The 210,295-nt window shown below is 30.7% G+C and overlaps 22 protein-coding genes, 2 long non-coding RNA genes and 1 pseudogene across 26 annotated transcripts; 14 read left to right on the top strand and 11 right to left on the bottom strand.

Annotated features, from left to right (window-relative positions):
* The first annotated feature begins 5,145 nt into the window (after positions 1 to 5,145).
* On the top strand, positions 5,146 to 7,425 carry LOC113399368 (uncharacterized). 2 transcript variants are annotated; one of them, XM_026638488.2, is made up of 2 exons: positions 5,146 to 5,452; positions 5,760 to 7,423. In XM_026638488.2, the coding sequence occupies exon 2, from the start codon at positions 5,772 to 5,774 to the stop codon at positions 7,221 to 7,223; it is 1,452 nt and encodes a 483-aa protein (XP_026494273.2). In that variant the 5' UTR covers positions 5,146 to 5,452; positions 5,760 to 5,771; the 3' UTR covers positions 7,224 to 7,423. The 2 variants fall into 2 exon arrangements, with proteins under 2 accessions (XP_026494273.2, XP_064073711.1); XM_064217641.1 differs by lacking the exon at positions 5,146 to 5,452 and adding an exon at positions 5,577 to 5,688 and having other exon boundaries at positions 5,760 to 7,425.
* Positions 7,426 to 29,679: 22,254 nt separating this feature from the next.
* LOC113399344 (glutamyl-tRNA(Gln) amidotransferase subunit B, mitochondrial) lies at positions 29,680 to 34,464 on the top strand. Its single transcript, XM_026638450.2, has 5 exons — positions 29,680 to 30,100; positions 30,731 to 30,907; positions 31,462 to 31,614; positions 33,410 to 33,582; positions 33,800 to 34,464. The coding sequence occupies exons 1-5, from the start codon at positions 29,696 to 29,698 to the stop codon at positions 34,452 to 34,454; spliced, it is 1,563 nt and encodes a 520-aa protein (XP_026494235.2). The 5' UTR covers positions 29,680 to 29,695; the 3' UTR covers positions 34,455 to 34,464.
* A 3,073-nt stretch (positions 34,465 to 37,537) lies between these two features.
* LOC113399854 (uncharacterized) lies at positions 37,538 to 38,755 on the top strand. Its single transcript, XM_026639113.2, has 3 exons — positions 37,538 to 37,946; positions 38,244 to 38,370; positions 38,568 to 38,755. Exons 1-3 carry the CDS (start codon positions 37,652 to 37,654, stop codon positions 38,728 to 38,730), a joined length of 585 nt encoding a protein of 194 aa, XP_026494898.2. The 5' UTR covers positions 37,538 to 37,651; the 3' UTR covers positions 38,731 to 38,755.
* A 76-nt stretch (positions 38,756 to 38,831) lies between these two features.
* On the bottom strand, positions 38,832 to 41,158 carry LOC113399624 (ejaculatory bulb-specific protein 3-like). The gene is made up of 4 exons (XM_026638805.2): positions 41,058 to 41,158; positions 40,275 to 40,476; positions 39,640 to 39,766; positions 38,832 to 39,107 (listed from the first exon to the last, which is right to left on the bottom strand). The coding sequence occupies exons 2-4, from the start codon at positions 40,465 to 40,467 to the stop codon at positions 38,942 to 38,944; spliced, it is 486 nt and encodes a 161-aa protein (XP_026494590.2). The 5' UTR covers positions 40,468 to 40,476; positions 41,058 to 41,158; the 3' UTR covers positions 38,832 to 38,941.
* Positions 41,159 to 52,870: 11,712 nt separating this feature from the next.
* Positions 52,871 to 55,276, top strand: LOC113399698 (allergen Tha p 1-like). The gene is made up of 3 exons (XM_026638899.2): positions 52,871 to 52,956; positions 53,316 to 53,506; positions 54,604 to 55,276. Exons 2-3 carry the CDS (start codon positions 53,317 to 53,319, stop codon positions 54,792 to 54,794), a joined length of 381 nt encoding a protein of 126 aa, XP_026494684.1. The 5' UTR covers positions 52,871 to 52,956; position 53,316; the 3' UTR covers positions 54,795 to 55,276.
* An 8,888-nt stretch (positions 55,277 to 64,164) lies between these two features.
* LOC113399709 (allergen Tha p 1-like) lies at positions 64,165 to 65,772 on the top strand. The gene is made up of 3 exons (XM_026638907.2): positions 64,165 to 64,373; positions 64,740 to 64,935; positions 65,492 to 65,772. Exons 2-3 carry the CDS (start codon positions 64,749 to 64,751, stop codon positions 65,680 to 65,682), a joined length of 378 nt encoding a protein of 125 aa, XP_026494692.1. The 5' UTR covers positions 64,165 to 64,373; positions 64,740 to 64,748; the 3' UTR covers positions 65,683 to 65,772.
* A 1,643-nt stretch (positions 65,773 to 67,415) lies between these two features.
* Positions 67,416 to 74,575, top strand: LOC113399721 (allergen Tha p 1-like). Of its 2 annotated transcripts, XM_026638920.2 has the most exons (3): positions 71,182 to 71,352; positions 72,336 to 72,531; positions 74,297 to 74,575. In XM_026638920.2, the coding sequence occupies exons 2-3, from the start codon at positions 72,345 to 72,347 to the stop codon at positions 74,485 to 74,487; spliced, it is 378 nt and encodes a 125-aa protein (XP_026494705.2). In that variant the 5' UTR covers positions 71,182 to 71,352; positions 72,336 to 72,344; the 3' UTR covers positions 74,488 to 74,575. The 2 variants fall into 2 exon arrangements, 1 of the variants encoding a protein (XP_026494705.2); XR_010309417.1 differs by lacking the exons at positions 71,182 to 71,352; positions 72,336 to 72,531 and adding an exon at positions 67,416 to 67,807.
* Positions 74,576 to 76,628: 2,053 nt separating this feature from the next.
* On the top strand, positions 76,629 to 78,847 carry LOC113399686 (allergen Tha p 1-like). The gene is made up of 3 exons (XM_026638879.2): positions 76,629 to 76,710; positions 78,087 to 78,280; positions 78,608 to 78,847. Exons 2-3 carry the CDS (start codon positions 78,088 to 78,090, stop codon positions 78,796 to 78,798), a joined length of 384 nt encoding a protein of 127 aa, XP_026494664.1. The 5' UTR covers positions 76,629 to 76,710; position 78,087; the 3' UTR covers positions 78,799 to 78,847.
* Positions 78,848 to 78,940: 93 nt separating this feature from the next.
* Positions 78,941 to 80,241, bottom strand: LOC113399738 (allergen Tha p 1-like). Its single transcript, XM_026638954.2, has 2 exons — positions 79,983 to 80,241; positions 78,941 to 79,147 (listed from the first exon to the last, which is right to left on the bottom strand). The coding sequence occupies exons 1-2, from the start codon at positions 80,164 to 80,166 to the stop codon at positions 78,960 to 78,962; spliced, it is 372 nt and encodes a 123-aa protein (XP_026494739.2). The 5' UTR covers positions 80,167 to 80,241; the 3' UTR covers positions 78,941 to 78,959.
* Positions 80,242 to 82,872: 2,631 nt separating this feature from the next.
* LOC113399645 (allergen Tha p 1-like) lies at positions 82,873 to 85,582 on the bottom strand. Its single transcript, XM_026638826.2, has 2 exons — positions 85,294 to 85,582; positions 82,873 to 83,146 (listed from the first exon to the last, which is right to left on the bottom strand). Exons 1-2 carry the CDS (start codon positions 85,508 to 85,510, stop codon positions 82,944 to 82,946), a joined length of 420 nt encoding a protein of 139 aa, XP_026494611.1. The 5' UTR covers positions 85,511 to 85,582; the 3' UTR covers positions 82,873 to 82,943.
* A 13,771-nt stretch (positions 85,583 to 99,353) lies between these two features.
* LOC113399671 (allergen Tha p 1-like) lies at positions 99,354 to 100,754 on the top strand. Its single transcript, XM_026638858.2, has 2 exons — positions 99,354 to 99,565; positions 100,195 to 100,754. The coding sequence occupies exon 2, from the start codon at positions 100,202 to 100,204 to the stop codon at positions 100,586 to 100,588; it is 387 nt and encodes a 128-aa protein (XP_026494643.1). The 5' UTR covers positions 99,354 to 99,565; positions 100,195 to 100,201; the 3' UTR covers positions 100,589 to 100,754.
* An 82-nt stretch (positions 100,755 to 100,836) lies between these two features.
* Positions 100,837 to 102,053, bottom strand: LOC113399746 (allergen Tha p 1-like). Its single transcript, XM_026638965.2, has 3 exons — positions 101,903 to 102,053; positions 101,423 to 101,609; positions 100,837 to 101,058 (listed from the first exon to the last, which is right to left on the bottom strand). Exons 2-3 carry the CDS (start codon positions 101,601 to 101,603, stop codon positions 100,871 to 100,873), a joined length of 369 nt encoding a protein of 122 aa, XP_026494750.1. The 5' UTR covers positions 101,604 to 101,609; positions 101,903 to 102,053; the 3' UTR covers positions 100,837 to 100,870.
* A 329-nt stretch (positions 102,054 to 102,382) lies between these two features.
* Positions 102,383 to 104,118, top strand: LOC113399299 (EF-hand domain-containing family member B-like). The gene has a single exon (XM_026638394.2). It carries the CDS (start codon positions 102,444 to 102,446, stop codon positions 104,034 to 104,036), a length of 1,593 nt encoding a protein of 530 aa, XP_026494179.2. The 5' UTR covers positions 102,383 to 102,443; the 3' UTR covers positions 104,037 to 104,118.
* LOC113398758 (uncharacterized) lies at positions 104,033 to 111,709 on the bottom strand. The gene is made up of 5 exons (XM_064217797.1): positions 111,528 to 111,709; positions 110,718 to 110,919; positions 109,010 to 109,192; positions 108,333 to 108,545; positions 104,033 to 104,337 (listed from the first exon to the last, which is right to left on the bottom strand). Exons 2-5 carry the CDS (start codon positions 110,911 to 110,913, stop codon positions 104,156 to 104,158), a joined length of 774 nt encoding a protein of 257 aa, XP_064073867.1. The 5' UTR covers positions 110,914 to 110,919; positions 111,528 to 111,709; the 3' UTR covers positions 104,033 to 104,155.
* Positions 111,710 to 116,757: 5,048 nt separating this feature from the next.
* On the bottom strand, positions 116,758 to 117,675 carry LOC113399787 (allergen Tha p 1-like). The gene is made up of 2 exons (XM_026639027.2): positions 117,501 to 117,675; positions 116,758 to 116,923 (listed from the first exon to the last, which is right to left on the bottom strand). The coding sequence occupies exons 1-2, from the start codon at positions 117,670 to 117,672 to the stop codon at positions 116,775 to 116,777; spliced, it is 321 nt and encodes a 106-aa protein (XP_026494812.2). The 5' UTR covers positions 117,673 to 117,675; the 3' UTR covers positions 116,758 to 116,774.
* Positions 117,676 to 122,877: 5,202 nt separating this feature from the next.
* On the top strand, positions 122,878 to 124,581 carry LOC113399765 (ejaculatory bulb-specific protein 3-like). Its single transcript, XM_064217796.1, has 3 exons — positions 122,878 to 122,883; positions 123,112 to 123,292; positions 124,400 to 124,581. Exons 1-3 carry the CDS (start codon positions 122,878 to 122,880, stop codon positions 124,579 to 124,581), a joined length of 369 nt encoding a protein of 122 aa, XP_064073866.1.
* Positions 124,582 to 125,775: 1,194 nt separating this feature from the next.
* On the bottom strand, positions 125,776 to 128,107 carry LOC113399634 (ejaculatory bulb-specific protein 3-like). The gene is made up of 3 exons (XM_026638815.2): positions 127,984 to 128,107; positions 127,333 to 127,523; positions 125,776 to 126,241 (listed from the first exon to the last, which is right to left on the bottom strand). The coding sequence occupies exons 1-3, from the start codon at positions 128,052 to 128,054 to the stop codon at positions 126,057 to 126,059; spliced, it is 447 nt and encodes a 148-aa protein (XP_026494600.2). The 5' UTR covers positions 128,055 to 128,107; the 3' UTR covers positions 125,776 to 126,056.
* A 6,069-nt stretch (positions 128,108 to 134,176) lies between these two features.
* On the bottom strand, positions 134,177 to 137,336 carry LOC113399755 (allergen Tha p 1-like). Its single transcript, XM_064217645.1, has 3 exons — positions 137,222 to 137,336; positions 136,157 to 136,338; positions 134,177 to 134,425 (listed from the first exon to the last, which is right to left on the bottom strand). The coding sequence occupies exons 2-3, from the start codon at positions 136,332 to 136,334 to the stop codon at positions 134,241 to 134,243; spliced, it is 363 nt and encodes a 120-aa protein (XP_064073715.1). The 5' UTR covers positions 136,335 to 136,338; positions 137,222 to 137,336; the 3' UTR covers positions 134,177 to 134,240.
* Positions 137,337 to 139,455: 2,119 nt separating this feature from the next.
* Positions 139,456 to 140,914, bottom strand: LOC135193801 (uncharacterized; annotated as a pseudogene).
* A 7,564-nt stretch (positions 140,915 to 148,478) lies between these two features.
* On the bottom strand, positions 148,479 to 151,775 carry LOC113399724 (allergen Tha p 1-like). Its single transcript, XM_026638935.2, has 3 exons — positions 151,645 to 151,775; positions 149,376 to 149,563; positions 148,479 to 148,866 (listed from the first exon to the last, which is right to left on the bottom strand). The coding sequence occupies exons 2-3, from the start codon at positions 149,560 to 149,562 to the stop codon at positions 148,676 to 148,678; spliced, it is 378 nt and encodes a 125-aa protein (XP_026494720.2). The 5' UTR covers position 149,563; positions 151,645 to 151,775; the 3' UTR covers positions 148,479 to 148,675.
* A 5,803-nt stretch (positions 151,776 to 157,578) lies between these two features.
* Positions 157,579 to 160,399, top strand: LOC113399867 (uncharacterized). The gene is made up of 7 exons (XR_003369018.2): positions 157,579 to 157,687; positions 158,230 to 158,284; positions 158,482 to 158,508; positions 158,896 to 158,922; positions 159,257 to 159,283; positions 159,727 to 159,750; positions 160,084 to 160,399. It is a non-coding gene; the product is annotated as an uncharacterized LOC113399867 (long non-coding RNA).
* A 6,208-nt stretch (positions 160,400 to 166,607) lies between these two features.
* On the top strand, positions 166,608 to 167,476 carry LOC113399661 (uncharacterized). Its single transcript, XM_026638847.2, has 2 exons — positions 166,608 to 166,911; positions 166,990 to 167,476. The coding sequence occupies exons 1-2, from the start codon at positions 166,870 to 166,872 to the stop codon at positions 167,350 to 167,352; spliced, it is 405 nt and encodes a 134-aa protein (XP_026494632.1). The 5' UTR covers positions 166,608 to 166,869; the 3' UTR covers positions 167,353 to 167,476.
* A 37,501-nt stretch (positions 167,477 to 204,977) lies between these two features.
* LOC113399594 (keratin, type I cytoskeletal 9-like) lies at positions 204,978 to 206,321 on the top strand. The gene is made up of 2 exons (XM_026638757.2): positions 204,978 to 205,116; positions 205,616 to 206,321. Exons 1-2 carry the CDS (start codon positions 205,102 to 205,104, stop codon positions 206,222 to 206,224), a joined length of 624 nt encoding a protein of 207 aa, XP_026494542.1. The 5' UTR covers positions 204,978 to 205,101; the 3' UTR covers positions 206,225 to 206,321.
* Positions 206,322 to 207,294: 973 nt separating this feature from the next.
* On the top strand, positions 207,295 to 208,307 carry LOC113398748 (probable H/ACA ribonucleoprotein complex subunit 1). The gene is made up of 2 exons (XM_026637637.2): positions 207,295 to 207,386; positions 207,860 to 208,307. Exons 1-2 carry the CDS (start codon positions 207,375 to 207,377, stop codon positions 208,217 to 208,219), a joined length of 372 nt encoding a protein of 123 aa, XP_026493422.2. The 5' UTR covers positions 207,295 to 207,374; the 3' UTR covers positions 208,220 to 208,307.
* A 594-nt stretch (positions 208,308 to 208,901) lies between these two features.
* Positions 208,902 to 209,548, bottom strand: LOC113399512 (uncharacterized). Its single transcript, XR_010309418.1, has 2 exons — positions 209,338 to 209,548; positions 208,902 to 209,261 (listed from the first exon to the last, which is right to left on the bottom strand). It is a non-coding gene; the product is annotated as an uncharacterized LOC113399512 (long non-coding RNA).
* Positions 209,549 to 210,295: the final 747 nt, after the last annotated feature.

Below are 210,295 nucleotides of genomic sequence, written 5' to 3'. Positions count from 1 at the left end.
CAACCACGGATTTTAAGATTTTATACCTTCGTGCTGATTAAATTCACTGGCTCACTCAACATTCAATAACACAGCAATGTAGAGAAGAGCTGTTTGTCGGTTGAATTAACTGATATAATAAGTTATGTCAATATTTTTATGATCAATATTTAATCTGTGTGATTTAAAGATTATTTTTTTATAAAAGTTTTCGGTGTCAGGTACATACATATATAATATACAAAAAAATCTAAATTAGGTACATAGCTATACAGTTAGGTAAGTAATTCATTTCAACTGATTCTTTTGTACTTTTATTTTGAAATACACAAAATAAAATAGTTAAACTACATAGGTACGTTCTTAAAATAATTAAATTTCAAGCTTTGGTTTAACACTTACGATTTCGCACAACTAAATTATATGATAATAATTAACCGACCCAAGTGGGTAGAGTTTTAATTCTACCGTCCAATCCTGCGAGTGATTTTTCGTTATTAGCGTCTTCAAAATTTGCCAACAGATCGTCACTGGGATTGTCGCCTTCAACAGCCGATCTTTTTTTAACGTTATGCGCGGGCTGACTTTCTCCTGTTGCTGAAAAATCTTCTAACGGCAACACTATTGGAACAAACCCAACTAATCCTTGCCTTATAAGACTTTCTATATCCGTCTTGTTTTCTTGATCAGACGACACTGGTTTTGCAATGACAGCCGCAACAGCCAAAAGTAAAATAAATATTTTGACGTACATAATGTAAACAAAATTATTTCTCCGTAATTGATATAAGTATATAAGTATAACTACGTATCAACTTGTTCAATATGTTTTGTTGTCCAATGAATGTCTCTGAATAAACAATTGGTCACAGGCAAATGTTTTATACGTTTATTCAGTCTTGAAAAATAATTGTGCTAACAGAACTGCTTAAAAGGATGCATGAGCATTGCGTATCGGTAGGTCACATGTTAATATGACAAATACATATTTTCAATGATATAATTGACCGTGAAAAGTATACCTACCGAGTTGTTGATATCTCTGAAAAATGCGCAGAGTTTTTAAATGATTTATCTTTTATCATATCTTAGTATACAATTTCTGACAATAAGATAGTGTACCCAATTAATTTTAATGAAAAATTGTGCTACACATTTCAAATTGAATTATTTACGTGCATTATATAGATATTTAATTATTCTTCTCATTTGAAACTTATTCTAATGGGTCCGATTTCTATATATTAATGTATGTGTTGAGGCAGATGTTTATGAACGTGACTATTACTATCAACTTTCTATATCTAAAGTAACTGATGAGTTACTATTTTAATTTGTTACTTTATAATCGTAACAAATCGCAATTGATTAATATTTCGTGTTATAAACCGTTTTAAACCTCAAATAAAAAAAATGTCCAAATCCTTTAGTTTTTGACAGATAATGTTGACGAGATGACTTTGTTCACAAACGATCCAATATATTATAATATCCTTTACAAAGTAATATACGTTCTATTTATCATTGACTAGCTGTTCATCCGTAGTACGGGTAGAAAAAAGATTTTTCGCGTTCGCGTTCTATTTATTACCTAACTGTCACCTGTGTTAATGCCTCGTATAATACGGCCCGCGAGTTTATCACTCGTTTATTTAAATATCTCGTAATATTTCTAGTATTACTTGTCGCAAATTGTAAATAGCAATATTTATTTACATAGCACGTTTAGCATTAATGTGTTATTTATTTTATTACGGATAATTACTTTGTTGTACTAAACTGCTTTTTCCCCTTTTTAGAACGTAATAATGGTTACTTGTTGGTAGGGTTCTGTGCAAGCACGTATCGTTGGGTATCATCTACGCCGTATTTATAAAGATAGATATTCTATTGCTGACTTCCCTGAAGAAGTTATGGAGATCTACAAATCTCACATACAAAGATTTTGTATATCTGTTATATTATTGGCAGCGTTTGCTTCTAAATAGTATGTAATACTATGTTTCATTTCAATTAGATGAGTTTTTTTTGCGTGAAACCGGAAAAACAAATAAACAAAACTTACCTCTTTATAAAGTTAGAATGACACGATTTAATATTAAAATAAATTTGATCTATTATAAGAACTCATAAATCTCATAATCGCTGTATGTGCTGTGTTTACCTTTAAATTAGCCAGTGGGTACCTTATAATTATGAATAAATATGTAGGTACTTATCTATGGAATAAAACAGTTAATTTCGAAAGCGAATCGAAATTGTTAAAAACGTCATAATGTTAAAACTAAGTCATGTATCCATCTGTCATTTTAATTCTAGACCAACATAATCAATTGATATTTATATTATTGCTATCTATTTAATAATAATAAACAAAAGACACGAAAATCAAATTGATAACAAAGTAGCAATGATTCCACATGTTCCACATGTTTAAAATAAGGCAAAAGATAATAAATATACCTAATTGGTTATTCGGAAAATATTTTCGTTTATCCCAACAAAAGACGTAATTTTATTTTTTCCTTTATGCGTCGATCATGTGAAAATTACTGAACGGATCGGTATGAGACGACGCAAGAATGTTCGTAGATGTTTCTAGACTATTTTTTTTAATCCTTGCCAATGAACGGGTGGTTAACAACTAATTATAATATAGGTACATATATTTACAGCTGGTAAAGCAACGCTTAAAATGGAAAATGGAATGTTAAAAGCAATATTTTCGGCTCTTTGGAAAAACGATTTTCATATAGTGAATAAATACTACTATATCATACCTTCTACTATATTTCTGGCAGTAGCATGATTTCACACTCATATAATATTTCTTTTGTGCTGGTAACATCTTCTCATACACATCAGATAATTTTTTACCCGCCCAAACAGCTATTTTGCCTTTTATATTTTTATATTAAAAAGTAAAAGTTGCCGAAAATGTCGTTCATCATTTTGCACGTTTATAGGGTACTAATCAAAAACTACTTATAATCAATCGAAGTTTTCAAGAGTAATCTTATGTATAAAGCTGTGAAAAATACTAGTCATCTTTTGGGAAAAAGGAAATGTATATCCGAAAAACATAATAAAATAGTTCGGATACGGTTATATCAATGTAAATCGTTTTATAATCCTAATATTAATATGTTAATAAGAAATCACACTTTTTTCAATTATTAATATACTTATAAAATTATTTCTAGTACTTTGACTACAATGTATATATTTTCATTATATGTATGTCTCTATGTATTTAGTACATATATATTTATATAATATAGGTAGGCTAATGGACAAATGGGCCACCCGATGGTAAGTGGTCACCACCGCCCATTAGCCGCGTCCATAGACTTGGTAAGAAAATTTAACCATTCCTTACATTACCAATGCACCACCAACCTGGATTACTCATTCTTCAAACCGGAACACAACGATACCAAGTATTGCTGGTTGGCGGTTAAATATCTGATGAATAGGTGGTTCTTTACCAGAATCTTGCTATTACATATTTTCTTTACAACACTTATTTAACAAAACTAGTGTCGCATGTGGTCCAAAATAACTCCAAATTTTTATCTTATCAATCGAAAAGGGCCTTTTGTATGATAACATATTAATTCTTCCCTTTCTTATCAAAAATGAATAAAGTAGAAAAATTTTGATGTTCACAAATTAAGATATTGGTAAATGCTGACGAATGGACGACATGAATGGACATTAAAAGTAAGATTTATGTCGGAGTATGTGATGTTATTTTTATTTTTTCATACTTCATAAGCACAAGGGTAGTTAGCGTCCTATTAGCATATTTATGTGACTTAAGGTTCGTGCATAAACGATTACTTTGCGATTTGTTTAAAGAATTGATTTTCAAAGAATCGTGCGTCAATTCTAACTTTACATACATAACAATTGTCTAAGTATACAATTTCAATAATCTTTAATATTTTCTGCAATCATTAGGTTACTTTATAAGGATGGTGGATTTATTTCTAAAGCAGATTAGTGGCAAGTGTGAAGTTGAACAAGATTGGATCTATTGGAAATGCGTTCATTATTTTTCGTCGTCGCGTCGCTGGCGTTGCTAGCAATTTGCGTTTGCGCTCCAGAAAGAGAGGCGATCCAGCACATCCCACCAAAAGCGGGCGCAACACCGTCAGCTACAGGAAAAGATGGTGCGGGGTCTGGTGTTGCGGGAAACGCTGCTGGTGCTAAACCCTTGGCCGTAGCTCGAGTTCGCAGGGACCTTGCGGGCCAGGAAAGCGATCTCCTTCCTTCAGCCAATGAAGTAGATGTTTCACCTTTTGGAGAAAATTCTAACCTTGATGGACGCGGTCGTATCAAGGTGCTCCCGGCTTATCTCGGCTAAAAATTCAGGATTTCGACCATTATGTACTAGATACATGTAAAGATTTTTTTTTCGATATTAGGTATCATAGAATCATTTGGAATATATTGTTACCTTAAAATCTTTATGTTTATTAAGGCCTTCTTATCTTTGATAATATAATGTAAATTATTTCTGTGTGTCACGGTTTTCTTTTAACAGTATTATTTATGAATTCGTCTTTATAATTAACTTAACGTGGCCTTTATGTATTAAATTAAGAATTATAAACGGAAGTAATATAACGTGCAGTAGTTTTACACGATTTATATATAAAATGTATGTTTTACGAATTACTTAATATAATTATGTTTGTCAGTAATATTTTTTATTTTTATCTTTACCAATTATTATAACGCAACAATAATTTATATTTGAATAACTCTTAGTTAACTTTTTTCTATATGTTATGGAGAAGTTTTAAACGAAAGTTAATATTTGATGTTATGTTTGGTACATTAATTTAAAAAAAAGTTGAATATATTTTGATATCATATTTATTAATTATTGAAATACACAGCTTAGAAACATTGTAATGGCCCACATTACGAATTGTTCGAAATTTAAAGTTTAAGGGGGATACGGTATTCCTCTTCATTTATTTTCACGCAATCGAGTTTTTATCCTTTTTTAAGATTAGATAAAAAAAAATCATTTTATGACATCCTTTATTTTAATCGAGAATGCTTCGCATTTTTCTAACGTTAATCAGTTAATATGAATTAACATTAATTAGTCAGTAACATATAACTGAACCCTGTTACTTATATATAGGAGCGTTATTAATTTTACACATTACTTCCTGCTTTGTTAAACATGAAGGCAATAGTAATATTCTTAATTCTCTGCTACATATGTCATATAAAGACTGTGCCAGTTGATAGTGGCAAAGATTTTTCGCGAGGAAATGTGGAAACATTACAATCGAATGGAAATAATAATCCGGAAGTCGATTTAAAAACGAATGATAAGGAATTACTATCAACGGCAGAGAGTAATGATTATGTGTATCGACCTCTCTTCGTGTACAGACGGATTGAGCATAGTAAACGTAGGATCACTATGTATAACTCTTTCGCTGGTTAGGTAGGTTACATGTTTTTATTTGTTCATTAGCCTTATCTATACTGCAACCCTAATGATGGTTTATAATTGGATTTTTTTCTCACTAACAACTTTACCATTTCATATTGGCAATTAAAACTTTACTCGGAAACTATTGCGTTCTTTCAGTTTTATATTTAATGTAACGGTTAATTGTCATATCTGTTATAATGAAAGGTTCAACGGGAGATTTTGTTTTAATTGTTTTTTCATTACATGTAAGTTATTTTTTATAAACTGTGTGTTTTTTGATGGCATGGTGTTTTCTACTGTAATATTTATTTTGCAGAACATTGTTGTCATGGCCGGTATATCACCATTTCATGATTATACAAACAAAGTAAATTCCAAGTTCAATGACGGATTCATAATGAATTCTCCTTACAAAGTTCTCAAACACTTAGACAATTCAATTCTGAAGGCAACTAAAAATGTTACACAAAATCCTAAAATGGAAGAAAACCTTTATCAAATTTCGAAAGATTTAGTTTCTGCAATTTTGACTAAGCTTGAAATCCAAGATAAAATAACTAGGATCACGCGAGAAGCTCTAGATGCGCCTGGTAAAACAAAAGGAATGACCGCAATAGAAACAAGACGTATTTTAGATTACATATCAAGGACGTTATCGGGCCATATACTTACAATAACTAGGGCATCAACAGAACCTGAACTACATCGTTTAGTATTTGGCTTAGCACAAATAGCTGCTGAGGTGTCAATTGTTTCAGCGTTAAAGGATATAACATACGCCACAGCATTATCTAAAAAGCAATCAGTGGATTTATCGTTTCGTAGAAAGAGGTCTGTCACGTCCATAGGGGAAAAGGCTAACACAACACCGGTACCAGCCAATAGTTTACTGTCGACGGTTTACAGTGCTATATTGAATAAATCAATTAATTCAGTTGGTCTACAAAATATTTATTCCAATAAAATCACAGGTGAACAAATAAATCCCTATTCGGTTATTTCAAAACATGAACGAAAAACTGTTCAAGTTTTGTCTAGTAAGAAAAAGTCTTTGACTTCGGTTCCCAAAGGCTTTTTAAATCAAACAGCTCTCGACATCGAAAACAATGGCACAAATGTGACTGATAGTGATGCAATTATTTTAGAAAACAAACTAAACGTAACTCGTTTGGTAAACAAGCAGTCTTTGGATACACAAGAACCAAATGTACCTAGCCTTGTTGATGACTGGATAGATCCAAAAGAAAATATGTATGGTCTTAACCCCGATCTAGTAGCTGAAATGGAAATAGACCAACCAATAACAGAGGATGAAACTTTTAACGAAAAAAAAGCAAAACAAAAATTAGAACGTCTAGAATTAAAAGCTAAAAAGGCTATACTTTACGCTGGGGATGTTGCTTACTTGACTGCTGCCAGCGTTGTGGCTTTGAGGCGTGCTCTAACGGCCTCCATAGAAGTTCATATGTCGGTGAACTATGCTAAGAATGGCATGTCAAACCATCAAGATCTGATGATGAACTTAGCAAAAACAGCAGCACAACAAGCTGGAAAAGAGGCTAAAAGTGCAACTTCGAAGTCACTTGCTTGCGAACGTGTCATCAAATTGGCTTTAAAATATACTGCTCAGTCAAAAGGGGCTAAACTAAATCATGTTGCAAGCAGAATTGTAATGGATACATTGTCTTTGGCAACACTCGCCAAATCAATGGCTTTTGTGTCTTCTGATATCGCTATTAATTCCTTATATCAGGCTACTGATGTTAAACCACCTTCGTAATTTCGTGCAATATTATATGTTTTATTAATAACATTTTGTTTTATATTCCTCGTGTTATATTATATCAGTAATATGTAATAAATCTTTAGAATTTATATTTTAATTTTATATAGTTTGATAGATTTTTATTCTGCAGCCACGATACAACCTAGTACACGCGATAGAAGTGAAACGATTTTAGGTACGTAAACTTTTACTGTCTTCTACTGACTATAATTCAAATAAATACTCTAGAAGATATCACCGATTCACAATTTGCAAAACGGATAACTGCACTTAACAATAAAATTGTTGACAGATTTGACTGACTGACTTTTGAATCCGTGACCAAATTTTGAACTATATTTTCAATAAAATTACGACTCAAACCGATTTTTATTTTACTAATATTTCTCCTTTATGACATATTAATAAAAAGTATTAATTACTTTATTTATATAGGGTTTACAAGCACTTTTATATTCTGATTGAATGTCAACTATAATTAAATCCACGGTTGTTAAAATCTTTAAAAATGTTATTGAATAATTATTAATTTAATTTATTTAAGCCTTACTTAATAATGTTTTTAAACAAAAGATTTAAATTATATAGATATTTATGAATAGGCCAAGTTAAACATTTCTGTGTTTTTTTTATTATATAAACCAAAGCCTTGCGAAGCCGGGTATATAATAAACAATATTTAGTTTGTACCCAGATGGGCTTGCAAAAAATCCTACCACCAATTAATGTCGGAGGCCGGATCTCACCTTCGTCTTGGCATCGAATCACTCAAAGCGCCAGCTATCGTAAATTGTATGTATTACATTATTGATTGATTTACGAAACGATAAATAACATTACATGAACGCAGGTAATATTTTAAAACATAAGTAACGGTACAAACTGTAGACACTAGATGGCGCTGTTTTTACTTTTTAACAGTTTTAACATTTAAACAAGAAGTAACTATTACTTCTTTATAAGATCGCCAACAAAACTATTCGATAGGTAAATTAATTTAACATTGAAGGACAAATGTATGTATATTTAGATGCCAATGCCCTTCATAATCATTGTAGCAAACTGAGTCTAACATTGCATCCAAGACAAGAATATATTATTATATTTTTTAATGGAATTTAGTTCTTATAATCGAGCATTAAGAATGTTGACGCGTGTGATCTTGAACAGTACGTGCTTATCGATACAATGTGTTCGTATAAGATTGCAACATTCAGAGCGCATTAATGATAATCAGAATCAATTTTTATACTATGTTGCAACAAATTTGGGATACTATAGAAAAAAATCGGACTCGAATGATACGTTATCGTTTAAAATCCGTTCCGTCGCTTTAGAATTTAACGTATCATATTTGATTAACCTTATTTAAGATTGCTCTTGGAAACCCTTTTTTTATTTATTTGTTTTAGGTATGCTCAGGAACAAATGGGAAATCAGGGCTGGATTATGCCGGCAGTGCACGTCTCGTCAAGCTTTACCCTTTTCAAACTTCCTAAAATATATTGTTTCTGTTTTTATATCACAACGCAATTTATATTAATAAATCATAATTACTATTTATTAAATTAAAAAATATTTTAAGTAATTATTATTTCTTATTTCCCATTTTGCCTGCTTAGGGGTCGTTCCCATTAACCGATTCAGGCCTCCTAGGCCTACCTTGCCTCAAAAACGCTTCGTTGTGAAGTTTACTTGAATAAAATTTATTTGATTTGATTTGATTTAACGGATAAACCAGTCCTATATGCCAACTTATGGTCACTTCAACCATAGGGACAGGCATTCTTGAAATGCATACCATAAACAAGTTCTTGCTTCGAAAATGCACCGCCAGACTGGATGAGATATTATATGCCCTTATATCCGTAACCGTACCGACTCGCCATTAATTAGAACAAAGTACAGTCTAAAGTGACTTTATTTTTGCTGACGAAATAATTAATGAACCAAGATGGGGTGTGTACAAAACCATTATGCAATTATTAATGCGATTATTTTGTATAATCAATTTGCAAGATGTTTACAAGTAATTAAACGGGAAGTAACTAATTACAGATATATAATGTTAATAAGATTATTGAAAGATATGCAAAATTCAAACGTATCCACGTAAATGTATAAAAGTAGAAACTTTCATAAGTTATCAAAGAAGTGCCAATGAAATGAATTCCTGTAGTTGGCATACACTTTACAGTCGGCTTGAATAGCATTGATGATAAACAAAGTTCTAATTTAGACAAATCAAAGCAGCTGCTGTACGTTGTCTAATGTCTAGGGCATTTATCATACCGTACTGGTACCTATTTGTATCGATTTTTGTGCGATGTTGTTGATAATATTAAATTCTCATGAACAGCCCAGTTCAAGGTTATTTTATAAACGGCAATCTAAAGAAAATTTAATCAATACGACATTACTCATTTATGAAAAGGGCTTAATGTTTTTTTTTGTTATATAAAGGTTCTTTAGACTACGTAACATACAAGTAATATTACTTTGATAGTCATAGCGCATTGCATCGGTGTATCGCGTACTACGTGTGATGCAAATGTACTAAACCTTGGCGAACGTTCTAGAAGGTTGTATTGGGTCATTGCCCAACGCGATAGGTAACATTATGAGAGTTTTACATAATACAGTTCCGAAAACGACATTTTGTTAATCAAAACTGATATTTCCCATGTAAATAAGGGTTTTTAATAATTATGTTGGTTATATACAAAGATTTTGGTAAAAAGAAACGCGTGATTGTTGGTTTGTTACGTTTTTACGTTCTTACACTCAATTGATTATCATGAAATATTGTATACACGTGTAGATAAAAGGACTAAAATTGGGTATACCTGCCCCGCCCGTTACTCGAGTGTAACCGAGGACTAAGCCTAGTTCATTATATGCTAATGACGTTAGTAAAATATCATTTATCTCTGTTTAGATAAACGTAAAATTAAAGATAAATTAAAATAATTAGTTAATAATTATTGATAATAACAGATATTAAGTAGATAGGTACCTAATCAAGTTTATCAAATTTAATTTTAATTGACTTCAATTTAGCACATTTTTTTAAAGATACAACCGATATTGGCAGAACTCAGTTTAAACACAATTATTTTGTATTAAGCGAGCTTTCATAAATGTTTCTATTTTAAAAGCGGATTGTGACTACACACATTTTCATATTGTACTCTCTAATGGTTCGGTAAAACCAAAGATATCGATGTACCTCAAAGCAATTTCAATTTCGAAAGATACGTAAATACTGCAGACAACGTAACAGACAGACAAGCCGGAATATCATCTCCAAGGTTGCTAAGCTTAGGTGATAGGAAGGAGTTGATTGTTTCGTGCTCACAATATTTTTTGATTTCATTGTGGTAGAGATTGGGGCGACTTATAATTTTAATGCTGTTTGTTAAAAAATGTTATGATGATCCATTGAAGTAAATAATTGTTCTGTACTAATATTAGGGTCGAGTAACGATGATTAGTAATAGGCCATTTGACTGGTTTTTAAAATGCATTTTATATTATTTAGTAGAGGTTAAGGAACCCAGTAAAAGTTGTCTTTTTTAATTCTAGTACATATTTGCTGAAAAAAATCGAAATCAAATTCCATATTTAAATAGCGCGCGAAAACGCTACTTTGACAATATGGCGCTGCAATGGGGTCGGTGACGTCACTTGCCTATATTTTAATCTGTGGCACATATAATCCACATACAGTAGGCAAACGAGGTTAATAAGCAAGTGACGTCATCATAAGCCCGACCAATTGGGAGCGTTTTGTGTCACGTGACAAACGTTTAAAAAATGCATTTTTATTTATGGGTTATTGAATAAATTAATTATTATTTTCAACTTTCGTTGATAAATAACTCTTTTTATACTCATCATTTATACTGATTACAATAATTGACACTATTTTTCGCATTGTCAAATATCCTATTTGTAATTTTGTCATAGCCATCGTCAAAATTTTTAATGATTATATCATATAATGTACATCTCCTTTTTTAGCTGTATTTTCTAGAAAAAAAAACGTTTTGTTTAAAGCTGCGCACATAGTGTCATATTCAATAAATTATATAGAATGCTTTATAAATTAACTAATATGGACTTGGTATATTATACAAAATTATAATAAGGCCAGGGCTGGACAAAATACATGCTTTGCTTTAATTAAAATATCAATTACAAAATAATATTATGCATGTATTTTAAATACGAAATCAGTATTTTTATAAAAAAACATTTCTATTTTCGAGTACCTTATTACGCATCAATTTCGTGGAGCAATAGAATAGTGACAATCTATATCACGAAAACTGTCTTATTATTTCATAATTTTTAATATCTCTGTGCTAAATAGTTATAAATCAAAGCCGTCGTAGATCGTAGATTATTATCAGTGATGAAAATAACTAGATCGAGTTGTTTGTATAAGATGTAGTAAACGAGTCATTTTGAGGAAAAAACAAACCTCTTGATTCAGTCTGATAAAATATTTTTTTAGTTTATAATATTTGGAATTGCATCGTAATTCCTATGACATTATATAAATGATTGATTTATTTACCTACATGCATTGTCAAGTACTTGACAATGAATGTAGGTAAATAAATCAATAAATAGTAGGTACATAAGTAACTAATTAATAATATTACTTATGTTGTTTTTGTTACTCTAATTTATTGGTTTGAATTTTAATTTATAATAAATAATTTGTTTTGTTCGTTCATTGTTTACAAAATAACCAAGCACGGATACTAAACGTGTTTAACATAAACTATATTTAGGTTTAACTATTTGTAAAGTAAAATTGCGTTTTGGTAATTTATTAAAATAATGTCACAACGAAATAAACTTTTTTCATATAATCTATATGCACATTTATCACTATAATTAAATATTTGAAGTTTCTTTTTACTGTTAATTTGCCTTAAACAGGCTATATTTTTTTTTATACATTTTAAATATATATTTTTAAAACAAATGAAGATGTATTTCAAGATTTTTTTTTTCTAAATAGGTATAAGTCGAATACAATTTTTGTAACATAAGTTTACAGCTCAGTTGGAATGTATTTACTAAATCTATTGCACTTTTATTTTTATGTTATATAGGGGTGGGGCAAAGGAAGGTAAAATCGAGAAAACATGCGCGCGCAATCTACTGCGCAATCAATGTGTAAAGGGGATAGAAGATATAACTCCTAGAACTTCTCGTTGCTTCTATAACCCTGGTACTTTTTGTTTTGACACCGAAGTGAACTTCTAATTTTGTTTTTTGTTTTTATAGTCTTATTTAAATTGGCTTGAACTTTTCAAGTTAGGTTAAATTAAACTTTAAAAAACCTGTTTTTAATACCAGTCTCTATTTATAGTCAAATTTATTCATTATCTATAATTAAAAACTTTGCCCTAATTGCAAATCACTCACAACGTCTACTTTAGGAGTCATTTAGAAAATAGTAGTAGAAATTTTGACATCTCATAAATCAATAACAATTGCTATTTTTAAAATTTTAAACATAATACTTTAAGAGACGGTCATGAAAACGGAAAAAAAAAGTATTTAATAATAATCTTTGTAATATTTAATATATACCATCATAATATTTTGTTTCGACAGAAAAGTGTATTGTAGAACGTAACGGAAGCAAATGATAATAATCTTTAAAATATTATATTTAAGGGATTATAATCGTCTCCTTAAATGTGCAATTTGACACAGACTACACAACTCTTACGTGTTTATTATCTCCTGTTATCCATTGTTTTCGAATTTCAACCAATATATGCCTGGCTTATATACATACCATTTTGAACCTTATTACTTAAGAAATATTGTGTTCGTTGACAAATATTGCATTTTCCTCTACATTTTAAAACAGTTTCTGTTGTAGTTATGATCTCCTGGTTCGCAATGTTATGATATTATATTTTCCTGGTTATTCGGATGATGTGAAAGAGAGACGAACGACGGAATGCATAAAATAAATGAATGGAGATCAATGTGAATTTTCGTATGCAGTTTTGATTAACCCGCATATTTTTGGTTCAATAAAAGAAAAAGAAAGGAATAGTCAGTAAAGTTTCTACTGGTGAGCTAAGCCTCTCCTTTAGAGGAGCAGGTTTTTAGCTTATTCTATCAAGATTTTTTACTTTACAGCGCAAATTTCAAATTAGAATTCAGAATTTTGAATGTAAATTATAAAACCTTTTTTACAAATGTCAGACAGAATTCAAAAATGGAAGTGGAAGTGGCATGCATGGTATAACTCTGAAAATAAATCTGCGAGGCACACGATAGAATAAAGGTATAAATAGGATAATTATTTTATTTATTCTATTTTACCCATTATATTTCCCACTTTTTTAACAAATTAGAATAATGTGAGCAATCTTGAGCCGAGATCGTGCATCTTAACCGATGATTTCGGGTTCAAGCCCAGGCAAGCACCACTGCATTTTCATATGCTTAATTTGTGTTTATAATTCATCTCGTGCTCGGCGGTGAAGGAAAACGTAGTGAGGAAACCTGCATGTGTCTAATTTCAACGAAATTCTACCACATGTATATTCCACCAAACCGCATTGGAGCAGCGTGGTGGAATATGCTCCAAACCTTCTCACCAAAGAGAGAGGAGGCCTTAGCCCAGCAGTGGGAAATTTACAGACTGCTAATGTATGAGCAAAAATCGTATGAATTGATAATCAAAACGAACATTAATAATGAATTCACCGGACAAAAATAATTAACTTTATTCACTACTAGTCTCAGCCCATCCCTAGCAGTAATTCACTGTACATCATCAGCGGGCTACATTTGGCATTATGAAGTGAATCATGATATATAATTACTTTAAAACAAAATAAGAACTCTATTACATTTATACTCAAGAACTGATGACCTTAGATACATTACTTTACGGCATTTTTACTTCTATTTTTTGTAAGAACAGATTTGCCAAGTGTTGCTAGTATAAAATGAAGGTTAGATAGAGCCTCTGATTAAATGATTTTAATTACTAAAATAACCTTATTATTTCCTTTAAACTTTCGATTTGTTTAACAAAAGAATTTAATCTCTTAAATTAACCTTCAATTTTAGAGCTAAATGTGGATTTGTTCGATATTATAAATATGGCGATGAACTTCTATTTGCGTGAAATTTCAGTTTCGATTTTCTGTTTTACTTTTTATTTGACTTTACTTTTATTTTATTTATATTAAAATATAAACATTTTAACGAGAACTTGAAAAAATGAAATACTAGACAAATCAGACACAAGTTTGATTCTGACTGTTTGGTATTTGCTGTTTTCCTAGTACTTACTGCGGTGCTACACGACACGTGATAGAGAGAACATTCGCGAATGTTTTGTCCGTGACTCATAAAAAATATATATTAAAGTTAGCATTGTTCTTAAAAATATTTTTTATCTATAGGCAACGGTTTAATGAGTACTTTGTTCTCTTCTGTTATTCAACAGTTTTTTTTTTAAATGTTTAGTAGCTGTTGATGAGCATTAGTGTTTTTAAAAGAAAACATTTAAATAAGAATAGAAAAAAAATATTCACATACAAATTACATAACCTTAAATTTTCATTCATTATCGAATTTCAACCTCTATGCGATTCGAATTTCGAACACTAGTTGATATAAAAGAACAAATAAAGCATGATTTCAGAAAATCTTTGCAGAAATTCATATCAGTGTGTCAATATATTTTCAAAGGTTAATGCTTAAAACATTGTGCTTTATAAACTTGGCGAGTTTCGGAATACAATAATTGATCTTTCATTTGGATAGCCATTAAAATTTAGAATCAAATGAAATCGATTTGATTCAGTCCATTTAAATCCAATTCAAATGCATTTCTAATTAATGTATCGGAGACGGTCTTTAATACAGTACGAAGCGCGTCGCGAAACACAAATATCTTTGTGCCAAGATGGAGTCTAGCTGATAGAGGGACGCTAGACGAGTTGTAATAGTGTAATCTGATTATTACCGGCACTACTTATGGCTTACGTCAGACTTTCTGTGTAGCCCATCTCCAATTTAACCCTCTTAAGTGATAAAGTTAGAAAAACATCTTTTACCCATAAATCCATGACTAAGCACCGATTTCATATTTCTAATAATAAAAAAGGCGATCTCCTTTACAAACTTCCATCACCAATATCAACCTGGGCCAAGAGTTTCCATACAAACTTACATCCTAAGGTTTACCCATTTTGGTGATGAATTTTCAAGAGACGTACTATAAGTTATTAAATAAACACCGATTTCGATATACCGATATCCGATACCATCAGAAATTATTTTTTGTTCAATTTTTTATTTAACCCCCTTAGGAGATGAATTTTGAAAATTCCTTTCTTCTTACACATCCAACCTTCATTCCAGTAGGAATGTTTGTTTTGTACGTTGTATCTCATTTAGTAATTATTAAAAATCTCATTAGGAAAAATTGTATTAATTAGATTACAATTCGTAATTTTTAAATTTATTTTGACTATTTCAATGTCTTTAAGATCATCAATACAATGGATGTACGAAAAAATAGTAATAAAAATGAAAAATAATAGTCATTTGTGTAATTTTCGCGAAATATTCTTATTTGAGGCTGACGCCTCTGGGTTTATACTTCTATTGTATCTAGGTATAATTTCACATGACACAGTCGCAACTAGCAATTAATAATTACTACGGTTATGCAACACTATTTTTTTTATATAAAAATGTCATGTGTTTGCTAACATTATGCCGTTACAAACAAATCAAATCCATATAGTGCATTCGTTCTTTAAAGTTGCTAAACCACTCATGAAATAAATAATTAATTCTATATTTAAAAATAGTATTAAGCTCAATGATCGTAAAGTCGTATAATCCAAAGAAATCCTATAAGTCTAAGGAAAACCTGCGTTTAAAAATGTAACCGGTTACATATAACAGGTCTTTAGTGGACGGGGCTCTAACTGGATTATATGGATTTATTGATTTCCTTTGTTGTTGTGAAGGTCTTTTCATTTTTTCGCAATCACAATATTTTCAGTAGACAGATAGTTTAAATAAATAATTGAAGTTAAGACATTAAAAAAATAACACAATTTTTTTTTACTTTTAGCGTATTTTGCCTTAATCGTTCGAATCAGCGGCTTTATTTTTTACTACATTTATATAATCAAATGTATTAGGTATACTAAAAGTTTATGGATGTTTTAATATGGAGTCTAGCATATTTAAACTAAAGGAAGTGTTCGCTTGAATCCGAAAATACCACACTACCTACGTTTTTTTTTTAAATAATTTGTTGTTTACATCAACCAACTTTAAATAAGGAAGGCTCTCTTGGGTATGTGCGCAATTTTGTAAATTACACGACATTTACACGTAATTTTAATATGTATTGTAATGTTTTGTGTGTCTAATTAAATGTTATATATGTAATATAAATATGCTTTCTAATAAATGTTGCGATTATACACAAATCACAGCTCTTTGAGTATATTCGGTATTTTATGAAACATTTACTTTGTGGTAAGGCTTTGTGCAAGTCCGTCTGTGTAGGTGCCACACACTATGGGACATAACTTAGTTCCCAAGGTTCTTGGCGATTTTAGTAATATGAGGACTGAGGAATGATTCATATATCTTACATTACCAGTGTCCACCACCACTTGACTATCATTACCAGCAGTCCGCCTAGCAAAATAACAAAAAAAACATCGGTACATTCTTGTTATTTTTAGATAGTGAAAATAAAAGCTTGAGATATCTGTTCCTTAGTAGGTACCTACGTAATATTCGAAAGATATAGTCAACAGTTGAGCTTGAGACGAATCGATTTCTCTTATACGATCTCAGTGACTATTGGTATTGCATACGTAACATATTTATTCACACATTACCGGTCGTCCGTCGCCCGCCGCTCTCGTCGATTTACGACGCAAATTGCTTGTGGACTTTGAACGGCCTTGCGTCTGTTCGAGCGTGTTTGGAAATGCCAGCGATCATTACACATATTTTCTTTATAATAAAATAAAATATACTTAATTAATATTCATTCTTGATATAAAATTGCACACTTAATCTTCTGTGTATGAGTAAAATATAATATAAATAAAATATTATATTTCATTTTAATAATTAAGTAGATAGATATTGTATCTACTTATATAATTATTATTTTGTTACTTATGTAACCTTTTTTGTTGTATAGTACATATTTTATCAAACACGTGCAAGTAGGCGTAGTAGTTATGAATTGTAGTCATATTTCATGAGAATGACATGATGAAGGAAATAATAACAAAGAAAAATATGATACTGTCCTGTCGGCTAGGGGTCGTCGACATTAGTACTTTATGCACTCTCTCCCTTATACCTACCTAAACATACGTCAATACACAAACAAACTCGTTTCGCGGATGTAACAAAATGTTTTCTTTCTTCTAAAACATAAAACCTTATTTCTGTGTTTTTTTTTTAATTGATAACGGTGTAATATCAAGTACGGAAATTTTAAAAATATATATATTCAAATTGAGCTTTATGATCTTAAATGAACTTAACTGTTATAAAAAAAATCATACTTTAATTTTTGTATTAAGTAGTTACCTAAGTATCTTATTGCAGATAAGTGCATATGACCTATTACCATAAATGGTAAGCAATAAAAAAACCAGAAGTTATTATCAAGTCAAAAACATTTTTTGCAAATAGTTGGAGGTTAAGTTGTCGATTAAAATTAATTAATTATTTATGATTATTGCGTTTACTTTCTATATATTATAATAAAGTCGATTTGTGGGTGTATAAATATTATCTGTGACATTCGTCTAGGGAGCTAGACCAATACGCAGTAGGCATCATTTTATTCGTGACGTCACATTTTTTTTCAGACATTAAAATTCCTTAGGAATCTTAGTGTATGTGAATATGTATGTATAAATATTATATGCGATTTACTTATAGCTCTGCTGTACTACAAACAGATCATTGTAATATGTTAATAAAAACAATAGTATTACAATTTTGCCGAAATATAAAGTGCCATTTGTTCACAAATTCTTATTGAATTGAGATTTTTAAAATCATTTAAGATTTTAAGATTTAAAACCAATTATATTATCATTTCAATTCAATGTCAGATTTGTTTATTTATCTATACTCATGTGGTTGGAATAGGCTATAATATGCTGGAGACTATATAATAGGGCTACTAGGATTGGTATATATTTGACTTGTCGGAATTAAGCTAATACCATTCTTATTAACTTATTGCGTGTAGTAATTGAAGGTAAACTAATGACAGCATGTAAATGTCCTACTGCTTATGAAGAGACTACTGTAAAGGAAAAGACTTTGGCTATTATTCCACTGCAAGGTGGGTTGGTGGACAGAATACACATCTAGCATTTAAACAGACACATGTAAGTTTCCTCAGAATGTTTTCCTTCATCGCTGAACACGAGATGAATTGCAAACACAATTTTAGCACATGAAAATTAAATAGTGCTTGGTCCAGATTTAGAAAATGAATATTAGATACTAGCTGTGCCCGCGGATTATTTCAGTTTGTAACTATAATAGTCTTGGTGTTACTCAAATTCGTAAAATCGTTAGCGGATATCTACATTCTATAAGGAACCTACCTGCCATATTTCAAGTTTTTAGATGTTGTAGTTTCTGAGATTTCTCGATTAATCAGTGAGTGGTATTTCGCTTTTATATGTATACATATACAGATTTGTGAATATTATTTGGTATGTAATCAACGTTCAATAACAAGTTTACTTAAATTATACATATATCCCGAGAAATGTGAGAAATTGTAACCTTTGTTAACGCCATTTTTAGTGTTCTCAATGAGCACATCAAGAAGATATCGTGAACATTGTGCACTGTGTTTTTTTTATACAAAAATTCGAAAAAAAAAAAACAAAAGAACTCAAAGGAGAATAAATGTTCATTTTTTCCGGTAAGTAAAATAACGTCGTATGAATATGTCAATGAAATTAAATTATTTAAGACTGGTACATAATAAGATTATTTGTTCCGTGATTCGTGTTGCCTGTTTAAATATTTTAATATACTTGGATTGGATTGGATTTTATTACGATTATCATTATAATACAATAACACAAAAAAAATCGCCGGGCGATTTCTTAAATGTAAAAAATAATTGTAGTGTATCGGAAATATATACCAAAAATTTAATTTAAATTTCACTGTGACATAGGCCTAAACATAACTAATTACGTTGCCATGTTTTTTCTTTCATATGTCAAATCAGTGATTACAAAAGGTAAATAAATGTTTTTTGAGGAACTCGCTAAAATTCGTTTGTAAGTGATTCCGTTGTACTGCACATATGAACCCCTTTACACTTTTTTAACTTTCTAAAATATATTTTTTTTTAATTAATAGATATTAATAATTTCATTATAATTAATTTTAAAACCTTATCCCTCAGGTTTTGGTCTGCATTGCGGTTCCCAGCTATGCAATAGATATTTAAATCAGGTAGAATTTGTTATTCTAATCTGTTATGTTTCTACATAATTCTATATATATATATTTGAAAGATACTATGCAGTATCTGACTGACTCTTTGGTCTAGTGGCTAGACATAAAGTCGAAGATCCGGAGGTCCTGGCGCTAAAAAGGAATTGGGTTTAACGAAAAATCTCAGTAGCAGCCCGGTTTATAGAACTTAGAAGAGTGTACATTCCCGTGTCTCGGAAAGCACGTAAACGTTTATTCTGCGCCTGAACTCTTTCTGGTCGTTTCAATCCTATTATGATAGTTAAGAAACAAAAAGGTGAAACTGGGTGTGCGTACACACTTGTGCACTAATAAAATATGACCTGCCTAGTTGGCTAGTCTCCCTTGACATTGAGTGCCGCCGCCGTGGCTGAAATCGATTAAAACGACATTATTACTATGCAGTATATACATAGAATGTTTTAACACTGTGGGTCTTAAATGCGAAATTCTTAGACATTTATTTTAATAATTAAAAATAAACAAATCGACTTTTATTCGTTTTATTGTATGAAGATTATGATTTGCATTGATAATATAAAAAATGTAACTGAAAATAATTATTCGTGTAATCTATATTTTATATACATAGATATAATACACCTAATGAGTTCCTTAGCAGTTCAGACATGTAATATGTTTATTTCAAACGAGTCTTATGAATCTCGTAACACTGACCATTGAAAACTAATGCATTCTACGCATATAGTGTAAATATTTTGATTGTAATAGAAAACACAATAGCTAAAAGATAAATTTAATTCTGTATAAAAAGTATATCAGAATAATAATTCGTCTCTGAACTAATTTCCATATCATGACCTAGATATTACAAGCTTAAGATAATTGTTGAATGTTCTAGATTTTAAACTATTTTTTTTTAATAGAAATCATATAAATATAAATAATTTATCGAAAAAAGCTTTTATTATGATGTAGATTATATATTGCAAAACGTGAGTCTGAAATCTGTGTTTTATGGTTTAAGTTGTGCATTGACAGTACGTCATAACAGTATATTTTGTTTACATTATCTTACGAGACGAAATCATTTATTTTGAAGATGTAGTACATACATAAAATCTCTTACAAAACTTATCTACAGTTTCCGAAAGATATTTCTTGGAAAGTTACGTTACTTATGGTAGAGTTATGTATTTTCTTCTAAAACTATAATTATAGAGATTTAAATTTTATAGTACTTTTGTCATGCTAATTCAGTTGCCGGTAAATTATCTCAACGAATAAAAATAATATTAAAACGAAAATTGGTATGGTGAGGTTAATGAATAAGTAAGTAAGTTAAAACATTTTTAAGGAGAATTATATTTTGCCTGTATACTTATTTATGTAATTACATTTAAATTATAATTATATATTTAATAAACTCATATTTTGTTATTGTATCCGATTTCATAAAAGTGTAATCGGTTTTAGAACGACATATGGCTTAAAATAATACAAGACGTTTTCCCGCGCAAAATGATTAAAAAAAAAACAAAAGAGAGTCGCTCATGGAATGAGAATAGGAGATTTTTGTTAATTGGATTTTTTGTAACTTCAGGACTATAATATTTATAAAATAAAACAAGTAATAAATAAATATTCTGTGTACTGGTGTATTTATTACATGTAAATGTTATTTGTTTATGAAAATTTCATTCCGTTTTGACGTTCCGTCGATCTGACGTCCCGACTCATCCATCTAGATTATATAGAGACCAGTTGAACCTACGACGCTTTACGAACCTTTACCTGCACGCCTACTATTTTACCACTTCGAGGGGTGAATTAAAAAAATCATCTGAATCGGTTAAGCGGCTTAATTGTGAAGAGGTAACAGACAGAGTTGTTTTCACATTTATAATATTAGTATCATAAAACTGCAATACAAAATTTATCTTATTAATCTTATAATAGCCCCAACTCGCTAGATATTAGATCCAGCTTTGTGTATCTAAGTAGTAAGTGTAAGGAATATATTTTATTTCTCACAGTGCTGATGTCAATGGCTGGTACACTGGTGGCTGCTAACCTCTTTGGAACAAACAAAAAAAAAACTTAACTTTGTATAGTTATTTACAATAAACAATGTAATTTTATTATTTTTCTTACCTTGTAAAATGTTTTTGCCACTATATAAATATACATATATTTTTTATAATACCACAAAAAGAATATTATCATTTTATGACGTAAAAACCAAGTACACGTGGACTTCGAATCATTTGTATAAAAACATATTCAACTTTCCATATAGGTGATGAATTTCAATTGTGTACAGATAAGGCACGATCGTCGAGAAACGTAATTTCATTCCAGACAATTAAAGTATTAGAGATCAAGATAAAAAAATTATAAAATGGTCCTATCTTCGCCGCATCGATAATTATAAAATAGGATCAAACTTATTAATCAGGTACTTTATTTACTAATTTTATTCATAGATTATAATTATAACGAATCCTATTTTCAATAAATTCTTGAATACGAAACTTTCTTTTATAAATTCAAATTAAAAAGAGTGTCATTTTAGGACATTAAATCTAACGATAAATTATTATCTTATTCGTACTCATTATGACTACCAAATAATAACAGGAGGAAAAGAACATTTCTGTTTGTTTTGTTATCTGATTTTAATTATGAAAAATAAATAAAGTACATACCAACGCGTTTATATAAAATTATTTAGTATAACGACAATAAGCGATTTGGTTTGACGGTTGCTATGCTGTTTGCGTTACGTAGGCACTTCTTATTTGAATCATTTTAGTTTATAATTACAATTATGATAAAAAACTTTTCCTCCTTTGTCAGTTTTGTACAAATAATCGTAAATGTACTGTGTATTTATGAAACTAGCACGCGTCTGTCCATATTATCAACTCACTATTTAAAGTTCTCAAAGTCGATGTTAATCCGTGTCTTTAATCTTTTTGAACTTATAGTTTTCATATAAAAGAGCTGTTAAGTCAAAACCAATGCACAAATAAATGTCACAAACGCACACACACACGCTCACAGCCAGAGAGAGAGAGATATATATAATTAAAGAAACAAGGAATCAGCTTTTTGAATTTAGAAACAGAAAGTTATTAATTAAAACATATGTGCTACGTAGATCTTATTTTTTTATTGGTTTGAAAATTAACACATTTGATTATGTACGAGTTATTGTAAATGACGTATTATGTACTTAAGTTGAGCGTGATGTACTCTATACATGTACTCTTATTTCTCGTAGCTTCTATTAAAGTGTTTTTCCATTACTTTTGTAGTATTTACCGATTTATTATGAACAGTTTTTATGATAAATTGGGAGCATTGCTTTAACACAGATGTTTATTAGTCTTGAAATAATTTTCATTTCCATTTTATTATAATGTATTATTCAAAAGGTTTACTAAGCGGATAACTGTCTTACAAAAAATTAATACATTTGAAAATTTAAAAATATGTAGGTACATGGGTAGGTACAATGATTTTGGAATACCTAAAGGTTATTGACAGTTCAATAAGTTGTATACAGTTTATAAATATACATATATAATAATTCAGTGAAGCTTTTCTTTCTGTTTACATTAAACAAAAGAGTTTTATTTAAATGGTATAATTTAAATTATTTATCAGTTCATTATTGTCAGTTAACAATGTGAAATATTCATTATTAAAAATGATTAATATTTAACGATCTTTGTGCGTATTCCGATTATACGATTAGTGATGTGTTATTTTGATTATTTTTTAATTAAAGGTCTTTTTTATCAGACGCCTTCTTCAATTTTTTTACGGTGTATGGAAACTTTGACGTAGTTATTTGGCCTTGATTTTGATGACGGCCGTGTGTATTAAATGCTTTGTTAGTGTAGATAAAATATTTATACATCGTGTTTCGAGGTGGTAATCAAGCGAAAATTACATATTATTATTATTTTCCAATTGATTTGCGATATTAAAACGTATGGAGAAATAAGGCACAGTATAAATGAAAAAATATTAAACGTAGTTAACATTTTATGTCGACATTTTATATAAATTTGAGTGACGTATATGTATGCTTTATTAGGCGCCCCGGGAAATTTTTTCTTATGTAGCGAGCGTAAATGCAATAAGATCGAGGACCAAGTCTTATATATTCCCAGGGCACAATATTAAGGGTATGTAGCACGAGGAGACTCCAGACCTCGGCAACCAATTTTAGCGCTCTGGATGGTCGACCAATCGCGACCGCCCATTTAGCGTTGGCACTGGGTTTGATCAGGTGTCAGGAATCCAGTGCCTTTTTCGGTAGACGTACTGACACTTACATATATGTAAAATGTCATGATCGTCGGTTGAGTAGTTACGATGTGAAAACGTAAACAAACAAACTTATTTTCGCATTATTAATGCTCTTCAGGATGTAAAAAATGTTCACGCGAATATATTTTGAGTGAATATCTAGTAACAGAACAATATTAGCTGAATTTAAGAGAATAAAAAGAAAACCGAGGAATTGTATAATTTAGCCATTAAAAAAATTATAATATGTTTACATATTTCCAAAAGATATAATTGTGTTATTAAACCAAGTACTTATTGTTATCGATTTAATCGAATGAACTATGAACTAATACATAAATTTGTTTTTAATTTTATGCAAGTGGCCTAGGAATGTGATTTAGCATATCTTTATATGAATAACTAGCGACGCTTGCCTTCGCACGGGAGATTAAGTAATATACCATAAAATATGTATTAAATAATAAGATATAGATTAATTATTAACACAATTTCGAGTCAAGTGATCAAGCTGTTTAAAGAAACCAACTGTAATTTAAGGCACTAGCCAAGGCACTAGCAAGGCTTAAACACATATACATATAATAAGTATATTTTATGACCTACATCTGAAACTTTCTTTGGAGAAACGTACGTTCCAAATTTAAACAGATTATTCATGAAAAATATTACAAATCGTGTACTACTATTATACTTATTTCAGTTATTTTAGTTAGTTTAGTTCTATATCAACAGGATAACTTTTTTTTTATCTTTCTAATATTAATGTGTGTCGAAAGAAAAACAAAATTTAAGAAAATAAGGCAGAATTGCTTAATAATTTCCCTATAGTCTATTCCAATCACAAGAGATGTCCTCTTACCTAACCTAGCCAAGTAAACAACGTTTGACATCGACTTGATGAGCTATCATCGAGAGCTTGAATAATCTTTGATGTTCATAATGGATTTACGTTTTGAACGTCGACGAAGCTGTTATTGAAACATTGGTAGTAAAATTAAAGTGGATTTAAATAGTTCACTGGAAGTGTTGTATTATAAATAAAGATATATTAATCAATAACTGTTAGTAGTGTACAATATAGTTGAGCTATATGCAAATTGCATGGAATACGTAAATCTCTGTGTTGTTTATCTTTATTCTTTTTTAGATTGGAGTAAAAAATTCTTCAATAATTTATTTATTCAGAACACTATTTTATAATTTGTCTTTGTTGATAGTTAACAAATTCACGTGACTAAATTAACTACGTGTATTTGTCGCAATATCACCACATACTTAGTATAAAACAATGTCGCACCCCGCTGTCTGTCTGTCCCAGTGTATATATATATTTAAAATTACACGACGGATTTTGATGCGTTTTTTTAAATAGATATAGTGATTCTAGAGGAAGATTTTTCTTTATAATACATGCATAATATAGTAGACTGATAATTTTAGAGGTTTCTAATGTGATGTCGTAAATAAACACTTTTTTTGCACTTATATTGCAAACGCTGGCAGAACACTACGAGGTAGATCAAAATATTGTACTACAGTAATACAATATTAATCCTTATTCAATTAAGTATCTTAAATACATTGTGCATTTGATATAGATCAATATGACCCTTTACAGCATGCAGTTTAAATGAATATTTTCGGAGATATTACAGATTTAAAATGCAGGACATAGCGGTTTGTATTGTCTAATGACAAGAAACTGCGAACATTCTGTACTATATTTAGTATCAGCATTGCACCCGTGCGAAGACGGGGCGTGTCGCTGGTATTTTATATAATTCGCAAATGGAACGAATTTATATTAATTGTTTATATGTTTTATTCATTATTAGTGGTAGTTACTACATCACAATATTGTATTGTCAATTTGAAAAACAAACAAAACCAATACTTAACAAGTTTATAATATATACATTTATATGCTTATAATACATACGAGTAGGTATGTAACTTTTACCATTGCGTAAAATGCTGATCCCTGTGGATTGGTTCTAAACCCGTGGATATCATAAGGGCCGACTACGGTTTTATTTTTATTTTAAGCTCTTCCTATCATCAATACATATCGCCTGCACGCGAGAAATCCACTAACTTGAAAAACTATTTCCGAGAAGGGTTGGCATTAGAGTAATGTAAAATCTTCTAAGTACTTTTTCTTACAGTTTCATAAAACATACTGTGCCAAAAAGTGCATTAATTATAGCGATGATCCACATAGAATACTTGTTTGATTATTATTCTTGATAAATTTAATAGTTTCGTGTCGGTTTATTTTTAATATTAGTGATATTTAACTTGTAAAAGTATTGATTTATCGTACTGTAATTACCTGCATTTATTGATATAGATCGTGGCCTCGCGTGTGTTTCGTGTGTGGAATAATTATAATGAACAATGGCTTATTACTATGTAAAGAGAATACGAATATAAATGTTTGCTGGAAAAAAATGGTGAACTTTAAGCCTATATTGTTAAGAAATTAAAATGTTAAATTTTGTCCAAGAAAATTTGTATAGATTTGTTTTCGTTTCATCGTTTCAGAAATATTACTAGGCTCTCTATAATTGCTCAAAGATACCTTTATTCTTACGAAATGATATTGTGTAAAAATAAAAAAATAACGTTAGATGTTACGCTATATAAGAATATAATGTGTACCTACAAATTAAGTCTTCTGTAAGTCTCTTACACTTGCACAGAAGAACCCTTTCCTTTTAAATGGATAAGCTTATTCCGCCACGCTGCTCCTGCACGGGTTAGTGGATATAGATATCGAAAAATTGTATGTAACACCGGTTTGTTTGCTTCCATCCCTTGCTGGAGATAGATTATGTACAAGCGATTAAACATAAGAAAACTCCTTGGTGCTTGCTTGAATTTAAAACCGCGAGCTTCAGTTAAAATCGAGGAGTTCTTTCTATTTGGTCATATATATTATGTATGAGATATTTCTTAATTAATAAAAAATATATCAATTTAAAATGCTTATTCGGTAAATATATCTGTTAAACGATTTTAACTCTACATATAACATTAATGTAAACTATTTGAATAATTATTGACATTTTCATTATAACTTATATACCTAGTGTATTGATTATAGTATAGCGTAGTGTATAGTGTATTGATTGAATAATACATTAAATCACAAACATAATACGATCCACACATACTTTATATGATTAGGATACAGACTTGTTTCAATTGTCTAGGTATATCAAAGTCTATTATAATGTATCCAAAAATATACTTAGAGCACGTGTCCGGCCATAAGAAAGCAAGGTATAATTCATATGGTATAATTATAAAATATAAATGGATAAATTGTTTACTGATTAAGATTCACGTTGATTCATATAAAACTTTATACTTATAAAATATAAGCATTTTTCTTATATTTGCGATTAAATACAATTTTTAAAAAATTAGCTTTGAAATCGTGAGATGTTTGGAACTGATTACACACGATCTTTATCAGCACTAGCCAGCGATGTTATTTATCTGGACACGATATTTTTCAACGAAAACAATGAAACTTTTGGAGCACGTACGAAACGTACACAAACAATACGTTGATAAAGATTAGGTATTGTTGGCTATCAATAATAGTTCGGCGCTTTTTAATATATATTTTTTAGTTGTTTATATGTATGGTAGACTTATTATTTTTTATCCTGCCCCGAATCATAAGCGCGCTCATTTGGATCTCACTACGATACTAGTAGTAGGTACTAATAACTTTTTTAATTAAACTTTTTTTAAAATTACTAAATCGGTCCATAGAACATATTAGACCATTGACGATTGATCTTAGTGCACATATTAGGAATTTATGTTAAATTTAATTTGTTAAATTAATTACCTTTTAATGTTTGAAGCCATTACTTTTTCTGCGGTCAAGTTTTATGAATACGTACTACATCAATGTCAAAACAAATGAGGCTAATAAATAATTTAGCTTAAAATATTTAAAGTTATTAAGTTAAGGTAACCATGATTGTGGAATATCTAGAACAGACTGTGATGCAAACGGCAAAAATATAAATAATTCAATTTATCAATCGTACTTTGTGGGTGTGTATGCTTGATACGCAGTAAAATCGAATTGATTACTAAGAACTTTACTTTACTTGTATACGTAGTGTTATTTTATTTTGTCGCTTTACTTTCAGCTTCGTCAAGGTTTCGCGCACACCCACCACGGTTGTTTAATATGTTATGATCATTCGCCGCTTGTGAGTGGTATTGACCGTACGTTCTACGTGATATTGTTTACGCGCGTTACTTTGCGTACTAATAAAAACATTATTGATTTTTTTATCTTTAAAAATCAATGAAAATGTACTCCATTGCAGAGGCTACGTTAGCTTTTGTCGTACTCTACCTGTTCTCCTTTCTTTTCGAAGTTGTAACGGGATTGGTGTCATAAAATATGCAGTTAAATAAAATTAAAATGTGATATTATAGTTTTAAATAAACTAGTTTTAAGTTAATTAGTCAAAATAACAATGCAATTATAAATAAGTTACTAAATAGGTGTATTAAATTATTTAAGCCCATATATGCAATTTAATTTTCATTACAACAAAGCTGAAACGACAAATACTAATGGTAAGTAATTTTATAATTTGTTTGTGCCTTCTAGATACATATTTTTTATTAAATATTTTGAGGTAAAATACAGTTTACTACTTACTTTAGGTAAGTATTTACTTAAATGAACATCCATAAAGAATTGTATTATATATTCAATTTTAATTTATTTAATTGTACAAGTAAGATATCTGCAGTAGAGCAGCAAGCTATATAATTGATTTGTATTATTATAACAAAATAAATTAAAAATATAACTTTTATTGTAAGATTTTTTTGTGAAAGTTGAATCTTATTCATTCAGTTAAGAGCAAGCCGTAGTTAAACAGATTACTAAACGTTGTAGCGAGAGCGTTGGGTACAGGTTTTTCTAAATAAGTCTACATAGCATAGGCCTAATGAACATTCTGCTCTCTAGTTTCTACTGTGAGTGTATGCATCGTTAAAATGTTTAGGGCAGAAAAACATACTTTTTATTTTGAAAATTGCAATAAATGACTTTCTTTGGTACCTAAAACTTTTTGTACTTTACATAAGTGTATTGTTTGTTGAATTGAAATTGTTTTTAATTATTAAATAAAAGTTAAGCTTAGTGTTTTATGTAGAAACTTTATTAGGGTGCAGTATTTGTAATATTAGTTCAATCTTCGATCGAATCGAACGCCAAAACAGTTGTAAAGGTACGGCCACATCGATATGACTACGCAAGACATTTGTAGTAGTTATCTCGGTAGATCACGAAGGTGTGGTCGTTCCATAGATAATTATACGATTTCCTCAGTTGTGTCCGCTTAGTTTCGTAGTGCGTTCTTATATTTTTATGATTAAGGAAACTTATTCTGATGTGTATCTGCATTTATAATATTCTGATTCATTCGTATTTAAATATTTTTATGCTTTAGATATTTGACAGTAAAAGTTATTAAGTAAATGTCAAATGTCAATGTCATGATATACAATAACAGCACTTGAATTTATATTTCTTAATTATTAGGAAAAATTACATTAATTTTATAATGAAGCATTATATATTATCGAAAAGACATTTATATAAATATAGTAAAATACTTAAACGTGGCTTCTCGAGTCATTGTAACAAAGAATGGCAAAGTGTCGTAGGATTAGAAGTGCATGCCCAGCTAAACACCGAGTCGAAACTTTTCTCTGGTGCTGAAAATACATTTGGTGGTTTAGTGAACAACTGTGTGTCATTATTCGACGCTGCAATACCGGGAACATTGCCTGTTTTAAATAGAAAATGTGTAGAACTTGGCGTTCTAACTGCATTGGCACTTTCATGTAAAGTAAACGAAGTATCGACTTTTGACCGAAAACATTATTTTTACGCTGATTTGCCTGCTGGCTATCAGATAACACAACAAAGAACACCACTAGCAAACGATGGCATTATTAATTTTCAGGTATCATTAAGTATTTTGTGTTTTTACTAAGAATTTAAAATTAGGCAATAGATAATTTAACCTCCATCTAGAAATTGTGTTTTGCCTTTCATATCTGCTTGTGGTCAACATTTGTAATAATATAACTATTGTGAAGGAAGACAATACTTAATATTTATGATTTAGCATTATGATTTATATAATATAAATGTTTTTATAATGTCCTGTCCCAACTTCCCTGTCCAAAAAGCAGACACAATAGTACAATATCCATGGGTCAAATAGTTAATAAAATATAATTAAGGTTAGGAATTTTTAGTTTATAAATTTATTTATTAGCACTCTAAGCGAAATTAGAATATATAACGAAGAATTCTAAATTCAAAAATTTACTGTAATTTATAAAGACATTATTATTATGTGGAAACCTACATGTTTCTGAAGGCAAGCTGTGATATGTATCTTCCATAAGAATGTAATAGTCATAAAATATCAAAACTTATTTAGTAAATAATAAAATTCAGAAATGCATCAATGCAAAGACATAGTATACTTAAAATATTTAAAAAAAGATATGTACCTTACAACCTTTATGTAGTTGACTATTATAAGCTGTAAAATCCTTCTAATCTCCTATTTCATTCTTTATAGGTATATACACCAGGTGTTCACAAGAAGCCATATAATAAGAGTTCAAAAATAAAACAAATACAATTAGAACAAGATAGTGGGAAGTCTCTGCACGATGCTGAGTTAAAGAGAAGCCTTGTAGATTTGAACAGAGCGGGAGCTCCACTTATTGAGCTTGTCTTTGAACCCGACCTTGAGGTGAATCTTATACTTTTAAATTAGCTTTGCATATTTATTTTTTTAATAAGACTGTTCAAAGTACCATTATTGTATTTATGCATATATGTTTTGAAGTTTTATTCAATACTGGAAATAATCCTTATTTTTTATTATTAGTTTTGTACATAATATTCTACATGAAGAAGAATTAGAGATAAACAAGCTTTAGAATTACATATTCAATGCAATTGCATGCTTTGTTACATTGTGCACTAAAAACAGTTGTTCATTTTATTTATAATATAACACTATTCGATTATATCAATTTTGATTTTTTTCCAAAGTTCCGATAACAATATCACCAACACCTTTAGATTATTTTAATGAGAGGATTTGGGGAATGTATTGTAATGTAAAGCTGTCTGTATGGCTCATAAGTATATGTGAATGAAAAATGTGATCGTAGATAAAAAAAATATAGTTTCGCCACATAAATCGGCATGAATACAAATGGCATCTAATTGACACAAGTATGTGATATTTAAATAATAATTTGTTTTCTCTATTTACATTGATAATGCTTACTGTTTTAGGATGGTGAGGAAGCGGCAGCACTAGTAAAAGAACTAGTGTTGATTGTGCAGAGGCTAGGTGCATGTACTGGTCGGATGGAAGAAGGTGCTTTGCGTGTAGATGCCAATGTGTCAATGCATCAGGCCGGTGAACCTCTGTCTACACGTACAGAGGTGAGAATAAATCATAACTATGTATACAGCTTAGTGTTTGAAAATAAACTTTTAATTAAAATTTTACTCCCAAAATTAAATAGATAATTAAAAAGACAGCTCATTTTTAATCAATTTAAGTATTAAATCAAATAAAATTTGACGATCATATACAAGATTGAATTGACATCAGGGCTACAGTGTATGAAATATTAATCTGTATTCATTGAAAGGAACTGATATAAAACTCAGTTTCAAAATTGTAACCACAAATAGTAGCAGATGTAGTTGAATAAAAGTTTTGAACACTTATATAAATATATATATTTGTTCTGATACAAAATGGATAGTAGTATGTCTGTTAGTGTGTGTCCGCTTATCCAATTATCGTGACAATATTTTAACACTAGTTTTATATAATACTATAGATGCATAGTAACCAATGATGGGAATTTTCAAATTACTGTATAATAAATAGATATAAAATAAATAAAAGTTATCAGTATTAAAATTAAGATAGGAAAGTGGTTCAACCACATTATTCTATTAAATTTTTGAGTATCATTAGGTAATTATATTTTAACAATAAAATCATTTTTAAAAAACTTGATAAGTAATTATCATTAAACCATTAACATTGCTGTAAAGATCATTGACTTGAGTTAAGTTATGTTTTATAAGTGATAAATAATCAGCTGTGTTGATTGGTTATTTTAATATTTGATTGTGGTTCCGATCCAACAAGAATAATTATTTGTTGTATAGTTAAAAAAAAAGAAATGTTAATTATGTAACATATGTACTATTATTTCAAATAGTTTTATTTGTCTGTTGCTTTGTTAATTTTTGGAACGAAGTTTTTATACGAGGTTAACACTAGAGTGAATTGACAGAAATCGTCACGTAAGGACCTTACCCTCTCTTTATCTCCCTCTTTCCATTATATATAGTTTTGTATAATATTATTTAAACTTATTTGTGCTATTGTTTTAATTCACATGGGATATTTTATAAGAATTTTATTTATTTTATTTGTTAATTTATTTCAATATATCTGTCATTTAAAATATAATATATAGCGAAAGCAACTTCGTTTCAACCGGTTGGCCCACGACACATCATTATTTTATTAATGGAAATCAAATTAGTTACAATTAATGAAGTAACTAGCCTTCCCCCCCGCCCCCCGGCTTCGCACGGGTGCAATGCTGGTACTAAATATACTACAGAATGCCTTTATATACAACGTTCACAGCTATTTTTTAAATCTGTAATATCTTCGAAAATATCTATTTAAATTACATGCTGTAAAGGGCCGTATTGATATATATTAAATGCACAATGTATTTAAGGTACCCAATTGCATAAGAATTATTGCTGTATTGCTTAAAATCGCTTCGAAAATATGCCATTATTTCTCGTAAAAAGTAAAGAATAAAAAATGGTTATTGTGGGCTATCCCTAAGAGATGACATATGTTTTATGTTATTTTTGTAGACCTTTTTAAGATTTTCAATACTGTAGTAAATTATTTTGATCTGTCTCTTAGAGTTCAGCCTGCTTTTGCAATGTTAGCACAAAAAATGTGTTTATTTACGAAATCTCATTAGAAATCCCTAAAATTATCAGTGTTTCTTTACTATATTATTCATATAAACCTCCCTCTTGAAGCTATCTAATAAAAAAACCTCATCAAAATCCGTTGCGTAGTTTTAAAGATCTAAGCATACACAGGGACAGAAAGATAGCGGGAAGCGACTTTGTTTTATATTATGTAGTGATACATATTTTAGTTTAGTTTCATTTCTTGTTACAGATTAAAAATATAGGTTCAGTGCGCGGCGTGGCGGGCGCAATCCGTCATGAAATAGAACGCCAAAGATCAATATTGGAAGATGGTGGACGCATTGTAAATGAAACTCGATCCTGGGATGCTACAGCAAAGATCACTATTCCCATGAGAGACAAAGAAGTTGTACAAGACTACAGGTACATTGTTTAATGTTTCATAATTTTGTACCATATACATACAAACAATTTTGTAAGTCAACAGTAATTATATTTTATAAAATTGTATTATATAATAGTAGGGAATTAGAGTTTTAAACATTGAAATAATCTTTTACAAGTCTTATTTCAATTGCAGACTACCATGTAACAAAATCTCAATATGTGAATAATTAATAATGATAAATTTTGTTTTCAGATTTATGCCCGAACCAAACCTTCCTCCATTAAGGGTTAACCTCAGAACAAAAGAAGATAGTCAAGACGTCATAAGCGTACCACTCATCAAAGATAAAATGCCAGAATTACCAGAAGAATCTAGAACAAAATTAATAAAACATTATGAATTACGTCCCGAAACAGCAGTGCAGCTTGTGAACGAACCTGTTTTATTAGATTTTTTCCAAACCATTACCTTAGTTAAAGCTAGGAATCCAACCAAAGTCGCCAATCTCCTGCTTAATGATCTACTGACAGTACTTAATAAAAGAAAATTAGACGCTACATGTTGTCCGTTAACAGTGAACCAGTTAGAGGATTTAGTTGATTTGTTATTAGATAAGAAAATAAGTTTAGATGTATGCCGTAAAACTATTGATGAGCTTCTTGAAGGCACTGACTCGTCCGCTATGGACATAATAAAACAAAAAGGCTGGTTACTAGTAACAGACGAAGCCGAGATTGTGAACAGTTGTATCAAAGTCATAGAAAATAATCCTAAATTAGTCAAACAATATAAGGATGGAAAAACTAAAGTTTTTAAGGCGTTACTTGGAATTTTATCCAAAACTACTGATAATAAACTTGATATGTCAATAGCTTCCGAAAAATTGGAGGAATTATTAAAGAAATAAAGCTGAAAAATATTTTAATTTTTTATTTCACAATTTATTTATAATTAAATAGTTTTCACTTGCGTGTTAGGGGTGGCGGTCGTAGGTTTTAGGTATAAAAAGTAGCCTATGTATTTTCTTGGGGTTCGAGCTTGCTTCGTACCAAATTTCAGCAAATTCAATTCAATGGTTAAACTGAGATAGCTTAACAGATAGACAGACTTACTTTCGCGTTAATAATACCAGTATCTAAAACAAATCGCTTCCAGCCGTTTGTATGCTCAGATCTTTAAAACTACGCAACGGAATTTAGTGCGGTTTTCATCAAATAACAATGATGCAAAAAGAAGGTTTATACGTATAATGCATGCATATTATAGTAGAGAAAAGGTGAGAATTAAAACTTTCCTAGCTTTTAATGTTTGCTTTTCAACCTGAAAGTTGTATATAGATCTTATTACCCGTATGAAGCCAGGTTAGCTAGTAATAATAGGTATAATAATAAGTACAGTTATTATTTTAGTTATAGTAGGCAACTTATACGCAATTTCGCCTTACAGGCCTACACAAGGGTTTAATGAGGGCCAGTTTTATTTTAGTTCTATAAATAAGAGTAAGAATGTACCTATTTTACTGACCGAACTAAGGAACTAGTCTATTTAGACATTTTTTGTTTTGTGTTAGATACCAAATCTTTTGAGACGCATGTTAAATCTTAACCCTAAAAACGTCAATTTATCTCACAAATTGTAGTAATTATGTCGGATGACAATAGTGCATCGACGACTGGCGCGGGTGGGTCAGAAGAGTTTCTCGTCGCTTGTTTACAATATATTATGGTTTAGCTGTCAGACTGAAGACGTATTATGACAATTTGCTCCATTATCGAGGGATCCATGAAAGGCTTAGGTATTATAAATTTTTTGGCAATATTTCTGGTCTTGTATTCCACTAGAAGCCTGCGAGGTAGAGATAGGGACCTTCGAAATGGTATAAAAATAATTAGGTTTAATAAAAAATATTCAGGTATGCGGCAAATGGGCCGCCATTAGTGGTCACCACTGCGCATAGGCAATGGTACTGTAAAAAGTTTTAATCATTCCTCATCACCAATACCCTACCAACCTTGGAAACTGGAACTGGAAAGACTGATGTTCTTGTAGTTACACGGGTTCAGTCACCCTTGAAACCTTAACAATACTAAATATTGCTGTATGGCAGTAGAATATATGAAGTGTGGGTCGTATCTACCCAGATGGGCTTGCACAAACCCCTACCACCAAGTAAATAGTATTATACAATGTAGACTATTAGTACCTACTAAATATTATAGTGCTCAAGTTTGTGAGCAACCACGGGTGCACTTGCTATTCCCTCAATCGAAATCAAATGAGATAGCAATCTGATCTCGGTGACATGACCGAAGTGAGTTCAGTGGGGCTATTACGGTTATATTATATTGGTTGTGGATTAATAAATGTTGCAGTCGATAAATCAGTATTATGGATAATTATGCTACTGCATAGTACCATAATATTGACTTGTATTTTTTTGATTTGATTGGATATCAATAAACAACAAATATTTAATAGCAACAGTTGCTATGCTTTAACCGTAATAGCCCCACAGCTGCTTTCCGGGACACGGGAATGTTAACATTTCCAACTTCCAAACTTCGGATTGCTACAGAGAATTTCGTGAATTATAACTCAACAAATTTTTACTGGAGTTTTATTATAACTGTGTAACATATGTTAATAAGCTTAGCAAAGTAGTTGATTTCCTATGTTGCTAAGAAATGGTGGGCAGGTTTTTGTATATGTAATCATAATAGTTAACCATATGAAATGCCTTTATAAATAAATAGATGTTTTGGTACTTGTCTATAATTTTGCTTTTCTATAAATTATATTAAAGACGTCAGAAAAAATACAATGAAACATTAAATTGATTTTTATTAAATCTTTAAAATTTAGGGTCTCTCAAAGCAAAACCATATTTTATGGTTCAGAACCCAAGTCCAAAAATCCTTCAAAACAATAGAATTTGATTGAATTGGGGATATAGGGAACAGATGATTTATTTCTTCGTTAAAAGTATGCACTTATATTATAAATGCGTAAGTAACTGTGTCTGTCTGTGTATGTAACACTTTTAAGATTAAACCAATGAACCTTATTTTATAAAATTTGGTATGAAACAAGTTAAATCCCAAGGAAGGACATAGGCTACTTTTTAAGGATAACGTGCATGTCTGTTCCCTTATAATTCAAAAACTTCATTGAAGTGGATAAAATAATATATAATTAAAAAATAAACCTATGCGAAGGAAGCCATAAAATACATATGAAATTTATCTATTTTGACATAAAATGGAATGATGTTCTTCATTTGTTATATGTAATTACCAAAGAAGACACAGTTTTTGTTTACGAACGTACTTGGCATGCAGAATACATGAAGGCTGTTTGTTGACGATGCCGCGTCCCGAATATTGGAATGGTCAGGGGCTCGCAACAGTTTACATTATTGTAGCAATTTTATTTGTAATAGTAAATATTTAAGAATAAAATATTCAGTTTTTACTACAGTTCTGATTTGTTAATTGTAATATGTATATAATAAATACAATATAAAATTTAACTTAATTTATTAACTTCGATTAGTTAATGCAGTAAATAACTAGACTAATAACCAGAATGCCGAGACCACTCCATCCAGGATAGACACTTACTACTCTTATTATAAAATTTTATATATACTCGTACATATATAATTGTGAGATGACGTCCGACAGAGAAGTATGGAAGAAGAGGACATGCTGCGGCGACCCCAAGTTAAATTGGGATGAGGGTAGGAGGATGGATGGATATACATATATAATTGTAGTAAAGATATCACAATAAAAGAAAACACTGTTTGATGTAGTAAATAAAACAAGCGGATTTAACGCTATTTATAATATAGGCAATTAAGTGATCTTATATAAGAACTTAGTTATATTGTTTTAATTGAGCCAAGTTGGCATCATTTTTTCCCTTTAAATTATATGAATAATGACAAGAGTTAGTAACACCTGGAAAATTCTCTTTTTCCAAACTAAACAAATGTATACAAGCTCAATTAGTTTTTAATCACGTTTTGTTGCAGCATCAAGCTATTATATTTCTTTACTACCAATCGAACGTCAATACAGCTTTGGTATTGATTGAAACACGATGTTGTCTACAATATTAACTGTTTTGTGCCTGTCTATAGTAATTACAGCAGATATGATCGCTTCAGGAATGGACAGGACCTTAAGCGACGGAGTGACAAGTATGGGGTACAATGTAGTGTACGGAGACGAAGATTTGTTTGTTATAAATCAGGTCATAAGTAACGCAGAGAAATCAGATATGTTGAAGAAAAAAACAAATCTCAATGAAGCTATTGCCCCGTTACCAGCCGAAGATGTTAAGTGCTTGATGTCTGTTGACCGATACTGTTCTAAATCTATGGGCGAAATAAAAAGTAAGTTTAATTGTTTAGAGTTATTGTATTATGGACTAGTTTTTTCTTAAGTAGTAAGTAACCTTTTATTCAAAAAATCTAGTTAAAATTTCTAAAGCCAATTTACACCATAAAATATGTCTGATATTAGAACGTAAGTATATTCTGTAAGTAACAGACAGACAGACTCGTTTCATATCTAACATATATATGTCATACCATACTTAAATCAGTATTTACAAAATAATTTAAGATTTTATGAAATTAAATAAATTATAGTATATGTAATAATTTAATTGATTTGAATGATACTTTAAGGTGTTCTCATCCAAGCATTAAAAGATGATTGCGCTAAGTGTTCTATAAAACAGAAAGAAAGCGCAGGAAAAATTGTAGCATCTATGATGGCCCATGATCCTGTTGCGTGGAAGCTCTTCCTCACCAGGTACGACAGTCTCAACAAAATTCAAAGGATACTGGGATAAAATAAACGCGTAAGATATTAATACAATGATAATTTCTCTAATTATATAATTCTCATATTGTTATTTAAACTCCTGCCTTTTATAAATTGCTGACAGTATTGGTTTCATTTATTTAAATTAAATGTATATTTTAAAATATTTCAATATATGATTTTAGGTCAGCACTACTAATTTTACCAGAAAAGAAACCATTTAAAAAAGAAACATCAAAATTCAAAATAAAGGGAGATCCTGAATTCATTGAAAACGCAAGAAATAGATACACTATGCCTGGTGTGAAAGTGAGAGTGAAAAGATACGCAATGGAGAAAATACATTAATGTATACATTTCACTGTTGCCTAAATCTGGTTTATCATAAGCGTTTTATGTAATTAAATTTTATGAGTAAATTTAAGTTAAGTTTTCAATTAAACAGAGCATTATTCCCCAAATATTTATTAGCGACTTTCGAATATAAATACATTTCTCAAAAACTAGTTTGCTTAGGTTGTATTGTTATGTTATGTTAATAAGAGGTTTCAAAATTCAGTTATTCATTAGAATCCATTCTAGGAGTCGGACCTTTGTTATATGAGACATCATCGTCGTCATCGTCGTCTTCGTAACCTTTATCGTTTTTGTTTTCCTTTGATTCAGGTTCGACCTTTTGTTGACTTGTTATGTATTTCAATTTATATGTGCCCTCCGAGTCATATCTAAAATAATAAAAAAATATATTATTATCGTCTGAGGTACATCTAAAACAAAAACTAAGTGAAAAACTAGCACGATCCGTTTGAGACAAAAATTAAATATATTAATGTGAAATGAATTTCATAATATTTGTGATTGACGGGTATATCGACCATCGATGGTAAGTCACCTCTGTATATAGAAATTGACATTGTACGAAATATTAAACAAATGCTACCTCTAGGCGCTTCCGTCCATGAGAACATTCATCCTATAAATTGAAAAACTGTATTGCTATGAGTTTATAGAATAAGTGATGTATAGGGGCTCGCCAACCGAGCTTGTACATAGATATACCACTTAATATCTTATATCTAAGCATAGGTATATTTCAGCTCGTTGTGTAAGCCTATATGGGTAGAAAAATATCCGCAATAATAAAATATGCACATTAAGACGTTTTTGCTCATCGATTGATTAAAGGCGTCAGTCCATTTTTGAAGCTAAACTTAACACTGGTTTTAAATTTATGTATTAGTATGTATATACTCTTACTTTGCTTCGAGTTTTTTCCAATCTTCTGGCTTGTGATCGATGATATAATGCATGACCTTATCCGCACCATCACGCTGTTTTTCGGTGCATTTACTACAGTCATTTTCAATCGCATCTGGTAGGTTTCCTGTCGTAAAACACATTTATAATTAAACTGATTAATATTTTTTTTGAAGTGTAGAAAAACAGGGACGATTTGACACTCAATGAAACAAAATCGTTTCACAACAATGAGAAAAATATAAAAAATAATAATATACTTAATTATTAAATTTCACTTTTACCGTTTCTGAATTGTAGCCGCAGACTTTTTTTTTTATAAATTTATTACTTTATTAAAAATATTTTTTTGTCTACGTATTTACTATGCAAAAAAAGATTTCCGTTTAAAAAATATAGTATATTATATTCATTGGCATCCCAAAAATTGGGATTAAGGTTTTAAAATTCGTTATGTCATTGCATTGTTGGGATAAACTAGGGTGATATCAATATAGTAGAAGAACATTGTAATTATTACTAAAATATGTAGAACAACCATATTTTACCATAGTTATAAAAGGTTAAAGCGGGAAAGGGACTTTGATAAGAAATATATTAGTAATAGCAACTGTTGGAGGTTTGTATAGTCTTACTTTTTAATTCCTTCCCATCCGGAGTACAAGGTCCTTTATCAAGGAGGCAGTTCACGTATCCCGCTAACAATCTGTCGCTGCTCAAAATTTCATCTAAATTTACACCGTCGTACATTGTTGTGTATGTGGAGTTTTCACAGTTACATTGGTAAACAAAGTAAAGAACCAATATGCTCGATATAAAACGTTTCATTCTATTTCACTGAAATTAAATAATTCTTATTATTAAAAAGTTTCAAATATCACCAAGTTGAAAACTGGTACACAATAATCGTTTAAGTAAATTATTTTCAACATGAACTGAAAGTTTAAAAAACAAAGTTTATTGAATACATGTATTGTTACGAAAGAAAGCGTATTTTAAACTTCAGCTCAACTCGTTACAGAAGTGGGTTAAAATTTAATTTCAAGATTTTCCCTTACATATAACAAGGTAAATAAAATCTTATAAAACAAAATTATTAAATTTTATGACTAGGAATGTAATAAATAAATAAAGCTTTATTCTGAATAAAATATTGTTAGAAATAAATGGAATTACTGTAGAGGTAGCAAATAATGATGTATATGCATTACGTAATTTTTTTTATCAGACTTCTCGTGAAGTATATGAAGACGAGATATATAGATGAAAACATTTTATAGTTTACAATTTACATATGTATATTATTAGCCAAACAAAACTGAGAGCACAAGTCTGAATTAGGTACACACTGCTCATGCATAAATTATTCTGCCAATATCACGGCATGATAGAGAAATATTACAAATAGTATACCGTACCTGGTATAAAATTTAAGTCAGTAATACAGCATGAGAGAAAGAGTACTAAATAAAAAAAATATTGTAACTTTGCTGTAGTCAGGGTACAAATACTCTTTTATACTGGCAGACATAATATTCAGGTATATTATCCAAGAAATTGATGTTTTTAATGTATTCTGATTGATGAAAATTACTATGAACAACATGCAAGCCATTTTATAGTTGGTAATGTTAGTTTTACCTACATAAAAGAATGTTTATTTGTTTTACGTTTTTAACTAATACATTTAAAGCATATGTTTAAAATTATTTATAAATTTATAAATAATAGGTAATATTTCTTAAATAAATATTTTTATTTTTAAAATCAAAACATCATCTCATTAGAATTTTAACCAACTGAATCTGAGATATATGAAATCCTTTATACAACTTACACTTGCAATGCCCATCCATTGGTTAGTAAAAGTCTAAAAAAATTGAGAAATGTTCATTTGTTAGTATATGTCCGTAAGTCGATTTTTGTACCAGTGATTATGGGACGATAGCTGCACATGCAAAAATTGGTTATATTCTAATTTTGAAGAACTCCAGCCACTCCAGCCAGATGTGCTGAAAATTAAAGAGGATTCTTGATTGCAATTTACTAAATCGTTACAATTAAATAAAGAATTAATTTTAGAGATAGGAATAAAGATACGAAAGTCCCAAAAAACTTTTGAATAAAAGCGAAGTTTTGCGGGACCCATAAGTTCGTATTAAGAATACCTATATAAAAGAATAACGGCAAGAGAGCGACAGTGATTCACACGAATTTGAAAAGATATGTGACTTCATTAAAATTAACTTAAGTAAAATCACTTTTTGGGACTGCTGGCTTTTTTGATGGAGCTTTAAAAATTCTGTTCGTTTCTTGACTAAATTTGAATTTAATTGAAAATACAGACGGAGCTAACTAAAGAGCTTTAAAAATACGAAGCAAACAATTTTATTAAACCAATGATAAGTTCTCTTAGACATATATGTTTGTTTGAATATTAATATTTATGTTTGATTCTTAACCGTGTAAAATAAATATTTGTTTTCTTGTATTTGCATCATTGCTCTGAAGTATTTGCCTTCAAGTGAATGACTAGATTATTACTATAATAATTTTAAAATTAACATCACTATTGTGAATTCTGTTAGGATCCATTGGAATCGATCCTTGGACTATTTCTCCTCCTTATTTTCATCGTAGAGAACATAAATGAGATGCTAAAAGCATTTATTTTATCAAATTAACGGTTAAAATATCAATATTTAACTAATAAACTATCAAGAAATGAAACCAAAATGACAACGCCCTTTACTCGACTGCATAAAGTCTGTAGCTCTTTCATACAGCTGTTTGAAAGATTTTACAACAGTATTTAAAAAAAAAATATTATTCGTGATGCCATTCGTGCTAAATAAAAAAATATTTATAAAAATAATGAGATATTTGAGAATGATTAAAGGGTGACGTGTATGTAAGTTACAGCTAAACTCAGTAGTGAAAGTATTTCCTCCAGAGTATTTGTTGTAATGGAAGTTGTTGTCTATTATAAAAATCAGCAAAACTAAGAGATTCACTGAAATTACTTTTTGAAGACTTTTCTCAGGTTTAGCTACTTTAATTGCTTAGGCGGTAGAAATATTAACTTAAAAAAAAAAATTTTTACAAATAGTCTATTTATTTGTTCTTACCTACTAACAGTAAAAATATTTTAAATTTAATTTAAGTTCCACTACATACCGTAGGAGTAGTTCTTACTCAGCTGAATCACCAAAAAACTTTGTTTTGATCTCGTGTTTATTTTTAAAGTGACCCGCTTAAATCTCAATTACTAGTGCTTTGGCATACGGATACCTATCGTATACCTGGCATGATATTTCTTTTTGAATTAGAAAAACTTGCCCACAGTAACACAACTAGAGTTTGGGTGCTCTAATCTAGTTAAATAAAAGAATTTTAAGAGACCTGCCGGAGTGCTTCTATAACAATCGTGTTCAAGACTAGTCAAAGTGAACTCCAAGACACGGCACCCGGGTTATTGTACGCCCTACACCCTTGATTGAGACGGGCCTGATAGTAGTGTAAGATTAAAATGTTTTGTCTCTATTGACCAGAATAAGTATAATACGTGTATTTAAAATGCGCTGTGACTAAACTTGTTGTTTGTGGTTAGAGGTGGTCTACAAGATTTCTTTTTGATATTTATCATGACACTTCTTTTCTCCCATTGTTTTATGCAGGTATACAAAGGAACCCTCATACTCACAGATCATACGGCTATTATACCTAATAGTTGTATAAACGATCGAATGACTTGTGGCCGTGGCACCGTCCGATACAATAACGTGACTTTACTATTCGCGCTCTAAAGGTGACCATTTGATTCAACATATCTGTTCACTCAAGAAGTTCATCCCTCCATGTGGAATTATCGGCGTGCATTAAAATTATAACCTAGTTTGTAAATTTTTGTCCTAATTCTAACATAAAATATCTCACGCACACTTAGACATTTTGTAAGCAGATGATAATTCAGCGTGACTTTCAGTCACTTTCGTGACTGAATAGAATCATGACGGCATATACATGCTCGCACGGCCTATAAGCGTCAGCTTAAGGGCATTTAAAGGCTTCGTTGGCTTAAGATTTTTGGCGCATGCCCTCTGCGCATATTGGTAACGGACACACATGTGGCAGACATTCATCCAACACATATAGGTTTTCTCAAGATGATTTACTTGACCGCAAGCACGATGTGAATTACAAATACAAATGAAAATGAAAATTCAGTCGTGCTTGAAACTCAATCGGTGGTTAAGATATACGTGTTCTAATACATAGCCATTTTGGCTAAATGAATGTTTGTAACGAAATACGAAAACGTTTATAATAAAATTTATCTCTATATATGTAAAATATCTTTGTGTATGTGTTTATGTTAGTGAACTCCTAAACGGATCGATTTCTATGAATATTTTTTTTGTGTCGGTTGGCATTACGATCCGAAGGTTAATAAAATTCTTACTTCACCCGGACGAAGTCTGGTTGGGCCACTTGTGTATATATAGGTACATATACATAGGTTTCGTCCAGGGTGTTCAGGTTATCATGAGTGGAAGTTTCAGCGGTGCTCAAACTATAATAAGAAGAAAATTTTCACGAGCATTTTAAATGCATTGTAATGATCATTCACTTAATTTATTAAATGAGGAGCCTATTTAAGGGTTTAGGTAAATTAACTTGTGTCGGGATTTTTTTCACGCATTTGCACTACTGTACTAACAGAATCAATCAATAGTCTTATGCCAGATTCTAGACACAAGATATTAATAGCAATGTGCGAAACTCGATGGGTCGAAAGACAAAACGGTATGATGCATTTTGATTAAATTATTTTGGCTGCAGCGCATGCTTTGAAAATATTAAGCATATGATAAAGAGGGACTTCGCAAGCAGCTAACTAATTGCTGGTCACCATTTATAATCTAAACATAGCCAACAATTTGATTGACGTAATTTTTTTCAATAAAAATCCATTTTTGAAAATATTTAAAAGTTTTGAGATTTCGCTACAGCATGTGACCACCTCAACGTTGTAATTACTTCTGAGGCACATTTCTCATTACTTTATAAGTTAACTGAGAATCAAGCTAAGCGACTAAACAGCTTTGCTTTCCCCACTGAGGGTGAGGCGTCAACATCCATAGGAATGTAGCTGTTGACACTCCAGATGAATATTACACACGCCCTTCATTTATCCCTTTTATTATTATTAATTATTTAAAAGAACGCTATTATTACTGATGCCACAGAAGCTTAGAGCCAGCACTTGTGACCTACATAGCGAAGTCTACTTTTACAACCCTCAATTTTGAGTGTAGTTTATAGTGTGGCAAGCGAAGTGGTCAAAAATGGTTACTGCGCTATAGCCCACTAAGCCACTCCCACTAAAGCTCTGAACAACTGTAACGTAATAATGTTCCCTATGATTCACAAGCTTCTCCTGAACATGTGCGCCGGGAGCAACACTAGAGTGTATTTTTCCTCGTTGAGGTTGAAAACAAATTGAGAAACAGCACTAAACAGTCCGGACTAACTAGATAGGCCTTGAAGAGTATTCAGCGTGACGAACTTATCATCCGGTTGTCTTTGAATTAAATTGTATTTAGGAAAAATAAAATGTTTTTTTTTTATATCATATTCAAAATAAAATAAAAATTATTACTCAACCCCTCGAAATGAATTGCTGGCTACGGCCACGCTGGGAGGTGCTGCGATCGTATTCCAGGAATTTCCATTAACAAACAATAACATTATATTTTCATTTTAAGCATAGTATTTCTTATGTATTTTTCTTTCAACGCACGTAGTTGTACTAAATGGTAAAAAAAATGAAGTCAATATCCTCTGATTGTGAGTTTAAATAATAATTAATGGTAATAACTGGTACTATTAACGGTTTCATATATTTATTTTTAACGTGTATAGTACAACATATAAATATAGGTACTTTTTTCAACGTAGGCTTTTATAAAATACTTACTTTGGAATCGTATCTAAAGTTGCCACTGATTCAGAATGTAGAATATACAGAGGAGACCCAGCCTAAGCTTAGTTTATTTATTCCTTTTCATTAATAAAATTACATGTGATAATTATAATATTTCACAAGATTATATAAATGTTAAACAATCATATATTTTAATACTTGTTGACTTTCAGACACGACGTACTGTTAAATGTAATTGTATTTAATTGACATAACTTTAAGTTTACAAATAATGGAAAAGGGATTCTTGCCGGTTCTACGCAGTAGAATCTAAATTCCAAACAGGCGGTAGCTTTAAATTTGAAACAATTTTGTTAGAAACGATTCAAAAGTGCTTGCAAAAGTATATTTTGATTCGATTTGATGTTTCTTCTAGATAATAATATTACTAAGACAGTTAAAAACAAAATAAATTGTTACAGATATTAAGTTGTAGTTGTAAATTTAGCTTTAATATTTAAAAAAAATATATGATTTGTATTTGTGCCAATATAGATATATCATTATTTATCTATTTCTGTCGTGATCAATGCTAGAACCAACTAGATTTCTGATTTGGACGCAGGGTATTGTATTTTTCAAACATGATATATGTGAACAAAAGGTATTTTAGATATAACAATAAACATTCGTTGTATATTAGTAACTTTGTCACATTTGTATATTTTTTTCTTTCAAATAGTTAATAGTTGACGCTTCCAAAAATTATTTAACTATATAAAATCTCAACAGCTCAACGGTACAGAGGCATTATAGCGTTTGAGAGTCTGAAGTTACAGGCTAATGATATTTTAGATCCATCTCTTAAAACAAGCTTTTCATTTAGTTTCAAAGAAAAATAAGAACATCAATGACTATTAAAAGACAAATAAGGCTTGTGTTATATAAAAAAATCGTTAATTTCACAAAACATTTAACGTATACAAATACGATCGCTCCAAAGAAGATAGAATAACATCCAGAACTGCATGGAAAATGATTGAAAATAAAATGGGTATTAATAAAATTAAAACAGGAATATTCAACGACCTAAAAATAATCAGCATTGAAAAGTATTAACAACACAACGTCACTTGACAGAAGATATTATTTGCGCTCGGGGTTTTTACAAGTAATAATCTCTGACGTAAAAGATTAAGACCGGTCTGGCTTACACCTTGATATTAAACGTCACAAAAAATAAACCTGAATTGTAAGACCATGTGCAGATGATTTTTTTATTTAATTTAAATAAATTCCTGGTCTATTGTCGTGATGTGTGTCTAAAATTAATAAAGAATACTTGTAGGTTATTGACTTTAGTTAAAGTTATATATACGTTTAAATATCAATTCTGTTAATTAAAATATTTGTTTGATTGAACGCACTAACCGTAGTATTTTTAAAGCATTGATAGGTCATCGCTTCCCTTAAACATCGGCACAATAAGACGTTTAAACAGTTTCCTTATCGCTTATGCTCTACCAACCTTGGGAACTGAGATGTAACGTCAATGGTGCCTGTAGTTACACTGGCTTACCCTTCAAAACGCAACACAACAATACTGTGTTGTTGCTTAGTGGTTATGTCATCTACAAATCTGGTTAAAAATAATAGATATAGGTTGGGTAGTCCATTTATTGAGAAACGTTAATGCGGTTAAACCGCGCGTAACACGTTGTATAGTTCTGTGCAAATGTTATTAAAAATTGTCTTTTTTTTTTTTTCTTAATTTTCAACTAGAAGGCGTAGGTGAAAAGTAACTATTTTATATAGTATTATAGCATTGTGCTGTTTGTTGAAGCGGTTTGAAGTATAATATGTTGACAATGTTTCGAGGAAACGTTGGAATTGTACGGCCAAATGCAAATATACTTCTCGCACAACGTAATTAAGTGATATATGTTATTATTTAATCAAGATTTTTTTAAATTCTTACTAGAGGTATGGAAAACACACTATTTTAATAGAAAAATATATTACTAAAATTAAAAATAGCTCTAGTACTAGCCATGGCCGTGGGAATCATGCAAGAGTTATGGTATTTCTGCGAAAAATGAAATGAGATGAAAAATTCATCATAGATTATTTTTATGCCGAGATAGAGTGTCGCGTTACAAAAGAACTAAAATAAACGAGCCAACTTTATTATTTAGGTGTGCGTGAACTGTACTGTACTACGCTGAATAGTCGCAAAACATCGTACTACTTTACTTTAGTGTGCATACTTAGTTACCAACTGATGGCCAAGTATTTACAGCTTTGACAATCTTATCTAGACATAACTATAATCATAGATAATTATAATAGCCATTAAGTATGATATTTTAGTGGAGCACTGGATCTCTATGCACGGCTTTGAAGCCGTAAGAAGTTCTAATGACAGTTGCTTTATAATATTTATTATTATTGTAGAAATTAGATTGATTAAATAGATGGATGAGGAAAACTTTGTGGAAGCCTGTCTAGGTAGGTACCACCCACTCATCAGATATTCTACCGCTAAACAGCAGTACTCAGTATTGTTGTGTTCCGGTTTGAAGGATAAGTGAGCCAGTGTAACTACAGGCACAAGGGACGTAACATCTTAGTTCCCAAGGTTGGTGGCGCATTGGTGATGTAAGGAATGGTTAATATTTCATACAACGCCATTGTCTATGGGCGGTGGTGACCACGTACCATTCAAACCTGAATTTAAAAAAAATGCTGTAAACACCTAATTAGGTGTTCGATACCTATCAAAATATTCCTGTTCATAGTCCGATTTTCAGTTATATAAGATGTAGTTATTATTTAAAATAATTTATGTTAAATAAATCATTATTTTGTATTAAATCAGTTAATTGTAAGAGGAAACAAAAAGAGGAAAATCACCAAGTTTCATGTGTAGACAGGCTAGTTTTGAGAAACAGAATGTCAATACGACAGAATTATATGCAGTTTCACATGATATGTAATATCCAGTTTGTTGCGAATTAAGTCTTTAAACGTCAAATACATAAGGACTGTTATAGCATACGTTGTGTAAAATGTACGACCTTTATTAGGACATGCACGTGATTTACTGACTTTAAATGGAATAATTGGCCTTGCCCTATCAGACTCAGAGCAAATGGATGTTTATAAAATAACGTGGTAAACAGATAAACTAGCAACAAGATTTCAATTTAAATATATTAAAAAATAAATATATTTTATAATAATATATTCCAAAAACTTGAACGCACGTGAACCAGTACTTGAACGAAAATCAGTAAATTTTGATGTTTAGTACACTAAACACCTATTTAAAATAGAACATTTGATAGCACTCTTCGATGTTTATATCTTTAACAAATATATATAAATTGCACATATATAGTTATAGTATGGCAATTACTAAAGTTATAAATAGATTTGTTAAAACTTTTAATTAGTTAATTATTTTAGTAATTGCGAGTTGTCGTGGAGGTTATACATATGACACACACATACGTTATATATTATATACTAGCTGTGCCCGCGACTTCGTGCGTGTATGAATTGAATAAAAAAGTTATTGTTGTGGCCTAAGTTCCTCCTTATTATATCAGCTATCTTCCAGTGAAAGTCCCGTCAAAATCGGTCCATCCGTGACAACAAAAATAAAAAAATATATATATTTTGGTGTATGTACAGAGTATACGTACATATGCATTCAGTAAAAAACGGTTATTTCAATATTACAAACTGACACTCCAATTTTATTATATGCATATAGTTATATATAAAACAATAAAAAGGAGATAGGAAACTGCCAATTTATTACTGAGCAGATTTCTCTTATATCGAGGACCCTTTTGTTAGCCACCGGAACATACATATATTATGTATTAACTAGTAGCAATAATAATGGTGAGCTAATTATATATGCGATGTTGAAATCCACGTGTTCAACCCACTGACCTAGCTCTACTCACAGAACATATATATTTACAAACGAAAGAATGATTCATAAATATATAATCGCTCCCTTTAATTACAATTACTAATGGTTTCGCTAAACGCAGTTAATGTGACCACTAATTTATTTATTGCACAGTATCTTGCGTCATTACTGTTTAACATACAACATGTTTTGTATTTCTTACCGAGAAATAGAAAAATCATTGAAAGTTAAATATATACAAATCAAATTAACATAATTGCTATTACAAATAACGTTCACGTAATGTCATTGTTATTCTCGTATATTTTATACTTTATTATAAGGTTCAGAGCGTTTACAATATCGTTGCTAAGTTACAAGCTACTTCATTACCAACGTATAGATGAAAACCTGTCGGGTAGCCAAGGAGGCTTAGTATACGTATTTCTATCAAAAAAATAAAATAAATGATAAATCTTTAGTGGTAGTAGAAAGCTGTGCACAACTGATATGGGTGGTACCAGCCATTTGTTATTCTACAAATAAGTTGTGATTTTGTATAGCTGTTCGCTTTGAAGGGTGACTTAGAAACCTAACGGCATTAGGTGAAATCACATATTATTAGAATTCGGTCCATCTGCTTGTTAGCCGCTTTAATATTTATGCTGATACTTGATCCCTAGTTATATAATTACCAATGTTTTATTTTATTTTTATTTATTTAAATACTTTATTGACCACCATAAAGTAAATTGGACAAAAGGCGGACTTAATGCCTGAAGGTATTCTCTGCCAGTCAACCTTTAGGTCAAACAGAAAACCAAGAAGGCGGTAATTAATGACTAATTAACAATATATAACACTATACGTACATACTTATATATAAAACTTTTTTAACGTATATGTTTTTTTTTTGTTATATTGTTATTAAAGTTATATTTTTTTAAGAATAATTTTACGTGTTATATTTTATAAATTAAAATATAATCTCGACCAAATAATGTCAAATGTTTAATTACCTATTAATAAATATATTTTTATTTTTATCGTCGAAATCTTTGAAAATGGGATTAATTTTTTTTATAATACTTCCTTCGAATATGGAATGTTTTATATTTTCTTCTAAGTATAGATAAAATCAAATGAACGCAGTCGTTATTTGAATAATATAACAGTTATGAGAAACAGTAAGATGTGATAATCGTATAATAGTATAGGATACGTCTTACATAATCTAAACTTTATTGTATTTACAAGCTTTTATATAACTTCACGCGTAAATATGTGTGGGTCAAATCTTGCAACTGGATTTGAAACCACTTCCACTCCACAGATTGCGTTAAAATTTGCACACACTTGTGGTGCTGGTTACATACAATGCAAGAAAAAAGCAACAAAAACAAAACTTATTTTACTTGTATTGTATTATTTTACTTTAATTAGCAAGCAGATATCGTAGCTTCGCATGTAAAAAAGGGCGTTTTTAGTATATTTAGACGAACGTTTCTCTTATCACGTTCCTTTTAACATTGACATTAACTTAGTAGGACTTTGTACCTACTAGCCTGTTTGGGTATCCACCCATTCAACCAATTAATCTCATATTTTACAGTCAAACAGCAATACTTAGGTTTTTTTTTTGGCTTGTAGCGTGAGTGAGTGAGTAACTACACGCACAAGGGAAATAAAATCTAAGTTCAAAAAAGTTGGTGTTGCATTGGCGATTAGTCAATATTTTTTACAGTGCCACTGTCTATCTCAATGTCTAAAGGTCATGTCGACCGTTTCCCCACCATCCTATTTTATAGATAATAAAAATATATATAAAATAACCTGTTCATTATTTTTAGCTATGTTAATGATCAATAGAGCGAGTTTGACATTACAAAGGAAAACAAACAAAAAAATCAGTTCAGATTTGTTTATTATCTCTCACAAACACGAAATAGTAAATGATACACCAAAGGCACGGACAACGCGTCCGTTGAAATTAGAAAGACAAAAAAAGCTAAGAATTTGCAACATTGTAACTAAACATCACTTTGATGTACCATTTACCGATACGTCACATGACTGTGACAATTGACAGTTGAATGATATATCATTATCCTATCAATTATAAATGTTTTTCTTGTTTTGAAATAAGAAATTGACTTGTAACGTATAAATCGTAAAACAATGTTTTCGTATCAGCTAAGATAGTAAAACCATTCCTGGATTTTGTTATTCGATTTTATTATCTAAACCCAATAATAATTTTATATTTAGATATAAATGAATTTAAATATCATGTAAAAATAATACAAAAAAAATGAGATATAATTATTCTGTACGAGATTATATAGATATTAAATATGTTTAGAGCTGGTATTCGTTGATTTTCATGACGATGTATTGTATTAACTGATTTTGTGCACGATGGCTCAATCTCAAGAGTGTTAAGATTACTGTTCACAAGTGTGCGTGCAAACACAAGTGTACTCTCGAATCCTTCACTCTCATAAACCGATGGGACGGTAAAACCGACACGATCGGAAAGAATTCAGGGCCAAAAATTTTACGTCCTTTCCGAGGAGTGTACAAACTTCCTACTTATAAATTTCCACATGGGCTCTGTGCTAAACCGTCTGGGTAGGTACTATCCACTCATCAGATATTCTACCGCTAAACAGCAGTACCTATTATTGTTGTGTTACGGTTTGAAGGATAAGTGAGCCAGTATAACTACAGGCACAAGGGACTACTTAGTTCCCAAGGTTGGTGGCGCATTGGCGGTGTGAAAAATGGTTAATATTTCTTATAGCGCCATTCTCTATAGGCGGTGGTGACCACTTAACATCAGGTAGCCTATTAGCTCGTCCGCTTACCTATATAATAAAAAAAAATCCGGACTATTTTTTATTTTTTTTCTACATTTTATTATTTGTCTGAAGACTACAGAATCCGTTATCTTCATATAAGAAGCACATGGTCTAACCACATGTCCATCACTGTCCAGTTGTTAACACTAAACATACATACCGAGAAACGTTGATCATTATTTACTCCGACTTTTTGTTGAATATGTTAACTAAATAATTGCTGTAGGGATGAGTTTTTCGAAAACAGTTTTGTTTGTACGGCAAAAATCGAATGTTTTCATAGATATACATAACATATCAACAAACTTTGTAATTAAATAATAAATAAAATCATTCATTTCGATGACATACAGAATTTAAAATAATTTGCTAATTCAGTTATATAAAAAAAAAACATAATGACAAACAGCCTTAAAGATTGTAGATAAATTAACGACATCTCTGACGAAACGTTCCGCGAACTATGTACTTACCGAAACTTGTTTTGTCGCGTCCAAAAATCTCGTTTTTTAATAGTGTATAAAAAGTCAAATCATAGCTCGCCCTCTGGACTCAGTAATCAACTCGGACCGTTGAAAGTGCTCTTATTTGACGACAAACTTAAGGTACTTATTAAATTTTTGTGACTCGTGTTTTTGAATAGAATATTCTTAATAGTATTTTTATTCGTGTGTCCTGACGTACGAACGACGTTTTTATGGGTTTATGTATATGTTTTATTCAATTTTACAATAAGGACATATTTGTTTATCTATTGTATTTTTATAATTTTATTTTTTGTACTTAAAAATTAGCAATGCAGTTTAATATTGCTGCTTAATGTTTACAACAGTTTTAAATTTATTTTATGACTTAAAATTGTTGAATAGTATGTTTTAAGCGTATAGCGTATAAATTAAACGTCGATAAGAACCAATGGGTTATTACAAATGGGCGTTTTAAATATTTATTGATTTTGTTTCAGAATGAAGAGCATTATTGTATTATGTTTTTTGGCATTAGTTGCATTTGCCGCAGCTCGTCCAGATAAATACACAGATCGTTTTGACAAAGTTAACATTGATGAAATTTTGAGTAACCGAAGGTTATTAACAGCTTACATTTCGTGCGTGCTCGAAAAGGGCAAATGCACAAACGACGGACGTGAATTAAAATGTGAGTATAGTTTTTAACATTAATCATATATTGTTTTTCCTTATGATTCTTTTTTTTTCTAAAATAATTTCAAAACATTCGCAGAATCGCTCTTTATCAGAATATGCTCTATGGTTTCAGCTTACATAGTATCAGTAAACGGATTATCTAATGTAAAAAAATTTTTCAAGTCGAACTTTTAGTTCTTGATAAACACGTTTAACCACAAAAACATAGATTAAACAATTTCATTTTAAAAAATATTAATAAACACTATAAACTGCTTAGAGAAATTATATTTATTTAATATGTTAATAATTTAATACGATAAAATTATATTCTTCTGAGATCATCTTAAAATTTAAACAAAATATTTTTGTAATATTGTTACTGAGTTGTTACTCATTGCCTTAGGTAGTTTTTTTTTTGTAAAACTTATAAATATTTTACATTTTGAATCATAGACAGCGATATACATCAGTTTCCCTGAAACCTCAGCCTTTATAATAGTTAAGAAAAAAACATTAACATTGTGTTTTGAATGTAAAACAAAATATTGTTTGTAGGATATATTTTATTGTCCGATGCATTTTATTTCATAATTCATACAAAAACACTATAATTAAGACTCTAATTCACTTTTTGCAATAAATTAGAATAATATTTCAAAACAACAGACTTGTATAATATATTAATTACTCAATTTGGATCACAATTAAATATTGCGTCATACGTCGTTTACATCAATTACTTAATTTAATCTATTAACGTTAATAAGAAAAATATTAAGTACAATAATTTTTTCGCTAATGTGTCACTCATTCTTAACTGGTTTTGTCATATTTTTTACATATATTTCTATTAAACAAAAAATCTTTCGGTATTCAAAGTAAGTATCATATAAATGAGTCTAAGTCTTAAATTATAAATCTTATATATAAAAATAAGATCTGATTTTTGTTCATATTTATAATGCTTAATCATAATTCGTTCGATTTATATTCGATTGATTTCAAACTGTTCTACTGTAATAATTGTCGTTGTTATTTAAGTGAAGGTTTTTTTGCTTAGTACCGTCAGCAAAAAAAAAAACTTATATATTTTTTTTATTTTACCAGCTCACATTAAGGAAGCATTGGAAAATCAGTGTGAGAAATGTACCGAAGTCCAGCGTAAAGGAACGAGAACTGTAATCCGTCATTTGATCAACAACGAACAGAGTTACTGGGATCAACTCGTCGCGAAATACGACCCAACACGCAAATATGTTGCTAAATATGAGAATGAACTCAAGGCTATCACAGCGTAAAGAGAATTAAGAATTATGGGAACCTATCTGATAGAGATTCAGTTAGACATAACACTTCATTGCGTTAAAAATAAGACTTGGTATTTGAAGCTATGAATAAAATGAACACATTTATATTTAATTTCATTGAACAAATAAATTATTTACATACGGCTTCAGTATTAAATGTTGTTTAAGGCGTGTTTAGTCAAACAATGCTGTCTTCTTCTTTCGAATGTCAAATCAATGATGAGAGAAATCAATGTTCAAGTAAACTGAAACCCGTTAAACTATGTAAGTCTTTAACAGTATAGTTAGAACTTTGAACAAATTATACAAGTACATTTTTTCTACTTAACAATTTAATTTTTCGAGTGTTCGTTTTTTTATTGTCTGTTTCGTATGTGTCGTTTTTAGTATCATCGTTTGTATTTGGTTATACCGATCTGTATAGACGATGTGCATTTTATGTAGTTTTAGATCAATATTAATAAATTATTACAACTTACTTGTTTTTTTTTTATTCATAAGTATAAAATAAATATTTAATCTATCAAGGAAACAAATGTAATGTGTTAAAAATAATATTATTTTTATATCTATACTAATATAATAAAGTTGATGAGTTTGTTTGTATGATAATGAACGTGCTAATCCTAAACAAGTTTTGAGAAAAAAAAACGAGTTAAAAAATTATAATAATTAGAGTTCATTAAAAAGCAAGGGATTGAAAAGTATGAATGAAAGTATACAATTTGAAGTCGCTGCTAAGTAAAACATAAAACATATATAATATCTAACTCATTTATTAGCTAATTTAGAGAAGGAGGAGAGGAATTTAGAGAATAGGAGATTCTCTCATTACCTGGGAATACTCCAAGGGTAATTTGTTTTAAACAAATGAACTGATGGAATCCGTCGAAAAAGACCGGCGAGAAGGCATTGCTTCTACCGCCTTTTCCCTTCGTATTTGTATCTGTGACTGTGTGGAGCTAACATGGGTAGGCCAACAATCAGGGTGTTACGTTAACATGCATTCCATGATGCCCCGAAAAGACGGAGTAGATACTACTGGGTTTTTTCGTGGGTATTCCGGCGCACTAAGCACCTGTGAGTCCACCTGTGAGTCCAACTTATGTTCGCACTTCATGAGGGGGAAAAGCATAATTGAGTTACTTCAGCGAGTTCAAAATAAAAAATAAAATGGGCTAAGTCTAGTCGTAGTCATAGTGTCCTTGGTGTTGTCATATCCTGGGATCTCATTAGGGATATCATTCTTCGCCTTATAAATCGATGTCGATGCTTTTACCTGGCCAGATTAACCGCCACATCAGATTATGAAATTGAGGATATTTCTTAAGAAAGATCATAGAATATTTAACATAACGTAGCGATCTTGTGGGGATGATCAGAACCATTTAAATCGTGTGTAATCGCGCGGAACAGCTTGTTAATTATATAATTGGTTATATAATATTGTCGATTATAATAACAAACTCGTGAAACCGGATAGATAATTACCAGTTAAAGCAGTCATTGCTTAAAAACTAGTTGATATCTAAGTTACAATCTTACTGATAAGTTTAACTAAATATTTGAAGGTTTTTGTATTGAATTAATTAAATTATATAAATTATTAATTTGTATTAGTAAGTAGCCAAAATATATTCGTTATTTCTGTATATATTACACAAAGAAGGTTAATAAATTTTTTTTTACACATACTAAATGTACTATTTATTAAATTATCTAAAATTCCACAAAAATAGTCAATAATAAGTATAATAACAGTATGAATAAAATTGTACAACAAATCCATTTCTTCTAATTTTATTGGTAAATCATGATTATATTTGAGATATCTAGGGCTATGTCTGGATAACATGTTTGCTCCCAACCAAGTTTATGGATGCCTTAACAAATAGAAAAAATATAATTTCGAATTCACGAAAATTTAATACATTAACAACTTCATAATTTATTTATCTAGGTTTTGTAAATTTACGTATACGATTCGGTGGTGTGTATTTGTCCATTGGTCGGATTACTCTTTAAATCCATGGGATTAGAGAAAATAAACTATAAGCAAGTCCAGATTAAGAGAATTGGAGGCTCTGGGGCAACAAAGGAACAAGTCCCCCACTATATTATATTTTATAAATTAATTTGAACAATTCCTGTCAGTTGGATTGTTCAATAACATGTTTTCAGTATATTTTCTTTTTTTCGTTGCCTATCTGTAACTTTTAAAGCAATATAACCTTTATTAATAAAATCCGTTGCCTCATATATTGTTAAGAGATTTTTTTTCCAGATTTTTCCACAAGGTAAGTACAGTAAGCGTTAAGCTAAAAAATAAAATAAATAAGGATAAATGAAACGATGTAAATAAAAAGCAACATCATCTTAATTAGCGGTGCACGTTTCAATAACCATTTTATGAAGTATTCTGACGCATTCCGTGTAAAAAAAATAATTACGTTTTAAAGCTCTTATGACTCAGTTTCATATAATATTAACTTCAAGGCCTATTTAAGTGCCTCAGTGATGCTGAGTGTCTGGTACAATTTCTGAATAAGTAGGTAAAGGTTATTGTTAGTAAATTTTTAATTAATGAAGAATACTATCGTTGTTTTCATTTAGTTTTGTTTTTCGAAATGAACTATAACATACAAGCCTAGATTAAGAGAACTGGAGGCTCTGGGGCAACAGACGAACAAGGCCTCTAATTGCATTATATTTTATAAATTAATTTGAACAATTTTGTTAGTCGACTTGTTCAATAACTTCTTTTCAGATTTTATTTTCTATTCTTCGTTGCCTATAAGTAACTATAAGTAATTACTTTTGCAACAATAAGTAATGAACGTCATAGATATGGCAGATCACACTTGTATTTTACTATATCTACACAAATAATGTATTAACATTGTTAAGTCGTCGAAATTTTGTGTGGATCCATTTCATGTGGAAACATGTGGATTCTTGTCCCGGATTTTTGCTAAAGGTTGTCCTCATATAGTTAGTCTATGAGAAGCCAAAATTCAGTCAGATCCTAATAAATGTTATTTTAAACTTGGATTTTTTTACTTGAATTTGCTATTTACAATTTAATGATGCTATGAACAATAACAGTTTTGTTAGGAAGTAATGATATTTTAAATGTGGTAAATAATGAAGTTATTATTTTTTATTAAACTCATAGACAGTTTTAAGCGTGCTGTTATCATAAGACAAATTAAATAATTAAAATAGTTTTAGTAGATAATTAAAATAACAGTGTTTTTTTGGTAAATAAGTGAACGTATTTTTGGTGTAACCTAAATTCCTTCGTTATATATTTTTTTCCTGAAACTCTTTATTACAATTCTATATACTATGATTCCAAGAATACATAAATAACATTTTTCAATTGTTATTGCAAAAGATCAATCATTTGCAAATTTAGTTATAATTAAGGGTATCTCGTGTACCAACTCTTGCTACTCGTTATTAAATAAAGACTTTTTTTAATACGACAAACATTGCATATATTAAAATAAAAAAATAACCTGCACCTTAAATCTCGCATCATAGTGACTCTTTTTAATCTGACTATTCTTTTCTCTTTCTAGCATTTCCTGGTGTTGTAATTAACATTTACTAGGAAGGACTTTGTGCAAGCTCGTCTGGTTAAGTATAAAGAACTCATCCCATATTTCAACGCTAATTAGTACTTAGTATTATTGTGTTACGGTTTGTAGGTGAGTGAGTCAGTGTATAAGACATAACAATTTTGCATTGTAAAAAATTCTTAATCGGTATTTTTATTTTAGCTCAAGTTTTTGTCACTTTAAGCCGACCGAGCCCAAAGTTTTAAATATATTCTAAGCATATTTGGAACATATGGAAACGTCTTTCGAACGAACAGTTTTCATAGTTCCGAGCCACGAGTCTGTACGTTGTGGATTAATCTTATAAGGACGTGGATCATTTTTATCAAATCATATCTCTATTATACACGAATAAACACATACATAAATTATATTCAAGAACGACGCATAAAAGGCGGCTTTATATCTAAAACAATGATCTCTTCCAAGCAAACTTAAGGTAGAGGAAAGAAACTGAGGAAAAACAATTATCACAGTTTTATTCAAATTTAAATGTAAGGTTTGTTCCGCCTTAAACACTAAGCAACGCGTACGTCATTAGAGGAAGTAGAAGTCCATGTAGATAGGGAAGAACCAGCGCTTCGAACACTTAACGACCAAATTTAGGATGGTTTTGTTTTGCAAACTCCTCAATTACCTTGATCTAATTTATCATTAGTATTTGTACGTTTAGTTTGGTTATTAATGTAATGTTAATATAATTTTATATCAATATCGTCAAAATAAATACTGTCTAAAATCAATTGGAGTTGATTCTTCTTCTATTTGAAACAATGCGATCAGAATTTGCAGTTGTGTGCACAACATTACCGATTCCTACAATATACTCATAGTAATAAAATGGCTGCAATACTGTAGGACGAAAGAGGAAAAAACCCCGAGCGTTTTTATGCAACGTTTATTCTAACTCCATGTCTGTATGGTGACTTATATATATTTTGAATATTTATAGCCTTAAACGATCTCTGTATAAGACCAATTAGAAAAAGAAACGAGTTATTTCTTTGTGTCTGTTTGTTAATAAGATTTTGATTTCATAAGCAAAAAAGTAGATTTCGAAGGAATAATCCTTAATGATCTTATTCACGGTTAATGGTCAATTTGAAACCTCAAGCTTAGAGGTAATCAAACTATGATAATAAAAATAATATAAGAATAACTAAAATATAATTATTTCTCAGAGGCTATTTTAAGGTTAGGTTTACTTTTATTTTAGCAAATGTTGTAGAAATATTATTTAAAATTATTTCGTTTTTTGATGCTACAAATTGCCTTACGCATTTTGAATTTCGAATAATAGTTGTAAAAAAAAAGGTAGGCTTAATAACCTTTGTTATTAAGCCTACGATACCCTAGCCTACTATCTGTTACGAGATAACTAACGTCATATTTGCGTGCTGATGAATGCGTACTGAATAATTCTTAAAATAGAAAACAGTAGGAGTTTCTGTAAGAAGTAATTTGAAACTGACCACAAAAAAATAGCGTGAAAAGTCACACTGTGATGCGACATTGACTAAAATAATTATAAAATTTATAGTATACACGTATCAAAATGGCCTACAGTAATTCGGCTGTGACGATTTCACGAGTGAGGTACGAAGTAAATTCTTACAGAATCCCATTGCAGCACTCAGGATGTTTATTAACATGAGTAACTGGGGTTTACATTTATGACGTAACAGCGGCAACTATCTATATTTGTGTAATATTTTCGGACGGTACACCTTTTAATATTGGTTTATAAATCACAGCAAGATCATTTGATCACAATCATATAATGTTAGTAATTATCAATTCTGTTGAATACATGAGATACTTGTTATAAAAATATTTTAAAATTACTTCTAGGTATAATGAACAACTATGTCGATTACTGATCTAGTTTTTTATTAAACATACTCGTACTTGATTGTAATAAAAATAATAACTTACTTTAGGAATTGTTACATTAAATGTAAAGAGGAATAGTTTTGGAGAGTATTCCACCACTTTGCCCACGGGTTGGTGGATATTCATCTCGCAAAATTTAATTATTATTTCATAAATGCACCTCATTATGTTTATCTTCACCGTTGAGCACGAAATGAATTATAAACACAAATTAAGCACAAGAAAATTTAGTGGTGTTCGTCTGGGTTTGAAACCGCAATAATCGATTATGGTGCAAGCGTTCCAAACATTTGGCCTATTCTAGAGTTTCCGTATTTTTTTTTAAACGGACATTTAGAACTAGAGATATATTTAACAAAACAGAAACTATAATAATTTAAAAAAAAAATTATTATTTTCTGCAAAGTCAAAAATGCAACACAACATTATAAAATTAAATGAAAAAATATTTGAGGCTGCGTCCGTTGTAAGTAATCTTTCCACGTAATACACGTTCTTACTACTTTATTTTAATTTATATCAGAAAATATTATGTTGTAAACACACATTATACATAATACGATGATCTTCAAAGCTAAATTCAAGTATTTGAAGAAAAAATAATAATAACAATATCGCTAAAAAATAATATGTTGCATATAAACTTAGAATTGACTTGAAATATATATGTAGTATAAAATAATATACACATTCGTGATAAAATCAAATAACATTAGATAAAGTTGTTAGAATAATTGATCTTCTATAGAGTTCACAACAAAAGCAGATCTGGAGAGTCTAGGTTCCGTATGAAATTACCTACAGTGCCAATTTCTGTAGGCGATGGTGACTACTTACCTTCAGGTAGCCCATTTTACCCCCTACCTATTTTGTATAAAAAAATATATCTCTTAGTCTTTGTTAAATGAATATTAGTATTTTGTTAGAATTGTATAATTTAATTTACCTTTGGATTACTGGCTATGATTTTTTCGGTTATTTACAGATATTAATATTTCATATTTAAAAAAATACTGCTATTCCCCTTAAAATATAATAAACAACAAAACTGATTATCTTCTGCAAAGTAAAAAATGCAACACAAAATTATAAAATTAAATGGAAAAATATTTGAGGCAGCGTCCGTTGTAAGAAATCTATCCACGGATCCGACATTTAAGTTTTTTTTTTCCTTATTTTTTTCCAAAGTTATAACGCATTTTAAATGATACTGTTGAAGGCTATTATTTGCAATTATAAAATATATGCTCGAGTTGTTGTAAAGGTGAAGTAAAATAATGCCTCCGATAGGCTTTAGATGTTCACATAGATTACCAACCACTATAGATAAATAATATTATTAAAGAAATAAAGTACCTTGAATATCTTAAAATTAATTTAAAACAAAAATTAATATTTAAAAAAAGAACTCATAATTGCAAGCCCACGAAATAAAAATATTGAACATTCCGCATGTTAGGTTTTTAAATGAATCCGGTAAATACGATGAAAATATTTTTCTATAGCAAATTAATAATATAATATATTCTCTAAAGACGTCCCATTGCGAGGATAAGGCCTTCTATTCCTTCTGAGAAGAAGGCTTGGATCTTATTCTACTACGCTGCTTCAATGATGTTTGGTGGATCCACATGTGGCAGAATTTCACTGATATTAGATAAATGCACTTCACGATATTTTTCTTGACCGCCGAGCACGAGATGAATTATAAACATGAAAAATTAGTGATGCCGTTGTTTGAACCCACAGTCATCGGTTAAGATGTACGCGTTGTAACCACTGGGACATCTCGCCGCATCTTAGCGCAATATAAATGATGAAATAATATTATTAACAGTATTAGAGAAATATCCTTAGTGTTTATAGTATTAGGGAAATATCCTTAGTTTATAGTCATACAACTTTTTGTAACTTTATTTCGGTACCTGTTTTGTTAATTGACTTAAATTTAACTACGCCCATTTGAGCATTTGTTTGAAATAATTAAATTCGAACGCTGTATGCAATATAAAATAAGACGTCAGCAAAAAAAAAAATACCTCTTTGACGTATTCATTCAGGTTTTTTGCGGCCATAAGTCAACAAGAAGATAAAAAGAGCATTGGAACAGCATCTTTAAATTCATTTTTAGTCACAGAAGCAATGATTGAGAAAATTTCCATCAAAGTATAATTTGGATACGACTGTTAATAAACGTACCCATCTTTATATCTTGATAATCTTAACTATATTATGTTTATATTTAAATAATGCGGTAGTTATTTACAAATTGTATAAAATTATATTATATATATTATATTCATTGTATAAAATATATCTCAGTAAATATATAGTTTTTCGAAAATTTCTATAAGACAATCAGAGATCACCGATTTCAATCTATTGTATGTATGTATGTTTGAAATATGTTTTACATCAATCAATGAATATATAATTAATTATATTTAGTCGATAATGTAATAACTATATATACTTATACTATTAATGTGATAATTACTCTGTCTGCTTGTCTATCACGCTTTCACAGCCAAACCACTGAACAGAATTTGATGAAATTTGCTATGTTGCTAGCGATAACCCAAGAAAGGACATAAACAACACCTAAAACGCGTTCGAAGCCGCGGGCGACAACTAGTCTGTTACATTTAAACATATTTTTGATATAAAAGAAACATGTATCCTATTCTAAAAAAGATAACTAATGTTGTTAACAGCTTCAAGTACTTAAGATATACTTATACCTATTAAAACATTCTAAGGAAACAAGTTCAAGATATCTAGGCTAAGTTAGTAATATTATACTTTAGCGATAATTTGATATCCAGAAGCCTATTAAAAGACCTGTAGAATATAATATTCCACGGGTCGATTTGCAATATCTAAATTTAATAAAGATTTTTTTATTATTTGGAACAGGAATGTATAGGAACAAACAACTTCGTGGTAGAGTTTTGTGCGAGCCCGTCTGGGTACCCTGCACTAATCAGATATTCTACCGCCAAACTGCAAAGCTTATTCCGTTAATATTGTTGTGTTCCGGTTTGTAGGGTGAATGAGTCAGTGTAAAGGGACAGGGATGAGGGACATAACATCTTAGCTCACATAGTTGGTACCGTATTGGTGTGATGTAAGGAATTGTTATTATTTCTTACAGCCCCAATGCCAAAAAGCGGTGGTGACCACTTACCACCAGGTGGGCCATTTGCCCGTCCGTGAATTCGTCCGGGTATTACATTTAAAAAAAAGCTTAGTTTATATTATAAATATTTTAAAACACATTTATAGTAGTTTAACAGAGGACTCATATGACGAGAGTTCTTGTACTTGGCATAATAATTATTTTGGACATCATTGCTATGTATTAGGTACATATATAAAAAAGCATTTATTTCTACTATTGAGTGTACGGTTTTCTTGTTACGCTTATAAAACAAGTGTTAAATAATCATCATTAAAGACTCCAATCCTTAGTTCGTGATATTCGAATTTAAGTCTAAAACATGAACGGTAACCCACTAAGGTAGATAGATGTACTTCGAACATTTATTAATTTATTTCCTGAATGTTCAATTTTTGTTCAAAATCTAATTCAAATCAAAAAAATTTACCTCCTTAAGTACTTAGAATAAACTAATATTTCTACTTTTAAAAGTAAAAATATGTATCACATTGAACTTGCCAAATTGGTTAAGTGCATTTTTTAAATAACTTATAAGAACCTTATGGAAAATACTGACAATAGCGTATGATAGAAATACTAGAAACCTTCCTTCTAGTCACTTTTTGACTTCCTGTATCTAATTACTTCAACGAAAAAAACTGCAACACGAGATAAACAATATAGCTTGATGGAACAGGTCAGAACCTTGGCATCATGCTACGAGTCAAGTGTCGTATGAATACGTCACACGGAAAAATTATAAGTTATGACTAAGTTAAGTCTACTACCTACTTAGTTTTTGTGCGTTCCATATATACTAGTATATAAAGCCGTATGGACGGAGACTGCTAATCAGTAACGAACTTTAAATCGGTGACCACACATCTTACGCAGGTATGCGATACTTTAATTTTCTGTAGACTAATAAAGTCATGTAATTAATATAAATGGATATTAGTGTATCAAGTGTAAAATATATTACTTATTTTAAAATGATTACACTTGGCGTGGGGCTATGAGAATGTTATTGGAATATTTTTGTATCTGGCTTTAATTTTTTGTAATTTGTATATATTGAATATTTGTATATTTTGTTATAAATTTGTATAATGAAATAATTGCCATATGCCAGAACATTTGTATGTGTCATTTGGTTTGAATCTTCCGATATATTCAGACCTGTTCTATTGGTAATTTCCGAAATCTGAACAAACTTGTCGGACAACCTAATAAAGCCAATCCGCCTTGGTTTTTTTTCAGAAAATTACAATGAAGGTCATAGTCTGCCTGTTCGCCTTAATCGCGATCGCTCTCGCTCGTCCGGAAGAGAAGTACACTGACCGCTACGACAATATCGATCTGGATGAAATTCTCGGCAACAAACGTATTCTAGACAACTACTTCAAATGTATCATGGACCAAGGAAAGTGCTCTCCGGATGGCACTGAGCTCAAATGTAAGTGATGTGATGAATATTTTGTTATTACGTTTTTCACAAACTAACAATTACTCGAAAAAAACAATAATAATAATAAAATAATTATACAATTACAAATTCAAAGTACGACTATGAGTCCGATTATCTAGTCGAAAGAAAGATTCAACCAACCTGTAAAAAGTCCTTAGTGATCAAATGTATCTCTTTATTACTTTTTTAATAAAACTCAATACAATACATTTAAATGAAATTAAAAATTAATCAAACTTATATTAATTTAAAAAATTGTTTACCTAAATAATGACCAGTATTTCGTGTCTGTTACAACTAAATTTATTTTATAAACTACGAATTGAAGTATGAATTATATCGCTATCAAAAAATTTATGGCTTAATAAGTATTGATATAAGATCTTTCAGCTTAACCAAAAATTCCAACATCTATAACTTTTATTTTCGTTAATCAGAATAAAAACATTAAACAGATATGTGTCGCTTGTGCCGTTTTAGCACGAACATATCATGTGAATCATTGCAAATTAAAAATCAAAACAATTGTTCTCTTCAATTTCAGCACACTTGCAAGAAGCCCTCGAAAACGAATGCGCCAAATGCACAGACGCGCAGAAGAATGGCACAGAGAAGGTGATCGGTCATCTTATTAACAAAGAGCCGGAACTTTGGAACCAACTCACCGCCAAGTTCGATCCTGAAAGCAAATTTAGGGTAAAATACGAGGACCGCTTGAAAACTTTATCTAACTGATTAAAATAATGAGTCCTTTGAAATATGAACTTATTTTTTTGTAAATCATTGCTGTCTTTTATGGATGAATAAAGAAATTATTTAAATTTATGATGTGGTATTATTTGGTTTATATAAGGACATGTTATAGAAATCTAGAAAATAATTTATTTAATTTGGGAAACGAACAGTACAATGAATTCTTAAAACTTTAACATAAACTTAGCACATATACCAGTGAAGTTTCCACTTATAACTAAAAACATAATAAGATCAGAACAAATGAATTATGAATATCATAACATAGTAATAACCAAAAAAAATTCATAATCTCGATTGAACACAAAGAAAAGTACAATACAAATAAACTTCTTCAAGTGGAGTGTACAGTATACTCAATTTATATAAGCTTGTTGAAGCCGAAAGAAAAAACAAAAACGATGTTTTACCATAATATTAAAACATAACCTTCCGATCCTTAACATTTTTTTAAGCTTGGCCACAGAAGAATTTTGAACGCATTTTAGTATTTTGTTCTAAAATCATAAACATTAAGAGTTACCGACTCTATACAGTGATAATTAGTTCCTCATTATTTCTTGGACCATTATTTGTAACATTTTACATCACTTTTTCGTATCATAGTTTCTCATAAAATCATTAATATTTTTCCATTCATACATAACATTACAGAATATATATTGAGAAGCAACACTCCATAATATCTTGATTTTCTTAAATTTATGCCTCAATGATTCTTTAACTCCTGGGTTATAAATTGCGCGAATTTCTTTCCCTTTTCTGCAGCATAAATATCGTACGGAAAGCGGCTGCGTTATCTTAAAGCATAACACTGTAAGTATTAAGCTGTCAACTTCGGTAAATATTCCTATTTTTTTGGCCACAAATGCGGCAGAGCTTAGGTTAATTGCCAATTTCGTTATATTACTTATAGCAAACTTAGTATCAACAGTGAGATAAAAAAATTTAGTTGAGCCAACTGGATTTATCGAATACCAGTTAAGAAGTACATCAGCTTTTACATTTTTCACATTTGATGTGCTAAATTGTTCCACATTAGTTTGTAAAATCAGAGATAGCGTTGTTTAAATTGTCATCCTGTATATCTTTTTTTTATTTTAAAAACTAAGGAGGTATAATCACCAAACAATACCTCATCATGTTTGTTGTCTACAATAAAGGTTTTCATTTCCCATATATTATATAACTAATGTGTTCATCATAATTTAAGAATAAATTATCGTCAACCAATAAATAAATTTTCGAGTATTTTCGCATAAAATTCTTGAATCACATAATGATTAAATTATCACAGTTATTGAGTCAAAAGTTTTTTACTTTCTTAATAATTTACAGTATACATCATTTACAACACAAAAATTTTAAACCTTATGATCCTTACAAATCATACAAAAATATTTAGATTCGATGTGCATTTGTTTTGTCTTTAATTTACAATAACGTTCATATATTGTGTCCTAGTTAATTGTCTAGAAATATTTAATATAATATTTAGCCTCCCCTCTTATTCATAGTATTTTAATTCCCCATTCCATGGATTGCGTCTCTCGGATTAAATTTAGAAGTTTATTAGGTAATAAAAGATGTCTTGGTGTATTGTCGATTATGTTTTACTAAATTTTCACTTTTTTATAATTTAAAGATTTATAGACATATAAATCAAGTTATTGAAAATTACGTGCCAATAGTGCAACGTAACAAATTTAAAGTTCGCCATGAATTTATTTAATTACATAGATGTTATTTTGTTCCATATCTAATATACCTGTAGGTCTTTTGGAATATTTACGTAAGCCATTTGTTTTAAATCTTCCGATATATTCAGACCTGTTCTATTGGTAATTTCCGAAATCTGAACAAACTTGTCGGACAACCTAATAAAACCAATCGGTCTTGGTTTTTTTTCAGAAAATTACAAGGAAGGTCATAGTCTGCCTGTTCGCCTTAAGCGCGATCGCTCTCGCTCGTCCGGATGAGAAGTACACTGACCGCTACGACAATATCGATCTGGATGAAATTCTCGGCAACAAACGTATTCTAGGCAACTACTTCAAATGTATCATGGACTAAGGAAAGTGTTCTCCCGATGGCACTGAACTCAAATGTAAATGATGTGATCAATATTATATTATTATGTATTTCATAAACTAAAGATTTACGCAAAAATAAACTTTCAAAATAAATTAATTATACAATCACTAATCGTACGATTGTAAGTCCGATTATCTCGTCGAAAGATCAACCAACCTGTAAATAGTTGTTACCAACGGATGCTTATCGCCAATAGTCCTGAGTGTTCAAATGTAAAATAAAGATTTATTACTTTTTAATAAAACTCAATATAATATAATTAAATCATCTTAAAGTGAATTTAATAATAATTTAAATATTTTATTGTTCACTAAATCATTACCTGTATTTCGTCTCTCGCACAACTAAGTTTTATGTGATTTCCGTAAATTCGAGGAATTATGTCGAGGTTTTGAAACACTCCTCCCTTTTTTATTTCGTTATTTATTAGTAGCTGTATAAACATCTTTATATAAACTACAATTTTAAGTATGAACTATGAATATAGTGATCAAATTCTGGTCAATATTAATAAAATCACTTCTTTTTGGTAATTAGAATAGAAACAATTAGAGGAAAATTCTGGTCCTATTATATAACAAAGAATTTTCCTTTAATTGTTTCATGCGTTTAATTTCATAGTATTAATATGCTTCTTGTGTATCTTCGTATTGTTGTATATATTGAAAAATGTGGTTTATATTTTACTTAAATATGTACATTTTCTCTTTTAGCGTCACGCCAACGAATGGTTAAAAAAAATGTTTTATTTTAGTTTAATAATAGTTTATTGAATTATGAATTATTGACATTAGGCGTTTTATTATATACAAATAAAATTTAAAATAGCTACTGGACTAATCATGACCGAATGATATTCCGATCGCAATTCCGATACTTTTGGAAAAAATGAATCAGCCCTCTTTTCTTATTATTACTAACAAGGAGGTTATAAATGTTGATCGGACTTTTTCTCCCTCTGTTGTTTTATGTGCTAGTGACGTCGGCGATACGTAATTGATCGAATCATGCGCGATAAATATTTAAAACGGCGGAAGATCAGATACAACTCAAGTTGTTTTTCTTGTGAATCATTACAAATGATAAATATATTTATTTACTACGAGCTGTCAAAGCATTAGCGAAACGTTAAATTCTCGTTTCGTACCACATGTTTAACTTTGCCACCAAATCCCTGTATGAAAGGGCAAGTCATTTATGTATATGAGGAATAGACAGAAGAAGTTATACTTGACCCAAAACCAACTGATACCCCAGGAGACTTTTTTCCTTTAACGTCAACCCTCTGAATTCTATTGTTAAGAAAATAAGTTAAAAGGTTGACAAACATTATCTAATTCCATTGTGATATAGTGGAACATAATCAAACGCTTTGGATAAATCATAGACAATCTCTAAGGTATCCCAGTTACTCCTCCCAGCCTTCATAGATATTCTTATTAAAGCTCTTAGCCCTCTTACCTGTGTCGGTTGTCCAGCGACCCCTAAGTTGTTTGTTGTAAACCCAAATTATTTTTTATGTAGCGGATTGTTTCTGTTTGTTTATAAATGATTAAATCATTTTTTAAATATTTTGTTGAGGGTTGGAAGTATTGAGATTGACCTTTAGTTGTTCGGGTCTGAGGCATGGTAGTACTACCAGAATTAACATTCACCCTGTAGCACTCGAAGAATCTGTCAGGATAGTGACTGACAGCTTTATAATTGCTGTATAGTTTAATGCAGCTTAAAATATTTACATATCATCTTCTTGTAAACTGATAAGAGGAAGTATAATGAATGAAATTATTTAAATAAGTTCAAAAAATAGTTTTTTTCACATATTAAATAATTGAAAATAAACATACATCACGGGTAAGCGAAAGTAATCTAAAAATATATTACTGTGAGGATGTAACCCCGACCGATTTCAGCTATGACAACCAATCTCAAAGGAGACGAGCCCACTAACCAGGATATTTTTGGTGCACAATTGTGTGCGCAAATACAGATGCATTACTGCTCTCATTGCCTGACTCTCATAATCCGATGCGACGGCAAATCCTATACGATTTGAAAGAGTTCAGGAACAGGATCAACGTCTTTACGTGCTTTCCGAGTTATGAAATTCCAGATTCCAGGAATTTATTGAGATTTTTTCGACAGAAAAACCTAAAATACTTTTTTAACGGGCGATAACTCTCTATCGGCCTGAAACCAGAATCTCGGGATAATCTAACAGGGCAGTCATGTACATATGTATAACTATAGTACATGATAACTCATTAATTGAAATAGACAATTACTCAATTTATAATATAGTTAATACAGGTAGTAACCCATTCTAAAATAGAGCACTAATGTTGTTTGCAGCTTCAAGTATTTTATATATTTATACTTATTAAAATATTCTTAGTAAGGAAACAAGTTCAAGAAATCTAGGCTAAGTACGTAATAGTTTGCTATACCGATAATTTGATATTCAAAGGCCGTTTAAAATACTTCTAGATTTTAGAATATTTGACTAATTTAGCAAATATATTTTATTATTTTTTGTAGCAGAAATGTGTAGGATTAAATAGGTTATTTAATAGTGTCTTACATATAAATCTATTGACAATTTGAAGAAAGTATATAAATAAACATAAACTGGATTACACTGATACACAATGTTTCAATTTGAAAGAAATTAGTTCGTATCGGTGTGTAGGAATTAATAATCCACCCAATGGTCGGGGTATTTATTTGTAAATAATATCAATTATGTTGTAGCCTAGTTGGCGTATATAGTTTTGACGTATCGGAACTTCGAGACATTTATGAAAATCCTAGATCATTTTCGATATTATCGATATATTTTTGTTTTTGTATTCTTAACTTGTTTTACTTATAAAACTCGTGATAAATAATGATTATAAATAACTCCAGTAAAACCATAATTAGATAGAGGCGAGTTACCTCTACTTGGATATATATTCTTAGTCCATTTATTTATTTACTAAACTATTTCTGATATGCAGATTGTTGTTCAGAATGTAATTCAAATATAAAAGTAGCTAAGAGAATATATAAAAACCGAAGTTATCGACTTAAGTACAGGACAAACATAATAAAGGAATACACCTATGTATATTGCTGGTATTAGAAGTAAAAGATCACATATCACATTGCGTTTGCCAATTTACCTAAGAGCATTTTTTAAAATAAAATATAACTACAATGGAAAACATGGACGACTGCGTACGATAAAGAAGTTATATTGCACATTTTAGATCTATCTATCTTCTAGAAAATCTAGAAACCTGCCTAAAATGACTTCATGTGTTTAAATTCTTAAACGAAGAAATCTGCAATACGAGATAAACAATACAGCATGCTGGAACAGCTCAGAGCCTTGGCATATTACGAGTCCAGTGTCGTATGAATACGTCACACGGAAAAATTATAAGTTATGACTAAGTTAAGTCTACTACCTACTTAGTTTTTGTGCGTTCCATATATACTAGTATATAAAGCCGTATGGACGGAGACTGCTAATCAGTAACGAACTTTAAATCGGTGACCACACATCTTACGCAGGTATGCGATACTTTAATTAGTTGTAGAATAATAAAGTCTCGTAATTAATATAAATGGATACTAGTGATAATTAAATTAAACAGTTACTGAAATTATAGCACGGGGCTATGGAAATGTTACTAATTTATTTTTGTTTCTAGGATTTCAATTTCCACATCTTGTATAGTCCATGTGTTCATAAGTTTAGGGTGAATTCTCATTCCCATTCAATAATAATTTTTGGTAAACAGAAATTAAACTACTAAGACATTTACGAGTGTTTTCGGACAAATTTCTAGAATGATTATCAAAGTTATCGAGTCATATCATCTTTACCTTCTCAATAACTCTGAAGGTTTTTTCGACAATAAATTTCTGTTTTGTTCAATTCCTTATAAATCATAGATAAATATTCATATTCGAAGTGCATTTGTTCTGTCTTTAATTTACAATAAGATAATGAATAACACAATGTTCATGTATCGGTGTAGTACTTAAGGAATAAAGGTACTTTTATTGTCTCCTTATTAAACGTCTATAAATATTTAATATATCCATAGTATTTTAATTATTCTATTCCATGAATTGCGTCTCTCGGACTAATTTAGAAGTTTATTAGGTAATGATAGACGTCATGATATATTCTTTGTCGATTTACTATGGTCTATTGTTTTCATAACTTGAATATAAATGATAAAATATATATTAATTTCGTCATATATCAATTTTTCATGCATTGTTTTGAAGATATACAATTAATTTTATATTATTAATATATAACTATTAACAATAAATAATATAACTATTAATTACGTGCCGATATTCCTACGTAATCAATTTAAATTTTGTCATAAATATATTTAATTACTTTTGGTATATTTATGTAAGCCATTTGTTTTATATCTTCCGATATTTTCAGACCTGTTCGATTGATAACTTCCGAAATCAGAACGAACTTGTCGGACTACCTAATAAAACAAAATATGTCTTGGATTTTTTTTCAGAAAATTACAATGAAGGTCATAGTCTGCCTTTTCGCCTTAATCGCGATCTCTCTCGCTCGTCCGGAAGAGAAGTATACTGACCGCTACGACAATATCGATCTGGATGAAATTCTCGACAACAAACGTATTCTAGACAACTACTTCAAATGTATCATGGACCAAGGAAAGTGCTCTCCGGATGGCACTGAGCTCAAATGTAAGTGATCTGAATATAATATTATAACGCTTCTCGTAAACCGAAAATTAACTCAAATAAATTATGCAATTACAAATCGTAGGACAATAAGTCCGATCCTCTCGTCAAAACATTAACCAACCTATAAAAAGTTCTTACCAACGGATGCTTATCGCCAATGGTTCAAATCGTAAAGTGTTTAAATGTTATATACATTTTTATAACTCCTAATATACATATATATAACTCAATGTAGGTTTAAAAGATCTTTAAAATTAATTTAAAAAATCGTTTACCTAAATCATGACCTGCATTTCGTGTCTGTTACAACTAAAATCATTATATAAACTACGATTTGAATTATGAACTGTATCGTTATCAAAAATTCTGTGACCCAATAAGGTTTTATACATTTCAGTCTAAGCTAAATAGTTCAATATAAATAACTCTATTTTTTTATAATCATACATAACAGAAACATTAAATAGATGTGTGTCGTTTGTTCCGTTTTAGCACGAATACATTTGTTATTTTATAAATGATTTGGCAAATTGAAACGATTTTATTTTAAACTTCGAATTTTATTAATCCGAGTTATATACGCATTAAATAAACCGAAGAAAAACCCAAATTTATTTTAATTTTAATATTTTTGTTATAATGCCTATATATAATTTATATACAATATATATTAAATAATGACGAAAGCCGCTTTTTCGGTTATTAGGGTACGGGCAACAATAAAATAAATATTTCATGCTACGGTTGACGTAATAATAACAAAACGTTAAATTGTTCTAAAATTTATTTGACATGAATTATAAAAACTTTAGGAAAATTACTTGTTGGGTTAATTTATAGTTATAATTTTTATCGGGAGCGTTTTGGCGGCAAACATAATAAATCATGCTAAGTAAAGGTAAAAGGTAAATATCGAGTAATCTCGAGTTATTATTTTTATTTGTTTGTTTGTTAAGGTAAATGTCGTGCGGACTTTTTCTCCCTCTTTTGTTTTATGAGCTAGTAACGTCGGTGATACTTAGAAAAAAACTAATGTAGATGCTAATGATTGAATTATGCGCGATAAATATTTACAACGACGAAATATCTTTTTGTTTCTTGTGAATCATTGCAAATTATAAATAGATTTATTTTTTACGAGCTGTCAAAGCATTAGCGAAACGCTGAATTCTCATTTCGTATCATATACCAAATATGACATAGCGGACCTTTTTTATTATTTTTTAATAAAAGCATTGGCAAATTGTTTCGATTATTTTACATACATATGATTAAATTAATTTAGTATGTTTACATTTCACAATAATAGACCATTTAAGGTAGTATAATCATACATTACAGGATGTATCAGTAATAATTGGAAGTAGATTCTCAGTGGCAATGGCTTAACCGAATAGCCCTGACCAAGATATAAGGTCATTGTTTACCTGCGACTTCCAGAATATTAAATATTAATATTATTAAATGGCTTGCTTTGTTAAACGCTTTGTCTAACACTCATATATTTTCTATATTTGAGCTATTCATTATATTTGTCAACTAAAACTATTACGATATATCGTGGGCTTAAGTCTGCACATCTGACCTTTGCTCTATAATTCATCTCGTAATGAGTGGTGAAGGGAAACATCGTAAGCAAACAGCGGTAGGGTAATGAACTCCACGCCTTGAGTCCCTGCCCAAAGTCCAGTTCCTGTGAGGCACTAGCAGGCTATAACTATTCAGTGTATGATTATTAAAAATCAATTTTTCTCTTTAATTTCAGCACACTTGCAAGAAGCCCTCGAAAACGAATGCGCCAAATGCACAGACGTGCAGAAGAATGGCACAGAGAAAGTGATCGGTCATCTTATTAACAAAGAGCCGGAACTTTGGAACCAACTCACCGCCAAGTTCGATCCTGAAAGCAAATATAGGGTAAAATACGAGGAGCGCTTGAAAACTTTATCTAACTGATTCAAATAATGAGTCCTTTGAAATATGAACTTATTTTTTGTAAATCATTGCTGTCTTTTACGGATGAATAAAGAAATTATTTTAAATTTATGATGTGGTATTATTTGTTTAATATCTATAAGGATAGGTTTTGTAAATAAAGAAAATAATCTCTTTAGAATATAAAAAAAAAAGTACAATACAAATAAACTTCTTTGAGCCTTGTTGTTAGAAGCCGAAATTAAAATAATTTATATTTTACCAAGACATTGACATACATATATGTATGGCACGTAACAAATATTGTTACAAAATAATTAAATCGTTAAAAAACATTGATCTTTTTACCCGGTTGGCACAACTACAAATCATTAAACTATAGACTCCGTTTGCTCGCCGTAATGTACTGGTTCTCGACTTAATGTGAACACAGTTAAAGTACTCTGCGTTCATTGAGTGAATAAATCCAATTAATCGCTGAAAATATCGGGAGGAACGCTAAAGCTTCTTCCATATTCAGCAAAAACGATCAGATTCAAGAAAAACTACCGATCAATTTGAGTTTTAAGACATGTGTCAGGCAATGTACCGAAATTCTGATTAAGAATTAAGATTATGACTTCAGAGAGATATTCCGGCTGGTTGAGGCCAGTCTCAATCGAAATTATTAATATTGTTTATGTAGTATTTTTTCTAACGTACTACGGAGCTACAAGTTTTATCATTTATTTAGTTTTAACAATAAATTTTTAAATTAACTCAATTCACAAATAATTTCACGGAATCATTATAAAAAAGTCTGTTCATAAAAGAGGTCAACATAGAGTTCACATTATTGGTTAGAAAAAAAAACACATACTGCTAAGATTAATAAAGGAAGGAGAATGTTTTTTTTAAAGAAATTTCTTTTATTAAATAGTTTTGCGGACGGATAAATAGACTACCGATCGTTAGTGACCACTAACGCCCATAGAAATTAGCACCGAAATAAATATTTATCATTCCTCACAGGGACCACCTAGACGACCAATTTCGGGAACTAAGTAGTCCCTTGTGCCTGTAGTTACGCTTGCTAACTCACCCTTTAAACGAACACAACAATACTAACTATTGCTGTTTGGCGGTAGAATGGATGATGACTGCTACCTACGCAGGTACCTGCCAAGCACTTGCACAAATGAATTGCTCGTTGAAATTAGGATTCAAAAAAGCAACCATGTGCAAGTCGGGCTACAACGATGGTTTCGACAGATTAACTAAATGTCGTTGTTTAAATTTAACAACTGTATTATTATTTTCTATAAACTCACTTCGTGTCTCGCTCGTGAAATCTTTCAGATAATATGTCATTTTATTCAGATAATAAGTCTTAGACAAGTAATTGTAAGCTATCTCTATACCCAATAGAATACAAATCCGTTCAGCCGTTTTTGCATTATTGCGTAACTAATATACAAACATAAACTTTTACAATTATAATATTTTAGAAAAATTAATATCCTGAATAAAATGAATTTCACTAGGATTTTAGTCCTAGTAAAATATTATAAATGTAATGTAATTATTATTTACTATAATCTTGTAAACTGTACAGAGAAAATATATGAATTGAAATATCTGTTCAATCAATTTAAATAATAATCGTTTCACTAATATTTGAATTAGAATAGAGTCTATATTCTACGTATGCTATGAACGGAAGACACTTTGGCACTTTTTTTGCACTTAGTAAAGCAGAGCAAAGTAAGCATTACAAAAAAACATATATATAGTTAAAATACTATGCGCCTAATAAAAATTCGTTCGTTGGTTCAAACGCCGTCGCATTTAACCATGATATTCACATTTTTTATAGAATTATGTGAAAACATTTAACGAATTCTGAAAAAGTTATTATTTTACATTACTAAAAAAAAATATAATAACAATATTAGCAGTATCACAGCAAAGGGTTGCATACAAATAAATGAATTTACGACACATTTTAAACGACGGAAGTCGAAGAGTACAATGAACTCAAAAAAATACTTTTATTATAACGACAATTTTTTACATATCAAGGAAAAACTGAAACACGTTTTATTTACTTTCAATCACAACTAGGAACTAAGTTACAAATGAGTATAAAAACTTCTACCCTATAAGTAAATTTATCAGTCAATACTCGTGAGTGAGAATAATCGTATACGATAAATTTAGCTTTTGATAAAATTAAGGATATCTTACAAGTGAATAATCTTAAAGGTAACACATAATTTTTTGTTCTAAGTTAATATATTCTTGGTACTGTAGCTTATCTAATTACCACCCACTTATAACATATTTCACCACTGAATTTACATGTGCTTAATTTGTTTATAATTCATCTCGTGCTCGGCGGTGAAGGAAAACATCGTGAGGAAACCTGCATGTGTCTAATTTCAACGAAATTCTGCCACATGTGTATTCCACCAACTCGCATTGGAGCAGCGTGGTGGAATATGCTCCATACCTTCTCCTTAACGGGAGAGGAGGCCTTAGCCCAGCAGTGGGAAATTTACAGGCTGATTATATAACATATTAACAGCAATACGCAGTATTGTTGTGTTCCCGTTTGAAGGATGAGTGAGCCAGTGTAACTACAGGTGCGAGAGACATAACATCTTAGTTTCTAAAGTTGGTAACGCTTTGACAATGTAAATAATATTTAATATTTCTTAAATATGCCCATGTCATCATCGCCATATCATCATCATCATATCAACATTATTTAAATTAGGGTCTTAATTTATATAGTTGCTAAAAATTACATGGTATCTGCATTTTACTGTTGAAACACAATTCCGATCTCCCACGTGTAAAATGAACCAGATATCCTATTACCAGTAGAGGCAATCACATGAATTGTGTGTGAATTGAACGTGTTATAATTTCAAAAAAGATTTTGCATTATTACTCCAACATTCAAATGTTTCAATTGTAAATGGAACAAAGGTACCATTTACAATAAGGGGCAAATATTTGCATAGTTTGACTACTTCAGATTTCAGAGCGGCTCTGTCTATTAAAACTGTTTCCCTGACATAAGACGGCTTCAACGCATGTAGAGTCCCACACTGAAGCCCATTCTCGTTCTCAAGAAACCGCTGTATTATTTATGTATATATAATATATGTGATATTACAAACAATAACATAAGTGAATGTTAATTAAACAAAACGCAACCTTCATTTTGATATAAAGTATTGTCGTACTTATTGTCGTAATCATGTAAGGCGATTCGTATATCGCAAACGGCATGACTGCATTTTTATTTGTTTTACTCCAAATATATTTATTGACTTTTTCAAAAAATTTGATACTTAAATCATAATTGTTTGTTATCATAAAGTTGATTAAGCAATAAAATACTGTATGTATCTACATTACATTAAAATTAAAAGTATACTGTAATAAAATAAACATCGAAATACGTTTAATTCAAGTAGGTCCTTAAAAGTACTTTTGATTGCCAGGTTACAGGGTTAAACTGAATATAAAACTACATCCGGTTTAAAATGTAGATTCATGCGAAAAACCGAAAAAAACAGCACTTATCAAATTAAAAAAATATTAAAATGTTCAAACATAATTTTTTTCAGAATGAAGACTGTAAACATAGCCTGCGTTTTGTTCTTAGTCACTATGGTTAATTCGAAACCTGCAGACACGTACACAGACAAATTTGATACTATAGATATCAATGAGATCCTCGAAAATCGGCGACTACTTATTCCTTTTATTAAATGTTTGTTGGATCAAAGTAAATGCTCAGCGGAAGGGAAAGAGTTGAAATGTGAGTATTTGTATATTATTGACTACAGCAGGATATTATTGTAGTAACTGCTTTGTTCGTATTATAAAGCTCATCCCGGGTTATAATCTGGGGTAGTCTCTATCAAAATTATATTTTAAGATACTAAGTAAATCAACATGAATCTTATTAATATTAATTAAAATAACCCAAACCATATTTATACTACATCAGCTGTTTGTAGCCGAAGACGTCTTCCATGAACTGGGCAAGGTTATACGATTGGCTTACAAACAGTTACTACTATAAAATCCTCTTTAATTACTCACTTTATTTTGTTAATCAAAAATTGTGTTTTTGTTTTTATAGCTCACATCCAGGAAGCTATGGAGAACAACTGTGCTAAATGTACTGATGCACAAAAGAAATGGACTCGTGTGGTGATAAGTCACTTTATCAAAAACGAACCCGAATACTGGAAGGAACTCTCTGCCAAGTACGACCCGCAGAGCAAGTACGTCAAGAAATACGATGCGGAGCTAAAATCTATTAAGGCTTAATGTTGCTAGCGCCGAAAAAAATGATATCTTCTGTTGTTGGGTTATATTTTATTTATACAAATAAAAGCTTAAATTTATACAAAATGTTACAAGAAATTTTAAAATTTTAAAGATGTATCTATTTTAGTAATTAGAACTATATATGTAAATTATTATGCTACTTAAACGTCCGAATTAAGAAAACCTTCGTATATTTCCTTGTATTTGTGGTCCGGATCGTATTTTTTCTTCAGTTCTTCCCAAAACGTGTTCTCGTGTTCACGAATATGGGCAACTACTATGCGTGCTTTGGTTTTTTGTGTTGCAGTACATTTCTCGCATCCAGTCTGCATGGCGTCTTTAATGTGCACTGAGAAAAGGAAAGAAAAGCTAAATTATTGACAACGACACTCACTCCGTCTATAATTAAATGTAACTCAACGGATATAGTTTTTTCTACGTCAAATTGTCCGTAGTTAAAAAAACTACTTATAGCCTATTCCAACCACAAGAGGACAAAAGCCGAATCAAAAACATTTGACATCGAATTAACGCGTCATCATAAACAAAAACTTAGGAAAACAAATTAAGTAGTTGTTAGGTATGTATTGGAAGAACTTATATCTAAAATATATGACAGCTAATATTCTGACGTTTGCCTACCATTAGCGTTGTTGGGATTACGCAACCAACTTTGGGAGCTAAGATATTATGTCCCTAGTGCTTGTAGTTATGCTGGCTCAGTCACCTTCCAAACCTGAGCGACAATACTATGTTTTGATGTTTCTCAGTTTTGGTATCACTGCTTTATTTTGATAAATTATTTATAATCGATTACATTATAGTAATCTGCGATCTAGTACGTTGCGATTATATACTCAAACCACAAAATGTTTGTTCATAAATACATCAAATATAGTCTAGATATTGACATAATGGCTCGATGACTTTAGAAACATCACATGTTGTTAGGTGAAATGAAACAAGTAAATGACTAAGAAGCTAACTTTACGAATGTGATAATTTTAACTTTAGGTATAACTATAGTTTAGTTTACATTAAACATCACAGCCCCGTTACAAAGTAGTTAACCTTGGCTGTAAAATCCATTACTGTGACTTTAGGTATATTAAATACAAATTTATGAACAATCAAGCTTAGTATAGCTTAAGTTAAGTTTATATGAAATTAAACGATCTACTTACATTTTAGTTCCTTTCCTTCGGGAGTGCAGCGACCCTGATCCAAAACGCATTTTAAGTACGACGACAACAACCTTCTGTTTGATGTAAGTTCTTTTATATCAAAATCATCGTATCTATCCGTGTATTGGTCAGCAAATGACAAACTCAAAAGCATGAAACCGAAGAGAAATATGAATATCTTCATATTGCTGATCCCGTTCTCTTGCTGATATTATAACGAATTCTGCAAATGTCAGTTCGTTTGTAGTAAAAATCAATCAATTTCCATTTATTAAATAGGTATAAACTTTGCATTGTGATAAATTACACAATACGACTCGGTTTCTATTGTTGTTTATTTATACAATTAACTTTTAATTACATCAGACGCAGAAACAGTCAAGATAGTATCATTTTGAATATAGTTAGTTTTAATAAGATTTATTTTTCCACGATTATAATTAAAGTTTCTTATGACATTATACTTAACAATTTATTTTATCTTTCCATTTTAAGATAATACTAATAGGCAATTATTATAATGTAAAATTTTCGCAAATCGTCGTATTATTCGTTATCTTTTGGAGGTCGTCAGAGAGTTTCTATTAAAAATATATTTCGGTATGTATTTTTTTCTTTTTATTAGAAAAGCAGATGGAAAAATAGTCCAATAGGCCGACAAGGCACCTTCAAGCCCCCTAGTGTTGCACATGTACATGGGTGGTGGTAGTCACTTTCCTTTAGGGAAGTCTCCTTTGTTTGCCACTTATTAAAAAAAAAAATGATGATAAGAGATGGTAAGAACCCATTGAAATAATTACAAACTATAATATTAAAATAAAATATCCCTTATGCCGTCAATACTCCACCAGTCATGCGATGTAAGGTTAAAATTCTCTAACCCGATCAATCCATCAAACATCCGTCAATTATTACAATCGACTGCTGGATATAGACGCAAGATATGCCAAAGAACCAGTTGCATTAGATCCCACCTTCTTCATCAAGTTATTTGTCTACCTGACTGGAGGGCGCCCTACGTTCCATATGCCTATACGCGCACTCCGCTATTAGGAGGATCCTTCGTCATACGTGACCAGCCAACTGCTCCTTCAGCTTGTTACTAATGCATGTTGTATCGGTTCTCAGCTCTTCAAGCCGTTACAAAGTAATACAAATAAATTATATTTGACGGTAGAAATACCGCTAAGCATTACAGAGTAAAACTGTGTCAAATTAAGGCGGGAAATATCATAAGATTAACCGCGCAGGAACACGCGGACAATTTAATTTGAATTGGTTTTATGACGTAAGAATTTTTCTCTCTCAAAGGATGAAATTAGAAAAAGTTTTAATCGTTGTAATACATAATCCCCGAGTTGTAGAAAATTACTCTAGCTATATATATATATTTATTGTAGCGCTCAAATATTATCTTAATTATTGTACGTGAGGTTTTTTTATAGAGCTTAAGGATCTTTAATTCAACGTGTAGCGATAATCCTGTAATTAATTACAGCTATTGTCTGATTGTAATTATTGATCCAGGTAGTGTTATTACGTACTATTCATACGTTTGATGTCTCATGGATAACTCTTGTATTTTGTTTACATTTTCTTACTCAAATTCATTATGTAATTCTATAAGTAGTATTTTCCGTTTGTGGCATCTGTCCGTGTGTAAGGCTGGAGGAGAGGGGCATTGATAGGTTCCGTGTGGTTTTTTTGGACAAATTTTATGATGATGATGATTGTAAAGATACTACGGAACGTTTTACATTTTTATAATTATCTAACCTTAATGTATATATTCATAGTCGCTAAATAAAAATATTTTCAATATAGAGGTACACTTACATAGGTATTAATTGTCAAAAATCAACCACCATTCTGAGAAAGAAACTGAGGCAATTTTTTTTTAAATTTTCTTTTAATACACAATTATGCTCATTCGTTGATTTTATAAAAAAGGAAAAGTTTATTAGTATGATACAAATTAATATTGTCTTGGTAAGTTTCTTTACGTGATTGTTGATTATAGGCCCTTCTGTTCTTTGGTGAATATTTCTGAGCATATCCCACCAAACTATTCAAGTGAAATTTTATTGATACATATGTGGTTCTTATTCTGATAGAAAACTTGGTGGTAGGGGTTTGTACAAGCCCGTATGGGAAGATACCACCACTCATCACATATCCTAGCGCCAAGCAGCAATACAAAGTATAGTTGTGTTGGGTGGTGGTACCACTTACCATCATGTTTCTGTCCGCCTAACTGTATCATAAAAAAAAACTCAACCATTCGGGTATAATTAGAACGTTATTCTTCTTTGTCTAGGACGAGATGAAGCACAAAGATCTTAGTATATGTTTGCTCAGACTTGAATTCGCTCCCTGAGGTTAAGATTCAATCCATTGGACTGGACCGAACTTATGCAACTCAAACAGGAACGTATTTTTATGAAGTTCTTCAGATATTTTGTCGATATCAAATTGGTAATATTTTATGGTACATACTATTGGTCAGCGTAGACTACACAACGTAGATATAAATACACAACTAATGCACGAAATTTGTAAATGTTTCTGGCCTCGGATATATGTATCAATCAAAAATATGAAGCCTATAAATGAATAAGATCGGACTAAATCGTGTAAAGGTGCTAAAATTATAATATTTGTATAATTTTACCGTATATATACATTCTTAAGTACATAATCTTTAACAAGTTGAGTTTGACATTGAAAAATATAATTTTTATTTTATATTTACAGTATATAAAATTGTAATGTTTCTAATGTTTAATATTTACCTTGAATACCTTTATTGTAATAAAAAGCTTTAACAAAAACAATGTCTCGGTTTTTTATAACGATTACTGACGCAAACGAAGGTCATTAAAAGAATACATGCATTTAAATCTTTATTAAAAATAAATTACAAAATATTGTAAAAAATCCATAGCCTTTGTTACATATTCCTTAGTGGGGTATGATGATGCCTTTTTCTTTTGCTTGTTCCTCGTATTTCTTCCTCCATACTCCTTCGGGATCGTACTTGGCACATAGTTCATCCCAGAACTCCTTCTCGTGTGAGATAAGCCGTTCAATAATGGTCGTAGCTCCCTCCTTTTGTTTTTCGGTACATTTTTCACAGCCCGTTTCGAGGGCGTCTTGAATATGGTCTGTAAAATGATTACAATTATGAATTAATAAATTTACTTTTAGTTTTTCTTGGATTAACGTGGAAATAAGAGTTTATCTTTAATAAGCATTGTCCGTTGTAAACGATGTCCTTTGTAACTGTAACTGTTGTTAATTTTCGGATGTACCTACCTCAGATTATTGGGCGGTTGCTAATTTGACTTTGGCTTATAATGGAAAAGTAATTCCAATATTTTTAAACGTAAGTGTCCTTTTTTGTTAATGAATATTCTTTATTATTATTAATATTCAGTTTTTATAATAACTAATGATTACACTAATTATTTTCGAATAAACATATGTTACCGTAAACATTTAAATTTAGTAAATACCGTTAGATTATAATATCGCGAGATTGTAAACTGTCGAAACATTTAGAAAATTCGTCATTCAATTGTTTATCGATTAGGTTAGGTTAGTGATTTTACAATATAATTTAAATTCATTTCGATAAATTATTATTAATCTAAGAATAACAACGATACAATAAAAATAATATGTTACTCGTGTGTTAACTTCATTTAGTTAAGACTATACTAATATATGTACTAATTTCAAACATTTTTTTCATGGTTTTGTTCATTCATTCATTAACAACAACAACATCTAGCAATTAACAATTTGATCTCAAGGCGCATTTACGTCTTACCGAGAAGAGTTGGACACCCGAGCCGATATATATGAGCCGAGATGGCCCAGTGGTTAGAACGCGTGCATCTTAACCGATGATTTCGGGTTCAAACCCAGTCAAGCACCACTGAATTTTCATGTGGTTAATTTGTGTTTATAATTCATCTCGTGCTCGGCGGTGAAGGAAAACATCGTGAGGTAACCTGCATGTGTCTAATTTCAACGAAATTCTGCCACATGTGTATTACACCAACCTGCATTGGAGCAGCGTGGTGGAATATGTTACAAACCTTCTCCTCAAAGGGAGAGGAGACTGCAATGTAATACACAACAACTACTACTAATAATAATAAAGAGGCAAAATATGTTTGTTTGTATGTAGGTGTAAAATCAGAAATGAATGATCAAATTCTAAAATCTTTTCACTGATGAAAGCTACATTGTCCCTAAGTGAATTCAGGTATACATTTTTATATCATTTTCTTTGTTCATAAATTGCACCACTGTGAAACCGGGAGGGTCGCTGGTCTTAAATATATTGAAAGTAATGGATTGTCATTTCGTACAAGTTATTACTCCATATTGTGGAGGATTCCAAGCTAAAGTCAGTCAGTTCAGAGTCTGAATATAGTTCTATAATAAACAAGCAAAGAGAAAACAATATCGAAGTTTCTTTTGTTTTTTTACAGACTTTTTTTATAGAAATTTTACTATTTTAATGTAAATAAATTAAGAGTAGGAATAATGTCCGAAACATCCGAAATTTCGTATAACTATGTTTACTTCAAAATTTCAGTAACGTTTATGATTGAATTTTAACCGATTTGCGAACACTGGTGATATAAAATAAAATTAATTTTCGATTTTCAGAATATCGCTTTAGTTTTTGAGTCTTGCAAATAAACTTAAATAAATATAATGTCAAGCACTTATCATGGTGTGGGGATGAGTGTTTTATTTTTTTTGTTATTAAGCGTTAATTTGACAAATAGATATAAAATTAATAGATTTGGCTTTTTTTAAGTTTGTTGTATGTCCCAGTCATAGTGATTGCAGGGCTTCTACGTCATTACCTCCTTTACGCTATTGCAAAAGGATTTATTGCACGCGGTAGTCAACCGCAATCAGTCGTGGTTGGGATTAAATAAATTAGGTCAGGTGAGATGGTGCTGCAACTTTGAACACAAAATCAAGACAAAAAACTAAACTTTAATTTGTAGTTCCAACATACCCAGCCATTAAGTTTATTATTAAAAGTAATACTAAGAAAAAAATTTCTTTCTAAATGTATTATTATTTAATAATACAATATTAATAAATAACATCAACGCCTAAATGTATGAAATTACTAAAATGCCAATTTTCCCCTATTTTTTTTCCATGTGTTATTAATGGGGGCAATAATAGTATGCAATGTATCAGGATCGAATCAAGGTTATTCAGAAAGATCGAGGAGGCGTCTGAAAACAAGACAACCGAAATGAAATGGACAACTTACCCTTCAACTCCTTGCCTTCGGGGCTGCATTTGCCTTTGTCCAGCATACAGTTGACATAAGCTGTCAACAATCTCTTGTTCTCCAAAATCTCGTGAATGTTGATGTTGTCATATTTGTCAGTGTACTTCTCCTCCGCGAGCACTGCCACTGCCAGGCAGCAGATCACAACGAAAGGTTTGGTAAGCATCTGGAAGTAAAAGGAAAAATTTGCATACATTTTTATATTATTAAATAGAATCCATGTTACTTTATAAATGTTATAAATTGTACGGTTATAATATTAAAACTAACCGTTACAGACTATAACGATTGTGATTCTATAAGGCGATGGTGACTTATGAGCAATCACATACAGCTCATGTATTTATAGTAGATACATTCAAGCTTAAAACGTCTAATTTACTCTTCGTCAGATCATTGTTTCATTTTTTCCCGGTGCATAAAAAGACAATATACAGGCTGTTTTGTTTGAACTACATTAGTAAACGCTGAATTGTAAATAAATGTCGTTTGTCGTATTTTATTCGGCTTTTTCTATGTAAAATAATTGTTATATGTATTTATTGTAAATATTAGCACTAAGCTAAGTTGTTAATGGGTTAAATAAATAAATATTTAAACAAAAATAGTAACAAATTCAACAATTGAGGGAAATATGGATACACCTGTTCTCTAAATTTTTATCTGTCACCTTGAATATTATATATTATTAACACTTGAAATATATAATATAATGATGTTTTTCCTTTGGTCAATAATTATGTAATCTTTTTAACTTCATATAATTGTTTTTAAATTCAAAAGACACACTGGAAAATTACCATAATTAATGCCCCCGAACGCGTTATATATAATTTATAGGACTTGATCACGACTTCTTATATAGAAAATAATGTATTGTGTCTTTTGTTGTTCGTAGAAACAAATTAAACGAGTATTCTATTTATTAATTTCAATAATACAATATTTTATGGAGAAAAAAGCAGTTCGCAGTTAAATTATAATTATTAGTTGTTATTATTTAATAATATTAGTATAAAGCACACTTACTAATACAAAAACATGCAAATGCATTGGCTTATATGATTTTTTTTTAAACAGACAACTATAGTTCAATAGAGCTATTCTCTAAGAATTAGAAAAAGGGGTAATTAATTCGAAACTCGATGTAAAATTCGATCGTTAAATATTATAATAAGGTATTCGGAATTATTCTCTAGTTAAACAAACGCCAATCACCTTACATATTAACGATACAATATCATATATAATAATGTCAAATTGAATAACTTGTATTAAAATTAACATTTAAAATACTCTATTGGAGCCAGGTTACCACTTATATGTATATCCTTTTTCCAAAGACCTCTCATATTAAGGAGAAAGTATTGAAGGTTGGTTCACCATGCTGATCCACTTTTGGATTATGAAATTCGTTATAAACACACATGCAGAATAAATCATCCTGAGGAAACTCAAGATGATATCCGTTACTGCTGAGTCCTTGTTCAAAAGGCCAATTTAAAATCGATCTGAAGGCATATGGAAACTAAGTAATATTTTTTGGATTTTAACCCGTGTTCTCCGGCTAAAAAGCTCGAGTATAAACCAATATGTGATCTTGGCTCATAGTATCAAAAAGTTAAATCTGTTAATTTTATTGTTTACTTTTTTTACAAACTTGAAATAGAATCAGAGCATTCAGCAAAAACCAACAAAACTAAATTCGTAGTAGTAAAATCTCTTTACTCGGTGTAATTGACATACGTTCACACCGTTTCCTTTATATGCAATATTTTTTTGTTGCTCATCGTTAGTTTATTTTTTTTGCTTCGACAAAAACGTAAACAAAACGAGATGTCAAAAGATATAAATAAGCTTTTATTCGATCTGATGCGTCATAAAGAGTAATTCTCGTTTCACTAATGTTCTATTCAAACCTATTTTTTAAAAAAAAATCCTAATAGACTGATCACGCCTCGCATTTGTATTTGGGAATATAAAAAATTTAAGCACGTTAAAAAACATAATTCAAATGACAGCCGTGTTTGTACAATAAATGGCGTTTTTTTATCATTTGATTTGACGTTCAAATAGTAAACAAAGAAGAAAAGATGTTGAGTTCATTTGTTATTATGATCATTTGTTAGGTATTTATATGATACTGCAGTATATTCCGTAAAGTTAAAAAAACCTTACATATGCAATGCGATTTGCTAATAAATCTGCTATTTTATACACTTCAAACAGTTCTCGATATATAAAACTTTATTGATAAAACAACACTAATTCACTTAACTACTCATATCCACATAATTTCTTTGACATCGATATCATTTGACAAAGTGTCATTTTTACATGAAATCATAATGATATAATAATCCAAGGTCAAAGTTGTTTATTCGAAAAGACAAACAGACACACTCCTCTATTCCATCTAAATCAGCCGATTCCTGCCTCAAACCGCGCCTTATGCGTCATAATTTTTGTCACTGTAAATGCATTTCATGAATATATCCTTTTATAGGTACTATAAGGTTGAATTATTTATATTTCATAACAATCGATTTATCAGCGCAGTCGACATACTGTAAAACAAAGCCTTACATAATTACTTTCGAAATAATAATATTAATAGAGATTAACGAATACTTTAAAAATATAAACTGATTTTGTTTGTAAAAAATAGCAAGTCTCAAATCTTCTTTATATCCAATGACATTCCAGTTCATTGGATTGCATATAATGAAGTTAAGATCATAAGAAAATTGCTCAGGAAACCGGTCTATATATTAAACTTTATGAATAATTCCATAATGTACAGGCGATCAAGCTATAGAGTGTTATTTTTATCATCACGATGAGTTCTTAAGTTTTAGATTTTATCATTAATAAAAACTTATGATACTGTAGTGTTGTGGTATATGACATACTTTCATTATTGATCGTATGGAGAAAAATAATACTGTCTTACTGTTATTAAATCATATTATTAAATACAATTTAATATTATATATTAAATAAAAATATTATATCAAGTAAGATCGGAAATTTTGCGTCTAGGGCATAAAGTGAGAACAGTTACACATGGGGATCAATTACAATCAAGGCGTTTGTTAAATCCAAGGTCGACAATCAAATAGGTTCCAACTTTAGGTAAACCTACTAAAAACTTCATATGATAAAAAATATTATCTCTAAAATCTCAAAAAACTAAGATCTCTGAATTTATACAAATGCTTAATACAACTTATAATAAACGTACTTACAACAAACGGTAAAAAGCCTTAATTTTTTCAAAGCGGCAGAGATTTTCTTCATATACAAATTTAAAGCAAAAAATATTTTAGCGATTGTCATTTATGAAAGACCATTCATTGGAAGGAGAAGATTCTCAAAGCAAAAAAATAAGGTTTTTATAAATAAAATGAAGTTGAAATAGCCAACAAGCCCTCTCATTTTATGTCACTAATATAAAGAATCTCCAAAGCGACCTGAAAGTTCTACATTTCAAATTGTCACATTTCCAGCTAAAATTAAAAGTCACAACCAAAAGATATAACAGGCGCGGGAATTTATTTAGTTGAGTTAATGTAACAGCTAAGTCTGTTTAAAATTGTAAATAAACAATCCCCACTTCCCTCTTTAATAAAAAAAGGCAATTATTAATTTTAATCAACACATAGAAACAGAGCTAAGTAATTAAAACAGAAAATATTAAAACACTAACAACAGATACCAAACAAAAAACACTAACACTGAAATTTTACAAAACATTTATATAATAACTCATAATAAAAAAAAAATATCAAGCTATTAAAAAGGACGAAGAATTTAAAGAAATTTAGAATGAGGAAACATTGATTAATGTTCTATTAAGTATTTTTGATAAAGAATATAAAAACTGTCTTAACGAATGCTAATTCCAAGCTTTGTTCGTGTTTGTTGTAAAAAATATGTATGGTGGTTCGTATTTAATCCAAGACCTATTAGTAATCGTAAACAAAATTATACAACGCGATGCGTTTGTAATAATTTAAATTAGTACTTATAGTTTAATCTGAAGTATAGACAAATAACGGATGTTTAACGATCAATAAATAATGACATTATTGCTATAAATTTGTGTTTCATTGTTGTATGATCACATACCATAACTCTTCTGTATCAGTGTAATATTTTGTTTTGTCTATTTTTATAATTATTTCTAGATTACATACAAAAATATCACTTATAGTTTTGCAGAGTTCCCATGGAACTAGCAGTAATCTGAGCATCTTCAAACTGAAAATTCACTGTAATTCAAGATGTACTAAAATATATGTGTATGAATTTCCGGTATATTAGTAACAGGAAAAATGAACTTGTTAAGCGCAAAATTAAACATAATAGAGTATTTATAATATATTTATTTCTTTATAATAAAATCACAATGATTGTTCTATTGAATTTTATAATTATATTATATATATTATAAGAAATCGCTAAGTATTCCAAATATCTGGTACACTTCAATGAAACGTTAAAATAAATAGTTGGAAAATCCTAAGAAGGTACCAATTAACTTTGTTACGTATTAAGCTATTATCAATTGAATACTGAATGCTTGACGTTGACACCTATAGACAACGTAATGGATGCACTTAGCCTTCAATTGTGTACTAGATCAAGTACAAAACCTATTGTCGATGCTCGAGAAGAGATAAAATCTCAATAACAAAGATTCTCATTAAAAGGAATATTACGGAAGAATAGGTTAAATGTGAACGGTTGAGGGAATATAATGACATGCATTTAAATGTGGCAATAATGAAAATTTATTTGTATTTCGTTTTTAAACTTCCATCTTAAATAAAATTCAAATCTTTAATATTAACATAAAGTCACTAAAAAATCAATAAATATAAAATTCTCATGTAAAAACTAAACCCTGTCTGTCAATGCAATTATCGAATGCTCTCGAGCAAAACTACTATTACTTATAAGAGTATTTACATATATTCAAGAAACCGGACGAATTGACACTGGTTCCCTAGGAACGACGATGAGCCCTACAGTGGGACGCTACATGCGTTGACAAATTATGTCTTTGTGTTATTTGCAGTTCATAACATCTGCATGACAAATATAATACTACGCCTTGTTGCCTACACTGATTGTTAGCATTGTAAAAAATTAACTAGCCTTACTGGAATTTTTTAAAAGAAAATAAATTAGGATAGTGTGTTTTAAATTTTAGCCAGGTTGAGTTCAAATACGTTTATTCTACAAAAAATAATAGATTATTTTAGATACTAAGTATATCGGATGTTGGATGGTTGGATGATTGGATTTGATTTGTCATTTCAATTTCACTATTTGATTAATTAATAATTGACGCTTTATTGTAATTGGCAGCTTTCGCTATATCCTCAAAACTGAGTACCTAATGAAATTTTAAATTTGTTTTGAGTATAAACACCATCGTTGTTTTGAATCTTTGAATCATTACAGAATATATTAAGTTTCAGATTTTTTTTCACAACATACTAGATATCCGCATTATATATGAACATAAAACTTGCAGGCAATATTTCCAAAGAGTTACCTAAACTCTAAAATCAGATAAATCAGAAAGTTGACAATAAATTGAGCGTTAAATATATGAAAATACTTTAAATAAATAATACGAAAATTTCACATTCAGTTTTATAATTCGAAGTGACGATTTCTCTACACTTTTATCTACAAAGTTGAAATGAATACAAAACGAAAATATGCTACTTTCGACCTGTTCTGTAAGAACAAAATCGGATTGAAATGCAGAACACCTCCGTGAAATATAAGTGATATGCGACAATGACTAACGGATAGAATTAATGTACAGAAATACATCAAAATGACTTTATATTATATCAAAATAACAACATATTTTATTAATAATAATATGAAAATAACGTAAACATTTCACAGGTGCGATTCGAAGTGATTTCTTCCATATCGTTTTACTCAACGAGCGCATATAAGTATACGACATTAAATTCCTTTTTTTTTTTTTGCAGTATTTTTCCTTACATAAAGCTGATTGAATTATATAAAATAATTGGCATAATGACAGTGCTTAGATTTTTTGTATTATTATTGCTTGGGTATTTAAATGTATAGAATCGTGAGTGCAGTCTTATACCGTAGTAAAACGATGCTCTATTTAACACCTGACAAGGCCAACACTCGTGCGCACCAGTGCAGTCCTAATACCATTATAAACAGCCCAAGGTTGCATATTTTACTTGATAGCTTGTTTATTTGGAGTTGTTCATTGGTAAATAATCAAATAATATAATATAATGAATACGTGGATTTCAATCGAAGCCTACTTTTTAAACTCGCCTTCTGTGGGTTATTTACGGGTTATTTTGGGAAAGCGAAGATAGGTCGTCTTCAATGTATTTGGAAAAAAAGTTCTTACTTACTTGGATGCGCCAGGTTTTAGGACATTCTAACTTTTGTAATGATTTCGTCTTTAAAATATATATATTTCCTGCTTAAGAAATCACTCTCGCAATCACAAAGCCTTGTTAATTGGTTTGCACATATGTAAGTGCTGTGAACTGGATGACCATGTTTGGAATTATTAATCAAGATTTAATGATATTAATATAACTATCTTTAAAATCCTTAGAAATATTTTATATCACTTCATAATCACCATCGTCATCATTAAAATCATCATCAAAATTGTAACGACAATAACGACACGAACCATCTCTTAATAAAGCGCACACTATTTTAATTCCCTTTTTATTTTAACTCCGAGCTTTAAAACATATAAAAAAAAAACGTTTGTACAATTTATTGGATAATTTATTAGACCACAAGCACCTTTTTGCTTTCTTAAAGTTAATTTTTATATTAATATTAAGCTTATAATTGTTTAAATGCAAATATATTTTTAAAAAAAATTGTGTATATATTTATATATATTTTGGCAACGAACATTAGTTACCTAGGTTCCACCTAATTTGTAAATATTTTCAGTGTATAAATTTAACTCACAAGGTCACAATAAAAACTTGCTTATCACCGACATCTCGCTGGTATTATACCTAATTGGGCAATATAAAATTGTACGTCAAAACATTGACGCTTGCGTTATTTAAAGTTTAAACTATACGGATAGCACCAATTATACGAATATGATATACAGTTCTGACGAATACGCGCGGTAATGAAATAAAACCTCGACTTTTTGGACCATTTTGGTGCGGTTGGAACTAAGGCTTTAAATACTTTGGTGTTCCATTTGGAAGACATGACAATATATATTTTAATTCCTATACTAATCCATTTTATAGTCGATCAATGCTATGCGTTCAGCTATCAAATAGGCTATTTGACTGGTTTTTAAAATCCATTTCATATTATTTAGTAGAGGTAAGGAACCCAGTAAAAGTTGTTTTTTTTTTAAATTCTAGTACATACTTGCTGAAAAATATCAAATTAAAAATTCCATATTTAAATAGCGCGCGAAAACGCTACTTTGACAATATGGCGCTGCGATGGGGTCGGTGACGTCGCTTGCCTGTATTGTGATCTGTGGCACATATAATCCACATACAGAAGGCAAACGAGGTTAGCAAGCAAGTGATCCGTCATCATAAACCCGACCAATCAGGAGCGTTTTATGTCACGTGACAAACGTTTAAAAAATGCATTTTTATATATGGATTTTTGAATAAATAAATAATTATTTTCAACTTTCGTTAATAAATAACCATTTTTAAACTCACAATATATACTGATTACAATAATTGACACTTTATTTTTCGCATTGTCAAATAGCCTATTGTTCTTTTCTCATGTTGCAGTTCAGTGCATTATACATATGTGTGTATATGTATTATGTATTCCCGTTTTTTCTTGTGGTGTATTATTTTGATTGAACAATAATTACCACGTCTCTGTTTTTGCGTTTTTATATTATAGCAAAAACACAAACATGGCCTAAAATTATAAACTTATTCAGCAACTCAAGATATTTATAAAGTTGTCATTATAATTTAAAAATAGTAAGGATTTTTTTCAATCGCCGGATTAAATAAGTAGTTACAACAAAATTGAAAATTAACTTTATTGAAAAAAAATCATTTCAAAATTGTTGACTGTGTAATTTTAAAGGAAATTTGTTAGAAAAGCTAAAAGGGCCGCTCCTACCTGTAGCACTGGCTTATAATATATAGGTTTAATCAAAACCAAAATATACTTTATTCAAGTAGGCATTTACAAGCACTTTTGAATCGTCATTTAATAAACTATATTAAGTGAAGCTACCACCGGTTCGGAATATAGATTCTACCGAGTAAAACCGGCAAGAAACTCAGTAGTTACTCTTTTTCAACATTTAAAAATACAGTCATGTTAGTTAAATACAATTATATATGTATGTTGATACGGTTTTGTTTACATTTTTAATGTAATTACAGTCATTATAAGTTCTTCTTTGTTGTAAACTATTATTTTTTAAAACAGTAAATTGTTTTAAAAATATATATATAGATATTTTTTATCTCTGCAAGTTTTAATTTTATTTGTTTAAGGTTTGTTTTCAGAATAAAATATGGTACAAAAAATTTAGCTAGACGAGTCTTCTCTGTCAGACCTGACAGATAGGCATGATGACGATACAAGATACAAAAACTCCAAGGTAGCCCAGTAGCTGGAACACGTGTATCTTAACTGAAAATTTCGAGTTAAACCGGGACAGGCACCACGGAGTTTTCATAAGGCGGGTGGACCATGGAAGGCCACTCTAACGAGTAAGCACTTTTTATTCGTTTATTAACTGGATAAATGAAGGAACTAAATTATTTTGTTATATATATTTTGTTTTGGGTCCATAGGTAAAGGGAAACATCATGAAGAAAAATAAATGTGTTAGATGAAAATCTGCCGTGTGTGTTAGTGTGGAGCAGGGTGGTGGAATAACCCATAAACCTTCTGTTCAAAAACAGTTAGAGTCCTTAACCTTGCTAGGACATGAAGGCTGTTATTTTCCTTTAACAAAATATTCATAAAATACACTCCACTACCACCACCCGTGTTTATACCAAGCAAATATTTATTCTGCCAAAAGAATCATTATTTTAGTTTTTGCAGTTACACTGACTTTAAAGCGGAATGTTTGAATTAAGCCAGTGAAACTACATACAAGGAACATTTAAGTTCCTTAGGTGGGTGACGTAATAAAAATGTAAGGGGTATTTATTATTTCTTACAGTACCAATAATTAAATATGATTTAGATTATATAATACATAAACGCTACAACAAGAACAAAAACAAAAGATCAATCAATATAATTCATTAAATACATGTATGCATTTATTATACACTAGGTTATTTAAAAATCAACTTTATTAAATAGAATTTTCCATTAACTATCAAATGCAATGAGGAAAATAACAAAGAAAAAATATTGTAATGAAAATAGAATCGACACACTAGGATTATTGTTCTAGAAATCGTAGACTTATGATATTTCTTTTATAATGTTACAGGCGCTTATAAATTATTGGACCAAAATTAAAATAAAAACAATTACACAATAAAGATTTTATATTAAAAAAATTATACATTAAATTTTTATATTAAAATATTTTAAGCTTAAGTAGTGCTTATTAATTATATATACTTATAAATATATAGTCAATTTATGTACTAGTCTTTTGTAAAGTTTTGATCAAACAAAACTCAGCCTTCTTAAAGACTCTTTAGACCCTTGTTACAGAGGTAACAAGTTTAAGCCAGTTCTGATAATAGGATCCGATGTTAAATTCCTTTTATTACAAAATAAACTTACTAGTTCACCATTCAAAGTGGAACATAACCATACATAGTACTTTAGAAAATAAGATAAGCAGCTTGGTACCCCAATCGTGCTTGGTAAAAACATTATAAGTAATTTATTATAGGAGCCTTGTACATTGGCAGAACTGGCGAGAGACTGGTGCGCCTCCCTTCAGGAACACGTGCGTTCTGGTCTCTCGCTAAGGCTGTCTTGGGGAATTTCTGTCAGCCCTCTTTTCCACCTTTGCACAGGGACGGTGAGTCATTGGCCCATACCGCGAAGGAGAAAGCTGATCTTTTAGGCTCTCTCTTCGCGGCGAACTCGACTCTGGATGACCGAGGAAAGTCACCACCAACAATCCCGCGGTGTGATACCACGATGCCAGATTACCAGTTTTTTGGCAGATCGGAGCATCAAAGTCGTTGTCGACGGTGCATGCTCCGACTTAAAATTCGTCAATGCTGGTGTTCCACAAGGCTGCGTTCTATCACCCACTCTGTTTCTTCTGCATATCAATGACTTGTTGCAAATCAGTAACATTCACTGCTATACAGACGATAGCACCGTAGACACCTCATACACCGGGCTTGCTAATATTTCTCGGGAAAACGTCGAAGAAAACCGGAACAAACTTGTGTCTGAAATCGAGTTTTCGTTAAACAAAGTCTCGAACTGGGGCCGGCTAAACCTAGTCCATTTCAACCCCAAAAAGACGCAAGTTTGCGCGTTAACTGCTAAAAAACACCATTTGTCGTATCTCCACGATTTGAGAACATTCCGTTAGCCGCCACAGCTAGTATCGGAATACTTGGCGTCGATATTTCGAGCCTCGTTCAGTTCCGCGGTCAATTGGAAGGCAAAGCCAAATTGGCATCAAAAAAGCTCGGTGTGCTCAGCAAGGCAAAACAGTATTTCACGTCGGCCCATCGTCTAAAACTCTTTTTTTTTTTTAGCTTTAGCAGCCTGTAAATTTCCCACTGCTGGGCTAAAGGCCTCCTCTCCCTTTGAGGAGAAGGTTTGGAGCATATTCCACCACGCTGCTCCAATGCGGGTTGGTGGAATACACATGTGGCAGAATTTCATACAATACACATGTGGCGTCTAAAACTCTACAAGGCACAAATTCGGCCACACATGGAGTACTGCTCTCACCTCTGGGCGGGTGCTCCCCAGTACCAGCTCCTTCCATTCGAACGTATCCAACGTAGAGCGGCTCGAATTATCGACGATCAAACCCTTTCCGATCTGCTTGATCCTTTGGCTTTGCGTAGAGATATTGGATCGCTCTGCATCTTCTACAGAATTTATCACGGGGAATGTTCCGAGGAATTGTTCGGATTAATCCCGGCTGCTGAATTTCACCTTCGGACATCTCGTCAAAATTCAAAATATCACCCACACCACTTAGATGTCCGAAAATCCACAACAGCGCGATTTTTAAGGCATTTTCTACCTCGCACAACTACTCTGTGAAACCAGCTTTCGCCGGTGGTTTTTCCGAACCGATACGACTTGGGAACCTTCAAGAAAATAACGTACTCCTTCCTGAAAGGCCGGCAACGCACCTGCAAGCCCCCCGGTTTTGCAGATGTCCATGGGAGGTGGTAGTCACTTTCCATCAGGTGAGCGTCCTGCTCGATTGCCACCTCTAACATAAAAAAAAGCCTTTAAGAAAAGAGCGTACTCCTTCCTGAAAGGCCGGCAACGCACCTGACAACTCCCCGGTGTTGCAGATATCCATGGGCGGCAGTCACTTTCCATCAGGAGAGCCTCCTGCTCGTTTGCCCCTATAACATAAAAAATAAAAATATATATGTTGTAAATATGAACCCATAACAGCAGAATGATGGACTGTCTTGAAATAATAAATTGATATACATGACGTAAGGTAGGAATGTATAAGGTAGGTTGTTAGAGTTGCAGAAAACAACAGTGTAAGTAGGCGAATGACATTTGTATCCTGAAATAATATTTTTGTCCCATTCGCAGTTGAAACACTTGGATCATGCAGTAGTAAACCTCAATTAAAAGTATAAGACCTCGCCTTATTGCCTCCACTGGTAACTGGGCTGCTTCATTTTTGCATACATAAATGCAGCTAGCATTCTTGCCGGCAATCCATGCGGTCTCGATTTTTACAGTAACTAATTTAAATTCTTACTTATATGTAGTTAAGATTTTAATGTTAATAATTCGTATTTAAATTATTATCAAATTACTAATGATATTTTAAAATATTGTTGTAATGAAGTTCGTCAAAAACTTTTCGAAAAAAGCGACGAAACTTGATCATCTTTTCTTTGTCTGTTAATTGTATATCAATTGGTACATATATTGATTAATATTTACCGTATTTTAATTATAAAAATCTCTCAATAGACATATAAGATTATTCAGACCTTAGATTTTTATTTAGAAATATACCGGAGTTGCTTCAAAAGTAAATTTTGACTTGATCCATTTGCAACCTGCGCCCCTTTACATTATTGGTGCACTTCTGGTTATCTCTATTCCAAATTTCATCTAAATCACGCATTTTTGATTGCTGATTGAGTAACAAACATACAGAGATTCAAATTTATGCACACATTCCAAAATATAATACAGTGAAAAGTGCGCGCTTAATGCTAAAAAAAATCATTCTACGTCAGGAAATAATGTATCTAAGTGTGCAAAAACATTTATATGTGCACATCATTTTATGTATAAATACATAAAACTGTATTAGTCATAATAACTATAATTAACTATAGTAACAGCTAAAGTAAAAATATATAATGCATTTGGTATTAGAATCTTCGTACTCCGTCCGAATTGAGGTAGGTCAACAGTAATGTGTATATCTGAATCAATTAATTTTAATTTGTAATAAGATTTCTCTTATTATTATACAGAGATGATTCATAAACTAATGGTCTACAAGTTTCCTAGGTCGCGACCATACCTTCCTATTATTATAATTATCTTATTGCAAAACAATCTGCGTGTTTAAAAGGATTAGAATTAATATTCAGAGAATAATAAAGCAATAGATGTTCGTTTTAATTGTATCTGGATATTACTAGGGTTTAAATCTTATACAATGTTTTCAAGAGTAATTATGTTAATATTCCAGTTAGTAAAACATTTTTATGATGCAAATCAAATGAAACCAATTTGATTTTATATAAAGATATAAAACCTATAATAAGATAGTATATTTAATTACCATTCGCTTGCAATTAGTGGTAGGGTAGCTTACTGATGTCTGCCAGTGTGTCAGGCTCAAGGGACATCTCTGTTGCCAATGTTGGTGGCGCATTGACGATGTAAATAATGATAAAAAATCTTACTGCACAGACATTGGTCTATGAGCACGGGTGGCCACTTACCCTCAGGTGGTCGTATTACCAGCCTTCCTATGCAATAAATTATTATTAAAATATGTATATAATTTACTTGTTTGAAAATATTTACTACTGAGTAACTTGCTGGTTTTTCTCGGTAGAATCTACATTCCGAACCGATGTTACTAAATTTAAGAACCTACTTGAACAAATATTTTAATTTAATTTACTTTGGAATAAGTCATGGTGCATTGAAAAAAACACTTTAATCTTAAGCATTCTCTTGTATGGAAAACGCATAAGAATTCAATTGGGGTTTCGAATTCCATACATTTTAAGCATTTATATCGGTGATCATATTCTGAATTTCTGTCAAAAGAGTACAACATCTTCGCGTTTATTTGTACAGTACGTTTGTTTAGAGATAATCGATTTGATAAATTTGATGATTCTTTATCAATGATTAGAGGTACAAATCTTGTTATCACAACATTTTTGGATGCTTAAATTATGCTTATAATTAATCTAGTACTTGGCAACGAAAACATCTGATTGACCTCGCATTATTAAAAGAAGTTCTGGCAAACCAAAAGGCAGGAGCAGTTTAATGAAATACATTACAAACTTTCGCCTTAAGAGAAGATATGTTAATTCAAAGTCTTTTTGAATATAATGAACCTTCTAGTACCGAAGTGATATATATAGTGTCTACCTGTGGTCTAACATACCACCAAATAATAAAAAACAAAAATTTTAAAAATGTTTTTTTTTGGTTAGTCAATTTCTATTTTAGATTTTACACGAATTTTACTTTAATTTTTTTATTTTTCTTTGGACTTTGTACGACTAAAAATTAACACGAAGCATTAACTAGCTAGTAGACGAACACTTACAGCATTTTTTACTCGTGATTGATGACCTATAGATTTTCTTCCGCGGGAAACTATTGTCTTATCAATTAATACCCAGTGATTCATGGAACCCTTCAATTGTTATGGTGTCAATAACGCAACATTTAATAATACTTGAATCTGAATGGTATAAATATCCTTACCCAAGCGTTAAGTCTTCACAGTTAAATAAGATTCGATCAGTGAATCAACAAACGGATCGAATTAAAGGTAGGAAAGCTTATCGATATTTTTTCTATTGAATTTTTCTAAGTAATTAATAATTAGAATAATATGTTCAATAATTGCTTTTGGTTATTTAAGTAATAGTTGTTATCAATGATTTGTGTCATTGTTAGTACATTCTCGTTTGAATAAAGTATATTCTCCTTCAAAAATTTAAAAACTAACTCGGCAACAGCTTGCCGTAATATAACATCGAACTGTCTGACAGCTGATAGCTTAATTTTATAGCCTATAAGAGCCCTGTATGAATGTTATAAGTGAGTAAGCCAAGTGAAATGTTAGTACTCCTTAAATTTTAAAAGTGTCGTTTGCTCCTCGACCCCGGATAACAATAGAGCTATTATTCTTCTAACAATAAAACAATAGGCAATCATAGTAATTAAATTATTAGTACTCAGTTCTTTAGAGTTAAAATATCATGAGTCGTTGTATACATTGGTTATATATATGTTGGAAGATTTAAATTCATTCATTAATAATTCAAAGTATTTTATAAAATATTCCACGTTTATAAGTAAACAAGGAATAATGTGATATTTTATGCGAACTATTTGATTATATTGCCAAGTGATTGCTATATATTAATCCATATATATATATATTATATATTTCAGGTTAAATATGAAGGTCATTATCATTTTCGCATTGGCATTTTGCGTGGCAGTAGCTTGGGGTAAGCCACAGGGTACTTACACTGACAAATGGGACCAAATCAACATCGATGAAATTTTAGAATCACAGCGCCTGTTAAAAGGTTACGTCGACTGCTTAGTTGATAAAGGCCGTTGCACATCTGACGCTAAAGCCCTTAAAGAAACTCTCCCTGATGCACTGGAACATGATTGTAAGAAATGTACCGAAAAGCAAAAGACTGGTGCCGACAAAGTTATTAGACATCTGGTCAACAAACGTCCTGATTTATGGAAAGAACTATCAGCCAAATATGATCCCAAGAACATCTATCAACAAAGATACAAGGACAAAATCGACTCCGTAAAGCAAGCTTAATGCGTTTCGGCTTACTCTGAAATTTCGTAAATGTACAGTTTTAATGTTATATGTTATTTTGTAAAAATTTAAATATTTGTCAACATATAATAGTTTGTACATTTGGGTAATTTATAATGTAAAATTAAGCTACTGTCATGGTTAATAAATCTCTATCAAAATTAAACATCTTGGTACATTTATTTGTAATCATGAATTTGCAAAAATAGTGAATTTAAACATATAAATTGAAAATGAACTTTTATAAAAAAAGTAAATGGCAAATTTACATAATAAATCACTTTAATCATTTCCTTCTATAAATATTTTGAAGTTCTCTCTATAATTCTTATTTTTGTCATACTTTTCAACAAGTTCCTCCCAAGCTTCAGGGTGCTTATCCATTATAGCTCTTATCACTGTTCGAATTAAACTTTTTTGTTTCGGAGTACATTTGCCACATGTAGTTTCAACCGCTTCTGGTATTGCTTCTGTAAAAACAAGTATGATACTGATAGCATATTTAATTTTTAAACCTTTATTAATTATTACATTTTAGTAGGATCGTGAGAAATCGAGATAAATTATTTTAACAAAAATATGCTTGCAATCTAATATTTTTGAGCTGAAGGATTTGTTTGTTTGAACGCTCTATTCTGTGCGTCCAGAGCAGTTCAATTTAATACCAATTTAAAAATTCTTTCGTTTAGCATTCCTTTAACAAAGGGACCACAATCAATATTATATCAATTCTAATCATAGTTAAATTTCGATAAAACAAAATCAAGAACAGTTTGCATAACTATAACTAAGTCGTTATAATGTATTTGTAACCATTTAAATTCAATTGCTTACTTTTAAAGTCTTTTGCCTCCGGGGTGCAAGGTCCTTGATCGAGGAAGCACTTGCTGTAACCTATCAGTACCCTGTCGTTTTCTAATAGTGGTTGAATATCAAAATCATCATATCTCGAACTGTAGAAATCCGCTAAGACCATTGTGAGGATTGCGACGTAACTAATGAGCCTGGTTAGCATTATTCACTACAATAAAAATATCATATAGTTATTAAAGTCTGAGTAAACTAAATTAACCTTTAAATTATTTTGGATTTGTTACTTTTAATTATTTATAGAGCACAGTTACGAAAAAATAGCTCTAGAAGTACTCTTACTACTTTAGCTCTTCGAAATATGAATTGATGGTAATGTCATATCCATTTTCACTAAGACCTAATACTGAACTGCTCCCTATCCGATTTAAAATCAGTTGTGGAAATTGTAACAATTCAACATACTCCACTACGAAACTTTGTATGGATTTCTGAATATATTACCTGAATTTCACGTTATGGCTTAAAATATTAGAATGACTAAAGAAAACATTGCGTTCCGTCAAGTATTTATAAAGATGAAGGGACTATTATTAGATAAGTATACATTACATTCAACCGGCAATCTTTGAAATCATGCAAGCGTTTAGAGGTTGCACAACACACAAAAACAAATTACACGAAGAACGTATGTAAATAATGTAGTAGATTGTAACTTTTGACTATAAAGATAAATGGATAATAACATTTTTGTGTGGATTTTTTGGAGTTATATGTTTTAATATGTAACTTTCTCTTTCTTACAATCGGCTAAATAGTCTGTTTTTAATATTAAGGGTTTTTACATAAATATTTAAATTATTTTTAAACCTACTGAAAGTTGAATAAATTGTACGCATTCTTTTAAATTCGTAAAAGAGTTTTAATTCATTTTACTTACAAGAAAAAAAGTATTAAGGACGTTGACAAAATATGTCAAAGCAATTTTTGGTAATATATTTCTTATTTATATTTTAGTATTTTTTTTTTTTGAGACTTTATCGCTATGCCAATAGATTGCCGCAAGTCTACGTCTGGGGGAAAGGGTAATGTGGGTATGTACATTGAAAGAGATCGTAATATTTGTGCTGCTGGAATACCAACAGCTCAACCAAATGACTTCGTCGCAGACAGTTTACAACACTATTTATTGAAAGATGAGGCTGACGCTCTTATTAGCGATGCTATTATTCCCCCTAAAAAACCAAGACCAGCACCACCATTACGATATCCAATACCACTTGATAAACGTTTTGCTGGACCATTTGGACAAGTTGCGGATCTAATAAATCCACCAATAAAAACAAAATTTCAAACTTTAGTAGATGATTTTAAAGATACTCCATATTCTTCTTATTGGAAAAGACCTCTTGGAAAAGTCAGCGATCCAGTGCCATTGTTACCAGAAGGATTTGACACATTAAATACAACGTTTGGTAAGAAAACTGAATTTCACGGCCGTTTGTATGATGTTGTAATGCCTAAGGAGCCTATACAAAGTGATAATATGCATAAATCAAAGGAATGTGGTGTTCAATCGACCCGTAATTATTGTGTTCCTGCCTATAACCCAGACTTGACATTTGGTCATAGAACCTTTGTCGATAAACGTGGTACGTACGCAAGGTGTTGCGTTACTGATGATAGAATCTTACTCGGAAATAGCGGCAAAACGATTGTAAATACATTACAATCTAATTTTCAAGATATGACTCAACCGAGAATCGGCACAGTTTTAGCTCCTAACGATAATATTAGCAATTTACCAAATGGTTATACCTTTGGAAAATTAAAAGCTCCTGACAACCTTATAGAGTGCTTGACGTTTTGCAAAATAAGTCCGGATGTACATTTTTACCGAAAATGCTTAGGGCATCTCAATTCTCTTCGAAAATACTTATCCAAACGCTTCCTTCCCACATTTTTTCGAGGATTTTATTTAAATCTAAAATACTTTGATACTTTAAAATGTGATTGGCTTGATAAGGATATCGTATATAATGCATGCGCTTTCAGATTAATTAGGTTTGATACGTCATTAATCGAACCTTTGCTTTTTGTGTGGAAAGCATTTGACGGCTCTAAGATCAAATATAAGACATTTGTTTATGTGATTAATTATAAACAACCTTTACCAGACATTCCGAAAATGTCAGACATACCATTAGATTGTCTCGATTTTAACACTACGTATACTGATATGGTTAAACCTGGACAAGAGAAAGATGATAAATTAATGGCGGGTATACCATCAGGTCGTTATTTCGATTTAGATTATCCGATAACACCAGAAAATTGCTGTAGAGCTGATCGAACATGTCTGCCTCATGAATCAGATGTGAAAGCTTGTCTAAATCCTAGTATTTTAACTTTATTTCATGTTAATCATAGAGATATGTTTGCGAAACGTGAGCCAAATGTTATTAGAAAAGTTTTTGAAGCTGCTGGTGAATCTTTACCAGAAGAAAAGTTCAATGCTGTTTGGGAAGACGCTAAGACTTACCACTCGAAGGGATGGGTATGCTATGAAACGTTTCGACGAGCATTGGAAAACTATTCCATAAGTAATAATAACACGAATAAAAACAAACAAGATTGAGTATTAATAAGAAAATTATATTTATTGAAATATTTATTGAAAGTTAAATATTTTAGAAAATAAATGTTTTTGTATAAAATTATTCATATTTTTTATTGAAATTTGATCGTCTTTTAAATTTACGATTTAAGGAATTCTGCGAATGCTTCTTTATATTTCCCTTGTGGATCATAATGAGCTACAAGCTCCTTCCAGATTTCAGGATGTTTGGTTTTCACTTCGTTAACCAACTGCCTTCCCATTTCCTTCTGCTTATCGGTACATTTTGCACAACGTGTTTCCAAAGCTTCTGGCAGTTTATCTGAGAACAATACATATAACAATCATTATCATTATTATGTTTAAAATATATACAACGTAAAATAAAAATAAATCTACGTTTTTTTCCCTAATGCATTAAACATAACATCACGCATACATTCCTTATATTTTTATATGTATATGTCACCATAAGATTACAAAAATCGTTAGATTACAATCTGTCTCGTCAGATTGTAATCTGTCGAAGTCAAACTGTTAGATTACAATCTGTCCCCTGATTGGCCGGTCTTATTGTAAGAGCGACCAATCATACGCCACCGTTATTATTGGGTAGCTTACAATCTATCGAAGTAAATTTCAGTTAAATTATAAAAACTCTAACCTAACCTAACCGAAGTATTATGAACTATCGAAATTATTTATATTTTATTGCAAATTGAATAAACGTTCACGTTCACTATTACAATTGCGCGAAATAGATTATAATCTAACGGTATTTGCAATTTTACGGTGAAATAATATGGCAGATGCCGGGGTGGCGGGGGGCACATAACGTTCAACCAATCAGCGCGCGAGATGCATTCCGTTCTACGCCAGTTCACAATTTGCCCGCTTCCCATCGATAGATTACAATATAGCGAAAAATAATGCGTTAAATTGCAATCATATTTCACGGTTCACAATATTTCGATAGTTTACAATCTGACGAGATAGATTGTAATCTAACGATGTTTGTGATTTGTCTTACGGTGACATAGATAAGATTCTCTACAAGGAGATGGCAGGTTGTCAGCTTCGCCCATAGATACTGCACCAAGCGGAATATACTTTTCACACTGTCGATACGTAGCCAACTGCAGAATCTAAGTTGTTATGTCTTTTTTACTTGTAATTCCACATGTTTACTTAATATTCAACACATAATATTAACGAAACACTAACGGTACAAAAAATCGAGATGGTTCCATGGTGAGAACATGTGAATCTGTGATTCTATTAACCCTCATTGGAGCTGCGTGGTGGAATAAGCTTCAAACTTTCGCGTCAGAGTAAGATTCTCAGTTGAGCCTTTACTTTACCTAGATGCCCGTGTGTACTGATTAGGTGTATTGTGTTTGTATTGATTATGTGTGCAACAAAATATTTGCAGTGGCGATATTTAATTTCTACAAGTAAACATATTATATACAGGTTTATACACACAATCACTTGCAAATCAATTAACTTATATTTTTGTCGCGATTCTATTGAAAATTAATGATAATTATACAGTAGTTGGAAATTAATAATAGTAATTAATATAGTTTCTATTTATATCTTAGAAGTTGATCAACAATAATATCATGATGATGCTGACAGTGCATTTTTGATAGCTCTTTAAATCTCTCAAAAATGACAATAGTATGCAATGTATAGAGTAAACAGTTTGTATCTACAGAAATATTATCTGAAAATAATTCAGGCCATAATGATCACCAAAGTATATTTGGGGTTATTTGTTCTATTTTTATAACAAAGAAACCCTATAACATATATTTGACCATTGACGACCTCCGTGGTCGAGTAGCGTGTACACCGGTTTTCATGGGTACGCTTCCGAGGTCCCAGGTTCCGATTCCCGGCCGAATCGATGTAGAAAAAGTTCATTACTTTTCTATGTTGGGTGTTTGTGGCACCGTCTTTACTACTGATTTGCCATAACACAAGTGCTTTAGCTACTTACATTGGGATCAGAGTAATGTATGTGATGTTGTCCAATGTTTATTTATATAATATAGTTATGGTACCATTTACATATACATATATTACTTTTAATTTGTGTCTTACAATTATTATTAATACCAGTGATTAATATGACCGGCATATTTTCTTCTGTAGACATAATTTCCGTCGACAGTATTAAATTATATCTTATACCTAACATATTATTTATTTAAGTCCTAAAGTATATAGGACGATATTATACCTAAACTAAGGCTGCCATATAATGGCTAAAATATTACAGTATGGCCAGAGTATTGGCCAGTCGTCAGGAGTTATACGTTTGATTTTTTATTTAGGACAAGGGGAAGTCACTTTAGTTATTTTAGGTTTTAAAGGTTAATTTATATCGCTTAAGCTATTTGATACTTAACGAGTAATCCAATTTTCGAGCTTATACTTTATATTCATAATATATATAATAGATCTCATTTTGATGTACCTATTTTATTAAACTGTTTAAAAAAATACATAACGTATTAAAAAAACAATACATCAAAAGTAAGTGAAAATAATCCTGATGTTTATGGTTTTTTGTGCTAATTAAATTTTGTTAAACACAAAAAGTGTATAAACGTTTGCATATTCTTTATACAGCAAAATGGCTTCAGCAATTGCTAGTAAGAGTAGTGGCGGTAAGGGTAATTTAGGAATGTTTATTGAACGCGATACTAAGATTTGTGCCGCAGGTTTGCCAGCGCCATTAGAACAAAGTGTCGAAGACAATTTAAAAACTTATACTTTACAAGATACGGTTGACGCTCTTATAGGAGATGCCATAATACCTTTACCTTCAGCTGTACGTAAGTCACCGACGAGAAAGTGCAAAATACAAGATATGAGAAATGCCGGTATTTTTAGCGAAGGGGCAAAACTTATTAACCCACCGGTTAAAACGAAATTTCAAACTTTAGAAGAAGATTTCAAAAATACAGCTTATAATTCCTATTGGAATAAAGAAGTTGGTAAGATACGAGACCCCGTACCTATGCTCCCCAAAGGATTTAAGATATATGAGGCAACACTTGGTAAAAAAACTCAGTTTTATCACAATTTATATGAAGTCATTGCGCCAGTGGATGCAGTACCGGATAGTACAATAGCTTCTAAAAAACCTGGTTATCAAACTACTCGTAACTATTGCTCGTTCAACCCTAATGCAACTTTTGGAAAAAAAACTGTTTCAGATATTTCAGTGAAACACTGTCTAACTTATAATAATTTGATCTTAGGAAATGGTTTAAAAACACCGATCAGCGAAAAACAAGCTTACTTTCAAGATACTACAATTCCTAAACTTGGAGTCGCACTAACACCAAATAAAAATATTGATTGCGTACCAGAAGGATTTGCTTTTGGGAAAGTTGAATCTTATTTAAATGATCTACCCGAATTTTTAAGAACTTGTGAAATGAATTCTTATAAAGAATTATTATTGAAGTGTCTAGGGTACTTAAATAGTTTACGTAATAGTTTATCTAAGCGCTTCGACGGGCAATTTTTTAAAACTTTTTACCTTAATTTAAAATATTTAGACAACTCCAAAAATGGTTGGATGGAAAAACAAGTAATTTACGATCAATGTAAAATTAGATACATAAGATGTAATCCCTCTTTGATTGAGCCACTTTTACATATTTGGGATGGATTTGATGGATCTCGAATTGATTATAAAATATTCATTCGTATTATTAACTTTAGGGAACCACTCCCTGGCCTCCCGAAGATACATGATTCATCGGAAAGGCTTATTGATTTTACCACAACTTATAGTGAACTAGGAAAATATGATAAAGCAATGCCAGAAAAACAATACAGGGCTGGAGTTCCATCAGGAAAATACTTTGACAAGGATTATCCGATAACACCAGCTCGTTTTTGTAAAGCCGATAGATTTTATCTTCCAGAAGAGTCAGATATGAAGGCTTGTTTAATTCCAAGTATTTTTACATTATTAGGAATTAGTCATCGTGACATGTATGCTAAACGGGATTCTACTTCAGTAAGAAAAATACTAGAAAACGCTGGGGAAAAATTTGATGATGAAAATTTTAATGAAATTTGGAAAATGGCACAAAAACGTCATTCTCAAGGATGGGTTTGTTTGGAAACATTTCGTCAATCGTTGAAGGAATATGAAAAAAAAATCAAGGATATAAAATAAGTTATACTTAAGTTTAATTGATAAAAATACACGTGTCCTTATATAATTTAGTTATGGTCTATAAATAACTTAAAGATATTTAGTAAATAAAATGTTATATATATTCTTACCTTTAAGTTTTTTGACTTCCGGAGTGCATGGTCCTTTATTTACTAGACACTTAGAATATGAAGTTATAAGTCTGTCATTGCCCAAAACTTCAGTGAGGTCAATTTCATCATTAGGGTATTTATCTTCCGCTAAGACATAGGCGGTAAAGCTTAAAAGCAAAATTATAAACTTCATATTTGCATAAAGGTAACACTGTTCCTTACGCATGCGTTACAATCAATACGATTAGAACTAGATCGATCCTGCTTATATATTACTGTAATTTATAGTAATTCTCGGAAAGGCAAGCAGAATGCATATATGTGTTAATTATTTGTCCTGCCAATATGTCCTTGTCACTGCGGCATAGCATTACAACAATAAAATTACTATTCAAGTTTATATTGATCAATTATCCTCAAGCTCTAGGAATATTACATTTGTTTTGCTTTTATACAAGATTATTTTTGAATCGAAACTTAAAATTTAATAATGTTCTCGATGCGTTACATAATTAAACCTATTAATTTTACAATTATTGAGCATATAATGCAAAAACAGTTAGATACATATATTAGGATATAACAAACTGTTCTTTAAAGGCGCTCTGTGGCCTATTTTTGATTTTAAATGCAATTATTTGAAACTTCCAAATTCACTTTCTTAATATACAGTAGTTAAATTATTTATTTCTAATTTCCCGTTACCAAAAAACCATAAAGCGCCTCCCTATTTGCTTGAGTCGGATCATATTTGTCGAGAAGTTCGAGGAATCGGGGTTCGCTCTTAGCTCTAATTCCGAGGAGCATCTTGCGAACGACAACCTTTTGTTGCGGAGAACAACGGCCGCATGCTGTTGTCAATGTTTCTGGTAGTACTCCTGAAAATATAAATTGTAAAGTAAGCGAAAACAAAGAGAATAAAAATGTAAATAAGTTAAAAATAATAGAGAAAGCTGATTGATAAACAGAAAGATCTTATCAAAGATATCAGACAGTGTAATAGCTTTGAGCATACATAGACAAAAAATAAATGAGGAGGTTTTTTTGTAATGCCCAACTGCAAAAACTAGTAGACCAATATACGTGTTTACGTATATTGGTTTAGTAGCTAGTTGTTCTGGTGTTGTGTGTGTGTGTGTGTAGAAGATGCTACGTATTTCGGAGAAAGTTTAAGTATAACATTTTAGTTTTACCCTTTTTAATCGTGACAAGCGTGAATATCACGTGCTTGTCTCACTTTTAATATTAATTTAGTCGTTTTAAATGTAATATTTTTTTGGATTTAAGGGCAACTTTCTTACTGTAAATGGAGTATTAAATATATTACGTATTAGGTGTCAAAATTAATATGGCTTACAGAAATACTGAAGGCGAATGGCTGAGTTCCTACAAAATTTGTTGTTGATAACTTGAAAATACAAATTCGTGTGCCTAGTTATACAGAACCTGCAGGATATAATTTACGTTCTAACCTGTACCAACTTTATAAATACAATAAACGCTCGTTTCGTATTAAATTCACCCATTTTTACTTCTATTCGCATGCTTAAGATTTTGATCAATTAAAATTTTATTTGTTAGCTTAGTTTATTGCCTTTTTTAACAGCGGATTTAAGATAGTTTTATTGAATATTTAGTATTGCCAGTTGAATAAAATTTTCGCACAGATATTTCAACGTCGCTCGGGTTTTGTAATATGAAATAAACAGTCATTATTGAATTTTATTTACGTCCGGTTAATAATTAATATACATTTTATTTTGTGCGTAGTAGTAAGGGCATAATCGCGACGGATAGATCTATTATCTAAATCTATTCTATTTTCTCTTTTGTTTTTGAGCAAGTAAAGACGTATATTTCTTAAATGTCGATCTTAATGTTAGACGTAAGAACTTTTTGTAAAACATTTATACAACACGTCGAAGTTGTACTATATTTAAGTAAATATTATACATTGTATAAAATACGTATAAAATATTTTTATATTTAATATTTTGTACTGCATTAATGCAACGTTTTAGACTATATACTAAATTCAACGTAACCCTATTATATATTTTACGTATTTTAATTATTTTTATATATCTTATTATTTACTAAAATTTACTATTAATTAAAATTTATTGATTGTTTTTTGGCACTACTCTACTCTCCGTGTAGAAAATGGTCGTAAGTGCTTTAAAACAACGATCTATTTTTTTATTATACCTTCATCATTAAAATGCCATTTTTAATATTTGTAAATATAGTATATATATAAGCAGAAAACTTTAAGTTATACGGCTATAAGTAAATAAAAACTAAATTATTTATAAATGACAACAATGTAAGATGTAAAACGCAGAGATCCTAACCGATAAATAAGGAAAAATGTATACCTACTCCGGATGTATTGATACTAACGTTTGAAGTTCCTGCCATCCTTGGTACAAGGACCTTTTTCCATGACGCACTTGTAATAAGCGAGCAGAATTCTCTCGTTCTGTATGATGGAGTCAGCATTAAAGTTGTCGTAACGATTCACGAACTGTTGGTATTGCTGTGCCATGCAGGATGCCACCACCGTTAGCGCACATAAACAAAGCAGCCAGTACTTCATGTTTCCCTGGTATAAAAAACTGTTATTTAAAATTTTTTTAATATTATTTTTACTTTAAGACTAGCCTAGTTTAAAAGTAGTTTTCGATTACTTTACTTTATTTAATATTTATATTACCTATCTACTAATCAATAAAAAAAAAATACCTTTAATGTTTGCAATATTTTTTATATTTATGATCAGCTTATATTATTATATAATGCTTTGTATTCATTGGATAAGTAATATTAAAAATAGAACAATTCAAACGATTATAAATTATTAACAAAAACTAGTTATTAATACAATTAAACCAACTTATAATTTTATACAAGATATGTTTATAAAAAACGATATCTATATTGTAAAACATCCAGGAACAATTAAAATTGTTAAGAAATACCAAAGAGTAATAAATATGCAACAATAAAAAAAAACTTGATAGAACTACATCGTTATACATGACACAACTAATTACAATAACATAGACAACGGTATGTGATTAAAATACAGTTTTAGATGGAACGTTTTAAATACAAAGAACATCACAATAATGACCCGGTTAATGTTCAGCGCTTTCGTATTGGCGAAATACTTTCTAAGTAAAAATAGTCAAATCAAATTGTAGTACTCACTGTTTAATGAAAGTAAGAAAGTTGGTAAGTCCTTCGGTTGCGGCGGCCAGAGTCGGTGTGGCTCGTGACGAGTGGGGTGCTAACATTTCTCCAAACCAGTCCCAGGCCGAGGAAGAGGTCGATGTAACGGAACGCATACAAAATATACATTGCCCGGAATCGAAGAAAGTAACGAACGGAAGGGCGATACGTTAAACTGAATCAACAAAAAGTAGTGTTATTCGTTGCGCTTGCGACTACTCTGTCCTTGTATTTTGGTGTTTTATTATATATAATTTCACTCGTTGGTTTGTAAAACGTTGCAATTGTTTTTCGAAGCTAATTCCATCAAACCGACTGTAAGGATTTTTTAACTCTTTTATTACTGGTAACAATAAAATCTCTCGTATACTAAACATATTTTTTTGTTCAAAATAATTCTTTTTGGTAGCAATATTAATTATTCTTCTATGTAATTTAAGCCTTGCATCTACGAATAGATAAAGGAGAAATGATGTCCTTGTAACATAAATTTTGAGGTTGCTCTGCTATAAGATATAAATCCGATGTTAAACTGGTTTTCAATGTCATTACCCCCAAAATAAAATTCAACGTTTTGTAGTTATACCTTCTTTAAACAAATATCAAGATAGTGGAAGCTTATAACAGTATACGTATTTATTTTTTTTGCCTTACTTTGTCTTATTTGATCTTTAGTATTGTCAGTCACGAATGAATCTTATTTTATCTTCGCTTTAACTGAATTAAAAATCTGCATGTTTAATGGTCTCGTAATTTAAATGGATATCTCGTTGTATTCATTTTCATCATTTTGTTTTGCAATCAAACTTTTATTTTAAATATTTTTATATTGGTTTCACGTAAGGTCTGGGTTTGTCACGAGTGTTTGAAGCGTATAAGTAAACAATTTATTTAAATATTTCCTGCACTTGAGTCAAGCAAGAAGATCTGATCCGTTCTAAGAAAATATGTTAATGGTAAAATTCTTGAAACCTTACTCTTGCAATTGCTCTGTAAACGTGAAAGGAAGTAATAAAAAAAATTATAACCTTTTTTTCGAAAAATAATAACAATCTTCGTACACTTATAAAGCTTTTGAAAGAAAAATGAAAATAGATCGAATGGTATTGTTTCGAATAATTATATATAAAGTACAAACAATATAAATAGGTATATAAATCTATTTATTCTCAAAGAAGAAATGACAAATTACTTCTATGTGAATAATGGAAGAACGTAAATATACAAAATTTATGAATGATTACGATTATGTAATCGTACGCCAGTCAACACGAAAAGCTGTCATTCTAACACATTAATTTAAATAAATATTTCTGTCTTCAGATTTGAAATAATTTAAAACTTGCTCAAAAGTTTAATTTTAAATAAGTTAAAAATGCAAGCGCTTTTATTTTCAAATGGTATTTTATTAATTTCGTTGATGTTCTGCTGCCATAATTTAGTCAACATAAAAGGATTGTACTTGATTTTTCAACAATAGTCGTTCTTTAATACTGAGTTGTTGTCAAGAGGAAAGACCGGTTCGTTTAATAATTTATTTGTTCCCATTATATATTAACTTTACTTAGCCAATTAGCACAAACTTTCACACAGACTTATAGTTTTTAGATTACTACTTAGTAGCCGCGAACATTTGTATAATGTTGCATGTTTGCATTGTCCATGCATGTTTTATATTTTATATGATACTAGCTGTTGCCGCGGCTTTGCTTGCGTGGGAATTGATTATGTTACAGGCTAATCCATTATATTACGTTAATTAGGACCTCATTGTATACCACTATCTGTGTACCGTTTAGTGGGTGTCTACTCAATAAAACGATCCTACTCACCAAATCTCATAGCCCTAACTTTAGCAGTTTCCGCTCGGCGATGATGAATCAGTCAGTCAGGACATGTTATTTTTTATATATAGATTGTTAAGTTGTACACAATCTAGGGAAAGACACAACAAAAACCTCTAAAAACTTACCTTTCCCTTTTAAACTATGTTACCTAACCGTTTTGATATGAATCTTCTTTAGAATCGTTTGTTATTTAAAATTGAATTAAACGATACGACAAAGCGAAAAAAAGAGTTATAAGTTTAACTTCTACCTTATGTGATTTGCACATACAAACTTTTTTTATCACAACCAATCTCATGAATATGTCACATAAATGATATACTTTTTTGAGGATTGTAATTTGAAAACATATGTATATATATTATACAACCAAGTATAATAGCGTTTATCTACGGCTTCGCTGGCAAAGTTTTTTGTTTAACGGAGTATTCATTCCAAATCCGTCGGGTAACCTTTAAATCTTTATAAAAGATATTTTACATTATCATCAACCATATTAAAAAATATATTTGTTCGGTATATAATCTACGAAAACGTCAATATTTCCTTATTCTTTGTTATCAATTTTACCCTACAGTTCTGTCCTACCACCAAGTAAAGCAAACATACTTCAACGAATCTTTCTGCAGCGCTATCATTCTTTTGCAAAAACTTTTAAAATACTATCTATCTATCTATCTACCAATCCACCATTGCACCCAATTCATCCAAGCAACTACATAACCTTACTTAATCCATTTCTCTTCTCTATCAATTCCGTCGTTCACATTTTACAAAAAAGTTAATGTAAAGAATGATTTATTATTAACACGGCCTTTTGTACATTTTAAAAATACAAATACATCTGTTATATCCATCCAACAATTAAACTATCCATCTATTCACTCGTTTGTATGAATTTTACACCATGTGACCCGTCCACTTGTCAACCCAATGACCTAAAATCAAAATCAAAATATACTTTATTCGAGTAGGCATTTACAAGCACTTTTGAATCGTCATTTAACAAACTATTTAAAGTAAAGCTACCACCGGTTCAGAATGTAGATTCTACCGAGAAGAACCGGCAAGAACCTCAGTAGTTACTCTTTTTCAACATCTAAAAATACAGTAATTTTAGTTAAATACAATTATATAAGTATGTCATGTCTCCTGCCTGGATGTCAACAAGCATTAACTCCACGCTTTTTTATCATCAATATTATCTTATATCGAATAATATGACTTCTTTACCAATGTATTTTTTACAATTGACTTGAATCTATGAAACGGCAAAGTTAAAAATGTCTGCGGAATTTTATTATAGAAGCGGATGCCTTATTGACGAATGATTTATTGACTTTGCGGAGTCGGAACTTGGCGTTCTAAGCTTATCCTTACTTCTTGTGCACATACAATGATTATCACTGATTTTATCCAAGTGATCAATGCTACTGTGAATATAAATAATATCGTTGTAAATATATTGTGACGCAACAGTGAGTATTCCTACTTTGTTAAAAACAAAACCTAAAAGTGCATATATAAATTTAATAATTAAAGGGATCAAGACAAAGAGATGAGCCACGTGTTAAATGTAAATTATATAAATAGTAATCTAAAAAACCTTTCAGTATTTCGAGAGCAAATCATTAAATGTGTGTAATTTTAAACAAATTACAATAAGTCGACGTAGCTGATTAATATAATATAAATATTTATTATATAAAAAAAATATACAAAATAACAAAACATAAAATTGGTTGACTTTATTTTTTTTCTAACACTTGGCACTTTAATGAAAACATTGTTACAAGTTCAATCGATTCTAAATTATATATAACTAGCTGTTACCCGCGGCTTTGCCCGCGTAGAATATGAATATATTTACAAATTAACTTAAAATATTACGTTAATGTAATACCTCTTTGTATACTACATTGGTGTGTATTTCAGTCCTTAGGGTATAATATCCAGAAACGCTTAAATGCGCATCAACTAATTTTTAATCGGTAGCCCAAAAATAAAATTTCGACCTTCTTACTACAAAATGACAGACTTCCAGACCAACCTGAATACGAAATGTTAACACCTACTTTTCCCTTTAGGCTTAAAATATCAAGAGACGCTTAAATACGTATCTACTCATTTTTAATCAGTAGCTCAAAAATAAAGTTTCATGCTTCTAACTTCAAAAATGACGGTCTTCCAAGCTATCCTATATACGAAATGTCAAACTCTATTTTGGCGTGAAGGCGTGAAAGCGAGACAGACAGACATTGTACTTTCGCATTTATAATATTAGTATGGAAGTATGGATTGTTATTTCCCTCGCTAGAGAGTTCCGATAATAACCGCGTCCGATCGCTGCTAAATTCAAAGTAATACAGGGAGAACCGCGGCCTCCGACGCGCCTATAGCACGCTCCCGCCGCCCCGGCCGGCCGGTACCACCGCAATTTTTAAATCTGTAATATCTTCGAAAATATTCATCGTCATCATATGCTGTAAAGGGCCATATAAATCAATATTAAATCAACAATTTATTTAAGGTACCTAATTGGATAAGGATTAATGTTATATTGCTTAAAATCGCTTCGAAAATAAGTCATTATTTCTCGTAAAAAGTAAACGATAATTTTTTTTTTATTGTGGGTTATCTTTAAGAGATAGACATATACCATCGCGGACTTTTTTGTAGACATTTTTGAAGTGTACAATTCTGTAGTACATTATTTTGATCTATCTAGTAGGGTTCAGTCAGCGTTTACAATGTAAGCGCAAAAAATGTATAAATTTACGACATCACATTAGAAACTTTTAAAATGATCAGTGTTACTTAACTATATTGTCTATGTATTATATACAAAAAACCTTCTTCTCAAATCACTCTATCTATTAAAAAAAACCGCAACAAAATCCGTTGCGTAGTTTTAAAGATTTAAGCATACAAAGGGACATAGGGACAGAAAAAGCGACTTTGTTTTATAATATGTAAAGATAATTATTTTAAAAAACATATAAATCGAATACTTAATATAATATTTTGTACATTAAGGTGAATTTACAATTATTATTTTTCATGGCAACCAAGGGTACTAAAAGAACCAACATCAATAACCCTTACTTTGGTAATTCGAATAGAAACAATGAACACATGTTGGTATGCATAATATTTTTGATATTATAGTATTAAAATAAATTCCTAAATGATTATCACCTGAAATGGTGGCAGTATTTTCCGGCCAAATCCAAAAATAGTATTAGTAATGTGAAGACGTTCTAAGACAAATATATATATATTTAAATCATTTTGAAAATGGTAAACTGTGGTTTAAGTTTTACATAAAAATATACTCTTCCCCTTTAAGAATTATAGAACCGTTTTAGACTATTCAAATTTATTGCGCCGACGGCGAATATTTTAACGCTAAAGCACTGAAGTATTCTGGATGTTTTTCACTGAGAACTTTAGATATGTGATCATACTTCTGCTTCTGTTTTGGAGTACACTGACCACATTTAGTTTTTATCAAGTAGGGTATAGTATCTGAAACAATAAAATTATAACAATACAATAATTGACATCGACGGTCACGAAATTTATTTTAGCAATTTATTATTATTTAAAATTTATAACTAGTTTCTTATCAGGCGCAAGATAACAAAATCGTAATATGCAAAACAAAATGTAATCGATTTACAGATATTTAAATGATCTTAATCAAGAAATGGTTTAAGACAACTCTGTCGCCACAGCTCATTCGCGTTTTAGGGGTTGGGCGCTGACGCCTATTGGATTTTTATGTCTAGCACCTGAGTGTTAGACATAAAAAGCAAATTTCTTGATTCATACCAAATTTCATCAAATGCGATTCAGTGGTTTGACCGTGGAATATTAATAAACATCATATTAGCATAGATCATTTTTATCCCGTATGTAAAAAGGTACTACTAGCAAAAGTCCCACTGCCGGCTAAATGTCTACTATCTTCCGGCATCAGTCATTTTGTATTGAAACCGATTACAAGATGAATTATAAATAAAAATAAAGCATATAATAGATAAACTCTTCCCGATTTGAAATGCAATATTTTAGCAGTAGATAAATAGTTTTTTTTTACTACCTCTTAATCCCTGCATCTCTCCACAAGGCTTCTGATCCATGAGGCATGCGAACGCTGCTTTACTCTTTTCCTCATTGCTCAATAACTTTTCTATATCCAAATCTTCAAAACTGATTTGGTTGCCGAGCGCAACTGCTAGCACCGTAAATAATAAAATAATCACACGCATCATGAACGTCTGTAAAAAACCGATAAAAATGAAATTAACCATCGCGTATAATACAATTTTATGAACATGATATTTAATTGCATTCTTGAACGAATATAATGATACAATTAATGGTTAATACTTCTTAAGTTTTAGTGAAAGATAAATTAGTATTTCAATAGACAAGTAACTAGAGACAGAATAAGATAAAAGTTATCAGAATATAAAGAATTTTAAATTTACCGAGATTTGATAAAAGAATTTACTTATTTATCTTGCTATTTATATTCCATTGACAAGAATCATAGAAACATTAAATAAAAAAATTAAAATGGTCTACTCGCCACGAATAAGAAGAGTGAATAACTTGGAAGGTTCAAGATATGATCGCTTATAAATAGTAATTATGATATCAAACAGGAGATAATTATGGAAACTTTTAAACACTTCATTGTTTGCAGGCTTTAGTGTTTCCTTAAGTGTCGTAAGTAGTAAATTGAAAAATAATCAGCTAATGCATACAACAGTTGCTCTATCATCTATAATATTTGTAAATAGTATAAAACAAAATCATTTTCTGTCTGTATTTCCGCTTAATTCTTTTAAACTACTTAACGTATTTTGAAACGATTTTCATGAATAGTAAGAGCCCTAAACCAGGAAGGTTTGTATATATAATTTATAAACATTTTATTCAAAATGGCTGGACCATGATAGTGTTTTATAAAAATAAAAAACGTTCTCTGCGTACAAACTCAAACTCAAATTCCTTTATTCAATATAGAAGAATTACACTTACTTATTGATAGTCAAATTAAACACTACCACCGATTCGGAAAACAAAACACCCTGACCTGTGAAGACCCGGCGAAAGAAACTCAGCGGGTCTTTTTTTTATTTGTCAAACTAATTAAATACAATATTGAATATGAATAGCCAGGAGGCGATCGTTTAATTCCCAAGAAAGTAGTAAACTATCAATCGTAAACTGACTAATTGTATAGTAACCTTAACATTTTTTTCAAATTTGACAACAGAAGAATTTTGAACGCTTTCTGGGATCCTGATGTAGAACCGTATACATTGCCCCACAAAAGAATTACTGACTCTATGCACACTATGTTACTCCTGAACAAGTTTGTGTTTGTTCCTTGTACCAATGCTATGAGAATCACATTTTCTCATAAAATCATCAATATTTTTCCGTACATACAAAACATTACAGAATATATATTGAGAAACAACAGTTAATATCTTGATATCTTTAAATTTATACCTTAATGATTCTTTGGCTCCTAGGTTATAGATTGCGCCAATAGCCCTTTTCTGCTGCACAAATATAGTATGGATAGCGGCTGCGTTACCCCAAAGCATAATACCGTAAGACATTATACTGTGAAAGTAACTGAAATATACTAAGCGAGCCGTATCAACATCGGTAAATAATTTGATTTTTTTGACCGCAAATGCCGCAGAACTTAATCTATTCGCCAATCCGTTAATATGGGGGACCCATTGCAACTTGGCATCAACAGTAACGCCAAGAAATTCAGTTGATTCAACTGGATCTATCGATTCCCCATTGATAAGTACACCAGCTTTTACATTTTGCACATTTGATGTACTAAATTTAACAATTTTTGTTTTTTTATTATTCAGCCTAAGATTATTTACGCTAAACCAGTGTACTATATCAGAGATAGCATTGTTTACATCGTCATACTGTACCTGTTTTCTATTAATTTTAAAAACCAAAGAGGTGTCATCAGCAAACAATACTATATCATGTTTGTTTCCAACAAGAAAGGGCAAGTCATTTATGTATATGAGGAATAGAAAAGGTCCAAGAATTGATACATTTACATGGCTAACGCTGGCTATGTATGAAGGCTGGTATTAGAAAGTCTTAAAAAAGCCTGCTGAAATATCTGTATGTGTATTTGTCTATCTCATAAGGTCCACTCGTGTATAAGTTATTTGCGAGGCCATTTTCTCCAACTAATCATTCATCCTTCAGATAAATATGATGGGCATTTAATTTAGATTAAAATCATTCGAATGAATACTTTAGGAGATATTAGTTTTTAAATAAGAAACGGGTTCACTCTTAAACGGATCAGATAGCTGCCAGTAACAATAAAATGTTGACCTTGCCATTTATAATTATACAAATTATTATAAACCACGGACAAATTTTGCTTTACATTTTGCAGTATTTAAATTCGTGACTTATTTATATACATTAATGAATAAATAATCGTTATTATACCTACTTAATATATTCTTGCTTAGCGCATTTGTCACTTCTTTATTAATAAATTGCGCCCCCGAACCCGTTGTGGGTCGCTTGTTAAACAAAAAATTAGTCATGATTTAAGTACAATAACAAACAAATGTTATCAATATTATCAATGCTATTTTTAAGAATTATTGAATCACCACTAGATAAAGCTTATCAAGTAGAACTTCAAGTAGAACGATAATTAAAATTACCGTTACGGTTAAATGTAATTTATATTTTTAATTCGCAGTGAACGTCAATAGCCAGAATGCTAGCCTCTCCCCAAGAGGTGTGTTACGGACGTTAAAAGATCACCAGTGGATCGTTTTGGTTGAAACCCGTAATGACGATCATTAATTGGACTGTGAACTTCTAGGCAATGGATCAGTTGGTTGTTTAAGATCCATTCCATTACCTTACAAAGTACTGAGGTAATAGCTATTGGCCGATAATTTGCCGGGTCAGACCGGTCCCCTTTTGTAGAAACCGCTTGCACATTAATAATATATAATAGCTTCCCTCCAGGCCTCCGGCACAGATCCTGTAGAAAGTGACAACTGGAACAGGCGCTTCAAAACTGGAGACAACTCCGCTGCACACTTTTTCAGCAATATAGCTGGTATTCCGTCAGCTAGCTTTCCGTACGTCGAGTGATTGTAACTCTGCACGCATATCACGTTGCCTGATTTTAATGTCAGGCATTGTGTAGCCACATGAATGGGCCAATACTGTTAAATAATATAAACTTTAAGTCACTTTTTGATCGAGCATTGCTCATTAACATTACAAACTTTTCTTCAGGTGTTAATAATATACCCATATCATTAAGTCTCTTTTGAAATGAAGTTATTCCAAAAGTATTAGGTACGTAGTCAAAAGTGTATCACATCAAACTCAAACTCAAATTCCTTTATTCAACATAGAAGCATTACACTTACTTATTGATGATCAAATTAAATACTACCACCGGTTCGGAAAAAGGAACACCCTGACCTGAGAAGAACCTGCGAAAGAAACTCAGCGGGTCTTTTTTTTTATCAAATTAATTAGATACATAATTGTATATGAATAGAAACATCCATGGTTGCTCAGATTTTAAATGTTAAGTACACCGTAGCGATCAATTTCCTTCGTATCTCCTCCATCCTATGTGACAATAGCTAAATTATCTGTGCCAAATCAAACGTTAAGTTTGAAACGATTATTTCATGTCTAGTGATTATCTTTAGGTAACGATTTGTTGTTTTAATGATGACGTTATTCAAAAGCACCTATAAAGAAAATTCCTTTCGTAAGTTTTAATTCACTAAATATAAGAACTGCGCATTCAATCAACGAAGGAATATAGACTAGTTTTAACTAGGATAATATAGTTTTAACCAGGGCTGGATAAAGGCGAGAGCAACCGGGGCAACTGCCCAGGGCAGTTGGGTCTCCATATGAGAGGGGCCCCCTAAAACAGAAATTTCGACGAGTTAACAAATATCTAGATGTAGTCAAATTATAATGTTACTAATTATTGTTTTTAAAATATACCAATACAAGTAAATAAATAATAACTTACTGACAGAAATTAAAATATTAAAATTAATAAATAATATGATTTTTAAGTTCTCCACGCCTCTATTAGTCCAGGGCCTCCACTCCTTTGTGACTCTGTTATTATAGAGTGAGTGAGTCAGTTTCTTACTTCCATTTTATAATACAGGCAGGCAGGCGAGCAAATAGGTCAACTAATGGTGAGAGCGGTTGACTCGGTGACTCGGTTTCTTACATCGCCAATGCACAACCCACCTTGTAACAACTGTATTTCAGTTGTGCCTGTTTTTAAACTGACTCACTCAACCTTCCAACCGGAATATAACAATACTGAGTACTGCTTTTTGGCGGTAGAATATCTGATGAGTGGGTGGTAGGTACCTACTCAGACGGACACAAAGCCTTACCACTAAGTAACGTTCAAGTTTATCTAAAGATAGAATATACTTGCTATTTGTAGAACTAAACGAAATGTACAATTAAATTTTAAAGGTTAGACAGTGATGCGTTTGAATAAACATTATGGACTGGCCTAGTGTAAAAGGTGAACAGGCCTATAACTCAAATCGTTAGAGAAATATTATCTTCGGTTTAAAGGTTGAAATCGTATTGGCAATGACAATATCATATATAGATAAAAAAAAATATATCTTTGAAGGCATATTAATTAAATGAATTGATGTGTGTAGATAATACACATGTAATTTTATAGAAAAATATAATTTATATAAAATTCTGAAAACATTCGCCACCAGTTAAAATTTAGATTTACCTTTAATCATAAATAGTAATTGTTAACTATCAGAAAAATCATTCGATAAGAGTATTTGTCTCAAACAGAAACCTCAAATCAAATTCAAATGATACAAAATCTTTACCAAGATCAAGGCTACGAGTAGAACTAATGATGAACGAGAACAAACACTCCGCGAGGTGCGCAGCTCAGCGAATGATTATGATCACGATGATTAATGATTTTTATCAATAATAGAATGGGGGTCAAGTTTATTTTTTATTTTAATAGATAAATAACTATAATTTAAAATACATTTTGTACTGAACACAATTTAACAAAATTGGTCATATCCGCAATTTTTTGTATATAATGTCTATGCTGTGACATTTTCATATGGATATTTTGTTTGTCAGTGCTCGAAATCCGATTGAAGACTATATAAAAGTAATATTAGTTTAATCTGTATTATCGCAAATATTTTATATTTTCAATGCACACAACATTAGTCATGTCTATTTAACTTATTTTATTTTATTCATAAAGCATTTTTGAAAACTTTTTCGTATCGATCATTTGTAATTCGTATACGTTTATACGTTCCTTGTTGATGCATTTGTATATTCGTTATTTAAATTCCTAGTTACCGATTACAGATACAGATAAAATAATAAATATGAGGGTGACAGAATAAGATTACTTTAAAATAATTTAGAACGCTAGTTCAAAATAACCTTATAATTTGCCAGGCGTAAAAATGAATTGCTGTGATTGCTCTTCATTTAACGGACTATTTTATCACGTCAAGTGTTAAACTATTTATTTAGAAACTATATAGACTAACACTCTTTTAATAATTCTATAGCTACTGTACCTTTTCAATTTTTTATTATAATATCCTATTTTACAGATGTTGAAATTTGCGACTGTAGCATTATCGTTACTCGTGGTCTGTGTGAAAGGTTACGATGAAAAATTCGATAAAATCGATATCGATAAAGTGTTAAAAGATGACACCTTGTTAACCGCATATTTAAACTGTTTCCTCGATAAAGGACCATGTACTGAGGAGTATTCATCAGAATACAAAGGTTAGTACAATTTTATGTATTTACGAGAAAAAATATCGACAAAAGTTGTTCTGCCTGACCATTTATTTATTTTTTTACACCGAAACGCGCTTCATCTGTTTGCTATTTAGTATTTTTTCTTAGTAAGGCATTATAAAATAACGACTTCACATATATTGTAATAATTATATGTATAGATACATATACTTTCGACTATCGTAAGAAATTAAAATTTCAACGAATTACTTGCGTCAATATTTTTGCATACCTTTATGTCTTATTTAATTATAATCGGCTATAAAATTATCAGACTTATTTTGAATTAACTAAAATTGTCTTTACCACGCTTATTGTCTTTGATAGTTTATATTTTAAAGCAATAAAAGTATGAAAGGTATGAGTTTGTTTTCTCGAGAAACCTGTAATACAATAAAAACTAAGTCCTTCGCGATTCCTTCCGCCTGTAACTTATCTATCTTCCTTATCATACCCCTGTATCCAATATCATTACATTCAATGATGTGTTACAAAGCAGGTACGAAGTAGAGAGAGTTATTTTCGCATTTTTAATTTTAATCTAACATTTGAAAGACATCATTTGACTTTTGATGTTTTATGTTAAGATTGTCAGTGTAGTGCATAGTTTAGTTTGTGTAGAAGTTGCAGAATGAATATATTTATTTGATTTGTTGTCACAACGTATACAAGAAAAACTCGACATCTAAACAGAGACTCATCCGTGTCTGCCGAGGATGCTATTATTTCTGCATTTTCCTCAACAATTATTTCTACTAAATAAATTATCTGTTAGAATTGAGTGTATTACGAATTATCACCTTTTAACTTTCTATTTAGATTTCAGTGCATACAGTTAAAGGCATTACGATGTGTAAAAAAATAAACGATAAATTTAAGCTTTGAAAGTTACCTATGTAATTTCTAGATTAATTAAATACTTATGTGACATCTTAGTGTCAATGGCTTTAAACTGAGTTGGGTCGAATACACAAATAAATTACGTAATTATCGATATTTATTTTTCTTTTTGTTCATTCTGTTTTTATCTCAAACATATTATTTAAAACTGTTAAATTTATCTAACATATTTTTTTGTTGTTTAATTCCCAGAAATGTTACCGGAAGTAATGTCGGACGGCTGCGCGAAATGCACTAAAATACAAAAAGAAAACTTTAAAAAAGTATTGAAAGAGGTATTTGAAAATAAAAAAGATGTATTAATGGAAATCAAGAAAAAATATGACCGTAACGATGAATACGACGATAACATCAGAAAAATATTATCAGAATAAGATCTCGTTATTAAATTCATTTGAAATGTTTTCACTGACTCCGAAATTGTGACGATTTAAAACTATTAAATTATTAAGCAAACTATACAATTGATTATTTTTATTTTGAATTATAACTCATACGTATTATACATAGGTATACATAAATATGTACGTACTCACTAATTACATTTTTATTATTATCATCATGATTCGCTTTCCCTTTATAATATACATAACTGAGGCTCATGAGGTTAATGCTTTTGGTTTGGTCCTGCATTCATATCTAGTCTGTTTTAATCTCACAATCAGTTACTTTTTTCTTGCACATTTTAGCCATCATACATTTTAAACATGTTTTTTATATCTATTTAAACTACGTATACAAGGGATATAACATCTTAACACCCAGTGTTGGTGACGCATTGGTGTGATGTAATAAATGGTTAATATTTCTTACGTATCCAATGACTATGGGTGTTGGTGAATACCATCAGGTAGCCCATTTACCAAACCCCCTAAAGATAATACAAAAAACATTATTTTCATACCACTGCAAAACATGCCCATAGCATCATAATCAGATTATATACAAACGTTTATGTAAGTAAAGGAGATTCATGTAAGTTTTGGAGATTATTTGAGCCGATACAAATGTCGCAAATAACTATCCAAAACATTCAAAAGTCCTCACGCTGCTTTCCATCGCAGGCGAGTCCAAATTGAACACACGAAAATTCGTGGTGCTTGCAAGCAATCTGGACGAATATACATTTTAACTATAATAAAAATATTATGACTGGTTTAAAAGATTTGCACTTAATTTCCCAGCAGGGATAAACATAGGCGTTATACAACTACATCGGTTACATCATCACACTGCAGCGCTGCGCAACTGACCCCACAACACACAAACACACATGCAGTTGGTTGCCTTCACTGCCTCTAATATTCTTACCTAATCATTCAATATTTGACCGAGTATATATACAAATATAATCATACTATGTTATGTTTCATTAATATCTTAGTGGTTTCCTGTATATTTTATTAATGGTGTAATAAATGGTCACGACCCAATACCATAGACATTGGCGCTGTATGAAATAATAACCATTCCTTACATCACACCAATGCACCACCAACATTGGGAGCTAATATGGTATAAATATTAAACCTATTTGAATTTTAAAGCTCTAGTAATTCTCAAAATAAAAAAGAAACAAAAATATATTTTATCTTTTATTACAATCAGTCAACACCAATACGAATAATAAATAAACATTTTCCACCATCTTCAAATGGTTTCCTCAATATGACGTAAACAATATCATATCACATTGAATCTCAACAAACGTTAAGAATCACGCATCTTCTTTACCTCTATCACAAATCTCAATACCAATTTGTATATTATTTAAAATATTGAAATTAAGTCTTACTAATATACCACTTAAATGCTATTTTAAATTGGCTAAGCTAATGCTTTGAGCTATTTAGCTACCCTGGATGAATTTCTCGAAGTTGGCACGGTGTTTTCCGGAAGGATCATTTTTCTTAACGAGTTCTTCCCACTGTTTCGGGAATTTCTGTTGAATAGCCTTAATGACTTTCCTTATGTTAACCTTTTGCTTCTCAGTACATTTACCGCACACTGTTTCGACGGCTTCGGGTAATGTTTCTGAAATAAAGTATTTAATTTTTGAGAAAATGATCCATATGTGTGGTTTGACCATACACAGAAATATAAAACTATTCTTAATGCACTGTCGTCAATATGCTTTAAATCATAATACTATAATCATAAGGTATTATGTCCGTTGTTACACTGGCTAACTCATCCTTAAAATTGGGACATAGGATTTCGAAGTATTGAAGATTGTAGCAGAATGACTGTTGAGTGAGTGTTACCCATCCAGACCAAACTAAACAAAGTCCTACCAAAAATAAAGTGATCAAGACGAATATTTTTCTTCATTTACTCATCAATTATTTACCTGAATGTGTTATTTTTTTAATTAAAAAGTTATATTTTAAATTTAAAATGTTGCTTCATGGTATGTTTACCAAAGGCCTTGACCTCGACCTTTTTATGCAAGTAACACGCCATTTATCCTGAGCTCTTTGACACGTTGAATATACGTATGTATAACGTACTTAGTAAACATTACGCATACAACGTTGACCGAGAGTGTGTTCATATTGAAATAATGTTGAAAGACTCATTGGTGTAGCGTCAAATAAAAAAACGATTATTTTATTTTTTAAATATTGCAAAGACATAAAGTGTCAAACATATTAATGCCCTGATTATATTGGATTTGGAGAAATTTTTGATCACTTGATGAGAACTCTTTATACATGCTTTGTGTATTCAAGTACTTTGAATGAGATTAAAATCGATTATAGGTATATCAAATAATTTACATTTATTTATTTTAAATCTCTTAAGTATCAATCAATAGACCATTTTGGTTATTTATTTTAATATGATGATTCCCAAGCCGATTAAACTTTGATGTACTTTTTAGTCATTTACAAAACTATATACCATGATGATGGTGGTGGTGGTGATGATGTGTGGATATGATGGTGATATACATAAACAAAGTGCACACATGACGCTCCTACAATTTTACTAAAAAGTTTTTAATTTTTTAGTCTATTATCAATTTTAAGTAATTACATGTGGTCTTGTTTATTCTAATCCATTAGATATTTAATTAAGATCAGGTTTATAAGAGTTTAATATAGATTAAATATTTAACTTACTTTTAAAGTCAGATCCTTCACCTGTGCATCTACCTTTGTCCAGGAAGCAGTTGACATACGATTTAAGGAGTCTCTCGTTTGTAATTAACGTTTCCACGTCGAAGTTATCATATTTTGAGTTATACTTATCAGCAGCCAACACCGATAGAACCAGGCAAGCCAAAACAACTATAGTTTTCATCGTTATTATTCTGGAAAATAAAGAAATATTCAAATATTTAACTTCACACATTAATTCGAACAACTATGAATAAGAAAACGAATAGTTTTATGCGATTAAAAAGACAATGAAGCAAATATGATACGCCACGAATATTAAGCATCTGGTATATTTGATGACAATGCTTCTACAGGATCAGAATATCAATTAATACCAATGAGAATCACCGCATTAACAAAGGACGATGGTATCAATTAAATTGCGAGATGCATAGTGACTTGCTTAATATCTAAAAATAGATACTATAACTTGTATAAAACATTTAGTTAATCACGTAATAAAAGAGATTAGTGGCAAAAAAAAACGTCAATTCAATGATCCGCAAGTATCACACTGGGTTACGAGAATATTGCGACCATAATTGCGTAACACTATCACAATTCGATTGCCGGTGACACTGATTGCAGTATAATGTTAGTTCGTTAACCCACCTTTTACTCTCTATAGGACCCAAAGAACTAGCCGCCGCAGAAAGCGACAGTGCTTTTATATCGACGACCATTAAACCACCTCTTTGCCGCCGCACAGACCAAATACAGCACCAAGCCCATACGCGATTCTAAACCTTTGGGTGACGTTGATAAGAGCTATTGTAAAATATTTTTTAGCATAAATTAAGCACCAGCACGGTTGTTGAAATCCTTCATATAAAGATTGGTTGCTGAATATACCAGGAAACCAGATTGAGCAATTCAAAATTCCCAGCCCGAGGTAAGTAAGGAAGATAATATATTGACTTCAATATTATGATCACTGATCTATGAATCCTTAGAATATTGACACGAAGTTACAAAATTACATCGAATTGAATGTAAATAACTTAAAACAAAAAAAAATCGAAAAGTTTAAATTGTTGCAATTTATACATATTAACCTATATAAAGTATATTGTTTAGTACACATTCCGTTGTGCTAATCTGTAAGAACTCACATCGTATCTCACTTGTGAAAAAAACAACTTACAGTATACGCTATTTTGATCCGTGTATCCTTTAAATGTTATTATTATTAAAATCAATGTCACATATCACTCTCTGATATTTTCGAGTTTATATTTACAAAATAGCTCTACTGTTGAGGGAAAATAATCGTGGTAACTTTGTCATCTATTTGATAATCACACTCGATTGCATCGAGGGTTCATGGCGTTTTTTTATATAATAGGTAGGACGGGCTAATGGGTCACCTGATGGTAATTGGTCACCAACACCCACGCCAATGCGCCACCAATATTGGGAGCTAAGATCTTTAATCATTTGTGCCTGCAGTTACATTGGCTCACTGACACTTCAAAACAGACACAACAATACTGAGTATTGCTGTTTGGCAGTAGAATATCTGATGAGTGGGTACCTAGACGGACTTGTACAGTGGCCTACCACAAAAACAATCATTTGCCTCTCTTTAAAATTTACCCATCTCTAATTCTTTTAAAATACTATGTGGTTACATCTTGTAGCTTCTAATTTTACATAATTAACGCAACTGGTAACATTTTTTAATTAAGATAAATATTACAATATTTCACATTCCTTATTGCGAATGCTTTGTAACTCATTTATAAATAAGATTTTATGTATAAAATATAATTAAAAGTAAATAGAATAAGTGTATTACTCTTCGTTTTGTATGATTAAGTCTCATCTTTCCTCTCGTTTTCCTTTAGTCTGTTGGATTGATTTTGTGAAAAGGGACGGAAGCATGTAACAGGAAGCCGGGTATTCGCGCACTAATTGATTTGACTAATGAGCGAGCATCAGATAACTTTTTCTTAGAAGATATAATGTTAATGTTGCTTAAAGCAAAGTAAAGTTGATTATTATTTTTTAAGTCTATCCCATTTCTGAATAAATTCGAGAAACGGATTCTATATTCATTTAATCATTCGTTAACTAACGATGGTCATTAGTTACATGTTATTCAATATGTCAAAGTTATCATATTTTATAGGCAGTGTGATTTCGTAAGATGTTTTCAGTGTTATAGCATTTATACAATGAATATTCGTCTTCCTCGTGTATGCTTCAAAGTAAATGTTTTGACAAATACACAGTCTTCCTTTCCTTAATATGATTTATTCTTAAACACATTTCAAACTAATAATCATATTTAATCAGTTGAACTGTGATTCTAATACCTTGTAATCGTTATATTGAGAATTAATTATTCCGCGAGGTTTCACCAGCGTAAAGCATTATTGCTCAGCAATAGTGGATCATAGCCTGATGTTTAGGGCCGTATTATCTATTAGGCAGTGTAAACAACTACCTAGATGCCCTAAGCAAGAGCATCGGCAAAGGGGTAGGTTAGAAATTGGTAAATAAGATTATAGAAAATTAATTGTTAATGATATTATTGAAGCCAAATATCTTTTCCAATCTCTATTTGATGATTAGGGCGATGGGATGTAATAAGTATATATTCATTGTATAGTAAAAAATATCGTAATTAAGAATAAAACTACATTGTTGAAAAAAAATATAAAAATATTTTAGGTAGTTAAAAAAGCGTAAAGTGGCCCCAAGACATGCATTGCCTAGGGGTAAGGACAGTTAATCCGGCCCTGATGATGTAATAGAACTTTAACCATTCTCTATAGATGGGCTATCTAACGCGAAAAGGTTTATTCAGATCAGACAGTTAGTTCCTAAGATAAGCGTGTTCAAACAAACTCTTCAGTTTTATTTCTTTACCTTTAGATAATGTCTTTTGATGTTTCAATTTATTCTAATATTAAATTTAAAAAATAACCAAAGTTTTATTAATATTTATCACTGACAGAGGATCGTTCAAGTAAGGAGAGCCGATATAGAGTGTCCTATAACTGCATTTTAACGGCGTTAAGCTCGAGCCTATCTATTTTCTCAGGGAGATGTTTTTTAGCTTATTCCACCCCGCTGCTTGAATGCGAGTTGATATATAAAAACACGCCAGAATTTCATCCGCCACATGCATGTTACCTCTTCACATTTTCACCGCCGAACACGAGATGAAATCGTCATAATGTCCTACGTCATATCTTAAAAGATTCATCATAACGTTCCGTTGGTTATATTAAGATTGATATATATTATGGATATGATATAATTGTTGTAAACTGGTTGTAATTAATTTTACTAATTTTAGTCTAACATTGGAATACACTACTTTTTCTAAAATGGGATTTTACCTTAGAATATTGGAAATTAAATTTTTAATACGTAACGCCATAGCTCAGCTTAGATATTCTATGTAGCCTAGTTTTGTGACCATTTACGTACACGTTTGCCTTTTGATGATAGAAGGAGATTAAGTAGTTATATAGTAGTTTTTCGAAGGTCCATAAATACTTAAGACTGAGACGACTGATAGATAAGTCTTCCAACTATTTATTGACTTGTTGAGAAACTTTAATTTGTTTTTTTTTTCTTCGTATCTGGCGTGTATCTACACTAGTTGTGCGCAAAATATTCTGCCAATGTCACGTGTATAAGAGATGATGCTATTTTGTTAATAAACGATTTATCTTTCTTATAGAGATATTTTCTTTTTTAATTAGTAAAAATATGTCATAAATATTACGTTATATATTACTTGTTTAGAAATTATGTAGTTTTACTTTGTTACGAGTGGACACTGTCATAATGATTTGGACTGAAATAAATTCTTTATAAGGTTTCAAGTCGTTTAGCACGTGTAGTGTGTTATGTCAATTCCTATATACCAAATATTCTCAATTTCAATTACTATATCCTGCCTAATATTATAAACTAGAAATTGGACGTGCTTATTACGGTTTCACGTATTCACTATTTAATTGAATTTTATGAAGCTTTCCCTACAAGTTTTCTAGGGTGGACAATTTGGAAAAGACACCACGAATGGCGTCAAAGACGAAGAGATAGCACACAACACCCCCAACCCCACCCAGGAGATACCGCGGGCAAATGTACCGGATAATAAATGTTTATTTTTCGTAATATTTCGATGTATTTATCCATGTCACAAATGTTGTTATTCCATGACGACATAAGCCAATTGCGTTATATATTTAAAGAACGATTCAATTCCTTTTTATTACAAAGTTCATAACCAACAACAAAATCCGATATTATGTCTTCATACCGGTGATATCGTATTTTGTTCGTTACTTACCCTACATTTATGAACTATTACATAACTCAAGATCTTGATACGACCATTTCAAAGGTTGCGAAGTATTTATTTTGTGGATCAAGTTTCCGTTTAAGCTCGTCGTGTTTTTCGGGTATATGTTTTTTGAAAGCCTCGAATGTTCTGCCAACGAATCTCTTCTGCGATGGCGAACATTTGGAACACGCTGTTCGAACGATTTCTGGTAGAACTGCTGAAATATAAATAACTTATTTTAAGCATGTTTTATTGAGATGTATTTTTTCTGTGAAATATTGGATCATACATTTGTGACTACAATTTACTTAGTTAATGTGTTTATTTAATTAGTTAGTTTGTATATAAGTAAGTCTATAACAACTATAGCGTAGTATATAACATTTTAGTTCAAGATCAACATTGTACATAAAAGGCCGTCTAAGAAATGTAAAAAATAAATAGTTACTGTTAAGTCTGTTCATCAATTTATCATAGAACTCTTGACATCTTTTTCATATATTCTATATATATTTAATATATTTTTTGACATAATATCCTGTCGAGCCTTAGTCACACCGTCAATCACTACTACTTTGGTACAAAAGGCGGTAAAGGTGATATGATAAAGTAAGAAGTCAGAGAGATCGAAAATGGCAGTCGTTATAATATGTTGATTTATGAAAACAATTTGTGTAGTACGTGGTGGGTTGCCTAGTAGAAATATAATGTTAAGTAACAACCTGCACATGTCCCAAGACTGAACTAAGGCCTCCTCTGAAGAAAGTCCTATGACGCATTAATATCAGCCTTCGGAGAGACACGAAATCTTTTTAATTGTTCAGACATTATATCACCTAATTGCTTTTGTTAGGGATAAAGACTTGTATTATGTTATTTCTAGGCGATACAATCAAAATATTCTTTATTCAAATAGACTGAAGCAGTTTTGAATCGCCTTGACACAGGCATACCGCTGGTTCGGAATGTTTATAATTTAATATTATTTTTAATTTCGCCGAAAAATGGCCATAAACTCAGGAGTTACTTTTATTCTCAAATAAAATACATTGTGATCGGGTATTGTAACACAAAACCACAACGCTGAGTAATGAGGATAAGCGAGTCAGATTAAATAGATATATTTCGATTAAATAGCATTTGATTTATTGCATTATTTGCTATATTTTAATCGCATTGAAACAACTAACTCAGGATATTGGAAAATATTATTGTATTTTTATCTAATAATTTTTTATGACAAAAAATGTCATGTTTTTGTTCCCTTTTAAAAAGTATATAACAAAACTATAACTTAAAATATATATTAAAATAATTTAGAGGAAAAAAAAGGGTAACATCCAAAATACATACCTTTGAATACTCTTCCCACGGGAGTACATGGAGCTTGGTTTAAAAAACACTCCAAATATTTATTCAACAGCCTAAGATTCTGCACAAAATGATCAACATCATAGTAATCATAACGCTTATCGTAATATATATCTTCAGCAAATGCGGAACAAGTTAACAAAAACAAAAAAACTATTTTAACCATATTAACCTGAAATTAAAATAAAAAATACAATAAGAATATAAATTATGATAAAAACGTTCTAATGTTGAATGTATTTGAATGAACTAAATAAAATGATGTGGATTTAACGATCCCATCTATTTAAAACATCAGACAATTTGACCATTAGCCTTCAAATAAAAATCAAGAGGCTACACAAAAAGCATTGAGGTAACCCGACATTACTTACGAGTGCATAAATATACATGACTTCAAACATGTAAATCTCATTATATATGGACAAGCTGTCCTTATCAGAGAGTTCAAGTTATTTATACCTAATATAACAAAGATTTATGAGAGTGTAAGTCTTTGAAAACATATTACGCTCGCTATTTTGGAACTAGGAAACTAGGTTTAATCCCATTGATTTCATATGAAAAATTTTAGAGTATTTCATTATTGAAACGAAAAACATTTTGGTTAATAAATTATGTTACGTTAGTAAGATTTTATAAAATTCCTTGCATGACCTTGCTTAAATTTAATTTTAATTTTGTCCCATTGTACTTTCGGAGAGAAAGAGTGATCCAGTGCTTGCACACACTTGAGTACTATAATAACTCCTGCGCAGCTCCTTGACTCTCTTATTAAATTGTTTAATTTCTCTTCCTCTCATTTGACTACGCCAATCTCAGTGAAATTACTCTAATATATAGATGCCCGAATAAAGATAAATTCACTCAATGGTCTAGAGCTAAGTTAACTGATCGAGAAATAATTGTAATATATACCAGATTGAACTAAGGTAATGTTTGAATTGTGTACAGTGTAAAAAAATAACAGTGTTTGAGAATGTGCAGCAGCCTACCAAATTCATTTTTTAATTATGGTTTAATTCTAAATTAACTTTACCTACAGGCTTTAACTGAAAAGAGCGGACAAAAAATTTAGTGATTACTTCATGTATAGGGATAGTAAATAATTAAATAAAATCCGAAAAATATTATATATTCATGTATTTAAATCAAAATCAATATAATCGTTCAATTTATTAAGAATTTCTTAAGCATTTGCAATAGCTGTTTCCAATGTGGCAAAATATTTGTCTTGAGCGTCGTACTTTTGTTTGAATGATTGGTAGCCTTCTGGATTTTTCACCTTGAGTACTTCTAGGAAACGTTTGAAGATATGCTTTTGAGCAGCAGTACATTTGGCACAACCTTCGACAACAGCTTCTGGTATGTCTTCTGCAAATTAATTAAAAAACAAAAATAATTTTAGTTTTTAGTATTTATCACGAGCTAGCAACTTTGTTATTTTATTACAGTACCCGTATTAGTAATTCATACGATAGATAGATGAATTTGTAGTAGAATACACTAACATGTACAATGTTATTGCGGAAGTAGCAGTGTTAGTAGGAATGCCCTCATAATATATAAAAACTTTTTGGTTACAAAGCAAAAAAGGAAGATAATAAGTGTGTAATTTTAGCGATTATTAAAATGTAAGTGATGTGATTATTAAAATGTACATGAAGTTTTACGATAAACTTAAATATAAATACAAAAAAATTGCTTAAATGCTCGCTGGCACTTGCGACACGAGTGTTGTTTTAAATCGAGGTAAATTGTGGTTTCTGCAATATTCCGTTACCAATTTATTTCCTGGCTACGTTAAAGAATGTTTACTTAAAATAAAGTAACAGCCCATTAATGACCCATTGCTGGGCTAAGTGGTTTGAATCTTAATCCACAACACACCTCCAATGCCTTTTGGGGGCGTATTACAGATTATCATCGCACAAGGGCAAGTTTCATCTCGATGTTTAACTTTACCATGAAGATGAATTATAAACACAAATTGAAATAAGTAATTATTGGTTCACTTGGGTTTTATATCGTGATCTTTGGTGAAAAATTGCGTGTTCTAAGTAGCCTCTCAAGTGGTCTAGTGGCCATCTATCATGTTTACAATATTATTCAAAGCTATCTTAGAAACTAATCGTAGATAATGTATTTTCTACTAAGTGAATACTAAAAGATATGGTACCTTAACCTATAATTTCATTGAAACGCATAAAGTGGTCTTGCGCAATGCGCGCTCATAAATACTAGACAGGGAATAACGTTATCCAAAATTGTCTATCACGAACATTGTTTTAATCATTGAAGAAAAAATAATATGTTTTAGAAAAAAAAATCCTGAAGTAAGCTGTGTGAAGACAGCGCTGTGCTGAATTTACATTTCGATTTGCTAATTTGATATATTTTAATAAAGTTTTACAATTCTTATTTTAAATATATAAATATTATTAATGATTTACCGTACTGGCTGAAGTGAAAACATAATAATATAAATATATTACTATGTCTCATAAACTTTTTATACCGCCTCCAAGATTATAGTAACGGCAGTTAGCTACATAATTCATAATAAATGTATATAAATATTCTCTACGAAACTAATTCTGGTCTCAACTTGAAATCACGTTTCGTTTTTTGCGGCGATTAATAGTACAGTCAGAATAACGTGAAAAATTTACTAAATATATATGTAAAAAGGAATATGAATATATTGTAATTATATGTACAGCAATATTAATGAGATGCTATCTTTATTTTCCTAAATTAATAATATCTTACATTCATCATGTCAAACTGCGGCCACTATTACCTTATTCCTCATTTAAATTAATAAGATGCATTAATGAAATACAGGTAACTTTTTATTACCATATCTAAGAAAAAAATTATAAGACCTTGTACAATTACATGAAAACCAGGATAGCCCTGTCCCCATATCTTTGCTTAGAAAGGGTTTTACACAGCATTGTGGAAATAACCTTAAAAACCTTAAAAAAACGACCTTCATTAGACGGTTGTAGTATATATACCATTTCGCCCCAATGTAAACGCAAATTGTGTGATTATCATATAAAGTTGTTGATAATAAAAAATAATATGAACTGTACTCACTCTTAAAGTCGGCTATTTGTTCGTTACAAGTCCCTTTATCAATAAAGCAATCGAGGAACACTTTCAGGGTATCAGGATCACCAACTACCGCTTCAATATCCAAATCGTCATTTTCACTGCTGTATAATTCAGCAGCAGTGACGAACAACATTGCGGACAGCACTATTAAACACTTCATTTTTCTGCGAATGATATTATAAAAATGAGAATTTATTACTAATTATAAATAAAGTATACACTAAACAAGGCATCAAAGATAGATACACATCTTTCGTAGTATTCTTTCAAGGTTAACAAAAATAATTAGTTTGAAAGAGGCTTAAGTATCGTTATTAGTGTTTATATCTCGTATATATGTTTTATGTCTCAACAGATTATGAGTGAGAGACTTGAACGATCTGTGTTTGCACGTACACCAATCGCCAAAGCAGATTAACCATATTGGCCCCCTAGGCAATGCACGTCACGGGGCTCAAAATAACTAACAAAAAACTTCCTAAAGTAACACAAAGATATGTTTACACATGCAGTCACCTAGTCAGTTGCCAACACTGCCTAATAGGTAATCCGGCCATGATTAAATGTGCTCTATAATATTCCTATTTCTGTTGGGTAAAGTCTGTATTATACATACTGACCGCCATGGTCGTTATCAGTCAAATGAACATCGTCATAAATAGTACGTTTAAATAAATATTCATCTTTATAGAATTTTATTTATAAGATGTCGATTTTTGGATGTTATCATAAAATAAAGGATACGCAATACATTTATCGAGAGCAAAACTACAGGCAAAACCTAAACGTAAATGAATATAATATAATATATAATGAATAATGTAAACGCAGGTATATGAAAATACGAAATAAATGTGCCATTTTTTACATGGGTCTTGTATTTTTACTTGAACGCGATAAAAAATTATATTGACAAAAACCGGATTTACGTTTACCAATAAATTACAATAGTTGCCTCTCAAAATTGCATCATAAACGAACCAAATAAAAATAACAACGTTACATAACAAACAAATTTTATCAGTGATATAATATATAATTTCTTACCTTTATGATATTTCGAGTCCTAGTTCACGGGAAATACACAGACGAGTGTTTCTTAGGTTTAAGATCACCTTTATATACATGTTCCTGTGATCCGACAAGGCTATTTGCATATTAAAGAAAAATGTTGTCGATAAAGATTTTACAAGTGTCATCATGTGTGATTCCGATGTTGCTACGCTTTTTTTTAATATAAAACGTGCATAGAATTTGTTTTAGAAACAATAGCATGAATTTTATAAATAAACACTTCCAACTTGACAAGATATCTCCTGCATAACAGAATTTGATTTACATAATCTCGTGACATTCAAAGAAATACGATATATTTTTATTTATAACGATTCTCTGTGGTTTTATCGCTACTTGAATTATTGTTATTATTACAAAGGGTAATTAGGAGCACAGTTGCAACAAACGCACACAAGGTTTCGTTAAATAAAGTCGAATCGAACCGAAGTAATGAGGTGAACCGGTTTTGAGTTCAGAATATTTTTTGACTTAAAATACTATTTCTCAAATTATATCCAATGTATCTATTTAGTCTTATAACAATAAACAAATATAAAAAATGTTTTTCAACTTCTCATTTGGTCATAGTAATTAATCGGTTATAAATTAAAAGTATTTTATTTTACACTAATATTATCTGTTTTTTTTTAGCAATGTCATTTATAACAAATCTAGCCAAATTATAAGCTGTAAAGAAAATATGAACTGCACATAACTAACCGTTATTTTAAAAACAATAATATATGTCTAGCTTTATTATAAACAAGTAATCAGCATAATTTGTTTACGGTTTTTTCTTTCGTTACGCTTAGGAAAAAAATAAATTTATCCACTTCAAAAATTACATATTATTAGTTGCAATATTTTTTTTTAAATAATACATAACTGTGCTAAAGTTGATTGATAGATATATGTAGTTTCTTATAAGCGAATCAAATCAAATTATAATTTAATCTAGTAAGCCAATGATATTCTTAGAACATTTTGTAGTAAGCACTTATACACTATAGTACAATCGGCAGGAAATTTAAACACAGTTTTTTACATTTCCTGTGGGGTCTCAGTAGAATCTACTATAAAAATGATGATAATTTAATCCTGTAAAATGACGATAATGCTTATACACTTATAAAGCAGGTTTTTATTATATTAATTCAATAGCATTTATCAACAAAAGGAAAATCCAATCTGATAACATATGGCAATATAAGTTATCACCCTTCGGGATTTTTCTTACAAAGTGGGTATGTTTACTACAATGTTATTTATCTTCACAATAATATAGATATTTTTGAAAGAAACGGTGAAAATCATTGAATAGACACGAGGAGGAAAGCTAATCTAATAAGACCTAGAGTCACGGTATTCGTTTCTTTAATAATATACCACAGTTATTTATAATTTATAAATTTAGTATTTATATATATGGCATGGAATATTTATCAATACAATTATTTTTATATTAAAGATAATAAGCGTGGATTGAGTATGAATTAATTTCTGAGCAGGATATTTAAAAATATACTGAGTTATTTGCCTGGTGCCGGTAGTAGCTTTACATTTAATTCAAAATGTAATATAACGATCCAAAAGTGCTCTCGTATGCCTATTTGAATAAAGAATATTTTGATTTGGATTTTGACAGTTGTTCAGAAGTAGTAAAAACCGTAATAAGAAAAGCAAAGAATGTCATAAAATGTCAATTTTCTAAACCATTGATTTCCTTATAGTGAAGTGTAGTCACCACTATATGACATAATTAAATCTGTTATACATTAAAATAAAATTCAAAAACAATACTTTAAGGACTTAATACATATACCCCTGAACATATATGTTCAAAAGGTTCATAAGCAATACTTGAGTTACGGTAACGCTATACCTTAATTCAATTCGAGCAACTTCACCATTAGGTAAAGTTACTCCAGTTATAATATTATGCTTAACCGCATAGTGTCGGTTTAAGACGTGGAAATAACAATTGATGTAAATTACCGCTATTACGTAAAATTATTTAGTTTTTATAATTAGAGCATAGAATATACCAGACAAAAGACAGTAAATAAATTATCAATACGTCTAAACTAGAATTTGCTTTAATTATTCATCAGGCGATTACATATTTCATCTTTAATAAGTCATAATAATTAATAACATCTATTTATTTGTGTTTTTTTTTTCCAAAACTAAAAAGAGATACAGAAAAATAATATGCAATACAAAGATAGTATTTTCGCTCACCTACTATGAGTCTATACTTTTTATAACGACTTCCCCAAACCTTCAAACCTTAGGGTATATTTAAAAATTGAAAAAGTTTGAGTTTCATTAATAAAATTTAGTATTTTGATAATTCTTTTTCCAATGCATCAAAATATTTGTTTTCGGGATCAAATTTTGGTCTGAACTCATTTTACTCCTTAGGCAAAACTTTTTTGACTCCTTCAAGGAATTGTCGTAACATGACTTTCTGGGATGGATTACATCTCTTGCAAGCCTGCGCGACAGCTTCGGGTATATTTTCTGGAATAAATTGAAAAATTCATTAATAAAATACTTCTTATTTGGCAATTATGTTGTAAATTTAAGAAGAAACAGATATGTTACTAGAGCATGCAAACTGAAAACTCAAAAACGTCCCTATTGAGAGTTAGGACCTTTTGCTGTTCGTTATTTGTCGCCTTGATTCAAGTAAGGACAACAAAAAAGGATTGTGTGTATTAAAAACATTGCGATAAAATAAATAAAAAAACAAGTCATCTCATTAGGAAATTATAAAGACGCAAAATTATTTGTGTATTTCTATTTAAACGTGGAATTTTTTGTTGTACGTACACATACATAATCAGATCATCAAGTTCAGATGCGACAAGAGATAAAAAAGAGGAAATTAATACAAACTATATGTATTTAAATTTTAAGCGATGACGAAGATATGGAAATATTTTTCAACAATGAACAATCACACCTACTAAAAAAAATGGCTCAGCCGAGATGGCCCAGTGGTTAGAACGCGTGCATCTTAACCGATGATTTCGGGTTCAAACCCAGGCAAGCAACACTGAATTTTCATGTGCTTAATTTGTGTTTATAATTCATCTCGTGCTCGGCGGTGAAGAAAAACATCGTGAGGAAACCTGCATGTGTCTAATTACAACGAAATTCTGCCACATGTGTATTCCACCAACCCGCATTGGAGCAGCGTGGTGGAATATGCTCCAAACCTTCTCCTCAAAGGGAAAGGAGGCCTTTAGCCCAGAAGTGGGAGATTTACAGGCTGCTAATGTAATGTAAAAAAAAATGGGACTGGATTCACTCGTTGTTCAGGTCACTGTGTAGTCCATCGGAAAATAATCATTTATATGCAATTTATAATTTTAGACATTGTGTTATATTGGGATTTGGTAGGCTTAGAAAAGCTTAACTTCAAATTGTCGACCAAGATTTCTACTGTCTCCGCCATCTTGGAAAAGGGTAATAAAAAAAACAGTTTTTTACGATAATACATTGCAGTTACTTGCTTCACTAGCTTGATATATGTTGCATGATAAATGCTTGCAGCTTATTTACGTTAGCAATCAGTGCATTAATATCGTAATTATCGTTGCCCGTCTTCTAGAACTCGATGTCAGCGGCCACAACAGTCAACACGACTAGAAATGCAACTGTCTTCATCTTGAGAGTTATTCTAAAAATAAAGTTAATTGTAAATTTGTAAATATATTTTTTTCAATTTTATATTCAATATTTTTAAGTGAGTGCGCTATTTATTTATTATATTAAATATTCAATTAACAAATTATTAAACTGCAATAGAAAACCTAGTGAATTCTTTGTTTTTACTGCTACCGACAATAAATGGTAAAATCATTGTTTTAATTTTATGTTATCAACAGTGTTCGTCTCTATTCACTTGAATTCTAAAACCATATTAAAGTCTACAACTATTGAATGGTCCTTCGATAATAAACCCTCTAAACCAATAAAGTATTTAAATCACTGGACAGAATTTTGTGTAAATTATATTCTTAATTCTAGAAACAATTGATATTTGTTTAACACTTCGAGAGATACAGATATACATCTAACTGTTCTCGGACAATTTCACGTTCAATAGTTTTCACGCTGATAGTAATAGACTATTATTTTTTTCCGTTAATACTTCCTCCTTTTTTAATTTCATCAGTGAAGCGGTTATTTGGAAATATATAGATAAAATCAAACGTGGCCCCATAAATATATGATATATTACAACAAACTTCTTACCAGACGGCAGTCAGATAATAATGTTTTTACAATAGGAGTTGATATTTATACTGTTCCTAATTGTTATACAATTTAAAATAATGTTCGAATAATTAAGATCTATATCTAATATGACTGACTAGTGTCTATAAGCAGCTTGCTTTTTATAATACTACGTTTATAATGAAAATGTTCTTACCTTGAGAATGGGACGTTTTGAATTGTACATGCAAATGTTGGATTGGTAAAAAATATTGTTAATATTTGTTAATATATTTAATACTAAAGAACTATGTTATCATACTAAAGATTCACACAGATTTTCTATTAAAAACCATAAATTATATGATTTAAATTAATGTAAAGATCCTAAGGCAGCTAGCTCAAAGAGAAAATATAAATCATGATATAAGACCTCTTTGCAAATTTTGTTCTCTATCTTGTGCAGATTTAAAGCCAAGTGCCTTTTTGTAGGCATTCTTCAGACAAAAGTCAAAGAGTGGTAACCACTTACAATTGGCACGGTGAGAAACATAAACGATGCCTTACTTCGCCAATACGCCCTCAACTTTGGCAACTAAAATGTCACTTTTGCCTATAGTTAACATATACTGCAGTAGGTACGTTGGATACATTCATAGCATTTGATTGATTAAAAAAATAACACTTATATTATTCTACGTCATGTTAGGTGTATGTTTTACATACTGATATATATGTCGCCGCGAATATTATTTAGCCGATAACTGTGATTTTATTATACTCTAAATAAAATTATTGTTAATCTTAAAAATGATTGTGTGATTAAAAATGGGCAGTACTGATTCATCATATTGTGATGAATCAGTACTGCCCATTTTTATAAGTATCGGCATACTTATAAGAATTGTTTAATCGTGTCAATGAATTTTTGTAATTAATTATTTAGACACTAATTAGATAATGCTACTGCAATTCAGTTTAAATAAAATACTTTTAATTAATTTTATTTAAAATTACTAATTGTTTTATAAACAGAATTACCAAAAGCATTTTTAATACAGTGATTCTACAACATTAGTTTGTTTAATGATAAAGTGTTTTTGTGGTTGACGTCCGCCTCTAGTGGGGCGGGCGATTTAATAAAAGAGGGTTTATTTGAGTGCAAGACGCACTTTTCTACCGCGGTAAAGAAGAGAAATGATTGTAAGTAAAATCTATGTTGGTTAAATAGTAAAAAGCTGTGTTGGTTAAATAAAATTACTATTCTGAACTATTGCTTGTTTTTGTTAATACTAACCTTCTTTATATTTCAACAAATACCGTCAATATCTCAAAGTTGCTTTTGCGTATAAACATAAAATTATTATAATAAAATTATTAGAGAGGCGATGACCAGAACAAGGTCAGCGGTTCTGCGTATTTTCAAAAAATAACTACCTATCTTAAATTTGATACATTAAAATACACAGACAGCTTATGCACGCAAATAAATATCTTAATATTTTTCTTGAGGAAAAAACATCGCACAACATAAACTATCACATTTTTTTTTCTATTTGAGACTACAACAACGTTATTGTTATTATTTATCTATGTCTGGATAAGCTGATTGCCCGGAGCAGTTAGCTGTTGGAGTCAAGAGAACATCAACGTAATACCGTGGATAAATTTGAGCAAGCACTTGTATTTGGTTTTGCAGAAAATTATGGCAAAGCAATCTAACACGGTATACGGTAGCACATACTTTCACCAAGTGACGACGAATTTGTGGTAAACTATATGGTTTTAAAATAAAGTAATACTGTGTTAATATCTCACGGCCAATTCCTTTCAACCTTTGGAGCTTTTTTTTAATACGCTGTTCTAAGTTTCTCCTACTTGTTGGTCCTACAGGGACATAACATTTAATCTCCCAAGAGTAGCACGCATTGGTGTGATGGAATGGTTAATATTTCTTAGAGAGCCGATTTATATGGGCGGTGGTGGCTACTTACCATAAGGTGGCCCATTTGGCCGTCCACTTACCTATTACATAAAAAAGACGGTTTGGGTTTTCGTTGAATAATGGATGCGTTATTAGGATACTGTAAACGTTTAAATGTCATGAAATGCTTCGTATAATAAAATCATTTTATCAATTTTAAGTGTCATAAGCAGATAGAGGTTATTAATTGCTTCTGTTTTGAATTATTTGTATTTAAGCAGCTAAGTTTCTTTCGCTGGTTCTTCCGAGTTAAAGTATTTATTTCCGAACCCGTCGTAGATCTTTCACAACCAATGAACAAGTGTAACGCTTCTATATTGGAGGAAGGTATTGACTTTGTTAGTAGGCAAGGAACACCTTGCTTTGGCTGGCTGGAAATCTATATATATATATATATAAAAAAACAATATTCACTTTATATCAATTTAAAATTAAAAAACATTATGACAAGCCATGTTAAAAAAAATTCAATTCTAATTCAAACTTTTTATGCAAATAGGCAGGTATATAAGTCAAGAAATAAAATACTTCAGTCTTTAGTCCGATTTCTAAAAAAAGGTTCTATATCCGACGCTTATGTTTTTATATATTTAATGACTGATTTGGATTTGATTTTATGTGGTATATTAATGTAAAAACGCCCTTAATTTTTTTCCTTTTATTGATACTCATTCAGTACTTAAGTACGAATGAGTAAATATTTAAATACCATGAGGTTTAAACCTCATAGTATTTAAATAGCTATCACCCACTTTGGAGATTCTGGCAGATACATTTTGTAGGATATAAATAACCCTGTGTACACATTTATTTATTGCATTTATGGTACAAAAATAAAAACAAATTTACCACCAGATAGCCTATTTGCCAGCCCGCCTATGATTATATTATTAATAATAATATACCATGATGCCAGACCAATAAGAATATATTTTATTATATAATCTATTTTACTTTTTAAAGAGTTGAAAATTTCATAATATTTGGTAAGCTAAACGAATAATTAAAATGTAAACAAAATTTTATATAAAAATATCTTTTGAGGAAAACTCAAAGAAGTGAGTTTTGTAAAAAAAATTATCAACGAATATTTGGTTACGATCTAACGATAATGTTTAGAATACAAATAACTAAATGATTTCATTGTTGTTGCTACCTTAGATTTAGGAAATACATCGAGAATAGTAATCGGTTAATAATGCAATGATCAATGTGAGGCGTTATTACCATAAACAGCGTCAGCGACGAATATAAATTACATGATTATTTGAACTGCGTTTGGCTGTGTACAAGTCCACCTGTGAAGGTACCACCCATACCCATTTCTAAATGTGATGGGGAACGCATTCCATCATGTGACCCATTTGCCCGTCCTACCTATTTTATAATAAAATTAAATATTTATATATATATATATATATAACCTACTAATATTCAACAACATCACATACATTACTCTGTTCCCAATATAAGTAGCTAAAGAACTTGTGTTATGGAAAATCAGAAGTAACGACGGTACCACAAACACCCAGACCCAAGACAACATAGAAAACTAATGAACTTTTTCTACATCGACTCGGCCGGGAATCGAACCCGGAACCTCGGAGTGGCGTACCCATGAAAACCTTTGTACACACTACTCGACCACGGAGGTCGTCATGTCATATTTTTAATTTAATTGAATTAAATTTTTTTATTTTTAATTCAAGTTAATAATACTTTTTACTTGTCGCATTAGTAATACTAAGTAGTCGTCGTTGCTAATTTTTTGTTCTGTTATATCTCCTATTTTTATTATATATATTTTATGTATTTATTTATGTAAATATTTTTTATAGTATATATTTATATTATATATATTTATTGTTATCTGTGTATTGTGTACTATTATATTATGTTTTTATACTATACTGACTTAAACTTACTGTACCCTTCCCATATATGTAAATATTATGATCCTCTGCCCTAAGGTTGCCTGAAAGAGATCGCTGCTTAGCGATAAGGCCGCCTGTTGGACCTCATGCAACTTTGTGTAGAAATATTGTAATTTTTAGTTTTAAGTTTGGGTGCAATAAAGAATAAATAAATAAATAATATTCTATTTTTAAAAACATATTATTTATAGAGAACTTTGGCAAATTTTAAATCAATACTTAAAATAAAGCTTAATGCTACAAACCTAAACAATTACAGCAGACACGACCTATAAAAATACACGAACATAATATTGATTTATTTGACAACAGAATTATAAAAGGCCTTCATTTATACCGGTTAAAGTTGAAGTCAATCATCGGGATGATTTCGGCCACGGTTGCCCTCAAGGGAGGCAGAATATATTTATAAAGTACAATCGTGTGCGTAAACACAGATGTACCCTCATAATGCGATAGGGTGGCAAATCCAACACAACTAGAAAGCGGTCAAGCATAGGACCGAGAGATTTACGTTTACAAGGCATGGAAGCGCACAGACTTCCAGCCACAGGGCGGCTACTGATTATTTTTCGACAAAATAACCTTTTTTATGATATCGGTAGACGGATGAGCAAATGAGCCACCTGATGTTAAGTGGTCACTACCGCCCATAGACAATGTCGCTGTAATATTAACCATTACTTACATCACCAATGCGCCACCAACCTCGGAAACTAAGATGTTATGCCCCTTGTGCCTGTAGTTATACTGACTCACTCACCAAATAAACCGGAACACAACAATACTGCTGTTTGGCGGTAGAATATCTCATGAGTGGGTGGTATCTAACCAGATTGGCTTGCACTAAGCCCTACTACCAAGTAAATCCTAATAACTATTTGCCGGTCAGACGCAGAATTTGAACCCAAGACCTCGGGGGATCTGCTGCCATATATCTAGCCATTAGGGCTATATATATATATACAATACATACTGCAGCAGCTTTAAAATGTATAACTTCACCATCTCAGTCATTTAAAGCTCACATTGTCCAAGTACTGTCTGTCTTCTGTACTGTCTTCTATTATAGTCCGCCAATCAAAAGCAACCATTATTTTTTCGATGTCTGTTGTCTGCACACTGAGCAGGTCGCCTCTCTCTCTTACTGTATTTGTTTAAAATACGCCTTGCCGTCAGGCCAAGTGTCTCATACCCATTAACCAACTGCCTACAGGTAACAATGGTGATTTATTGCAAATTGAACGCTGTAATGATATGATGATGATGTGAAAATAGCTCTCGCACAGTGGACTAGTCGCATTAACTATGCTAAAGCCAAAATCAGTCTGGCGGACATTATCACGGTGATGGTATGTCATAAAATTGGAATAATATTACCATTATGTCATTATCATAAGCCGATAAAAATATTCGTATGCAATTTGTTTTATTATGCTATGAAATCCAGCAAAAAATCAAGGGTTCAGTTGGTTTATCGCATAAAGCTTTAAATTTATTTTAATGTTATTATTATCTCTTATTAGAAATAATATGATACATTATAAATATTCCAAAAAAAAAACAAAAGAATAAAAACCATTTACCAACTTAATCTTTAACAGGGCCTATTTGGAATTGGGAACAGTTATTACTACTATAAAATAAATTCAACTGTTTCACTCAGTTTTAACTATTTCCAATATAATTTTAGATTCTAACAAGAAAATGACGACTCGTACCTAATTCCATAAATTATTTTATTAATTAACATAACTTCACTTTTGTATAAAAACTGCAATCACTTTATAAATAAATATTGCTATTTATAATTTAAAGGCACTTTAGAATATTTTAGCCGAGCAAAAGCGGTGATGATCTCCTATCCACACTGTCCAATGGCTCACCGAACTTCCTAAAATAAATAATTAAAAATGAATATAAAACTCACGTAAAGACTACATCACATTGAATGTTAAAATTAGATTATATTATGTTAGATTTCATTGCAAACAATACTTGCCTAATAATGTTCAAGCCGCAATGTTTTTTATTTTATTTTTACTTTTAGTTAATTTCAATTAAATTACATAAAAAAGTACAATTATAAAATACATTTAGAACGTAAGTACATTCTAGTTTTTACTCCAAAAAAAATAAGAGGCTTTTCAAGTTTCATGTCCATAAAAAACTATACCCGATAGATTTTTTTTAAGATACTAACATACATAATTCTGTAATAAAACATTATCATTTTCAAGTGTACGTCTATTATTAGAATCTTCATAATAGATAGCATTGTATTTAACAAAGTGACGAGCAATTAAAAATATAATTTTATAAATGTTAGATAGATTAAAACTTTGACTTGTTCGAATTTGACTTTGACTCCTCTATGGTTTAGTTAATTTATGTCATATGCATGCATCTGCAGTAGTAAAGTGATTTCAATTTCCTAAAAGTGATATTGCCTTTATACATACATTTTCTATTACCACAGACTAAGCGTCCATGCCCATAACTTTTAATTTAATTTCATATTGTACCTCAGTCAATGAAATACATTTTAATTAAATTTTACCCACGTAGAAAATTTGTAGGTATCTAATATATCAACAAAAGCAGCTGTAACTATTTCCATATATTATTAAATGGGGCAAAAATAATAACAACTCCATTTTAGTTTAATTGTCACAAAGTTACAATTTAAATTAAAGATTTTTTTCTTAATAAACAATAGCTTAGAGTCCAAAAATTCTTAAGAGACAAAATATAATACCAGGATCTAGCAGTACCTAGTAGTTATCATAGGGTTTTAATTTTATTCATAAATTAGATGATTGCGATTCTTTTGTCTTATTATTAATTCTATTAATATTTAGTTTAAGAAATGAAATTACCATACAATGGAGAATTGTTAGTGCTAAGCATTTTGTACCTATCAACATTGTAAACTACAATTTGAAATAAATAAATGAAAACAAAGAAATTAGTCTGTAGTTTATCTTTAGTTTTATATATACGACTTGCAAGTTTTAAATTCAGAAACAATAACAGATAAATCTTTCAATCGTAAAGTACATCAGTTGTACAACTTATTATAGCGGTCGAAATAAAAACAATAAAAGTTTAAAAAATAGTGTTTATTACATGTCAATAAATACTTACATAAAATAATATTAAGTACTAAAATTATGTGATGTTTTATAGTTCTTTTTTATTAGTTTTAAAACAATACTTTTTCTTTTAAATAAATTTTCAAAATGTCAATTCTAATGACCAGCTTATAATTTAGTTAAAACGGCATATTAACAGTATATTTTATTTTTGAGATTCACTAAGAAACTGTTTAAAAGCTTCGATGTATTCGCCTGTTGGGTCTTCCTTCTGAATAAGCTCATCCCATTGACTAGGCAGCTTAGTTTGGATACCATGAACGACAACGCGAATTAGCTGGCGTTGTTTTGGCGTGCATTTGGCGCATTTGGTGCGAAGCGCGTCAGGAATTACCCCTGTAATAAATAATATTATATTAAAAAACGTCATCATAAATAATAATAACAAAACCGAATAAAATTCTAGATTATATTTTATCACTTTAAAGTATTTAATTTGCAAGTAATATTTTGTAAGCAATAGATCACACATACGAGCTCAGATATCCTTTAAACCCAGACGAGCACCTCTGAATTTTAATTTGTATGTATAATTATTCTCATGCTACGCGGTAAATGAATATTTTCCACAAACTTTAATTTAGAGCTGCAATCTTCTCAAAAACAAGAGGAGACTTTAGCGATAGTGGGACATTGACAGAACAGACTGTTACTTTACTTACTGCTACAGTCAATATCTATTCTCTTTTATAATCCGATGGCACGACAAGCCCGAAGAGAGTCATACAGAGGCCCAATGTATTTTAAATGCTTTCCGAGGTATGGAAATGTAAACACTGTCAACTTCCAAACTGCAGAACTACTACTAAAGAATTTCTTAGAAAATAGGCAAAACACAGTCTTACTTTTGAAGTCAGATCCCTCTGACGTGCAAGGTCCTTTTCCCAGGAAGCATTTTACGTAGCTCTTAAGTAGGCGCTCGTTATCTACCAGTTCCTGAGCGTTGAAGTTATCGTAACGTGGGTTGTATGTGTCGGCAGGAAGAGCGAGTGCTGCCGCAAAAACGGTTGCTAATACCACGATTGTCTTCATACTGTTGAACAGAGTATATCATCAGATTACGTTAAAAATGCGCTAAGTATAAGCAACTTCAATAATGCTTATAAACCTACAAGAATCTACATATGGCCGTAAGTAAATTTCGTGTATTATGTTTTTTGTTTCTCTTTGTCTAACGTGTATACTTATTATAAAAGGTATTACAATGAAACTTAAGCCAACCAGAAATTATAGTAAAATGGATACATTTCACACACACATGAACAAATATAGCTCATGGTGGTTAACACTTTGACACGACTACAGATAAATCAAGTACAAAACGACACCGCTTCAAATATTGAGTGCAATTAACATTACCAATACCGAATTACGCGATACAGCTGCACTATTTCTTAGCAAAAATACCTAATATTTTTTATCAGCATAACATCGAACAGCACACCATGACCACGGCTATGAGAAGCGAGACAGTTACTTACCAGTACTGTGTGTACCACCAGTGTTACTGTTTAGAAACAAATAGGCTATTTGATGGTAAGTGGTAAAGCCTATAAGAATTCATATTAGAATTGTAAGAATCATCAAGACAGAGTCTTTATTCAATAAAGTATCACTACATTTGGTTAATTGTTGAAAATAAATACTAAAATATATTTTTGCAAAGAAATATATCAAATCTCAGAAAATATGTAAAAGGAAAAAGCGATTTTTTTGCTGTATATGTTAAACATTTTTATTTAATAATATTTTGAAGGCGGAGGCGATCGTTTAATAGCCAAGGTCTGGCCGTGTTTACGAAAAGTCGTTAGTTTTGAAGTAACCTTTAGCTCACAAATGTTCTTTAATATCGAACACTGTCTGTTATATATTCTAGTAATTTTTTGTGTATTTACAAACCAACTATCATAGTAACAACCTATAGATAATCAATATATTTATTTCTTAATAAAACTTTAGAGTCGTTATGAATTACACGAATAACCCTCATTTGCGATATGATCGTACAGCATATCAGCAACATTTGTATATGAGTTTATGGCACCGCCTACCCAGATTATGTTTTTAAAAACAATAAATATATTAACAGATTGGATTGTCTGAAAAGATGGCTAATTAGCCATAAATACGCCCGTTGTACAAAGCATTAAATCTTTTTATATATTTTTGTTTTATTTTTAGTTTTATTTATTTTTTAGTCCTGACATTTCACTACATTATGTTTATGGTGTACAATAAAGTATATTAATATTAACATTACCTATAAGAGTTATATTTTGTAATTATAAGTTGATGAGGGGCAACCCTTACAACGTTCCATCAGTTAAAATATTCTTGTAGCACAAACATACTATAATTACCGGCAGTACTTTATTTTGTTATTGTGTCCGATTTAATTAAATAAGTAAAAAAAAAACCAGCATTTAATTCGAAATTGAATGATTGTCACCGAAATAATGCAAATGCGAGATTTTATGAATTTGATTTATTGCAACCCCAGATTTGTAAGGTTAATAATAATAAGAATATTCCATATACTATATATTCTTCATAATAGTTTAGTATATACTTTATTTAAATAATTTTATAAGTATGATCTCAAATTTATGAAATTTTACACAACAATATCTTTGAAAGTGTAGAAATAAATTTGTGTTGTGTTGAATAAAGTTGCCATTTTTGTTTTAAGTTAAATTATTCTTATTAAACTATAATTTAACTGAACGATTTATTTGTAATGTTTCTTGTCTAAAAATATTGGTAAAGATCAATTATTTACCATGATGTTCAAGTAAATCTGTAGAGCTATTCTGTAAGAACAAACTCGAAACTCACAGCAGAACACATGACTATAAAAACTGTAAAATGTATACGATACTCTAATCAAAAAGTCGTAATCGTAATCGTAAAAATGAATTTTTACAGAATCGCATTCATGGCATCGATTAAACTAAAGGTGATGCCACAATAGTTCAAAAGTTAACTCAAAACTAATTAATTAAGAAAGAAAAAAGAAATATTTAAAAATGCATTATAAGAATGTAAGATAAGTAAGTACGAGTTTAATTTAATGTGAAAGGGTAATGTATAAATAAAAAAAAAAAAATAACTCACATTTCGAGTGTGTTGTGTCTAGTCTGTGCTAATACTGTTTGAATTATCGCCAAACAATCTTATATATGCAACTTATAGCAGGAAAACATGTCCATTAGAATTGGTCAGCAAATTCAATGATTTCGTGAAGAGTAAACATCTACAAGAGCCTTAGAATCTACTGACGCAGATAACCAGTTCGAGTGACGTTGATATATGAAACCTATTTAAAAAAAATTGTCTGTTCATCCAAAACTTGGGGAGATTCCGTAAAAAAAATATTGATTGGCAACGTCGAAATAACGAATTCGATTATAATATCAATGAATAGACAATTCGTTAAATCGATTTTAACAATTAATAAAAAACAACAAACATGTTCTAGATTCTTCCAATTCGTCAGATTTTGACATATATATGAATCATTCGTGTGATGAATATAAACACAACATAGCATTAAAGGCTAAAATGAGACATGGAAACGACAAATACGAGCACAGTCAAATGACATTCCGCAGGGTTAGCTCGAACGTGATAATAGCCATTTTCAGCAATGAATGTTGTTTAATTTATTTTATTGTATTAACATCGTTTATTATTTGCAGTTACCTCATCGTTTGTCAAATATGAACATGTTTTATTTGTCACTTCCTATTTCGACTTTATGCAATGGTTACATTTTTTTTTTTTTAGAATAAAAATCCACGATTTGAGTCTGAATTCGTCTCTATGTTGTAGAGAAAATTGTGGGGACTCTTGTGGAATTAGCTGAAACCGTGAGCATTGTGATAACTTGATAATACACAATGTTTGTATACATATGTTTGAAGTGGAGGAAATATGTATGCAGAGTAGACGAATTCTTCACTATCTGCCGCGCTTAAAATTCTGAAAGTGGTTTTTCTTTAAGTCATGGGGCCAAAGGAGCAGGAGGCTCATGGACGTCTCCAAAACTGGAGCGCTTGCAAGTACGTCGCCGGCCTTTAAGACTAAAGTGCTTCTTCTTTAAATACCCATTTTTGATTACTTGTGAGCGTATTCTACCAATTTGCTAAATGGTTTTTTTTTGGTTTTGTTTATAACTATAAAAAAATAACTATTATAATATTAGATTCAATATTAGCTTCCAATCCGAAAAATTACATTTAATAATTAAACAACCGACAGGCGCATAAAGCTGCCTGCAAAAGACAAGATAAACTAAATAACAGGTTGACATATTAAAAACAGATAAGACACGGGACGAAAAATATTTCGACGGAAATTAAATGTGGAATAAAAACAAACATACAAGCATTTGAAATTATGAGAAAGATAAAACTTAAGGAATTTGAGAAAAAAAATCTGTTTAAAATATCATTTTAAGAAACTTCACAGGGTAAGGTTTATCATTTATCAAACACATAAAAATTTTCAAATAAAAAGAACAACTTAACTTAATTATTTTTATACCTAGATAGATTTTCGCACTTTGTAGTGCAAAGGAACTAAAACAAACAAAAACAAAGGGGCTCCTTTGGCTAACTTTATTATCTTGGTGTGGGTGACAGCTACGCTTTACACTCGCCAAACGTGTGTGTGGCGAATTTTAGTGGTCAGCTTTGACAGCTTTTCTATACATATAAATAATCAAAGTTTAGTAACTCAATTAACGTGTTCGTATTTATTTAGAATAGCCAATTGAGTCAGACGGTGTTTTGTTTTTATGAAAAATATATGTTTGTGGAATCATTTCAAATGTCAATGTGGTTCTGTAAATAAGTGGATTTTATCCACAAATAATCTAAGTTTATGTATCGCTGCAAAATTAAGCTTGAAATTGTTAAAGAAGTATATACTTGAACGAGGAAAACGATTGCAGATCTACTCTTATTTATTGCGACAAAAATAAAAAAAATAATACCAGCGCTTAGGTCTGAAGCTAGCTATGCTAGGGTTTTTTATTTCAATGGTTTTTCGTATGTTTGAAACATTTCAAGTATGTTTTATTTATATTAATCAATTTCAACAAGAATAAACAAGAATACATACATAAGTGTAATTTTTCTATGTTAAATAAATAATGGGCCTCCAAACATTTTTTTTTTATTTATTGTAATCTTTACAGATAATAAATTACGCATATTTAGTATTTATAAAAAAAAATACATTAACTTTTATTGATTTTTCAGGATTAACGTGAATAAAAAAAACATAGGCTATAGGTATAGTATATTTATTTGAAGTAAAGAGGATAATAATAAGTTGTCAAAGATTTTAGGTCCGATTGGTTTTTACCTCCTAATCAAAATTTCGTCCGGCAGTCACTCTCTTAGGGTATACTATAGATATAAACGTGCACGAATGTTCGTAAAAACAGCTGCACTCTATTCTCACACTTTCGTAATGACGATGATCTGATAAGACGACCTCCGTGGTCGAGTAGTGTGTACACCGGTTTTCATGGGTACGCCACTCCGAGGTCCCGGGTTCGATTCCCGGCCGAGTCGATGTAGAAAAACTTCATTAGTTTTCTATGTTGTCTTGGGTCTGGGTGTTTGTGGTACCGTCGTTACTTCTGATGTCCATAATACAAGTGCTTTAGCTACTTACATTGGGATCAGAGTAATGTATGTGATGTTGTCCAATATTTATATTTATTTATTTATAAGAACGGATATCTTCTTCCGCTTCCCAAATACGAGAGTGTATGAATCCGTCAGATATAACGTAATTTAAATATCTACAAAATATCGTTTTTGGAAGGTGGAACTTACAGCAGGGTTTATTGCACAGAATACAAAACATTTTAGATCATGTCGCGGTGTGAAGAATAGTATTTCTTTTAACGGATAGTAAATATGTGTATGGCTATTTTTTTATATTCATAGCAATAACGGAGGTGACCTCTTACTACAGTCAAGTTCATTATTAAGACACCTGACCTCATCTAACGAATAAAAAGTACACACATACACTCATATAATTTGAACATAATATTTCTCTAATCTATCACTAACTACTAACTACTGATGACTTAAGCAAATGATAACACATTCCTCCTTTTTTGCAATTTATACAAATAATAATAGCCATCCTGCTTTTAGAAAATTACAAAGATGACTATTTTCGTCAACAGTTAACGATCCTATATACTTTCAAACCGCTTGGCCCGAACGCAATTGTATAGCTCAATTAATCTATTGAGCCTTTCCACTTTAAAATAATATACAATCATTCCTACCTCCACACAGATTAAATAACAGAACAAAAAACAGGACATTTTATGAATTAACAAACAATATATTTATATATTGAACGCTATTTACATAGTGCAAGCTTTATTATGTTTAACAGTAGCCTTCCGTTCTCTTCTATAAGGTTTCCTGTTATATATAAATAATGAATATTTAAGAAAATAAGACTAATTTAACAGATATTGTCGTGGTTCGTCCGTATTAGGAGGGAGGTTGCGGTCGTCATTTTTAGGTATAAAAAGGATCTTGTTTCCTTGATCTTACTTCATACCAATTTTCGGTTCAGTGCTTTGGTCGGAAAAGCATAAGAGACACAGTATATAGATGAAACTTTTAAGGTGGTCTTATGTGGTTTAAGCAACAAGAAAAATTCCACTACTAATGATGGAAAACTACACTTTTATAAGCGTATCATTTGATTATCTCGTTTGTACAGCAATTTTGTGAAATATTTATTTATTTATTTATTTATTTATTGAAAAAGTTACACCATCAACTTATCACTAAGCACTTAAAATTAAAGACTGATCTGGGTAACATACAAAGTGAGTCTTTAACGGTGTAAAAAAATATATTAATTAAAAAAATATATATTACATAATTGTCTGCATGTACTAAATAGATTCTGTATTAATCTAAACAGTCTTGTTTGCTTTGAAGTTGCATATAAGCCTTTATTCTACCCGTGTGAAGTCGGGTCTGGTGGCTAGAAGAATATAAAATGGTTTCTTCTCTCGTTCGTAATTTTCAATTTGTCAGTCAATAAATGAGTGTAATGCTTCTGTGTTGAACAATAATATATCATGTAGGTACATATGTATGTATTAAAATAAAAGATTAGAGAGAGTCCTACACTTGAAAACATAAGATATAAACTCTATGATGTATATAATCAGAAAATATATACTAAATAATAATAAATCTAATATAAAAAAAAAGAAAGATCCCATATTATATAAATCTATATTTATAGTATTGGTTTACTTGATTTTATTTTATTTTATTTATTTTCACAAATTAACATATAAATGGACTGATTATATTATTTTCCAGTCAACCCTAAGTTAAACAGATTCTACGCAATTTACATCTATTTTTTACTGACTTCAAAAAAAGACTCTGTATACTCCGTCATTTATGAATCGATCCTGATAATCTCTTTTTTTGTTTGGGAAGGTATACTACCCATGTAGTCTTACTTAAATTTTATTTAACGTTTATTCTTTATTTTATTTAAAGTTGTTTATTTTTCCTAAAATTTTATATTATTAGAAGTTGTTATGTAACTGGCATTGTATACTTGTTAGTTTGTTAATGTCAAATCTTGCAAGCTGAATAGGAACCAATTCTTAGCCTACGGAGTTCAAATTGTGCACCTCGCTTCAGTTCCGATGACAATGCATTTATATATGGTATGCGTGACCTGATTCTATGCCCAGGATTGGCTTCAATGGAAAGAAATCCTCAACGGTCAACAACAGAATATACTTGAGATTTTGTATTGCACAAGCTTATAAATGCATTAAATTTTTCTTATTTTTGTTTCTATATAATTCATTTTACTTACTTTTATATTATTATACATTTGGTAAATTTCACACGTGTTAAATAAATAAACAATTTTATCTTCGTTCATTTTGTATATATATATTAATGATAAACAATCTTACAAATAGCATGCCTAAATATTACTCGTGTTTTTATTTATAGTCAAAAGCATTATTATATAAATTATACAATGAAAATTAAATAAAAATACTGATTTTAATATTTTTGGTGGCATATATTTTCAAAACTAACTACTCACCGTACTTAAGCCAACTTAACTTAAAAAAAAACTTGTATCGTATAAAATATACATATTTAACATTAATTAAAATGTAACCAAGCTTTTATAGTGAACAAATTCCAATATTGAATACTAAATTGTAATGTCACTTAAAAGCTGAGAAAATTTTCAGTTTGATGGTTTGAGTGGAAGTCATTTTAAAATCAACACTTTTACCAAACCATACTTATAGCTAAACGAGTAAATTTTTGGAACAAACATTTAAAATAAGATACTTGTTTGATTGTAGGCATTTTTCCCTACGTATTATAAGAAAGATATTCTTTATTTATCACAATTTTTTCATTTTTCTTTCAACATCTGAACAATAATAATTATACATTATCCATTTTTACCAACGGTTGATTATTATAATCAACAATAGGTAAAATTTATATGACCTTAATTAGGTATAGAGCGTATTAAATGCAACAATAAAGTCTATAATCTCAATTATCGAACCATGACTGAGAATCGAGTTGTCGTTAAAAATTTTAATCCCTCATTTAAGATGACGGAGAAGGTCACAGAAAATAAAGGTCGACAATTTATCGTTAAACTTTTATAAGCTAATACACAATATCTAAATCTCAGCATCCTTGATTCGTTTGTATTCTGAAATGTTTTAATGGATTATCTGCGTCTGATATATTATACAAGCTTATGCTCAAATACAAGCACTCTTTCTCCTAACTTTCGTAATTTTCGTGACAGAAACTTTTTAAAATTATAAAACAATTTAACTGAAATACAATAAAATACATAGCAAAGCCGAACATATTCTATACATTGCTCTTAAGATAATTAAGAAATACCAAACTTTAACATTTTATCATTTTTTTCTTTAATACTCGGAATAAAATTAAGGTTATCGTGTATCGTATGTCAAGATCAAGAGGTCATCAATATTTAAGCAATAATCACACTACCGACAATGTTACTGTCATTATTTCTACACGACGTTCGAAAGAAAACTGAAAAAAAAATGTCTAAGCTGACGGTATGTAAAAAAAGTTAATTAAAAACAAAAAACTTATATTTTATATAAAAATGTATAAAAACAATAAATAATCTAATAGCCTTTGTTAAAAAGGTGGAAAAGAGTAGTACCTAGGTACTTCTTCTTTTTTTATTTCCTGCTGCGCTCGGTAGACACTACTACCGAACCAATGGTAGCTTTACATTTAATGTAATATTTATTGTACATGATGATTAAAAAGTGCTTGTAACCTACTTGAATATTATATTTTTATTTATTTATGTAATAATTTATTTTATATATTTTTAGGTTTATAATAAACGAAATAAATGACATTTACATGAAACGCCGAGCCATTTCTTCAATGTTTATTTTAACATTATGTCCGATAAATGCAAATTAGTAAAAGAAGCGCATGAGTCGATCAGTGTTTTTAATTTCAGCTTATATGACGTCATCTCCTATCAACAATAGTACCCTTAAACCCTTTATATTGTTATATTTTATTCCATATTACATAAACTATTATGTTCATTTGTGCTAATGTCGGTTTTTCTTTTTAGTACATTCTCGTCCTCATGGCTGTACTAGCCATTGTTGCAGCTCGTCCCCAAGAAGGTAAAATTAAAAATATTGTCCTAAAATTAATTATTTGACACATTTGACCGTATTTTATGCTTCTATAATATAATATAAATTTCACTATTATTTAATTAATTTTTATTCTTATTCGACCTCTTGAAACTTTATAATACACATACTATATGGTTCTTCATGTGTTTTTCTGTCAATAAAATGCCATTTTTTTGTTTTAGCGTCCAACGCCGATGACGGTAGTCAAGGTAATATTTTAAAGTCCCTACAGTAGTAATAAAAAAGTATTGGTTGATCGATTATGTATATATATTTTTTATCTTAGTTAAAAAAACAAACAACTTACAAGTAAGCTGTTTCATCAATGTTTTTTTGTTATGTACAAAATAATGTATTTAAAAAATATTTTAAGCCACCAGGAACATAACATCATAGTTCAAGGTTAAAGGTGTAATGTATATTTCTTTAAATTAAATATTTATAAATACTATATTTATGGACTGTTATATACTTACATCACAATTCAAATAACAAGTCCATAAACACATATACAATGATAATATTTTAATATGTCTTTTGTTTATATTATATTTATTTATTAGTATAAATAACAATTAATAATTTATTTGTTTTAGTGTCTGTCGTCAATGGAGAAAACCAAGGTATTAAATTATATATTTTATTCTTTTACATAATCATTCCATAATGTGTATTTATCCAAATCCAAAAAAGTTTTCTGGATAACCTTTTTGCATATTAATGTTCGCATCAAAACGAATAAATTTAAGTTAATAATCGACCACCAAAATTACGAAACAATTTGATATGTGAATGATTTCAAAATACTCGGCATTGGAAATATCGAATAAATATTGTTTATTTGTATAAAAATTATTTCGAGCTGCCAAAATTTCCATAACTAATAAAAAATATCAATGTTTGATGTTCATAGACACTATATAAAATTTTTAAAAAGTTTAATTTTTTTTATTTCAGTGAACGTTGTTGAAGGAGGTAGCCAAGGTAATATATTTTTTAAAATAAATATAATTAAAAAATTGCTTTTGACGCATTTGAAGTTCTAATTTTAGTATAGTGCCTGACATAGTTTACTTGTTCAAAGCAATTAATTAAATTTAGTTGTTTGTGTTATTTGTTTTTTAATATGAATTATTTTATTGCCGAATCTCAATGTTTTTATTGCTGAGATGCACTCTGAAGCTAAGGCTGTGTGGAAGAAATATAGCATAATAGGTCAAGTGACGTTTGCATTTCTTTAGAAATTTAGAAATTTACTAACTTACAATCGTACGTGACATTGGCGAAATAATCTGTGCCTTTTCGGCATATATAAAAGCAAAAAAAAAAGAAAAGAAAAACAACAAATTACGTCAATACTACCACCATCATGCAGCCTATCACGCATTTCCTTACGATTATTTATTATAATAGCTTTTCTTTTTCAGTTCATGTAGTGGAGGGAGAAGATGGTAAGTATTGACAGAAGTTCTATCACGTTAAAAAAACAACACTTTTTTTAAAGTCTATCATTATAGTTCGCTAGTAGGGCACAGATATTTTTTCTAATGCCACATAAAAAAAAATATATTTTGGATCGCATATTGAAGGACAGTTGAAAAATAATTAATTTAGCCAAGAAATGAATTTCGCTTGCAATCTTAAGAGATATGTGGCTTATAAAAATGTAGCGAACCGTTAAATTAACTATTTTCCAATATTTTTTCTTCTACAAAATATAAAACCTATCAATTAATTAAAGGTATGTATGTAAATATTTATTTTAACGTATTTTTTTTTTTCAGATATATCACAATTTTTACGGAGCTGAAAATAATAAACCATTAAGAAATTTTAATAACCACAAACCCAAAGAAATATAATTCGCGTCAATTAAACGTTTTTTTCATTTGAATATGCTAACATTCTTTTTTAAATATAACATCAAGTTATATTCATGTCTTTTATTGCTTCTTTGATAATAATAAAAGTGACCTCCGATTAGGCAAAGGGGTCAAGTCCGCTACATCCGGTGGGATGCTTGATTGATCTATATAAAGACCGCATTGTCGCATTATGTAATATGTTAACAATGATTGACCGTATATTTTTTATTATAAATATAATCTGATTTTGAGTTATCTATACTAATATATAAAGCGGAAGAGTTTGTTTGTTTGTTTGTTTAAACGCGCTAATCTCAGGAACTACTGGTCCGATTTGAAAAATTCTTTTTTTGTTGAATAGTCCATTTATAGAGGAAGGCTTTAGGCTATATAACATTACGCTGCGACCAATAGGAGCGCAGCGACAGTGAGAAATGTTGCAAAAACGGGGAAAATTATTCACATTTATGGACTTTCGATGCGTGCGCAGCATAAACGTTTTAAGTTACTCAAAAAATGTGTATGAAAGATATATTCCTCTTTTAATAATAAAAAAAAGTCCGTGACACTATATGTCTATTTGTTAAGAGTGTGCTAGCAGGCGGGGCGCGGCGGCGGCTGAGGGGGAGGCGGGTCAGCCCCGCCGCCGCGCTCGCCACTCTCACCCGCGGGTGTAGTTCTGCGAAGTAGCAATGCACATAACGACTTAAAAAATTAACATTCTTAATAGTTAAATTATTTATCAAAATTAGGTTTTGTTATCAGCTTATTTGCTCATTATTTTTTATCGTTTAAAATCGATTACATTTAAATCATAATCTGCTGTAGTTTTAACTTACGATATAAGATAAAATTTCAATGAACATTCCTTCGTACTTTGCAAGTAAACAATTCAAACGTTTCACAGTATAAATAAGGTATAAAAATTACATTACAGACGTAAAAAAGTTCAAAATGGCGAGCGATACTTTCACCGATGGAGATTAATCATCACTGAGAAAATAAAATAAGCAAATAGGTGAATATCGTTTAAAATGACTACACAAATAAATTAGTAGTTCAATATTTCAAGTAATTTCTATTACGTTCAAGCATATTCAACACGGTTGTACTATAATCACCTTATGAAATAATAACACCAAAGGAGAAACAATCTAAACTTCTTATTGTTCGGTTTGTTTATCTTATTACGTTTAAGTTAATATTGTTTGTTTTCAACCGACTTCAAAAAGGAGGAGGTCATCAATTCGTCTGTATTTTTTTATTTTTTTTATTTGAAAGGTAGTGCTTCCCGTGGGGCCCCATTTTAATTTTATCCTGTTACGATGATGGTATCCCTATGAAAACGATATAAGTCTTAAATGTGCATTATGTATGTGCGTGATAAATAGGTGAATAACTCAAAATTGTGCCAACCAATTTTAATGATTCTTTTTTTATTATAAAGGGTATACTTCAAGGGTACTATGGTGAAAGTTTGGTAAGGTTCTGAGCATAGGATCCTTGACAAAGTAACGGTACGGAAGGGAACGGAACAATTCTAAGGAGCACGTTAGCGATACTTGGCCGAATCTTTTAGAAACAAAAATTTTAACAAAAAAAAAACTGACTTCAAAAGAGAAAAAAAGTAATATGCTCTAAAAAGTAAAAAATAATTGCTTATTATTCTACAACTTAATAATCAAGTAACTTATTCTACTTACCAATATGTAGGTACGTTCTGTGTTTCCACGCAAGGAGATAAGTATGTACCTACCCACTTTAAATCTGACTTAACACAAACCTATGAATAACAAACAATGATCACAATATTTTTTAGATTTATACTATGTAAAATGAAATTAAAAATATTTAGACTATTTAAAAGTCAGCAAAGTTATTACGATAATATATTATAGTTAAAATTATTGTTATTTTTGGAGGTGGTGTCAGCCAAGGTAGGTTTGTAAATATATGATATACTCCAAATTTGTAAATCTGGTCTATCGATAAATACACTTCTTCTTGATGTTTTTTTAAACCCTATACGTACATAGTGGTCCTATATAATGACAGAAAATTGGAATCAAAATTGAGTGTTTAAGCAAACATGTCTACCGTCAGGTATTACAATTCATGAACTTTTCTCCTAATCCAAGACAAAGAAAAGTCATTCAGATTTACTATTACATTTCCTGTTGACAGTTTTGTTTGTTTTGGCAGAGTATGAATTTTGTTTGTGATTTATTTATTTACAATTGACTTTTTCTTTTGTCTTACATCCAGATGTCGATACACCTGCATCGAATTGTTAACAAAAAAAATATTCGCAATCGTACACTATTGTACAATATTTCTTTTATGTTTAAGAAAAGGGTTGTCATAATTGACCGTATAACAATAAGCAATAAAAACACAGATGTTGGTAATTTATTTAGACAAACTTTACCGGTAATTTTAAGAGGAACTAGAGCAGACATTGTAAGGTCTTGCCTTAAAAGTTCACCGTTATGGAAATTTGTCCATACCTTAAAACTATCTACGAATATGAGAGCACATTTGGGGGGAGGAAGTACAAATTTTCCTTCAAAGTTACTTTTAATAGGAGATGGAAAAGTACCTCATTCTGAAAATAAAATTGAAATTGATCGCGATTTAGGAGAAAAAGTGACTAGCATAGAGGATTTAATATCAAAAGTTTACCCTAATATCGTCGAAATAGAAAATAAAGATTACCAATGGATGTGTCAAAGGGCAATATTGGCGGCGAGAAATAGTAGCGTTGACGAAATTAACGACCTAATTTTAACCAAACTTCCAGGCGATATAACTACCTACACATCTATTGATAATGTAATGGATCAAGAAGATGCTGTCCATTACCCACAAGAGTTTCTCAATTCTTTAAACCCGAGCGGCCTTCCACCACATTCCCTGAAGTTAAAAATAGGTGCTGCGATAATTTTCCTCAGAAATCTTAAACCACCAAATTTATGTAACGGGACCCGCCTTCAAGTAAAATTCCTTCGCAATAACGTGATCGTTGCAACAGTTTTGAATGGTCCGGCAGTTGGTCAAACAGTGCTTATACCTCGCATCCCAATGATTCCAAATGATTTACCTTTTAATTTTAAAAGAATTCAATTTCCCATTAAGTTATCTTTTGCCGTAACCATTAATAAATCACAGGGCCAAACATTTAAACACGTAGGAATCGATTTACGTCAAGACTGCTTTTCACACGGCCAACTATATGTCGCGTTGTCAAGATCGGGTTGCGGGCAAAATCAGTATGTTCTTCTACCACAAGAAAATAAAACTAAAAATATAATCTACGCTGAAGTACTGTAAAACATATTATTAAATCTTATTGACGATTATAATAACAAAAACCAACGTGAGCAATCAAACGATAATCATGATAGTGTTTCCGACAACTACGCGAACGAAGTCGCGGGCACAGCTAGTATACATATATATGTAACTAACGAATCCATAATCTAATATAATATAACTGTAAATTATATTCTTTAAAATGTTTTCTATAATACCGATATATCTTATGAGATTGTAATATCATTTTTTAAGTTTTATATAATCGTAGTAAATTAAATAACGAAGTAAGATATTATAATGGCAGCAAATTTTGATTAATCTATACACACCAATTATTACTCTAAAATCAGATTATGTATAAAAATCGATTAGATTTATTTTGTTTAGTTGTTTTGAACTAAAACTAAAGATATCAAAGGTACTCGGTATTTAGGTATTATTAAGTACTTTTAAAAGCAATCTTTAGTCGAAAATTGTAATAAAATCTCTAAATTCATAGATAACAACTAACTCACATATTATGATCCGTATATTTCTTATTATTCTTTAAGTAAATATTCTGTTCCGATTGGAATCAAAATAACTCGAATTATTATAGAACTCGTAACCTTAACAACACTAAATTATTGAAGCAGTTTATAATTGTCATTAATAATAGTTTCAATAAACTTTTTGTTCAATATCTAAATCCATTATTGTCAATAAATCTTGGAAGTATTTGCTGAATTTCGGTCTTAAAAATATATATAATAACTCATTCCAATATCAAATGTATTTTGAGATTTTCAAATTCGAAGTTTCAATATATAAAATAACTATGTCACACAAAGCTGATCACCTTAGCTTGCTTCTATCAATCGTGATTATTATTCTTTATTGTAATGCTACAGTCACAAATGCGTCCTCGCGTTAATCATTTAAATAAACAGATGTAGCCATATTTTAAGAGGTTAAATTTAAAACGACACTACTAATGATAATATAAATTATACATTCAATTGGTTAGTTTAATTTCCACATCAAGGTGATTTAGAGTATTAATGTGAATGACACATTAATACTCTAAATTCATCAATTAAAGTTATTAATTGTTTTACGTAAACGAAGAAATCTCGTACAGTCGACGTCGGAGGACATACGGGTCAGTTCGTGACCACAAGTGCAAAGGTATGATATCTGTTAAAATCTGAATATAATATTTAAATGTATAAATAATAACGCAGGAAATATAATAAACATACAGTTTAATGATAACTGTCTCGGTGTTGCTATGGTGTAACTATTTAATTGCTGTTTGTGTGAATAAAGTACTAATAAATAATATTATATTCAAATAATTTAATAGACCCATTTGAGGCAGAATAAATTGTCGATTAACTGAGCCGATGATTATCTTGAACCGAGGACAAATTATCAGCGAAGCAGTTTATGTTTTGTACGCTATATAAACATACTATAAGAACTATGTACTTTAATTTGACAGTAATATCATAGTGTACTATTAAAAATGTATATGTGATTTTTTTTTTGGATGTAAGAAAAACATATACCCTTCAAATAATTAACTGTTACTGTTTATGTTTTGATCATGATTTATTTCATTATTATTGATGTTTAAATAGTAATAATTTATAGTATTAATTATTTCAAGTGATAATTTCATATTTAAAATAATATTTGCAGAAATATTTAAATGTTTCAAACTATATTAATATAACAAATACTTTATTCCATTGAAATGAAGTGAGTACGCCTTTTATTATTATATTGCAAAATTGTTATAAATGAACTAATTAATGATAAAATAGCAGGAGAATAGTAAGTCGGATTTTTGTATACATAACTACAGTGTTTTAATACCATATAATAAGTAGTTACACTTATGATGAGAAGGATATATCCTTAAAATCTTTGAAAGTGCTTCTTTAAAGTGTTGGATAAACTGTCTGTATCGAGCTGTTAGTATATACATATATCAGATATAATTTTGCCACAGGTGAACCAAACACACAACTGAAGCAACGTGACCAAAGAAGCCCCAAGTTTTCCTTATTACTCGAGTGGTATTTTTCAACAGTGAAAGATTATCTGGGTATTAGTCCATTTCGTCACCATCACCACAGCTAGAGTCTTCTAAAATCACTGTAATCATGACTCAAAAAACAGCTAATATCACCAAAATAAAATTACCAACTCTATTTTACGCAAGCGTCTAAAAATAGCGAATTTCAATAAGTAAAAGAGCTATGCCAAAACATAAAATAATCTTGGAGTTAATTATAATAAATAATGTTGAAAAAAAATCACTGGTAGTCTATTTCTATGGACGAACTTTTTGACTCACGACCATTCATATGACTTATTGTTCATAAGAACGTTATTCTAGAATGCCTAACTGAGTAAGTAACAAACACTGTTAATATTTAACCGAATAATATGAAAAAAACTTCATTTTAATTAAAGATACGTAAACGCAATGAAAAAGAATAACAAAAACAATTACTTTACAAAAAAAATGTCCAATATTACGAAAAACTTAAGATAAATATTATTTTTATAAATAACTCTACAAATCTGTTAAAAGATACGACGTGTGTTGAACGTACTTAGTAGAAACTAGGTCTTGTATATTATAATAGATATTCTAGCCGGTCGTAACACATTGCTAATTGCCTTCTAGACTCGTTCGACGTCAATTGAATCATGTGACCGACTGGTACTTTTAATACACAGATTATTGAATTGTTTGTAAAAGTTATTATAAAAAAAATACTTATTCGTATAAAATAAATACGTCTAAATTAGAAACAAAAGAAAACACACACCATGAGAATAGACACGGTTAGCGTACAAATGAAATTAATGTAAGCGACTTGTATTCTTTATCGTATATTCTAATCGTGACATTTTATTATTTTTTTAATCAATTTTTAATTAATTAATATCACGTCGAGTAAAGTTACAGAACAACTGATTTCATTGAAGATTACACCATGCGAACAATATATAGCGTTAACAATGTCATGTCACTACGGACACTATATACAATATGTTTTAATAAGATGCATAAAACACTGTATTAATAAGCACCAATGACGAGGAAGCAAACATACGAGTATGTAAGACAGTAAACACATTAACTTATAACGTATACACTGCGAAATTGTTTGTGTAACTATTTAAAGTTACACTAATAATATTAAATTATCGTTATGAATTAAGACATTGTTCCAAATAAAGATACTCCAATCATCCCAATGACATCGCATATTAAAAGAGTTTACGACTGGCTTTAATTGAGTGAGACGCTGGATCGCCAGCGACTGTTCCAATCTCGATTGCACCACTCGTGTCAGACAAGATACGTTGTAGATCAATATAACAATCAATATGTCAACTTACATCGCTGGATTCATATTCGCATTGATCCTGGTAAGAATTACATTTATTTAAAATACATTTCTTTGAAATATTATCGTGAACGGTCATGTGATATTATGTTTGTTACAGTCGGCGTTTTTAATCGCTTGGATAGCGTATTGTATGTTTTGTAAGGAACGTCATAAGTCGGAACATTATCAGTACAGCATGTCAGATTTACGCCGTAAGAATTACGAGATAGCTCAAGAACAGCAGGAAAGTAACACCAAGGAAGTCACTGCTGGTATATTCATGGCGCCGTCTCGACATAAGCAGAAAGAAGACTACACTTACGATAAAAGACCTGATTATCCAGAGGGTACCGTCATGAATCTACAGCCGAGGACTGATAAACTGATAGAGATATTTAATGATACTCCACAGGATGTAGAGATGAGAAAATGTGTTGAGTTCGATATCGACTCAAAAGTTCGATACCATAGTGATGTATAAATGTATTACGCAACAACTTGTTCGATTACAATATAACGTTTTTATTATGTTTTATTGTATTATGTTTCACTGTATGTTATTCTAAGGTAACTAATTGAAATAAAACTGTATTATTTTATTAAAATGTTATTTTTAATGTTAATTTAAAATACAGATAAATAATTGTTTTTATATAAACTATTTTAATTTACATTTCGATAGATATAATTAAAATATACTTAACTATAGCTATTAAATACACATCAAACTAACATAATTAAAATTATTAAAATTATGGAAACTAATAGACTATGTAATAAATTTCGTTTCATATTCTGCCTTTTGTATACTAAATGATTTAACAAATATATTAAAAATGACCGAAAAATAACAAACAAAAAATACGTAAAATTATTACGCACGTGTTATTCCAACTATATTTTAAGCTAAATTTATTCGACATTGACATTCGTTTAATCCATCACAAATTAAACTATTTTTTTAAAGAAATTAATTTTATTGTTTACCTGTATGCATTAAGTATCCTAAATACGATGTAGCGGTTATCAGTGTATATCGCAATACTTTCAAACTGGTTACTGAGTAAGGCTCTTGACCCCGTCCGCCATTTTGTCAATGACACTTTTCTCGGTAGGCTTGAACACATTTACTACTGCATCGCCCGCATTTGTTAGAGTTTTAACAACATCATTCCAGGCACTTTTCATTGATTCCACGACATCTCGTTTGGAACGGGCGTCAGATTCCAACGACAAAGCTGATACATATAGCGCAAAACACTGTAAACAAAGAAATATATTTAATAAATTACAGCCTGTGCACTGTGTGCTAAACAAAAGTCTCTATATCCTAAATCTCAATCCATCAATCGATCAATCATAATCCGATGGGATGGCTTATCCGACCGGAAAGACGTAAGACGCAAGACCAACGAATTTACCTGTTATCCGAGACCCAGGACAGTACAATATCTAGTTTCATATCACGGCTGTTACTGTTAACGCAATTAAAATTGGTCTGACCTGGCGTTTGAACCTAGGACCTTGATATCTACGGCCTTATAAGGTAACTCCCACACCAATAAGCAAGTCAGTAGAAACTATGCCAATTTCGTCATTATCCACTGTTTTATCTCTATAAAAATTCGTTAAGTATAGAAATTCATTAATGACTATTATAAGTTCTTTTTTAAAATTAAAATTATAACACCTCGCCTTATTGCCTTCACTGGTGACAGGAAGGCTAGTTCATTTGTTGCCCAGAGGATCGAAATTTCAGTACAACGAAATAAAAAAAAAATTGTGATTATTAATGCAATGCATACCTTTCTGACACTACACGATTGAAATCTGCGGTAAGTATCAAGTTTGATGTCATATAATGGCTCTAGAATTTTTTTTTATTATTTTTTTTATATACTAGATACGCACCAGCATCCCGCGGTTTAGTACATTTACATGAGTACTATTGAATACAAGTAGAACTTATTTTAAATGAGTAGCCTTTATTTCTGCAATAAACGGCCAATATTTCTGTATTCCGACTGTACTTAACTTTATAGCATTAGAATTATTTTTTTTGTAAGCATGCTATTTTTTTTTTTTTGGAGTAATGATCAAATTATACTATAAGCGACAGGAATGGCGAACTCAATGATATGGTGCAAATTATTAATCCAAAAAATAATTTGCTACCTAATTCTTAATTTGGTAATCAAAATAATGAATATTTAGACTTCATTTATAATAACAAATCTAAAAACAAAAGTAATTTTAAATAGCCATATAACTATATGTTGCAGTCGATTAGCTTAATTAGCCTTTCAATTAACAGCCTAGCCTTTTTATGATGCGGTGCAGATCAATCAGCGGCTTTACAGGCACAGTCACTCAAGTCGATTTTTTTTACATTGCATATATGCTGTACGTTAAACTAACCAATTACAAATATTTATAAGAGAATCAGAAAAAAATACTCTTTTCTTTGAACGAAAATATGTAACCTGCAGCGCTGGTTGAATTTAATAAAACATCTAGGCTGTTTATTGAAAGGCTAATTAAAGTATTGGACTAAGCTGCTACATATATACCGAATAATACGCAACCTGATTTATTTAAAATGAGAATTCGTCCCAATTTCTGATCATTTGTGGAAGTGAGTGGGCGCAGCGGAAGTTACGTAAGTATTCATTTGTTCCAATTAATGGTACGCTGATGTATCAAGCCACTCCATTGTCAAAGATTCAAGGTAATTTAATAAATATTTTTTGCAATAATCACACATACTAAGCAAATAAATATATATATATATATATATATATTACTACATGTATTACTTGCCTTAAAAAAACCTTGTCAGTTACAACACTAAAATAGTCACAAGGTGACGGGAGGTAAACATCTTTATTTTATTTAAAACATTTCATATATAGTCTTTAGTCTTTATTCATCTTATGGTGAAGAATTATTCATTTGTTGAGCTATAAATATTTGCAAATTCACTACAAGAAACCCTTTAACTGGTATTGACTTCTTCAACTATAAATATTGTGATATGTTAGCCAATTAATTTTCAAGGACAAATTCTTTATATTTTTGCATAACGTTATTAAAAATGCAAATAATTAAACGAATTATATCCATATAAAAATTAAGTAACAAAATAAAATTAGGTAAAGCAAGGCGCGTACAATCCACATAACGGGAGTATGAGCAAAGCAAGCAAATAAAATTCATTTTAGTAGCAAAACAAAACAATCTGTTGATTTTTTTATCGTCCTTACTTAATCTGAAATATCGGTATTCCTATAGAGAGTATTTCTTTAAATATTACAAATTAAAGATGTTTTAATTTAAAAAAAAAAACATTCTTGCGAGGATAGCGATTTCTGGGATGTTTTTAGTACCTATATCATTCTTATTTAATAAAGTCACAGCATAGGCAGGGTGAACTTAGGAGACGTGGTAACTGATATTGGAACTGAAATTTAGCACAGAGTCTCGATCTGATGTTTAAAACTGCAAAGGATTTTAGGCGCTTTGAATATTTTTCGATAATATCTTTATGTTTTGAAATCTTAAATAATAATTAGATAATGTACGGTGTCATGTGTCATAATATTTTTTCGTCTTATTATTATAATTAAATGAATCTCACAAACCTCTGAACTCGGAATCCCGGGCTGATTGCTAGTATATATACTAAATTGAATATATTTGTTTTGTTTTATTATGACTGGCAAACCAAATCTAATCAGCGAACCTCATAACTACATTAACATGAATCTTGAATAGAGAAGACACATCAAAATTTATTTGATTTCCTTATTCAATACTTCCAAAATGGAGATATCATTAAAAATAGTGGCTAAATAGTTTTCAATGCATATTATACGAAAGATCTCAGTTATTCTATGTTATGTTTAGTGTAACTTATATATATAATACTTACTAGGGATATAAATATCACAAGTCGATAATCCATCGTTGATTTCGGACCTGACCTCTGACACTTGCTTTAGTGGTCTGAATGACATAAAACCTGAGGTCCTACTGATTTTAGGGGAACAACAGGAAAGTCTGATTTACTTCGGTCACGCACGTGTGTCAGAAATAAGCGTGAGGACTGGGGACAATAAGCCGCACAAGGGCTGCGAGACAAAATATTTACATTTTTAATACTACATTTAAACTAAGACTATTAAGTTAACTAATAAAAATTTTAATCAACAACTTCAATTAATCGACGTGTTTATTCTACGTCTATGCTAAATCTATACATCATAGAAATATGCCGAAACAATCGCAATTATTCGCACTTTAATGAGAAATGTTTACCTAAATTATTTATGCATGATTAGTTTTATCGCTTTTAATATTGGAATAAATAGTTCTACTCGTACCAACTTATTTAATAACTTTGGAATTCCTTAATGAATTATCCACGCTGAAAGACAATCGTAATTGGATTATATTATGGAATCTTATTTTCATGAGCATTTTAATTCTCCGCGTTTTTTTTTTTGCAAAGATTTTAATAATAACTTCACCTGACTTGTAATTGAGTAATAAAAACTAATTGAGCAATCTTTTCATTCGCATATGTTTTTTATCTATAACAATGTTTTTTTTTATAAAGTTGCACAATTTTGTAATTATCGCGTTGTGCTCTGGACTATCCGGATGCTTTTCGTTAAAGTAATAGAGAAGAGTTAAAAGATACATCATTAAACGCAGTTTACAACTCTTTCACCTTAAATATAAAAGTACTTTTTTATTTACATAACAATGGCATGTACCTTTAATCTAAGCTACGTGACTGAAACTGCGATGAACAGCTAGAATAATAAAAAGCAAAATAGTATTTGAAAATTAAAGTATACTTAATTCATCATTCATATAATTTTTTTATCATAATGAATTCCTAAGAATAATAATATATGTATATATAAACATTGTGTAAAATACTAGGTTTTGATGACCACTCTACTTAAATTGGGTAACCACCGGAGATGACAAGCCTGTTAACTCGTGTGACAATAAAATCGTCCAAACACTTCATACAATGACGTTCATAACACAAAGGATAAATAAATTATACAAAAACCACATCCAATTCAAATAAAACAAATATACCCTTTGTTAATATATAGTAATTATTTTATTATATATTAGACAAATTAAGGTAGAATACTTATTTCACGTTATTGATCAGACTGATTCTGGTTAGTATGTCAATAGTTCAAGATATTTTGTTGTGTTTGCTATAAATAATCCCGTAATATGGTCTATTAGACCCTTTGAAATACTATTTGTACTATCAAATAATATTCCAAACGGTCAAGATTAATCTAAAAAAAACTAAATAAAATTGTGAATGATGCAGACTCTTGTGTCTTGATGGTAGGTTTTTGTGCAAGCCCGTATGGGTTATCGCCAAATTTTATTATATAGCATATTCTACCGCCAAGCAACAATACTTATTATTGTTTTCCGCTTTGAAGGGTGAGTGAGCCAGTGTAACTACAGGCAATAGGGACATAACAGCTTAGCTTCCATGATTAGTGGCGCATTGGCGATGTAAGATATACCTAATTAATATATCTTACAATATTAATGTAGTGGTAGTGGGTAGTGGTGACCGCTTTCCATCAGGTGGCTCTTTTACCCGTCCGCCAAACTATATAATATAATATATAACCAGAAGAAGACTTTATGTGCTCGTAGAAAATTTGAATGTTGCCAGTTGAATTCCATCACATGGTGTATAGCTCGTTTTGGAACAGCTTGGTCCAAATCTGCAGATCAAGACTTACTTAACTTATAATATATGGGTCAGATAAATAACTAGTAGTTTTTTATTTTTCTAAATTTAATATTTTCAAATCACGGCATAATATTACGGTTAAAATTTAAAGAAATTCTTAAATACATTTACGAACTCCTTTGGTTTAATTTCGTCCATGACTTTACCAACACTACTTATAATAGTATCATCAGGCAATTGATCCTTGATTTCTGGGAGGGGACTATTCCGTTCCTCTGTAGGGGTTGTATTCTCGCCCTCTGCTTTCTTGGACTCCACGGCAGCTTTCTCTGAATCTTCTTCTGCTTCTCTCTTAATCCTGGTGCAATGACTCTGAATAATGCATACGAGCATTATTAAGCTGAAAAGTGTTATCTGAAAAAGAAATAGATAAGATAATTCAATTATTTTCAAATAACATTAAAATTATAGTGTATAGATATTTTTTTCTTAATATTTGTGATTGAATTTTTAATTTTACTCTTTAACCGTAAATGCAATACAGTCACGCCACATAAGATTTAATTATTCATTGTTTTTAATCAACTTTGATTTCGATTCTATATTTTCAACATATGAAACATAATAACGTAAACATTCCTTGATGACGATGTCCTTAATGAATTGAAACAACGGCGAACAATCTAAAGGTAGACTATATGAAGTATAAATAGTACCGATAATTTAGCGTGTGAGCTTAAATAAAATTTAACTCCCTATTCCCTCATCTAGATTAGGACTAGGACTAGGACCAACGGCAAGACGTGTTTTCATTGCAATACCGGTAACTTCCATGCTCGTTAGTGCTACTAGATAATAATATCGTAACAAAAATAACTAGAACCAAATAGAAAAAAGGTTTGAATAGGCCAACTCGGGATGAGAACCCTCGAAATCCTCATGACCTGCAGCCTAAAAATATACGACGACCCCTCTCTTTTAAGCTTTCAGTATTGGGTTTTCTTATATGTTAGATAATAAGAAAAACAAATTAACAACAATATCTCAATATTTATATAATTAGGAATAAAAAATATCAATATAGAAATTAACATGTTGACATTCTTAATATAGAAGCTGACCTAACGAAATTCCTTTAATTATTACAGTTACGATTTTTTTGAACAATTTAATAAATAAATGGCAAATACATTATCTGTGGTCTTTTCATATTAAAATATTGTTATGTACTTGTTTTTCTTATGGGAAAATACTTATGATTTAAGGGTGCATTTTTAGCAAAAAATCGTATTATTATTTTTACGAACCTACCTTACATGCCATGATGACTGAAGTACTCGAACTATTTTATTGTTATGCCTTACCGTTATATATACAGGTTGCTAGTTTATGTAATACACAGTAAACGTCTAATGTATTAGTTACTATTTTTCTTTTGATTTGAAATACGCAATGAAAATGGTTGTTCTTACGAAAGGTTTTTCAAATTATTTAGTAAGTATGATTTTATTGTTTCAAAGTCTCAATAATATGCGTGATGAAGAGTTGGAGTATGGAGTTAAAATTGTGAAACCTGAGAATGCCTGGTCATTCAAACACGCCTAAAATAATAAGGATTAATGCGACACGAATTTATAGCTATTGTACACATCGAAAAATGTACAAATTATTTTTCAAACATGTTTTTAAACCGATTTCTTGAAAGCTAATATCGAAATTAATTTGAAATGGTTCGTTTTATTGAGATTGTACGTTTATAATACGATAAGGTGTTAATATTTTATAGTCAAAGTGATCGTTGTTAGAATTTAAATGTTGTTGTTATATTTTAGTAATTTATACCTAAACATTCCGAAATAAAGTCCATAAAGATAAAGTAAGAAAATATATAATTTTAAAGAACATGATTTAATCTTTTTTTTTGTCAAAACACGTGTAAAATGTAAAAATGTGTCATAGTGTTGTGTCAAATATATCATAGTCAGATATTATAATATAAAACAATTAAGTTGTGTTGTTATTTTATTTCAGAAATAAACAAATAATACGAACAATTACAAACTTCAATTAGAACATACTGGAAGCAATTGAAATAATTAAGATATATTTTAGAATAAGTTCTTACAAAGTTCTAGCATTGGTTACACTACACATTTATAATATTGTAACAGTTTTAGTCTCAAAAAAAAGATTTATTTATATAAACGTTATCAACATTTAAAAGTTATATATTATGATTTTGGTTTGAGGACTATCATGAAGATCTTTATGATTTCTTTTGGACCCATTCCTCCCGTATATTTATCAATACTATTCATAGCAGACAAATCAGATATTTTATCTGTCATTTCTTCAAAAGGATTTATGCGTTCCTCGATCGTTTCATTATTCTCAACCTCTGGTTTCTTGGAATCATCGACAAGTTTCGTTGATTCTTCTTCTACGTCTCTACTTATTCTTCTACAGTGACTCTGAACAATGCATGCGATCATAATGACGCTGAAAGCTGTTGTCTGTAAAATAAAATTAAAATTAATTTTCGAATTCAATAAAATGAATGTAATATTCAATTAAATTAACTTCTATATAAAAATATCTTATTCATAAAAATTGATATTCTCATTTGTATTTATGATTAATAGTATTTTTTTTTAACTGTTATGGTTATAAACTTAACTTAATATAGTATAAAGCTTAACCTACGGTTAAGTTTTGTACTATAAAATTTCTTAAAACTTTTGATGACGGTGTAGTACATCAACCAACAACAACAACAACATTTATACCGTTCAACTAATCTTTATGACAGTTAATGCATATTAGAGTCTGTTCATTCCGTACTTAATTAGTACTGTATGTTTCTGATATAATCAGTAGTAACAATTTTACAATTATTTCTATCACTTCACTGAATAAAAGATGTACATATTTTTTTACTTGAATAAGAATTTATTAGTTCACACAGAATGAACAGAAAGGCATTTTAAGTGAATTATCTATACTAATATTATGCGAAAATAACTCCGTCAGTCTGACCTTGTACCTTGTACGCTTACACGGCTAAACTACTAAACTGAATTTGATGAAATTTATAAAGCAAGCTTGAACCCCGACGACATTTATAATATATACATATCTTATATATTTATAGCGTAAGCCGATTCTTGTCACAGTGATTATGGGACGATAGCTGCACATAAAAAATCGGCTATAGTCTCATTTTAAAGAGCTCCAGCCGTAGATAGGCATAAAATTAAAAAAGATTCTTGATTGCAATTACTAAATTATTACGATTTAACAAATAATTAATTTAAGAGAGCAGAAAAAAGTTACTGACCTCTTAGAGAACGGTACTACGGCTGTTTAAGAGAAAAAAAACCTAAACAAAATTAAATTGTTTTCGATAAGCTCCAAATCTAACTTAACTAATGTATACTATTTGATTTTGAAAATTTCATTTAAAAGAGGTTTTATCATTTTGTGTGCCAAATGTTTATGTGATTTGCAGTTTACAATGAAATAAAATCAAAACAAAACCTGTCAAAAGTTTCGAAATTCTTAAAAAAGATTTTGAATAAACGTGAGGTTTCGCAGGAGACCAACTATTATATATAAATAATATATGAGTACGCAATTGCGCATTTCCCCCACATAAAGTAGGGGAGTATATGGGACTTATCCATTAATAAACTATATTAATATTTCCAAGATCTTACCTTAAACCCCATGGCTGAAAAACTCAGACAACTAATTTTCTAGTGAAGCTAAAGATATCATATATATACTTTTTGCTTGTCAAAGTAATAGCACGAAATTGCACTTGTATTAAGGGATATCCTGGATTGCATTGACTGTTTTGTATTCACTAAAGAATAAATTTAAATACTGGTATTTTATCTTCACTCGACGCTTCGAGTAAACATAAAATACCAATTTTAAAATTTAATTTATTTACTAACAAAACCTAACTAACAGACTACCTTCCTAACAAAAGTCATTTGTCTGAGCTATCATTTTGTTTCGAAGGTAGGTAGTTTTTGTTGTGCTTAAGCATACAAAGCCATGCAAAGGCTAATGACTTCGTGTGATACGACATCTTCAGAAGAACTAGAATAGACAGTATGCGGACATTTTCAAGCTTAAAAGATACATGATCACATAACAAGTAATAGTATTTGTCTGCGGTATTTAATATTTAAGGCTATTTTATTAAATTAGATATTTAAGCGTACTTAAAAATTGAAAATAACCAGAATATATCAATTGACTTTGAAACTAGTGTCCGTTAAATTAAAACCTCTAATTTTTCATCAATTTCAATGTTCATCTGACCGATATCTGGTAAAACCATATTGCTATGCTATGAAACGTCATTCTTAAACGATAATCTGATTATTTTTTTTATTTAAAGATGTCCTGAGATCTGGGTATGTACCTGTTATATATTCTACCGCCAAATAGCAATACTTAGTATTGTTGTGTTCCGCTTAGCGTGAGTGAGTATCACTACAGACTGTAACGAATGAATATCATACTTATTACAACCGTGAAATATGATTTGTTTTTCTGTAACCCTATTGCATCAACACCTACAGAGTTCAATATAGACCGGGGACAAAATTAAGCAATATTAATTATAAACATACATACAATATTACATAAAAACATACTCGTACATACCGATATAATAATTAGATTACATGACTTTTAAATGGAAAAAGGATAATGTAAGGAATAACGTTACATATTTTTTTCGTCTTCATTTTTCGTGAAATGTGCGTATAGGGAACCCTCGTTTATTGATGAAGTAAAAGACTTGCCCATGGAAAAACTGGACGCTAACTTTTGTTTTATACAAAATTCTATACATTTTAGGTTACCCCATGCCGAATGTTATGACCGAGATGGCCCAGTGGTTAGAACGCGTGCATCTTAACCGATGATTTCGGGTTCAAACCCAGGCAGGCACCACTGAATTTACATGTGCTTAATTTGTGTTTATAATTCATCTCGTGCTCGGCGGTGAAGGAAAACATCGTGAGGAAACCTGCATGTGTCTAATTTCAACGAAATTCTGCCACATGTGTATTCCACCAACCCGCATTGGAGCAGCGTGGTGGAATATGCTCCATACCTTCTCCTCAACGGGAGAGGAGGCCTTAGCCCAGCAGTGGGAAATTTACAGGCTGATTATGTTATGTTATGATTATGAATGTTATAATCGTCGCAGCACATATATTGGGGCATGGTGCTCGGCGTCTCGCTCCAGAGATGTCAGTACCAGGCATCCGGTTGGTACGGTGTTTGTCGGCGAAGCAAGGCCACGCACCATGCCGCGTATCAATGACATAAATAAAAATGATACCAGGTGGTGCAGCTGAACGGGTGGTTCTGCGAGCTATGGTTGATAAATATAATAACTATGTATATGAGAGTAGTACTCTCATGTATATGAGAGTAGCTCAGATTCGTGAGTCGGTGTAGTGCCTACTCTTATATCAATGGTGATTCATGACAAAATATAATGATAACCTATAAATAAATTAATTCCCTCAATTTAATCACTTCATATAAAACACGGTCTTTCCAAAACTCATACAAATATTAACAGTATTAAGATTCAAACATATAAGTGTATGGAACGATCACTCTAAATTCGGGTGACGTTCTATATGTTTATTTATTTGTACTATGTACCCGCAAAATGATCTTATGAAGTGATATTACTTTACTGAGTACTCTTAATGTTATTCAGCAAAATGTTAATGAATGTACTCTGGCGGATTCTTGGTGATTGACACGTGGCTGTATTCCATGTGGCGATGTCATTTTGAATTTATTTAGATAACGATTTTGCAGGGTTTCAGGTTACTGTAGAACGTCTTCGGCGATACGGTAGTATCCCTCCTTCTGTTACCGATGGGGTTGTCTTAGTGAGATGCCTTCGAGTTTGAGGTTACTGTATATCGTTTTCGGTTCGTAGTTTTATGGTAATTTCTCTCACTCTATATTGGGTGTACATATATGTGGTATTGAACTACGGCTGATTAACATTACGATGTCTTTACCAATGTCTCTCAACAATCGGTAGTACCAGAATCACGACCGAAGGTTTAAGGATGTTGCGGAGGCTGTAATAATGGTTAATTTATTACGCTCATGCACTGAAGGACCCAAATAATGGATTTCATCTTGGCTGGATTGGCGTACGAATCATTTTATACTAGGAGTGTCGTTTGTAGCAAAACGACTCTTTTTTTTTTAGGGGCGGTGTCTCAAGTTAGTGTCAGGGATATCATAATTGACATTGTAGCATGTCATAGTAGTAGAGCACCTAGTAATGTTTTGTTAAATGCGACAACATGCTAGCAATAGAAAGTGCAGCCTGTGTATATCCTGTTGAACTGGTTTATCACATGCTAATAATGATCTGGGTTTTGTACTGATTTACGTAATCGACCAACTGGAGCGTGCCTGTTGAACGTTAGCGTTAAGTTTTATATCAACTGTGGAGATAAAACTTAACGCTATATAATATTTTAGTATAAAAGGTACCACGACGATGCGACGAATCGCTTTTATTTCTCATAATTTCTATATTGTCGTATTGTAATTTCTAAAGAAAATAATAAACAAATGGCTTATCCTGACAGAGGTGCCAGCCTTTATAGGCAAATAATTAAAACGTTCGATTTAGTTATAAAAATAGTACTGCGTTTACCTATTATGAATGAATACGATATAATCATACTTTATAAATAGTATTTCATTGAACAAGCTATAATACGGTAGAAAATATAACATATTATGTCAAATTCACTTAAATTATTCCTACGCGGTAATCAATGCATTTGATGCAATATTTATTTGATTGAATATTATTCCACTATGTTCAGAAATATTACATATCACCGTAATGCACTCCACGCCAGTGGATATAAGCAAGAAAGGGGTTCCTTGTTCCTTGCATCAGGCCACTTAGCAGTTGTGCACTTGTACTGGTATGAGAACCAGTGATTAAACGCTATGGTAACCTTTGGCTTCATTTTTCCTCAGCTTTGACTAATTGTTTTTGGGAACTGACTCTGATCCTTATTTTTTATTTATTATTGTGGCTTTGGCTACATCATAAACGCTAGAGTTATACTCTTAACTGTGCTATCCACTGCGCTCGGGGCCGGATTTATCATATGGCTTTTTGGGCTTCAGTCCATTGCCCCATGGATCAAGGGGCCCCCAGCTCAGTCAAGTCAAAGTCAAAAATAGACGATAATGCGAAAGAATTACCTAATTTTATTAAATTAAACATCTCGTATGATTTGCATACATTTGAATCCTGCAATTAATCAAACCATGTATTATAAAAAGAAGTCCAAACTACTATTTTATTTTAAAAAATATAAAAATATGAAACTTCTATTCAAACTTTCATCCCTAATTTCACCATCTTGGGTGATTAATTATTAAATTAGCTGAAGCAGCTGTCTTTACTTAAAAAATGAGTATAAACAGCGATTTCCATTAAATACGAATTAGAATACTAGACTAATAGATTATGGTTTTATACATCATTTTTATTAATTAATAATCGAGCGCCTACCTTTATTTAAGAACATTTAGGCTAAAGATAACTAATGCAGATTAGAAATCAGTTAAGTAACAACACCTGCTAGTATTGAAAATAAAATATTATTTTGGTATTTTAGAAAAAAAAAAACAAATAAAACAATAGCTCTAAACTGAATAATTACATATTTAATGAATTAATCGCTAATCTAAAAGTCTAGCTAAGCCGAAGTAAAAAGTTACTTCACTTTATAAATGAAATGAAAACTAAGTATAAATAATATTATCTTATATATAAAAATAAGTGGCATTTTTCGTGGTCACTTTATAACTCAAGAACGGGCTCATCTATCCAAACCAAATTTTCAGGGTATGTTCGGACTATTTAGTAGATGGTTAAGTTTTCACAAAATCGGTTGAGTGGTTCTTCATTTATGACATTTTTTGTAACAAATGATTTCAATAAATGGCGGGTCATTTTGTTAATGGAGATTTTTTAGACGGGGAATTGTCTGTTAAATTAAAAGTAAGTACATAACATAAACATAACATAACATAATCAGCCTATAAATTTCCCACTGCTGGGCTAAGGCCTCCTCTCCCGTTGAGGAGAAGGTATGGAGCATATTCCACCACGCTGCTCCAATGCGGGTTGGTGGAAGTAAGTATCAATTACAAATAAGTACACTCATCCACCAGTTTCAATAGGTAATACGTCTTGCACCGACAATTGATGAGGTTGCAATTGTAATTGTTGCTGATCAATTTCAATCCCGTGATACTGTACTTCATCGCAGAAATGAGGAATTGCAACGTATTTCGGAACTTCATCGTAGTTATGATGCATTACAATACCCAATATTGCATTGGAAAAGTGACGATAGCTACCATATCAATATACCAATGACGGATCCACAAACCGGTAAATAATTAACCTATTTTCTGTGTGTTGACATTTTCATTTGTATAATTTTCCAAAGTCACATTTTGCATTTATTTTCAGGTCTACATATACAGAAAAAAGTTAGTGCCATGAATTTTTATTAGTATCGATTGATGGTTCGTCCACAAGCACAAAATTATATCTTGAGATGTGGTAAACTATATCATCAGTACATCGTTGATATGTATGCCAAAATAGAAACGTCTTAATTTTATTCGTTTCAACCAAGCAAAATTAAGATCCGCAGAATATATTCATTTGCAAGATGCGATATTATGATGCTAATGTAAATGACATCGGGCGATTGACTACATTGCCATCTTCGTTTACTGGTAGCCCACGGCATATGAACGAATATGCACAAGACGCAATGTCTTATGTACGAAACTCGATCAACTCCTGCTGATGAAATAAATGCCTGTTTGAAATCATCAGTTCTTTGGAGATATGTACAAAATTCGACACTAAACATTCATATGCGTATTAACCTACAAAATGATCCAGCTGCCCATGAGTTTTCAAAACAATTGTTAGAAATTGGTGATGGCAAAATACAAATCGACAGGACCAATGGATTGATCGTTATACCGAACAATTTTTGTACTGTTGTGCAATCGATAGATGAATTGATTAAATGTGTTTTTCCGAATATTCTTCAGAATTATATAAATCATGATTGGTTGAGAGAACGCGCCATTTTAGCACCAAAGAACATTCATATCAATGCCGCTAATTTTCAAATTCAAGACAAACTGCCAGGTGTATTCACGACATATAAATCAATTGACAGTGCTATGAATCAAGATGAGGCATTGAACTTTCTAGTTAAATTTTTAAATTCATTGGAACCGGCTGGTATGCCACCGCACTGCTTAAATCTGAAAGTTGGTTCTTTAATTATATTATTGCGAAATATTAATCTACCAAAACTGTGTAATGGCACCAGATTGGCAGTGAAAAGGTTATTGCCAAATTTGATCGAAGCTACGATCTTAACTGGTAAATCTAAAGGTGAAGTTTGTTTGAAAACGCGTATCCCTATGATTCAAACTGATATGCCATTCGAGTTCAAACGATTACAATATCCTGTTCGTTTATCATTTGCGATGTCTATCAACAAGGCCCAAGGGCAAACACTTCACGTTTGTGGTGTGAATTTGGAAGAATCATGTTTTTCACACGGCCAACTTTATGTTGCCTGTTCCAGAGTCGGTACCCCCAGCCGTTTGTTTATTCATACTCAAAATGGAAAAACCAAAAATATTGTTTATCCAAATGTTTTGAATTAATTTTTTAAATAGCTAGCAATTAAGTAAATATATTTTTTTAAGAAAGGAATCGATGATCTAACTCATTTTTATATTATATCACTTTATACGTAGCGAAGCACGTACCGGGCCGCTAGTATAAATATAAATGCTGTATGATAATGAATTTCCAAATATAATTAAAGAATCAAACTCATCGTGAATCATTAATACTATTCAAGAATACATTGACAGGTTTCAAAATTATACAAATTTATAATTATTTTTGTTTATTATTTCGAAAACTATAGTTGTGACAAAATTTAAAGCAAACCATATCATTTTACACGTTATGTTTTTATAAATAGCTTGAAGATGTTCATGAACTCTTTTGGATCAACTTCCTTCATCATATTACCAATACTGTTCATAAAGCTCGAATCAGGTAATTTTACGCCGGATAATTTATCTGTGAATCCTCCTGGAGGATTTTTGTTTCCCTCTGCAGGTTTTGTATTCTCCTCCTCGGGTTTTTTAGTCTCTTCTTCTACTTCTCTCTTATTCTTGCAGCAGTGACCCTGAATAATGCATACTAGCATAATAACGGTGAAAATTGTTATCTGTAAAACAAAAATATATAAGAGAAAAGAAAGAAAAGTTGGAATCTAAATTTTGATATATATTTTTTTCTAAAATATAAATGAAATCCTTTTAACGTTAAAATTAGGCTTAATTACTAATATGATTACTACGAAAAATTAGAGGGAATATATTTGCTACACGAATTCTTCTTCATAATATATAGAACAAGCGGACCAAACCTAAGTGACAAGTTACAATAACTATTCGTGAAAATAATAAATATTTCTTCAAACGTTACCTTAGACGCCATGATATCTCAAAAAGTCTGACTAATTGTTGGTAAACCTTACGCGATATATATATTGTTCGCTTGTCTACATCGTAAACATAAAAAAGCGTCGTAATTAAAGGATTTCCTGACAATTATTGACTAATTGAAATAACAAACAAAATGCGCTCTGGAATTGGTATATTATCATTACTCGAAAATACTATATGTATAGTAACCAAGATTATTTCTTAAGAACTATAGTTACAAAGCACGTAAATTCGCGGTCCTTACAGACGATAGAAAGCGCTCAGTACCGCTATCTCTCGACGCATTCGAAGATTAGATGGTGTTTATGACCTTTACGTCACCAATAATGTAAGCACGTTGCTGTAATCGATCCAACGCCTCCATTAAGTACTGCCATTGCCATATTAGCGTAGCCATCCCAAAGGTGCGAGGAATATTCAACGTAAGACCGCAACTGCGTTTTGTACAATAGTAGCGGTTGTAGTGCCATGAATAAACGCAGCACCTTTTTCAGGGTCCCGAGTTTCCGTGACGCTGTTTTGATAACAACCTCGATATAATCCCTTAGATTAAGATTCCCAGTACGAACTCCCAGCAGCGAACCTCGCTTCTCAGTACGACTATTCTGCTTTGTATTCCCAGCGTAGTTCCACAGAGTGACGGAACAGGGGAAAATGGTGTAATTTTCGCCGTGAAAACGTATTTTCTTGGCATAAAACTCATAAAACCAACAAGATTATTAGAAGCCCATTTGGCAACAAGTTCAAAAACAAGACCCTTCCGCCTCTCCTCAGTTTCCGCTCGCCCGGCTACTGCGCGTCCGTTGTAACCCCCATGCAAGGAAATATCTCCATAGCAATGTATGTTAAAGAAAGAGTGTGGGGGAAAGCACATCATACACTGTAGGAAGCTGGCAATTCTGGTGCAGAGATGAGTTGGCAGACCGTATGCTTGGAGAGAATATGTCTTTGCCAGACTCTGTCGAAAGCCTTCGAGATATCGAGGTCGACAGCCAACGCTTACCCAAGCTTGACTATAGTTTCACTCCAAATAATGGATCAGATGATTCTGAACCTCTCTAAATTGGAGGCCCATAAGCGTGCCAAACGTCGAGGCATCACGGTTGTACACAATGCACAAGTGATCCCTACACACGTTCCTATTATGTAAATTAAACAAGTAAAATTGAAATAAGCCATTTATTTGATAAAATATTAATCACACATTAAACGTTTCAAATCAACAATTTAGTGTAACAAAGTAACTTTCATAATAAAAAGGAGGAAATTAACTCAAAATATTATTTTTAGAACTATTTCATTTTAAATCTATAATTTTTATTTGGAAAATATGCACTTTCTTTAAACCTTTTTATATTATATTTGCAATATTTATATTTCATCTGTAAAATAAAATTCGAATTATAGGAATTTTGACAAAAACCAGTTGTAAATTTTTGAGATTGTTGATTTCATCGTCCCCCTAAAACAGATCTCGAACGATCTGTATAGTTTCCAAGCGCGTTTTTAAAAGGAATTATTAGTTTGTAAATCTTGTAAAATTCTTGATTTTCATTCTGATGTTCTTCAGTTGCTTTGTCATCATCAGTGACTGCTGCGGTATCTCTTTTGAAGCGGGCACAGAAGCAAGGTTGAAGCAAACTCACAAGCAGCGTGATACTGATTAATGTTATTATTACCTTAAACAAAACAAACCAAGGAAAATATGAGAAAATATAAGAGATAGTTTAAATATATTTACAATATCTTTATAATTAACATTTATCAATTAAAGTTAAATTACATATAGATTCATAGTAGAAGTACTAAAGGAAAATGCTTACTTTTGATGCCATTTTGTTTATGATGTTTTTTTTTTATTGTATGAAGGCGATACTCAAGTTATATACCCTTTTCATATCTTTAATTATTAAAAAAACATAAGGTATGAATGCGATAAGTGATGCTTTTTCGTGTTTTTCTTTTAATTGATTGTAATTTTATGCTGGTTATCTCCATGTGTAGTACGATATACTTTATTACGCACGCCTGTACATTGATATCTCTGTCAAATACTGCTATATAATATTGTTGTAAATTACTTTGTCTACATGCATTTTTTTATTCATAGCTGAATATATGCACGGCTGAAGACGGTCCAGTGTTTATAACATGTGAATGTTAATCGAAGATTATGGGATCAAACATTTTTTTCTCGCTATAGAAACATTAAGTGAAGGGTCGCCAGTACCCAGGACGCCTAGCTCGCCTTAGTACACCGGAATATCCAATTAAATACCAGCGTAGTGGGGAATGCTCCAAAGCTTCTTCTCAATGTCCCAAGGCTCAATGCTTCCGCCTTGGCCCAATCGTTTATTTGATTTTACTTTCTTATGTTTAAACTTTAACTTAATAGAATAGGAAACTGGCTTCAAATGTAACAAGATTATGAAAAATGTGATCGTTATCATCTCATTATTTAGAGAATAGACAAGTTTAATCAAAAGTTTTAAAAGTTTCATAAGTAAAAGTTTCATAAGTAAATGTTCCAACAATTCGTGAATAAAAATATATATTTGTCAAATGTAGAAGTCACAATAGTTGAATAAAATAAAAATTGTACTTTCAAACAAAAATTTTATTTATTTCAATCCAAAATAATACATAATAACAATTGGCATTGTTACCTAATATTGTTAATTTAACAAAATCAATATGGCCAAACGAATAAAATAAACACAAAGTTATGTGGACGAGTTCGAACTTAACAGATAAGATATCTGTTAGGTTAAAACTTTAGCCATTCTTTAAAGACGGTCATAAAAACGGTTGGACTAAATTCCTTGGAGAATTGTCCAATGTTATTGGCAATAGAGTCAGGATTGGAACTAGACGAGCCAGAATCGGGTTCTAAAGTTACCTCCGTGTCCCTTCGAACTCTTGTGCAGTCTAATGATTGGATGATGCACAAAAGCATGATAACGCTGAAGATGGTAACCTTAAAGAAAAAAAAAATTATCGTTATAAGAAACTTAAATTCAAATATATTTCGACCGTTAAGGCTTGACCCTAATGTGGCTTTATTTGAGATTAAGTAAAATCTTTACTGTAAGATTTGCGAGAAGATTTTTATCGAGAAGAAGAGTTTGAATACCTATATACTAGTTACTTATCTGATTATGTTTGCTTAATTATTATATCCAATCCAAAATATTACTTTTGGAAAAGGATATCCTTTGATAAAGTTCCAATTTCTCAATATTAAAGCACTTTTGAGTCGATCACATTGATAGTCCTTATACTTTTATACTAATGCATGTACATACATGCCCAGTTTCCTTACGCTGGCTGATTGTTTGCCAATAATATAAATTATTTATATAAGGTATTCGTTCCAATTCAGCTAATTTAAATAAAACCTTTATAAATTACACCTAAACCCTCCTAATAAATCTCTTCGTCTGTAAAAGTCATATAAAAATCTGTCCAGTACTTTTAGAATTTATCGTGTATCCACATATTGAACTTTGTTTTTCTAAGTTAGTACTACCTGCTCATCAATGATTCTACCGCCAATCAATATTGAGTTACGATTGCGTTCCTTTGACTGTTTAGTCAGTGTAACTACAGGCAGCAGATGTGACATTGATCTCAGATATCATGGTTGGCAGCTAAGAGATAGTGTAAGAACCGGATTTTACTTCTAGCTCGGCTATCTATTTTATTTATGAGCTAATGTGAACATTTACTATTAGACAAACAAGTCCCTAGTTTTTCTTTTAAATAAATTTCAAAATAGAACTCTATTACCAATTATATTGTATCACGGAGGAATAGAATGAAAATAGAACAAATGTACTAGCAAAAAAATATTTACAACGGCAGAGCTTTTTTTAAATTTAATTAATTGGAAATATGTGATTTTAAATGTTTCATTTGCGTTTTTTATTTTTAAATAAAATAAATGAATTATTAGTTTTAAAGAAACGCCCAGTCGTCGAATCCTTATCATAATCATCATTCAAAAATTTAGGAAAATATCGTTTAAATTTTTCGAATATTTTTGTTTCATACCTCTAAAATATTTGGTATAATCTAATAAATAGATAATAAAACGGCACTGAACTGTTTTGTCTTTGACTATTTTACATTAAATAATTTTAAATTACTTTTAATTATATTAAAAAAACCTAACTAAAATACTGGTATGCTTAGAGTAAAGATAATAAACCAGCTCTAGAGGATATTTTCTTTTTTTCTACAAACAAGTCAATATGCGCAAGGAAATCCTTCAATAAAACGCATTTTATGTTCATGATATAGACAAGCATCCAATATATGCATATATCGCGTAAGGCTAACCCAAAAATAAGTTGCAAGAGTTCTTCAAACATCATGTCATCTAAGGTAAGATTGCAGAAATAATAATACTATATTATTTTCAAAAACACTTCTTGCAACTTGTCACTTAAGTTCAGTTCGCTTGTTCTCAATCATTTTAATAAGTTATGTAGTAAATATTTATTCTCTAATTTTCCATTAAGCCAAATTATGGTAGCACCGGTCCAAACAAATCAAGTCCAATCAAGTCATTGTCAAGCATTAAGCAATGTAGTTTAAAGTAAAGATAAGTACTCTTTATTCCTATTTTATGAAACACCAATAAAAATAAGATTTCATTGGTGTCTGAATGCTGATTAGTCGATGGCAACCGATTACATAATAGGTGACAATGAGCGTCCAGTATTTAGTCAGATTAGTTTATCGAGCTTTGCTCGTCATTTCAGAAACAGTCGATCACAGAGTCGAGTACATTATTTTATACAAATAAATTTCTTTGTATTTTCTGTCTGTTATTTCAAAATAACCGTAACGTGTAAAGTGCAAATGTAATTAATTAAATTATTACGGAGAGCTATCCACCATTGTGTCTTTATTTCATCAAAATCGGTTAAGTATACTAGCATCAGCGTATTAGCTGAATAAAAAATCATCCAATCAATTATAATTCTTATCACACCGATAAAAATAATGTCATTGGTGTATACAGATCTTCTAGTGGATTTCATTAAATATTTGAGAAAATATTGAAAAATTATTTTATTGAAATTATCTGTTTGTGTTGACTAACGTAAATTTATTAGAAAACTGTTAATTATTTGAATACCGTTAGCTTACTAAAGATCACCATATGATGGAATAATAAAATTTAAAATAAATAGGCAGGAAGTTTGAATGCCAATTTCGTTACATTGTGATTATGATGAGAGTCACAGACAGTTCTGGATACGATCTTAATTTTATTAAATGGAAACGAGGTTAAAAATAATTCAAAAAGATTTATTTCCCCAAAAAAATACACCTTGATTTATTAAAAGCATTTTTTACAATGTTGTTACTAGAGATCTATCAGCAAGCTCATCCATATTTTCAGCAAAGTCGAATTCTGTGAAGGTTGCTGTTGGAACAGTTGGAACATCATTATTATCTTCGATGTCTTCAATTGTTGGAGCATCTGATGTAGGCATCAGTTGTACTATATTGATGTAACATACTATAAGAATAAGTACAGCGATATGAACCTGAAACAAATGTAATATATTACATGTATAAAATATCCCATAAAATAATGATGTAGTTGAAAATATGTATGTATATGAACATTCTTAGAATAGTCAGGTTAATTATTTCAATTACCAAAATCATCAATTAAAAATATTATAAATATGAAAATTCTGAATTAGGAAAAATACTGGTGTTGCGTTATTTTTAGCAGAGGTAGACGGAGTGAACAGACTTTTCGTAAATAACAAACATCAAAACAAAATCAAATAAAAAATCAAATAAACGAAAATAGGAAAGGAAGAATAAATTTCGCACTATAAATACCTTGAATGCCATTGTAGACTTTCTTCGAATAGAATGATAGTTTTTGGAGGATACAATTTTATTTATAGTATTATTGATATCAATTGCCTTGTAATTATGCTAACTGTAATTTGCAATTTAAAATAATAAAATTAAAAAAAAATGTTATTATGTTAAATTACGAATTAAAACACGTTTTAAGCAGTTTTTTTAACTGACTTTGTATTTACATATCAGACAGATAATGAATATACATATTTGAAACCTTATTTTGTCTTGATTATAACCGACTTCGCACGAATGAAATTAAGAATTGCTTTCACGATATTTTTTTTTAATAAAGAAGTCAAACTAATATCGATGTCTATGGTTATATAATAATTTTGTCTCATTAATGTGAAATATATAAATATACTAAGTAGCTAAGTGATCCATCCCGACATTATAAGCTATTACTTCAAAGCGAGATACGACTCTAATGGAAATTGTTTACCAGCATGTTTTGTTTACGGCTCGTTCCCGTTCCAGGGTACAAATACCCGTCATTGTCTTGCCGTCACGACTAATTCCAAAGTGCTCAAAGAGCAGTAAAGTTAATGGTGCCTAAACTTATTTAGTAAAGAAACTAAGAGAGTTGACGCGAAGCCTGCATTAAGCCTACATTTATACTGGGGTCAAATGAGCAGTCACTAGAATAAAAGTGCCAAAGATTCGGTGAAAGATGCACAGTGATTCGCTCTACGTTGAATCAGGTCAAATGGGAGAAGCTAGTAATAGGCTGCTTAGAGGTTGGAATACTACCCCGTGTAGGGTCAAAATTTTAAATGATAAACCGAAATATTCACAGCTAAATTATCTGGCGTAAAATTACCTGATTCGAGCTTTATGAAAAGTATTGGTAATATGATGAAGGAAGTTGATCCAAAAGAATTCATGAACATTTTCAAGGATTTATAAAAACATCTTTACATATTATAAAACAAAGTCGCTTTCTTTGCCCCTATGTCCCTTTGTATGCTTAAATCTTTAAAACTACGCAACGGATTTTGATACGATTTTTTTTAATAGATAGAGTGATTCGAGAGGAAGGCTCTTGTATATAATACATAGACAATATAGTTAAGTAACACTGATCATTTTGAAAGTTTCTAATGTGATGTCGTAAATTTATACATTTTTTGCGCTTACATTGTAAACGCTGACTGAACCCTACTAGATAGATCAAAATAATGTACTACAGAATTGTACACCTCAAAAATGTCTACAAAAAAGTCCGCAATGGTATATGTCTATCTCTTAAAGATAACCCAGAATTTAAAAATAATTATCGTTTACTTTTTACGCGAAATAATGGCTTATTTTCGAAGCGATTTTAAGCAATATAACATTAATCCTTATCCAATTAGGTACCTTAAATAAATTGTTGATTTAATATTGATCTATATGGCCCTTTACAGCATATGATTTAGCAGCGATCGGACGCGGTTATTATCGGAACTCTCTAGCGAGGGAAATAACAATCCATACTTCCATACTAATATTATAAATGCGAAAGTACAATGTCTGTCTGTCTCGCTTTCACGCCTTCACGCCAAAATAGAGTTTGACATTTCGTATATAGGATAGCTTGGAAGACCGTCATTTTTGAAGTTAGAAGCATGAAACTTTATTTTTGAGCTACTGATTAAAAATGAGTAGATACGTATTTAAGCGTTTCTTGATATTTTAAGCCTAAAGGGAAAAATAGGTGTTAACATTTCTTATTCAGGTTAGTCTGGAAGTCTGTCATTTTGAAGTTAGAAGGTCGAAATTTTATTTTTGGGCTACCGATTAAAAATGAGTTGATGCGCATTTAAGCGTTTCTGGATATTCTACCCTAAGGGCTGAAATACACACCAATGTGGTATACAAAGAGGTATTACATTAACGTAACATTTTAAGTTAATTTGTAAATATATTCATATTCTACGCGGGCAAAGCCGCGGGTAACAGCTAGTAATATATAAATTGATAGGATTTGCTTTAAATTTTGTAACGATTTTTGTTTTTGCAAATATTAAACATGGATAATTATAAATTTGTATCAATTTGGAACCCAATAGATTTATCTATGATTCTTGACATTTCCTAAACGAGGTTGATGATTCATGATTATTTTGATTCCTAAATGCCCCAGGCTTAATTTGATGAATCATTACAGTGAATCATTTATATTTACATAAAATTATACATTTTATGTAATTATAAATGACAACTACTATTTTATCTACTTAAGAACCCAGTGAACTTTCTATGTTGGTTTATATCTATTTTTATAGAAAACAGAAACAATAAATGATTTATTTCTGCAAAGATAATTATCAAATTAGAATATTTACTAATTTAGGTTTACAAACTTAAATAATTATGAAAAATATGTAACGTTTAGAAGGTAAATACTCCAAATAATTCTCTAAACAAGGAATAAGGTCCAAATCCTCTCCTCAAAAGGACAGGAGGCCTTAGCCGAGAAGTGGGAAATTTACAGACAGTTTCTATCTGACGTTGTAATAAGCAGCCTAATTTGCATAAATACATCACCTAAATGCTTTTTAATAAAGGCAGGCGCTTGAGTAGTAAATAATTTGTTTAATATGCAATATATAAGTGGGATATTATAATATTTTATATTACCTATCACTTGTCCAAAAATAATCAACAGGCACCAAATTCGAATTTAATCTCTTAAGATAAGTACACTTTATTCCTATTTTATGAAACACCAATAAAAATAAGATTTCATTGGTGTCTGAATGCTGATTGGTCGATGGCAACCGATTACATAATAGGTGACAATGAGCGTCCAGTATTTAGTCAGATTAGTTTATCGAGCTTTGCTCGTCATTTCAGAAACAGTCGATCACAGAGTCGAGTACATTATTTTATACAAATAAATTTCTTTGTATTTTCTGTCTGTTATTTCAAAATAACCGTAACGTGTAAAGTGCAAATGTAATTAATTAAATTATTACGGAGAGCTATCCACCATTGTGTCTTTATTTCATCAAAATTGGTTAAGTATACTAGCATCAGCGTATTAGCTGAATAAAAAATCATCCAATCAATTATAATTCTTATCACACCGATAAAAATAATGTCATTGGTGTATACAGATCTTCTAGTGGATTTCATTAAATATTTGAGAAAATATTGAAAAATTATTTTATTGAAATTATCTGTTTGTGTTGACTAACGTAAATTTATTAGAAAACTGTTAATTATTTGAATACCGTTAGCTTACTAAAGATCACCATATGATGGAATAATAAAATTTAAAATAAATAGGCAGGAAGTTTGAATGCCAATTTCGTTACATTGTGATTATGATGAGAGTCACAGACAGTTCTGGATACGATCTTAATTTTATTAAATGGAAACGAGGTTAAAAATAATTCAAAAAGATTTATTTCCCCAAAAAAATACACCTTGATTTATTAAAAGCATTTTTTACAATGTTGTTACTAGAGATCTATCAGCAAGCTCCTCCATATTTTCAGCAAAGTCGAATTCTGTGAAGGTTGCTGTTGGAACAGTTGGAACATCATTATTATCTTCGATGTCTTCAATTGTTGGAGCATCTGATGTAGGCATCAGTTGTACTATATTGATGTAACATACTATAAGAATAAGTACAGCGATATGAACCTGAAATAAATGTAATATATTACATGTATAAAATATCTCATAAAATAATGATGTAGTTGAAAATATGTATGTATATGAACATTCTTAGAATAGACAGGTTAATTATTTCAATTACCAAAATCATCAATTTAAAATATTATAAATATGAAAATTCTGAATTAGGAAAAATACTGGTGTTGCGTTATTTTTAGCAGAGGTAGACGGAGTGAACATACTTTTCGTAAATAACAAACATCAAAACAAAATCAAATAAAAAATCAAATAAACGAAAATAGGAAAGGAAGAATAAATTTCGCACTATAAATACCTTGGATGCCATTGTAGACTTTCTTCGAATAGAATGATAGTTTTTGGAGGATACAATTTTATTTATAGTATTATTGATATCAATTGCCTTGTAATTATGCTAACTGTAATTTGCAATTTAAAATAATAAAATTAAAAAAAAATGTTATTATGTTAAATTACGAATTAAAACACGTTTTAAGCAGTTTTTTTAACTGACTTTGTATTTACATATCAGACAGATAATGAATATACATATTTGAAACCTTATTTTGTCTTGATTATAACCGACTTCGCACGAATGAAATTAAGAATTGCTTTCACGATATTTTTTTTTAATAAAGAAGTCAAACTAATATCGATGTCTATGGTTATATAATAATTTTGTCTCATAAAATGTGAAATATATAAATATACTAAGTAGCTAAGTTATCCATCCCGACATTATAAGCTATTACTTCAAAGCGAGATACGACTCTAATGGAAATTGTTTACCAGCATGTTTTGTTTACGGCTCGTTCCCGTTCCAGGGTACAAATGCCCGTCATTGTCTTGCCGTCACGACTAATTCCAAAGTGCTCAAAGAGCAGTAAAGTTAAAGGTGCTTTAACTTATTTAGTAAAGAAACTAAGAGAGTTGTCGCGAAGCCTGCATTAAGCCTACACTTATACTGGGGTCAAATGAGCAGTCGCTAGAATAAAAGTGCCAAAGATTCGGTGAAAGATGGACAGTGATTCGCTCTATGTTGAATCCGGTCAAATGGGAGAAGCTAGTAATAGGCTGCTTAGAGGTTAGAACACTACTCCGTGTAGGGTCAAAATTTTAAGTGCTAAACCGAAATATTCACAGCTAAATTATCTGGCGTAAAATTACCTGATTCGAGCTTTATGAACAGTATTGGTAATATGATGAAGGAAGTTGGTCCTAAAGAATTCATGAACATTTTCAAGCAATTTATAAAAACATCTTTACATATTACAAAACAAAGTCGCTTTCTCTGTCCCTATGTCCCTTTGTATGCTTAAATCTTTAAAACTACGCAACGGATTTTGATACGATATTTTTTAATAGATAGAGTGATTCGAGAGGAAGGTTCTTGTATATAATACAAAGACAATATAGTTAAGTAACACTGATCATTTTAAAAGTTTCTAATGTGATGTCGTAAATTTATACATTTTTTGCGCTTACATTGTAAACGCTGACTGAACCCTACTAGATAGATCAAAATAATGTACAACAGAATTGTACACCTCAAAAATGTCTACAAAAAAGTCCGCAATGGTATATGTCTATCTCTTAAAGATAACCCACAATAAAAAAAAATGTATCGTTTACTTTTTACGAGAAATAATGGCTTATTTTCGAAGCGATTTTAAGCAATATAACATTAATCCTTATCCAATTAGGTACCTTAACAAAATTGTGCATTCAATATAGATCAATATGGCCCTTTACAGCATGAAATTTAAACGAATATTTTCGAAGATATTACAGTTTTAAAACGCAGGGACATAGCGGTTTGTATTTCCTAATGAGTGAAAACTGTTTACATTGTACCTATTTGTTATCACCACATAGTATAAAACAAAATTGCTTTCCGCTGACTGTCTTTTCCTGTCTATGCTTAAATCTTTAAAACTATGCAACGGATTTTGATGAGGTTTTTTTTAATAGATAGAGTGATTTAAAGAGAATGATTTTGTATGTATAATACGTGGACAATATAGTAGATAAACACTAATAATTTTAGAGGTTTCTGATGTGATGTCGTAAAAAGATACATTTTTTGCGCTTATATTGCAAACGCTGGCTGAACACTATGAGATAGATGAAAATAATGTACTGCAGAATTGTACACCTCAAAAATGTCTACAAAAAAGTCCGCGATGGTATATGTCTATCTCTTAAAGATAACCCACAATAAACATTTATTTATCGTTTACTTTTTACGAGAAATAATGGCTTATTTTCGAAGCGATTTTAAGCAATATAACATTAATCCTTATCCAATTAGGTACCTTAAATAAATTGTTGATTTAATATTGATCTATATGGCCCTTTACAGCATATGATTTAGCAGCGATCGGACGCGGTTATTATCGGAACTCTCTAGCGAAGGAAATAACAATCCATACTTCCATACTAATATTATAAATGCGAAAGTAACTCTGTCTGTCTGTCTCGCTTTCACGCTTTCACGCCAAAATAGAGTTTGACATTTCTTATATAGGATAGCTTAGAAGACCGTCATTTTTGAAGTTAGAAGCATGAAACTTTATTTTTGAGCTACTTATTAAAAATGAGTTGATGCGCATTTAAGCGTTTCTGGATATTATACCTTAAGGGCTGAAATACACACCAATGTGGTATACAAAGAGGTATTACATTAACGTAACATTTTAAGTTAATTTGTAAATATATTCATATTCTACGCGGGCAAAGCCGCGGGTAACAGCTAGTAATATATAAATTGATAGGATTTGCTTTAAATTTTGTAACGATTTTTGTTTTTGCAAATATTAAACATGGATAATTATAAATTTGTATCAATTTGGAACCCAATAGATTTATCTATGATTCTTGACATTTCCTAAACGAGGTTGATGATTCATGATTATTTTGATTCCTAAATGCCCCAGGCTTAATTTGATGAATCATTACAGTGAATCATTTATATTTACATAAAATTATACATTTTATGTAATTATAAATGACAACTACTGTTTTATCTACTTAAGAACCCAGTGAACTTTCTATGTTGGTTTATATCTATTTTTATAGAAAACAGAACCAATAAATGATTTATTTCTGCAAAGATAATTATCAAATTAGAATATTTACTAATTTAGGTTTACAAACTTAAATAATTATGAAAAATATGTAACGTTTAGAAGGTAAATACTCCAAATAATTCTCTAAACAAGGAATAAGGTCCAAATCCTCTCCTCAAAAGGACAGGAGGCCTTAGCCGAGAAGTGGGAAATTTACAGACAGTTTCTATCTGACGTTGTAATAAGCAGCCTAATTTGCATAAATACATCACCTAAATGCTTTTTAATAAAGGCAGGCGCTTGAGTAGTAAATAATTTGTTTAATATGCAATATATAAGTGGGATATTATAATATTTTATATTACCTATCACTTGTCCAAAAATAATCAACAGGCACCAAATTCGAATTTAATCTCTTAAGATAAGTACACTTTATTCCTATTTTATGAAACACCAATAAAAATAAGATTTCATTGGTGTCTGAATGCTGATTGGTCGATGGCAACCGATTACATAATAGGTGACAATGAGCGTCCAGTATTTAGTCAGATTAGTTTATCGAGCTTTGCTCGTCATTTCAGAAACAGTCGATCACAGAGTCGAGTACATTATTTTATACAAATAAATTTCATTGTATTTTCTGTCTGTTATTTCAAAATAACCGTAACGTGTAAAGTGCAAATGTAATTAATTAAATTATTACGGAGAGCTATCCACCATTGTGTCTTTATTTCATCAAAATCGGTTAAGTATACTAGCATCAGCGTATTAGCTGAATAAAAAATCATCCAATCAATTATAATTCTTATCACACCGATAAAAATAATGTCATTGGTGTATACAGATCTTCTAGTGGATTTCATTAAATATTTGAGAAAATATTGAAAAGTGTTTTTATTGAAATTATCTGTTTGTGTTGACTAACGTAAATTTATTAGAAAACTGTTAATTATTTGAATACCGTTAGCTTACTAAAGATCACCATATGATGGAATAATAAAATTTAAAATAAATAGGCAGGAAGTTTGAATGCCAATTTCGTTACATTGTGATTATGATGAGAGCCACAGACAGTTCTGGATACGATCTTAATTTTATGAAATGGAAACGAGGTTAAAATTAATTCAAAAAGATTTATTTCCCCAAAAAAATACACCTTGATTTATTAAAAGCATTTTTTACAATGATCTTACTAGAGATCTATCAGCAAGCTCCTCCATATTTTCAGCAAAGTCGAATTCTGTGACGGTTGCTGTTGGAACAGTTGGAACATCGCTATTATCTTCGATGTCTTCAATTGTTGGAGCATCTGATGTAGGCATCAGTTGTACTATATTGATGTAACATACTATAAGAATAAGTACAGCGATATGAACCTGAAACAAATGTAATATATTACATGTATAAAATATCTCATAAAATAATGATGTAGTTCAAAATATGTATGTATATGAACATTCTTAGAATAGACAGGTTAATTATTTCAATTACCAAAATCATCAATTTAAAATATTATAAATATGAAAATTCTGAATTAGGAAAAATACTGGTGTTGCGTTATTTTTAGCAGAGGTAGACGGAGTGAACAGACTTTTCGTAAATAACAAACATCAAAACAAAATCAAATAAACGAAAATAGGAAAGGAAGAATAAATTTCGCACTATAAATACCTTGGATGCCATTGTAGACTTTCTTCGAATAGAATGATAGTTTTTGGAGGATACAATTTTATTTATAGTATTATTGATATCAATTGCCTTGTAATTATGCTAACTGTAATTTGCAATTTAAAATAAAAAAATTAAAAAAAAATGTTATTATGTTAAATAACGAATTAAACGACGTTTTAAGCAGTTTTTTTAACTGACTTTGTATTTACATATCAGACAGATAATGAATATACATATTTGAAACCTTATTTTGTCTTGATTATAACCGACTTCGCACGAATGAAATTAAGAATTGCTTTCACGATATTTTTTTTTAATAAAGAAGTCAAACTAATATCGATGTCTATGGTTATATAATAATTTTGTCTCATAAAATGTGAAATATATAAATATACTAAGTAGCCAAGTTATCCATCCCGACATTATAAGCTATTACTTCAAAGCGAGATACGACTCTAATGGAAATTTTTTACCAGCATGTTTTGTATACGGCTCGTTCCCGTTCCAGGGTACAAATGCCCGTCATTGTCTTGCCGTCACGACTAATTCCAAAGTGCTCAAAGAGCAGTAAAGTTAATGGTGCCTAAACTTATTTAGTAAAGAAACTAAGAGAGTTGTCGCGAAGCCTGCATTAAGCCTACATTTATACTGGGGTCAAATGAGCAGTCACTAGAATAAAAGTGCCAAAGATTCGGTGAAAGATGCACAGAGATTCGCTTTATTATACTCTATTGAATCCGGTCAAATGGGAGAAGCTGGTAATAGGCTGCTTAGAGGTTGGAACACTACTCCGTGTAGGGTCAAAATTTTAAATGATAAACCGAAGTATTATACTCTCCGCCTTGCTTTTTAAATCCGAATTAGTTAGTGGAAGCTAATTGGTCGTGGAACTGACTGATGCTCCAAATAATGGCACAACGTATTCTGATGCTTGCTGTAGCAACCAAAATGCATAGACACGAAGATTTGTGAAGCCTTAGCAACAAACTTGTGTCTTTTTGGGTAGGTGTAAATGTAAAGTAAATAAAACTGTATATTGTATAATAATCATTTTTGTATGATTAAAAATATCCTTGAATTAATGTAGTTATTTATATTAGGAAATGCAACATATATGTATGTATATAGGATTAATTATAGTATATTTAGTATTTAGGCGTTGGGTGAATAAATGCATTGTTAATATTTTAATATTAAATTTACTCTAAATAATTCTCAGTAACCGATAAAGAACTTCCGTTATTACAATACACCATTGATAATTAAATAATATTATTGGTATATAAAGGGGTTTATTGAAAGTAAATATATTCTCTTAGACTTAATTTTTTCCTTGTGCCAATAATTGGCGTGACAATATATATAGTTAGCAAAAATGATATAGAACATACGATAGCATGCATTTTAACAATAGGCAAATATTAATAATAATTGTATCTGGTTTCTTGGGAACGGGGACGTGCCCTAGTATGGAATGCTACATGTATAGACACACTGGCCCCGTCTTATGTCGGGGAAACAGTGCTAAGAGCGGGAGCCAAGAGAACAAACGATCCAAATATTCGTATTTTATTTCTAATGATGCCTTTGTCTCATTTGGAGATAAAACACTTAAATCTTATAGTAATACCCACCTCACATTATTTTCTCTACTAAACAGGTAAGGTGGTTAATTTTTTTGCCTTGATATATACGTATATTCAAATATATCATCAGATTATAAAACAAAAGACAAGTGAACATTCTATAGAAGCAACAAAAGCGAATACGAATTGCTGGTAATGCAGAACGACGCGTCTTTTTCGATATTATGTCGAAATTATTTATTAATTATTATTTTTGTTGCTTCTGACTACAACTGTTATCACTAAAGAGTATCGCCTAGTATCTGAGAATATATGTATTAGTTTGTATTTTCTTTTTGTATGTTTGTCCTGTATGCTTTTCTAAACAATTCATCCAATTGCGATGAAATCGATGCATTATTATATTAATTATTATATTTTATAAAAACTAAATTATATTCTTTGTATGTTTATGTTTCTATGTAAAAAAAAAAAAAACCGTTTTATATACAACTTTGTTTTAGCGCGAAGCGAAACGTGTACCTAGATAGATATAAAACAACGTTATCACTCGACTCAATTAACAAGTTTTTTATTTAAAATATACGAGTTTAAAAATTTTAACCTAATAACTTATCGTATTTATATTTTTCTTACAGAATTTAAATTAACGCAATTCACCAACCGAAAACGTATTTTCAATGTTTTCAGTTATTGTCAATTAATTTAATTAATACGTATGATAATTATGCATGATAATCATTTGGGTTAATTACAGAGATAGAATTAACCTAATATAATATACCTATATACCTTGAACTGTTTTCACTTAACTCATGTTATTATTTGAATTAGCAACATGAAGGGGTCTAAGGTGAGTGAAAAATAAATTATCAAAAGAAAACTTTATTTCGTACTGAACGAATTATTGAAAATAATGAATTTATATTTGCAGTATTTTTCCTAATTTACTTGGACGATCTAAGGAATTGTTAATGTTTCTTACGGTGCTAATGTCTATGAGCGTTAGTACCACTTACCACCAGGTGGCCCATTTGTACCTATATCATAAAAATCCTAATAATTCACATATAATACTATAAAGCCACCCACATCAACATAAGTTCAGCACAATAACTTGCTTATAATTTGATCCATATTAACAACAGAATAGAATAGATGAATACGAGCTTGATAAAATTCACTTCGACTTTGTCCTTGTAATTCAATTTAAATGTTTATTTGAATGTATATACACTATAAAGATCCTTCCTAGAAGAAATATCACGTCTGTGTTTCAAGCAGAGAATTCTAATATATACTTTATTCCTAATAGGTGGCCGTAAAAACAGCTTTTAAGTGGCGGCTGAGTAAAACCTCCTCTTAGAATTCTTTTAACAATAAGGTGTGCAGCTTATTCGAACAAGCTGCTCTGATTGGACTTAATATGTATATTGTATATTGGTTTCACCATTGTGAAAGGTCCCAAAAGCATTTGAATAATTTTACGTGCATTGATTATAAAATTTCTAGTACACTTATATTAACTACAGTTACTAAGTTTTTAATCATAATTTTATTTATCATAGGATTTAATTATAACGCATTTTCGGTATTTTTTCATTTCTCAAAATAAATACTTTTGCTTTAAAGAAATAAGTGACAACTGTTTTAACATTATAAATTTTTATGTTTTTATAATATAATATAATGTATAAATATCATGTTGGGCCTGTTGCTTGTTTGTTTGATTTCGTCTGTGCATTCCCTCACAATCTATAAAGTAATTTTCACCGCCAGCAAAGTGTTCGTCGATCATGAAGATGGTTCACCAATCAACGCCGAAAATTTCGTCGCCGATGGTTCTGGTGTTAATAATATCGACCAAATGGGCAACGACATAAGTTAGACAAACCATCTAAAGCATAAAGTTATACAAATGTATAACTGTTTTTAAAACGTAAGTATCTAACGTTAATACATATGAATTATTATTGAAACTTGCTACGTAATTGTCAAATTAAAATCATATATTTTCTTTTCAATGCGATATGTTAAATAATACATAAATGTATTTCTGTTGAATCATTTGTCATTAAGATAATATCTTTTAGAATAAATATATTTGTTTCGTTATTATATTTTTTAATTGTTCTACTTTTTTTGTAAATTACAGTAATTGTTACTATGTCAGTATTACACATAGTAGATTGATTTAGTCGCTTAAAATATTAAGTATTTGTTTAAATATAAACTCTGATAATAGTAAGAAAACTACTGTTTCAGCAAATAATTCCTATGAAATGATCGTAACATTAATAAAGGAGGAAATAGTTCTACATCTTCCGTCATCTTTAACATTGCCTCGATGCAGTGGTATCTAAATCAAATCAATATTGTTTTCATTATAATCGCCTTCAAACCGATAAATGAGCTATATTTTCTATTCACACATATCTATATTAACGATATATGTATATCAATAAATCTACAACATAATACATACCTTTGTCTGTTCTAAATAGATATAATAATTCCAAATCAATTGGATGAGAAAAATACGAAAATTAAGTAAAAAAAACCTTTATTTTTTTTTTATGTTAGAGGTGGCAAACGAGCAGGAGGCTCACCTGATGGAAAGTGACTACCACCGCCCATGAACATCTGCAACACCGGGGGGCCTTGCAGGTGCGTTGCTGGCCTTTCAGGAAGGAGTACGCTCTTTTCTTGAAGGTTCCCAAGTCGTATCGGTTCGGAAAAACCTATTTATAATATTGTTTTGATGTTTGAAATATTAGATTGATTGATGTGCCGAAAATAGTCGAATTAAGTGTGAAAAAACGAGAGCGGTGAATATCCACACAAGCGATTCTCGTTAAATTATATATAGATAAAATTTTTCATCATTCATTATTCATGGACATCATATAGAAGCTATATTCACCATTGCAATTTCTTAACTTGTTTACCTTAACGCTGCGTAACTATACGACAAAGTGAAACATACACACATATTAAAATAAAAATCTTATCTACCTTTTAAATGTTGCTTCTTTAAGATTATGTTGTTAAATAGTAAATTTAGTACACTATGAAATAAGTATAGGTACATAAATCATTAAAATAAATCACAATATACATTTGATATATTGTAAAATTATCACCAAATATCATAACTGGGTAATGTTGAATTCCAGATTAAAGGATGAGTGAGCAAGTGTAATTACCGCTACAAGGGGCATAACATCTTGGTTCCCAGGTGTTTTTTTAATTGCAATTAGGCCGCTGACACAATTACAAAGTCAATTATAGTTAATATTTCTTACAGAGCTAATATTTATGGAAGATAGTGATCTTTTACCATAAATAGCCGTTTGCCAATCAGCCTAAATATTTTAAATTAAAAAAAAAATTGTAAACCTAAATTGTATAATTAGAAAATATTACACTTACTATGCAATCTGGAAAAACCATTCGTTCTAGAAAAGCAATTATTCTTTTTCATAGCTGACACAAGGACTTAGATAAAAAACCACTTTTGTCTATGTTAAATCCAATCTCTGATAATCGTAACTGAACTGAAAGAATACATAAATACGTTACAAAAATCACGTAAGTATTCAGTTAACCCGCAATACAGTAACATAACGTGTAAAAATAATACAAAAATGATATCCATGTATTTACTGTTAACTTGTGTATTTCTTTCGGTGTCATGTAGACCGTACGAAGACAGACTCGAGTTCAAGGACCGTGAAAAAGACGAAATCTGGCGACCCGTTTACGGTGCATATGAGGATCGTTTGAAACCAATCAAAAACAAGGACAAATACGATGATAAGTTCTTAATCGAAAGTGGGAGACCATATTTCCCTGGACTATTCACGTTCCCGTACTATTTTTGGCAAGCTTATTATGGGCCAACTTATCCATACCCAGAGGTGAACTACTTTATCAAAAAGGAAATCAAAGAAAAGCCGAACCTCAAGAGGGAATAAATTGACATATTGCTATTTCAAATTTTGTTAGTTTGAACATTTTAGATGTGAAACAAAGTCTTGTTATATTTAAATAAAGTTTTTAATGAACAACTCTTTCTTTTTGTTAATTATAAAAGAACTACCTATATTTTTAAACTCATTTAACAACACATATTCGCTTTTCTTGCTTAACTATAATATTCTGCGCGCTCCATCTGATCTTGGTACCTGTTTATTATAAAAAATTAAACAAATAAGGTTTTTATGCTCATTTTATTTTTAAAACATTTGAATAAGTATTGTTGTCATTCTAGGCTTGCCATTATTTAGTTTATATAGTAAACCAGTAGTAATTACCATTAAAGGACATCCGGATAGACCCCACCTAAGCCCAGGCATACTTTCAAATATTTTATCATAAATACGATTATATCAATTACATAGACGATTACTACGTTTATATCAACTGGGCACAATGCCTTTATGTTCAGGGATTACTAATTAAACACGATTGTAATACGACCCCGATATGTAGTAGAAAATAATTTATAACGGTTATGTTACGATTTCGAATCTATTCGAAAGAGGTTTATTTATTAATTTAATATTTATTAATTACTATTAATATTACTTACAGAAATAAACCTCAGCGGAATCGTTACTGAGGGCAAACTCTACTAATTTAAGACGATTCTATTATAATCCAACTTCAACCAAATCACGACTGGATCGCTGTGGAAGTGTGATAGGAATGTAAGAATTTGTCAGACGAGTTGGGCGCCTTAAGATCAATTAAAAATTAAAGCGGATATTGAAAGCAATAAATTATGTACATGTTAATTATCTCTATGTAAAGTTATTTCAATTCAAATGCATTGACGTTACATGACTAATTATATACCTTCTATTTATATTGAGATAAGTAATCGGAAAGATTTTCTTACATGCGACATAGATATCTATTAAATGCAAGGTTGCATAAATTATTTAATCTACCGATACATAGGTAGTTATGTTTGTTCGTTATACTTCTATATAAATTATATTGTAAATATTTAACAAATATCGGGTATTTAGTCTTTAGAATATACGTAAATATTCGACACTTTATTTATAGTAAATTTATATTCTAATATATTTCAACCGGTTTCATGTTTTCAATCTAAATATAAAACTTATATCCGTTATTCGTTGATTGTTTAATATCATAAAAACAGATGTCAATTTTTTAATTAAAATAAACAATTTTTATACCTCTGTTTAGGATTTAAGAAACGGAGTGAAACAAAAGCACGTCTAGCACCGACAAAAACGAGACAAATTCGATGACTCGCCACCCATTGTAGACTGATGGTACTTAGTTGGTTCACTTATAGATAAGGTTTTTAACTATACAGCTGTCACAGGAGTTCCATCAGATGCGAAATATTATATCATTTAAATAAATAAAAACATAGAGTTTCGTTTATAAAATAAGTATATTATTTCTCGCCACGTACACACAAATGAGTAGAGATCAACGGCGGTGAGGGGTCACGAGGGTATTAGAGAGTTTCATGCCGTTACCACTCACGGAATATGAGTCGGTTTTAACCGTCAAGTAGCGGCAAAAGATGTTCCGCATCAATAGAAAATAGAGATATCATTGACGTTATTTGAACAGGCTGTTCAGGTTCCTCTGAATACACTTTATAGATTAATGAAGAATAATATATGAATCAAGTACCTTTTTTTTAGGCGAAGATGCTATATGAATATGCCATATGATGATCGATGAATATTTACGACATACAACACAAAATATAACCGATTATTATAATAATACTAATAAAAATAATAGTATACAAGCTGCGTTAGAATATTAGTGCAAAAGACGGCTATTATTATAGTAAAATAGGAAAAACGTCATAACTTAACAAAGTTATTCTCCTCGTGAGAATGTTTCAACTAATTAATGGAATACATTAATCCGCATCTATATAAATGATTTGAAATGCGACTCAGTTGTATATCTGACCCACAATGGCTCTAGTTAAGGTAGGTTAACCTCTACTTCAAATAATATTGTATTTATTATTAATAATTATTTAAATTCGTATTGAAAATATGCCCATAAATAGAAATTAGATTCTGTGTTGCGGTGTCCTGTATGATTTATTCATTTATTTATTTATACAACTAAACTAATGAATAGTATAGTAATAAATAGTGCAAATATTATAAACCAAATGTTTCGGCGGATTTTAACAGTTAAATATGAATTTATTATGTGTATTAGACGATTCGGTCGGCAAACAGAGAGACCAACAAAATATCCGTAATTTGTATTCCTAACTACTAAAAAAAAAAAAAATACTTCTTTAGTTTCGATGGAAAGTTTTTCTTACTAAACATAATCATAATATGACTGACGAAGAATGATGGGAAACATTTTTTATTTAATACAATAATTATTATTATCAAAGCAAAATGCATAGTTTTTTATTATTTTTATGACTTGGTTAATCTAAAGTTGTTTAATTTCTGTAACTTGCAGACTTTACTTATTCTAACTGTGGCAACTGCCCTAATTGCTACAACTTTGGGTGAAAATCCTAAAGGCTATGGAAGTAGCTCTAGTAGCTTAGGCGGGCAGGCTGGCACACATGGCGACTCTTCTGGTGGAAGTAACGTGGCACCTAGAAAACAAATAGGTACAGATGGTTCAAGTGGTAGCCACGATCATGGAAAACAGGACCAAATTGCCTCTGAAGGACAAGCAGGATCTGAAAGTAGTCAAGGAGGCTCTGGAAGTACTCAAGGAGGTCCGGGAAGTAGTCAAGGAGGATTAGGAGGTAATAAAGGAGGTTCGGAAAGTAGTCAAGGTGGATCTGGAAGTCATCAAGGAGGCCATGAAGGTCAAAGTGGAACAGGTGGTGGCAAAGGAAATCAAGGGCAAAGTGGTTCACAGGGACAGATTGGATCCGGAGCTTTAGGTGGATCAAGCGGTGTTGGCTCCCACGGGCAAACTGGCGGAGGAAGTCAAGGAGGAAAAAATGCCGGTGGACACGAAAGTGGACACAGCGGTCAAGGTGCACCTGAAGGAAGTCAAGGCAGACCCAGCGGCGGCAGCCATGGAGCAAAATCCAGTGGCTATGGACGTTAACTGTGTGAATAATTTGAAATTTACGTATAAAACCATAAGTAAACATTTAATATACACGACTTTATCTTCTCCTTATTAAATATATTATACGAATTGATTTTTTTTTGGAAAATATTTCATTAATACATATATACACCTAAAAAACTTAATGTTTTTCACACATATAATATTTTTGCAATATATTTTTTAATCAAATTTAAATTCCAATATTTATTGAACACGACTCACATGTGACTGTGAATTTGTAAGAAAGCCATAACAAACACAATATTTGATTCGTTTCCATTCGACGTTTACGATTTCAATTTGGTAAAAAAAAAAAACAAATATTACGCAAATATCAACAATATTATGTCACTAAAAAAAATTTACATTTTGTATGATAAAATGCATGATGTTCAGTACCAATTTTTATCATATAAAATTGATTATTATAATGAATCAACCCGAGCGGACCAACCGTATATGTAGGTTTAAATGATAATTAACGACCATCGGTATTCAATTTTGCTTTTATATACACTTAAATACAGCAAATCTGGATATTATAAACATACATAAACAAATTGTTATAAGTAATTAGGAAATTAAAAAAAAACACAAATATAATTAATAAATAAAAAACTATTTTTAGCTGTTAGGAAAATCTGAATCTGTTATTAAATGAGACAATTCAACAACGAACAAATGATATAGTTATTATCCTTAAAGAATACTGTAACAGTTTTCTTCACAAAACATCACGAGGACAAGTCAAACACTGAATAACCGCATATATAATATTTCACATTAAATTTATTTAATGAAGTAGATGGGATTAGTTACAACTTCTAAGAGAATCTTGAGAGAGGACTACCAGTAGTGATACACTTACTTTACTACAATAATTTTATAAGATTTATATGAGGATTGACTTGATTGATTTCGCTAACTCTAAATCATCGTACAAAAAAAAACTGAGATGTGAAACAACATTAAGTGTCGATCTGTTTGATTTTCACATCATTTTAATAATTTGTTATACACGTAAGGACATTGCCTTTATATAGATTTGTAAATGTTCGGATATTACTTAAGGATTGATATTTTGAGAAGTTTGTCACTATATATCAGCTGATGAGCAATCGCCTTACATATTATATAATTCAAGATGGCGTCTAAAGTAAGTTTGATAAAATGCTATTATTTAATTATAAATAATTAAAAGATCGATCTCTATAATATACAAAATTTTAATTTGTTTAAGCAAAATTATAATGTGAATTTATTTTTTTGACAATTAGTTGCGAGAAAATTATCAAGGGATATTGTAATAATCTTTTTTATTTATTTTAAACATAAGGATTTTTTTATGTGATTATTATTTATTGTGATATTCATTTGTATGAATGTTTTTTTATCACATTTTAGTGGACTAAAAAGTAAAAAAATGATGTAGTTTATTCAATATTATATTCAAATAGTAGTGTTTTTTTTATTTCAACTATATTTATACTAAATATTAAAACCATAACAGAAAAAAGAATTTTATCTTTGCCATTTGGTATAAATTTTGATAAAAAAAAATCATTGGAAAAAAACCAAATTGAATAAGTCTTAATTTTGTTCGTAACTAAAAAATCATTATTTTTCCAGATTATCTTCGTAATAGCTGTAATATTTGCTTTAATATGCACCATCACCGCCTTTGATGGTGGTTTTGGAGGAGGAAATGATGGTAGATTTGGTGGACAAGGTGGTTTCGGAAGCGGCGGAGGATTTGGCGGAAGGCAAGGTGGCTCCGGAGGATTTGGAAATAACTTTGGAGGCGGTGGATTTGGACAAAACAATGGACGTGGTGGTGGTGGATTTGGACAAAACAATGGACGCGGTAATGATGGATTTGGACAAAACAATGGACGTGGTGGTGGTGGATTTGGACAAAACAATGGACGTGGTGGCGGTGGATCAGGAGGATTCGGTGGGGGTAATGGGCAAGGTGGATTTGGTGGTTGATTTTAATGTTATTTATTAAAAAATCAACGAAAGTTTTATCAATACTTAATATAATTGGTATAATAAAGCTAATCTGTACAAAAGTTTATTACAATATATTTTTTTATTGTATTTCTGGTAGTACTGCTGGTAAAGGTTGATTTAAATTAATTCGCCCATTCACAAGTTGAGACAGCATTTGAAGCATCATCGAACCAAAGTATAAAACAAATCTAGAACCTTTAACAAAAATATTTGGAGTTTCTTCTTTAACTACTGGTGGTTCTTTAACCGGTGGCGGCGGTGGTGGCGGAGGTGAAATTATAACTTCAGGAACGGGAAATGGTGACGGAGTAGGATATGATATGCCGCTCAATGGTATTTTTGATATATCCGTATGCAATATAGGTATAACAGGTATATTGTTTAGTACCGGGCTTATAATGGGTACATTACTCAGTGGTGGCACTGTACTTTCTATAGGAGTACTTACCACCACAGTTTGCACAACAGGCTGTTCGACTGGTGGTGGAACTTCTAAAGGCTTTGGTGTTATTTCAATAACCGGACTCGGTTGAAGAACAACTTCCACAGGTTTCGGTATTATTTCCTCAGTTATTAATACTTCACCAGAAGATTGTTTTACAATATCGCCACCCTTCTCAGCTGGTGTTATAACAACTTCTAATTCTTCTGGAAACGCTTTGCTATCTTCGACAGGTTTTATTATTGAAGTAATTATTACTTCAGGTGTCAAATTTTCTTCTTTTTTATCCAGTATTTCAATTGCTGGTGTTTTATTGATTTCCTCAATTGCTACATTAGCAACTGGTATTTCGTTAGATATTGGAGATATTTCAGAGTCTATAATCTGTCGTTTATGGATATCATGTTTCAATTCAAACTTCCCGAATGGGATTATTTTTTCCAATACAAAACTAAATTGTTTAAGTGATAATGGAATTATTTCAAAATGAAAACTTTTTTGTAATCCATGTTTATATTGATAATGAGGTCTGCACACTATTTCACAGCACTGTATGGTTAAAATAACTATCGAAACCTAAAAAAAATATTATAACATTTAAATTCAAAATATAAATAAATATTAAAAGAAGTTAAAACAATTCACTGAATACCTGTATCAAAAAATTCATATTCAACTTATCGCTTGAACACTACAAGAAATATGAAATATCAAATCATTAGCAATCCTTTAAATAAACTTTGTCTTATTGTATTCAATGTACTATCATAACGCAAAAAGATCATTAGGACCTAAAACACGCTACCATTTCTTCTTAGTAAACTGGGACAAGGAAAAATCATTGCAAAACAATTGAGAAAATCGCAGTTTTAATATTTAATACTGAATTTAAATGAGATATAGGTAAATTAAGTTACTAACGTCTGTTTGAGACGAAACATCGAATTTTATCAATTCGTTGAAAAATATTCATATATAAAATTATTATTGCGAACTCATCTAGGTTTTGTTTGCTGATTTGCTTTCGCAAAAAAACTATACTGTCTAATATTCATGTATAACCAGTATAAGCCAACGTAAACTATTAAAATGTGTAATTGTCATATAAACCTCTATAACTTTTTCTCGCGTCTACCTTGGAATTTGACGTACTGAGGTCTACTGGAGTATGTTTGTATATTATTAAAGATCATAGTTTATTATGTCAATGTAGTTGGAGGTATAATAGTCAGTTCAATCACTATAAGGATTACTTTAGTTCAATGATTTTTCTCGAGCCCCGTTATTTATGCCTACAACTCTTCCTTTAATAAGAAAAATAAATAATAACTTAAATGCTACACCTGGTCAGATCTTCCATATTGAGAACAAAGAGATTTTTTCCCCATGCTGCTCGGGTTGCTTGGTGTCACACATCTGACAGAAACCATCCAAGGCAAGATTAGACCGAGATTGTCCTTCATCGCTGAGCACTGCCGGATTTGAAATCGATAACTTCATTTAATAAGTACATCGTTTAAAAGTAGACTATTGAAAGTAAACTCGTCTTAAAGTAGACGATTATAATAAAACTTTAAGAAGGTTAACTACCGAAGTATAAATTCCAAATA

Source organism: Vanessa tameamea, chromosome 18 (assembly GCF_037043105.1).
Source record: "Vanessa tameamea isolate UH-Manoa-2023 chromosome 18, ilVanTame1 primary haplotype, whole genome shotgun sequence".
In the NCBI taxonomy this organism is placed as follows: domain Eukaryota; kingdom Metazoa; phylum Arthropoda; class Insecta; order Lepidoptera; family Nymphalidae; genus Vanessa; species Vanessa tameamea.
This window is presented reverse-complemented; position numbering and strand designations above follow the sequence as displayed.

What these genes read in the sequence shown, in the direction of transcription:
- LOC113399368 (XM_064217641.1), top strand. Translation starts at nt 5,641, where the DNA reads ATGAAAGGTTCAACGGGAGATTTTGTTTTAATTGTTTTTTCATTACAT. An exon ending in TAATTGTTTTTTCATTACAT is followed by an intron (nt 5,689 to 5,759) that starts GTAAGTTATTTT and finishes TTTATTTTGCAG; the next exon opens with AACATTGTTGTCATGGCCGG.
- LOC113399344 (XM_026638450.2), top strand. Translation starts at nt 29,696, where the DNA reads ATGAAGCATTATATATTATCGAAAAGACATTTATATAAATATAGTAAA. An exon ending in TCTTTGAACCCGACCTTGAG is followed by an intron (nt 30,908 to 31,461) that starts GTGAATCTTATA and finishes TTACTGTTTTAG; the next exon opens with GATGGTGAGGAAGCGGCAGC. An exon ending in CTCTGTCTACACGTACAGAG is followed by an intron (nt 31,615 to 33,409) that starts GTGAGAATAAAT and finishes TTCTTGTTACAG; the next exon opens with ATTAAAAATATAGGTTCAGT.
- LOC113399854 (XM_026639113.2), top strand. Translation starts at nt 37,652, where the DNA reads ATGTTGTCTACAATATTAACTGTTTTGTGCCTGTCTATAGTAATTACA. An exon ending in ATCTATGGGCGAAATAAAAA is followed by an intron (nt 37,947 to 38,243) that starts GTAAGTTTAATT and finishes TGATACTTTAAG; the next exon opens with GTGTTCTCATCCAAGCATTA. An exon ending in TGGAAGCTCTTCCTCACCAG is followed by an intron (nt 38,371 to 38,567) that starts GTACGACAGTCT and finishes ATATGATTTTAG; the next exon opens with GTCAGCACTACTAATTTTAC.
- LOC113399624 (XM_026638805.2), bottom strand. Translation starts at nt 40,467, where the DNA reads ATGAAACGTTTTATATCGAGCATATTGGTTCTTTACTTTGTTTACCAA. An exon ending in GGATGGGAAGGAATTAAAAA is followed by an intron (nt 39,767 to 40,274) that starts GTAAGACTATAC and finishes GTTTTACGACAG; the next exon opens with GAAACCTACCAGATGCGATT. An exon ending in TGGAAAAAACTCGAAGCAAA is followed by an intron (nt 39,108 to 39,639) that starts GTAAGAGTATAT and finishes TTATTATTTTAG; the next exon opens with ATATGACTCGGAGGGCACAT.
- LOC113399698 (XM_026638899.2), top strand. Translation starts at nt 53,317, where the DNA reads ATGAAGAGCATTATTGTATTATGTTTTTTGGCATTAGTTGCATTTGCC. An exon ending in CGACGGACGTGAATTAAAAT is followed by an intron (nt 53,507 to 54,603) that starts GTGAGTATAGTT and finishes TTATTTTACCAG; the next exon opens with CTCACATTAAGGAAGCATTG.
- LOC113399709 (XM_026638907.2), top strand. Translation starts at nt 64,749, where the DNA reads ATGAAGGTCATAGTCTGCCTGTTCGCCTTAATCGCGATCGCTCTCGCT. An exon ending in GGATGGCACTGAGCTCAAAT is followed by an intron (nt 64,936 to 65,491) that starts GTAAGTGATGTG and finishes CTTCAATTTCAG; the next exon opens with CACACTTGCAAGAAGCCCTC.
- LOC113399721 (XM_026638920.2), top strand. Translation starts at nt 72,345, where the DNA reads ATGAAGGTCATAGTCTGCCTTTTCGCCTTAATCGCGATCTCTCTCGCT. An exon ending in GGATGGCACTGAGCTCAAAT is followed by an intron (nt 72,532 to 74,296) that starts GTAAGTGATCTG and finishes CTTTAATTTCAG; the next exon opens with CACACTTGCAAGAAGCCCTC.
- LOC113399686 (XM_026638879.2), top strand. Translation starts at nt 78,088, where the DNA reads ATGAAGACTGTAAACATAGCCTGCGTTTTGTTCTTAGTCACTATGGTT. An exon ending in GGAAGGGAAAGAGTTGAAAT is followed by an intron (nt 78,281 to 78,607) that starts GTGAGTATTTGT and finishes TTGTTTTTATAG; the next exon opens with CTCACATCCAGGAAGCTATG.
- LOC113399738 (XM_026638954.2), bottom strand. Translation starts at nt 80,166, where the DNA reads ATGAAGATATTCATATTTCTCTTCGGTTTCATGCTTTTGAGTTTGTCA. An exon ending in CGAAGGAAAGGAACTAAAAT is followed by an intron (nt 79,148 to 79,982) that starts GTAAGTAGATCG and finishes TCCTTTTCTCAG; the next exon opens with TGCACATTAAAGACGCCATG.
- LOC113399645 (XM_026638826.2), bottom strand. Translation starts at nt 85,510, where the DNA reads ATGTATGCAAATTTTTCCTTTTACTTCCAGATGCTTACCAAACCTTTC. An exon ending in CGAAGGCAAGGAGTTGAAGG is followed by an intron (nt 83,147 to 85,293) that starts GTAAGTTGTCCA and finishes ATCATTTTACAG; the next exon opens with ACCATATTCAAGACGCCCTC.
- LOC113399671 (XM_026638858.2), top strand. Translation starts at nt 100,202, where the DNA reads ATGAAGGTCATTATCATTTTCGCATTGGCATTTTGCGTGGCAGTAGCT.
- LOC113399746 (XM_026638965.2), bottom strand. Translation starts at nt 101,603, where the DNA reads ATGCTAACCAGGCTCATTAGTTACGTCGCAATCCTCACAATGGTCTTA. An exon ending in GGAGGCAAAAGACTTTAAAA is followed by an intron (nt 101,059 to 101,422) that starts GTAAGCAATTGA and finishes TTGTTTTTACAG; the next exon opens with AAGCAATACCAGAAGCGGTT.
- LOC113399299 (XM_026638394.2), top strand. Translation starts at nt 102,444, where the DNA reads ATGCCAATAGATTGCCGCAAGTCTACGTCTGGGGGAAAGGGTAATGTG.
- LOC113398758 (XM_064217797.1), bottom strand. Translation starts at nt 110,913, where the DNA reads ATGAAGTACTGGCTGCTTTGTTTATGTGCGCTAACGGTGGTGGCATCC. An exon ending in GGATGGCAGGAACTTCAAAC is followed by an intron (nt 109,193 to 110,717) that starts GTTAGTATCAAT and finishes TTATATTTTCAG; the next exon opens with GAGTACTACCAGAAACATTG. An exon ending in GGAAGTCAAAAAACTTAAAG is followed by an intron (nt 104,338 to 108,332) that starts GTAAGAATATAT and finishes TATTGTTCTCAG; the next exon opens with ATAAACTGCCAGAAGCTTTG.
- LOC113399787 (XM_026639027.2), bottom strand. Translation starts at nt 117,672, where the DNA reads ATGATGCGTGTGATTATTTTATTATTTACGGTGCTAGCAGTTGCGCTC. An exon ending in AGAGATGCAGGGATTAAGAG is followed by an intron (nt 116,924 to 117,500) that starts GTAGTAAAAAAA and finishes TTATTGTTTCAG; the next exon opens with ATACTATACCCTACTTGATA.
- LOC113399765 (XM_064217796.1), top strand. An exon ending in GTATTCATCAGAATACAAAG is followed by an intron (nt 123,293 to 124,399) that starts GTTAGTACAATT and finishes TTTAATTCCCAG; the next exon opens with AAATGTTACCGGAAGTAATG.
- LOC113399634 (XM_026638815.2), bottom strand. Translation starts at nt 128,054, where the DNA reads ATGGTCGTCGATATAAAAGCACTGTCGCTTTCTGCGGCGGCTAGTTCT. An exon ending in GGTCCTATAGAGAGTAAAAG is followed by an intron (nt 127,524 to 127,983) that starts GTGGGTTAACGA and finishes TTTATTTTCCAG; the next exon opens with AATAATAACGATGAAAACTA. An exon ending in TGAAGGATCTGACTTTAAAA is followed by an intron (nt 126,242 to 127,332) that starts GTAAGTTAAATA and finishes ACTTTATTTCAG; the next exon opens with AAACATTACCCGAAGCCGTC.
- LOC113399755 (XM_064217645.1), bottom strand. Translation starts at nt 136,334, where the DNA reads ATGAAGTGTTTAATAGTGCTGTCCGCAATGTTGTTCGTCACTGCTGCT. An exon ending in ACAAATAGCCGACTTTAAGA is followed by an intron (nt 134,426 to 136,156) that starts GTGAGTACAGTT and finishes ATTAATTTGCAG; the next exon opens with AAGACATACCAGAAGCTGTT.
- LOC113399724 (XM_026638935.2), bottom strand. Translation starts at nt 149,562, where the DNA reads ATGAAGACAATCGTGGTATTAGCAACCGTTTTTGCGGCAGCACTCGCT. An exon ending in AGAGGGATCTGACTTCAAAA is followed by an intron (nt 148,867 to 149,375) that starts GTAAGACTGTGT and finishes TATTTATTACAG; the next exon opens with GGGTAATTCCTGACGCGCTT.
- LOC113399661 (XM_026638847.2), top strand. Translation starts at nt 166,870, where the DNA reads ATGTCAACTTACATCGCTGGATTCATATTCGCATTGATCCTG. An exon ending in TCATATTCGCATTGATCCTG is followed by an intron (nt 166,912 to 166,989) that starts GTAAGAATTACA and finishes TGTTTGTTACAG; the next exon opens with TCGGCGTTTTTAATCGCTTG.